General features: G+C 41.7%; 25 protein-coding genes and 2 non-coding genes across 61 annotated transcripts in view; 15 read left to right on the top strand and 12 right to left on the bottom strand.

Moving 5' to 3' along the window:
• The window catches only part of tomm22 (translocase of outer mitochondrial membrane 22 homolog (yeast)), a 3,381-nt gene extending 1,051 nt beyond the window's left edge, over window positions 1–2,330 (bottom strand). Inside the window, exons 1-3 of the mRNA XM_029455489.1 lie at window positions 2,037–2,330; window positions 1,254–1,372; window positions 331–448 (exon numbers count right to left, since the gene is read on the bottom strand). Coding sequence (XP_029311349.1) covers window positions 331–448; window positions 1,254–1,372; window positions 2,037–2,126 — 327 coding nt within the window. The 5' untranslated portion in view covers window positions 2,127–2,330. The remainder of the gene's footprint in view (window positions 1–330; window positions 449–1,253; window positions 1,373–2,036) is intronic.
• A 1,073-nt stretch (window positions 2,331–3,403) lies between these two features.
• Window positions 3,404–10,243, top strand: maff (v-maf avian musculoaponeurotic fibrosarcoma oncogene homolog F). 2 transcript variants are annotated; one of them, XM_029456966.1, is made up of 3 exons: window positions 3,404–3,516; window positions 6,183–6,274; window positions 6,455–10,243. In XM_029456966.1, exons 2-3 carry the CDS (start codon window positions 6,242–6,244, stop codon window positions 6,896–6,898), a joined length of 477 nt encoding a protein of 158 aa, XP_029312826.1. In that variant the 5' UTR covers window positions 3,404–3,516; window positions 6,183–6,241; the 3' UTR covers window positions 6,899–10,243. The 2 variants fall into 2 exon arrangements, with proteins under 2 accessions (XP_029312826.1, XP_029312827.1); XM_029456967.1 differs by lacking the exon at window positions 3,404–3,516 and adding an exon at window positions 3,625–3,669.
• Window positions 10,244–10,482: 239 nt separating this feature from the next.
• Window positions 10,483–25,003, bottom strand: tmem184ba (transmembrane protein 184ba). Of its 2 annotated transcripts, XM_029456964.1 has the most exons (10): window positions 24,670–25,003; window positions 24,529–24,573; window positions 22,037–22,270; window positions 19,495–19,660; window positions 16,048–16,138; window positions 15,788–15,955; window positions 14,991–15,160; window positions 14,360–14,554; window positions 14,156–14,182; window positions 10,483–12,865 (listed from the first exon to the last, which is right to left on the bottom strand). In XM_029456964.1, the coding sequence occupies exons 3-10, from the start codon at window positions 22,268–22,270 to the stop codon at window positions 12,633–12,635; spliced, it is 1,284 nt and encodes a 427-aa protein (XP_029312824.1). In that variant the 5' UTR covers window positions 24,529–24,573; window positions 24,670–25,003; the 3' UTR covers window positions 10,483–12,632. The 2 variants fall into 2 exon arrangements, with proteins under 2 accessions (XP_029312824.1, XP_029312825.1); XM_029456965.1 differs by lacking the exon at window positions 14,156–14,182 and having other exon boundaries at window positions 24,670–25,002.
• A 653-nt stretch (window positions 25,004–25,656) lies between these two features.
• On the bottom strand, window positions 25,657–36,868 carry csnk1e (casein kinase 1, epsilon). Of its 6 annotated transcripts, none has more exons than XM_029456552.1 (11): window positions 36,801–36,868; window positions 33,721–33,818; window positions 33,481–33,591; window positions 32,438–32,586; window positions 30,198–30,426; window positions 29,854–30,024; window positions 29,242–29,390; window positions 28,922–29,120; window positions 28,697–28,842; window positions 27,145–27,210; window positions 25,657–27,015 (listed from the first exon to the last, which is right to left on the bottom strand). In XM_029456552.1, the coding sequence occupies exons 2-10, from the start codon at window positions 33,794–33,796 to the stop codon at window positions 27,178–27,180; spliced, it is 1,263 nt and encodes a 420-aa protein (XP_029312412.1). In that variant the 5' UTR covers window positions 33,797–33,818; window positions 36,801–36,868; the 3' UTR covers window positions 25,657–27,015; window positions 27,145–27,177. The 6 variants fall into 6 exon arrangements, with proteins under 6 accessions (XP_029312412.1, XP_029312411.1, XP_029312416.1 ...); XM_029456551.1 differs by lacking the exon at window positions 36,801–36,868 and adding an exon at window positions 35,593–35,865; XM_029456556.1 differs by lacking the exon at window positions 36,801–36,868 and adding an exon at window positions 35,593–35,865 and having other exon boundaries at window positions 25,657–27,012.
• A 702-nt stretch (window positions 36,869–37,570) lies between these two features.
• On the bottom strand, window positions 37,571–57,606 carry tnrc6ba (trinucleotide repeat containing adaptor 6Ba). Of its 9 annotated transcripts, none has more exons than XM_029456544.1 (23): window positions 57,266–57,606; window positions 56,237–56,290; window positions 54,862–54,951; window positions 53,865–53,886; window positions 53,025–53,471; window positions 49,629–52,904; window positions 48,910–49,074; window positions 48,509–48,705; window positions 48,111–48,185; window positions 47,477–47,686; window positions 47,156–47,275; window positions 46,824–46,949; window positions 45,767–45,937; window positions 44,751–44,909; window positions 44,463–44,658; window positions 43,984–44,151; window positions 43,735–43,881; window positions 43,301–43,444; window positions 42,472–42,564; window positions 41,278–41,490; window positions 40,905–40,972; window positions 40,543–40,682; window positions 37,571–40,003 (listed from the first exon to the last, which is right to left on the bottom strand). In XM_029456544.1, exons 3-23 carry the CDS (start codon window positions 54,916–54,918, stop codon window positions 39,454–39,456), a joined length of 6,744 nt encoding a protein of 2,247 aa, XP_029312404.1. In that variant the 5' UTR covers window positions 54,919–54,951; window positions 56,237–56,290; window positions 57,266–57,606; the 3' UTR covers window positions 37,571–39,453. The 9 variants fall into 9 exon arrangements, with proteins under 9 accessions (XP_029312404.1, XP_029312405.1, XP_029312402.1 ...); XM_029456545.1 differs by having other exon boundaries at window positions 56,237–56,287; XM_029456542.1 differs by lacking the exon at window positions 56,237–56,290.
• On the top strand, window positions 56,415–62,091 carry LOC115024740 (probable endonuclease 4). 5 transcript variants are annotated; one of them, XM_029456560.1, is made up of 9 exons: window positions 56,415–56,818; window positions 56,918–56,973; window positions 58,526–58,668; window positions 58,748–58,957; window positions 59,072–59,254; window positions 60,090–60,221; window positions 60,579–60,683; window positions 60,912–61,041; window positions 61,891–62,091. In XM_029456560.1, the coding sequence occupies exons 3-9, from the start codon at window positions 58,527–58,529 to the stop codon at window positions 61,949–61,951; spliced, it is 963 nt and encodes a 320-aa protein (XP_029312420.1). In that variant the 5' UTR covers window positions 56,415–56,818; window positions 56,918–56,973; window position 58,526; the 3' UTR covers window positions 61,952–62,091. The 5 variants fall into 5 exon arrangements, with proteins under 5 accessions (XP_029312420.1, XP_029312421.1, XP_029312419.1 ...); XM_029456561.1 differs by lacking the exon at window positions 56,918–56,973; XM_029456559.1 differs by lacking the exon at window positions 56,415–56,818 and having other exon boundaries at window positions 56,845–56,973.
• Window positions 62,092–78,705: 16,614 nt separating this feature from the next.
• On the top strand, window positions 78,706–91,865 carry cdc42ep1a (CDC42 effector protein (Rho GTPase binding) 1a). 6 transcript variants are annotated; one of them, XM_029455610.1, is made up of 5 exons: window positions 78,706–78,912; window positions 80,059–80,103; window positions 85,091–85,200; window positions 87,412–88,392; window positions 90,247–91,865. In XM_029455610.1, the coding sequence occupies exons 4-5, from the start codon at window positions 87,876–87,878 to the stop codon at window positions 90,936–90,938; spliced, it is 1,209 nt and encodes a 402-aa protein (XP_029311470.1). In that variant the 5' UTR covers window positions 78,706–78,912; window positions 80,059–80,103; window positions 85,091–85,200; window positions 87,412–87,875; the 3' UTR covers window positions 90,939–91,865. The 6 variants fall into 6 exon arrangements, with proteins under 6 accessions (XP_029311470.1, XP_029311468.1, XP_029311469.1 ...); XM_029455608.1 differs by having other exon boundaries at window positions 78,706–79,385; XM_029455609.1 differs by lacking the exon at window positions 80,059–80,103 and having other exon boundaries at window positions 78,706–80,005.
• sh3bp1 (SH3-domain binding protein 1) lies at window positions 91,855–111,188 on the bottom strand. Of its 2 annotated transcripts, none has more exons than XM_029455604.1 (18): window positions 110,949–111,188; window positions 102,921–102,963; window positions 102,640–102,744; window positions 102,480–102,556; window positions 101,419–101,530; window positions 100,875–100,951; window positions 100,599–100,686; window positions 99,491–99,559; window positions 99,318–99,408; window positions 99,081–99,217; window positions 98,175–98,286; window positions 97,669–97,750; window positions 97,507–97,587; window positions 96,746–96,859; window positions 94,921–95,018; window positions 94,500–94,671; window positions 93,916–94,205; window positions 91,855–92,691 (listed from the first exon to the last, which is right to left on the bottom strand). In XM_029455604.1, exons 1-18 carry the CDS (start codon window positions 110,996–110,998, stop codon window positions 92,366–92,368), a joined length of 2,124 nt encoding a protein of 707 aa, XP_029311464.1. In that variant the 5' UTR covers window positions 110,999–111,188; the 3' UTR covers window positions 91,855–92,365. The 2 variants fall into 2 exon arrangements, with proteins under 2 accessions (XP_029311464.1, XP_029311465.1); XM_029455605.1 differs by having other exon boundaries at window positions 91,855–92,688.
• A 2,000-nt stretch (window positions 111,189–113,188) lies between these two features.
• pdap1a (pdgfa associated protein 1a) lies at window positions 113,189–117,541 on the bottom strand. The gene is made up of 6 exons (XM_029456953.1): window positions 117,345–117,541; window positions 115,813–115,895; window positions 115,659–115,733; window positions 115,270–115,394; window positions 114,979–115,130; window positions 113,189–114,799 (listed from the first exon to the last, which is right to left on the bottom strand). The coding sequence occupies exons 1-6, from the start codon at window positions 117,355–117,357 to the stop codon at window positions 114,765–114,767; spliced, it is 483 nt and encodes a 160-aa protein (XP_029312813.1). The 5' UTR covers window positions 117,358–117,541; the 3' UTR covers window positions 113,189–114,764.
• An 865-nt stretch (window positions 117,542–118,406) lies between these two features.
• Window positions 118,407–120,883, bottom strand: cby1 (chibby 1, beta catenin antagonist). Of its 2 annotated transcripts, none has more exons than XM_029456425.1 (5): window positions 120,757–120,883; window positions 120,416–120,514; window positions 119,872–119,977; window positions 119,261–119,373; window positions 118,407–118,899 (listed from the first exon to the last, which is right to left on the bottom strand). In XM_029456425.1, the coding sequence occupies exons 1-5, from the start codon at window positions 120,760–120,762 to the stop codon at window positions 118,819–118,821; spliced, it is 405 nt and encodes a 134-aa protein (XP_029312285.1). In that variant the 5' UTR covers window positions 120,763–120,883; the 3' UTR covers window positions 118,407–118,818. The 2 variants fall into 2 exon arrangements, with proteins under 2 accessions (XP_029312285.1, XP_029312286.1); XM_029456426.1 differs by having other exon boundaries at window positions 120,669–120,840.
• Window positions 120,884–121,271: 388 nt separating this feature from the next.
• Window positions 121,272–121,344, top strand: trnar-ccu (transfer RNA arginine (anticodon CCU)). The gene has a single exon. It is a non-coding gene; the product is annotated as a tRNA-Arg (tRNA).
• plbd1b (phospholipase B domain containing 1b) lies at window positions 121,299–134,042 on the top strand. Its single transcript, XM_029457148.1, has 11 exons — window positions 121,299–121,577; window positions 122,239–122,461; window positions 122,605–122,688; window positions 123,112–123,253; window positions 123,334–123,480; window positions 124,602–124,746; window positions 126,170–126,370; window positions 131,799–131,939; window positions 132,020–132,205; window positions 132,292–132,398; window positions 133,210–134,042. The coding sequence occupies exons 1-11, from the start codon at window positions 121,511–121,513 to the stop codon at window positions 133,384–133,386; spliced, it is 1,620 nt and encodes a 539-aa protein (XP_029313008.1). The 5' UTR covers window positions 121,299–121,510; the 3' UTR covers window positions 133,387–134,042.
• On the top strand, window positions 126,506–126,599 carry trnai-uau (transfer RNA isoleucine (anticodon UAU)). The gene is made up of 2 exons: window positions 126,506–126,543; window positions 126,564–126,599. It is a non-coding gene; the product is annotated as a tRNA-Ile (tRNA).
• On the top strand, window positions 128,295–131,558 carry LOC115025095 (pentatricopeptide repeat-containing protein At1g10270-like). Of its 2 annotated transcripts, XM_029457149.1 has the most exons (6): window positions 128,295–128,381; window positions 128,529–128,594; window positions 128,671–128,739; window positions 128,877–129,613; window positions 129,682–129,825; window positions 131,215–131,558. In XM_029457149.1, the coding sequence occupies exons 1-6, from the start codon at window positions 128,330–128,332 to the stop codon at window positions 131,527–131,529; spliced, it is 1,383 nt and encodes a 460-aa protein (XP_029313009.1). In that variant the 5' UTR covers window positions 128,295–128,329; the 3' UTR covers window positions 131,530–131,558. The 2 variants fall into 2 exon arrangements, with proteins under 2 accessions (XP_029313009.1, XP_029313010.1); XM_029457150.1 differs by having other exon boundaries at window positions 128,877–129,825; window positions 131,215–131,380.
• A 2,126-nt stretch (window positions 134,043–136,168) lies between the features above and the next one.
• On the top strand, window positions 136,169–157,107 carry kctd17 (potassium channel tetramerization domain containing 17). Of its 7 annotated transcripts, none has more exons than XM_029456428.1 (7): window positions 136,169–136,632; window positions 144,451–144,559; window positions 145,193–145,284; window positions 146,640–146,783; window positions 147,906–148,031; window positions 152,446–152,587; window positions 154,112–157,107. In XM_029456428.1, the coding sequence occupies exons 1-6, from the start codon at window positions 136,285–136,287 to the stop codon at window positions 152,545–152,547; spliced, it is 921 nt and encodes a 306-aa protein (XP_029312288.1). In that variant the 5' UTR covers window positions 136,169–136,284; the 3' UTR covers window positions 152,548–152,587; window positions 154,112–157,107. The 7 variants fall into 7 exon arrangements, 5 of the variants coding, with proteins under 5 accessions (XP_029312288.1, XP_029312287.1, XP_029312290.1 ...); XM_029456427.1 differs by having other exon boundaries at window positions 136,170–136,632; window positions 146,637–146,783; XM_029456430.1 differs by having other exon boundaries at window positions 136,171–136,632; window positions 146,640–146,735.
• A 664-nt stretch (window positions 157,108–157,771) lies between these two features.
• Window positions 157,772–176,125, bottom strand: gucy2cb (guanylate cyclase 2Cb). The gene is made up of 27 exons (XM_029456326.1): window positions 175,924–176,125; window positions 174,345–174,457; window positions 173,834–173,901; window positions 173,464–173,679; window positions 173,095–173,213; window positions 171,863–171,962; window positions 170,650–170,764; window positions 170,019–170,160; window positions 168,387–168,469; window positions 168,179–168,287; window positions 167,201–167,282; window positions 166,818–166,920; window positions 166,380–166,439; window positions 166,230–166,301; window positions 166,036–166,140; window positions 164,069–164,155; window positions 162,919–163,051; window positions 162,700–162,837; window positions 162,540–162,616; window positions 162,374–162,465; window positions 162,139–162,297; window positions 160,639–160,831; window positions 160,390–160,564; window positions 159,729–159,827; window positions 159,492–159,586; window positions 159,304–159,380; window positions 157,772–158,538 (listed from the first exon to the last, which is right to left on the bottom strand). The coding sequence occupies exons 1-27, from the start codon at window positions 176,123–176,125 to the stop codon at window positions 158,331–158,333; spliced, it is 3,222 nt and encodes a 1,073-aa protein (XP_029312186.1). The 3' UTR covers window positions 157,772–158,330.
• Window positions 176,126–180,111: 3,986 nt separating this feature from the next.
• csdc2a (cold shock domain containing C2, RNA binding a) lies at window positions 180,112–186,841 on the bottom strand. Its single transcript, XM_029457152.1, has 4 exons — window positions 186,677–186,841; window positions 182,963–183,303; window positions 182,111–182,233; window positions 180,112–181,869 (listed from the first exon to the last, which is right to left on the bottom strand). Exons 2-4 carry the CDS (start codon window positions 183,148–183,150, stop codon window positions 181,707–181,709), a joined length of 474 nt encoding a protein of 157 aa, XP_029313012.1. The 5' UTR covers window positions 183,151–183,303; window positions 186,677–186,841; the 3' UTR covers window positions 180,112–181,706.
• A 1,326-nt stretch (window positions 186,842–188,167) lies between these two features.
• Window positions 188,168–196,541, bottom strand: aco2 (aconitase 2, mitochondrial). Its single transcript, XM_029456648.1, has 17 exons — window positions 196,461–196,541; window positions 194,949–195,091; window positions 194,440–194,698; window positions 194,272–194,364; window positions 194,028–194,186; window positions 193,644–193,794; window positions 193,423–193,527; window positions 192,885–192,976; window positions 192,401–192,506; window positions 192,122–192,279; window positions 191,965–192,038; window positions 191,770–191,881; window positions 191,414–191,692; window positions 190,720–190,911; window positions 190,437–190,569; window positions 189,848–189,969; window positions 188,168–189,766 (listed from the first exon to the last, which is right to left on the bottom strand). The coding sequence occupies exons 1-17, from the start codon at window positions 196,494–196,496 to the stop codon at window positions 189,635–189,637; spliced, it is 2,346 nt and encodes a 781-aa protein (XP_029312508.1). The 5' UTR covers window positions 196,497–196,541; the 3' UTR covers window positions 188,168–189,634.
• Window positions 196,542–196,940: 399 nt separating this feature from the next.
• On the top strand, window positions 196,941–199,046 carry phf5a (PHD finger protein 5A). The gene is made up of 4 exons (XM_029456522.1): window positions 196,941–197,084; window positions 197,401–197,424; window positions 198,295–198,461; window positions 198,872–199,046. Exons 1-4 carry the CDS (start codon window positions 197,033–197,035, stop codon window positions 198,959–198,961), a joined length of 333 nt encoding a protein of 110 aa, XP_029312382.1. The 5' UTR covers window positions 196,941–197,032; the 3' UTR covers window positions 198,962–199,046.
• Window positions 199,047–201,426: 2,380 nt separating this feature from the next.
• tefa (TEF transcription factor, PAR bZIP family member a) lies at window positions 201,427–211,181 on the bottom strand. Of its 2 annotated transcripts, none has more exons than XM_029457104.1 (5): window positions 210,986–211,181; window positions 204,890–205,258; window positions 203,112–203,323; window positions 202,401–202,612; window positions 201,427–202,161 (listed from the first exon to the last, which is right to left on the bottom strand). In XM_029457104.1, exons 1-5 carry the CDS (start codon window positions 211,059–211,061, stop codon window positions 202,143–202,145), a joined length of 888 nt encoding a protein of 295 aa, XP_029312964.1. In that variant the 5' UTR covers window positions 211,062–211,181; the 3' UTR covers window positions 201,427–202,142. The 2 variants fall into 2 exon arrangements, with proteins under 2 accessions (XP_029312964.1, XP_029312963.1); XM_029457103.1 differs by lacking the exon at window positions 210,986–211,181 and adding an exon at window positions 207,308–207,664.
• Window positions 211,182–212,706: 1,525 nt separating this feature from the next.
• zc3h7bb (zinc finger CCCH-type containing 7Bb) lies at window positions 212,707–225,651 on the bottom strand. Its single transcript, XM_029456116.1, has 21 exons — window positions 225,427–225,651; window positions 224,555–224,616; window positions 224,410–224,446; window positions 223,943–224,140; window positions 223,311–223,469; window positions 223,069–223,209; window positions 222,949–222,991; window positions 222,628–222,863; window positions 221,380–221,665; window positions 221,066–221,124; window positions 220,809–220,908; window positions 220,273–220,434; window positions 219,967–220,172; window positions 219,755–219,855; window positions 219,451–219,632; window positions 219,001–219,080; window positions 218,388–218,638; window positions 217,999–218,104; window positions 217,598–217,706; window positions 217,313–217,446; window positions 212,707–216,995 (listed from the first exon to the last, which is right to left on the bottom strand). Exons 2-21 carry the CDS (start codon window positions 224,611–224,613, stop codon window positions 216,960–216,962), a joined length of 2,685 nt encoding a protein of 894 aa, XP_029311976.1. The 5' UTR covers window positions 224,614–224,616; window positions 225,427–225,651; the 3' UTR covers window positions 212,707–216,959.
• A 1,980-nt stretch (window positions 225,652–227,631) lies between these two features.
• On the top strand, window positions 227,632–233,632 carry rangap1b (Ran GTPase activating protein 1b). Its single transcript, XM_029455488.1, has 16 exons — window positions 227,632–227,760; window positions 228,112–228,232; window positions 228,327–228,454; window positions 228,871–228,930; window positions 229,064–229,243; window positions 229,441–229,575; window positions 230,308–230,466; window positions 230,552–230,665; window positions 230,756–230,855; window positions 230,993–231,077; window positions 231,203–231,359; window positions 231,442–231,525; window positions 231,621–231,723; window positions 231,837–231,925; window positions 232,216–232,337; window positions 232,450–233,632. Exons 2-16 carry the CDS (start codon window positions 228,121–228,123, stop codon window positions 232,523–232,525), a joined length of 1,704 nt encoding a protein of 567 aa, XP_029311348.1. The 5' UTR covers window positions 227,632–227,760; window positions 228,112–228,120; the 3' UTR covers window positions 232,526–233,632.
• Window positions 233,633–233,951: 319 nt separating this feature from the next.
• On the top strand, window positions 233,952–242,287 carry chadlb (chondroadherin-like b). The gene is made up of 11 exons (XM_029455540.1): window positions 233,952–234,053; window positions 236,915–237,079; window positions 237,257–237,451; window positions 238,098–238,253; window positions 238,450–238,595; window positions 238,774–239,055; window positions 239,154–239,373; window positions 239,499–239,772; window positions 239,942–240,354; window positions 240,772–240,938; window positions 241,113–242,287. The coding sequence occupies exons 2-11, from the start codon at window positions 236,915–236,917 to the stop codon at window positions 241,411–241,413; spliced, it is 2,319 nt and encodes a 772-aa protein (XP_029311400.1). The 5' UTR covers window positions 233,952–234,053; the 3' UTR covers window positions 241,414–242,287.
• Window positions 241,448–250,007, top strand: LOC115024892 (protein NLRC3-like). The gene is given in 5 exon segments (XM_029456755.1): window positions 241,448–241,470; window positions 245,827–246,352; window positions 246,354–247,510; window positions 248,669–248,833; window positions 249,884–250,007. Coding segments are annotated over 5 exon segments (1,995 nt in total).
• Window positions 250,008–255,165: 5,158 nt separating this feature from the next.
• On the top strand, window positions 255,166–259,209 carry LOC115024891 (transmembrane protein 238-like). Its single transcript, XM_029456754.1, has 3 exons — window positions 255,166–255,268; window positions 257,953–258,100; window positions 258,678–259,209. The coding sequence occupies exons 1-3, from the start codon at window positions 255,166–255,168 to the stop codon at window positions 259,207–259,209; spliced, it is 783 nt and encodes a 260-aa protein (XP_029312614.1).
• Window positions 259,210–263,516: 4,307 nt separating this feature from the next.
• Window positions 263,517–271,662, top strand: LOC115025088 (uncharacterized). The gene is made up of 6 exons (XM_029457140.1): window positions 263,517–263,555; window positions 265,668–265,783; window positions 270,197–270,290; window positions 270,488–270,619; window positions 270,706–270,828; window positions 270,907–271,662. The coding sequence occupies exons 1-6, from the start codon at window positions 263,532–263,534 to the stop codon at window positions 271,027–271,029; spliced, it is 612 nt and encodes a 203-aa protein (XP_029313000.1). The 5' UTR covers window positions 263,517–263,531; the 3' UTR covers window positions 271,030–271,662.
• Window positions 271,663–274,182: 2,520 nt separating this feature from the next.
• On the top strand, window positions 274,183–279,051 carry LOC115024890 (protein NLRC3-like). The gene is made up of 5 exons (XM_029456752.1): window positions 274,183–274,238; window positions 274,465–274,565; window positions 274,696–276,517; window positions 277,674–277,841; window positions 278,900–279,051. The coding sequence occupies exons 1-5, from the start codon at window positions 274,183–274,185 to the stop codon at window positions 279,036–279,038; spliced, it is 2,286 nt and encodes a 761-aa protein (XP_029312612.1). The 3' UTR covers window positions 279,039–279,051.
• The last annotated feature ends 949 nt before the right edge of the window (window positions 279,052–280,000 follow it).

Raw genomic sequence — 280,000 nt, 5'->3', positions numbered from 1 at the left:
GTACTCGTCACATACAGCACATTTTTAGGGCTGCGCTGAATAGTTTGAAGCTTAATTAATAACGTTGACAAATTATATTTTAATTAATTCAAAGGCTTTTTTTGCACGTCTGTTAATTCTGTTTAAACCTGGTATTCCTGCACAGTTGCGGAAAAAGATTAGGCTACACTAATAATATTAGTATTATACTATTTGTAGAATGTGTTTCCAGTGGTGGCTGCGTGGGATTGTTTCCGACGTGTGTGATCCAAAACATTTCCAATAACTCCAGAGTTGCAAAGTCCAAAATTCACATGTTCTGTTGGACATCACATGCACGTGAACTCTCACCTGTCTCTGCTGTTGTAGCTGCTGCTGCTCCAGCTGTAGTCTTTCTGTCTCAAAAACAACCGGCAGCACCAGGATCATGAAGGAGGTAGTGCCGACCCAGAGCGCCGAGCGGGAAAAACTGAAACAAGTTAACAACCTGATTAGTTTCTGCTTTGTGAGATGTTTTGGGGGAATGAAAGTAATAATGACATTAAGAAAGCTTTTTGACAAATTGAGTCTTTTGTCCCCATAATCCATCCCTGTGGACTTGTTTAGAGATTGTATTTAATGTTTGATAACACCGCAAGACTCATGATATTTCAGTATGTTTGCTCTTTAATCCCCTTACTGTTTGTTTCGTCTTTGACCTTCAGAGAGTTCGGAGGTTATATGAATGTCACTTCAGATTTATTGGTATCGTTATATCACCATTTTGTATCCATCTGTTCTTTTCAATACGGTTTTCTGCCCCAAATACTTTGAGTGTGTTCAAGGTGATCACCAGTCAAGTCTCTGCAGTCCCCTGATTTGATGGTTGACGCAGTTCCTATGCGTATATATATTTGTGTTATACAAGTGCTGTGATGTTTCCCATACACCTGATAAAGATTAGACCGAGAGAAAAGTTGCAATCAAATAAATATTCCAGCAGTAAGCGAAACATTGTGCAGGAGTTCTTTTAATTGTTTTCAAGATTGTATTTTAAGATATACCACGCCAAGGTATCCAAGGACCAACTATTTCTATATTTAAAATGATCTTCAAGTCATTTATGTTTTGAAATCAAATCATTAGGAAGATGTGAGTCTAGCTTAAGAAAACAAAGAATGGCTGCCGCTGCTGGGATCAGACCCGTGAATTAGCAGTTTAAGCTCTTGATCCACTGAGCGAACATGGCACACAGTATCAATTCCTGCAAGTATAAATTGAGACAGGAGATATACCTGTAAAACTTCTTGGCCAGTGAGACGGAGCATTGTGCAGACATCTCAGCAGCGGTGCGAACTGTGTTAGGGAACATCTCTGTCAGGCCCCACAATCTCTCCATCATCGACTCATCCAGCTGAAGGAGACACATACAAACACTCAGATATGACACTTTGGTGCAATAAGTAAGCAATCAAGCAGCATCTCATATGAATAACACAATAACTGAACCACAATTTCATGAAATTGAAAGCTGTATATTTTAATTACACAAGTAAAAGCCCAACTAGGGACAGGATATTAAAATTAGCTATAGCTACACACTGTCAGTTTCATGCTCTGTATTGGAACCATGTTGAATTGCATCGTCCCTACCAAACAAAAATACATTAAAAATCAATTCAATAGAAGGCAGAAACAATAAAGCCTCATTTATCAACTTGGTTAACACAGTTTGTCCATCCTTAAGTCTGCTACAGGTCACTTTAGCTGATGTTAACACAGCGGTTTTCTGCTACAGTCATAGCATGATAGTGAAATTAAGTGCTAGTCGGACGAAACAATACATTTAACTTCGTATTAATTGTATGTGCTTGCAACAGAACACGGATTTTAAACAGGGTTTGTCACATCCAGAACCTCAAGTAGTTAGCTTGCTAGCTAGTTAGCATTGGTAAAGCCATGTTAGCTTGACATGCTAAGCGAAGAAAAGACAAGCTGAAAACAAGACAGCACGACTTTATGTTATGTTTTGTTCTCATTCACATTTCAGAAGTTCCCAAGAATGACTAGCCACTTACATCTTCATCTTCGTCGTCGTCAATCTCGTCCTCGGGGGGCCGGATAGACACCGGGCCCGCATCGGGGGAAAGCTCCTCAATTGCGGCCATGTCTCGTGCTAGCCCGCTCCTCTGTGTCGGGTGGATGCTGTGGAAACACGGAGCAGCCGACGGTTTACTGTGTTTCTGAGGATTTCCCACCGGCTTTCATTCAAGCTAATGCTAAGAGGCGTGCATATGTTTCAACGACAGTCCGAGGTCACAGTGGGAAAACGTGAAGCTTGTCAGGGTCGGATGACGTAAGCAGGGCAGGGGTCAGTTTGTACGTCACCAATAAATAAACAGCGCCCCCTGCCGGAGTGGCTGTCTAACAGCAGCCTGTATATATAATATTATGTTTTTTAATATTTTATCTTATCGTATTGAGTCCAGGGCCTCCCTAGTTTCCACTAAAATATAAAACAATAATGTATCTGACATTATAGTTGAGTTAATTACAGTTTAAATTTAAATGCAATGAGGAAGAGTGTAAGTTTAAAGTTGTGCAAATTGTGCAGGTTTATTGAAGATGAGAGGAGTCATGGTTAGAACATTAATAAAGCACAATAATATGGCAAAAAGGGGTATCACATTTTGGCTTTAAAGTGAAATAGTCTATTTTGTGGTTGACAAAATGTGCCATTGTTTGCCACTCAGTGTAGCTGGGTAACAGTCAGGAAATATAACACAAATATTTGCATTTTCCCTTATGAATTAACTCAGCTCAAATGCCTTTGCCTCTTAATCCAAATGTTCAACTGCAGGTACATTGAAAACATATGTTCGACATTTACAGATATACTTCAATTGAGCATATTCTCACTATTGATTTGTATTTATCGTTTGTATTGGCAGCTACTTAAGGTTCAATGAAACCTAAATATCCTGCTGTAACTTATTCAAATAAAAAGTTATAATGTCCTGTGAGTTAGAAAAACAAACACAAACTGGACAACCTTTTGTATGGTCGTCTATGGTGCAGCAGTGAAATAGATTATACCATAAATATTCCCATTTAGCATAAAAGGCACGAACACACATGATAAATGTGTGTTTGTGGGGTGTGTGGGTTTAAGACTTAAGACCTTAAGAACTGGTTTTCATTGTAGGATTCTGCTTTCTTTAACTTCCCTATCGTATAACTTCTAATACAACATGGTGTCAGTAAAGGGTGACTGCCTCTCCCACTGGTTTTTAATCTTTTTCCAGAAAAGTTGTTGTTGCAGGGAACAGCGAAAGGGGGGCTGGTCATGGAAAAGTTCTGGGATGCAGGGATTCCTTGTTTACATCCTCCCGGAGTACGCCGCGGGGGCGGGGTTGACTCCGCCCTCATTCTTTAGACCTGACGTCATTGTCGCCTGTGTTTTTTGTGAATGAAAGAATCCAACCTCAGAGAGCAGCGGAGTAATTCCGGGAAAAGGCGGACTGACATTTTGTCGCCAGAGTCGCTTCGACCCAGCAGGTAAATGCTAATTTTTACTAAATATTAAACGTTTAAATGTTAATCTGTAATCCGTTGGAAACAGCAGAACACCAGAGGACTTGTATCCGCCGGGGACTTGCCAACCAACCAAGGACGAGTGAGCAGGCAGCTGTTTGCTTTAATCTCCTTTAGGTTAGCTCAGAAACCGTTGATGCTAATGCTAACAGTTAACATTACTAGCATGTTTAAGGTGGTGCGTATTGTTTGGCCCTGCTCTATATTTATGCCTCTATACTGGTAACATTTGACAGCCGGATGAGGTTCTCACTTCCTTTGTGTAACTGTATGTTTTAAAACAATTTTAATGATTTATTTAAAGTCTTACTAAAATGGATGTCGAGGGCACTCGTGATGGCTGTTTACTATAGCAGCAGCGCCTTCACCCAGCTCCTCTCCCTATAAGGATAAGGGTGGATTCTGGATGTAGCTAGATGAATAAACACAGTTTCCAGAGGTGGTTTATGGTCGCTATTTGTTTTGTAGTGATTTAATATGAAACAGAATACACACGCGGGTGTTTAACTTGATTAAACCCCTGCTAACTAGCTTTAGTTGTAGCTTGCGTTTTGGCAGTGGTGCGTTCACTTGTTGCGTACCACTTTGGTAGCGTTACTGGAAAAAAGTACTACGTCCTCTAAAGTGATATTTATAGCGAGGTACAAACGTGGATATCCTGTGCTGTTTGGACAAACACAGAAAGACGTAGTTACAGCTGGTTTTCCTGGGTTTGGACGGACTGGCTGAATATTGCTGAATCACCCTGACTTCACGAAACGGCGGTCTCATCGGTTACAGTCCGCCGGCTGGTTGGACAACCACTGTTGCGGCAACCTGCACTTACCACGCATGTCGGGAAATGCAGTTTATTGTCAGTAAACTGGACCACTACAACAGCTTTTTTAAATTCTACTTGAATGGATCAACACCTGCTGTACACGAGTTGTAGGACTAAATGTACCCAATATTATGAAGTCATGTTTCTACGGAAATAGGTTTTGTAACTGATCTCAAGAGCCCCCTGAAATGAAACCGATGAAATGTGACTCCATAACTTAACATGACTCTTGTGTGGTTCCCCTTCCTGCCGGGCAGCATGGTTAACTTGTTTGTTTTCTGACATGTTGCTGGAGAGATGCACACACATCAAGTCTCTTTATATCCACTTGTTATGTCTACACACCATTTAAAAGAGTCCTGAAACAAAAGGCCAGCAAAGAAAACCTACACTTCTGTCACATGGAAAGCGTGGTGGTAGTAGTAGTCAAATTGAAAGTACCTCAGTTATAGAAGTGTAATATAATCGGGGGGTCGTACAGAGATTATTTAACGCCCTGTTACCCAGCATGGACTGCAGTGGCATGATTTCGTCTAGATCAGACTGTTTCACAAAGAAAAATGAAGTTAGCTCATCAGTGAAGCTGTCAAAAGGTCACCAGCGACTGTATTGTCTCCCCCCATGCACATGCAACATGCTTGTTAACATTTCTCGGGGGTTTTTCTACATTTCTGGGGCTACAGGGAGACTAAATGAAAGCCCACTCACTCTCGAAAATAAAAATCCAATGTTGCAATATCTATTAAAGTTCACACTTTCACTCTCCAAAGCTATGTGGGAAAACCCCTGTGGTTTCATGATGTCAAAGTAGAACTTTGTGGGTCTTAATTAAATGTTAATGTCGTAAGATGTTTTTGTTACATGCAGTCAACACGGCGCAGCATCTCGTCTCCATGTGGCTGTTTCTGTCCTCTGGTCAGGATAGACGCACACTTGATGACAAAGCTAAAATAGCCTTATGTTGAAATGCAGAGTCATTTTTATCAACAGTGATCTGAAGCACACAGCTAAATCAACCAAAGAGTGACTAAGGGGGGGGAAAGCAGTTCAAGTTGGCTCTGTTAAACATTGGACTTTAATCCCACACCGCATTTGTGAGCTGACCTTAAGAGGAGTGTAGGAAGTCCCCACGCCGTCTGTGAACTGCTCAGAAGGAAGAAAAAGCCCAATACAGTAGTGTTAAGGCGTACAGACTTAAAACAAACACTCACAGCTGTTATTACAGGTTGTTACTGGAAGTAGCAATTTTAAGGGTGTGCAAATGGACCTATTCTCTGCGTTTTAGTCTATTTGTGTTGTAATGATTTAATAGGTTTCAAAACAAAACTAATGAGGATTGTAAAACAGTTTTCTACGTAGAGGTTATTTTAATGTGTTCCTTTTCACTTACATGTCACTTAAATATATATCCCACAACAGTTGCCTGTCCCTTTTCACAATGGAAGTTTTGAACCGTTGGTGTTGTGTTGACAAGAGGAAGTGTTGGGGGAATAGGTTAGGACACCTGCTTTGAGCAACCAAAGGGCAGACGCATGATAACTTCCTCCTTACTATTCCAGCTAACAGAGGAGGCCATGTTGCTTTCAAAACCTCCTCTTCCTTTTAATATCAAAACCACAGAGTTTAATGAGAGAGCGCGTTTTGGAGAAGCATGAAAGATCTGTGGCTTCTCCTTTTTTCTTTATCGTGCATGACTGGCTGTCTTGTGAGCGGATGGTAAATGTCAGAGCCTTTTGTGAACCAAAAGCGGCATGATAGTCCACAGTCACATGTGATAACGTACCTTATTCATGTCCCCTTTCTGTTCTAGTGTCTGTATCTGTGTTGTTGACTGGTGCTTGGGGGGGAACAACCGAACACAGTTGGATCATGACATCAGAAAGAAGCAGCAAAGCCCTGAAGGTAACACACAGCCTGAAATAAAGCTCAGCATTATATCTCAAGAACGAGTCATGTAACAGTCTTACAGGGGAAATGTCAACGATGAAGTTTCACTCTCCTCATTCTTCCTTCTTTATGCTTCCTCCCTTCCCATGTCCTCCTCCCTTCCCATGTCCTCCTCCCTTCTTATTTCCTCTTCAGGTGAAGCAGGAATGTGGCGAGAATGTGCCCGTCCTGTCGGACAGCGAGCTCATGTCTCTCACAGTACGAGAGCTGAACCTCCACCTGCGCGGCATGTCCCGCGACGAGATCCAAAAGCTGAAGCAGCGCCGGCGCACCTTGAAGAACCGGGGCTACGCCGCCAGCTGCCGAGTCAAACGGGTGTCCCAGCGGGAAGCCTTGGAGCAGCAGAAAACGGAGCTCCAGAGAGAGGTGGAGAGGCTCGGGGTGGAGAACGCCGGCATGAGGAAAGAGCTGGAGGGGCTTGGAGCGCGTCTAGCTGCGCTCCAGAGGTTCGCCAGGGGCCTGGAGGCCGGCGGAGGCAACCTGCTAGCTACAGCCCCGCGCCTCAACACCGCCTCAGTCATCACCATCGTAAAGAGTCCACCACAGCCGCGGTCACAGAGAGATCAGGAGCCGTCCTAGAAGGAGCTACTGGACATGGGGGAGGGACGCACAACCTGCAATGCAAACACACACACACATATACTATACACACACATGCCGGAGAACAGGAAAACAATTTTAGTAGGAAAATTGTAAGCACTTGTCTGCGTTATGCCTCGTTCACATTTACAAATTTCTGTAGGATTCATATACGCAGGAAGGATTCATTCCTGTGGGACAGTGTTGACGGAGAGGCGTGTGGCGTCACCTCACAGCTATGCTTACTTTTCCTAAAGACGGGTGGAGGTGTCCTCCACTTAATGCCGTTTAATGACACCGCAGCGTAGGCGACTGAAATTTGTTTAGAGTTCTGTTCAGAAAGACGCAGCCGTTTTCATGCGAACGAGGCGGCGAGCACTGATGCACTCGCAGTCACCGCAGAAAACCCTCACGAGGCGTATACGTGGACTAACTGGACTCTGACTGAAGCCAGAACAACCCAACAAGAGATACTCTACATGTTCACTGCTCAACAAATCCAGCCGTGACGCTGGTGCTCTCTGATTGTGTTCCTCGCGAGGCTTCTTCTTCAGGTTATGGCACCTGAACAGCAACATGTGAGGGTGGAGCGCATGTGAGGGTGGAGCGCATGTGAGGGTGGAGCGCATGTGAGAGTGGAGCACATGTGTGCGCAGCTTCCTCCAGCTCCACAACACCTGTACTCCTGGTACATGTAGTCTGAAGTTCATAACAACCCATGTGTCTCTGCTACTGTGCAAGAAAGTGTCCCAAAGTATGATTCATTCACTTGTGTTAGTCATTAATGCAGAGTTTCTCAACCTCGATGTCACTTGATGTGCAGGCGGGGTCACGGGAGAGGACTATTAAAACCGCTCGGGTCACGATGGTTTTAGAAATAACTTCAGTCCAGAAAAAGGTTGAGAAACGCTGACATTTCTGAGTTCTGGGATTCACCTTCCACTACTTCCTTCCTGTTCCCCCCCTCCCATGTGAGGGGGGAAAGTAGTTTTGTACTGCTTGTGTACACACTTCTCACATTAATGCAGTGCCTTCAGTGTATGTAGGAGCTAGAAGAATGCAAACCTAAGAGGGGAAAGGGTAAAACAGACTGTAATCGCTCATTGTTGACTGTTCACGACCGCACATTTCTTTTAAGATTTTTCTGGATTCTCCTGTTTTTCTGAGCTATAATCCTGCATTGCTCATTACACAATCCCTACTGTGCAGTAACTTTGCTAAAGTCTGCTGTGGCTTCCTTTTTCTTTCATATCTGGTAGACTCCCAACAACAGATGTTGGTCATTTTGCTACAAACGTGTAATAGCGGAGTCGCATCTGGTAGGAATTACACTCGAGTCGATGCAAATCCTCCGCATACATTCCCGTTTTGTGTTCTTATTTGTAATGTTTGTACGTGCCGTTGAGAGACGCAAATGTTGAGTGACATTTATCAGAGATATATTCTATATTTTATTTGTATTTAAAGGTAGATGTTATGAAAAGACAAGCTAACGAGTGCTGTGATGTTCTATGTGTTTTCAGAAGTACTTACTTATGACTAGTCCGGGGATATTCTCATGTCTAATTATTGTGTTGTGTGGCAACGATGATTACTTTACAAAAATGTTAATTATTAGCTATGTAGAAATATGCTCAAAGCCAATGGCCATATTGCTGTATGATGATTTTCGTGTGTGTGTGTTTTTGCCATGTGTGTTCTGGCTTGTCATAGTGGATTCTTGGAGGGATATTATTTTTCTATGATGATTCGTATGTTTTATTTGTGTGAAAAATTAAGGTCACTTCTGTATTGGCTGGGTGGGCAGATACACGGGATGTTAGAGGACGACGTGGAAAGAGAAAGATGGAGATGAGGAGGAGACAAGAAGGTTGAGGAGTTGTTGGATGATGGAGAAAGAAAGTAGGCAAGGCGGGCGAGGAAAGGAGGTGGAGAAGAGGTGGTGCTTTATTCACTTGAAACCCTCCATCAGGCCTGTTCCACACAGGCGTGGCTGGAGTCTCGGCCACTGAATAGTGCTAGCAATATCATATATAAGCAGGCATTGTAACACATTAGACTGTGTTGACAAATAACTCTTACGATATGAGGCATATATTTAGCTATATGAATATCAGTGTGGCAAAAAAGCATTTATTCTCAATATGTTAACGTCTCACATCTGTCAAACTGTGCTGGATGTTTTGTAATACTTTGCAAAACAAAAAATGTTTTTTGTATTTATTACTTGTATTTTTTCTATTGTGAAAATTTAAGTACATTGTCTATTTTATATATTAATTATAATAAATGTTGTACATATTGTACATAAAATGGTGCGTTTGTGGTTGTGGGCTGGCTTGGAACGGAAGTGGATCTACAGGATGTGTTGCACGAGTTTATCGCCGGATCAGAAGATAAACTCAAACACCAAGGATCAAAAGTAGATAATAGTTTTAACCCTTTGTGCCTCGCTCGCGACGTTTTTGTATTTTATTTTTCGATAGTTTTAGCCGACGTTTGGAAGATTAAGCTCAGCTCTTATAATAAACGCTGTAACTAAAATACAGACATTTAAAACCCACGGCTGTTACAGCACGTGTCACATCAGACTTCACATCTGGAGCTCTGGATTTAAAAATGTAGTTTGGACTATTTTCCACTAGATTGAGCCATTTTCTCATGTTTGTCCTTCATAAACATGATTTTCTCCTACACAAAAGATAAAGATGCTGCTCATCGTCCCAACCCAGACTGAAGATAATCCCTTTAGCATACAGATAATAACGTGTGTGTGTCATGTTAACTACTTATGATATGTGGTAGTGATGTCGGGTCAAAGCTGTAAATGATATTAATATTATGGCAGTTTCTTGACATAACAAAGACAAAACAAACAAGCTCATAACTTTCATATTAAACTAAATATCTTTTATTATATCTTCAGATATTTCTCCATGTGACATGAAACAATAGCATCATGAGCAGCTTCATATACAGAGAACTAGAAACAATAAGACATGAAGTACAAATACAAAACTATGTATTTTCCTCCTGTGCTCCATCTTTACAGCATATATGACTATTTGAACATTCAGAACTTAAAACTGGATTTACATTATTAGTGTGCAGCATTGTTTACATCTCGCACGCAGAGAAAGGATGAAGCTTGAGCGTGAAACATCAGGACAGACCACCTGCTGTGTGATGTCCACCATCATAAGACCTTTTGTCAGCGTGTATACAGGTGTTTATGATCCCTGATATCGTGCTATTACTGCACGGCTTTGTTGAATACTTGATTCTGTGACTATTTGTTTTAGCAGAAGCAAAAAAAATATGATTTCAAATCAATAAAATCACTTTTAAAAATCAATATTGCGTTAAATGATTGATTTCTTTACTAAGTAGCCGTGTAACACGCGGGATAGTGCACGGGGAGAGAGGCATCGCTGCTAAATAAACCCCTTCAGGGTGATTGAAGACTCGCTCTGTGATTATTATCCCTTTACATTAATATCTGGTAAATAATCCAGCGCCTCTTAAATGATTTATTTCCGTTGTGGCTTCGTCTCCCTCCCCCAACAAAGAGACAACACACGATAAACTGGTAAAGTTATTTAACTGAGAGCTTTATTTTATTTTCTATGGCTATCGCACTGATTTTGTGATAATTGTAGAATGAAAATCTCCAAATTTAACCACGAGATGCGCTGAAATTATCGGTGGCTCAGCATAAAAATGCATTTGCACAGACAGGAAACGACAGCGCATCGTAATTGCAACACGATGAACTGACCAGTGCTGTTAGAAAAGGATTACAGGATCATTTGCAGCTGGATGAAGCTCAGTCATAGTCAAAAATAATCCACTTTGTATCCATGTCAAAATGCAGCAACTCAATTACACGGACAACACTCAGCAATGTCTAAAGATAGCGCAGTGCTCCTGTGCACAGACGTGGCTAATGTCCTCTTTAAAAGCAGTATTATGTGAGGCAGAAATGTAAAAAGAGCCCTGAGCACCGTCTGAGGCCGGGGGCTCGCCTCCTCGATGGGAAGATTAAGAAGTGACAAGACAAAGCAGTTGCATGTGCACCCAGCTTAAAGTGTGTGATAACTGCCTGTCTGCTGGTAGATAAGAGAGTGGTGTGTGTGTGTGTGTGTGTGCGTGTGTGTGTTCTCCACATGGCCCCCTGGTGTTTGTACGGAGCTACAGCAGAGCAGTGACAGGAGTTACAGTAAACACTTCTGCAGACTCATGACTCACTCAGACGAGTCAAGAACTTCAATAATGCGTGAAATAGAAACCAGCTCCGGCTGCGGTGACGTTACAGCCAACGAAGAAAAGAGCGAAAGGGTTTGTACACGTTTCTAACAGAGAACAATGACTCAACATTATGTAAACGTAGAATATTATATTCCCCCGTATTATTGTTTCTTTTCACCATAGCGCAGGTTAAGAACTGTAGAACAACACTGAAACCTGCCTGGCTGAAGCAGAAGTCAGGACGGAGGGTTCGTCTCGTGGAGCGCAGGAAACGCTCCTGGACGGGGAGGATTTAGTACTTTGGAGCCAATCAGGAACTTCAGGTGGATGGGGGGATATCTGAAGATGCTCTAGCTTGAAATTAAACTTCTCAAATTTAAAGTAAAACGGAAATTTAAATAATTTCTTTGCTAAGAAATCAGTAAATACGTGAATGTCCTTTGTGTTTTTCTTAATGTGTGCATCAAACTGGTAGTATATACGTTTAAATAAAGTATAAATATAAGTTTTTATCGACTAGGATAGCGCCCTCGACATAAGTGTTGTCCAGGGGGCGTGATTTATTATTACTATGATTTATTGTTTTACACATAGACGCAAACGCTTGAAGCTTTGGGTGTGTGCAGTTTCCCAAATATCTCCAAAAATGTGTTTAAATTACGCACAATAGCTCAATTATTTGCTTCCACACAAACTTCAGTTGCACTTTAAACGTCTGGTGTCTGCACATCGTTATGTTTCTATGGCTGCACGTCTATAATCTGCCCTCATCTGTTCCACTACAACAACATCGATCCAACCAGCAGACATTAACTCCTGCTTTTCACTTGGCTTCCCTTTAAATCCTTCCCCCACACTGCAGTGACGTGTGTCCCTTAAAATCCCACAATGCACCAGGGTCTCCTCGGTTCAATTATAACTCATCTACACGTGTTCTCCATAACTTCGTACCACATTTTTATGGCTTCACCAGAAGACTGCTACGACGCTAGCTTCTGTTTGAAGCACACGTGTTTGTGGACCAACTCATTTGTTAAATCTAAATATTAGTTCACAAAAGTAAAAGTTCAGGACTTTTATAAAAACTTTAATGATATTCTCCATGAAAAGGATTTTCATGACTTGACAAACGCAGCCAAGGACTGTCTGGACAAAGAACAAAAACATCCACGAGGACGATTACGACTGAAATGTGAAAGAAAACGTTCCGTCTGATTCCGTATGTGAGAGTGAGACTAACACGACACTCTTTCATTATCTGGCCGACGGTTTTAACACCGAATCAGCTTAAAGTGTTCCCACCGAATGAGGTGCTCGGGAAAATGTTGCCGCAGGAAGATCCTCGCTTCCACGGCGAGTCCCAAAAACAGTAAATTCAAAACACTCCTCTCTAATCATTCACACATTGAAGAGGGCCGGCTGCACAGGAGGATCATCCGCCATTAAAACCGTCTGAATCTAATTCAGCTGTGGACATTTTTCTGCTCTAGAATTCGTCGTCGGAGCTGAGCAGGAGGGTCTTCTCTGTGTCACCGCAGCTGCCGCTGACGGCACTGTGAGAGCGGGAGACGGGCGGCGGCACCCCCTGCTCCAGCGTGGACTGCTGGGTGTACTGCTGGTAGGCCGGGGAGAAGTTGTGGATGGCGTCCTGGACCATGTCGCCCGGGTTCATGGTCTCCTTCAGGCTGCTGGAGATGCTCTTCATGGGGGCACGGCGACCTGCGGGAGACGGACGAGAGAGTGAGAGGTCAGGAGTGAAAGAGTAAATGAGGTTTACATGGATAGTTTGGAATATTTGAAGCTGGGTTGTCTAAGATACTTATCCACAGTCTGCGTGTTACAGAAGATGGCGGTCTCCACGGCCCCAGTTTAAAGAGGCAGTCAATGTACTGATGTGTACGGGTAGAAATATCAGCAGTGTAGGCTATATTTAGAATATTTTTACCACCTTCCCCTCGCTGTCAGCCCTTTTCGACGGAACTGAAGCAGTCATCGTTGCGCTCTTTAAAGCCACCAGACTCCAGTGACAAAAACAGCATTTTTACCTCGCAGAACACGCGTGTGGCTGGTCCCCCGCTGCCTCGATCGGTCAGTTAGTTTGTGTTATTGCGTGACTTTTGTGTTTTAAAGGGTTAGTTCGGATTCACCAAAGTCACACAATAACACAAACTAACTAGTCGCTTGATGCAGCGGTCGACCAGCAAGTTCAGTGATTTTACAAAGTAAAATGACTGTTTTTGTCAATGGAGTCTGGTGTTTTTGAAGAGAGCGTAGATAACTTGCATATAGATAGGTGGCTAAAATGGGTTTTGCTGCCCCCGTCCACAGCAGCACATTGCTGAGCTTCCTGCTGGTCTGTTTCTCCACTAATACACTGGAAATAGTTAAGTACCTCATACAGCCTCACTACAAACAAACCAAACAATCCCTTTAAAGGAAAAGGAAACGGGTAGAAAAGGACAGTGAGGAGAGGGTGTAGAAAGGTGTAGGAGTGTTTTAGAGGAGAGAAAAGTAAGAAGTGTCAGAAAAAAGGGGGGAAACATTAAGGGAGGGTGGATTTATGGTGATTTAGGGAGGGATGTGGGAGCAAGTGAAATGGAGAAGGGAGGAAGGGGGAAGAAGAGAATAGAGTCAGAGGAGAGTGGGTGATTTAGTGGAAGGAGAGAAGGGTGGGAGAGGGAGAACAGGCCATCAGTGATTTAGAGGGTTATAAACTGCAAGACAAAAGGAGGGAATGGGTGGAAGAGAAATTAGGGGGTAAAGGAGGAAACGTAAAGGAACAGCGTCTGTGATTTAGGGAGAGGCAGCGGGAGGGAAACGGAGATGTAAAGGAATGTAAGACGGGGAGAAACCGTAAACAAAAACATAAAGTTAAAGAGGAAAATCAACCAAATCACATTCAAAAGCTTCTATAAAAAAAGGTTAAACAGAAACTAACTTAGTAAATGTTGGAAGGACACGACATGAGGGGGGGGGGATGTGGAGTAAACATCGTCAGTGTTAACATACCAAACTCTCCATGTGTAGGAACAGGTCCTTTATGGCACAGCAGAGAAGACACAAACAAAGATGGAGGTGTAGAAACGGACCCAAACAAAAACATGAGCGGTGGGCAGAAGAGCGCCAATAAGAGAAAGTGGAAAAGAATATTATAAGTAATAAGAAAGTGAAGGTGTGGGAGAACTTAGGGAGATGGAGACACATTCTTCTCACCTTGTGAGTCGAGACTCTTTTCCATGTAGACTTTGTACGTGAAAGCGTGGCGCAGAGCCAGCGCCGCGAAAAACATCTCCACGCAAATGATAAAGTTCTGATAGCCGGCGGCGACCGTCCCCTCGCCGACCGACACGCCCACCGAGTTGATCTGGGGGATGGCGCCGCACTTCTCCAGGATGGCCAGCAACATGCCTGAACACAAACAGGACGGGTGAAGAAGTACGACGTTGTGGGAAACCTACGTAGAATTTAAACTTTACGGTGAGAAGTCACTTTTGTACTTCACAATATACCAAAAGACAAAACAGACGTGACTTTTGACTCATCTTTCATTTAAAGAACGCTGACTAAATACTGCAAATGTCTGGATATCACACAACCAGAGTCCTGATTTACAGTCACCCTCCTCCTCCTCCTCCTCCTCCTCCCCTCCCCCCTCCTCCTCCTCCTCCTCCTCCTCCTCCTCCTCCTCCTCCTCCTCCTCCTCCTCCTCTGCTCAGGAGGCTGCTGGATCTGCGAGCGTGCACTAATCACCAGACTGCTCCGTTTGCACCATAAATGGGAATGAAACAATCGTTCGATGCATGTATGGATGAAAGGCATGTTGTGCACGGCGCCGTTCTCCTACCCTGCCAGAAGGAGAGGAAGATGACGGACTTGACCATAAGGAACTTGAGCATGGGGCTGTAAGGGCTGAGCAGCTCCCGGGTGGAGAAGTAGAAGACGAAGAGGGCGTAGAGAGACAAGCTGACGGAGATGTTGTAGATGATGGTCACGTACAGGTAACCGCCGGCAACACTGTCGAGAGACAAAGATGTCAGTCGTGCTGAGTTTCAGGTTGTTGCAGCTTAAAGTCTGAATCCACCAGCTTCTAGATGCGGGGGCTTCTTTGTTTACAGCTGTTATGTTCTCGCAAAGCAGCCGTTTAAAAGTACATTTACTAACGTGCTGTTCTTGTATTGTAAGTATTTATCTTTACACTTCTACTGCATCTCAGGTACATCTTGTACTTTGTAAGTCGGACAGCTTTAGTTACAGATCACAACATGTTAACTCTTTACTGTCCACTGAAAAACATTGATTTTGAAATTTGAATTTTTCTGCGAAACTGAATGATGAAGACTCTCCTTCTTCATCTACATAAAGTCTTTGAAGTCTCTCTGATCAGCAGGAAAACGCATCGTCACAAAGCTGAAAACAGGCCGACCTACTGAGAAACATCTGATGAGGTTATACAATGTGAACATTAAACTAAAGGAGTTAAAAACATCGACAGCCGTTAAATGCAACATACACATTAATGCAGCAGCAATATTAATCATATAATAGTCATTTTACATTTCATACTTTAAGTACATTTCCCTGTAATACTTTTACTTAAGTAAGGTTTTGAATGCAGGACTTTATATGAGTACTTTAACCTACTTGAAGTCCCCGTCCTTGTATTTGCCGTAGGCCTGCAGGATGACGGTGATGACGGCCATGAGCGGTTTGACCACGCAGAACTGCAGAGTGGCCTGCTTACAGAAGCGCAGGAAGCCGATGGAGTAGGCCTTCCCCCGCAGACAGCAGGTGCCGTACATGCAGCTGGACCTGATGGTGTCGATGCAGCGGAACAATCAAATAAAACACGCAGGTTTAACGGCCTTTTAGGAAGTCGTTAACTGGGAAGGTCGGGGACTTACTCGATGGGTTTCCCTCGGATCTCCGCCATGATGGCGCTCTCTCCTCCCAGGTATTCATAGCACAGACTCAGGAAGTTGTAGATCACAAACGCTGTGCGTAACAAGGAGAGGAAGGTTTGGTTGTCATCATCTCTATGCAGACATCATTTACATTATATCTTCATTTTCTTAGTCATTTTATTGTAAAATACACAAAAACTGATTCTGCAATTGACTTTTTTTGGTTGTTTTCAATGTACGAGTGTTGACAAAACAATAAAAACGTACATTTAGGGAAAACATTCTGCATCTTGTGTCCCTTAATAGGTCTGCGTCTCAGTAAGACATGACTGAAAGGAGCCCGTTCACTGCTTTAAGCAATAATCCTAAAATTGTAATATAAATGTTTATGCTAACAACTACAGAGTTCCTTCATGCAGTCAGTGTGAAAACACATTTAACAGCATTTGCTATGTATGAAATATTCAAGCTGCCCTTGGAAACTTTGCACAACAGCAACTGTAAGAAAACAGTTTAACCACAAACTCCACCGCAGACCCTCAAACAGTCACACAAACACGACACTTCCTGTCACACTGGCTCTGACATCTGCACGTAAACACAATGCAGAATCATGCGAGAGTTATTTATAATGTTCTAACAGACGGAGACATGTCATTTCTTAAAACAGGTCACACCAACCGTTTCAGAAACTGTACAAAGGGACGACCTCAAAATCTGAAACAGGTTTGTACCCCATCAATGGAACGGCTTCTTCTTTGACAAAGACCTCATATGTGGCTGGGATTTGACACTCAAAGTTAAACTGCTTATTCCCTTTAATGAGGCCGTAGACACGCGGTCTCTCTGGCAGATGCTCAGCTGGCTACAGGGTCCCTGCTCTGCGGCGGAGAAGGACTACGACGTGCTGAGCTTTAGACAGCAGACTATGTGCTGGAACCTGGAAATGGTACAGACTATTATTTCCAAAGACCGCAGACGAGCCAGCGCTGGAGATTTAAGACCTCAGAGCACTTTGCTTACGAGACAGAGTTCTACTCTCCAGATACGTCCGGCTGAAGTGTCTTTTTTACTTCTTTAAATTGGTGCAAAGGGCTGCACACAAGAGGGAGTGACTTACAATACAAAACTATTGGACCTGATAAAGAGACATGTACACACACACACACACGTGTGTATGTATGTGTGTGTATGTATTGTATATGTATGTGTGTGTGTGTATATATATATATATATATATATATATATATATATATATATATATATATATATATATATATATATATATATATATATATATATATATATATATATATATACATATATATATAATGTGTATATGTGTATATATATATATATGTGTATATATATATATATGTGTATATATATAGATATGTGTATATATATGATAATACTTATATATAACCATCTATTATATTAATGTGTAATTATATATATATATATATATACACATACATACATACACACACACACACACACACACACACACACACCACACACACACACACACACACACACACACACACACACACACACACACACACCACCCACACACACACACACACACACACACACACACACACACAACACCCCACACACACACACACACACACACACACACACACACACACACCACACACACACACACCTGACTGTCCCTCTTGCGTCTCTCCAGAGGATTATCTCTCCTCTGTGCAGCCGAACACAGGGCTCATAAAACACAGCCAGACTAATCCCGTTAACACACTCTCTCGTCTCATGACTGTGCATGTGTGTAGAAGAAGGTGAGCGGGTGTATATCAGTTAACAGTGAGGACAGTGTGATACATCTGGGGTGTGTGCCGTGGGGTGGGAGGATGTTCCTGTGTGTTGCAGCGTTGTGTCTCTACACTGATCTCGGAGCAGCTGTACTGCTGGCAGTGATTCTTGGTACGTTTCCTTTTCCCACTCTGACTTTAGCCACACACACACACACACACACACCACTGGTCTGTGGTCTACAGTCTGACGCATGACGCCTGTCAGACAACACTTAGGCACTGAGATGCCGTACACACCAGTCCACTGTCTGAACACAAAGCTCCGAGTCTCAGCTGGTTACCGTCCTGCTCTCCCACTAATCTCCAAGGACACACTGTCAGCACAGTGCTTGTTGCTACGGTGATACAGTAGGCCTGCATACAATGGCAATGGGAACTTTCTTACAGCAAGTTTGGTTGAGAGAAACTCATTATCTGATGCAGCCATTCTGCTTGACGAGGAATATTTGCAAGCGGTGTTGCCATGCAACAGGTCGGTCATCCTCGCTCGGGAAAAGATCTGCAGCGGCGGCGTCGTGGGAACAGGAAGACAAACGGGGTGAAGAGCAGAGACGGAGCGGATCATAATAAGAGGAGGAGGGGAAAGACTTGTTTGAGAGTGAGGTGGAGGTGTGAAACAAACGAGGGTGACGAGGGAAAATAAGGAGGAGGAGGAAGAGGAAGACAGCAATATGACGACCACAGCTTCCGACACCAGAACCACACACATATAGAGTCCAACAGATTTGAATGCACGCAACATGATCAAGTGACGCCCGTGCTAAGTGCGGACTATTTCTATCCTGAACGTCACAGCTGAGTCTGGAGAAGGAGAAGCTTCCTTTACTGCCAAGTCAAACATTTCGGAGTCGTGAGAGACTTAAAGCATTTGTTTTGTTTGTGTCGCCAATCTGCTGAGCGAAGCGGCTCACAGTAAACGTTTCTAACCCGACACAAAGAAACACCATATTCTACAGTGAGCCATGTTTACATCCCTTCACACTCACTCAACTCAACATCATATCAAAACCACATTTCTGAGACAAACACACGGAGATGTGTAGTTAACAACAAAAGGCCCCCGCTGATATAAACTAAAGTCTATTTGGGAATGAACAATAGCTGCTGTCCAAATCTGAATTTAGCTCACAGGTAAACACAGGTTCAGTACACGACAGCAGGAATATGATAAGAGTGAGAGGGCACTTTGCTAAATTAACATTCACCGTGTGGGTGGAATAATCCGTTAATGGACAGACGGACGGATTTGATGACAGTATGTTTCAACAAGTCACCTGGTAAAGACGGCCACAAGGAGGTGGATCGGGGTGGAAGGCTCCGTCGATACCAAAACAGATGTTATTAAATGCTTCTTTATTTAAGACAACTTGGTGGATCATGAGAGCTCAGAGTTTTATCCGAGATGGACCATGAAGTGGGAATAACATTAAAGCCATTTTTAACCACACCAAGTGGAGTGGCTTTGGGTGCAACAATAGCCTTCTTGTGTCCTGTACTGTCGAAGCATGTTGTGCCCTCGTTGTCTCATGAATCGGTGCATTAATGCATCGTCACTGCAAATCACAGACTGAGCTCCACGGGATGAAGACGAAAACTGTGTCCTTACCCTCATAGCAGTCCCTGATGGTGTCGAAGTACACGTAGTACTGGTCGTTGGTGAAGAAGAGGAGGCTGAGCCAAGAGTCGAAGGCGTAGATGGGGACGATGAAGAGGATCCGTACGATGTGGCGCTGCTCCCTCGGCGAGCTGTAGTAACGTAGGTGCATGTAGATCTGGGACAGATGGGATTGAAGGACTTCTTTAAGCAGAATAGATGTTTTATACACACAGCCCTACGTCAGAATGACGAGGTGCAGGCTGGATTAAAGGTAACATATTCCACAGCTTTGTGGCACGACAGAAAAGCTGCTTCCCTGTTCTTACGATGGCCGTCGAGTCGTAAGCCTGTATCAAAGGTCTTAAACACTTGTGTCGGGAGATAAGACAGCGAGTCGACAAGATCTAGTCTCATATGAGCCGTTCCTACAGCACCTGACAGCTGTGGTAAATTATATTCATATACAGTACATACAGTATAATTAATATTGAACTCTTCATTGTACAGTACATCACCTGACAGTCAGTACAGTCAGTACATCACCTGACAGTCAGTACAGTCAGTACATCACCTGACAGTCAGTACATCACCTGACAGTCAGTACAGTCAGTACTTCACCTGACAGTCAGTACAGTCAGTACATCACCTGACAGTCAGTACAGTCAGTACTTCACCTGACAGTCAGTACAGTCAGTACAGTCAGTACAGTCAGTACATCACCTGACAGTCAGTACATCACCTGACAGTCAGTACAGTCAGTACTTCACCTGACAGTCAGTACATCACCTGACAGTCAGTACATCACCTGACAGTCAGTACAGTCAGTACATCACCTGACAGTCAGTACAGTCAGTACATCACCTGGCAGTCAGTACATCACCTGACAGTCAGTACAGCCAGTACATCACCTGGCAGTCAGTACATCACCTGACAGTCAGTACAGTCAGTACTTCACCTGACAGTCAGTACATCACCTGACAGTCAGTACAGTCAGTACATCACCTGACAGTCAGTACATCACCTGACAGTCAGTACAGTCAGTACCTGACAGTCAGTACAGTCAGTACATCACCTGACAGTCAGTACAGTCAGTACATCACCTGACAGTCAGTACAGTCAGTACATCACCTGACAGTCAGTACATCACCTGACAGTCAGTACAGTCAGTACATCACCTGACAGTCAGTACAGTCAGTACATCACCTGACAGTCAGTACAGTCAGTACATCACCTGACAGTCAGTACAGTCAGTACATCACCTGACAGTCAGTACAGTCAGTACATCACCTGACAGTCAGTAATCACCTGACAGTCAGTACTGTCATCCTGACAGTCAGTACATCACCCTGACAGTCAAGTGCTTCACCTGACAGTCAGTACATCACCTGACAGTCAGTACCGCAGTAATCACCTGACAGTCAGTACATCACCTGACAGCAGTACATCACCTGACAGTCAGTACAGTCAGTAATCACCTGACAGTCAGTACATCACCTGACAGTCAGTGGCTTCACATGACAGTCAGTACAGTCAGTACATCACCTGACAGTCAGTACAGTCAGTACATCACCTGACAGTCAGTTACAGTCAGTACATCACCTGACAGTCAGTACATCCCCTGATACAAGTCAGTGCTCTCACCGACAGTCAGTACATCACCTGACAGTCAGTACAGTCAGTACATCACCTGACAGTCAGTACATCACCTGACAGTCAGTACATCACCTGACAGTCAGTACATCACCTGACAGTCAGTACAGTCAGTACATCACCTGACAGTCAGTACAGTCAGTACATCACCTGACAGTCAGTACATCACCTGACAGTCAGTGCTTCACCTGACAGTCAGTACAGTCAGTACATCACCTGACAGTCAGTACAGTCAGTACATCACCTGACAGTCAGTACATCACTACATCACCTGACAGTCAGTACAGTCAGTACATCACCTGAACAGTCAGTACAGTCAGTACATCACCTGACAGTCAGTACATCACCTGACAGTCAGTGCTTCACCTGACAGTCAGTACAGTCAGTACATCACCTGACAGTCAGTACAGTCAGTACATCACCTGACAGTCAGTACAGTCAGTACATCACCTGACAGTCAGTACATCACCTGAGAGTCAGTACATCACTTGACAGTCAGTACATCACCTGACAGTCAGTACATCACCTGACAGTCAGTACATCACCTGACAGTCAGTACATCACCTGACAGTCAGTACATCACCTGACAGTCAGTGCTTCACCTGACAGTCAGTACATCACCTGAATGTGCACACACATGCTCTGTATCACAAACACCTGCTGAGGGATGTTGCCAAGCAACCCCTGGCCTTCCCCAGGTGTGTGTGTTTGCAAGATCCCATCATTTGTGCATTGCATTTGTGCAACCCACACACACCACACACACACACACACCACACACACACACACACACACACACACACACACACACACACACCTGAGTAACTTAAAGATGTTTTTATTTTAAGACTTTAGGATTTAACCCCCTTCCTCTTCACTTAAGCTGTTTGTAGACAGTTACCTGGTGACAGGTGAGGATGAGCGCGGTCCATACGAAGAAGCCAGACACAGCCTGCGCCGCCGGAGTCATGAGGAAGATCGGCTGGTCTAGGGTCAGCACTGGGACTTCAGGGAGCCATGAAATGTTGGGGCCCGTAGGGGCCGCCGTCGGCAGGAGGACGGGCGCTGCAGCCAGAGGAGAATCCCCCCCCAGCCTCTCCGAGAGCGGCACGTCTCGCCTCCACATCTTCAGCATCTGGAGGTGACACAGACCACAGATAAGCGGTCAGTGCATGTGTGTGCGTGTGTGTAGATAAACTTCTGAAACTCTTCTCAAACAATGACTACGCCGTGACACAATTCACAAAGTATGAACATTCATTTCCACAAGTAATCATCAACCTGGAATACAGACCACACTGTCTGTGATCAATATGATGTGTAATCTGAGACAGAAGATAAACACAGATGTACTGCAGGTCAACATTTCACCAGGAGTCAAGGGTGTGTGCGATTCCTTTGTACAATGGTATCTGTGTTGGACTGTATGTAAAGAAAATAGATTTGTTTGTCTTCCTACATCTCCCAGAATGCCATTGGAATGATGCCAGAAAACATGCCCAAACATCTACTATTCAGCTGTGGTTTTATGGTTTTAAAGTGCAGTGTGAGCTTGCACTCTGTGTTGAACATAAAGCAACATGTCATTTATTGATTTCTTCTTATAGGATAATTAAAACTTCGGGCTCGAGCTGCTACAATTGATCTATCATTGAAGTTATTTCTCATGCAAAAACTGACAGAAAATGTTTTCAGCCCCTCAAACATGGAGATCATATTTCATATCTTCAGTTTCATATCTTTAAACTGAAGATATGTAGGTTTTGGACGGACAAAACAAGACATTTAAATAACATATTTACCATTTTCTGACATCTAATAGAAAAACGATTAGTTGATTATTTGAGAAAATAAAAACAGCAGATTAATTGATGCGGAAAATAATCTGAAGTTGCGGCCCTAGAAAGTTAGCTGAAATGCATTCTGGTATTTTGAGGCTTCATAATAATTAAACATTGGGGCAAGAGATCTATAAGAAACTAAGAAGAGGACTGAAAACAAAACCTGGCACTCATGTGTTCAATTACTGAAATGTTTCTGCATGTTATCCTGGGAAATAAGAAAAACACAGACTCAATGGACCTTAAAATGTTCCGTAACAGCGTCCAAAACATGCGTTTCCCTCCTCTGATTATTCCCATATCTGACTAGTGATCTCTAATCTACAGCCTACAGCCCGACCAAATTTAGGTGGAGATGGACAAAAGACGTCATATATGCTACTGCCGCATGCACCTCCAGCTCCTGAAGATGACTGGACTTGAAGTGGCCAGAAGACACAAGCTTACGTAAGCAGCTGTTTCCAAGGTGACACACAGCCATGTTTTCAGGGTGCGTTGTACTAACAGACATCTGTCATACTGAGCTTGGGGGAGACAGAGACCTTGATGTTATGGAGGTACCCACACATCATTTCAGACACATATATAAAGAAAACTAATAATAAAAGAGTGGGCGTAAGGGTTTAAAATGGCCACTGAAGGCGAAAGAGAGACCGGGTATCGTTCAGTGTGACCTATCATGTCTCATCTGCCAGAGGAGCATGGCAAACATAAGGCACATTGCACACTAGACAAGCAGCAAGGACAATGACAGGCTGACATAATGCTATTACACACACACACACACACACACACACACACACACACACACAGCAGCATTTATTTCTTTACAACATTAATTACATTAAAAAATCAAGTGATTTAATTTGCTGGTTTGATACAATTAATTAAGCTTCTTTCACGCTTCTATATGTGAGGCTGAGAAGAGTTATGGTTATTCTGTTTGTGTGTGTGTGTGTGTGTGTGTGTGTGTGTGTGTGTGTGTGTGTGTGTGTGTGTGTGAGACAGCAGGTCATTTGTATTGGTTTGCCAGGGATCAGCAGATCCACATGTCAACAAGGAGAAGTGAAGGCATCAGCAGCCTCACACACACACACACACACAATGCCAATGACAGTAAAATGATGCTGTGCTGGAGCAAAGGGACATCTGTGTGTTTCATTTAAAAGGCAAAAAAGGTCAGTCCCCACACACACACACACACACACACACACACACACACACACACACACACACACACACACACACACACACACACACACACAATATATCAGAGAGGCAGGGGGGTCAGGAATGAAGCAAAGCAACAGATGGAAAGGGGTGATGGGGTGTGTTTATAATTCATAATAAGGAATGATATGGGTGACAGTCAGACTGGATTATCATCCTGGCTAAAGTAACAACAACAACAACAACTCTGGGATTTATTCAACAAAAAGCCTATAAATCTTTGCTTTCTCCCAAAAACCTAATGTAACAAGTTTGAATAAAATGGAAATTACACTTTAAACAAAATTAATTAACCACAAATAGCAAAGCTTGACAAACTTACCTTAGCTAATAGCCACTACAACTTCACAGACTTGACTTTTTAAACCTGGAATTGAGAAAGAGACACTTAATTAGTCGGGTAAAAGCGGGGGTTTGTGATAGCAAAAGTATTTCTAGCCTGTTTTAGAGGCTATAGGCTCACCTGGACAATCAGCAGCTGCTTTAAAATTAAACTCCCGACCAGGAATAACCCAGAACCGGCCTTAATTCCTCCTCAGAGCCGCTGCTCCCCGAACATCCATGTTGAGCCGTTTGTCCCGTCAACGTCTGCGTCCCCCAAAAACTCACCTCTAAAGTTAGGTAAAGTGTCCCATGTTAAACCACTTCTATATTATCCTTTTAGCACTCCTTTCTGTACATTAATATCGTCTAATAATCCGTGTTTGTGGCGTGAAATCGGTGGACTCCGTCATTCCTCCCCGCTACTCTTTCTCCACTCCGCTGACTTCAAACCAATCCCTGTCGGATTAACGGCAGGTCAGAGAAGCCACGCCCATTCCGCGAGGACGAGCCTGTTCGGCCAATCACACACGGCTACCATTAATAACCCGGAAAAGGGCGGGGTTTGTTCATTGAACACTGAGCATGCGCGGGTCTATTCTCGGTCCTGCAGCATGTGGATGTTCCTCACACTGTAATTGGCTAAGGGTCAACTGTGGTTGCCTTAAATATATAGATTTTTAAATTATGTACATGTTATGCTATTTAATTTTTATTTATCTAAGTATTTATTGTTATTGTAAATATGGCTTGGCTATTTTTTTTGTTTGTTTTCATATGCAAATTAATTATCCTACCATATTTTGTACTGTAAAAATGACAGTAAAGTCACAACAAAATAAAAAAAAGGTCCCACACTCAGTGATGAAAGATTTCTTTACGACTTCCTGAAGTTTCTTTTTCTTGGGAAATTGTATAGCCACAAATCCAAGAATATGAAAATGAAAACAGCCATCCCTTAATTCTTTTGTTTCTCTTTCTTTATAAGACCTGATCCTATTGGTCTAATGCAAAGATCTTTAAGCCACGATGTACATGAAATAAAGAAAGTGTAAAAAATGCATTCAGTATCAAATAATAAATATGAATGGTAAAATATTTTGCGATCAATTAAAACATACTATTTAAAGTCTGTATAAGCTGTGTATACTTTTATTGATTCAGAAAATATACACAAATATCATAGTAATAAAGTTGAAGCATGGTAAAGAAGAAATGTACAGGACATCCGACAGCTCGTTCCCATCAGTCCATCCTGACAAACCTGGGTCAAAACACTCGTTGAAATAGGAACAAGAACCTCTCTGTCATTGTCTGCCACAGTGGGAAATCAAAACGCACACATCTGGCAGACTCTAAAGGTTAGCGGTACAAATATCTGTTTCACATTTTCCCCAGCACTGTCAGGAAGTAAACATTACTCTTCTCTCCAGCCCCATCTTTAAACAATCTGTCATATTCTGGCAAAAGGTATCTACACATTTTACATGTATTATAAAACAAAGGGTGACAATAGCAAAAGTAAAGAACAAAAACACCAGGCTTGTTCACCACCAAGATCTTATAACTTTCTCAAGTCTTTTCATACAGTTACAAGCTGGACTAAGGCTTTATCATATCGTACAATCCTCATGGCTCTCCCCCTTCATCCCCGCCCTCCTCTTCCTTCTCTTTACACATTCAATGAGCCTGTTTTCCTCGTAGGTAAGACGGTTTGCTGAAGAAGAGGAAGTTTTAATTGGGGACTAGTCTTCTGTTATGATTCGTGGGTAACTCATCAACAGTCAGTCTTCCCTCCTCCATCCCTCAGGCTCTTTAAGGGAAATGCAAAATCAAAACGAACGCTTAAGACAGAAACACACCGACAGACACGGACACTAATTTACAAAAACCCGCCTCGCTCCCATCCCCAAGTTCCAACTTCTAAAATCTGATCCTCTCTTTGATCCCTTTCTCATCTGTTACCGGCCTGAATACACTTTGTGTTTGTCTCCATAGTTGTTTACATATTCATTTATAATCAAGAACACCACAAGCAGCGGATGCAGCTCTGAAACATTAGCAGTTTGATATCACAGGTGTAAACCACAGAATAATTTAAATGTAGTCCATTTTGTGCACTTTGATTTTTTTTTCTGCAGTCGATGGGCAGGTGAATATGAGTGAAGAAGGGGCGGGACCTGTTTGACCCAATCCCCCCCCCCCCTCCCCTCCTCCGGCCACATCCCGAAAAAGCAGTTCCAACCAGTTCCAGCCAAGAGTTTGTTTGTTTGACCGGCTGGTTTCTATCGTCTCAGTGTTCCTTCAGCTCTTCCTGGTCACCACTGTTCACACAGCATACTGACAGACACACGGACGGCCTCGACCCCCCCCCCCCACCCTAAGGGCCCGCAACGCCTCCCCCTGCTCCTCTTGTCCTCCGCCACTCATTCATGTCTTCTTTCATCCATTTGAAAAGTAAGGGGTACCCTTTGATACCCTGCAGCTGCTGAAACACAAAAATCACAAGCGAAGAAGAGAAATGTTTCATTCTATATTTACAGATGCAGACGATGTGTGTGTGTGTGTGTGTGTGTGTGTGTGTGTGTGTGTGTGTGTGCGAGAGACATGTCCCTACCTGCCACTGACCTGCAGGCCAGCCAGGAGAAACTCACTTTGCCAGATGTTCAAACGGCACACTGACCTGAGTGTGGAGGGAAAGATAAGAAGTGATCTTCCACGTTCACATTGATTTCAGAAAGTGGATATTTGTGATCTGTTCGTAGTTTCACAAAGTTTGCTGCTTAGAAGAAATGAAGCGTGGTGGTGTTACGAGACAGTGGGCCCCCGGGCACAGGCGTGAGAAAGGCCCCAACACCTCTCCGACAGAGGAGCAGCACACTTTACAGTTGTTTGGACTCTTGTTGGTTTGTGTTTCTTTGTAGTTGTTCTGCCTCTATTTGTGGTTATTTCGTTTGTCTTTGTGGTTATTTTGTGTGTCTTTGTGGTTGTTTTGTGTGTCTTTGTAGTTGTTTTGTGTGTCTTTGTGGTTATTTTGTGTGTCTTTGTAGTTGTTTTGTGTGTCTTTGTGGTTATTTTGTGTGTCTTTGTAGTTGTTTTGTGTGTCTTTGTAGTTGTTTTGTGTGTCTTTGTAGTTGTTTTGTGTGTCTTTGTGGTTATTTTGTGTGTCTTTGTAGTTGTTTTGTGTGTCTTTGTGGTTATTTTGTGTGTCTTTGTAGTTGTTTTGTGTGTCTTTGTAGTTGTTTTGTGTGTCTTTGTGGTTATTTTGAGACACTTTGTGGTTGTTTCACCACTTTTTATAGTCGTTGTGTGTCTCTTTGTGATCTCTTTGCATCTCTTTGTAGTTGTTTTATGTTTGTTTGTGGTTATTTTGAGTCTCTTCCTGGTTCCTCTTTGAGTGACATTTTGTAGTTGAGGGCCAGGGGGGCCCCTGGTCCTGTGGGTGTAGGCCCTTTCAGGCAGACACATTGACAAAAGAGCAGACTTTGAATCACAACAGTGACCAAATCATAAAACAACCACAAAGTCATCTAACACTGATGATCAGTGGACGCATTAACCTCAGAGGGTTCGAAGCAAATGTCCTTGTTTTGTTTACTGTTCAGACATAAAGTGTAAACTGAGATTGTAACATCTGAATTTGGAACCTCTTCTCCACCGAATAGTAAGATTATATAAGAAGTGATGTACAGACAGTCTGGATATTTAGAAATGCTGCTGAAGTTTAAGAAATAAGCCTAATAAATGAAGTACATTGAAGAGAGTCCAATAAGTCTAAAGAGGCTTTGGGACACAACGAGCCTGCCTTGGAGGATTAGTGTATTCTGTGTTTGTATCACATCAGACTTAAACTGCGCAGCAACACAAACTCTTCACCTCGTGATGTACGTAAGTAGAGACACAACACTTGTTAACAGCAGTGATGTCAGTTAGATTTGATCAGAGCTATGAAATATTAAATCTTCACCTTCCTAAGCCTCAGGTGTGCTTGAACTACACGTTATGAACTTATGCCATGAGCAGACAGTAATTATCTTATCGGCTGAAAACAATCCATCTCCATGCAACTGCTGCTGACTCTGTGAGTCGCCTCCTTACTCTGGATGTCCTGATGAATAAAACGAGGACACTCGAGTCTTGCTGAACCTGTCGAGACACAATCTTCTTACCTGCGATGCAGTTAAGCGTGACTGGTCGAGGCGTGCAGTGAGGTCGGAGGAGGAGACGTTGGCGGGTGCACCGCGATGAAGCCTCATGGCCACCTTCCTCTCTCGCTCGGCTCGCTCTGCTCTCCCCGCCTGAGGAGAGCGGTTACCTGCACACGCAGACAGACACACGCTTGAGCTTGACGCTTTTCACTCTGTTACGGTTGTGTCCACACACAACATCCTCACCTGACTGCTGGACGCCGCGCGTGGCCGGGTTCGAGGGAGCAGCGTCTGCCTCGTTCCTGACTCTGTTGGCTGCTGAGGGGTTCGGAGCAGGCGGCGGAGCTCGACCTCCGGCTCCTCTCTGGCCTCCTCCTGCTCGCTCCTCACCCTCTTTTCCCTCCCTCCTCTCCCTCTCTCCATCCTCTGCGGTCCTGCTGGCGCCCTGAAACACAGAGGAACAGAGAAAGGCTTTTGAACCTCCCAGCTGAAAGGAGTTTGCAAAAGCACGACGCTCACAGTGTTCTGCAAACTATAACCGTCACAGAGCGGGACGAGCCACTCACAAACTTCAGCATGTTCCAGTCAAAGACGTAGTCGTAGGAGAAGCCCTGTCTGTGGAAAAGGTTCCTGAAGAGCTGCCTCAGATATGAGTAGTCTGGCTTGTCGTCGAACCGCAGGGAGCGACACAAATTCAGGTAAGTGGAGAACTCAGCTGCGAAACACGAGAGAGAAATCAGAATCAGACTCAAGTTTGTGTGCACATATAAGGACTCTAAGTGGAGTCAGGTGAGGTGTCAAGTATTACTGCAAGTCTCTGCATTAAAACACGGCTGCTCCTCTAGCGCATCTGCTAGAAGAAATATATAAATAATATTGTACCAAAACTTTTCACCAGAAATGTTCAATCAACACAGCTTCCTCTTCCACTGCTTCGCACCACAATGACACTTAAAATAAGCTTCAGTGCACTTTTTGTTTTGCTCGTCTGCTCTCTGATGGTTTGTACTTTGGACTGAAGCCACAACATTCAGGAAGGTTTTGATTTTAATTGTGGGAAGCCAAAGTCCTGATTGCAATGAATACGTGCTTAATTGAGCAGCCCTAGTGTCCAGGCGTTTGAGAAGAAATGTGACAGAAATACTGCAAACATTGGCCTTAATACTGTTGTTACTCACAGGGGTATCCCTTGCAGAGCACCTCGATGGGTGTGGACATTTTCTTCTCACTGATACGTTCATACTTCTGCCTCTTGGTGGCAGCCTTGAGCCCCTGCCAGGGCAGAGAGCCCAGGTTGAAGTACATGAGAACGTAGCCCAGAGACTCCAGGTCGTCTCGCCTCGACTGCTCTGTGGAGGAAAAGCAAAAACACAAAGAGAGAGAGGAGAGCGTGAAGTGCCAAAAAAAGAAGGAGAAGAAAGGAGGCTGCAGTTCTGAGATCCAGTCCCCATCAATAAACATGCATCTTTCAACATGTTGTCACATTCACACCTGCACAGATTACCTCTGCGCGCTGTCTTACCGATGCCCAGATGGGTGTTGATGGAGGCATAGCGGGCGGTGCCGGTGAGGTTCTTATTCTCACGGTAGGGGATGTGCTGGTGCGTTCGGGCGTCGCGGTATTTCTTGGCAAGGCCGAAGTCGATAATGTAGACCAGGTTGCCCTTCTTGCCGAGCCCCATCAGGAAGTTGTCAGGCTTCACGTCTCTGTGGATGAAGTTCTTGGAGTGGATGTATTCAATCCTGCTGATCTGGAACAGAGAGACGGGGAACAAGATTTAGTTAAAGGAGAGAAGAAGTGGTCTCGCATGTAGAATTCAAATTAAAAATGCATAAAGGTACACTGTGAGATTTTAGGTTTAGACCTTCCAGAAATCTCCAGGGTGACTTGAGCCTGGCGTGCGCCACGAAATTAATTATGATAAACAATTATTTCCCTTAAAGGGATACTCCAACAATTTAGCAAACCACTTGCATAAAGTTGGAGGACTCACTACTTTGACTTTTCGCCCTGACACTACAACTCCCATAATGCAACTCAATACTTGGGATCTTTTGTTAGATACATGCCGACGACTTAAACCCCTAAATTCGTAACACAGGCTCAAATCTAATTTGAGATAAATATTGTGTCACGGTTACATAACAACATTCATGTTGCCTTTAGGAACGGTTTTTAAAATGTCAAAGAAAAAGATGCTCTGACAAGATTTGAGAGTTAGCTACCAAAAGACATTCTGTTAATTACTTATATTGTGATGAAATCAAAGCCAGAGGACAGAAAATAACACAGATGGAGAATGTAAAAGCAGGAAACTATCAGAACTGAAAAGCCATTGTGTCCTTGAATGCACCAACAAGATGTTTGTTTTAAAGCTCACAGCTGAATAACTACAGTTACAGTCTTTACAGGGATTGAGAACCTTTCACATGTTTCCTCATAGCATATTAAAAGAAGTGGAGATCAATGGCTGCCTATAAGGTAGGACATTTAGGGTTTGATCCTTTCTGATCAAACGCATCAAAAAACACCAACTGTGGAATGAAATTGAAAAACTACTAAATTAGAATCCGTCGTTCTTTACGTTCAGAGGAGCGAGTCCTCATAGTGAGGGCTGGCAAACACTCCTTTTTCAGATCATCACTTGATATCTCTTCATATATATTTAGTTATACGAGTGTTTGGTCTAAAACTGAAAGTGAGTTTTAAAGTCTCATTGCCGAGTGACATTATAGTGGAGTCATTGGTGCCGATCAAAACCCCCGTCAGCGTATCTGCAGATATATAGAAGTCATTTGATGGAACGGCATCTTAGTTATTGCTCCTTTAAAGGAGAGATTTCACAGCGACAGCAGAGAGAGCGATTAGGAAAAGAGGTCAAAGTTTGGACGAAAAGAACAAATGTGCCAATCACAGAGTGAAGAATGACATATGAGGGATTAAAGAGGCTCATCAGAGCCACCGCAGGCTGACCCCAGCGACCAGGATTAGGCCGTCTCGTGGATCTTCTGTGTCCTAGATTGCATTTGACTTTTATGGAGGAGCTGAATGGTCGGAGATAGCGAGGGGATAAGCTTTTGTCTCGAGCCGGGAAACAAGCTTCAAAGGTTTAGATGAGTTATTCTACGATTTCAAATGATCCACTTAGTTCCAGTTAAAAATAGCCACAGCCGTTTATTGAAATCTCCTCAGTGCATAATGTGCAAAGGTGCAACTTTAGACGACTGAGGATTGGAATTGCATCATTTATACGCTTTTTACCACCAAACTTACCACAAATATGCGTTTTATTAAACACGGGAAACCCCACTAAAAAAGTATTAGTCTGGTGGCTTTGAAAAGAGCATATTAACTGTATGTTTTGTACGTTAATAAATTATAATAATTGTACACATCCCTGTGGATTCTGTCTATTATATATTCGCTTCAACGGGCGCCAAATAATTATCGTGTCCACTGGGGGTCATGTTCCCGGAGCCGATAAATACCTGTGATCTGATTCTCAAATAAGACAAAAGCCAGATGTTGGAGGATGTTAGTGGGTTTTTGGAAAGGAGCATTAATGTGTACCTTCCCTGTATTTATACCTGTCCCTGTTTATGTAGGGTGCCTTCAGGAACCTCTTTATAAAGACTCAGTGGACCCTGGTGGAGCCTCCATGAAACACAAGTGCTCTTCAGCGAGCTCTTAAAGTAATTAGCCACTACGGAGGGACTGTGTGCGGACACATTAAGTTTTGGACTGCAGTCAGCGTGTCTCACCATCTGGTCGGCCAGCAGCAGGACGGTCTTCAGACTGAACTTGCGGGAGCAGAAGTTGAACAGGTCCTCCAGACTGGGGCCCAGCAGCTCCATCACCATCACGTTGTAGTCGCCTTCGGCTCCGCACCACTTAATAGACGGGATTCCTACTGTGGGGAGGAAGGGGGGGGCATCAGAGGGGGAGGAAATAATAACACAGGGTTGAGAAACTAGTGTATATGTATATAGGTTATAATCTACTATTGACACACACCTTCTTCTCTTATTAATGCTACTACCGCTACTATAGCAGAAGTTTATATTAATAATATTAATTATTTATACAGTTTCAAGCTTGAGCTTAAAGGGCTTTCCAGAATAAAAATAAATAAACTTTTATATAATATATATAATTATAATATATATATATATATAATTATAATATATATATATATAATTATAATGTATATATATATATATATATATATTTAATATATTATATATTTAATATATATAATATACTTAAATTAAATATATTAAGTTAAAATATGTATTATATATATATATAATATATTATATATATATATTATATAATATATTATATATATATATATATATATATATACTTAATATATTTAATTTAATATATTATATTAAATATATAATATATTAAGTATATATACTTAATTTAATATATTATATATATTAAATATATTATATATTAAATATATTATATTTAAAAATAATTGTTTTAATAGTTATTCATCTGTTTTTCTCAGCCTGCCTCTGTGCTGCTGTAACATGTCAATTCCCCTCTACTGAATGACCATAAATATCAATCAACAACTTAAATGCTCCTTAATTCCAGTCAAAGATGTCTTCCAGTGTCCCTGGATGACCCTGAATGCACCTTAAATGCCCTGAAATAATGCACTGCAATGCTCCTACACAACTGCAATCATCATTTCCCTCACCAGCTCTAAATAACCCCTCAGCGCCTCTTACGCTCTTCACTGCCTCTCAGTGCCCCGTAGTAAAGCTCTAACAAACCCTGCGCATCTTACCTCCGCCCTGCATCATCTTGTAGAATTTGCTCTCGATGTGGAGCTGTGGATGTTTGGTTTTCACACATTCCAGTTTGATGGCTACTTCTTCTCCTGTAGCGATGTTAGAACCTGAAGAGATTTAAAAGATCATTTAAAAAGGATCTGTGAAATGTAAGAGTAGAATCTGTGCACCACTGGAATATGTGTAGTATTGTAATCTAAGAAGATTAGGAGCCAACAAACAAACCAAATTCTCACCAAGGTAAATATCTCCAAAGGATCCGCTTCCTATCTTCCTCCCGAGGCGGTACTTGTTCCCCACCCTCAACTCCATGGCTCCTGAGCTTTTCAACACACTGAAGGGGCAAACACACACAAAGCTGTCATCAATCAGTGGTGATCAATAAGAGTAAAAGGACAGTGGTGCAAAGCTGCAGACTTTAAACTCAAAGCCATGAGCTCTGGGGCGGCTGTATCATGAAAGAAAGAGAAACTGGGAGCTCGGGAAACGGCGGCGATGAGAAAGAAAAGTGCAAATCACTGAAGCAAAGCAGTGACGTAGTGCAGAGTTGATTTACTGAAACTAGGGAGGACAATGTTGCTCACTTCCAGCTGATGCTATGAAGAAACTTTATGTCACTAAACCCAGAGAAGAATCCAAGCGTGCGAGTAAACAGGGACGCTGCAGCCACCAACACTATATAGATCCTGTAAAGACAAAACCTGGGACATAGTAAACACAACCTAAACACATAAAAGATACATGTGAGAGACAAGTAGGAATAAAAACAAAAAGAGTTAAGATCAGCAACCAATCAGAACAAGAATTATTATTATTAATAATATTTAAGCAGACTGGTGTTGTGGCTTTGTACAGTATTATACTGTATATTATATCCTATATGACATTAAATGTAAAGGGTCTTTGAGTATCATGAAAAGCAATCTATAAATAAAATATATTTTTTATTAAATCAAATAATAATATAAAATCAAAGTTTTCCAATAAAACATAATAAGACCAGTGAGTTAAATCCCAGAACTGAGATTTGAGGGGTTTAACTGGTTCATCGCTCACAAGCGGGTCAGAGACATATTGAGAGAATTCAAATGTTTTAATTATTCTTAAATTAAGGGTAACGACCCCCACACAGGAGCTATATGCTCCACTCTAGCAGCAGCAACACACAGGCTCTCAGGTGCACCACCCTGCTTCTGTCCGCCATGTTTTGTTGAGTTAGAAACATTACACCTTCAGAAGACACGGAAATAAATTCTGTTAGCTCAGAGGACAACGATGTAGGCCAACGAAGTGTTTATGAAGTGCACGGGGGAAAAGGTGCGAGCAAAGACGTACAGCGTTGTGTAACATGATTTATTCAGACCTGCGAGAGAGGGTGGGGGGGGGGGGGCTGGATCAGCATCTCACACACTTTACCCAAAGCACTTCAAGGGAGTCTGGTCCTGTGTACAACAATTTGCATAAAGTCTTAATTTCTGCCTGGAGTCCCCTGGTGAATTTTGAATGAGTCATGTTTTCCTCGCTGAAGCCGTGTCTGTCTGAACGGCCATGAAACGGATTTAAAAGTGGGAAACGACTGAGGGCTTTTTTTCAACGGAGGTTTGACATTGCACTAAACGCTGACTTAGTTATTTTTGGCTGCATTGTAGAGCGACACCCCATCCACATACCCTATGCAGGGGAAACCAGGCAGAGCAAGACACTGCTGCACATCACCCTTTACATCATCTCCCCAGCTCTCAGAGCTGCTATACTGTCAGTGTTACAAAGCTGAGACCCACTATTGCTGCAAAGGGGCTGCAAAAAAACCAGGCGAGACGAGATCTTTCCGGAGAACACTTCCTGCAGCTGCTCCAGATGCCACAGGAGGAGATGTGGAAGGTGCTGGATGGAAAAAAACACACCGCTCATCCCGATGACCATCAAATGTAGTAATAACTCCTAAAACCGCACCCTCTATGCACAGGTAGGACCTCTGAACAAGCCCCCCCCCTCCTCCTCCCACCCTCCAACACGACTCTATTTGTCTAACCCACCCACACACACACACAGACGCCTCCAGACACCTTGACTAGCCAACATAGACCCCCACCCCACCTCCTCCTCACCGGGTTGTCAGGCTCCGTGGTCGCCCCCGCTGGCTCTGCCTCACTCAGGACCCTGGACAGCGACGCACCGACGCGGCTTCGGACGGCTCATAACCTCGGAGATCTGTGACCCGACCCCCCCACTCCCGAAAAAACACAGCCGACCGGAGCCGCGCGACTCTGGTGGATTCTCTGTCACGATATTTAATTTCTTTTTGTTGGGGGGGGGGAGGGAAAACGCCGAAACCAGACACTGAGCTCCTTCTATCTCTCTCCTCTAGCTGCTCTCCTCTCTCTCCCCCCTCACACACCCCCACCCAGCCCTCTCTCAGTTCACACCATTGACAATATCAATGATGTCATCCTCAGACTGGGAGAGGTACCCGGATGTTCTTAAAGCCGCCGCGCTGCTGCTGGTTTCTGCAGGCATGACCCTTCACGTAAAGCTGCTACATGTATTAACCCCAACAAATCATTCTCAAATTAAATATATAAGTATAATCTAGAGGAACAATATATATATATTTATTATTATACAGTGCTGTGTGCTGCACTAATTGTAGCGTCAACCCCCTCTAGTGGCGTTTCCTACAAACATCTTACTTTGCACTTTTTACTCCACTATATTTGTTTGACAGTATAATTGAAGATTCATATTTATAAAACAAATAATGTATTGTTATACTGTAGGTTAAAACATAAGCTAACAGGCGGTTTGTATAGAGAAACATAATTAAAATAAACTGCCACATTAAAGCGATGGACACTTTAATGCATCATTAATTATAATAATATCACATATATGATTCTGAAATGGGCCATTGTGCAGAATTAGTACTTTTACTTTTAGTATATTTTGATGCAGATTGAGTAACGTGTTGAATGCCTCCATTAGCTAAACTAAAGTACATTGAGCTAATTCATTTAACGTCTGTTGGGCTAACAACCTTGACTAACTTAAGTAAAACTGCAGCACTTTAATAACTTTTTGCCAGCATACATTCAGTTTTACAACGACAAACTAACATGTTGGCATTAGCATTATATAGATTAGCATATCTGAGGTAGAAAGCTAACGAATTTCAATAACACGAAAACAGCTTTGCTAATGCTAACAGCTAAAGCTAACAGCTAGCTTGATTTGTCGAGAAAACATTCACCCGGGAAAAAAGTATTTCATTGTATTTTTTTAACAACCCCAAAAATGTATTTTTCTGTAGGTAGCTCACCGTTACAGGAGCAGGTGAGGTTTCGTGTTTTGAGTTTGTGGGAAAGAATTCACAAAAAACAATCGTGAGAAAAACGTAAATAAGATTCCTGCGCATGCGCGAGAGAGAACAATGAATCATTCAGAAAAACATACAGAGATCATAAATTATAGTGTATATTTATAGTGAGCATTCACTTCAACATTCATGTTATTTATGTTTAAATGAATAATACTTACTTTTATAAAATAAAAAGATCAACAGAAATGTGTGTTAAACCAGCCTGGCTGTGATTGGCTAATGTTATGGGCTTTTAATCACTAAAATATTCTCTTTAAACGCAGGTCAGCAAACCAAATTACTCTTTCCTAAAGCTGTAAATCAAAGTGGAAACCTTGAATTCGAGGGTTTTTTCTCCTTTCTGCATTATAATTACTTCATTACTCGTTTAAAATAGAAGTTAAAGCAGAATAAAACATGACCGTGGGATGGGATGAACATGTATAATGCAGCATTCACCCCAACATGACCCTTTATAGCACTGCTAACAAGTACAGGAGATTGTTAAGCTTTTCTTGGGGTGAAATGCACTATAGTCCACCAAGTCAATGCTCTATGCATCTTTGTGTGTGGAATAAAAATGCATTGGCAGACAGTCCCATGGCACATGCTTAACATGTTAATTCATTGGCATTTAACGTGAAACAGCAAAGGAAAATGTGCTTTGAATACCTGACGTACAATAAGTCAACGACTAGGTCGCATGGATCAAACAACAAACCACTACAGACTTCAATTCAACCTTTATTATCTTGTTCTTTTCTGCTTTAAATTAATTTCCCCTCCTTTTTGTAACATCTGAAATAAATGAAAACATCCTGAACAGGAGTGATAATAAAGACTGACTTAATTTAAATTGATACATAATAACAAAACAAAAAAGAAAACAGTAAAACATAACAGGTAATGTCTTTAACGTGTCTGTAAAACACTGTTCCAGCTCAGCTTGGTATGGTAGGATTTGGCATTTTTTATAGAAATGCCTTCAGTTGGTTACTTCGTCTTAAAAACAAAATATTCTCTTATTGCAATTGGCAGAAAAAAAAAACAATACAAACAGGAACAAAATGCTGCTAAAAAAAAAAAACACAACTTAAGAGACATATGCAATAGTGCCAACGTTTTTGAACTTTTTAGCTATTACAATATCCAAACAGTCGAGCACGCAAACATGTATACACATCCACACACACACACACACACACTCTCTCAAATGTAAGCTGTCAGATTAACATCTATTCACTTCCCTGACTGGAGCAGATAAGTGTTCAAAGCAAGCGCGCGCACACACACACGCACACAAACACACACATTTCTCATGAATCTCTCATGGACAAGAAAGAAAAAAAAACATTCAACGTTGTAGCAATAACACAGACACTCCCGATATCATTATCTTCATCACATCCTCCTCCATTCGGTCATACTGTCATCACTCCTTTCATGCACACACAGGCAGGCAGGAGGGCACCTTGTACAGCGAGTAAATAAGTGATCGTAGTCATCATTAACATCATGACAATATATAATAACCAACTTGATTTCTCGAGTAAGAAAAAATACAATAGCGAGGTCAGTGTTTGAAGGGCAAAAAAAAAGAGGACATCTCTGAATTTCCACAAAGCTTCTCACATTTCTTTTCTTTTAAAAACAGAAAGAAAAAAAAGATAAACACCCGACGTACATCAACAAGGAGATACAATTTTGCTTGTCAAATATAAGAGCAGTGTGGAACTGATGAGAAGGTGTGAAGGCTGCTGACATGGCGGGCGGGCGGCCGCTGGTTGTTAGCCAAGGCCACTGCTGTTGTAACATTTAGTCGTCCTGTAAGTTGTTGTTTTGTAGCTGTTTCAAAAATAATGGAGGGATTTGTGGAGGATGTGTCAACAACAAACCCAGAGGCATATAGTGCAAGTTTGGCTAATGTTGTTTCTGTTTTGATTTTTCTTCTTCTTTTTTTACCCTGGGTCCCATGTTGATGGCATATTTCCACCAAGGTAGAGGTGTCGGTACCTACTAAAAACGCTCTCCTTTTCCAGATCTCAAAAGGTTGCTGATCGTCCATTTGACTCAGTAGTGTGGCGCTGTCCCCAAATTTCTACAAACTCCAGATCCTTCCCCACTCTCAAGCTTCCAAACATGAGAACTTAGAAGTACGCCAGCCAGGTCTATGAGGGCTCAGTCTGCAAGTCTGAATTTTGAGATTCGACCATTAAATAGTAATACAAAAGAAAGTAAATTGTGGCACACTAAAAACAGCAATAGCTAAACTTGTTGACATGTACGACTCTGGCTGAGCCTGTCTACAGTGCATGCCTGAGTGATCGGGTCTCTGAATGCAGATGGTTGGATTTGGAGTATAAAGAGCTATCCAGTTGAGTCCTAAAGGGTTTAATGGATTTCACCTTTTTCCAAGTTCAAGTTTTACTGTTGTCTTCATTTAAAGTTAAGCGGTTTAATGTGTACGTGTGAAAATAATGTGTGCATGTACTGCATGTAGCCTGTGTTAAGAATGACTGTTGACCAATGTAGCTTTAATTCATGTCATCTCTACGTGTAAATAAATACAGAGTGTGACATGTGTATTACAACTTGGGTGTAAAATGTGTGTTCGTCAGTCGCCCCCCCCGCCCAGCAGGTCCCCTGGCAGCAGTGAGGCGGGGCTGCCCATCTGGTGACGATCCTCAAGTGCAGGAGAACCCCAGAGGCTACTGCTGGGGTACCCGGCCCCGCTCATCCCACCCATCCCCCCCCACAGACCCTGCCTTCCGGCTTCCACACCTCCTGCCCCGCCCACCACGGTCCCATTGCTGCTCCACTGGGCGAAGATGCCCAGCCCGGGCCCCTGGGTGGCAGACTGGTCCGATGAGCTGCCTGTGCTGTCCAGACTCTGCCACCCGGAGCTCGAAGACCCGGCTCCTCCGTTTCCTGCTCCTCCTCCGGCCGCGGAGCCTCCTTCTACTCCTCCGCTGCCGCCTCCTCTCTCGCAACTCCCTCCGTTACCGTTGGACCCCACTGCGGAGGACGCTGACGGCCCGGAGCCTGCAGAGCCGCCTGTGGTTCCTCCGCTCCCTGCTCCTCCTGCCTGGGAATGTGCAATGTAGCGAGCCACATCCTCCTCGCTCACAAACTCCGCCAAGATGGTGGTGTTACCCAGAACACACCTGAAATAAACAAAAAGTCAGCCAGTCAGTCTTAGATGGCGTTAAATTATACTGTAAAACATCTTCTGTGGTACAAATTCTTGTTTTATGGAGGGTACCGTCTTCTATTTTAAAAAATGTAATAGATGTAATGCCGAGGTTACCAGTAACTAGATGCCTCACACCTTCATACTAAGTGCGTCGCAGTTAGTGGCTTGAAATTGAGTTCAACCTTAATTACAGTGCGTCCCACAAGTCAGTGTATAATGAATAATTTGACATTTTGGGAATCTTTGGGAAGATCGATACCACGGTTACACCTGTATGTTAAACATGAAGCTACGTCAGCAGACTGTTAGCTTAGCATAAAGCCTGGAAACAATCGGCTCTGTCCAAAGGGAACTAAATCCACCCACCAGCATCTCTAAGGCTCAATAATTAGCATGTTGCATCTCTTTTGTTTGAGTCATACAAAAATGTCAGGTTTCAGTTTTTGAGCTTCTGGTTTCAGCGACATATTGACCATACAGACGTGAGAGTGACATTACAAACAGACTCACATGTGGAGTGCGCTCTGGGCCTTGGCTGCCTCCTGTTTGGAGCCGTAGCGAATCAGAGCGGTGCCCTGGGTCAGGCCAAGGTGAAAGGTCAGCAGAGGGCCGTGCTGCATGCAGATGGTCCTCAGAGTGGAGCCATCAATCTGCAGGAAAATACAAAATAGAGGATGATGAACGTCAATGAAGTGACAGGTTGCGTGTATAAAATTCAGAGCAGTGCTTCCATGTGGAATTACTTTTGTTGTGCTCATTTATGATTAGTGCATTAAACACAACAGCCTTACAATAGATGCAGCTCTAGAGGTTTACAATCAAACAACTCTCCCACTTTAGATTCACTCGTTGTTTTTGTGAAGTGTGTTTACCTGTGGTGTGAGGTTGCTGAGCACCAACCAGCAGCTTTCCCGAGAGCTGCCGTCACTCCACGTCGAGGCTGCAGAGAGCAAACAGAAGAGAAACAAATGAGTGAGTTTTCCACATTCCCTGTAAACACAATCGCACTCTGTTTTTCCCCTCGGCTTCTCAAATGTAGTAAATGATGAATGACTTTGCGTAGTGCTTCCCCTGAGGCCTGCTTACTCTCCAAATCAAATGTAAATGGACTTTTAAGTTCAAATAAGCTCAAATAAGCACTGTGTTGCATCTCGGCAATCAACATTTAAATCAGATTAGTCTTTCAACAATCTCCACGGACAACCTTGTAACGAAAACAGCATGATAAATGAGTCACGTCGTTACCAGTGGAGCTCGAGCCGCCGCCCCAGCCCCGGCCAGCCAATCGAGGGGCTCCACCAGACCAAGGGGAAGGCGATGGCTGCTTTTGACTGGCGAGTCCTGGAGGTGCGCGGGACATCTGGGACAGCTGGCTCTGGCTGCTGCCGCGGTTAGCTTTCCAGGACTTGTGTCCGATGGGCTCTGGGGGCCAGCTGGTCTTGTAGTCTGTGTACTTTGCTGTAGGGGTGCAGAAAAGTGAATGAGGGTCTGGAGGGATTGTGAACTGGAAAATATAGAACCAATGCGTGGTCAGAGCCAGGTATAATGTCTTTGAAGTATTTAAATACATATAAACTTACATGGTTGGAGAACTGTGTAGGAATGTCCATAATGTGTACACTTGAATACCACACTCACAGAAAACAACGTCCAACATTAGACCGGAGCGGGTTAAATGGTTCAAGTTCATCTACTTCATTATTTCACTCGTGCGACGCTCTTGCTGACGGAGCCGGATCTCTGAGAAACGTCAGTTTCTGTGGTTTGACGGAAATTCATACAGTCTCCTTTTTTCGTTAGAGATATTATAGCTAAACGTTTAATACTATTTAACCAGGCAATATTGTTTTAATTTAGTTTCAGTTGATTTTTAATTTACGATAATAACCTTCTCCTCCACTTTATCACTTAAAATGTTCTCAATCAATCGACTCATTGTTTGATCTGAGGTCGGAGGATAGTGGAAATAAATCACAACCTAACATCACAATTGAGAAGTGGAACAAGACAATGTTTGACAAAATTAATAATTATTTGCCAGGATACAGATTAATTCTCTTGACGTTATTAAATTACTTCCGCCAAGGAGATTTGTTTTTGGTTCGGTTCGTCTGTCAGCAGGTTTACGGAATAAACGCTCACCTTGTGACCAGGAAGAACCCATTACATTTAGGAGCGGATGAGAGTCACGGGAGGACACATCGAATAATGTTTCATTTTCTTTAACAACAAGATTCACGTGGCGTCGGAATAAATCTGAAAAAAATCCATCCCTTAAATAAACGAACAACTCTGAAAGAGATGAACGTTGTTTGGATGAAGAATTAATGAATAATAAATATATATAAATAAATAATGACACATTAGGACTAAAAGCTCATGAACACACCGAGTCAGAAGAGCACAGAGGTGTGTGTGTGTGTGTGTGTGTGTGTGTACCTGAGTTGTGTGCGTTGTTGAGGGGACTGTCTGAGGCACTGTAGGGCCAGGCACCATGTGAAGGCAGCAAGGTGTTGAGGGGGGGGGTGGAATCTGCAAACAACAGACTGAGTTAGTCATTCATTCAACTATTCCAACAAACAGAATCCACTTATAAAGACTTGTTTATGGGCTAAAAATACTATTTCTTTAATCTGTATGCAAAGTGAACCCAAGCAAAATTATGAAACCAAAACAAAAACGCAGCTTCGAAAAACATCAAAATAATAAACTTTGTTTAAGCTCCTTTCATACAAGAAATACAGCACAAATGACTTTACATAATACAAAATAGAAAGTGCTAAAAATGCTAAATTAATGGTAAATTAAATAAGAAATTAAACACTTAATATTAAAAGTAAAAAATTAAATAAAAAGGAATAAAATACAGATTTCCCAACGTTCCAATCTGTTTTTCAAATGATACTTATTTGCTCTTATTTTAAATATTTGCTCTCATTTTAAATATTTGCTCTCATTTTAAATATTTGCTCTTATTTTTCCATCCTTAAATTTCTCTTACTGAGTTTGTGTATGCACCAAGACACCAAAGCAAATTCCTTGTATTTGAAAACCTCTAAACTCTGATTCTGTTTCGTAACATGGAAAATAAAACTCACGCGATAATAATGATAAAAGTACATTTAAAAAATAACAAAGAGTAAGCATAGAGCCAGCTTCCTTTGTGCAACAAGACAAACCATAAAAATAAAGAAGCTAAACTACCAAACTGATAGATATGGTGTCATCACACTTAATGTTTTAGATAACGAGGCCGTTAAATGCTCACCAGTATTGTCTTGTAACAACTGGTGCTCAGTATCATTGAGGTTGGGGGACACTGTGTTTCCCATCATGCTCCCCGGGGTCATGTAAGGGTCAGAATCCGGGTCGACTCTGTCGATGCCCTTCCAGGGCACACCAGGCTGGAACTCTAGAGAACAAACACACGTGAGGTCGGTTGAAGCCAGATTCTTTAAAGAGGTGGAGAACACATTCCCACACGTTTCTTCTCCTGGAGACCGAAACACACAACTTTGTTCTCCATCTTTGTGCCGGTTCTTTCATGCAACTGCGTGTTAATAAAACACAGACTATTAAAGCTAAGGTGTGTAATGGAGTTTAGAAACAGTTTGCGTGTTAATGGGTGCATCTCTACTTATATTTAAACCTTGTGGGATCCTCTAGCTCAAGTTGTCACTTTAACTATAACGCGTCACTAACCAGGGGGCCAGCTGGGTGTGGGGGGAGGTTTGGTACCCATCTTGGTGCCAGGGGTGCGATGCCAGTTGTCTCCCAGCCCGTCTCCAACCATCATGTCGTACTGAGAGTAGGGCGAGCCCCCTGGCATCTTCATGGGGGTGACAGGACCTGGAAGGTGATGAAGATACATCAGTAAACAACACATGGGTTTAAATCCCATTTAACACTCTTATCAAACAACATCAGTACGAAGAAAGAAAAACATCTCACCATTTTTGTGGAATGCGTTCTCAGGCGAGGAGGTGTCTGGAGAAGAGTGTCCTTCCATCATCCATTTGAAGCGGGACTGCTGAATCCCTAGGTCCTTCATGCCCCCAGGCCCCCCCACTACAGAGCCACCCAGGTCCAGACCAGGAAGGTTAACCCCAGAACTGAACCCTGCTCACGGGAAGAGAGGGAAACACGGAGACGGTCATTATCGTTGAAACAACAAGGCAACATACTCTAAATGAACACATTTCACTGTGCTGAACCCATTGTGGGGAGGACATGCAGCACGCTCCACACTTCTTCCTCTCGGGGGTCTGAGGGCAGACTGCCACTATAGTGGCTCACTATGGCCTCTCGAGGTACAAGTTACATGACAGGACGGGCGGGGCCAATGATCTCTGGGAAATGTAGTGCACGCACACGCCATTGGAGGTCTTTTATAAATACAAATATAACCTCGTCTCAGAACAAGCGCTTACCGGAATATGGTCCGAGAGGTTTCTGGTGCAGGTCAGCCACAGATTGCGCCAGGCCTGGATGGGGCAGGGGATCAGCCCCGGGCAGTTTGGGACCCCCTCCGCCGTGGTGGGAGGGAGAGAGTTTGGAGCTGCCGCCTAAACCCCCGACCTGCTGGTGCTGCCTCTGCTGCTGGAGCACCGCCATGATCCTGGCAAGCTGAAGGGAGACACAACGAAAAAAACAAGAGTCAGCAGCTGATAGGAGGAAGTAAAGAAGTGACAAAGGAGGGAGTGATATGTTGTGTGTACCTGTTGAGGGTCAGCCTGCTGCCGCACGTTCGGTGGGAACTTCCTCTGGTTTTGCAGAAGCTGCTGTTGTTGCTGCTGCTGCTGCTGCTGCTGCTGCTGCTGCTGCTGCGGCGGCGGCGGCGGCGGTTGCTGCTGCTGCTGAAGGAGGAGTTGACAAGCCTGAACGAACACAGACGGAACGCAACGAAACAGAAAAAGTAACAAAAAGGACGAGTGAGACGCAACACAGACAGAAATGCTCCGGGAGGTAATCTTCATATATAAATGTTTCGGCAGTGAGTTGTAGCAAAAGTATTTTTTGTATCACCGAATTTTGTATAATTTGTGGTTAGTGTGGTTTGTGATGAGTTATTATTGACAATATATATATTTATATATAAATAAATAACATATGCACAGCTTCTTTGTGTAGTATTTTTGAAAAAGATAAAACACAATAAAGCCAAAGAACTTATTGCCATCGTGGTCCTTTGGGTGTAGGTGTGTTTAGTGCTTGAGTGAGTATATAAACACAAGTATGATGTCATTTGAGGGCGACAGGGTTCCTACACAGTATCAATTTACAAAATACATATTTTTCGCATTATTGCTCGACATGATTTCATGGATTTTGTGGGTGTTGAGCATAATTTTAGTGAGTCATTCTTCTACATGAAATTTGGTGTGTGTGTGTGTGTGTGTGTGTGTGTGTGTGTGTGTGTGTGTGTGTGTGTGTGGCTGCATGTGCGTACGTGGTCGCAGCTATTGCGAATTTCCGCTTGTTTAATTTTACCAGGAATATTCCCATTGAGAATGGACATGTAAAGTATAAGCATCAGAAGATGTCAGATGCAGGGGAGGAAAGAAAATCGCATTTTGTTGCCACTTCGTGTTTGTGTATAAACACACATGTGAAAAGTATCTTTCTTTTCCTAAAGTTCTGTGACATTTACACGCTCTGTAGGACTTAGGAATCATTTCCAGACTCAGCAGAACTCTGCAGTGACTGTGAGAGATGTATAAGTGCTGATTCTCACCAGCTGAAACTGGATGTGAGGCGGGTAGATGCTGCTGAGCATGGCAATATGCTGCGGGGACAGCTGTGGAGGGAACACACCTCCCCCGACTCCTGCCACTCCTCCCACGCCGCCAACACCCCCTACACTCCCGCTGGGAGGGGGCATCTGCTTCAGCACGGAGCCCGGCACCTGGAGACGAGACACAACGGCAGGCACACCTGTTACCACAGAAACGCTTTGGTGCTGTAACCACTAGCAACCACATTAGCTTACCGCTTCTCTCCCCCGATTAACATCGATTCTCCTTCATGTTCTCATTGACTGTTAACAAGCGCCTCGACCCGAGTGAGTGAATGAAATTGATTGAATTCATAGGAAAAAGACGTGCGTTTCACTTTGTATTCTTTAGAAGTAAGCGGGTAAACATGATCAATGTCTTCCTGAAGAGATTATGCACTCGAGGGACTCGCACTGACTAATAGACACAATGCACACACAGCCAGCAGTGTGTACGCGCACAGATATAAGAATTCACAGCACAAAGTCAAGTCTGCGAACAACGCAATCGAGCCCTTGCATGATCTGGATATACTGTGCGTAAGAGACATATTACAAATAACTTCTCCATTGCTTCAATGCAAGTTTTCCCCTTAATATCAATACATGTGAATGCAAGGAGCTACAAATGTCATCAAAAGCAGACGTCTACATTGCATTTCCCCCACATAACAAGAGGAGCAGCTAGTATGAGTGTAGAGGTGAGCGTTGTTCATACATATCAGAAAAGATACTATAATGTGTTTGTAGGCTTATTATAGAGGCGACTATTTAATATGCATCTTTATTATGTATCCATCTATAATGTTTATTTATTTATTCGATCTATTTACAAAAATGTAGAAGGTGCGTGTATATTTGAAGAAATAAAGTCACTAAAAAAGGTCTGAAAGTTGCTAAAGTTGGCAACACAGTGTGTGTGTGGCTGTGAATAGTCGACTCTGTGGCTGTGTGGAAAAATAAAATCATATACGAGATTGATTGGTGCATCTCTAAATTAAAGAAAAGGCATTGGTACCGGAGGTGACAGGAACTGATGAGGCACTTGCGCTCGTATCCCTGGGGACTGGTTTATGGGCGGGACACTTGGCTGGTGTCTTGACTGAGCCATCCCTCCGCTACTGCCAAAGATACTGTGACCGCCCTGTGATTGAAGATGGAAAAATCAGCCTCGAGAAGACCCATAACAGAGGAGACATATACATGACAAACCATACAGATTACACAGAACACGACAGCCTGGAGGACAGTTCGGGGGTCTAACTGTAGGTTTATCTTTCCAAAAGGGAAAACTACAAGAACCTAATGTAAAACAAATGGCAGGACAGAAACAAGAGGAGGTTATCTTACTTGTCTAAAGGGAATAGTGTGGTTGAAGAGGGAATGGGACTTGTAGACAGTGGGTGGTGAGTACAGAGAGCAAGGACCCTCCTCCCCAAGGCACCAATCCTGATTGGTCAAAGGCAAGGTCTGTCACAGTGACAGCCAATGGAAGCCCAATTTAAGTGGTGGTGAAGGGGAAGATTGAGACAGGGAGGAATGTGGCAGACCAGGAAGTAAAGGTAGAATCAGAAGAGGAAATAAAGAATAGTAAGAAAGGACAAAATGTTATCTAGACACAAGAAAGACATAGAAGACAAAAGACTGCTAAAGGTGGCAGTGAGACATTACCTTATCATAGTAGGACCCAGAGTCTCCAGGTGCTGCCTCTTTGGAACCAGGTGGACGATAACCCATCGCCCCTCCTCCTCTTCCTCCCTTCCTCATGTCTCCGTTGTAATCGTTCATCCCCATCCCCATGCCTCTTTTCTCCGCTTCCATCTTTTTCTCCTGGAGAGAACCCGGAGCCAGGTCCATGTTCTGGCCACTGGGATCATCATTCTGTCCAACAGAAAAGGCCATCATCATCATCATGTAGGAGACAACCAACCTGCTAAACGACTTGTGTGTGTGGAACAAAACAAAGCATCTGTGAAAGAGGGAAGCTTTGACTTTCCCTGCCACAATTAGGGATGTCACGATAATACCAGAGAAATTCCACGATTCTTGATACCGTAGTAAAAAACAGCAATGTAATGCAACAGACACTCCTTTAGTACCGTTTGAATTTAACCAGGTCATAATTCCCTCTAATATCTATTTTAATTGCTCCGACAAACTGTTTTTATTCAAGTTTCTATACTACTACATTTGAACACATCATGATAACATTATAATTAACCATCGCCCAATATTCATTTTTACCAAATGGCACCCAATAACACTCATTTTAATAAGTAAAATGATAAGATATGTTTTGTCTTACCAGCAGCCCCATGTTGGAGAACTGTCTGTTGATGGGACTCATCCACGAGTCTCCTCCACCAGCCTTCATTGGACCCTGAGAGACAAAGGGAGCAGAAAATGAAGTTATATTAAGGTTTTAACAGAAAGATTTGATTAGTGCAATAACATTGCCATACAAAACCATAGGAGAAATAAAGTGCCTCCCTTCAACTTCTATTTAGTTCATCTTAGCTCATTTCTGAGACGTCCATGAGATCAAATAGTGTTATACAATAAATCAATGCCTTAATTTAACTACACTTCATAATTCTAAACAGAACTATCCATTTGATGATTCAACCACAGGAAGGTTGCAGGACACAAATGTTTTTTGAATAAAAAATGTCCCCTTTATCAAGATGTATTTTCAACACCCACCTTGTTGCTGGGCTTCTTCCCAGGGTGGCTCTGTCCCCAGCCTCCATTGCTTCCCTGCCCCCAAGAAGAGCCGCTTCCCTGGGAGCCGGCGCTGTTCCACATGCCGCCTCCCTCCTCCTCCTCCTCCCAGCTTGAGTGACGCGTGGCAGCCACAGAGCCTTCTTTATCCCCCCAGCCATCTTGCATAGACTTTGAACCTGCAGGAGAAAAAGGATCAAACTAAATGCCACAATCATACTGTGAAAACGTAATCTGAAAAAAGATCTGAAATGGATATCCAATATACCAAACGCAATGCATCAAATATCTTGGCACAACCAACACAATCCTCAAAATCGTTTGAATAAATCGATTTTCAGCTGTTCACCACACGTGGCTTAGTTGATATTTGATTTTCTAACCAGGTTTGACGGGGTTGGGAGAAGGGTTTCCCCAGCCTGTTGTCTTCCCTCCAGCATCCTCAGAGTCTCCCCAGCCAGTAGGGGCGTCAGTAGTCTTTCCCCAAGCTGTCGTGCCATTGTCCGCTGTAGGGCTAGCAGGAGAAGCACCAGCCCAACCTGACGGACCTGCAGACACACACGGACAACACAGGTTAAGATGGAGCAACCTGGTAGAGACCCTTTGGGTAAGGACACAACCGTTTCTCTCATTTCAAGTCCAACGTCTAGTTTAAGCAGGTCGATGTCACCTGAGCAGTTGTGCATGTTTACAGGGCTTAGCGTGAAGGTGGTTAAAGTGATTAGCAAAGACACATTCAGCCTCAAAGGTAAGCCTGCATGTGTACAGTTTGTTAATTACATTTGTGTGTTTACTACTGTCAGAAGATTTCCCTGACAAATGGGATTATTTTCTCTTTTTTTGGGAGTCCGATTCCTTCACATTGTCCCCTTTCTACGTCCTATATAAATCGTGTCATTTTAACAAAAACGTAGTTATAAATACGAGTTGAAGGTTTAATTAATATGTCAGTTTTTCTGAAAGCGTGTAAAAAAAAAAGTCAAGAAATAGGTTTGCCAATTAGTTTATCTTAAATTATATTAAAAGCCATTAAAGTTTTTTTCTTTGCGACAACTTCAAAGTCACTATATTATGGTCAAATTCATAGTTTGTGAAGTCTTACCTATAGCGGAAGTCTTTCCAGGTCCATGGCCACTGTTGAAGTCTCTGTTACCTCCAAGCCCTGGAGCTTGCCTGCTAGGCTGATTCTGTATTGGAGGAGCCTGCTGCTGTATTGGAGGGGTCTGCTGCTGTGTTGGAGGTGCCTGTAGCTGCTGTTGTTGCTGCTGCTGCTGCTGCTGCTGCTGCTGTTGCTGTTGCTGTTGCTGTTGCTGTTGTTGGTGCTGCTGAGCCTGGACATGTGGCGGCTGAGCCTGGACATGTGGCGGCTGAGCCTGGACATGTGGCTGCTGGTCATGCTGCTGCTGCCCAGCAGGGGCACTGTTCTTATCCCACAGGTTTACGGGCTTGTAGGTGTAACGGGTTGGGTCTCCCCATGCTGATGTTCCATCATCTATCTCGTTCTTCCTGCTTATAGACTGCGGTGAGGGTTCCTCCCAGCCGCTTGTTTCAGATCCACTTCCACCTCCTCCGGTGCCACCAGGGATGGGCCCCGAGGTCCAGCCTGAGCTTTGGTTCTGATTCTGGGCTTGAGAGATGGGTTTTCTCCCCCCGCCCCCTTGCATAGCCTCTTGGTCCAACGCTTGCTGTCGCTGTGGATGCTGATTGCGGGGCTGTGATTGTTGCTGTTGCAGTTGTGCCTGCGGGCCTGTGATGGAGCCCGGCTGGCTGTTTGGCATCTGGTGCATTTTGTTTCCTCCACTCCAACTTTGATGAGGTTTGGACCCCATGCCCCCTCCTCCACTCCCTCCTCCTCCCCCTGCTCCCCAGGTTCTCCGAGGAGCACCTTCATCCCAGCTCCCCCAACCTGAATCCCCACCTGAGTTTCCGCCTCCACTCTTTCTCTCATCCTCCCATCCCCCTCCTCCGCTATTTGATTTGGACTGTTGATCTCCCCAGTCCCGACCTGCGCCACCCTTCGGTCCTGATCCCCACCCACTCCCTCCTCCATTCCCTCCCATTTCTTTCCACCCCCCTGTCCTTTTCTCCTCCTTATTTCCTCCCCAGCCTGCACTCGCTGGGTCACTCTGTTGCCCAGGATCACCCCGTTGCCCAGGATCACCCCTTTGTCCAGGATCACCCCGTTGCCCAGGATCACCCCTTTGTCCAGGATCACCCCTTTGTCCAGGATCACCCCTTTGTCCAGGATCACCCCTTTGCCCAGGATCACCCCTTTGCCCAGGATCACCCCTTTGCCCAGGATCACCCCATCCTCCTCCAGTCCCTCCTCCAGTTCCTCCTCTACTACTATCTCTCCATTCCTCATTCCCCCAGCCCTTGGCCTGCTGGCTATCCCCAGCCCCCATTCCTCCTCCACCCCAGCCTGTAGCCTTCCCCTGCTGGCTATGTCCTGACATTACCCCTGACCCCATACCAGGTCCCGTTGTGGTCACTGGCCCAGATTGTGAGACGCCAAGATTCCTCATGTTGGGGCCAGAAGGTGGTGGGGCTCTCCCAGACAGAGAGGCCCCACTACTGCTACTGTTGCTGCTGCTCTCCCAGCCCTCTCCGGAGGACCCAGCAGATGGAGCCAGGGAAGGATTGACCCCTGGACCCATAGAATCGGTGATTTGAGTCCTGGGTCCACCAGAGTACTGAGAAGAACCACCAAGAGAAGATGCGTGTTTTGATGTAATTGATGACGATCCACCTTTACTCTTTCCTCCATGTTCTTCAAAGTCCCAAGACGTGTTTTGTCGAATCTGTGTTTGGCCCCAGCCTGTGTTGGACAGGACTCGAGGATCCAAATCAGACCGGCTGAGCAGGTTCTGTAAGGCAGCTTCAGCATTAGGTGCAGGGACGTGAGTACGACTGTGACTATTGTTATGCCCACTCCCATTTCTGGAATTTCCACCACTGGATGAGGATCCTCCCTGTGGTCCCTGTCCATCTCCTCCACCACCCCATTCCCCCGTTTCACTCTCTCCCTTCTGATTGTCCCAAGCTCTGGTCGTAGTGGTGGCTGTTGAGGAAGAGGAGGAGGTGGTAGGGGGGTTGCCAGCTGTGCTGCCCCCACTACTGCTGCTGTTACTGCTGCAGGCTCCACCAATCCCTTCACCTCCTGGATTAGCTCCACCAGTACCAGCGGTGCTCCCACCCCAATCACCACCAGAAACCCCTCTCTCCCCTCCGACTCCTGATGACCCCCACCCTCCCTGAGATACCCCGGAGGTTTGACTACTGTTTCCAGCACTGCCCCAAGCATTTGCTCCACTCGTGGAACTCTGATACCCCCAACCCGAGGTCCCATTATCTCCTTCAGCAGCTCCGAATCCACCTGTGCCACCTCCGCCACCCTCCCATCCATCAGTCCTTGAGGCACCCGTTTTGGAGTTAGCTGCAGGGTAAGAAGACTGGCCTCTCCATGAGGAAGCAAGGCTGTGGTCTCCCACACTCATTTCGCTTCCTCCCACACCACGGTCCATTCCTCCCCCAATTCCTTCCCCCCCTGCGATTTTTGGTCCCGCTGATTCGCTGTCCCACTTCCCCCCTCCCATCTCTCTGTCTCTGGATTGCATTTGGTGAAGTTGCCGCTGATGGGTGCTTGATTGATTCACAGATAAAGGTGGGTGACCCCCCAGCACCCCGACTGCCCCGCCTCCTAGGGCCAGGGAAGCAGAGTTGTTGGCAGACAAAGACCCTCCAGGGCCCTGGTGATGGAAGGAAGACTGACCTCCTTCCCCTGCAGCAGCGGGCCCATCCTGCTGCACCAGGGCAGGCCAGGCCGAAGGGTTGGCATTTGGATTGAAGTTGGCACCTGGAATCCCACTGCTGCCGTCGACGGGGCCACTGGCATCATGGCTCGCTGGCACAGCGGAGGCTTTGGAAAGTGAGGAGGGCTGTTGTAGCAGAGGCCCAGCTGCAGCTACTGCATTCCCTCCTCCAAGATGACCCTGGGAGGCAGCCATCCCCCATGCCACACCGTTGGACGACTGCATACATTCATTGGGCAAAGAGAACGAGGAAGTGGGTGAGGATTGGTTGCCAGAGGCACTGATGCTGTTCACAGGCATTACGTTGTTGTTGTTGTTGCTGCTGCTGCTGCTGCCGCCGCCGCCCCCTCCAGCCCCGGTGAAAGATGCTCCTCCCCCATCATTGCCAGCGATGCTAGGCCACTCCTCCAGGTCGTTGCCATCGACAATCACCTTCTCCCTGCCCTGAGAGGAGGTCTGGCTGCCTGAGCTCGCCCCCCACATGGAATTTGCATAATTAGAAGTAGTAGTAGAAGCAGCAACTGATGATGAGGTGAGAGCCAATGAGGAGGCAGCTGCACCAGAATCTGAAAAGGCAAATCCCAAAAGAGAAAAACTTTAGGGGTCAAAAGGAAGAAATTATAAATAAACGATCTAAAGAGAATGGATCAATTCCAAATGTGACCTACAGCATTGCCTTCACTTACCTGAGACAGCAGCCATGTTTGCATTGGGGCCATCTCCTCCTCCTCCTCCTCCTCCCCCTCCCAGCAGCATGGAGGACAGTGGCGGCTGACCCCTCTTCAGTAGCACTTTATGGTCCTGCTGGCAGCGGAATCGTGGTGGCACTTCTCTCGGCATGTAGCGCGGTTGCTGCTGAGGCGCCTGGGCTCCGCCTCCGCTACTTGTACTGCCGTTTCCAGCAGCACTGGGGCTGCCAGTGGTGGAGGAAGAAATGGTGGTGGAGGTGGGCTGTCCGTTGGCCACCGCCAGGCGCTTGGCATTGTTGCCGCCCTGTGACGGGGTGGCAGCACTGCCAGGGCCCAAGGTGGCTGGGGATGGGGAGGCAGAGGGGGTGGGTCCAGGGCTGGGGGAGGCAGAGCTGCTCTGAATGGCAGGAGACTGGGCAGATGCCGGCTTGGTCAAGTCTGGCACTGCAGGAAGGGGAATGAAATTAGGCATCATTTAACCAAAAACATCTTAAGTGGACACACAATTAATTTCATGTAAGCACTAACAATATATTGGAATTAAAAAGATAAGGAAAATGAATATGCTAAAAAGAATGTCCTGATACAAATGCTTTGCGTTCATAAATGTTACTCTTTTAACAACATAAAAGCCAATTAAGATAATAAAATGTTATCTAGCATCAAGATGGATACTGCGGCAGAGAAATGCTGATGCCAGAAATATAAAATCCACCATTAACCACAACTGGACAAAAAAAGAAGGTAAAAAAGGACACAAATAGATGAACTTTGGTGAACATAAAAAACACCTGACATCAATATCTAAACAAATACACAAACATCACTGCTGCTTACCTTTGTTTTTTTGTTCCGTGACCTAAAATGATGAGAAAAACACATTAGTGACTAAATAATTCTTTAAAGAGAATCAAAGTGAAGACACCGTGAAAAAATACATTTCATTCATTCAAATGTCAAACTTCTGTACAACATGCTTTTAAAGTACAAGACAAGAGACAACATGGGGCTCAAAAGATTGAAGCGTGATCGTGGTTAGTCTAGGAGTGCCTGGATAATAAATACATCACGTTGTTGAGACTTGTTATTTAACACTGACAGACGTTATCCAAACATTAACGTTGGCTGTCACTTCTTCCCATTAGTTGCATTTCACATTTTCAAAACAGTGCAACCTAGAACTTGTCCCGGGTCAAACAAATCTTTCAGAAACTTTTGTTTTCTAAGAGAAGCAATTTGTTAAAGTCATTTTTTGAATTGCCGTCAATCTGCTTACAAAACAACTATAAAAAAAACACACAATTGTTTGACATCAGGTGAAATATTACCATATGTGATTAACATTAATTTGTTAGCATCATAGAACATGTGACAATGAGTATACTTGTACTTATATTGTTATAAAACAACATGATAGGATATGGATGTGTATTAAATCTACACAACTGGTTCAACACGGTGGCACGCTTTAAGGAAACAACCACAATAGTTCAACAACAATTAATCGATTCGGTGCCACCAAATAATCAACAATTACAAGTGTTGTTGGTACATCTGCCTCCAGCAGGCGCAAGTTAGTCGAGACCCTGGATCAAGTATCTATCCAAGTCAAGTTAGGTTTTAAAAAAGTGTCGATCTCACATCAAGGCGGCACACCTTCGACTGTGATTGGACTAAATTAACATCCAAGAGAAGTTCTTACATGATATTAATGGGATCAGCTTTTAAATTGGAATATATGAATAAAGTATAATCCTAACTCATCCCAAAAATCCCACCACATGTTTGTTCAATGGTCGCCAACACAGATGGAAGAAATGTTGAACATGCTCACCTTCTGAGAGGCTTCCCTTTTCCTTTTGTCGTCTTTTTTCCTTTTCTTGTCTTCCATTAACTACTGCTCCTGTCCTGATACTCCTTTCTTCTGGAGGAGGAACAATTTCAAAATGTGGTCACACAGTCACCATTTTAAAATCCCTGAGTGCTTCTTTGTATAGCTTTTAACTGCTCAAAAAACATTGACCAATAGTTAATGATGACTGCAGCAAGAATCAGGGCGAAAAGACAACAGTCGCTCTGTGGATGGACGCTCATGGCCACGTGAGCCTCCATCCATGTGTGTAAGCGACAATGAGACTGCATGCTTGATTGGATGAATTAGCCATCAGGTGCCAGATCTAAGAATACTGCTGGACATGTGGGCAACAAACAGTATTTATCCCTATCATACGCATGCAGAATACTGTAAGCTGATCAGACTGGTAGGTTCAATCAATTCAGACAGTTTACAAGAGGCTTGATTCAGTCACCTCGTCAGCCAACGATTTGGAAACCATAACAAGTGACCAAAAGAAGGTTTGACACCCGTTCTTGTGCTTAAATTGTTTCTAAAATGGATGGTCAGCAAATCCTCCGGATTAGACTCTTTAACAGCTGTGAGACAAGTAATGCCTGCAATACAAGCACACCAAGTTATGCATCGTCATTAGGATCCCGAATATAAGAACAGAGCAACTAACAACATATATTTTAATAGATACCTCAATAGAAATCTCAAAAACTGTTTATTATTTTAATTATTCAAGAAATGAATAGTCTATATGAAAAACCTGCATGTTAAAGCATATTTTTGTATACTCCTGTGTGAATTAAATACTTAAATAATAAGTACAGTGTGTTTTCTTGTTTAAATCAGATTTTCTGAGAAATTTGAGTGAGTTTGTGCTTGTTATTCTAAGTTTAGGTGGCATAGGTTGTGCATCGCCATATAAGATTTCAACACAATGATTCCATTGAAAGACAATAAATGATCATACTGAATTATCGCCCAGCCCTACTTTAACACTTAAAGCGTGGGTAGGTAACATCGGAGAAGCCAGCAAGAGTGAACTACATTTGTTTACCGATAAACCCAGCCCAACTATTTTACATTCAAAGTAGCTAGCAGCTCTGAAAGTCGCTTAATCTAGTGAAAAAGTCGCCAAATTGGCAACACTGACAGCCCTTTCATTCATGACTCCATCCAAAGCCACCCCCCCGAATTTATAATTATGAAAGTAAACATAGATTAATGATCCTGAACAACCAACATGGTTATTGTTAGTGCTCACAGCTGTCAAGCGCTTGATTGGATTTACTGATTGCTCTCAGGATGTAAAGAGTATTTCAACAAATGTAACAAAAAAAAAATCTAAAACAAAATTACCCACCTAGCTTTTATCTCAAAATAGTTGGCGATTAGTCGACTAATCGTTGCAGCTCTACTGTAATGTAGCAAGGAAAGCACAAATACATCAATATATTACAATTTGGCAAAATCCTACTGCATATTTAAACTCATTACCAGGTTGCAAATGGTCAGTTTATGCATTTAGAGAGCACACGGTGTATTTACTGAGGTGCTACGCCCTGACCGACTGCTTTTAGTTGGTTTCGTTTTTGCTTAATGCCATAACAGCAGGATTCACAGACAGCCTGACAGCCTTCCTGAAGCTGACCTCAGGCCTGCTGCAACACAAAACCACACCAGATTAGTATTAATATACTAAGCTATGTCCAAATCAATGATGTAAACTCCACCAGCTCACGTTAATGTTACCGTACCGGTGTTCTCCTTTTAACGTGATCACATTCACGAGCGCATTTAGCTAGCTCCCGTTAGCATTACGAGCTTTCTGGTGCTAAAAATGCAAAATAGTTGACGGAAATCGAAGACACAGGTGATTAAAGTAAACTTACACCGTGTATAAACGGGGTAGGGTTGATATCCAGCCACCTTCATCCCCGTACTTGTAAGTTTCCACAGGCGACAAGTTTAACAGCAGTAACATATTGTCGTCGATGGCTAACATTAAGGAGTGGTTTCTGCTCATACTTGGTAAAAAACGTAGACGCAGAACAGGGCGCGCATTAACAAGTTAACGAGGTCAACCAGCTGTAAACAAACCTAAGTTGGATAAATACTCTGTTATGTGTTTGCATAACGGTCATTAAGAGCAAATACACCGAGCATTGAGCCACAAATCTCCCTCTGCTAATGATACTGCTGCTATACCAGTGCTAATGCTAAGTTAGCTAAGTTACAGAAGCTACAAGTAGCGAGGCTAACGGCGTTAGCTTGGCTAGCAAGCGCAGTCGCAGGGCATTTAAATCAACAAATATTTTGCAGTCATTTTGCATGCATATACATTATGAAATGTTTAATCGTTGAGAAATATTACGCAGCTAATGTTACTCACCTCTGGAATCACATATGAAGAAAAGCTAGCGAGCTAGCTTAGCTAAAGTGCTTCAGTGCGATTTTTTTTTTAGCTTTTTGAGGCATTCGTCGAGGCTACAAGAACAGCGACGCCTGAGTAGGTCAGTCAAGTAAGTGGCAGATGATGAAAAAACACGCGTAGTAAGCTACAGGTTTGTAAATAAGTACTAACGTTGTAATAGTGTAAACCCTAATGTGCAGAAGAATTTAAATTTCAAAGCGCTGTGGAGTCAGTCGGTTGACGGGCGGCCATTTTGCTGCTCAGCATGAAGCGTCTCCAATGGCCAGCCTGTGGCAGCTGCGTGGAAGCCCTGTGACTGGCTCCTGCAGAGAGGATGCATGCAAAACATTGTGACCTTCATAAACTTTCGACTGTCACATTTAGCAGCACTGTTCATGCTGAGCAGGTTAACACTTATTATATCTGAACTGTGCAACACGGACTACACATACCAGAACTGTGCAATGTTAGTTCAAAGTGTGCAACACTCGCAGCACAATACGGAATTATACTGTACATTTCAAGCAATAGTCTGATCTATCTATCTATCTATCTATCTATCTATCTATCTATCTATCTATCTATCTATCTATCTATCTATCTATCTATCTATCTATCTTAATCTTAGATCCCATTTTCAGCAATAATATGATTCCACTATTTCTACATTTCTACTGTTGATACAATGTCCACATTGTTGCTTTAACTTAAGATAAATGTGCTGGTATTTACATGTGGATCTGTATAATTGTTAGTGTTATAGAAACTATGTCAGTTTAGTTTCTGTTATGTGTGTTCCTGCCCAGGGAAGATGGACATGAGCTAATGGCTAAATCTGGTGTAAATCATCATCATTTGTTATGCATGGTCCTTGTTTAATAAAGACTAATAAAAGATCAAATAACAACGTGTGTTTTTATATATATACTGTATGTGTGTGTGTGTGTGTGTGTGTGTGTGTGTGTGTATGTGTATGTATATGTGTATATATATATATACACACACACACTGTATTTATATTGATAAAAACACATTTTTATTTATTTATTTGATCTTTTATTATATATATATATATATATATATATATATATATATATAGTTTTCTTTTAAATATATTTATAAATAAATATATATATATGTTTATATATATATATATATATATATATATTAATGTATTTATTTAAAATATTAATATATTATATTTTAAATATAATATATGAATAATATTTTTCTTGATAGCATGGGTCCGAAAAAGAGAGGAGCGTCAAAAAGGAAATTCGAGGAGGATTTTGAAGGAGAACAAGAGGCTGAGGAGAGGGCAGACAAGCGGAGGAAGGACCCCGGGAATAATAAATACATTGGAGCTCATGTTGGCATTCAAGGTAAGACATCGTGCCATCTTGTTATTAGAGTCTAATTAAAAGACTCTCATTTCTTGCGCTGCATCGTCTATATGTCCAGGTGGGATATGGAAAGCAGTGGGGTCCTGCACAGAGATGGGTGGCCGCAGTTTCGCCCTGTTCTTGGGCTCCCAGCGGTCATGGAAGAGGCCTGCACTGGACCAGAAAGCTGCAGCTAAGTTTCGGGAGCAATGTTCCCTGCAGGGGTTTGACCCTGCTCACATCCTGCCTCATGGGTCCTACCTGATGAACTGTGGATCTCCTAAAGAAGGTTTGTCACACACTGGACGGTGGTATTCTCTCACACTCAGTTATCTGACCGTTTAGTTATTTCGTCTTCTCTTCTGGCGACCCCCGTCTGCTTTGTGTACCATGTTGCACCCAGATGTGTTTGAGAAGAGCCAGGCGCTGCTGGTGGACGAGCTCAGCCGCTGCAGCCTCCTGGGCCTCGACCTCTACAACTTCCACCCGGGCTCCTCCCTGGGCTCCATCACCACGGAGCAGTGTGTGGAGAAGATAGCAGGAGCCATTAACCACGCGCACCGGCAAACACCTGCCGTGGTTACAGGTACAGGGGGGTGGACAACGCTTTGTAGTGAACACCTTTCTGGTGAAGCTCATAATATCTAGAACGGTTGAGACTGATACAACTAGAGGGTTATTTATATGGCGTCTTTGTAGCGCTCAAAACATCTGGTTAAAGGAAAACGACCATTTGAATATCACTCACCCCGTTACCTTGGACTCTTGATATTTCTTTATATCTTTGAGACGTTTCCTTCGCTCTGTTGCATAATGTTGCTGTGTTGACATGTGCCCTGTAACGTGCAAACTGCAGCCTCAGCATTCCTGCTGATGGCCTCGTCGAGCAGAGAACGTTCTGAGCTTCTCCGAAGAAGAACGATGCTTTATTGAGTATTTGAATCTCAGACAAATTAAAACCTAAAGTGACTATAATCTGTGGGTTAATCCCTTTGCATGTTATTAATAAAATTGGACTTTAATATAAAATCTTGACCTTATTTCGGAGAATTAATATTTTACTACCACGAGTCAACTATCAAATAAAACGAGGCTCGTCTTCGTCTCGACCTCAGACTGACTTCTGTGTTAACACAGAACTGACCGTTTGCAGAAGTGACTGCTGGCTTGACACTGGTGTTGCTTTACTTGTGATTCATGGCAATGACCGCCGTCCTTTCTACTCACACACACCAAGTGTGTGACAAGAATACACTGCAGGACGGCCTGCAGGAGCACCTGCCCTCACGCCGGGAATGAACACCAGCAGGCAAATCAAACTTTGGACGTGAATCAGGTTTAAGCAGGTCGGGGGAAGTATTGGACCTTTGTCTCAAATTGATCGTCTTTTCTTTAATCCCCCCCCCCCCTCATGCGGTCAGTGTTGGAGAACATGAGCGGTCAGGGCAACACGGTGGGCGGCACTTTCCCTGAGCTGAAGAGCATCATAGACAAAGTGAGAGACCAGAGCCGAGTAGGAGTGTGTCTGGACACCTGCCACGCCTTTGCAGCAGGTGAGCTTACAACAGAAATATATATTTCTATTGTTATTAATTAGTTTGGTATATCTAACTTATTTCTTTCTATTTTATATTGTGTATTCTATAGATACATGTCTTATACATATATTTATTGTGTATTTATTTACTCCTGTGCAGTAAATTACATCTATTATTATTTTTTAAATGGGAACTAATTATGGGGATTGAATAATATGCATAAATCCTTTGACTGTATTGCATGATTGCAGTTGATAAAATAAAAAGTTAACCTCTTCTGCTCAAACTCCATCTAAGATCTTCTTCATATCAAAGCTTTAAACTTTTATAACTGCGTCTGAATGATTGTTGTGTTTGCTTCTTGCCTTGCAGGATATAACGTGGCTGCAGAGAGAGGGGTGAAGGCCATGCTTAATGAGTTTGATCAGGATGTGGGGCTCCGCTATCTTAAAGCCATCCATCTCAATGACTCCAAAGGTACAGCCAGGACACAGAAATATCACGTACACAGATAAGACGGGCCGAACAAACGCTGTGACTCACACGATACGACGAGACTCTATTGTTTCTCTTTGCAAACGTCAACAGAGAGAAACGTACATTTAACATAACGTTAAAATCAATCTGTTCCCTTTAATGCACATTTGATCGGGGATTTCGACTCCTGCTTTGTCAGCTCTCACTGCCCTTTTCTTTTCTTCGCAGGTAAACTAGGCTGCAACCTCGATCGCCATGAAGACATCGGGAAAGGTCACATCGGTATCTCTGCTTTCCGAGACATCGTCAACGAGCCCAGACTGGACGACATCCCTCTGATACTGGAGACACCCGGACGGTGAGATAAGAGACGAGTCTGTGAACAATGGATAGATATGGAATATTCTTTATTCATCTATAAAAAGAATATAATGGAGGAGAGTGCACAGTGAAGTGGTGGTCCCCAACCACCGGTCCGCGGGTCATTTGGTACCGGGCCGCATACAAAGATTGAATAAAAAAATATTTTATTTTGAAAGAGGTTTTATTTTGAAAAATCACCGGATACATCCGTCTGTGCGTCTGTTGACACATGTCAAGACGCTCGACTGTCACGTGATACTTTACTTAAAGAAATTAAACCCACAAGCAACAATGAGTGGAAAACAAACGTCTGAAAGAGCTTTGAAAAGGGAAAAGACGCGTTTACCTGTACAGGTGATTCATGCGGTAGGTAGGCGCTTGGCAGGTTAACCAAGCCTTCAGAACGGCGTTAAAAGACAAACCCTTGGAGTTCTTTAAAAGATAGAAACATAAACAAGAAGCACATAAAGAATTAGTGATGGCACCACATCAACACATGCGAGTGCACGGCGAGCGTCGTACTTAGTGGCTAACCTGTCGCTAAGAGAAGAAACCTCTCACTGTTGGAGAAGAAGTTATCCCTCGATATTAGAGCGGCTCGTTAGAGACATTTCTGATCTTCTGCTACGTTATGAAGCATCCGTCTCAGAAGCAGACGTTCAGTGTTCCTAGTTTCTCACCCGGCGCTGTACCTTTTATTCTTGTGTTTGTCTAAAGGTCATTTTGATGTCTTGATGCTTTTATAGTTCCGGTCTGCATTGCCTTGTTGTTGGAAGGTGCTATATAAAGTTGCCTTGCAGATACGGGTCAGTTTTAACATGACTGTCATGTCTTTGCTCCACAGGCCAGGATTCGAGTTCGCAGAGCAGATTGAACTTCTCTATTCCCTCTGTGAGAAGAAATAGTTCCCTCACTGCTGAGCCTGCCAAAGCTCAGGGCCAGAGCGTCCGGGCGGTTCTCCTTAAACACACTGGGAATTAGTTTGTTTGTTAATCACCGTGTGAACAGTTCCCAACATGAAGAGAATAAAGTGTTTTATTGTGAAGGCTCGTCTTGTTCACTTTGAGCCATTAGAGGGCAGCAAGAACACACGACACGACCAGAGTCCTCAACGAGATGCCAAATACTGTTGCAGGTAAAAGTCCTGCATTCAGAATATTATTTAAATATGTAAGTATAATCAAGAAGATGTACTTAAAGTATTAAAAGTACTCAATGCAGAAATTGTTTTTCTTCTATTTTACATTAAAAATGATCAAAATAGTCGGCTGATCGTTGCAGCTGTACTTGTTGTGTTGTTTCATTTATAATAAATATCTTATCTTATAATCTCTCTTCATTTGTAATGCAGTAAAAGATACTTGAGTAAATGTACTTAGTTACATTCCTCTGTGCACATCACAGGAAATACTATCAAAGTAAAAGCATAAATTATTTACTTTTTCTGAATGAAATCACGTCAATTGGCAAAGAAAGTTTAACCGTTCAAGGATTTTGGGATTAATTATTCCCACAAGGAACATTTAGAAAGGAATCCGACACACGGGAAGAAGCTTGGTGACATGATATATCACTATATATAAAACTTTATGTTGCATGAACTAATACATTCAGAAACCCGTAGCTGCAACGATCAGTCGACTGATCAAGTCGTTGTTAGTTAAAAAAGACTATTTTGATATTTCATGCGAAAAATGTCCGAAAATTCCTTTTTCAGCCTCAAATAACGAGATTTCCTGATTTTCTTTGTTTTTTATATCATATTAAAGTGAATATTTTTGGGTTTTGTACTCACAAAACAAACTTTATTTTATAGCCTAAACGATAAATCTAGAAAATAATCTGCAGATGAATCCATTATAAAAATATATTTCTATTTTATGGTACATTATACATAAATAAATTCTGTTTTACTTTATTACATTAATTTACTCGGTAGTGATACAGAATCAAATCAACAAATAAATGAGGATGTATTAGCTCCACCTGTACCAGCGATACTAAAGGGTTGCTTACACATTAATGTATCCATAGTTATAATCCAGTAATTTAATACATATGATATGTATAAGTATATGATTCTTTATTTCACTTTTGGTACTTTAAGTATATTCTGATTACACTTGTTCACACTGTGGTGTTTCTACTTCAGTAAAAGAACTGAATACTTCCACCACCACGAACATCTCATGTACATCTATGTGTAACTGACATACCCCCTGCAACACACACACACACACACACACACACACACACACACACACACACACACACACACACACACACACACACACTGCTGTCATTCATAACAAACCCCCACATGCTCCAGCTGTCGAACACCAACACTTTGGTGCAGCTGTTGTCCCCTGGGAGGATTGTCACACCTATTCCAACACCCCACAGTGCACATAAACATATATGTTCTCTCACACACACACACACACACACACACACACACACACACACACACACACACACACACACACACACACACATGAAGACATTCTAGGCTTGGAAACATACAGAGAGCAGAAACAGAGAAACATGGTGTTTGAGGATTTGAGCTCCTGTGACTCTTAACACTCAAAGTGGTGCAAACACAACCAGATGTAAGTTTCATCTGTTCTGGAGGAACGTTTCCCACAGTGTTTTAATTTCAAGCACCAGATTTGCACCAGACGTTCGTTAAGTAACTTCTAAACCCGTTAAAGAGTGTCTGAGTTTAACCCTTGTGCCTCACTAGGGGCATTTTAGGCTTTTAAATCTTTAATGTTTGACCGTTTTAGTCGTGTTCATGTCGAACCTCAGCTCCTATAATGAACACAACAGCAAGCATGAAGCGTGTCCGGCTTCACATCTGGAGTCTTGACTCCAAACGTGTAGTTTTTACTATTTTCCACCAGATTGAGACATTTTCTCATGTTTGTCCTGAGAGGAAAATATGATTCTGTGTTTTATTTGTCATAAAAACAACAACAAAGTAAATGAGGGTTAAAGATTAGAAAGTGAGTAAACGTGTTATTTATGATAAGGATGTTGGTTAAAACATTTAACTTCGTAAAAGTGGAAATAAATATTAATATATAATATTTTAAAGCAGTTTTAGGAAGGGGATTTCTTTTATATTTTCCTTAGTATTTAGTATACGGAAACAACAACATTTAAAGGGTTAAAATTCTGAAAATTAAATGAATATTTAGAAGTTATTATCAGGACTGAAGATTTAACTCAGTTTAAGTGAAAAATAAATGAATATATAATATTTTAATGGCAGATTTGCATCTTTTACATCTATATTCTCCACTGTTACCGGCTCTAAAACGCACTTTTCTACTTCGTTCCTTTGCTTTTACACACACTGCCTGAATCCGAACTCTTCTCCTCGTCTCACATCATAACAACATGTTCACAGGACTGTTTTGTTCCCTCCACTATCGGAGACTTTGACCTTGCACTTTCCCATGCAACATTAGTAATCGTGGTAAACTTAATCTACTGCACTGGGGATAAGAGCAAGTAAAGTGTAAAGTAAGAGCAGACAGTGTGTCTTTCAGTGTTAACAGAGACAGGAAGTGGAGGTGCCTGGCCCAAGAATGTCTCTGCTCTCAGGTCCCACCCACAGGAAATGCCTGTCCGGCCGGTTTGAGTCTGAAGAGAAGTCTCCTGTTAGCGAAGTTTGGCTTCTGACGGAGGAAAAAGGATGGATGGAGGTTGAATAAGGAGGAGGCGGCTCCTGCTGCTCGAGTGTAGTTTAGATAAGCGGTGAGTTGTTCTGGTGATCTGGTCGGGTCAGGGGTCACAACCCAGGGAAGACGAAGACTAAACACACATTCCTGAGCTCTAAATTAATCATTTTCTGGAGGAAAAACAGCAACGGGAATATAAAAATGCCTTTCCATTCTCTAATTATCTTAAGATGTGCGGTATTAGCTGGTGTGCCCATGTTTTGCGAGCCCAGCCGTCTCTTCTCCTCCTCCTCTGTCATTACATTGAATATGTTTCCACTGCAGCCTGAAGCCACTGATCTAATTATACAACTTTGTAAATACTTCCAGATATCTTTGGTTGGATTTCAGTGTTTCATAAGGCTCGTGAATAACTGATGATCTCTCGCTGGACTCGGTTGTTCATGAGACTGATCGCTGCTGTGGGAAATGGACATGAGCCTCTGACGAGCTGCCAAAGAGAAGCTGGAAAGAAATGTGAAAGAGTTGAAATGACGACATTGTGTCTGTGTGAGAGGGAGAAAACAATTGAAATATGGACTGGCATGCATGCACTTAAGTTAGCATTTCTGCAATTTGTTCCAAGCACTTAGTTAACCTTTTGAACGTGCACAAATGAGTTGCTCTTCAGGGCGTCGATTTCTCATTTGATTCTTTTCATTAGAGCCGAGAGGCCTGCAGGGAAACCGCTCAGTAAAACCAAAGGGTTATGTGTTTATAATCCTTTAACTGCTTTTTAGAGGAACATTTAATAACCCACCAAAGTACTGACAGTGTTTTTACTCTCTTCAAATACAGCTTGTGTCACTTATACTGTGTGTGAGCGACGTTTACATTTAATATGAAAGAAGTTCAGAAATAACAAACTTTGCATAAGAAAACTAATGAAATTACACATATATATATATATATCATATATCTCATCTTAGATTTCAACGTGTCAGAAGAAGGCGTATGAATATCACGCACGCCACTTTTAAGGACTATTTTGTGTCATTTAATGACTCATCACATGCAGACGCACGGTCGCAGTTTTGAACTTGTGGTTAACGTTGTGAATTTAAAAATAGCTGCTTGGTTCAAACAAGTGTTTATTTCAAGATTGCTGGACGTTTCCAACGTGTGTGTGTTTTCATCAAATCACAGTTTCTATATATATATATATGTTTTCAAACCAACCCCCCAGGTGGGCCCAATGACGTCACGTGACCCTGAAGTTATAATTAGTTTGGTCACTATGTCACTGCGGCTCTTCCTTGGTACCTCCTGGTAACTTCAGACCCGGGAAGCGAAGCCTCAACACATGAGCTGTTTTGTAAACCTAGTGAATGACCTTTTCAAAAATGAGTTTTAATTAACAGTCATTTAATTAAAACTTCTGATTGCAGTGTGTTGACCCCGAGGGAGGCTCGCAGGAACCAACAGAGATGAAGCTTCACGTTTAGTTAAAACACAAAGAAGAGAGCGGACTGTGTGCGTGGCTCTTCTGCTCCAGCGTGGCTTCAGTTGCAGCCAAACTTCATCCGTCCCTCTGTACCCACAGTCTGACTTCTACATCTGCCAGCACTTCTCCGCGGAGATGCCACACACCAACACACAAAATCCTCTATATTGCCTACACACACACACACACACACACACACACACACACACACACACACACACACACACACATGAACCGAAGTGCTCAGAAGAAATAAGAGCTGAAGGGCAGGGTGGAGCCCATTTTGCTTTCTCAGCAAATCTTTTATTTTTGCACCTCAGCAGCAGCGCAGGCATCATAACTTACCTTTAAGATATGGCGTTTCATTTCCCACTGTGAAAAGAAAGAAAGAAAGCGAGACCGTGTGTATTTTAGTCGACCCCTGCGTGGTCAAACTGCATGGGTATCTTGTGGCCTGAGTGAGAGTGAGCGGCTGTTTAAAAGTGAGTGGATGTGACTATAAACAGAAAGGTTTATGACCAGCGGGCTCTGCGAAAAAAGCTGGAAAGCGACAAACAATTTGGAGAAGAAGTTGCTCCTCGCCCCCTCAACGAGGTCACAGATATATAACATCACGCTCTATATAAGGAGGAGACCCGCTGTGGTTCTTTCTCTCATTCCTTCCATTTGTCCTTCTCCTTTTTCTCCCCCTCCGATCCCTCTCTTCCCCTTGGCTCGGGGTGAGGAATGCTACCCAGTGGTGGCTGGGCATCGGGCCACGAGGAGACAGGCCATCACAGCAGCAGAGCAGGAAAAAGATGGGAAGAGAAAAAGGACACAAAGAAAGAAGCTGGAGAAGAAGAAGATAGTTAAGATGGACAAGCACTGAAAAAAAGAATATGTATATTTACCGTTGAGGTTGTATCCCTTGTATCTACCTCTTACTGGACACTTTTTTACCTGGTCCATGAACCTCTGAAAAAGACCAATGATGTGTTTTTGACCGTGAGATCATTTGTGTTTATTTGCGTTACTTTCCACGGCCGAATTCATCTGGTTTACCACAGCGGTATGAACCCCAAACAAACAGATTTAATTGTAATAAACAGATAGAAAGGTGTAAAAAGGATGCCGAATCAACTTACATCATGATGCCACTTTGTAAAAAGTCTAAATTCCTGCTTCATCAGCTCTGTATGCAAGACGACTAGCAAAAAACCTTTAAATCGCTTGTTTTCTGAATGGAGTCTGGATCCATCAGGGTTATGCTAACATTGTAGCTGCTCCATCTACACTCAAAATAACGTCATCTTTTAGCATTTAGCAGCTTAAGAGATATATATTTCATTTAGTAGATGGTGGAGAACAAAACAAAGCTAAAAAAAGAGAGAATATGTGACTGACATTCATCAGGTGAACACAAACACGATGTTGCTTCGTGTCTGCTAGATTTGTAAATAAGCAACTACTGTAATACTGTTAGCTAACACGTTGGCCATGATGATAATACTAATAAAAAGCTTTAATCCCCTTGAATGTTCAGGCCAATAATTCAGCTATTTGTTCTTGAGAATGTGGGCGCAACAGTCTTTTCTATCTTGGCAGTTTGAAAACATTAGCAGTACTTTTCCACACAGAAATACCATCAGGAGCAAAAACAAACTCAGAAAAAGCCCAGTTTGTCCTCATGATACTGAAATAGACACGCACACACACACACACACACACACTGTTATTTTCACACTTACATACTTACCGCAGCACTGTTATTTAGATGCCACAGAGCCAAACATATTGAGAACTAATTACAGTGAGGTGAGCGAAATCACACCGACACCGACACACACACCGACACACACACCGACACACACACACCGACACACACCGGCTCGACAGCAGCATCCACTTGTTGACAAATGTGATCACTTAGAGAGCATGTCTGGCATTTTGACTTGCACGATTGGGGGTTTTGTTCTCGCTTTAGAAAAAGATGCCTGCTGGTGTGTGTGCGTGTGTGTGTGTGTGTGTGTGTGTGTGTGTGTGAGTGTGAGTGAAGCCAGCACACACAGGTCTGTCTCCCAGGTCAATCATCCATACGCAAAGAGCACAGAGGTCAGACATTGACATTCCTCACACACACACACACACACACACACACACACACACACACAAACACGCACGCACGCACGCACGCACGCACGCACGCACGCACACACGCACACACACACACACACACACACACACACACACTAATGTCCTGACCTCCCGTCTATCGGGCCTTGGTCATCGCCATCCAATGCATGAACTAAGTAAACACAGAGGGCAGTTTATATAAGAGGCTCTGTTTTCACACCTTCAGATTCACAGGCTTTGACGAGAGAATCCACACACACACACACACACATACACACACACACACACACACACACACACACACACACACACACACACACACACACACACACACACACACAAACACAGACATACAGCACCGAAAACAGCATTGCTCCACCACATACCTCCAGTCTGTAAATAGCCGCCCTTCCTCTACATCTTTCCCTTCCTTTAACTCTTTTGACAGCCTGAGCAGATCCATAGATCTCCCAGCTAACCTGAAAGGTGACATGTGTGTGTGTGTGTGTGTGTGTACGTGTTTATGTGTGTCCACTAAGAGTGGAGCTTTGATTTTCTGCCCGGGTTGTAATATTTCTCAAAATTCCCAGAGTTTAAACCAGGTCGGGTTTCCCACTGATTTCCTGGTGTTTATTTCCCCCCTTTAATTTATGAGTATAAATGTTATACAATCTCTATCTAAGGCAACGGCATAGGACAGTTGTGGGTCTGTTACCGCACTGAAAAGACTTCAGTTGATTCTGTTGCTTGTAATACATTTTTTAATTTGATTTCTTTGCAGTGGAAATTCAGGTTTGTAATCAGGCTCGGGCCTAAAGCGGCGGCCGTGGTTCAGGCGTGGACTGAAACTATAGATGTGTAAAGAAAATGGGCTACGTCAATGTATTCCAAGGTACATATGAGAGGGTCCCTGGTATCTTAGGAGGGGGACTTATCGAAATAACAATTGAAAACCTTTGGTCGAGATCAATGTCTTGCTGAACTGATCTTTTTACTCTTTCATGGGGAGTTATCTGGAGAGCAGAGACGTGCAGGTATCAGCTGTAGCTTGTTTCAGTGTAACAGCTCAATTCATTTGCACTTACCTAAAAGGTAAGATCAGGAGAGGTTCAAATTGTGCAGTCGATGAAAAACCCTCATCAGAGTGTGTGTGCGTGATTAAGAAACAGGACGGGGACATGATGATCTTTGCGTGTTCGTGCAGGTTAGAGTGTGTGTATGCCTGTTTTAGCGCGTTTTCCTGTTTTAGCCTCACATGGACATAAAGTGCGCTCTTACAATAGCCCATTGTCCCATCTCCCCTCCACGCTTCCTGTCAGGTCAGAATTCACGGAAATTAGGACACAGTGCAAACAAACAGCGGCGGCTACAGCTCTCCACCCACTGTCGGGCACTCCAGGAGGAACCCGGCTTCGACTCCTGGGCCGGGTGGTAGCGTTTCTGCCAGGAAGCTAATCAGCGTCGCATCCCAGTTTGACGAATCCACATCGACAGTATGCATGTGTGCACTCGGATGCGTGATGGGGACGGGAGCAGGAGGTGGTGAGGGGTGGAGGGTGGAGGACTGAAGGGTTGGGGTTTGAAAAGCAAAAACCAGGAATGAGGGGGATTTCCAACAGAGGCCTTTACGGTTTATAGCGTATCAAGTACAGTGTGATTACACCGACTGTGAGGTGGATTTCTTTGGTGGGAAAGTGGACGTTTCACATTTTAAGGTTTGGCTGCATACAGTTGAAACATGACCACTCTCTTTTTCTGCAGCGTGGGTTTAAAAAGTAAACGTCTCTTTCAGATTCTTCATAGATCCCCACATAAAGAGGGTACGAAGTAGCAATGACGTGAATCTGACCTCATGACAGCAGACTCACACACACATCGGGCGTCTGATTATGTGATTGTTAGCGGCAATTGAGTTTAAACGACGTCCGTCTCACCTCGACAAACAGCGTGACCCAGAGGAGGCAACATGCCAGGTGGGTGTGAATACAAGGCTGTATGTAGCTAAGTGCAAACAAGGTGGTGCAACGCTGTTACTCTGTTTGGTATATGGGTAAAGCAAACAGGATATCATGTGTTTATTAGTTAATTATTAGAATGTGTGTTGAGTTATCGGATTGCAACCGGATGTTGCTTGACCTCATGAAAGTCCTGGTGCACCGAAGGACAGGTTGTGATTCCATCGCTAAACCACCTGCGGAGGTGGAGGTGAGCGATCGGATCTCAACGTGGACATAGGAAGCACAAATGAATAAATTAAATTAAATGTAGATACAATCTGGATACAAGAGACATTCTAATACCAGGTGTAAAGGTGTGTTTGTATGTGGATTTTACCTTTGGACAGACCCATGTTAGCTCTTCCCACCTGCTTCCAGTCTTTATGCTAAGCTAAGCTAACCATCTGCATCATATTCAGCGTAAAGATTTAAACACATTCATCACCTCTGATGGCTGTTAAACTAAAATGAAATAAATGAATAAACCTCCCAGTTGTTATCAAGTGGGCAAAGTCATACCACCCGTGAGTGTGTGTGCGTGTGTGAGTGTGTGTGTGTGTGTCAACATGTTGTGTCAATAATACCTGCATGGTTGGAGCCGAGTGCTTTTTGAAGTTTTGAAGACTTTCCTTTGACCAGCTTTGTTCATCTACTGTTTGTTCAGTGGTATTAAGGACTGTGTGTGTGTGTGTGTGTGTGTGTGTGTGTGTGTGTGTGTGTGTGTGTGTGTGTGTGTGTGTGTGTGTGTGTGTGTGTGTGCACGTACAACAGGCCAAGGATCTCCGGCTCTGTGTTATGCTTTTGCACATGCAGTATTTTACAGATGATTGCACTTCATGAATATGTCCTCACACAGCTTTGGATGCAAATGTTTAGTTTTCAAATTCCCCGTCTGTGTATTGAAAGGAATTAATAATTATTTAAAAAAATCTATTTTAGAGACAATACTGCTGGTTAATCTGTAATCTGAAAGGGATTAACTGTCAGACATGCACTCATGCATATATACATAACACAGACACGTGCATGGACACACACATGCTGCCAGTAAAGATACGATCAGGAAACACGCTTCATTTGTTTTTTCAGTGGAATAGTAAAACAGTCCCTCCTGAACACATAATTTAAACCAAAATCCTGCAGGAGGAGAGAGAGAGAGGGGAAGAGAGAGAGAGAGAGAGCACCTGTGTCGACTGCAGACTCCCTTGACGGACGTTTGGTTTCCAGACTCCTGAAAAACACAGTAGCTGCTGTTATTCTAGGAGTCAAATTAGCGAACGGGCCGCTGAAGGTTTGAGAGGTCTAATTTAAACCAGTCTGGCCGCTGGGGAGCAGACCGTGTCGCAGAAACAGGATTTACTAACTGGTACTCAATCCCTGTATTAATGTACACCGCAGCGACAGAGAAAAAAGGATATTACTCAGACTGAGAATTTGAATTTAATTAAGTTTGGTTTTGTTTGAAAGTGAGAATTTGTGCTTTATAAAACAGTCTGCTGGCAGGCAGGACGTCTGCTTCAGTGTCCAACACTCACACAAAGGACACTGAGACACTTAAAAGCACAGTTGGATTTATGTACACCTCTTTTCCTACTTTACCAATGAGAAGAAACCTTTTTTTTTTAATGTCCCAGCATGTATTTCTCATGGTTGTTTATCGGTTTAAGTAGCGGCAACATAATAAAATTATAAAACCAAACTATTCCAGTAAGTACAGCAAACCATTACTTACAATTTCAGAGGGCTGTTCCTCATTACCTGCAAATGTCTCTGGTCTCAAATAAAAATACATTAAAGTTCACGGCTGGCTCAGCAGAGATTTTCTTTGAAAATTACTTTGGTAATTGGTTGAATTTCTGGGGGTTGTGCTGCTGGGAATGGTTTCCGCAGGACACCTGGCAGGCGTTCACTGTGTGAAAGTCATTTCCCCACAAAATATTCATCACATTTCAGCACGACACCTCAGTCAGTTATTCTTTAAACAATAGTTCTTCATTGTTTTCAGACAGAAGTAGACAAAAGCACTTCATTTCTAGCTGGCTATTGTTGATTTTGTTCACTAAAGTTGCTAGCAGCCGTAGCTAGCTAGCAAATTAAGCTAACATGAGTTGACCTTGGAGCTAACACTGGGTTAGATTACTACTGTAGCTAGTAAGCTAATTAGCTGGACATGCTAACATTTACATCTTACAACAGATAAACATATTGTTTAATCCACTTCTTACATTTATGTTCTTGTATTTCTGGTTTTGAAAGGTGATAAAAAGACACCACCCTCCACTAAACAGCTTCGACATTTAGAAATGCAGAGCTTCGCTGGCCTGCTGTGCCTGGTTACGATTGCTAAGCTATGATTGAACAATCATTAATCGGGGGAGGGGTTTAACTAGTGCTCAATTCCCTTTTCCCCTGCTATGTATTCACAAATATCAATGACAATCGACTCTGCTTTCATTGCTCAAAGTTCCTGAGCATAACGCTGTAACGCACGCCAGAAGATACATCACACAACATTATTGGCACACTCCAGCTGACAAAGATCGGTTAAATCTTCTCTCTTCCAGACTTCTCTTGGAAGGACTCACCGAGGAAACAAGCCACGGACAAATTGGTTGAGGCCAGAGAGGCAGCCTCGACACTCTCAGACACAAAGTAAATCACAGTGAGGGGTTAACAAGCACGTCAGACGCTGACACTTGTCGTCACACACCTACTTATGAGGAGGAGGCAGGCTTAGGGGTTGATAGTCAAACACACACAAATGTATTTTTCACCATCATCGCTACCACTGGTGGCCATAGGGAAAGGATTTGACCCTAAAAACAGCCTGCGGGTCTGTGTTCCAACACCCCCCTCCTCTTTCCCCATCACGCTCTCGCTCTGTTGTGTTCGCTCTGGTTGGATATAATTACTCCTTCATCATGCTCGGGAAAGCAAAACAGTGATCTGTATCTCCATATAGGAATGGTGGCCTAGTCTAAACACAGCCGCTGTGTGTGCATTGGGATATAAAAAGAAGCAGATCTCAGCGTGTCGCCAGCAGGTTGCTCATAGAAGTGGATGTCTGTGTGTTTTTCCACAGAATAAAAAGAAACGTATCTTAGTTTGTGTGCGAGTACACATCATCGGCTGTGAGTCACAACCTGCATTCTCTCAAATATCCAGCAGGGGGCGACTCCTCTGGTTTCAAAAAGAAGTCTAATTGTATAGGAGTCTATGAGAAAATGACCCGACTTCTCACTTAATTTATTACCTTAGTAAACATTTTCCTGATTAATTTATGGTCTCAATCACAAGTTTCAAGTCTTCTTCAATACAGCATGTTGTTCATTTTACAAATTATGTTTTAATTTAGAGCAAAATAGAAAATTAAGGAAGGTATGCTTTAGGACGTGGCTACCTTGTGATTGACAGGTCGCGACCATGGTGTTTCTACCACAGCAACATTTGCATTCTAATCAATTTCACAGACGGCTACACCTTGCTAACCAAGCTGTCAAGCTAACACTAGCGCAGGGATGGGCCCTCACTTTGTGCGGCCCGCGAGTCAATTTCCAGAGCTCCGCGAGGGGGTGGTGCTGTCGGAGCTCCGCGAGGGGGGGTGCAAAGTGGCCCTCTGGCAGTGAGGACACACTTTTTGTGGCCCTCCCTATCCTCAAAGTTGCCCATCCCTGCGCTAGAGTTAGCTGGTAACTTAGTCGGCCTCACTTCTCCCAAGCTGCACCCTCTCATCCAAATATGGTCACTTTTAGCTCCAAAAAACAAAATGGCGACGGCCAAAATGCCAAACTCAAGGCTTCACAACAATAATCCACAAAACAATAGGTGACGTCACAACTACATACACTTCTCATCATCGTCTATGGTTTTCTTACAAGATGCAAAAGTACAAAAGCATCTTCCATCACCGGCACTGAACATGATGGGGAACCTGTTTGTGGTTTCACCAATTCAAAATGCACACACACACACATTGTGAAGGAGGGAGAGGTTTGAGAAAATAAGCTAAACACTGACATCAAAAGGACAAAGCAAAGATGTAATCTTCAAAAAATGTTGAATTTAGAATTTGCATCAAGCTGGCAAACAAACATGCAACACAACTGCAGGTCTGCAGACCACACAAGGAAAAGTGTGTGAACCAAAAACAGAGGAGTACTTTGGATGTTCTTAGTTTTATCTCACCACAGAACATTCTGGACTTCCGCTACACAAACACACACACACACACACACACACACATGCACAAACACGCGCATCCTTGTCATCAGAAAAATGTCCACTTCAGGTCATCACATTAAAAAAAGCTTTTCCAAACAACTCAGCGATAAGCGATGGCCAAATTGGGATGTTTTGCCACACAGTCACTGAAGTGTGTGTTGCATGTGACGCTCAAAGTGACCTGACACTTCTCCGAGGCATGAGAACTGGTGTTCGGTTCTCCCCTTGTGTGTTAATCGGAGAAGAGTGATGAAAGTTCCCAAAAATAAATCAGCGTTTAACACGCATGAAGGGATTTTAAAGAAGGTCAAACTGGTTGGAATTGGAGGAACTTGAGGTCAAACATAAAAGTGAGAGGGCGTCGAAACTCACAAGTCTGGGAATCAGCGAGTTTCAAGTGAGAGGTGTACAAGTCGTGGGAGAGTTGTGAGGAAAAAAAGAGCAGCGTAGCCCAAGAAAAATGAAAAACAGAGGGGGAGATTGTAAAGCACTAAATTTGTAATCTTGCCTCCCTTTGGAGACCCAGCACTGAACGGCATCCAAAGACTTGTGAGCTTTTTTTTTTAATAAATAGCTGACATGCCTCGGAACAGAGGTTGTTTATCTTGGGATGGAGTGAAGGGGAGAGAGAAAGGGGATGCAAGGAAAGCCTGGGAGAGAGAGGAGGGGAACAACAGGAACAGAGAGATGGACAGGAGGGTTTGAGATTGTGCAAAGGAAATAAAAGGGAGGCAGGAGAGAGATGAGATGCTTGGGAAAGCGAGCTATGAAAAAAACCAAATGACAGTTTTGACAAATCTACAGAAATAATATTGTGCTTCTCACACCCACATCAACATGAGCAGGCTAACATCAAGACAACAGCTCCAAACCATAGTCTATATAAGAAGTGGACGTAGCCATGATATCACCCATTGGTTCGTGGACATTTTGACGCCTCAAGTTTTTTGGAACCAAAATGTATTATATTTAGAGCTGGAGAGGTAGCGAGGCCCGGCGAGGTCAGGTACAAAGTTACCAGCTAGTGCCAGCTAGCTAGCCTGGTTAGCAAGAGGCATCCGTGATTTAAATTAACATAAACATGCTTAAAACAAAATGTACTGACCAGAAAAAATGGACCGACTACTTAGAATGTCTTTTTGTACAAACAAACATTGAACATTTTTAGGCGACCAAAACGTTTCAATGTTTCATGAACTGAAAGAGTTTTAAGACGGAAACACGGAGACACTCAAAAACAAGATTTTGGCAATTTAATGTACACAGTGCCATGAGACTTGAAACTACTGGTTGAGATCATAAACGTCTTAAGAAAATGTTCACTAAAAGTTCACAAAAGGGTCACTTTTTCATAGACTTCTATACAATTGGACATATTTTAGCAACCAGTGGTGTCTCCCCCTGCTGGCCATTAGTAAGAATGCACTTATCAGACACTTTATACCAGGGGTGTCAAACTCATTTTAGTTCAGGGGCCACATGCAGCACAATTTGATCTCAAGTGGGTCAGACCAGTAACCTCATAATAACCTGTAAATAATCCACAACTCCACATGTTCCCTTCGTCTTAGTGCAAAAAAGTACATTCTGAAAATGTTCAAATTTAATCTTTTTACAAAACATTATGAACAACATAAACTTTCTTAAGAAAAAAAGGAGCAATTTCAACAATATTGTGCTTCAGTTTATAATTTACACATGTGTGTTACAACTTACAGATCAGTGTGTCTACAAAGACACAAAACATTTAGTCACAGGTATCTGGAACAGTATTTTACTTTATGATCAAAACAACTAATCTTTACACTTTGCAAAGTCATCCCGCGGACCGGATTGGACCCTCTGGCGGGCCGGTTTTGGCCCCCGGGCCACATGTTTGGCCCCCCTGCTTTATACGGTCTGTGATGCAAACCGATATTGAATGTGATAATAAATCTACTGGAGTGTGAAGTCAAGAAATGTCAAACAGTGCTTCAAACACACAAGTCACAAAGTGGATTAGAAAGATAAGAGAGGACTGGACAACACCAAGGAGTCTGCAGGAGAATCAGTGACAGACATGGAAAGAAAACCCTATAAAACACTGTTTTTACTTGTAATATCTTAACTCGGCTAAAGTGCTGAAGTCAACGCAGATAACATATCAACTACGATAACAGCATTGAAAAAGAACGACTAAAAAAAGACATTCAGTATTTCATCAAAATAGTTATGAGGTAATGCAATATACACGAGTGCAATAACAGGACTGTGCAACGTTTGCTGCATAAACACTTCAAAAATAGATCTATTACCAAGGCAACCCTAAGAGCAAGACTTACAAATAAAGAATCAGACATTCAAACATGTTCAGAGTATAAGGTTAGATTGACCCCGTCATTCAAACGAGGCCAAATACACAAGAAAGGAAAACATTGTCCGTATCTGTCTAACTTAAAATCTACAAAAAAGACAGTAAATTAAAAGGTTTTATTACAAAGTTTCACCTTGTAAAGTTGTTATGGGTAGCATGTACGCATGCAGCAGACACATAGCAACGTTTGCATTCAATAGAAGATGTATTTCTGGCCACCTGGCGAATGTAATCTCAATATTATATTCGCTTTAGGCTCTGTTTGTGGCCTCCACCAACTCCTGAAGGACGTTTCTGACTCTTTAGCTGTGAAATGCTCCACTTTGCGCTCCAGCTAGTCGCTAAAAGTGTGTGTCTGTGGCACCTTTCACCTTTACACGTAGTAATGTGAGTCAGTTGATACTAAACTGCCATGAAAAGATAAAAACAATGTGTTTGTCCGTCTCTCAAAACTTTCTAAATGTCCTTATTCTGTCTGTTTCTCCGAGCCCCGAGACCATTGTTCCTTACTGGAGACATTAATCTTTAAATAAGGGTGACGGACATATAGTGAATCAATGAACAACCGGGTATACCGGGAGTAAATTGTGCATATATTAGGAACTACTTTCAGTGGGGGATTGATACACATTGTTCATGAGTATTACAGCAGCATGTGATTGACTCGGTGTTGCTGATCAATGTGTTTTCAATCATTGTTGGACATCAATGGAGGTTGTCCAATGGTATTATTGTGGAATAAGAGACATCAGGCTGTTGCTACACAAACAATACTTGAGAGGATCGGGTCCATGTATCGGCTGACAATAACACAAATACAGATAATAATAGATAGTAATAGGTTTGTTGATTCTGAGCAACTTGTTTGCAGATGGAGCCATCTGGTCAACAAACATGGAAAACAAACGTCCCTTAGTGAATCTGCTGAACGCACCGTGAAGCCCGGCTGCTGGCGGTGTTAAATGAACGTCTGTTGGTGCTGCGGTGAAGGTGGAGCGGCGTCGCCAGCACTTGGTGCCCGAGAAGTGTGGGCATAGGTGGCAGCTGGAGACAAGACAGACCAAATACAGACATGCTGTTTGACACACACGGGCATGGAATGGAATGCAAACACACACACACACACACACACACACACACACACACACACACACACTCCAGTACTGTATATACAGATTAGAGGTGTATAATAAACAGTGTCTGTGCTTAAGCACATTCAGTCCCTTTGTCTCACTAAACAAACTATGGATCAGCTGATGCTCTAATGATGAGGTTGATTAAACAGTGTAATGAGTCACACAATGAGGCACAGTTCTAAAAAATAAATGGTCCCTGATTGGCTGACAAAGCCTGCTGGCTGCGTTGATCAGTCACTCAGAAGAAACCACATGTTTCACTTTGTTTTTTGTCCAATCATAGTCATTTAGAAGACACACAACATGGATACTTCCCCAAAGCTTCACCAAGGTGCAATAAGTGTGAGATATTGTTCGAGTGGAGGAATGAACAGAGGCACAATGTGGAGGTGAAGCTAGCAATTGAACATGTTCTGGTTCTAAGTGATTGGATGGGACAATCAGCAATAAGTATGCTGGATTTATTCTGTAAAAAACTGAACATTTAACCACTCAAACAAAGTTCTTCTTTAAAAACAGCGCAAGAGACCAACTTAAGTCCTGTGAGAGGAGGAAGGGTGTTGTCTGAAACGATGGCGGCGTTCCAGATTGTGTGTGATTGTGTTTACTTCCGCCAGCCTACGTGTGAGCTTATAAGTGTGTTTGTGTGTGTGCCCCAGGGGTGTGGGGGGGCAGAGGAGCACTAAGAGGTGGCATGTGGCTGCTGCGCTGGTCGTCGTGTACGCTGGCACACTAACAGGCCACCTCAGAGCTTTAACTACAGACAGACAGACCTGTTAAGGCACACCGAGTTCGTGTCTGTCGGCAGATTCAACATGATGAATGTCTGCAAAATAAATCCCTCTGACTGGAGCATGAGAAGAGAGGACACACGTGAGGTAAGCAAACAAACGACTTACGTGTGCACACACAGAAGGCGCTCATCTTATCTGAATGCAAGATTTTTTACAACATCATGGCCACCTGGAAAGAAGCAATTGAAGACCCTAAGACACTATTTCTTCCTCGTGTAAATGAGGAATACAGACTAACGCCGCCTGCAGGCGTGGAGAGTTATTTCCACTCACGCAGGCGCAGTACCTGCGTGCTTGTCGGCCATCTGTAGTCGTCGCGGTGTGTTCAAGTGCAACCTTTTGGCCAAGAAAAAGGCGACATGAGGCGACAGAGCAGCCGGCTCCTTCGCCACCAGTACTGTTATGTCGTCTTGGCGTGTCGGGGCCTTTAGAAGAGGATGCTGCTGTTCCTGTTGATAAGACACTGTTTCCTGGTCAGCGTGGGACGACTGACCTGCACTTTATGGGGCCGCAACTCTGACGGCTGTTGTTCTCTGAGTGTTGATTGAGATTTTTAAGTAAAACTCTTCTTACCTCATCAGCATAAACCTCAAAGGAGGAGAAAATCTGCTTATCTCTGTGATGGAAATGCTAAACTGTAGATTTATGTGTTTGCTCAAGTTAAATTCTAAGATCATGTACAGACACTTAAACACAAACTGTATGATAAACATCAGTTAGACAGACATTTGTCCAACGACTCCCGAGACTGAACTCTGGTTTCCTTTAGTGGAATCATCACAAACACGAGCCAACTGACGTCGTTTTTCAGGGTTTCAGTCTTCAAACAGTAACATGGAAACATTGGCAACATGCAAAACTGCTCATGGTGCAGTTTTCAACCTCCATTGTGAGGGAATTTCTTTTTTTACTAGTTTTTAAAACACAAAAACCACGTACGTAACAACACACCCTACATGTATTAGCAAATATCTAACGTTGTATCAGTAACAGAACATTTAGCTAGTATAATTATTATAGCGGGTATGCATGTGGCGTGACGGGATTCTCAACAAGAGCTCTGAGATATCTTTTTACAGACAAAAGCTGAAGAAAACAGAAGCAGATTGCAATTCGCAGAAACAACTGGAATCCAGGCAGCATTTGTGGTTGCGAATCTTTCTACTCGTAAAGTGCAGTTAAGTTTATTTAAATGTATTCAACTAACACATATAAAACATTTCTCAACAGCAACAACATTTAACAAAAATCCTACTGCTGCCTACTGCCAAAAAGGTAAGAAATATGACACTGAATCATTACGTTTGGATCCATAACGGCAGGTGACGGGTTAACAGAATGTTTATTTGGGTTATTACAGCATAACACATATTTATAGTCATGTTTTGTTTTTTTCCAATTTATTTGGGAAGATGTTCTCCTATTTCTTTAAAGAAACAACTAAAAGCCCTGTTTGAAGGCACACACCAGCCCCAGTGAGGCAGTAAGTGTTGGATTCAGGTTTAACTTGAGTCGCATTAACACGTGGTTACTTATTGAGTCATCATGAAACAATTTCAAAATGATGTGTTTCCCCCTTATCTAAAAGTCAGCAGACACTCAGCTGATAAAGTCTGATGGTTAGCATTTGTCTGGAACACTTTTCTCTTGCACAAAGTCAAAATGTGTGTTTTCAGGGAGCTTGAAACAGTTGATATGAACACCATGTGACAGCGACTTCTCTCTACGTGTTTACTTATCGCTTCAAACCCTGTTGACAAGCCAAATTGGCATGTTGTAGAGAGAGACATCAACTTGAAGTGTTAACCATGAGGCGGAGTGTGTGTGTGCGGGAACTCCCGTTGTGGTTTCATTGGTATTTGATCCACGCCCCGCCCCTTTGCTCAACCTCCGGGCTGCGCCGCTCAGCACACCCGGCGCACCAGCGGGACAGTTCGGCTGCACGAGCGGCTCCCTCGGACCACATGAACCTAAAACACATTTTCTTTTTATTAATGGAAAGATAATTAAACCGGAGTCAAGCAAGTCTCCTTGTCCTCGTGTCGCTGTTTCCTTTGGTGAGTTTAATTACATTTTAACTCAATGAGTCTGTGAACTTTACATGTCAATCATTTAGACTCTTTGAGTGAGTTTGCACTAATTACTCGGTGCATATTGAGAAGTGTGTCTGTGCAATGTAAGTCCATCATTGTAAATATCCTATTATGGTCCTCAAACATGCGTGTGGCATGTGAGTTGTGTCCTCTGTTGTATGGAGAGGGATGCACAAACACTGTTTTATCATGTCATTATTTATTAGTGGAGTTTTTTTCTACTGAAGTTATGAATAATAGGTCTTCATGGAGGTAAAAGCCTCCTGCTGACTTTAGTTGTTTTAGATAAGGTAATACCATTAAGTGACTGTAACTGAGCTCTAACCTGGTGTTAATGGTCCTACTGTTGTGTTAATGTTTTATATTCAGCAGCAATGGTCAGAATAAACTCTGCCACTGCTTTGATATATATATTTTATTATTCTCACCCTGCCTTGTAATTCCAGCAGTTTCATGACGTAATCCAATTTACATGCATGAAATGACCACATGATTCACGGCGGGGTGACGTTGATGTTTTTGGCCTTGAGGCGTTTTAATTATGGAGACAAACAGGCAGCGCCGTGTTGGACTCATTACACGTTGGGGGCAGAGACCTTCTGACCCCTAAAACCTGTCAGCACGCCACGAGGGAGGCCACCATGTGAAATACCACACACACACACACACACACACACACACACACACACACACACACACACACACACACACACACACATTGATTGAAGAGCTTGTTGGCCCTGCTAAATCACGCCAATGAACAAACAGGCACAGGGATGATCAATAAAAAGCCAGCCTGCTTCTGTGATAATAAGAGAAAAATCCATGATGAACTCAGTCTTCTTGCACACTGTGTGACCTTCTCCATGTTGAACTGGCTCTGTAAATCCCCTCCAGTCTCCCCAGAGTTGACGTACAGTGTATCCTCCTCGAGTACATCCTTTGATATTTCTACATCGGCCTCCTGCGTGCACTAACTCAGCCAGCGGCAGATGATTAACACATGCATGTAATGTTTCCCGTACATCCCTCTCGTAGGAGTTACACTAATCATACTTGATGAGGTAAATGAGTGCAGACGTCCCCTGTGGTTCTTTTTTTTACCTGAGTTCAACATTCCTCTGAGGCAGACCCTTTGTGACCTTTGCGTGTCATTGACGCACACCAACCAGGAAGGGGTTAGTTGCAGAGGTGCTGTATTTGTTTTCACACGGCAGGGTTTTCTTTTGCCACACACGATGTGGGAAAACTGCCGCATCATGTTCTGTCGTCACCAAATGGTCACTCATCGAAAACAACGTGATCCAACCCCCCCCGCCCAGTAAAGAAACACACCAAGTGTTACTGTAAGAGACTGATCCACGGCGTTACGAATGAGCAACTCACTTCAGCTACTTTATGAATCTGCAGAAGACAGTGTGGGTGACCAGGCCACCGTGATGTTTTATTTTGAAAAGCAGGGATAGGCTCAGGTCTGTTTGTTGATTGGCGGCTGTCCAGAATTTGACTGCATGTGAACCTTTCAGTCAATGATTGAAATATTTAGTGCTGTCGGTGTAAGTAAGTATTTAAAATGAACTTCAGCTCAACATGGAGCCCCAGCTCAGACATTTGTATGGTTTGGCCTCTATTAGAGCGCGACAGATACTGGATCTCTGACGTTGATAACAAAGTTAGCACCAAATATGCGAATGGTGAGTAGATTTGCATCTTAGCACAAAGACTAGAAACAGAGGAAATAGCTCGCCAACAACATCAACCTACCAACACAGTTATCGCCAGGCAAGCATCTTTAAAGCTTTATATCTCGTGTCCCACTGTTTACAGTTTCTGTAGTGAACTAATCAGCTGCTGGCTCGAGTCGCATGAGCTCTGCTGAATGTTGGGAGATTTACAGTATTTTATGCACTTTATGTACCTTCATCATAATGGATCGTGCGTAACATTAGGCTATAACGATGTACTAATCCTGCATGTATTCACTTTAATAAAGATGCATGCTATTCTTGCCATCGCAGTCCGCGTTATATAAGACAGGCTCGATGTTTTACTAACCCTAATCAAGTGTTTTTATTGCTTTTCTGTTTTAATTTGCAACGTTAACTAACCACATGTTTTAAACTGTGACCTTTGGAGCAAAACATGTTTCCCTCCAAATATAACGGCAGATGCAGTACAGTATGTGAATGTAGATTCTCTCAGCAAAAAAAGCAATGAAATGTATTTTCCAAAACGTCAAACCTTCACAGACTTGTGACTCTGAGTCTAAGACATAATAAATAAACGTGTTACTGCTCTCTGGTGGACAAACTATGTATTAATGTCACGTCTCTAAATGATCTTACAGTAAATATCGGTGGCGTTCCAGTTTACAATAATATCAATATACAGTAAATATATCCAAGCTCTCACCACTAAACAGGTGAAGACCTGTAACACCAGAAGAAGAGAGAGAGAGATGTGCGTGTTTGAGCAGAAGAAAGAGAGAAGGATTTACAGTATGTATGAGCGCAGAACAAGACATACAAACTGAAAGGACGAGGCAACAAAGAGGGCAAATTGGGGCTGCCAGTTCCAGCAGATGCAGGAAGCCGAGAGCCTCAGAGAGTTTGGATGTTAGTTGAAGCATGAAAATGTTTTCTTGGCTGAGGAGGAAGTGTAGCTGTGTTTTGCTTGGATTTAGATTGAGCATGTACGAGCGAAAAATAGCAACGTAATTGAAAGTCAAAGAGTGAGCCTAAAAAATGTGGCCTTATCTTGTATGTTTGTTCACCTGGTTAGCGGGGTTAGTGAGTGAAGGACAAGAGAAGAGAGGCTGAGGGAAGGAGGGGCAGACCTGCCACTAAAAACACAAAGACAAACTACTGTATAGCTGAGTTAAAGTCATCAAAGGTAGAGATTGATGTGTGTGTGTGTGTGTGTGTGTGTGTGTGTGTGTGGGCCAAACAGCTGTTTTAGTCACTCAAGACGCTCAAAGAGAAGCAAAGGAAAGAAATGAAAGGGGCAGAGAGCAGAGGACAGAGAGGAAAACTTACATTATGAGTGTAAAATGAGTAGAAAGACAAAAGAAAGAGACAATTAAAGAGAAGACAAGGAACATTAGAAAGCGAGGACGGAAAAGAAATGAGAGGGAACGAATGGAGAGAAGCAGAAAGACAAAGAAAAACGATGGTTCAGACCCGAAACGTGGTTTCAATCAGTGCCGAGGTTGAGAAGAAGGATGTTTGATGGTCGTAATCGAGAGAGAGAGAGACTCCACCGACCGATGCTCTGCTCAGGAATGTGTTCAGACACACACACACACAAGTGCTCGTGCACACACACACACACACACACACACACACACACACACACACGGCTCCTATTAGACTGTGGTTACTCTGGTTTACATCCAGCAAAGCCACCTCAAGCAAATACTGTACATAGTGACATGGAAATATTTTATTCAGCCTGTCTGTGAAGTATGAACGCACCGAAATCCCCCTGAATGGTGAGTCGCCCAAAGCGAGCGACTCAAAGCTGCAGAAAGATGAACTCAGCAGACGTTTCAATGCTAACTTTGCATTTGTATTTGCAAGAGAAAAGAGTTTTCCCATCAACGCTTATTGAGTCTGGTCGACTGAAGTCTCCTTGCAAGATTTCTAGGTATTGAAGTTGAACATAGAGTTTCTCTCACCACCTCTGGAGATATCTGATCAGATGTGTTCAGATATCTGACACAAGACAAAAGAGGCTACAGCAAGCTTTGAGTGATAGCTATGCTAATGGGGCGTGCTAACATGCTCACAGTGACAATGCTAACATGCAGGTGTAATGTTGTCTTGACTTGAGACTTGTGACTCGGTCCCAGCTCTAGTCCTTAGCTTTGCAGGGATTCTGTCATATATTAAAGTAGTGATAATGGAACAAGAGAATATCAACCTCATTGTGGCGCAACAGGAAAAGTCGGGATCACCAAAGAAATTGATGTTCTTCTCTAATTTTCCCCCACCTCTCGTCTCCTCTTCTCTTTCTCTAATTTCCCTCAGCATCCATTTCTGCCCCGACTCCCCATCGTCCCCCTTCACTCCTTTTTATGAAAATGGAACTTTTTCATCCCCTGCTTCCTGCCATCACGCTTCAGTTTGAACTCCTCTAACTTATTTTGTATTTTATTTCATCTCTGACAGGAATCAGAACCTGTGGAGTAACCCACCAGGGTGGTAGCAGCCAGGCTTTGCCCAAAAGAGGCGCCCTACCGGGGTAACGGAGGAGATGAAGGATTAGGGGATAATCCAGGGTATGTCCAAGTCCCTCCTGTCGAGAGGTCCCCCTATTCTTTTCTGATATCCAAGACGCAGGCAGGCTGCTGCTGGGATTACAGCGTTAAACTAATTACCTTTTAAAGACTCCAAATATTGACGGCTTTACTCCTTCTGGTGTTTTTTGTTCGGGCCATTTTACCTGAGGCCTGAGGGTGGTGGCTGCTGTGTTTGTGTAACTCTGAAAACAGAGGAGCAAGTGCAAAGTAGGATCACAGAGAGGAGGGAAGGCGAGGTCAGCAGGATACAAACATATGTGCAGATAAAATGAGCTTTGCCCAGAGGGTCCAGATACATAAGAGGAGTCGGAGGGAGCGACCCCCTCTGAGCTGTGGTCAAAGGCCTTTAACAGGATTACAGGCAGAGACGAAACAGCAGAGCTTTCCGTAAGCACACAGTCAGAGTAATTAATGGCCCCGTGTGTATTCCTGTAATACTGCAGGTTATCAATTAGACTGAGGTTGTTCCTGTTTAACCTTGATAGTAAGACAAACTATTTCCCCTTATTGGGTCGAGCCATTATGTCTGTGACCGCTGTCACAGGGGAGTTGTAACCGGAGAGGCGGCCTGTTGCTTCAGCTCCGTTCATGGGAACGTGCACAAGGTCCCTGCAGGCCCACGGCATCTTAGATTGAACATCACACTTCGGTATACTGGTCCCTGGCGTCCCTTTGTGAGCCTTGATATGGCTCCGCTCAGCGCTGGTATGTGCCGCATTTCCTCCCAGATGCCCCTCTTAAAACACCAGCCAGGGGAAGTGGAGCGTAGGGCCTGGGACTGCGGTCAGCAGCAAATTAGAAGGGCTGCCTTGGACCTGACGCAATCCCCATCCCTTGAACCATAGCAGGTCATTAATGAAGCCAGACGTGGCTGTGCATGCGTGGGAGGCCCGCCGACATTTAGCTGCTGCAGTGGAAAGCTTTTAAAGAGAACCAGAGGTGCATGTCGGGTCTGCCTTATGCTATCAAAATATTTTAGAATTGGATATCCCATTACTCTGCTGGCAAAGAACAACACGTGAAAAAAGGCCTTTTTTTTGTCTGCCTTCATTACAGACTTTCGGAGGTATGGAGCTCAAAAAACGACTAAAGGCAGTAAAAGGCTGTCAGCCAAGTCACTGAACGCATCAATTAATAACACTATGAGTCAAAAACGGTAGTGTAAAAATAAATATACAGCTTTAACCGCCATTAAGTTGGTAAAAAAGTCATATTGCGACATAAATATGGTTTCCGAGAATGCTAATTTACGTTAGCTAGCCTATTTTGTTAGCATTAGCTTACCAGCCGAAATACTTTAGCTACGATTACAAGAGTTTATACAGTGAAGCTTTAGAAGTAAGCGGTATTTTATTATATTTCTGATTAACTTTACCTGAACAACAGAGTCAGTTTGGTAGCTAGCTTAAAAAGGCTAGTGCTCATTGTATGTCGCTTTCAGTTAAGCTAGCTAGCTGCACAGCTATTATTGCTCCACGTATCCTAAAATGTAAATATAAAATATAAAATAGGGAAGAACAAAAGATAGGAAACCTAAAAAGTTGAATAATAAATTGAGCCAGTGAAATAGAAATAGAAGAGTAAAATGTGTTTTCATTTATTTCATCAACATATTGAAGACGATTACCAAAAACCGTTATATTTCTTTTAACACTTCCTTTTAATCTTATTGTAATTAAATCTCCATTTTTGAGGCGTCTGATCTTTTACTGCTTTACAACAGTAGCAGCGGTGATTTGCTTATCAGGAAATGTTCATTATCTCGCTGCCTGTTTATAAACAAATCTAAACCGGTTGAATGAGGCCTTCTGCGTGGCCTTAAAAGCGTGATACATCTTTTCATGCAAATGTAAAATTGAACTTTGTGTAACCTTCACGCCAGACAAAGCAGGACAAAATGGAAGCAGCAATTCCCTGAAAGTCCACCCATTTTATGGACAAGAGGCAGACTTTGGTTTGTTGCACAGAGGAGCGACTGTGGTCTAAATTTAGACGGTTCCAGACCAGCAGACCTTAGGAATCCTAAAGAACCCTGCAGAAAGACAGATGTAGTCTACATACAGTACGCAGAATAAGTCACTCAATCTCAACTTCCACAGAATAAACTGCAAATGTCATCCCTCAAAATAAAATACATCCCTGTCTGCATTTTAAAGATAGATGTTTTTTCTCTGTTTTTACTTTCGATAGATGGTTCCGTGGTGCGACCGCAGAACCGTTTGCAGCTGGACTCAAGACCTATTTCTGAGCTGATGTCGACAAAGCGAGCGGGGGAAACCAGGCGACCTGACCACACTCCAACTGACGCTTCCAGGAACACAACTACTCAGTGTTTCGCCTCAATTTATGGCCGTTTAATTCAGCCAGCTATGCATAACAACGCGCTACAAAGAGTGGCACAGAGATCGGCCTGCGTGGGCTAAACAGAGATAATATTCTAGCAAACTATTTGGCAGTGCGGGCCTGGAGCTTTTCAGAAATTACACGGTTTCAAGATCTTGGAATAATCTTTCAGAGCTATTTCTATGTCCATAATTTGGACTGTCAATGACTTAAATCTGAGAGGAGAAAAGTGAACGCTCAGTTTTCCATTCAGTGGGATTAAAGGCAAAGTTGATTTTCAAGAAATATTAAGACTTTCACTTCTTGTGAACATGAATCTTCAGGAAAAGCTGTCAGGCCTCAAAGGTCTGGTGTCAAACTCCCACAGCAAGCGGCGCTTTAAAGGCGACCTCACGCTGGAAATGATCAGCCCGCCTCTGGGTGACTTCCGCCACACCATGCACGTGGGCCGCGGTGGCGATGTGTTCGGGGACACCTCCTTCCTCAGTAACCACGGCGGCACGGCCAACAGGAACAACGGGAACGCCGGGAACAACGGGAACAACGGGAACACCGGAAACAACGGGGAAACGGATTCTATCTCCAGCCCCGACAACAAGATCGGAGCGTTCTTCTCCAGGACGCTCCGTCAAATCAGGAGGGGCTCTGAGAACCGACCCACGGGAGGATGCAAGGATCTGTCGCCGCCACCTCCCGTCGTTTCTCCCATCGTCAAGAACGCCATCTCCCTCCCGAGGCTGGACGTGGACTTGCCTAATGGGAGTCCCACCGCCAAAGTGCTCTTCCCCAGTTCTCAAAGCACACCGGAGGAGAGGAAAAGCTCTTACGGTGAGGACGGTGACATTTCTTTTATTGAAGCTGCTATAATCAAAATGTTTTGCATCAACCATGGTGAAAGTGGTCATGGTGAGAGACCATCAGGTCTTGAGAGCTTTTTAGCGTCTTTAAGCTAAGTAATGGTTTTGATTCACTCTCACTTCCAGATGTTTTCAGAGAGGCTCAAATAAACCCACTGTGTGCTATCTGCATATTTGAGCAACTAAACAAACATTGTTGTTGCTACACAAGATGCTTAGCAGTAATTCAATGAATGAAAACCACACAAAGTGTTTGTTTCTGGGGATAAAAAGGATTCAGGTATCGTTTGACCAGAGAAGTTTCTATACTACATTAAAAGGTGTAAAGATCTGATACCCAGCCTTCGTTGTGAGAGGTCTATTGAGGCTTCTTGTTTTTTGGTCAAGAAGAATGCACCACCAAATCCTGCGACATGGTCCCTACGATTAGGAGTAGATGTTTCCTGTTGCTGAACAAAGAGAAACACACAAAAGTCAAATGAGTTAAGCGGCGTTAACTGGAAACTGCGGAGAAAATCATCCGTCAGCTCTCCCCAGTAATCGAGACACATTTGCCCCAGATGTCCTTATGAATCACCTTGGCTCGTAATCGCTCTGATAACACACAGAGATCCAGACAGAGCTGGCAACACGCAGCAGAGGCTCACACTAACAACACCTCGTGTGTGTGTGTGTGTGTGTGTGTGTGTGTATGTGTGTGTGTGTGTGTGTGTGTGTGTGTGTGTGTGTGTGTGTGTGTGTGTGTGTGTGTGTGGATGTACACTGTCCTGTAATTATCCATCATTACGACACATTTGATGGGAGAGTCGGTTGGTTTTCACACAACCAAATCCTCCATTAGTCGTTTCCACTGATCACTTCTTTCTTGCTCTCTGGTTAAAGTGTGTTAATCTGTGAAATCAGACGCGTGTTTTCTTTGGTTGGTATGAAAAACCCTCTCGGGCGGCGGCTGGCATTGAGAGGTGCCGTGGTAATTTTAGCCGTTTGGGTCATGAAAGCAGCAAGTGTGTGAGTTGTTAAGTGATCTGGCAGATGATTCACTGTTCACACAGCAGAGCAACTCAGCACTTTGCTGGCTTGTCATCATCAAGACTGGATGTTTTCAGGTGGTTTCACGTCGCCCCCTGTTGGATTGTTATGATAAACCAGGTGACTGCTTGATAATCTGATTTATATTTTAGTTTGAGACATAAGTACAGAAGTGAGAAGAAAACCTCCCGATCCATTTTCTAAGTCTGATATAAAGTGTTTTTTTTAATCTGTGAAATGTGAGGATAAAGGTTTTGCAAGGTGAAATAAAACGTCACTTTTGCTGGTACTTCTTACGTCCGTGAAAACAGGTGAAAAGTGTTTGTTGTTGTAATACTTACTTTGGCCACAAGAGGCTGAAGTGCAGCACTACCCCATGTTTTAAATAAGACTAAAAGCATTTAAGTTTTCTTCCAGGTGAGTTTAAATTATCTCCATGCACATAGAAATGAATTTTATATTATTATTATTATTATTATTATTATTATTATTATTATTATTATTATTATTATTATTATTATTATTATTATTATTATTATTATTATTATTATTATTATATGTACCTTGTGATTATCCTGGCAAAACCTTTTTTTTTTTTTAAGGAACTTAAAAAGATATCTTGGCGAAATCTTTATTTTCACCAGTTTTTAAGTCATGAACAGAAACACTTTAGATTTATAAAAGGTCACTTGCCTCTCAGTGCTTCTGTACGTAAGCTGAACATACAGGTATTTTTGCCACATAGACAAAATACCTACGACTGTTTTTCACGTGTTGATATCCGTCCTCTCCGCAGGTCTGGAGTCTGGTTTCGTCACTCTGCCTCGTCTGTCCCGCTCTGAGCGCCAGCAGCCCTCCATCTCCCTCCCCACTTCCTGCTCCCCTAACATCCACCGCGGCTCTCTGACTGACCCCACCGACGCCATCTTATCCACCTGCTCCGCCTCCATTGTGACCTCTGACCCCAGACCCACCTTCACCTCATATTCTGACTCCCTCACCTCGCTGGACACCTTCACCTTCGACCTCGGCCCGTCCCTCATGAGCGAGGTGTTCGGCCTGATCGACGGCCACACGGAGGAGCACGGCCACGCCTGGGAGGGAGAGGAGGCGGGGTCAGCGTGCGGGCTGACCAACGAGGGCTCAGAGATGGACTCGGCGACTATCTCATACGTGGACTCCCTGCTGAGGGAGGACTGCGGGGGCAGGAAGAGCCCGCATGGGGCCGAGTGGGAGGAGGACGAAGGGATGGAGGCGAACAGAGTTAAAGTACCCGATGTGGTGATGGGGTCTCCTGAACGAGTGAGGATGGGGATGGAGAGTGAGCGCTTCCAGAGTGCGACAGATGTACTCGCACGCCACTATGGCGTCAGCCACTTAAAGGGACAGAGCAGGGTGGAGGTTGCAGAGTCAGAGATGATCATCAGCCAGCCCAAGAACAAAATGTCCTACAATTACATGGACGATGAGGATGAAATCAAAGTCTGAGCAAGTCGGAGACGTTTTTGACACTAAGAAACTGTTTAATGTATGATTTTTGTGTAATTCCAATCAAATCTTCTAAAAAAGACTCTTGACAGGATGACATGAAAGCTCCAGTATCCTTATTATTGGATCCTTTACTTTTATACAATCATGCTTCCAGGATGTACAGTTTGGATGTTGCTGAATGTATCTAGAAAGGAGTGAAAGACGTTTCCGAGCCCAGCACTCAGAGGGAGAAGGCTTTTTATCCAAAAGACTTAAAAAGGACTGAACAGGCGTGGAACACGAGGATGTGCCACAGAATGAAGTTAAGATCGCCTCAAAGGAAACCAGCATTACACAATGTAGAAGTTACTAAGCCTGTCATTATATTTTTCACACTTCCTCACATATACGAGGGGGGAGAGATTCTCCGTGCGAGTCCCCGGTCACTAATGAGAGAGGAAGTGGGGATTAGAAAAGTAGATTTAATCTTATTACAACCTTTGGGCCTCACTACAATCTCCTGTCAACTCCTTTCACTCAGGAAAACACGACCGGGAAACAAAAAGGGAAGAGAAATCTGGGTTCTCAGGCTTCATTAGATAAACATGGACTGAGGGAATATGACAAGTAATACTGATGTTTGCAAGTTGCAACTAAAGCTGAACCATATAATTGCTCATGTTATGCTGCAGACCTTCTATATAGAGACTCCGTGCACCTTTTATTATTATGAAGTCCGACTCCTGCATTGCTTTTTAAAGAAGAATTGCCATTTAAATGTCCTTTTATACAACTGTACATGAAGATATTAACTGACCTCCTATAAATATGTACTTACAGTATGAGCACCTGCAGTACTTAGTGCAATCCACATCCATATGCTGCAGTCAGTACCAATGATATATTATGATGATATAAAATGACAATAAAGATGTTTTTAATTAGGTTGAATATGCATTTATTTACATAGTTTAGGTACAACATTTAAGATTGATTGAAAGGAATATTCTACTCAAAAGAAAGTTTGTTATTTACATTAAACTTCAGTTCGTCCTCAAAGTTCACATTTGTTTTTTTCCGTACTTAATTAGCTCACATGAATACTATAATTTTATATATTTATGGAAAAATCCAACCCTTAAAACCAGCAGCTGGCAATCTGCTTTGGCTCATTTAATGTGTAGCTATTATTTTTGACCAGAAAGACTCGGGATTACTTTGCATTCTGGGAAACGTAGGAAATCAGGAACTGAAGAATAAATAAATGAAGCTGGTTGCAAAAATAAAAAAAAGCTGCACAGTTGAAGGAAGATATTGAACAACACAGAATGAACATCTTAAACATTTCATGTTTAAATAGTAACTTAGACAAGATTTTAAGTTACTCTTTAAAGAACTACAACAAGAAACTCCACGTCTAATGGACGGCACATGCGTAATTCTGCTCACTGAAGTAAAGAAGGAACCTCTTTTGCCTGTGATGGAGGAGGAAGTGGTGGAGGGCAGTTTGGGACTTTGACTCCAGGCTTTTTCACAGGGGGCTTTTTTAGGTTTACCGACTGAGCTCGGGGTGCGGGCGTCGGCGGTGGTGCGGGCGTCGGCGGTGGTGCGGGCGTCGGCTGGGTGCTTGTGTCCGCAGCAGCCGGGGCCGTGGTGCAGCGAGGAAGGGGCTGAAGTTTGAGAGGTGCCGGGGGTCTGGGTTTAGGGAACTGAACTGTCAACTGCTCGTTCGCCTGGATGGGTTTAGTCTGGTTGAAAGATCTTTTTGCTGCTGGATGAGAAAAGGAAGACAGTGAGATTATAAGGATGTCACCTGAAAGCGAGGAGGAAGATGCACCCGTAAAATTACAAATTAATAAAAAAAATTTTTTTAAAGACAAATGTGATAAAACAACGTGCAAATATTAAATGCTGCCTATTTGACATAGAAATCAAAATAAATAAAATGTCAGCGTGGATCTCTTTTGCTAGTTTTAGATGTTTATCAGTGTTAAAGCAACCGCTATGCTGCGTTCAAGTTCAAGGAAGGGAGTAACATTTCTCTGACTGCTGCATTTAAATTCTAACTGGTTAGAAAAACAAGCTGTACTTAAATTTGGAGGATGGGAATCTAGTAGTCAGACAAACACATCAGGAAGTGAAGACTTATAAAAAGGGAAAGTCTTTCTACCTGTGAGTGAGGCGGTTAAAACAATGTGAGAGATGACGCACGACCCCAGAGGTTTATGTTTTGGTCGGTGGTCTGAGACTTCCTGTTTCCTGTGTACTTCCTGGTTGTTACAACAAGAGCAGTAGATTTATTTTCTCTCTGTCAGCTTGACCTAACAAGCCTCCGCTTCAACTTAGCGAGAGGAAAAAGGGTTAAAGTAAAGAATCTGTGCAGGACATTACACAATAGAAAGACTCATAAATTATGAGACGTGCTCGAGCTGAGGGCACACAAACAACAGCTGTTGCTTCTGGAGGAAAATATGTTTTGGGCCACTTAAAGGGCACTGCACCAATTAAGAAAACACAAAAATGCAACAAAAAAAACGACTTTGTTGTTAGGTTAAGAAAGAAAGATCATCGTTTATTACGCCATTTAAATTACGGACGTAAATTAAAATAAGTCAATGTTGACTTCTGGTTTCACACTTCTGGGTGAAAGTCGAGTGTTTAGTTTTAGTGGACTGATCAGAAACGTATTTGTAATACGTCAAAAACAAACGTAATGAGAACGTAATTGACGATGCAGTTTTGTTGTACGGGAACGCAATTCTTTAAGAGCCTAGGTGTACCAAAAGAGTTGCATTATGGGAAATGCAGGACCCTAACTAGTAAGAAAAGTTGTGATATCTCATCTTCTGCTGCTTCAATTTTGACCAATTCTTTTACAAATATGTCTCTTTTGCAAGAACCCAACAGTAACGAAAGTGAAACGCTAAAATACTGCAGAGCTTTGTGTTCATGGACACGTCAACATCGGAGGTTTGGGCAGCCACATTGGACTCACGTTTATACGGTGAGGTGATCTTCACGAAAGCTCTTGGAGACTCTGGGGGAGCCTCCAGAATTGGCTCCAGCTGGCTTTGATCCGCACACTGCTTCTGGGTGGGACTCCTGAGCTGACCTGGTGTCGAGCTACAGGCAGCGGAGGTGTTGGAGGCGACGACAGGGCTGGCGTCGAGGGAGGGGGTTGGTGCAGCCGTCTCGGTGACAGGGCTAGCCCATGTGGAGGTGCCACCGCGACTCACAGAGCCAGATTTCACCAGGAGGAAGCCACCACTGTCCTGAGAGGCTGTGCTGATGGAGAGAAATGGACAAATGTTCATGAAAATACTGGAATGGAATTGAAACCATAAACTCATTAGGAAAAGGTTTACTGAGGTGATAAAGGATGAAGAAGTAGAGTCATTTTCTCATAGACTTCTATACAATCTGACTTCTTGTTCAACCAGTGGAGTCGCCCCCTGCTGGCCGTTAGAATAAATGCAAGATTAAGGCACTTCAGACCCGCAGGATGCCACTCGGTGCAAATCCAGAGCCGTTTGTCATAATCCAAGGTGTGTTATGAAGTCTGTCCTCACAGAGCGGTACCTTTTTGCCTTTGAGAGAGACAGGTGATGCGAGGAGCACGAGGAGGCTGTGGATGAAGACGAGGAGACGGTTCTCCTCAGTTTCTCCTTATCGGAGATCAGAGACTGGGCAACAGGAACTGGCAGGGACACATCCGGGACCTCGGGAAGGTCTGGGATCTCAAAAGATACAGCTGCCCAAAACAAAACAAACATTTTAATTTAGGAGCGCTGTAAACTGTAGATATTTATCAGAGATTACAGACAGACTTCCTGGTTCAAGTCTGACTTGCTGTACTTCCAGGAGTTGTTACTGTTTCTTAGTTCTCAGTGAGGAATTTGAAAAGAACAATGTTTAAATCCAAGTTGTAATAAAACATAATAACGCTTTAAAAGACTGAGCGCTGGTGTCACATAAAGAGCGTACGTCAGTGTTTGCATACCTTCGGGGAAGAGGCTGGAGCTGTACTTAATCAGAGGTTCGATGATCGTCACCACTTGGACTGAAGAAGCGGACGCCATGTCAAACAGAGCAGCTTCCCTAAAGAGGCAGAGAGAAAAGACACGTTCAGACCGCAGAATATGGCGACACTTCACGGTTAGAAAAATACACCACATTTAAATCACAAGTTATTTTGAGAAAACACGGCCTATTGAGGTTTAACCATGGAGAGCATTTCTGCCGCCAAACATGCACTTCCTGCATTGGTCATTGGTTCATCAAATATTTGTCAAAAACATTTGTTTCTTTCTTAAGGTTTCTTATTTGGATGCCATATCGATGCAAAATGTTGGTTTGGAGTCAAAGGAATAAGATGACACACACCCATCCTCGTGTCTTGGAGATCTGTGCTGTTTGCACACCGTAGAAATACATAGAAACCCAGTGTGTACAAGGAGCGTACTGAGCAACACATACTCGTTATTCAGTTTGTCTGCTTGAGATGCAAACAGGTATTAACATCAGAAGTAACTCTGCAGTGTAATATTTGTGCTATTGGGCTATAGGGGAGAGCGGGCATCATGTCACACTGTTTATATCTCCAACACCAGAGGGCGCCATCCAAAAATAAATCAAACAGTTGCATGTGCAGCTCACTGATCTGAAGTCGTTGTGCTCTTGAGAGACGCCGCACTGAGAGTCAATTTCCTGCATCTGTGTCACGTGGGTTTCACATGGCCGCACCCCTTTAGGAGTCTATAACTCTAATGGGAGACGTGAACACGACCGATTCTTTCTCCCCAAAGACACCAAAATAAATATTGGACCTATTTTTCACAAGCTACATATCTTCCAAACACTCTGACACTAAATGGTATTTTTCAGACGGACAAATCAGGAGATAATAAAGCTGCAGGGATGACGTCTTTATATAGGCTGACGGGGAAGTTAGCATCGCACTGGTACGCTCCTGTGTACACTGGGAAGTCACAGTTTGCCTCAGGCGTTGGACTTGCATAGACTCTGTCATGTCCCTGATAAATACATCATACCTGAGCACTGGCTTTCATCTACATCTGGATAACTTCTACTTCTACCAAACTCTTCAGGGATCTGTTGAACCTGAATATCTGGGCATGTGGCACCTATAGAGATAATGGACCCACAGGACCTTCCTGCAGGAGCTCACAGCCCAGGTTTCACTGTTGATGTCCCTCCTGCTAAGGCACACTTCACAACCAGGAGGGCCTCATATGGACGGCCTCATATGGACGCAAGAGCTGCGTTCACTGCAGGGCGACCAGGCAGGTGAATCGATCTACCCCCGGGAAGTGCAAAGAGTCTCATTGCAGACAGGAACTGCTTTGATGCTTGGCACAGCTAAGCTTTTGATGGAAAAACAGCTGGACTTCTTTGATGTGTGTCGATCAGAATTTTAGTATGTTTCCCTCCTGATTCCCAAGACTTGGGAATGTTGAACTTATTTTCTCTGCGTGGTGTCAATACATTTCTGTGAGACTCAATTTTCCTTGTCTTTATATACAACTATTCATACATGCATGTGACATCACTGCAGCATACATATTCTGACCTCCTAGTTTGTCCTGAAAGGAAATGATGCATGTACCTTTGATCGTGCATTAAAGTGTTGCATTATTACACAAAGAGACCAAAAAAGAAATGGCTTAAACTCCAGGGGGTTTTAACAGGATGCTACGGTTGATGAAACACGTCACAAGTGGTCGTCCTTTCATATTGGGACACAGTTATATCGAAAGAGGAAGAGGTGACATGTGAATGGAGTATTATAATAAGTCACTACGCACCCTTCAGCTAGTGGCCAGAGCAGGTTGGGTCCCAGGACGATGGCGATGTTAGTAGCTGTCATTTTGTTTACATCCTGCTGCTCAGACAGCAGAGACAAGAACTGGACCAAGTACCTGACAGGAAGAAAGAGGAAAGAAACCATCAGCGGGTTAAACAGTGTGACAGGAAACAGGTATGGTGCCATGTGGTGCATAGGATGAAACTTTATTAATGCTGTCATGTGAGAAAAAAATAAGTTTGCAGCAGTTATGAATAAAAACGAGAATTCTGCATTTCTGTGTCGTTTATTTGTCACGGCCGTTTTAGCATTTATTCCTTGATATCAGACGGCAGTTTCCGCCAATAGTTGGCTCTTTGTTGGCACTCGTTGGACATTAGTTTGTACAAGTTGAGTATTTTGTTTTACTAGTTGAACAAAAACTGTAACTTGTCTTTATCAGCAACATAAGTCTTACTAGTGACACCGGGACCAGTAGCACCAAAGTCCACATTAGTCTGGCGCACAAGAGGCCGTCTGGACCAAACTGAACACTGAAAGTCTGACTAGTTAACTAGTGAGACGTGTTAACTAGTCAAACATGGATTCAACTCACTAGTTAACCAGTTATCTAAAGTTGGTGTGTAAAGGCCTTAGAGTCCACAGCCTGCAGACTCAGGAACAGTGTAGCTTTGAGCTAAATGCTAACGTCTGTATGCTAACATGCTGATGTTGACATCATGAAGCCACTTCGCTCACGATGCTTTACGTTCAGGTACACACCTGAGGTTGTTGTAGTTGTCAGGCGGCAGTTTCTTCAGTAGATCTCTGAACTGCTCCAGCTTCTCCGTCAGGTCTTTCTCCCTGTGAGGAAAGAGAGCAAACTCAAGGAACCGACTTGAAACCACAGCAGAAATAAGAAAGTAGTGGAGATATAAAACTCACCCTGCGGCTTTGAACCAGTCATTGTAGAGTTCAAAGGTCAGAAGAGGTTCAGGAAGTTCTCTCAGGTACGACTTCAAAGCCCCTGTCACATTCAGAGATGAATCACAAACGAGTCATGCTAACTTAACTACAACACATGTTTGTGTTATATAATAATAAACCCATAATATATATATATATATATATATATATATATATATATATATATATATTGTCATTATATTGTTTTCTCTCACTGTTTGGTGAAAGTATTGATTTCTGATCTACTCAACTCATGAAAAAAGTTCTAAAGATTCTCTGGCACACACAGGAAGTGATTTATTATTTCCAGTGTTTTATTTAGTTTAAGCTGCAGTTGTGTTTGGAGTAAACAGAAGAGGAACTGGTCCGTTAAGATGAGGCGTGAAAGTCCCGTCGGCTGAACAGACGAGGAAGAAAGTTTGCAACAGAAACTCAAACTCCACTAAGAGGAAATCTGAGGAAGTAGAAGTGGGACACGTCCTTACCGGCCACGGCATGAGGGTCCATGCTGAACTCGCTGTGGTCGACCGCTTCTTGATCCAAACAAGTCTTCAGCCTCTTCACCACCGAGGCTGCCGCCGCCAGACGAAATAGTCCCTGAGGGACAAAGATGGAGAGAAAGAGAGACTTGCAAAAGATTTGGAAAAATCTGGACATCCTCCATATTCCTGATGCTACATCTCCCTCCTCTGATTATATAACACATGACTACAGACAAAGGTGTGTCTGATTGTGTCCCTACAGGTAACGCCCCCCTCAGGTACCTCAACCCCTCCTCAGGTTTGGAGATAAAAGACAGAGGAGAGCTGCGGTCGTAATAAATGTCCTTATTTTTGCTTATATTGTAGTTTCTCTTGATTCTTTTCCCCACTGGGTATGTTGTAGTGCTACTCCCCTCATCCCCTGCAGGGAACAGTGTTAAATACTATGTATATACAACAGCAGTGTAAAAATGTTTTATTTCCTCTTGCTGGAATAATAACATCTTCTTCCTCTTCTTATTTCCTTCTTCAGCACCTACAGTAGCTAGTAGACCAAACTCTGGAGCGATTACTTCCCTCGTAAACTCTATAAAAATGTGATGATAATGTTTGATCCCTTTTATAAGCGGATGTGTATCTACGTGCCAAATGCTCAGTGCCATGGCCTTAAAGTTGTGTTTAGGGAAGTTTAAGGCCCATCAACAGGCTGGAAATCTGTTTACCGTGTTAAAGAGAAAATAAATCTACATATTTCTGAAGGGAATAAGTCGCCAACATCCAGCAGTACCCATGTCTGAGTCCAGCTGCATGCTGGGAGGCTGCAGAGCTTTGTGAGGAACTAAAACTAAAAGTTAAAGTTGCTGTGCAGCAGAATTAATATGCTTATCAATCCCATCCCGTGAGTCCTACCTCCTCACTCATGCCCGTCCTCAGCAGCATGTAAATACACTCCTCGATGGGTGCAGCTATTTCTCTGTCGCTTTGAGACAGATGAGAGAGCAGAGGCTCCCCGTAGACCTTCTGGTTCGAGAGGTTTAGCGGCGGCCCTGCAGAATCAGATAAGGACAAAGAGGAAATAAAAACACACGTAGAAATAATGCGATGTACTCACAGCGCAGCAGATAAAGTGTTGCAAACTAACTTCACCTTTATGATTGTGATTCTCTTTGAGCTCAATGATGTTTCTGTCCAGGAACTCGTGGGAATGTTTGTGGTAATCTGCTTGCAGCTCCAGAAGCTGCAGTTGGAGAAACAGAGAGAGGTTATTTTTGTCTGCACGTTTAGAAGAGACAAAAGAACAGATCACAACTGCAACTCACACGGATGAAATAGTTAGCGTAGTCGTCTTCTTTAGTTGCAAAGTGATACAGATCTGCAGAGTACTGGTCCTACAGAGACAGAGACATATATCACCGTGAAACTTCTCCTGTTGAATACTTATTTACTTTTTGTATTACAAGTTATCTGACATGTTATGTGATTCATTTTGTTGACATATTAGAGTTAAAGGTTTTTACAGAGGGACTTTTAGATCTGTCTTTGTATCACTCCATAAATCACTAAATCCTGTCAACACACAGAACTTAGTGCATCTCCTGCATGTAGTGAGTGTACAGGGTCATACATGTTGTACACACTACAGGTGAACAGAGTCATACATGTTGTACACACTACAGGTGAACAGGGTCATACATGTTGTACACACTACAGGTGAACAGGGTCATACATGTTGTACATACTACAGGTGAACAGAGTCATACATGTTGTACACACTACAGGTGAACAGAGTCATACATGTTGTACACACTACAGGTGAACAGAGTCATACATGTTGTACACACTACAGGTGAACAGGGTCATACATGTTGTACACACTACAGGTGAACAGAGTCATACATGTTGTACACACTACAGGTGAACAGAGTCATACATGTTGTACACACTACAGGTGAACAGAGTCATACATGTTGTACACACTACAGGTGAACAGAGTCATACATGTTGTACACACTACAGGTGAACAGAGTCATACATGTTGTACACACTACAGGTGAACAGAGTCATACATGTTGTACATACTACAGGTGAACAGAGTCATACATGTTGTACACACAACAGGTGAACAGAGTCATACATGTTGTACATACTACAGGTGAACAGAGTCATACATGTTGTACACACTACAGGTGAACAGGGTCATACATGTTGTAAACACTACAGGTGAACAGTGTTTAATATGTACATGAGGCGTTATGTAATGACACACAAACACACAAAGTTAGTGAAATAAACTCTGGATGTGGATTTTGGATGTTTTTCTTTCCACAAAATATAAAATCTTTGTCTGTAACGTCTCGCCTTGAAATAAATGTTCTGGCTGTTGAACGCTAACTTAAACCACGTGATGTAAGAATAAAACATTGGCACCTTGATGTTCTCCAACCTCCTCCAAGCTTCTTCCACTTCCTCCCTGAGCCCATCCTGCTTTGCCTGGGGACCAGTGCTGGCTTGGCTCCTGAAAATACACACACAGACACACACAAACACACACACAAACACACACAGACACACACACACACACACACACACACACACACACACACACACACACACACACACACACACAGAAAACAGTTAAAATGTGTGTTAACTTCTATGTCGGTGGATAAACTGTGACTCACGTCGCCCTGTAGTGTAACTCGCCTGGTTCTTGCGTTGTTCCAGTCTGTAGTGAGTTTTGCAAACTGCTTTTTGTTCTTGAGGATCTCTGGTAAATCATCCTGGAAGAACACAACAAAGTAATGGGGGAGCTATTTTAATTGGTTCAAGAGAAATTCAATATAATTTCTTTATATTTTGCTGTTCAGCTACAGCTGTCCATGCATTTATTCAGAAAACATACCTTAACATAGATGAACAATAAGACATGTGCATAATAATCTCTTCTAGATGAATACTGCAACACAATGCAATCCAATACAAAACTATTAAACTACATAAAACTTTATTTAAATGTCAATGTCAGTAACATAAAACACTGAACATAAACAGTGCTTGACTGAGGACTTTTCTTTATGTTCCCCTTTCATGTACAACATGACTAGAGTCCAAAGATGGTTTATTGCACCTCTATGTTCAGTATGTATTTACAGATGTGGAGCAGCTGTGGTCAGTTCTGCACGTGCGAACTCTGGCTCATAATTAGTAATATTATAATATTTCAGTTTGACAGCTGTGTGAGTCTCACCTCGCTGAGCTTGTTGAGCGGCTCCAGAACCTCCTTCTCCACCTTCATCTCAAAGTCTGCCAGCATGCTGGCCAGCATCTTCTCCATGAAGCAGCACATCTCCAACACCCTCCTGACACACACACACACACACACACACACACACACACACACACACACACACACACACACACACACACACACACACACACACACACACACACACACACACACATACACACACACACAGTTATTTCAAGTTTTGTTTCTCTTTCTACCTCTTACTATTCACACATTTCCTCCTTTTATGTGTCTTTTCATTTACTTTTCTATTATTTTTATTATTTTCGGGGGGTTGACAAGGGCTGGGTCCTACTATTAATTGATTTATTTACTTCTTTTTTATTTATTTGTACTTTACTATTATTATTATTATTATTATTATTTTTTATTATTTTTTTATTTTTTTTTATTTAAAAATGTTTAAATTTATTTATTTGTTTATTTTTTGTTTATGTAGTTATTGAACTTACTTATCAACATTATTATTAATACCATATATTAACTTATTTATCTTTACCTTATTATTTTATTTATTTATGTAGTTATCGACGTTACTTATCAACATTATTAGTAATATTATTTATTTAACTATTTATTTCCTCCTCACACATTCCTGCACATTCCTCTGGTCGCAGTTATTCATATATAAATATAATAAAAACACACTTCCACAAACACTTACAATACTCCCACGAATAAATAAATAATATAAATATTCTGGACTAAAGAAATAATTGACATCATTATATAGAGAAAGTGACACGTAACTCACCTGCAGCTACTTTATCAGAGCTGGATCCTCTTACTTTTATTTTACACTAATTTAAAAACCTCTTCAATTCAGATATACTGTACAATTATTTTATTGATTTTCTTTTTAGTATATTTCTTTTTCTTGTACACAATTTTGTAATTTTTCTTTTATAATGGGATTTTCTTTCCAATATTTGCTCTTATTTTTTCCATTTTAATTTCTCTTACTGTGCTTTTGAATGCACCAACACACTGATGTAAGTCACCTGATAGAGGACTGTGCATCAAAGTCTTTGAGGCTCTCTGCCATGCTGACGGACAGCAGCATCAGAGGAAGCTTTTTCTGTGGACACAGAAGCAGAAACCTTCAGTAACCAATCAAACGTTGGTCGGAGCTTTTCCTCGTCGATGCAACAGCTTTAGTACCATTCGTTTCTCCGCCTCCAGGCCCGTCTGGCTGTGCATGCAGCCCTGCAGCTTCTTGTGAAGGACCTGACATGCCTTCTTGGCCGGTTCCACCCGCTGCTCCACCTTCAGAGAAACACACATACAGCCACGCTTAGTGCTGACACAACGTGATCTGTCCCTTTTATAGTGTCTTATTTTAATTACAGTTAAACAAAATACATTGTAAGGCAATCATTTGTTAATAGTTAGACATTCATAGCAGAATTATAAACTGTTGGGATGAAGCAGAATTTTCTCACCGTAACCAGGTCCTCGTGTAGAAGTTCAGTGGCATCTTGTGACCTGCAGAAGTGTTGTGTTGGTTAGTGAATATATAAATACATACAAGTGAACAACGCTTTGAGTCCTTACAATGACTTAGTATCTCAGAATAATGACTTAGTGTCTCTAAATAATGACTTAGTATCTCAGAATAATGACTTAGTATCTCTAAATAATGACTTAGTATCTCAGAATAATGACTTAGTGTCTCTAAATAATGACTTAGTATCTCAGAATAATGACTTAGTATCTCTAAATAATGACTTAGTATCTCAGAATAATGACTTAGTATCTCTAAATAATGACTTAGTATCTCAGAATAATGACTTAGTATCTCTAAATAATGACTTAGTATCTCTAAATAATGACTTAGTATCTCAGAATAATGACTTAGTATCTCTAAATAATGACTTAGTATCTCAGAATAATGACTTAGTATCTCTAAATAATGACTTAGTATCTCAGAATAATGACTTAGTATCTCTAAATAATGACTTAGTATCTCTAAATAACGACTTAGTATCTCTAAATAACGACTTAGTATCTCTAAATAATGACTTAGTATCTCTAAATAATGACTTAGTATCTCTAAATAATGACTTAGTATCTCAGAATAATGACTTAGTATCTCACAATAATGACTTAATATCTCTAAATAATGACTTAGTATCTCTAAATAATGACTTAGTATCTCTAAATAACGACTTAGTATCTCTAAATAATGACTTAGTATCTCTAAATAATGACTTAGTATCTCTAAATAATGACTTAATATCTCAGAATAATGACTTAGTATCTCTAAATAATGACTTAGTATCTCAGAATAATGACTTAGTATCTCTAAATAACGACTTAGTATCTCTAAATAATGACTTAGTATCTCTAAATAATGACTTAGTATCTCAGAATAATGACTTAGTATCTCAGAATAATGACTTAGTATCTCTAAATAACGACTTAGTATCTCTAAATAATGACTTAGTATCTCTAAATAACGACTTAGTATCTCTAAATAATGACTTAGTATCTCTAAATAACGACTTAGTATCTCTAAATAATGACTTAGTATCTCAGAATAATGACTTAGTATCTCTAAATAACGACTTAGTATCTCTAAATAATGACTTAGTATCTCTAAATAACGACTTAGTATCTCAGAATAATGACTTAGTATCTCAGAATAATGACTTAGTATCTCTAAATAATGACTTAGTATCTCTAAATAATGACTTAGTATCTCTAAATAATGACTTAGTATCTCTAAATAATAACATAGTATCTCTAAATAATGACTTAGTATCTCTAAATAATGACTTAGTGTCTCTAAATAATGACTTAGTATCTCAGAATAATGACTTAGTATCTCTAAATAATGACTTAGTATCTCAGAATAATGACTTAGTGTCTCTAAATAATGACTTAGTATCTCAGAATAATGACTTAGTATCTCTAAATAATGACTTAGTATCTCTAAATAATGACTTAGTATCTCAGAATAATGACTTAGTATCTCTAAATAATGACTTAGTATCTCAGAATAATGACTTAGTATCTCAGAATAATGACTTAGTATCTCTAAATAATGACTTAGTATCTCAGAATAATGACTTAGTATCTCTAAATAATGACTTAGTATCTCTAAATAACGACTTAGTATCTCTAAATAACGACTTAGTATCTCTAAATAATGACTTAGTATCTCTAAATAATGACTTAGTATCTCTAAATAATGACTTAGTATCTCAGAATAATGACTTAGTATCTCACAATAATGACTTAATATCTCTAAATAATGACTTAGTATCTCTAAATAATGACTTAGTATCTCTAAATAACGACTTAGTATCTCTAAATAATGACTTAGTATCTCTAAATAATGACTTAGTATCTCTAAATAATGACTTAATATCTCAGAATAATGACTTAGTATCTCTAAATAATGACTTAGTATCTCAGAATAATGACTTAGTATCTCTAAATAACGACTTAGTATCTCTAAATAATGACTTAGTATCTCTAAATAATGACTTAGTATCTCAGAATAATGACTTAGTATCTCAGAATAATGACTTAGTATCTCTAAATAACGACTTAGTATCTCAGAATAATGACTTAGTATCTCAGAATAATGACTTAGTATCTCTAAATAATGACTTAGTATCTCTAAATAATGACTTAGTATCTCTAAATAATGACTTAGTATCTCAGAATAATGACTTAGTATCTCTAAATAATGACATAGTATCTCTAAATAATGACTTAGTATCTCTAAATAATGACATAGTATCTCTAAATAATGACTTAGTATCTCTAAATAATAACATAGTATCTCTAAATAATGACTTAGTATCTCTAAATAATGACTTAGTATCTCTAAATAATGACTTAGTATCTCAGAATAATGACTTAGTATCTCTAAATAATGACTTAGTATCTCTAAATAATGACTTAGTATCTCTAAATAATGACTTAGTATCTCTAAATAATGACATAGTATCTCAGAATAATGACTTAGTATCTCAGAATAATGACTTAGTATCTCTAAATAATGACTTAGTATCTCTAAATAATGACTTAGTATCTCTAAATAATGACTTAGTATCTCTAAATAACGACTTAGTATCTCTAAATAATGACTTAGTATCTCTAAATAATGACTTAGTATCTCAGAATAATGACTTAGTATCTCAGAATAATGACTTAGTATCTCTAAATAACGACTTAGTATCTCTAAATAATGACTTAGTATCTCTAAATAATGACTTAGTATCTCTAAATAACGACTTAGTATCTCTAAATAATGACTTAGTATCTCTAAATAACGACTTAGTATCTCTAAATAATGACTTAGTATCTCTAAATAACGACTTAGTATCTCAGAATAATGACTTAGTATCTCAGAATAATGACTTAGTATCTCTAAATAATGACTTAGTATCTCTAAATAATGACTTAGTATCTCTAAATAATGACTTAGTATCTCAGAATAATGACTTAGTATCTCTAAATAATGACATAGTATCTCTAAATAATGACTTAGTATCTCTAAATAATAACATAGTATCTCTAAATAATGACTTAGTATCTCTAAATAATGACTTAGTATCTCTAAATAATGATTAGTATCTCTAAATAATGACTTAGTATCTCAGAATAATGACTTAGTATCTCTAAATAATGACTTAGTATCTCTAAATAATTACTTAGTATCTCTAAATAATGACTTAGTATCTCTAAATAATGACTTAGTATCTCTAAATAATGACATAGTATCTCAGAATAATGACTTAGTATCTCAGAATAATGACTTAGTATCTCTAAATAATGACTTAGTATCTCTAAATAATGACTTAGTATCTCTAAATAATGACTTAGTATCTCTAAATAATTACTTAGTATCTCATAATAATGACATAGTATCTCAGAATAACGACATAGTATCTCTAAATAATGACTTAGTATCTCTAAATAATGACTTAGTATCTCTAAATAATGACTTAGTATCTCTAAATAATGACTTAGTATCTTTAAATAATTACTTAGTATCTCATAATAATGACTTAGTATCTATAAATAATGACTTAGTATCTCATAATAATGACTTAGTATCTCTAAATAATGACTTAGTATCTCTAAATAACGACTTAGTATCTCTAAATAATGACTTAGTATCTCTAAATAATGACTTAGTATCTCTAAATAACGACTTAGTATCTCTAAATAATGACTTAGTATCTCTAAATAACGACTTAGTATCTCTAAATAATGACTTAGTATCTCTAAATAACGACTTAGTATCTCATAATAATGACTTAGTATCTATAAATAATGACTTAGTATCTCATAATAATGACTTAGTATCTCTAAATAATTACTTAGTATCTCATAATAATGACTTAGTATCTATAAATAATGACTTAGTATCTCTAAATAATGACTTAGTATCTCTAAATAACGACTTAGTATCTCTAAATAATGACTTAGTATCTCTAAATAATGACTTAGTATCTCAGAATAATGACTTAGTATCTCTAAATAATGACTTAGTATCTCTAAATAATGACTTAGTATCTCTAAATAACGACTTAGTATCTCTAAATAATGACTTAGTATCTCTAAATAATGACTTAGTATCTCTAAATAATGACTTAGTATCTCTAAATAATAACTTAATATCTCTAAATAATGACTTAGTATCTCTAAATAATGACTTAGTATCTCAAACTAAGTAATTATGAAAGTTTCTAATTATTTTAAGAAACTAACTCATTGTTTTGACAAAGTTTCTAATGACTTACAGGATCTGATTTTGTTTGTTAAGAAGGAACAAAAGTGATGTTTTGAACCAAAATTATTAATATGCAAAGTGATAGAAATTTTAAAAGTTTCAACTGCAAATGAACTATTAAAGAAAGTATGAATTATTTCTATGTTACATCCTGCATGAAGAGCAATACAATGAGTTGCGCTCGACAGTCTGAGATACAAACACGAACCCTGATTTAGATTTGACTGGGGGGGGAGGGGGGGGCAACACACACACCATCTATAAACTGCTGCGACACAGTCGTTTAAAAAAGGAGGGAAGGAGATGCACCAGAGACGTGAAACAAGCTTCTCTGCAGCTTTCGGGGAGGAAACCCAACCCTCTCTTTAAGCACCTCCACGGTTTCTTATTTCCTCCAGTGAACACCTGACGTTTAAAAACAGAAAGAGCAGAAATCCCCAACGCCTGTTCCTTTTTTATACATTTATTATCTCTGACTTCCTTTTGGGGCAGAAAAGAGTAAGAGTACAATGACATCAGAGCATGTGAGCAGATGTGTCGTATGCTTCATCAGGAAAGTGAAACTTTCAAAGATGATCTTTAAAGAAGAATGTTTTGTTTTTTTCTTATATTTATGAATTATATTTTTTTAATTGTCTTCTTATGATTATTATTTATATGTGTTTATTCAAATTGTCATTATTTAAATGTATATTTTACTTTTGTCTATCATTGATATATATATTTTTTATTTAAATTGTCTTATGATCGATTTATTTTTATTTGTATTATTACCATCATTATTATTTGTTTTAATTTAAATTGTCCTATTATCATTACTATTTTCTGATTTAAATTGTCTTATTATGATTATTATTTATATGTATTTATTTAAATCGTCATTATTATTATTGTTATTATTGTCTATCATTGATATATATTATTTTTATTTATTTTATCTTATTATGATCAATTATTTTACTTTATTATTAGTATTAGTATTTTTATTGAAATCGTCTTATTATCATTTTTTTTTACATGTTTGTACATTTGAATGTCTTTTCACTTTTCACGCACACCTCCGCAGACACACACACACACACACACACACACACACACACACACACACACACACACACACACACACACACACACAGTTATTTCAAGTTTTGTTTCTCTTTCTACCTCTTACTATTCACACATTTCCTCCTTTTATGTGTCTTTTCATTTACTTTTCTATTATTTTTATTATTTTCGGGGGTTGACAAGGGCTGGGTCCTACTATTAATTGATTTATTTACTTCTTTTTTATTTATTTGTACTTTACTATTATTTATTTATGTTTTTTTTTTTTTTTTTTTTTTTTTTTTAATTTTATTTGTTTATTTGTTTATTTTTTGTTTCTGTAGTTATTGAACTTACTTATCAACATTATTATTAATACCATATATTAACTTATTTATCTTTACCTTATTATTTTATTTATTTATGTAGTTATCGACGTTACTTATCAACATTATTAGTAATATTATTTATTTAACTATTTATTTCCTCCTCACACATTCCTGCACATTCCTCTGGTCGCAGTTATTCATATATAAATATAATAAAAACACACTTCCACAAACACTTACAATACTCCCACGAATAAATAAATAATATAAATATTCTGGACTAAAGAAATAATTGACATCATTGCTGATGGTGCTGATGACTCCCTGACCACAATGACATAAAGAAGTGTTATTGGCCAATTACGATTAAACACACAGTATATTTCAGTGTTAATGCTCATTTATATTCATATCGAACAATTCTGAAATGATATCCATGTACATTCACAGATGTAAAACAGGTATTAAAGATGGAAATATTAAAATAAAAAGGAACATTGACAAAGATAAAATAAATGTGTATATAGTAAAGAAAAGAGACAATAAATACAAATCTAAGAATAGTAACTCAGATAAGGCCACCGTTGATTTCTACCTTTATCTTACCAAACCGTGACATAATGCATGAATGTATTGTGACACTGAACTTAAAGAAAGCTGCTCTATTCATACTAAATGTACAGGACATGTAAATACTCTGAGTGTTTTTTATTTTTGTTCATATGTGTTTGTCTCATCAGAAGTCATAGCGTCGGTGCAAACTGAGAACTGGGTGGGGTGGTGGTGAAGCCCACGATGCTCTGCTGCAGATGCACGCTGTGTAGGTATATTAATAAGTGCGTCAGAGGTACACAAACACACACACACACACACACACCAACACACTCCTGCAGCGATGCAAGTTTTTACCAAGAAAGTGCGTAGAAGTGGGATTTCTTCACACTCATTTACTCTCACGCAGGTTTTCAAACTACAGAAGCTCTGAGAGGCAAGTGAGAAGAACTAAATCCTGGTGATCCTGATGGTTAAAGATATAATATGTAACATTCCTGCATTAATATGTCTAAAAACCACTAGACGTATGTTATTAATTTAGTCTCTCGCACACGTCGTCCTCCTTTGCACATTTGTCAGCATTGTAGTTCATAGAAACTGTAATAATTTACTTTTTATCCAGTTTTCGGCACATTTTTAAAAACCTTTTCAGATTTAGAAGCTGAGCCCATAGAGAAAACACTGATTTTAACGTAAAAACTGCTTTATTTAGTGTTTTTACAACTTTTACTCACTGGGTGCGTTTGTTTTTGTGAGGAGGAGACATCTGATGATAATTCGGCTCCTGGTAAAAATATCCTGAACGATGAACAATAACGTTACCTTAATCTTAATCGGGAGAAGAGTTTTAATTTCTCCATGCACTCTAAACACAAGGTACATGTGTTGTGTGTTAGCAAGTTATGTAACCTGACTGTCTTTTGTTTTTAAGAAACTCTTTAGGACATGAAAACAAATTGACACCTACTTGATGAGATTACTGACATTTCAATAATAAAAAAAAAGGAATTATATGTATTGTGTGAAGTGTACCCCCTGATAGACGACCACTGCCTTCGTGTGTCTCCAACACATTCCTTTAGCAGAGCTTCAGGTTTCCCTCAAAACCAGAACAGCCTTACACTTTCAAGAGGAACCAGCAACTGTAGCATTCCAGCTTTACAACACTGTGTTTGCAGCAAAACGAGAACATGGAAACCAAAGTCGAATGCAACATTTCCTCAAAGCAAGAATCTCGCTGTGAAACTAAAAAGCTCAGTATTTGGCAGGTTATGAAGCACAGGAACTCCCCCTGGCTTTGTGGCAGCTTTACTTATTAAATGTGTTTCTTTAGCACTTTGTCTGGATGCTTTTACTGTTGTTTTTGTAAAACACTTTGCCTTATATAAGTATATAAATGTATATGTACATAAATAAACGTGCTTTGCTCTGTTTTTCTGTATTTAAGGAGAATAAAATGAGCTTTTAAGGTTTTTATAACGGAAATGATCCATCGTAAGGTTAACACACTAGGAAGTGACAGTTAGGGGAAGAGGGTGCGTGATAAAACAAAGTGTGACAGAAGAGTCCATTAAAACTAACTCAGCTGTCAGTTTGACAGCACATTGTGTTTCACGCCAAGTAACAGTTGTGTTGCATCTTCTTCAAAGGTTACAGCGACGCTTTAAAACACTAAGAAATTACATGCAACTTATTTGGGGTTCTTAAAAAAAGCCCTGGAGTCCTGCATACATGTGCAACACACGCCACACTTATCAGAGGAGACATATATGTTAGATTAAAGCTCTTACTTTGTGGCAGAGCCAAACTGCATCAGGATGCTCAGAGACTGCCGCAGCATGCTGGAGTCTGAGCAGCTTCTCTACCCGACGCTCTCTGTCCCGCACACCCCCACGAGAGATCCTGCTGCAGAGACGTCCCGCTGGGTCACTGCATCAGGGAGCAGGGTGCACGCCGGCCGTGTTTCTGTGCGTGTTTCTGTGCTGGTTTCAGGACGGTGCTCTTAAGTCACATCGAAGACAAGTCAGTGAATGAGGAAGTTGCACATAGTGTCAGCTGTGAGGGGAAGAGAGATGTGGCTGTCACACTATGATTTAAAAGTCAGCCACTGAAACGTACTGTGTGTGCACGGAAATGAGTGATTGGTGTTGTAGAAGTATAATACTATTTGGGTTTTATTCAGTTTTCCAGACAGAACTGTGTAAGAGGATACATCTACATGTAATGTTTCTGATTTCCGTGTCATTAAAGTGATGCTTATGCTCTTAAAATAAATCTCTGGCAAGCTGTGGTTAGTAGCACTTCTGTAAATGCTAACAGAGCACACACTGTTAGCATTTACAGAAGTAACATTTAAAAGGATGTGAAAAGGCCAAATGAGGAAACTATCAAAGCAGCTGGCTGAAGTCTAAATTACTTTTTAAATTAGTATCTCTTCTCAAACCTTCTTGTTAAAACTTAAGGGTTTTTATTCTTCTCACAGTTAAGTTAAAGTTTTATTGATATAAAACCAGTTGTAAGCTACAAACATTAACATAATACCACATGTGTATGCTTCACCTGCTGATGTGCACATCCAGCTGCTTCATTCATTCATGGAGACAAGTTACATCTTCACTCAGCTGGTGTTGGTCTTCACTTCCTGGGAGGACATTCTGGCTCTTTAGCTGCTAAAAGCTTCACATTCACTAGCTAGTCGTAACTTTTTTATCTATTTAATTTGCTGGGGGGGCAGGTAGTTTAGTTAGTCGGTTATCGAAGTGTTTTTTCTCAAAATAGCCGCTTGTTGTGGCCAAAAACAATACAATGAGAGCGAAAGAGCTGAGGGCATCTGCAAAGTCGGGTTCATCTCTTACCCACAAGTCCTTTAACTACACAAGTAGTCAAGTGGCTCATTGGGAATACAAAAACATTGATTATATCCACTTTGAAGTAATAATAATTGAAACAAACGTCTGTTGAGTCAGTATATACCCCACATGAGGTAACCCACTGATGAAATAAACGGTGTTGTCTGTGGGGACATTCCCTCGCTCTCTGGGACGTGAGAGCTCAAGTTTCTGTGAATAATACAGTTAAACGTGCAGGATGTGAAGGAGGAGCTCATCTGACAGTGACGCAGCTGCAGCAGCCTGAGTCATGGCTCTGCAGAAGTACGAGGTGAATCAGCACGAGTGCTTCTGCTGCCATCTTTGGGTTGTGGTGAAATGTCTCTTCAGACGTTGGCAGTGCATGCAGAGCTGCACACACATGTTCAGGTGGAGGTCCGCTGGCAACAGCAACATGCACAGAACTAACACGTCTTTGAGAAGTTTCTGGATTCAATTACATCAACAGGTTGTTGCAATTAATACATCTCTATATCTGCAACGTTGGATTGACAGGAATATATTTGCGCTTGCAGATTTACAAAATAATGAAGCTCAACTTCTCAGCTATGAGGAATAATCTCAGATCTCAAATGTTTCCCGTCACTTATAAAGAATATAAAACAGTAATAAATGCTATTACTGCAACTCTGAGGCAGGAAGTGGAACAAACCTTCTTTGTTAACGGAATATTAAGTCACAGATGTACTAACGAACACATAAAAGGAATATTTTCTACAGCAAAAGCGAAAAGACTCCACAGAGGAAATGTGTGTGAAGCATCAATCTGTCTAGAAGTCATTTAGTAAAACCACATAAATCTATGTCATGAATAAATAATGCATATTTACTATTTGTCTCTAAGTTAAACATACATTTAATTAATGTCAGTACACTTGAGGATTCTCAGCGAACCGTTTAATTAAGCTGGAAGTCAAAGATGTAACATACCATGAAAACAAAAACCAGAAGTTCAGCAGGCGATATTCATCTTACTGGAGACACGTGCTCATATAGTTAATATGCTACATGATCTTTCTTTTAATATTAAGTCTTCTTTTAAACTACATTCGTTTAATCTCCTGCTTCTATGTTGAGTGCATCATCAGTATGACTTAATGTTTTCTCTTTATGTTACATTTTATAAGTTTTGATTTCTACAATAAAACAAATCTTCTGCAATATTTAATGTTTTTGAAACGCTTGTATTTGCCGCCATCACTTTCAGGATCGAGCTTCTTGAAAACACTTTGAATATAAAACACAAGATAGTCACTTATCTATTAATGACTTTATTTTTAAAAATGACTTCAAATACATGATGGAAAACTTGAGGAATCAATTTTTACGCTGTGGCTACATTTCTCTCACTTTGTGGTTTCAACAGGTTTGTTCTTTAAGCTAGTTCCATGTTATAGGGAGCACTGTTTCCTGATCAAACCCCCCCACACCGAGTCACCAGGTTATCACACACACCGTCCAAACAATACAACGGACCTGCAGTAAATCCTCTCTTTGGGAAGTTTAACATGTTGCGTTTCAGTCGAGTTGAGCTGTAATTAAGTGGTGCTGATGTACGAGTGTACCTAACAAACTAATTCAGTGTAGGTTCTTTGTAGGACTTTAATTACAGGAGAAAGACAGTAAACTGGTCTTAGTGTAAACTTTGTAAAAAGGCAACAAAAGACACAATCCCTCCTACAGAACCACAGAGGACCCCATCAGAAACAGGGCAAGGCCACGGTTACTGAGGCAGTTTGAGACAATGCTTTCCAGCACTGATGTTCAACAACTTAAAAATGCTTATTTTAGGCAATTCAAGTAATATTCCAGGTGCTTTGAGCAAAGGATCACAAAAAACATTCTGAAACACTTCTGAACTGACGGCAATAAGAGGATTCAAGCGAGCAAAGTTTAAATTTGGGGAAAAGATCCGTGAAAAAAGCAAAAAGAAACTAAATGTGTTCTACGTTCTAGACATGCTGTGGTAGGCGGACAGCTTTTTCTTCAGACTGAATTTCCAATTGAGAAAAACAAAGGGGGGGGTCAAAACATGGCAAAAACAATAGTGGGACAAAAAGAAGCTGGCAGAGAAATAAGAATATTCATGTTTGGATGATGGGAAAAAGAACTTAAATCTTTAGAAAATTATACCAATGTCTTGTGCAACATATCCACAAATACTAAACTACATCGTATGATTCCTAGAGATCCGTTCATCCTCTGAATGTTCTTTCTCTCCGTCTGGTTTGCCTTCTTACAAAACAGGCGAGATGGAAGGAGAAGCAAAGCACCAAAAGATATCCCCATGCACGCTCACTGTAATACCTGTTCAGTCTTCACGTAAACTTGTATTAGGTAACCATGTAAAAATTTATGAATCGAAAGAAATAACTTTAGCAGCTTCAGAATTAAAACCCTGGTGGGTGGGCAAAGAGTAAAGAGGCAGTGAAGCACTTGGAAAACCTGCGATTGTCTCCATTTGAGGAAGAAAACTAGAGGCATCCCAAATGTTGCATTCCTCTTCATCTCACTTTAGTCCACCCGTTTTCCCCGTCCTGACCACGCTGTTATGGAAGACCCACGCCCCTCTGATTTGAAATGAGGGACAGGAGTTCAGGAGCACCCCTGATCTGATGTCATTTGTACTGGTCCCCCTCCCCGCTTTCTTCCTCCAGATCTCCTTCTCTCTCCATCCCTCTGAGACTGAAGTGCATGTTGAAGCTTTCAGGTGGACGACTAGCGCTTTGATTTGGGTTCTTCGCCATCTTTTTCTGATCGAAAAGAAAAGAGAAGCAACAGGTTGTAAAACGTTACACACCAGTTGGACATTTCATCACTAGCATAGATGTGCATTTTAAGCTACATATTTAACAGAACAAAACAAATTCAACCCAGCGAAGTGATTCTTTGCAGCTTTACAGAAGCCTTCAGGGTGTCGTCGTGTCCTCACCTTTCTTTTGATCGTCTCTTTTCTTGGCTGCATCCTCCCTCTGTTTCTTGATGATGGCCAGTCTAGCCAGGTCGGCCCTGGCCTGCTCAGTCTTCCCCTCGAGATGGAGCTTCATGTAGCGTTCTTTTGATTTCTGCTTCTCGATCTCCTCTCTGGGAGAAAACAGGAAGGCAGACATGCAAGATAAAGTAATACTTTATCAAAATAAAAAGCACGGTGCTAGACACGTCGTTTAATTTCAGAAGCTAAACAAAAACACCACAAATACAAACGTTTCTGAGTGACACCTACCTCTCCCTGCGAGACAGCTCTCTGGGAGCACTGACGTCCAATTCAGCCACCTTCTTGCTCTTCTGAGACACACGGTTGGGGTTCTCAATCTCTATAAGCCCCTCCACGCCACTCCTTTTTCTGGACTGTGTGCAAAAAGAAACACCTTTGTAACATCAGTGAGATGGGAAACCACCCGGACAGAGCTGGTAGTTTTATCCTTCAAAAATCACTCTTGTTCCCGCTGACACAAAACAACGTAACAAAGTTACACAAGGATGTTGATAGCAGATAAAATGGAGGCCAAACGTCAACACTAAACATGAGGTGTGACGTCAGTCCTTCAACCCCAACTTCTAGGCCAAGTAGTTTCACTTTCAAGTCAACATTAGACCCCTGCCCCCACTCACGTCAGATTCGTCATCACTGCTGCTCTCGTCGTCGGAGTCTGCAGAGCCCTCCTTCACTGCATCAGGATTTTCTTCCTGTTAACAAACACATTCAAATCACACCGGACCTTGTTTGTGGGTAACTCCATGTCTGCCACAAAGATTGTTCACTCACCAACTCTTTCTGCGCTTTCATCTGTCGGTCAATCTCCTCTGGGTTGCTGAATTGCTTCCCTCTGCCCTTGTGGCCCCTTTTCCCTGTAACACAAGTGTAAGAGTTGTTAATGGCAAGTGCACCCAACTGTTTTTAAAGCAAACTAGAACATTAACAGAATCATTTTCAGTACAAGGACACATTTACAGTCATTCTACATCCACTCAACTGTACCAAGTAATGTGATTAAATGTGTGGCCACTTTAATAAACACTGCAAGCCTTTTCTTGATACTGAGAGAGGACATTTCATGGACTACACAATATGCTCATTTTGGCAGTCACGAGTTTGCGGTGATGCAGTATTGGATGGCTTTATGTGGCTGTGTTTATGTACATTACATTTAGCCGACGCGACTTACAATAAGTGCAAACAACCTTGAGAATACAAACTCAGAACAGCATCGCGCAGTATGTGGACAGACCTGCCCCTAACCACATCTGGATCATAAGATCCCACTTCAGTTCAGACCTGTTATTTGTGTTAAGACATCATAAAATGTGACGAAGTTTGGGGAAACAGTCAGAGCCACCAACCTCTGTTAAATTCTTCACATTGGATTAAGAGAGAGCACCAAGTACCTTATCTTTAAACAAACTCAAGAGATGGCTAAAAGCAATCAAACGTATAATAATGAGTAATTATACTACTTCATGACTGGCACTGCCATTACATACTTGTGTTGTCATATACTGTATACAAGTATATGTACATATATGCTACTTTCGTAATGTATATATGCATTTAATTAATTGAATCGTATTGTGTTGTAGTGCTGAAGCATTGCATTGATAACATTAGGCCAAACTACCTGCCCAGGGACTACAGATAAAAATGAGCTCATTACTCTGCTTATTGTGGCACATTTACATTTAGGAGCAAACTGAAGTGTTGATTAATGTGCACTGTCCTTGATAAATAAAAATAGTGAATTAAAAAGCTGCAGAGACAGTGTGTGTGGTGAGTCACACATAACGTTCACGGAGGGCCAGCTAACGTTACCTGCACCGGCAAATGTCAATGCTAGGGAGTGTTACATGACGACATTACGGCTAAAGACAGCTAGATACACAGCTAGCAAATACTTTGACACAACACTTGTTAATGTATCTGGTGATAGTAACAATAGCTATCTGCCAGGAATTAAAATAAATGATAACAAATATGTCGGTCTCCTGTGCACATGGTAACAGTTGGTTAACGTTACTGGCAGTTGAACACAAATAGCCAGAAATGTAACTATTCAAACAGTTTAGATACTGAAATGACCAACAAGTGTTCATTAAAGACATTAATTAATCACTATTGCTACATACTGTGTCTTTCTTGAATCATTCACACCCGCAAAAACACCATGCTAACCGGTTAGCATGCTAAAAGCTAAGCATGTGAGAGTTCAACGGGAATTCACACTACTTCAGCTAACAATTCGCTAGCTAGAGTTAGCTTGCTAAACATTAGCATGTTACATTTACTTGAATAATAATACTTACCACCCCGAGGCATTATTAGAAGTGATGTGTATACTAATGAAGCCCACTACTGTATCACTGAATAGTCTGACAGTTGTACAAGCAAAGCCTGCGGTTTAAAGTGATGAAAGAAAAGGCTAGAACTACTTCGTCTATCCCGCTGTCGAGAGCAACAACGTCGGTCGAAACGCTGCAATAACTCACACTGAGTGCGCCTGCGCAGCTAGAACTATTCAACCAATCGCTGCACTGGGAAATTTGACTGACGTGTATATCCACCAATTACCTAAAGCGAGTGAAACTAATTTATAAGGTCGTGCCTTTCATTGGCAGGAACCCATTATTGAGTTTCAATACAGGATATTATCAATGCGCAGTTCTACTTTGGAAATAAATAAAAGTATTGGGAAGTACATTCTTACACAAACATTGAAATTCAAAACTACATTTCACAACGGATAGAAATATAATTACAATATAGTAAGTGTGTAGGCCCTACTTGAAATATTAGAGATGCAGAAGATAAAAAAACACCAGATTTGCCATCCTGGTTGGTATAAATCAATACTAAGGACATACATTATGTAATCTGCCCAGATAATTTACCTTTTTATTTTTTGTTTACTCTCCTACTGTTGCAAATTCAAAAAAGTGCACTTCAGGAATGCAGTACTACCAGTTTTTGTTCTGTTTTGTCATGTTTTTCGTGTGTAGCTTAATGGACTAAGCTATAACTGCAGTTTGATGTGCAACTGTGTTGCATAATGACAATAAATTATCCTTGAATCATTATGTCATTATGCTTTTAAACACAAAACAACTTTGCTCAAGGTCCATTTACTGAGTTGCAAGTTAAAGCTCTGCAAAAAGCTAGAAAATGCACCTTGAGAAAACATTTCTGTCAAACTACTCTTCCCAAGGTGAAGAATAAACTTTCAAATTACTATGATAATTTATGCAAGAGCAGGCAACATTACTGCTCACATATTCTGGGGAAACTCAGATTTATTCTGGTCTTCAATCCAATCCAAAAGTGGTTAGGGTAATATTTGAAAAACTGAAATAAATAAATTGCACAGTCACTGTGATGAATTTAACTTTTAATCTTAATAGAAAATACAGTAAATATAAAAAATCTTTAAAAAAGGAAAATGTTGGCTAATACTAATAATAAAAGATGTAGAAATGATGCAGTGTATTGAACAACAATGTTCACAGTCGTTTCAGATTTACAGTTACAAATGCAAGACAGAACAAATAAAAGTAGTCACTAAATCTGATCCTGCTTTTCCAATTAAATACAAGCAGGGCAGAGACCTACAGCACAAGATCCTCATCATGCAGAGATTATGGGCACTTCATTTCATCTCTGCATTTATGAGCAAAAACAAACAAACAAAAACAAAACAAAGCAAGACTTATTTTTTACATCAACAAACTTCAAACTCTGTGAATGAAGAACGTTTCCTAAAATGAAGGCATCCGATCAGATTAGTCATTTCTTCCTTCGATGTTGAGTCTTTATATCTTCCACTTCTTTCTCTATCAGGTGGTACTCGACGGTAGTCTCTGTCAACTAGAAGAGAAATATTACAAATCAGTTATTTAAAATATATGGTAAGACACTAAATTACATTAACATTTGCACTGGTAATTAAGTGTATAATTAAAAAGTATTATGCAGGATTTAATAACAAATCCAAGCAGTGTTAGACCTGTGATACACTGTCAATATGTTGCAATCATGGTATTTGAGCCTGAGGGGGATAATATCTATCGGCACATTCATACATGACAAACGGTTTATCAAAGGTCACTGCATCCGTCTGAAAGGGGTTTGAGGAGCAGGCCAAAATAAACTTTACTACTCCTTGCATAAACCTGCATATTGCATCTTTAATGATCTTGAGAATGTAAGGCCAAAGGTCAGTTGTTACCATGTCCAAGAGAATTTCAATCTTAAGTTTAAGGAGGTTGTTCTCTTCCTCCAGCTGTACATTTCTTTTCTTAAGCCGCTGCACTTCCCTACCAGACGCATTCCCACCAGACTCTGGTTCAACAAAAACAGAAAACAAGAAGAATTAATGTTGTTTATCATTTGTCGATCAATAACTCCCCCTGTGTTACCTTGCATGCATCCATCGTGAATGAAGAATCCAAAAACTGAGAAAATACTTGATGAATTTAAGTAAATGTGGGGCTGCGTTTAACAACAGAACAATGCAGTGAGCATACGACTGGATAAATGAGACTGAGATTATACTGCACGAGTTGTGTGAGAGTTTGTAAACGGATGTTTTGATATGGTTTCACTGTTGTTAAAAGCGGCCCCCATTTACTTCAATTCATCAAGACCTTTCTCAGTTTTTGGTTCTTCATTCACCGTGGAAGCATGCAAGAAAAACAATGTTTTCTTCACTAATTAAGGTACAGTATTATGGGGTGAGTAATTGATATACAACTGGTCATTTTGGAGGTGAAGTTTCCCTTTAAACTGTAAAAGCAGGCCACAGCACTGGTCTGTATTCAGCATTTGCAAACTCATTACCTGATATCCACTGTCCCTCTTCAAATTTCCAACTCTGACCTCCAAGGTTCATCACGGGAGGTCCATATTCTAGGCCCAGCTCGATTTCTCTCGTTGAGCGATCCAACTAAAAGAGATGAGAAGGTAGTAGGTTATTCACTTTCAAGAAACTTTCAATAAAGATTAGTACAACAAAAGTATTTCAAAAGTCAAGAACAAAAATATAGAAAAGAAAGACAATGATGCTTAAAAAAACTAAACAATGACCAAATATGTTGCAAAATAACTGTTTTAATGATAGAGCTGTATAGCTGTGTGCAGGATGGGGAATAATAAACAATAGATCAGTCTGCATGCATGATCAATGAACAATACAAACACTTTTTGCACTATCCACACTTCAGCAGTCTCAAAACACGTTCTTTATTTACGTGCTTTTGTTGATCCCCTATGTATATCCTCTTGATTGATCAGAGTACATTCAATAAGGGATCAATTAGAGATACTGGTGTGGACTTTATTTGCACAATGTTGCTGCCATGATCACAGTAATGTGTAAACTCACCGTGTGAAGGCTGGACAGAGATGCAGATTTTCGAGGTGGAGTCTTCTTCGGACTGAATGTGTTCCCAAAGAGCGGCATCTTTAGTGATTTCTTAAGGTCCTGTATAAAATATAGTACACCAATGGAAGCATTAGTATTTTATAAAGAGCAGTATCACGTAGCCACAGTGCTGTAACTGTGTTTGACGTTGCTAACGCTACATTACCAAGCTAACGCTAGGTGGCTAACACTCGCTAGCTACTCATAACGTTACCTGACATTGAATTGAAACTGTCGACTGCGTCACAGCAGGTGGGTTAGTAGTTGTTTTGTCACTGAAAATATATATCACATATATTTACCTCCATTAAGACTAATCATTTAAATTCTTAACGTGGGGGTTGAAAATATGTTCTCTCCAAACAAAACCATACTTGCTACTGCGCAAGCGCGAAGGTTCCATTTGTCTATATTGACAACACTCTGAAATATTGCACGGCTTTCATATAAAGCCGTAGAAAGGCACGTTTACGATATTTGAAATGTATCCCGGCGCCTGAATGTTGTACATAGCGCCTTGTATGCATATTTCAATAGTCAAAGACGTAAAACATAAAAATAAGTACCCCTATTTAGGGGAGATAATGGAACCATCCATGTAACGTAAACACATCACCATGGAGATCGCGTCACTCAGCCTATCCAAGCGTTTATATTCGTACACATATTGTGTATGATAAATTAATAAAAATGCTGTTTCAGTAACACAACTTGTAAAAAGGGAAGTTTTACGCAAATATCCCCACTTATCTGAGAAGTAGTCCATGATCGTGGAGTCCAGCTATAAAGTGCTTTGACCCCGCCCACCTTTCATACAGCCCCAGTGGCCTAATGGATAAGGCACTGGCCTCCTAAGCCAGGGATTGTGGGTTCGAGTCCCATCTGGGGTGATTGCTTTTGTTGCATGGACTATCGTAAGGATGATATCGAGCAAGTAACAGTAACATCGCTTCCCCAACTTCAGCTTCTTGAGAAATCTCACTTCTTTGCCGTCGCTCTCTATAGATATAGTAACTATACTTAATAATAAGATTTATTTATGAAATATCAGCTGACATGGAGAAGCAGAGCATCAAACTGTGCGTACTGCTGAGCACTTTGGCTGCATCGGTGCAAACTTACCGTGAGTAACCTTTCCGTGGCCTGTCTGGACATGATACAAACTTATTTTGAATCGATAGACTATAATTCAGTTAACGCTAAACCTACTGTTTATAAAGAACTGCTGTTTGTCTCCCTGGAAATTACGATTTTATATATTGTTATTTTTTGTTTCTGCTGTATTCTGTCATTATTTAAAATTTGATTAAACAAATTAAATAATGACACATAATAATTAACCTCGAAATACCAAATCAATATATATTTAGGCAATAATATCCTTTTTGTTTCCTTGTATGTGCAAATGTCCCCATTGAATAATTGAGATTTAATTTGAAATGGTAAATATATGTTACCTGAATAAGATCAGATCAGTATCTGGATTCGGCTGAATGGTGCATACATAAACAAAGAGAAATGAGAGCAAATATTGAAAGAAAAAAATAAACATTATAAAAACTATTATATAATATAAAAATGTGTAAATGAAACATAAATATACAAATAAGAAAATACAATTAATATATGACAAGAGTAATCTGAAACCAACAAGCAACACATAAGAAAAGGTCTTTATTTATAAGCTGTGTTTTCCTTTCCTATTGGTGTCATGACATTATCTTACATAATGATTGTTATCCAACCTCAACCCTGTGACCCGGGCCTTCCTCCTTTAATGGTAGAGCTCCAAGAGGCCACCGTGTACTGGGATGCTGCCCAGAAAAGTGTGCTCCTGAAGGAGGGGGTGATAGAGACAGAGGGGGGGGCCTACGGGTACTTCAATGACACCATGCTGCTCTCTGGATGGGGCGTCCTGGAGATCTGTGCAGGTCACGGAGGAATCACGCAGGAAGACGAGACCACCTTCTTCCTGGCTGGATACCTGGAGGGTTATCTCACTGCTGCGTGAGCGCAAATAAAACACACTTGATAAATGGAATTAGTATTTGTGTCTCTTTTCATAAGTGGCCCCCGGGCAAAGCAAGTTGAGTATCTTTGTTTGCTTTAATGGTTTAATAATTCCCACTGTTCTTATTCTCTCTCCGCAGACAGATGTTCAATCATTACTCCAACATGTACCCTCAACTCCTGAAGGACGAGAAGGTTTTGAATCCTCTGAAAAGGTTTTTAAGGTACAGTCCTATCTGTTCATGTTCATGATTAAACCTAGTTGGTAGAAATGAGTCTAATAATGACTTCATCTTCAGCTGCAGGCTAGTTTTTCATCTTTCTAAATAGGTTTCTTGGTTGAATTACTCAATATTTTATGTAGAAATTCCACATTTTAGGTCATTGATTGATGAAATATTGTCAGCTTCACCAGTGTTGTCTCATATTTGTCAAACACTAGTCTCTGTACTCGTGCAACATAATTATTTGTAAAGAATGTAATTGTGTGACGTGTACGCGCGTGTCCGATGGAGGATATAGGTTTATACACCTGCAATAAATCCGGAAAAATATTAAAATGCAAAGTCACTGTGAGTGGAGTACTACAAGTACCCTGAAATTGTACTTAAGTCCAGTACTTGAGTAAATGTACTGCTGATCCACAGCAAGCAGGAGCAGTGGGCCAGAGAGCAGGAGAGACTGCGGAGGCACAGCGACCCCTTGTGGAAGCATCTGGGACTGATTCTGGCCCAGTTGGACGGTCTCCACGCCGGAGCTGCACAGTGGGCCAAAAGCAAACACAGAGAGGTGTGTGAAAGTGTGTTTGTGTGTGTTGGAGAGTGTTGTCACAGTATCATCTCATTCATCTCTGCCACTTCCACATCCAGCCTCTGTCAGTGTTCGCCCTCCAGTTTCTGAATGGCGTTGGCGACCTCCTGGACCTCGTCCCAGCTCTGACACCTCGCTCCAACTCCTCCACAGGGACCAGTGCTTTCAGGATGCCAGGAATGGGCCACTGCACTGCTCTGGTCAAGGTAAGGCCAAGCTCATTTGGCTCAAGCTGCGAGGGAGCACTTAGGAAGACTAATTAGTTTTATTGTGGCTCCTTGTGCATGCTTGTTTTGAAGTGTCAATATGTGCCAAAGGCCAGTGGGAGAAGGATATGTTCTCTTCCACCCACACTCATAAATAGAAGTGAGGAGAGTGCAATCAGATTCCTACATTATTCGATTTTAAAGAGTGAGATTTATTTTTTTCATATCTCATTTGATAACAGGAACCTTGAAGGGTTAGTTCAGATTTGGGGTTGTGAGACCTAAAGTAGGTGACGGTCTGCACGGTCCCAGTTTGGAGAAACTGTACTCCTGTGGACGGGGCAGCAGCAAAACTAATGTTAGCCATCTAAAGAAACCTATATCAGTTTAATTGAACACTATATTTAGAATATTTTCTAAATACCACATTGTTGCAGCCCTTCCAACGTAGAACTGAAGCCGTTATCTCTGCTCTCTTCAAAGCCACCAGACTCCATTGACAAAAACTGTAATTTTACGTCGCAGAACACAGGAGTTGTTGGTCTACCGCCGCCTTGATCGGTTATTAGTTTGTGTTATTGTGTGACTTCTGTGTTTTAAAGGGTTATTTTGGATTCTCCAAAGTCACACAATAACACAAACTAATAACCGATCAAGGCGGCGGTAGACCAACAACTCCTGTGTTCTGCGAGGTAAAATTACAGTTTTTGTCAATGGAGTCTGGTGGCTTTGAAGAAAGCATAGATAACTGTTGGAAATGGCTTTCTGACCGCAAGGTAAAGCAGTGAAAATATTTAAAATAGAGCGTACACATAAACTGATATTGATTTAGATTTTTTTTAAGTGGCTAAATTACGTTTAGCTGCTGCCCCCGTCCACAGCAGTACATTGCTTAGCTTCTGTAAGTATACAACCCCACTTCAAAACATCCCAACAATCTCTTTAATGGTACTGTTTTGTTAACATTTTGTAAGTAGCACTAAACACAAAGTACAGCTTTAGTAGTAATAGCAACATCAGTTCTGCAGGTATGTTGGAAATATCATACATGCCCGTCCACTGTTTGATTAACATCAGACTCAACATGCACAGTCCTATTGTCTCCCTCCTCTGCGTCCAAGGTGCTGCCAGGCTTTGAGAACCTGCTGTTCGGCCACTCTAGCTGGTATACGTATGCAGCCACCATGCGTATCTATAAACACTGGGACTTCAGGGTGTCCGACACACACACCGCCACTGGAAAGATGTCGTTCAGCAGCTACCCTGGTACACACACACACACACACACACACGCACCACAATATCACACTTTCACATAATAGATCATCAGACTACTGACGTGGCATAAATTACGTCTGCAAAAGTGAGATTATTGTCTGGTGTTTGGAAATAGGCCAGTCTATGTGGATAAATAGAATTTCAACATTGGTCTGTGGGCTCCATGTGAGTTCTGCCTGCAATGTTTATTTGTATTTTTTAGGGTTTTATGTGTATACGATTGCATGCCAGAAGGCTAAACTGTATGGGACATGCAAACTACATGATGGAAGATCTTTTATTTTATTCTTTAATGCCCCACACAACTATTGACATGTCATATTCAGGCCCATGAAACAGGAGTCGGCTACATGTTAGCGTTCTTGTAAAACTGTAACGTTGTTTTGCTGGACTAAATGCTTTGATAGCTAAGCATCTTTTTTAGGGATTATTTTGTGAATCAAAATGTCATTTGTATTTTTTTACAATTAAATAAAAGCACACCAATAAACTGTATATATCTGGCCCTTGATGGGATTGTTATTTCTCAGTGTGGCTCTCAGTGAAATTGAGTTTGACACACCTGTTGCAGAGGAAACAGTGTTTTCTGAGAATGAGTTTGTCAACCTCCACTACAGCAAAGCACAGCTTTCTTGTAAAAGCTCTGACCTGCTTGACTTTAATCTGCACGGTTTTATTTTCATCTTGGAAAAAAATATAAACGCTGACATCAAGGACTTAACCCACATCCTTAATGTGCATTCTCTATTGAAAGTAATTCTTCTGCTAAGCACCCAGCTTAGTCCGTCAATGACGGGGAAACAGTGTGTGTGCAAAACAAAGCCGTGATGAAGTGTAATCACTGTCGAGTGCGGAGGATAAGTTTTCCCATAAAATCCTCTTACAGGCTCCATTGCTATCAGAAAACAAATGATTTTAATGCGCTTTATTTAGAGGCAGGCATGCCAAGGATATCACTGGAGGGAGTCTAGTGCTAGGGTTTGGTTAAGAAAGGTCGTAGACACTTTAACCAAGTCTTGCCCCCCCATTTTCAGGCATTGTGCAATGTTGTAGTAAAGGGGCGTCAGTGTTAGGTGCTAGGGTTACTTTGGGAAGTGGTTAGGAGCGTTAGGGTTAGGGTTAGGGTCATTTGGAGTCTAATGAAGTTTGTCTGTTGGGAACTTCTTTGCAAACTAATTAGTCAGAAAATATTTCCGGCTAATGCTAACCAAGTCCTGCCCCCCTGCCGCCTTCTTAAGCTGCTTTCTATCTGACAATGTGAAACATTTAGCAGTGTCGGAAAATGTTCTTACTCCTTTGATGACGTTTTCTTATTTCTTTCTTACTTACTGAGAGTTAGATTGGAAGACCGATATTACTCTCATATCTGTCCGGTAAATATCCCTCTGACCTCCACTTCCTCCTGCTGCAGGCTTCCTGATGTCTCTGGACGACTTCTACCTGCTCGGGAGGGGCCTGCTGATGACTCAGACCTCCATTGGTGTCTTCAACGTCTCCCTGTTCTCCCAGCTCAACCCTCACAGCCTGCTGGCCTGGCAGAGAGTCCGGCTGGCCAACAGCCTGGCACACAGCGGAGAGGAGTGGGCGCATATCTTCTCCAAATACAACTCAGGTGAAATCCTGTTCAGGGGGTTCGAAATCAAATATCTAGTTTTGAAATACCCTTTTAATCATACAAACTATAACTTCTGCCTGCCTTGCATATTATAACGCTGACTCCATCAAACGACTTGCACTTTGAAAAGAGGCTCCAGTGGCACAATCGGTCAGCGCGCGGTACTTATAAGACAGTATTCTGCAGAGAAATGCCGAGGTTGTGAGTTCGAGCCTCACCTGGAGCAGAGATGATTTTATCAATCACATACCTGCCGACATTCTACATGATGCATCCCCATAATCACTATGTTGTTGTTGTCTTCTGAATAGGCCCAATTCTCTTCCAAGTCCCAAGAGCCAGGCACCCAGAGTTCCTGTAGTTAGTTCAATGTAAGTCTGCTAATGTTCTTCCAGCATGACCAACGAGATGGACCCTGACTACTGAGTGCAAGGCTTCTATCAACTGGAAGTTGAATAAAGACAATACACAAGTGTAAATTAAATAAACAATCCAAGTATAGTTTAGTCCAGAACTAAAACGCTGAATATGTAAAACTCCACAGAGATTCACCAGACTCTCAGACAGACCATCCTTCTCAGTACGAATTGTGCAGCTGCTCTGATCTTTTACGTCATGTTGCTACGGGAGGGCAGAGGAGAACAGGACATATTGTTCTTGTGACTGACATTACCCATCAGACACCGCTCTTATAAAACTGTTGTGGTGGCCTTAACCTTTGCCTTTGTTTTCATTTCATTTAGATAAAGATAGGGATTTATTGTTTGTGCAACTCTGGAGTCAGTGTTTACCGTGTTTCCTCCTCTAATATCTGATCCCTCAGGCACATGCAAGACTGTGCATGTTGTTTTTGTTGTGCCAGTCATAAAAGCAATGCTACTGGCGACCACATACCTACGCCTTGGACGTTTCCATAAGTGAAAAATAATGCGTATATCCGTCACATGATTTGGAGCCACTCTTAAATGTAATGGGTTCTTCCTCGGCCCATGCTACACCCTTCCACCAAGTTTTATGAAAATCAGCAGTTTTTCCGTAATCCTGCAGACAGACAGATAAACAAACATAACCTACGGTGGATATTAGTTCACAATTTTGGTCTTTTATTAGATAAAGCCACCATACTGTTGTGGTGGTTTTGCATGTTTTGGCCCAAATCATGTGTGTTTTATGGAAATGCAAACTTTCCAAAGGTTAAAGAAAGTGTTTTTGGATTGTTTCCTTCCTTCTAGAAAGTCAGGAGTTTACGTCAATACAGTAATAATGTACTTGCAGAGACTTGATGTATAGAAAGGAATCAATCACAAATATTTGATGATTGCAGGGAAATTTGTACAGACATTCAAGATCCCCAGAGGATGAAGCCTACTGATTTTGGTGATCCTCTGACTTTGAAAGATCCGCTAAGTCTCTTTTTTTTACTTATTTATTTTCTGTATTTCTATTCCAACAACACAGCTCAAACCGAGAAACAAACCGACAAACCGAAGCGGAATAATAACCTCATTGGATAATAAAGTAGAGCTAATCAGCCACAATAACTGCAAAAACCTGTGTGGATGTGCAGGGATTTAATATCTATAAATAACATAAACTTTGTTATTTGAAAAGTAGTTTTTTCTGCATGTACTAAATGTTTGTGTAGGGGTTCTTTGTAGTTGCCATCCTCCCAAATAAAGCCTTTATTGCATCTGAGAGGAGGGATATCTTTGACATGTTCTGTCATTTTTCTCTTTTTAATGGAGTTTTCTCAGTGTTTGGACCTAATGTGAGACTGTATTCAATATTAGGATTGTTTCTTAACATACACACAACATTCTCAAAGTTCTATAATCTACTAAATTGGATTTTTCACTTAGGTTAATTAGAGCTGATCTGCAGCAGCTGTGCCTCCTGCATGATGTTTGTTTTAAAAAGAGCTGCCATGTGGCACAGACAACACTTTCTATTGGAGCCATGGGAGCTGTTTGGTTGCTTGTTTGTGTGCTGACGATTTGTCTTGCCAACGGTATGTATCTGTTTGAAACTTGTATTTAAGACACTGATAGTGGAGAAAGATCAATTACTCAATTCCTGACATGTCATTTAGCTGTAACATGTTTGTGAAATGTGCCATCAAACTGCAGAAACTTTAAAGCAAATGCACTGTCCACAGGTTCTTGTTTGTCAATTCGAGATATAAATGAAAGATCTGATGAAGGGCTGCAGAGGACATCAAGAGGTAAATATTATTACTTTTCTTATACTCTCAAGAATCTACTTTCTGACATTAACTTTAATTTAATTTTGTACTACAGATCTGTCTCCCAATGACATCTCCCTAAAGCAGGCCTTTGCACTGCTCCAGTCAATGTTGGAGCAAGAAGGTGAGCAGGCTGAGCAGAGGTGGGGGAGGTTTTTTCCCTAGCCAAAATTAAGGCTACTTTGAGTTTAGCATTACATGGTTGGTGAGTATTTTCAAAAGTTTAGTTCTCAATTGTTTATTAATCTAATGTCTTTTCAGTTTCATGGGCCAACGAGACGTCGCGCAACGTGGTTCCCTGGGCCAACGAGACGTCGAGCGACCACTACGCCTCGAAGAACGAGACGTCGAGCGACGTGGTTTCCTGGGCCAACGAGACGTTGAGCGACTACAATGTCCACTATGCCTCGAAGAACGAGACGTCGAGCGACGTGGTTCCCTGGGCCAACGCGACGTCGAGCGACGTGGTTCCCTGGGCCAACGAGACGTCGAGCGACGTGGTTCCCTGGGCCAACGAGACGTCGAGCGACGTGGTTCCCTGGGCCAACGAGACGTCGAGCGACGTGGTTCCCTGGGCCAACGAGACGTCGAGCGACGTGGTTCCCTGGGCCAACGAGACGTCGAGCGACGTGGTTCCCTGGGCCAACGAGACGGCGAGCGACGTGGTTCCCTGGGCCAACGAGACGTCGAGCGACCACTACGCCTCGAAGAACGAGACGTCGAGCGACCACTACGCCTCGAAGAACGAGACGTCGAGTCGAGCGACCACTACGCCTCGAAGAACGAGACGTCGAGCGACCACTACGCCTCGAAGAACGAGACGTCGAGCGACCACTACGCCTCGAAGAACGAGACTTCGAGTGACGTGGTTCCCTGGGCCAACGAGACGTCGAGCGACGTGGTTCCCTGGGCCAACGAGACGTCGAGCGACGTGGTTCCCTGGCTATCAAGACGGCGAGCGACCACAACGTCCACTATGCCTCGAAAAACGAGACGTCGAGCGACGCGGTTTCCCTGGGCCAACGAGACGTCGAGCGACGCGGTTCCCTGGGCCAACGAGACGTCGGAGCGACGCGGTTCCCTGGGCCAACGAGACGTCGAGCGACGCGGTTCCCTGGGCCAACGAGACGGCGAGCGACTCGGTTCCCTGGGCCAACGAGACGTCGAGCGACCACTACGCCTCGAAGAACGAGACGTCGAGCGACTACAATGTCCACTATGCCTCGAAGAACGAGACGTCGAGCGACGTGGTTCCCTGGGCCAACGAGACGGCGAGCGACGTGGTTCCCTGGGCCAACGAGACGGCGAGCGACGTGGTTCCCTGGGCCAACGAGACGGCGAGCGACGTGGTTCCCTGGGCCAACGAGACGGCGAGCGACGTGGTTCCCTGGGCCAACGAGACGGCGAGCGACGTGGTTCCCTGGGCCAACGAGACGGCGAGCGACGTGGTTCCCTGGGCCAACGAGACGGCGAGCGACGTGGTTCCCTGGGCCAACGAGACGTCGAGCGACTACAATGTCCACTATGCCTCGAAGAACGAGACGTCGAGCGACTACAATGTCCACTATGCCTCGAAGAACGAGACGTCGAGCGACTACAATGTCCACTATGCCTCGAAGAACGAGACGTCGAGCGACTACAATGTCCACTATGCCTCGAAGAACGAGACGTCGAGCGACGTGGTTCCCTGGGCCAACGAGACGGCGAGCGACGTGGTTCCCTGGGCCAACGAGACGGCGAGCGACGTGGTTCCCTGGGCCAACGAGACGGCGAGCGACGTGGTTCCCTGGGCCAACGAGACGGCGAGCGACGTGGTTCCCTGGGCCAACGAGACGGCGAGCGACGTGGTTCCCTGGGCCAACGAGACGGCGAGCGACGTGGTTCCCTGGGCCAACGAGACGTCGAGCGACGTGGTTCCCTGGGCCAACGAGACGTCGAGCGACGTGGTTCCCTGGGCCAACGAGACGTCGAGCGACCACTACGCCTTGAAGAACGAGACGTCGAGGGACCACTACGCCTTGAAGAACGAGACGTCGAGGGACCACTACGCCTTGAAGAACGAGACGTCGAGCGACCACTACGCCTTGAAGAACGAGACGTCGAGCGACCACTACGCCTTGAAGAACGAGACGTCGAGCGACCACTACGCCTTGAAGAACGAGACGTCGAGCGACCACTACGCCTTGAAGAACGAGACGTCGAGCGACCACTACGCCTTGAAGAACGAGACGTCGAGCGACCACTACGCCTTGAAGAACGAGACGTCGAGCGACCACTACGCCTTGAAGAACGAGACGTCGAGCGACCACTACGCCTTGAAGAACGAGACGTCGAGCGACCACTACGCCTTGAAGAACGAGACGTCGAGCGACCACTACGCCTTGAAGAACGAGACGTCGAGCGACCACTACGCCTTGAAGAACGAGACGTCGAGCGACCACCACGCCTTGAAGAACGAGACGTCGAGCGACCACCACGCCTTGAAGAACGAGACGTCGAGAGACCACCACGCCTTGAAGAACGAGACGTCGAGCGACCACCACGCCTTGAAGAACGAGACGTCGAGCGACCACCACGCCTTGAAGAACGAGACGTCGAGCGACCACCACGCCTTGAAGAACGAGACGTCGAGCGACCACCACGCCTTGAAGAACGAGACGTCGAGCGACCACCACGCCTCGGCAAGCGACGTGTCCATTACAGTAACCATGTCTCTGACTGCAGCTCTGCTTTGATCTGTGCTGTAAATAAACTCTTAACCCACATATTTGTTTCCTCATTTCTCTCGGAGGGGGTGCCTGGGAAAATGCAATCTTGTGTCTTGCACAAACATCTCTTGGATACATTAGGACTGCAAGTTAGTTTGTGTGCAAATATCGATATTAATTCCCAATTTTGGTCTTTTATTAGATAAAGCCAATATTACCATATTACCCTTATTGATAATAATGACTAAATGGTTTACCTCTTAAACAAGCTCAAGTCTCTCCGAGTTGATTATGAAGCAACCACTTCCTGCCATAGAAAACTAACAGCGTGCTTTGGAAACTGGCAAGCAGATATGTAAAATATATGCATCTGTGGTTAAAACATACAAAACCATGACTGCCAAGTCCTTTTAGTGTAATCCCTGTGTTCTCTGTCTGTAAGCCAGGAAACAGCATGTCACTCTCTGTATTTTAGGTACGTATAACAGTCAGTACATGGTGGTGGACCTGAACAGGGTTTCTCTGGGTCACAGTATCAGGGATGGATCTCTGACTGTGGTGGAGCAGATTCCCGGGAAGGTGGTACACTCTGATCAGACTCGCGCTTTACGCAGAGGTAAGAAACAGACTTCTCGATTCAGTTTTATCCAGTATTGTGTCTCGACAACCTCCACCTTAGTGTACTGAATTTGGCAGGTTATTGGCCCTCCTACAACATACCATTTCATGCTGAAATCTACAACCTGAGTGGGTACGGTGTGATGTGGAAGAGATACGGAGAGGACTTCTCTTATGACCTCTGTCCCAGAGCCAAAATCCTCCGCAGGGACCAGGCCAAGGTGTCTGACCTCAGCTCCCTCAAACACCTCATGAGATACAACAGTAGGTGCAGGAAAGAGAACTTCTGGTGATCCAGTTTCTAAGTCTGATCTAAAGTTGTTTTTCTCTCCTGATTTTATGACTTTCAGACTATAAGAGAGACCCGTACTCCAAGGGTCATCCATGTAAAACAATCTGTTGCCGTAATGACCTGAGACCAAGGAGACCACGTCCAGGAGGTTGCTATGACACTAAGGTCAGGTCATCAGCACGTACTGTAAAAAAAAATCTGAAATGTCTTTTATGTTCTCAAGACCCTTAACCTGCAATAATATTTACATTTCTTCATATTTAAATATATTCTTTGTTTAACAAGCCCAAGAGTAACACCCATGCTAGCTCGGCAGTGGTGCTTTAAACCAAATGCTAACGTCAGCATGCCCCCTTCTTCACTTCCTACCCCTCCTATTTCCAGCCCCCTTGCCCGGACCACACCCATCTTTGAACTCGGCCTTCATTTTGACCTCAACTACACACCTGTAAAGTTTGTGACTGCATCTTGTACAGTTGTGAAGCTATCGCGATGGCAAAATCTGTACAGAGACATAAACACCTGCAAAGAACTCAAAAACCCCTCTGTTCCTGCTACAATATGCGTCTCCAGAAACACACACGCAAGATGAAGACAATAACTGGCTGGTAATCAAAGATGCCAGAGTTTAGGAGATGTACCCTGGGTTACCCTGCCTTAAAGAGCTGCTAACATGGAATATTTGTGTTCCCCTGCAGCTTTCTTCAGTCTGTTCCACTCTAAAGAAAGAAACTGAGGGGAAACACTGAATCCTTTTAATTTCTCTCTAAAAATGTCAAATTTTATTTGATCAGGAGTTTTAAAATGTAATGGAACCCACATTAATCCAAACATAAGTGAAGGGCGGGTTTTGAATGACTAAACTCCATTAACGGCAACAGAAATGTCTTCATGGATTTGATATTTTAACCATATTAAATAACCCAACTTTCTTCCTGTTACTCACTCCTTCCATCATACCCATCTCACGGTACAGGTGACGGACTACCAGATGGCTGTCCAGCTGGTCGCGGAGGCAATAAACGGCCCCACAACGCAGGGGGGCCTGCGTCCGTTCTCATGGCAATCCTTCAACCTCACGACTCATCAGGGCCTCCCACACACCTACAACTTTCCCTTTGTCACTATGAGGCCCACTCTGCGTCGGCCCTGAGAGCACAGAGACAGAATACACCACCCATCCAGGAACAGGTCATGCTTTTCAAATCAGGAGTAAATGTTTGTCACGACACTGAACATCCCGGTGCAAAATATGATAAAAATGTCCCTCTAGTAGAGTCCTAAAACCCGGAAATTAGTTAGCATTCATTTTAGCACTTCCAGTTCCCTCGTCTCCAAGCCAATGGTGTTTTTGAATGTGTTTTTGGTTAGAAGCCTGAAATAAGGTCTTGTATGTATATGTTATCCCTGCAGCACTCTATTTGGTCAAAATTATAATTGAAATATAAGCACTTAATTTCCCATATTTATATATTTAGTCTATTTGAATTTAGTGTTGCGGTCAATTATTTTAAAGCTGATTAATGGCGGTCTGAGGTAGAAGCACACCCCCTTGATTGTTTGTTATTTAACTATTTACTAATCCATTACTTCATCCTCCTAAAATGCATTATTGTAAATCAATTTACTTAATTCAAATGAACTCTGAATTAACATGAGGATTATGGATTTATCAGCAGTGTTTTTACACAATGTGTAAAAGTTTGTTCCACAAAGTTTAATTTTTAATTTGTTTTTAATAAATACTAATTTATTTGTTTTGTTGTTTTTGTGTTACATTCTATGCAATGTTTCCTCAGGTTTATACAGTGTGGAACAAAATGATCTAACATCATTTTCATGATAATAAATTCTTCATATGCTGTATCGTAATAAACAGTGGCGCATTTTCTCCTTTATTTAGTATCCAGAATATTTTTACAAAAACTACAAGACCCATTATTTTTGTCTCTTTGTCAAAAGTTTGTCAGAGAGAACAAGACCAAAACCCAAAACTCGGGCAGCTTTCAAAATAAAGCGTTTAAATTAATTTCTCAAAGCAGCTGATTCAATGGAGACATAACTAAACTATCTTTTATATTAAATACTGAAAGAACACTTATACAACGTGTGATCAACAACTATAGATTTAAACCAGAATTAGTAAACCAGTCTAAATTATTGCAAATTGTATGAAACAGAAATAAGTGTGTTAGTGTTTGTGCAAAGAATATATCCAACCATTTATATGGATCATAAAGTTGAAAGAATCCTTCCCATACAAATACTTTTAAAATAAATGACTCATTGTAATCACGTATTGTATACATTATAGGTATTATTATGGTAATTCTATATATATTTTTACTTTACTCCCATGATTTTAAAACTGCACAGCTCTTCCACTTTTAATTCAGATATACTGTACATATTCTTTCACGCTAATTGTCATATTCTTACCGTATTTTCTTTTTTTTTGTATAATTATATTTCTTGTACACATTCTTTGGTTTTATAATAGTTTTTCATAATATTTCTTTATTTACTCTTTTACGTTTTAATTTCTCTTACTGTGTTTATGAATGCACCATTATAAACCAAAGGAAATTCCTTTTAAGTAAAAACTTACTTGACAATAAACCAAATTCTGATTCTGATAAATGTCAAATAGATGGTACTCTGCATGAGGAATAAAGAAAAATAAAAGAAATTGGACAGACATGATCACTAAAAGAGGTTTCTGCACAAACACGCCACATAAAGGTACAGCCAGTGGTGCACAGTAACTAAGTACATTTAATCAAGTACTGTACTTAAATACAATTTGAGGTACTTGCATTTTACTTGAGTATTTCCACTTCCTGCTACTGTATATTTCTACTTCACGACATCTCAGAGGCAAATATTGTACTTTTTACTCCACTACATTTTTACTAGTTACTTTGAAGATTCAGATTAATAATACAAAATATAACAAAATATTTGATCATGTATTATTATAGGTTAAGATAAATTGTATTGAGCCCTTTGTGAAATTCACAAATACTGTATAATAATAATAATAATAATAATAATAATAATAATAATAATAATCATAATAATAATAAGAGCTTTATTTGTATAGCACCTTTCATACAAGAATTGCAGCCCAAAGTGCTTCACAGCAAAAACATAACAATTAGTAGAAGATTAGACAGAATAAGAGCATTTACAGTACAATAATCACAGTGTTGATGTAAATGAGTCTGAAGTACCATTATAAAAATAGCCGAATTAAAATAGTATATAATAGCAGATAAAATAGCAGATAAAATAATATAAAATAGCAGATAAAATAGTATAACATAACAGATAAAATAGCAGAATTAAAATAATATAATATAGCAGAATTAAAATTGTATAAAAAATAGCTGAATTAAAATAGCAGATAAAATAGCAGAATTAAAATAGTATAAAATAACATTGGAATTTATGCCTAGTTTCCCTATCTGTGCCGTACTTAACGACCCTACTGCCGGGAAATCACATTCATCACATCATATATAGTAAAACAATTAAATAAGATCCTCCTTTACCAGCTGCAACACTAAAGTGATGAACAAATGAATGCATCAATATTTATAATCCAATAATATAATATATATTATTCTGAACTGGCCTGCTGTGTAGCATGAGTACTTTTATTTATTATTAATATTTTGATGCTAATACTTTTGTACTTTTACATAAGTAAGATTTTGAGTATACTTATATACAGTACATACAGTATATTTATACTGTGGTATTACTACTTTTACTAAAGTAAAAGATCCGCGTACTTCGTCCACCTCTGGGTACAGCTTGAATATATCTACATTTCCATGCTTAGAGCTGGCCGGTTAGAGCTTTTATTTTTTTTAAGTATTTTCCGGATGTACTGTCTCACTTCCGGTAGCTTCACGCGCCTGATCAGTTGGTGCTGTTGGGGGCGGAGCCTGCTCGGCTGGTGGAGGGAGAGAAACAGCCGAGGCAGCAGCGGACACGGACGGACGCCCTCGCTCGTCTTCATCTCGTGAGTAGCGGTTGTTTCCAAATGGCAACGACAGCGGACGACCCGCGGGAACCGGAGGACGTCGCCGCGCTGTTGACACCCCGCCACGGCTGCCTACACAACAGCAACAGCAACAACAACAATAACAACAACAACAAAGACAGCGAGGCGGGAGAGACCGCCACCGCCAGCACGACCGAGCCCAGCGGGACGGCGTCGCAGAGCATCGGTAACGGCTCTGTCATCAACCCCACCGGGGGGAACAACGGGAAGTGGGTCCGGCTGAACGTCGGCGGCACGGTGTTCCTCACGACGCGGCAGACCCTCCTCAAAGAGCAGACTTCGTTCCTGTACCGGCTGTGCCAACAGCAGGACCTGCACTCAGACACGGTGAGGACGGGACACGTTTACCCCCTTTATGTGTGTCGGTTAGATGTAATATCCGTGCTCATCCCGGGATGGGTACCGGTAGATGCGCTTACAGCAGCAGGTTATCAGGCGATGATCAGGTAATGACATGCATATCAACACTGGAAAGATGTATATCTATAGAATACACACTATAAAGTGTCAACATAGGATAAACATACTATATGCATTAGACAAGTGTGCAAAGTAGGTGCAGCTTTTACATTTGTATTTATTTAAATGCAAAGAGTTAGAGACCCCAGTATATTAAAGAAGAAGTTTCCTCCAATTCCTTCAAATAATTTCCTCTAAAATCTCAAGTAATTGGTAACATCTATTTTCTATTCACACAGATGGAGATAGTGGAATCAACAGCACACATATTTGGTTTGTTGTTTGCAGATAAACTGTCTGCTGGCTAGCAATGACGTGGGGAAATGTCTTATGTTACAATAAACAGTAGGTCTAAAGTCAGTCTTACATTTATATTCGAGTGGCATTAAAAAGGTCTTACAAATTCTTACATTTTTAAAACTTTAATCTGTATGAACCCTGAAGTGGTGTTGGCTGAAGGCGATGGGCATGTATAAACCAACAGGCTTATTACATTTTATAACATTCCTGTGGTGACTCAGTTATATTGTTGACATTGGTGTGTTTTCCGACTCTACCGTCCTTGGGTTAAAGTTCGGCTTGATGTGCATTTGTTTTATCCTTCTAAAATATATCACCATGATTTTATTTTGTCATTTTTCTAACCCGAGTTAAGGGATTGGCTAATACATATGTGTGCAGGTCTTTGCATGAAGTAAAGCTAGTTTTGTCCTGGTGAGATACAAATCTACCCAATAGAGACTGAATGGTATAAGATAATAACATCATAGTGCACCATTTATAATAATTACTAAATTGTGCATTAGCCTTAAAGGGACTTATTATATTACTGTTATCTGTGTGCAATTCCCAAAACCTATTACTACAACTCTGTTCTTCCTCAGAAATGCACGCTCTCATGACCGGATAATATACTGTAGCCTATATGAAGCTCTCCCACTGGCTCCTGTGTGCGTGCGTGTGTGTGCGCGTGTGTGTGTCAGCATCATATTTGCGGTGTGAATGTAGCTTGGGTCAGATGGATGAACACGTGCCTCCTCTTCTGCAGGGAGCTGCACAGTCAGTAGCTGTACAGCTGGCATCTTATGGAGGAGAGAGAGATGTATTATGAGTTTCCCAGTCACATGTAGACCGAACACACTGTCAGGACGGGCAAGACTCATGAATGATGCAGATTTTCTATTATGCCGCAGCCTTTGATATGCACGTGTGTGACAGTACAGAGAGGGGTGCTGGTTCCTTGCAGCCTGGAGTACACTGTAAGTTGACATTTTGTTGTTGTCGGGATGAAAAGCTCTTATCTCTAAAATGTCAGCTGTTTTGGGGATGAAAGGTAGAAAATGTCCAGTCACGCTATATATGTACACGGTGGCACCAATATATGTGGATTGTTGACAAAAAATGGGCATCACAACTCACAGTTTTAGTTTATTGCTTCCCAAACACATTTTCTATGGTCCACAGGCTGTTAGTCTGGAGCGCTGGCGGTACTATTGGGACTATGGAACTTGTGGTTCTGTGGAAAAACGAGTACCATCGAGTTTTCTGAATTTTAGAATCGACTTGGTATCGGTTATCGTGACATTCATCACTATTTCTGCTTGAAAAATAGCTGAAACTATTATCAAAATAGTAAATAATAATAGCAAATAATCTTTCTGTCGATGGACCAATCTTCTCGTAGTTTCAGCTCTCTTTAGATGATGTCCAGTGTCTCTGGTTTGCAGAACAACCTCAAGCTGAAGAGCAGATTTCCATGAAAAACAACCACCAAAGTTGGCGTTTTCACCCTACAGCAGCGATGACTGTTCCCCTGCTGCACCGCTCGACTCTGTGGAAACAATACTCTCATGTGACCTTCAGCCGCGACCTGACAGGAGCTCCCTGTGCATCGCCTGGAGACGCACAGTCACACACCAAACCTCCTTCCTTCACCGCCGTCTCCTCCTCTCCTCATCCTCGCTCTCAGCTGCTGACTCACTGAAAGCTTATCGCACGTTTGTCCTTTCCCGTCTGCACCTTTTTATATTTCTGCTCTTTATCACAAACTCTTGAATCTGGAGAGACACAGAGAGACGTAATGTGTTTCTTGCTGTCAGCCTAAAGACGGGAACAGAGCTGTAGATGAGGCTGTGAATCCTCTGAGTCGTGACGAGGGGTGTCATGACACCAGAGATTTAGTAGCTCGATACCAATACCAGTAGAACTCCAGATTCTCAATTCCAATTTGATACCACGGTAAAACCAAACTAATAAATCCCATGTACTTAAACGGGTCATAATTTCCTCTCCAATATCTGTTTTATATTCCTGTGAAAACATTTATTTCAAACAACTGTATTCGTTCAAGTTTCTCGTCTAAAACAACATTTTACGAGACGTATTTATGCCCCCCCCCCCCCGGATGTCGTTGGTCTCGAGCCCTGCCGGTGCTACTGGTACTCCTGCGGGACTGTTTCCAGAATTTCGGCATCTCGTGACTAGTTGTGCCCTGTGAACATGATGGCTGAGGAGACGGAGCTTCTTCCTTTGTATTATACCCAGAGATTCAGAGTCAATAATATCTATGGTCTTCAGATGTATTCAGAGCAGAGATCCAGTAGCCAGAGGAACAATGTAGTTTGGTTAAATAACCTCAGTGCTGCTAAATAATTACGTTGTGAGTCACAAGAATAATTATAGTAGAAAAAGTTGTTTTTTAATTGTTTTTATTCAGCATATGTTATCCTCCGAAGTCTCATGATCAGTGTTTCTTGATCCTAGGTGCACACTGTCGGTTAATAAACAGAAAGCTGTCTCATAATGAATTTAACGTGCAACTTAATCCGTCTTTGAGGAAATGTTTAAGTGCAGTTTATTCCTCTCAGCTAGTCAAACTAACAGAGTCGTGCAAACACATGAAAAGTAATATTGCAGACCAACCAGTGAAAGCTAATAGCTAAATTTGAGCCATATCATGTCCAGCTACACAATAATAATCGTGCAGATGTGTCAGATCAGGCGTCACGTTGTCAAACTCTGCACATGTTTTCCCTCCACCTCCACGAAAATGAACACGCATGTATGAAAGAAAACATCAACCTTCAAGTGAAAAGAGCTGTTGTTGCGTTTGTTACGGCTTTACACACTCGGGCCTCAACAATGAACCAGAGCTTTGTTGAAATAATGTCCAAATCACGGTTTCTTCAAAATGAGGTCTGGAAAAGTATGAATTGCATATTGAAGTGTCTTTGAAGGGGGGTCATGGTGCACGCTGAATCCCACAGAGGAGCAGCTGTGTTCTTCTCCGGGTTTTATCCGCGCTGGATTCCCCCTCCTAATCCATCGGCGTGTTTCTGCTCAGGGCTTCTTGGCTGTTTTTTAAAACCCACACACGCTCACAGACAGACTGTCTGGCTGTGTGTGACTGTTTTAATGAGATTATCAGCACCTCAGCCGCCCTGCCCCCCCCCCTCACCGAACCAAACCCAGGGCTATCTGCCGTTAATGCGACCCAAGCTGCCCTCACGGCGACCCACGCCAATTACATTATACAGTTAAGATTCAGCTTTGATGATGCTAGATTATGTGAGCTGACCATGTGTAACTACAGACTGTAACCACATAATCGGATTACCGCAGATCTGGGATCAGTGGCTTAGTTAATATGGAATACCAAGAGGATCATATGTGAGATGTATTGGCCTGATGCTGTAACGTGTCGTCTTGTCACATTAATTATTGATTTATCCTACGATATATGGACGTGACCTCCATCTTTGTTTCTATTATCGACTCATCGTAAAATATATATATATATATATATATATATGTGTGTATATGGACATGACCTCAATAACTTGTACACTATATCGTCCAACAACATGAGGAGTACGAGTAACGTGGCGTACCTCCAGTAATGCTCAGAATATTTGTGATATATTCAGTTGAATCTCTGTCCCGTCTTGCAGTGTCAGCATGGATTCCACCGCATGCCTGGACTCGCTTTCTCGTCTTATCTGCGCTTTACGGTTTCTAATATGAGGCGTTGGCAGGGACCAGTGATCCTGATGCTCGAGGTTTTAATTTGGATCAACAGCGCAGAGTTGTGTGAACTTGTTCCCTTTCTACCATCAGGAAACATGAGTTAGACTTTGGGCCTCATAATAAGACCGTGTTAGGTATTTAGTTAGAAGTTCCACCACAGTTCTTAATTATTGAACTGCTTTGTTTACTTGAAATGTCTTGCTTGAATCAATACAGATGGGAGATTAGAAGAACATTACAGATACTAGCCTTCTGAAGAACGTCCCAAAACATTCAAAGAAAGCTTCTTTCTTAATCCACAAAGTGTTTAATTCACCCAGCGAGGAGCGGAAGCACATTAAATCAAATGTTTTATCAACGTGGAGCTGCTGTGATGCCTCCTACATCAAAAATGTCACCAACACTGAGAAGGCGGTGGTTCAGCCGGACCATCTGTGGTGCCTGGGAGGATAAATTAAGATCATCCATAATTGGAAATCACACTCATTCCAGTGTTTTTTCACATTTCCTGGCCAAACACATTTGTGTGTTTTCACATTTTAAGGCTGAGCAGTATTTAATTTCAGCATTTGCGTCACAGTGTGTGCACGTGTTGGTCACAATGCAAAGGCTGCAATGTGTAGTCTATCTGATGAATAAGTTAATGTCCCCAGATTTAAAGCAACAGAGTTTGAATGAATAAAAACACTGACAGATGCTAGTGCCGCACACAAATACCATAAAGAAATAATGAGCTACAACTTGCTACCTTTTTAAAAACACTTTGCACGGCTTCAGGCGTTCTAAATATTTAACTAAACTTGACTCTTGTAATAGTATTCATGTCAGAACTTTGCAGTAAGTGTAAGACAAGAGATTGATCGTGATGATATTGATTGATGGGTGGGTGCCATGGTGAATCAAACAGACTGCCCTACTTTCTCTTCACTGAACTGCCTCGTGTGTGATACATTACCGCCAAATGAAACTACAGAAGTTACAAGTCGCACATAAGTAATGACACAAGTGGATAAGTCTTTATGTCTTTGCGCTGGCGACAGCTGTGGCCGGAGGTATTACCTTTGTCTTATTCTTGGGAGCACAATAGCTCAGGCCTCGAGGGAATCTCTTCAAATGTGCCACAAACTTCCACTTGGACTGATTAGTGTTTAGTGGTCAAATATCAAGGTCACTGCGGCCGCACGAAACATGGTTTCTGGGTGTTTTTAAGGATAAAATGAAGCGATGACACTTTTGATGTTTGTAAACTGCACCTTGACTGGCTGGCAGTATCATTCAACCCTGATGTTTACACATGCTCAAGCAAGCAGCAGAATGCAGGCAGGTCTGTGTGTGTTTTGAACAGGGATGCACTAACCTGTGCAGGGAGTCAACTCTTATTTCCCTGAACAAATGTTGCGTAAACCATTAACTCAAGTGTCCCCCGTCCTCAACAACAACACAGACATCACGTTGAGACGGAGACAGTGAATGTACTGCGGCTGCAAATGGGCCTGTCGTTACGAGAAACAACTAACGCTGTGCGTGAGGGAGAGAAAGAGAAACTGGGGCTCTGACACATGCGGGCAGCTTCTCCCCGGTGTTGTCATGCTCGTACTGTCAAGTCAAGTCACGTTGGTGAGGCGTCAGTCTGTCCTCCACTGCAGCTCTGCTCGTGTGTGCGTTCTGCTTCCACACTATAATCATTGTGATTTATCAGTGCAGACACAAACATCCATCGTGCTGCATCTTGGTCTTCATATCCCGTCCTCCTCCGTCGCTATATGTCTGCTGTTTATGTCTTAAATCAATCTGCAGGTCTCTCCCTTGACTGTCTTCTGTCCTGCCTGTTTGTCTTTTTCCTCCACTAATCCATCAAACATCCTTGCCGCTGCTTTACAGTCACAATCCGTCCCTTCGTGTACGTCGGTGTCGTCGTTCATTGCATGTGTTTCATGTCTCGCATCAGAAGCTCCCGTCACGCTACGCCAGCAAAGATTGGACTTGGAGAGATGAGTGTCGGGGACAGAGAGATACCCCTCCTGTAAATTAGATTGACAGCAATGTCTTCCTGCTGCTAGCAGAGCGTCCATATTCTCCCGATTCTGTCTGGGGGGGTTTTCTTACTCGTCCGTCGCACTGGAGACGATGGGATAGAGCTCATCTTCACAGACGAAGGTGAAGACGATGATGCTTTACTGGCAGGAAGTCACAAACAACTCAAGACTTTCCGTCCTTTGAAATCTGCATTATTGTCTTTTACTTATTTATTTATGCGTAGATAAATGTTTCAGAGTCCGTAGTATTCATGTTTGGAATGAGTGGTAGATATTTGATTATGCTATCTTATCTATCTAAGCTGCTTTAATAGTTCATTTAGCAAAACCTGTGACTTCAGCCTTGTGGGGGTAATAATCCACTAATAACACAACACTTAGAGCGAGGGTGGGTCGTACTGAGAGAACGTGCGTCTGTGCAAGACGCTGCTGGAGGCTAAGGTCGTCTGTTGCCACTTCAGCAAACCATAAAAAGAATCAGTCATGTGAATAAAGCAGGTTTACTTTATCACGCTGAAGGGGAGAAAGGGGTTTGAGATTTGATTTTCAACGGAGGAGCCAAAATACACGTGTGTTTGCCTGTGTAGTGTTTGCTGCTCTCTGCAGAGACCACTGAACCATGTGTTAATGAAACATGATCAGCAGATGGGGCTGATGCTATTTCACTTCCTCTTCAATACATTTCCTACCCCCCCCCCCCCCCCCCCTACAGGCTCCCTGTGTGTTTCTGTATGGATTTTCCACTAGTAGCTCTTTTGTGAATGTAACTCTTAACAAGGGGGCTCTGCTTCAAGCGATCATCACGAGGTGTGTGTGTGTGTGTGTGTGTGTGTGTGTGTGTGTGTGTGTGTGTGTGTGTGTGTGTGTGTGTGTGTGTGTGTGTGTGTGTGTGTGTGTGACATAACAAGCTTGGCAGAAGTCACCTAGAAGTGGGAGAGAAGCAGGCTGTCGACACGCGTGTGTTAACAAAGTCAGCAACAACTCCTCTGGAGTGCCAGTAAGCCAGAACTAGTGTCGAGCTTCTTGAGGCTGCTGCGACGGGAGATTCAAATAGCAAAGTCGTATTTGCAACAGGGTTTAATGGGATATGAGGGACCAGAACTTTATCACAAGTGCTGAAAAGTGACTTTTCTATACGACTACCGGTCTCTATATTACCTTTTCTTCACAGCTTTATTGCAAAAGTATTTTATAAATTTGTACATGTACTCTATAGAGGGCTTTTATTTTGGAAACAAAGTCCTCTGCGGTGCATCTTGCAGACGTACATCTGCTCTGGACAGCCAGAACTGCATACGTAAGATAAAAAGTAGCCAACCAGGATGTTATTCTGCAGCCAGGGAGCTTTTGGGTCTAAAAATACGACTAATACGTTACAGAAGAGGCCCATTAATGGTCTGAAAATAAAAGTAGCTGCCTCCTATGTTTACACAAGAACAGTTGTGTTAAGTACTCGAGGAAGTTACAACATACACAGCTGATAGTAGAATAACAAGTACCATCATAGTTCACGTCTAGAAAAACTCAGAAAAGAGTCTTTCTGCAGTAACGTGAATACATGCAGCTTATAGAGTGACGATGGTTCAATAAACCGTGTTGTTCCTTTCTGATTCTTGTGCAACAGGATGATTCGGGAGCCTATGTGATTGACAGAGACCCCACCTACTTTGGACCCATCCTCAACTACCTGCGACACGGCAAACTGGTCTACAACAAGGAGCTGGCTGAAGAAGGTCTCTGATGCGCTCCCACTCTGCTCCCACTCTGCTCCCACTCTGCTCCCACTCTGCTCCCACTCTGCTCCCACTCTGCTCACACGGTCCTGGTGCATGAGCTGGTTTTATTTGTTGGGCGGGTGGAGATAAGAAATAATGTGTGCCTCCACAACTTCTCAGTGTAGCACTAAATGAGAAAATATACAAAGTTATATACAGATAAGTAAGTAATGAATATTGTAATCGTTGGATGAATAGTAATGTATAAACTGTTTAAATAGTCATTTAAAGTAATACATAAACAGTTGAATTAATTCATTTTAAATAATACAAAAACTGTTGAATAAATTAACTTAAAGTAATATAAAAACAGTTTAAATAGTCATTTAAAATAATAAATAAACAGTTGAATTAATTCACTTAAAGTAATACAAAAACAGTTTTAAATAGTCATTTAAAGTAATACATAAACAGTTTAAATAGTATTTTAAAGTAATATAAAAACAGTTTAAATAGTTCCATTGTGTGAACAAATGAGAGCCACTTGTATATCCGTAATATTTTAATAATATCTAATATATCTAATGATATATAATCTGCTTGGCGGTGTTAAAGGGGCTAAGAGTTAATCTGACGCAGCTTTGTTTGCAGGTGTCCTGGAGGAGGCTGAGTTTTACAACATCACTCCGCTGATCAAACTGATCAAGGAGAGGATCGTGGAGAGGGACTCCAAAGCCACGCAGGTAAACACACATCTCGTCAGTTAATGTTATATGTTAGTAACAATAGGACGTGATTTTAAAAGCTCCCAGCTGATGTTGTTTTCATTTAGTAGTTAATTTAACATGTAAACTGACATGCTTTAGTTATATAACATTTTACTGTTTTATCAGGTATATAATTATGTTTAATATTATAATTCTGATCTCATTCCTTTAGGATCATTGCAACTAATATTAGTAGTAATAATAATAATAATAATAATAATAATAATAGTAATAATAATAGTAAACATAGTAATAATAATAATAGAAATAATAGAAATAATATTTATAATAATAGTAACAATAATAATAGTAATAATAATAGTAATAATTATAATAATAGAAATAATAATAGTAATAATAATAATAGTAATAATAATAGTAACAATAATAATAGTAAAAATAGTAATAATAATTATAATAATAGAAATAATAATAATAATAATAATAATAGAAATAATAATAATTATAATTATAATAATAATAGTAACAATAATAATAGTAAAATAGTAATAATAATTATAATAATAGAAATAATAATAATAGAAATAATAATAATTATAATTATAATAATAATAGTAACAATAATAATAGTAAAAATAGTAATAATAATTATAATAGTAATAATTATAATAATAGCAATAATAATAATAATAATAATAATAATAATAATAATAATAGTGTAATACCGTGATATTTTCTGAGAATCTCTTACATTTTTAATCCAATCAAAGCACATTCACTTCAATGAGAGGAGACACTCCCCTTATCTTTCACACACACACACACACACACACACACACACACACACACACACACACACACACACACACACACACACACACACACACACACACACACACACCATTATGGTGGTGATGTAAGTGCAATGCCTTTCAGTCATTTTCTCTTTGTAGGTGATTGCATCCTCCTCTGAAGAGAGCTCTGCTGTACATCAGGCTTTCTTTCTTTTCTCAGGGTGATTGCACTCACTCTTATATAATGCCCTCTCTAACATACACCCACTGCATGCTACTGCAATTTACTGGACTCACTGTTAGTGGTGCCAGATTATGAAATAGTAGAGCTGCTTTTGAAACCACCACCTCGATATCACGTGGCAAAGGTTTTTGTCAAAGCACACAAGGAAAGGTACGTTTATTTATAGAGCAACGAGGAAAGACAAAAGAAACGCTTTATAAAATGACATTTAACTACAATTAGAAATAAAAACAAGCCTAGATAGAATAAGATCTAAAATACTATTAACGTTACAGTGTAAAACCTACAAGAAGTGACCCGCTCATCTCTCTTCCCCCCCCCCCCCTCAGCAGGTGCCCCCCAAGCATGTCTACCGAGTGTTGCAGTGCCAGGAGGAGGAGCTCACCCAGATGGTTTCCACGATGTCGGACGGCTGGAAGTTTGAGCAGGTCAGCGTGCGCGCCTGCAGAAAGCCCCGCACCGGACTGCTCTGGACTGTGGGTTGGACTCACGCTGCTGCTGACCCTTCAATCTTGACCCTTGGCCTGACCCCCCCCTGGCCCTGACCTGAGCCCTGCTACCTGCACTCCCAACCTGAGATTAGACCTCCCAGAATAGTTTGCATAGTCTCGATCGATATATTGACTTTAGGTCGGACGAATCTAGTGAGTCCAAGTTTGCTGACGTTCTCCAAAGATTCTTCTTCTCTGCTGTGTTTATGAAGGCTGGAGATCTCAGGACCTTTCGTCACAAGTCACAGACTCCTCAGTCCTCAGTATGCTTCTGTTGTACGCAGCGAGGGACTCAGACCACCACGTGCATGTACTTTGAGAAATGTAAATGTTTGCTTTGATCATTTTCTCTTTATGTTTTCGTTCCCTACGCTTTCGTTGACGTTGTTGTTTTCATTACTCATTAATCGAGTAATTGAGGAACACAACCGCGAGCAGCAGCAGCAGCAGCAGCAGCAGCAGCAGCAGCAGCAGCAGCAGCAGCAGCAGCAGCAGCAGCAGCAGCAGCAGCAGCTTTGTTTTAAGAGTTAGCATGTTGAAGTGTGGCTGACAAATGTTTAAAACGTTGTAGCTGCAGACCAGCATTTGTTCTCACACTATCTACCACCGTCTGATAGAAGTAATCTCCGTGTGAACACACAGAAAACACAGTTATATTGATTCTTTAGAGGCGCTGTAATGTGAGTAATGGGGGAAGGTCTGCCAGTGTTGTGTCTTTAAGGCAACTCTTAAGTTGGTCGGCTGTAGTTCCTCTTCAACAGTGACGTCCAGACTTACAACTCTTAATTCGTCTTAATTCCCTGCAGAAGCTGACCCACAGTTGTTTGTGCTCTTCCCACAAGTAAGAGAAGCTTCTTGTTGAGTCCACTGCTGAGTGTGTAACAGCAGGCTGTCCGCTCTTTGCCCCCCCCCCCACCCCTCCTCCTCCACCTCCACCATGCATGAGCACAAGAAGTCTTTCCTCGCTTTAGTCTCGGATCTCTCCGATACTTTCCTTCTCTTGCTTTTGGTTTTCTCTGCTGTAGCTTCTGTATCTTCCTGACACTCACTCTGTGTCTCTGTCCCCCCCTCCTCTGCATGTGTCTCTGCGTCCCCGTCTACTTCTAGATGGTGAACATCGGCTCGTCGTACAGCTACGGGACAGAGGACCAGGCGGAGTTTCTGTGCGTCGTGTCCAAGGAGCTGCACTCCCCGGGGTCGGGGCTGGCTACAGAGCAGAGCCACAAAACCAAGGTGAGTCCGTCTTTCTCCAGGAACACGTACATTTAAATTTAAAGGAATACTTCACCCCCCAAAATGATCATTCGTATTTAAAATACTCATCCTGTGTTGCCTTGAATTAGTTTGTGTTTCTTGCAGTTAACAAAGAATCAAAAAACTGAGAAACATCCTGATGAACTGAAGTAAATGGCGGCTGCGCTTAACAACAGCAGAACACGAGTTTACAAACTCTTATGCAACTCATGCAGTAGCACTGTCCAAGCCAGTGGGCAGGTTGGGGCGCACACACACACACACACACACACACACACACACACACACACACACACACAGGCGACGTCGTGGGAGTGTTGTGTAATGCAGCAGTGCATTCTGTTCCTTAATATAGTGGAAGAGTAAAAAGGACATTTATGTGTAAACATGGACAAAGTCTGTTAGCGAGACTGAGAAGCAGCTCTATTGTGGAGTTTGTTAAAACGCAGTTTGTGCGGACGAAAGGCCACAAGTCTCATTCCTCCAGTCGCATGCTCACGACTTCTCAAACAAGCATTTTCACTAAAACATTGATATTTATATAAACAGGCTCACGCTTGTGCAGCTGGTGAGTCGGAAGTGTTTTAAATATTAAGGTTTTAGCGAAAATGCGTGTTAGTAGCATACGACTGGATTAAGTTAAGAGTTGCAAGAATTCAAGACAACACGGGGCGAGTACCTCGTGTGTGTGTGTGCGTGTGTGTGCGTGTGTGTGTGTGTGTGTGTGTGTGTGTGTGTGTGTGTGAGATAAAGGGAGTGTCTCCTCTCATTGAAGTGAATGTGCTTTGATCCTGCGCTCTCCACTCAAACTCCAAATGTCACTCGCCACAAAATGTCATTCACAAACACGTTCGCTCCCATCCTTCACTCTGCTCTTATTATCTCTCACTTTGTCTTCCTCTCTCACGTTGTCTTCCTCTCTCACTTTGTCTTCCTCTCTCACTTTGTCTTCCTCTCTCACGTTGTCTTCCTCTCTCACGTTGTCTTCCTCTCTCACGTTGTCTTCCTCTCTCACGTTGTCTTCCTCCCTCACGTTGTCTGTCTTCCTCTCTCACGTTGTCTTCCTCTCTCACTTTGTCTTCCTCTCTCACTTTGTCTTCCTCTCTCACGTTGTCTTCCTCTCTCACGTTGTCTTCCTCCCTCACGTTGTCTTCCTCTCTCACGTTGTCTTCCTCTCTCACGTTGTCTTCCTCTCTCACGTTGTCTTCCTCTCTCACTTGTCTTCCTCTCTCACTTTGTCTTCCTCTCTCACGTTGTCTTCCTCTCTCACGTTGTCTTCCTCTCTCACGTTGTCTTCCTCTCTCACGTTGTCTTCCTCTCTCACGTTGTTCTTCCTCTCTCACGTTGTCTTCCTCTCTCACGTTGTCTTCCTCTCTCACTTTGTCTTCCTCTCTCACGTTGTCTTCCTCTCTCACGTTGTCTTCCTCTCTCACGTTGTCTTCCTCTCTCACGTTGTCTTCCTCTCTCACGTTGTCTTCCTCTCTCACGTTGTCTTCCTCTCTCACGTTGTCTTCCTCTCTCACGTTGTCTTCCTCTCTCACTTTGTCTTCCTCTCTCACGTTGTCTTCCTCTCTCACTTTGTCTTCCTCTCTCACGTTTGTCTTCCTCTCTCACGTTGTCTTCCTCTCTCACTTTGTCTTCCTCTCTCACGTTGTCTTCCTCTCTCACGTTGTCTTCCTCTCTCACGTTGTCTTCCTCTCTCACGTTGTCTTCCTCTCTCACGTTGTCTTCCTCTCTCACGTTGTCTTCCTCTCTCACGTTGTCTTCCTCTCTCACGTTGTCTTCCTCTCTCACGTTGTCTTCCTCTATCACGTTGTCTTCCTCTCTCACGTTGTCTTCCTCTCTCACGTTGTCTTCCTCTCTCACTTTGTCTTCCTCTCTCACGTTGTCTTCCTCCCTCACGTTGTCTTCCTCTCTCACGTTGTCTTCCTCTCTCACGTTGTCTTCCTCTCTCACGTTGTCTTCCTCTCTCACGTTGTCTTCCTCTCTCACTTTGTCTTCCTCTCTCACGTTGTCTTCCTCCCTCACGTTGTCTTCCTCTCTCACGTTGTCTTCCTCTCTCACGTTGTCTTCCTCTCTCACGTTGTCTTCCTCTCTCACGTTGTCTTCCTCTCTCACGTTGTCTTCCTCTCTCACGTTGTCTTCCTCTCCTCACGTTGTCTGTCTTCCTCTCTCACGTTGTCTTCCTCTCTCACTTGTCTTCCTCTCTCACTTTGTCTTCCTCTCTCACGTTGTCTTCCTCTCTCACGTTGTCTTCCTCTCTCACGTTGTCTTCCTCTCTCACGTTGTCTTCCTCTCTCACGTTGTCTTCCTCTCTCACGTTGTCTTCCTCTCTCACTTTGTCTTCCTCTCTCACGTTGTCTTCCTCTCTCACGTTGTCTTCCTCTCTCACGTTGTCTTCCTCTCTCACGTTGTCTTCCTCTCTCACTTGTCTTCCTCTCTCACGTTGTCTTCCTCTCTCACGTTGTCTTCCTCTCTCACGTTGTCTTCCTCTCTCACGTTGTCTTCCTCTCTCACTTTGTCTTCCTCTCTCACGTTGTCTTCCTCTCTCACGTTGTCTTCCTCCTCTCACGTTGTCTTCCTCTCTCACGTTGTCTTCCTCTCTCACGTTGTCTTCCTCTCTCACGTTGTCTTCCTCTCTCACGTTGTCTTCCTCTCTCACGTTGTCTTCCTCTCTCACGTTGTCTTCCTCTCTCACGTTGTCTTCCTCTCTCACGTTGTCTTCCTCTCTCACGTTGTCTTCCTCTCTCACGTTGTCTTCCTCTCTCACGTTGTCTTCCTCTCTCACGTTGTCTTCCTCTCTCACGTTGTCTTCCTCTCTCACGTTGTCTTCCTCTCTCACGTTGTCTTCCTCTCTCACGTTGTCTTCCTCTCTCACGTTGTCTTCCTCTCTCACGTTGTCTTCCTCTCTCACGTTGTCTTCCTCTTCTCACGTTGTCTTCCTCTCTCACGTTGTCTTCCTCTCCTCACGTTGTCTTCCTCTCTCACGTTGTCTTCCTCTCTCACGTTGTCTTCCTCTCTCACGTTGTCTTCCTCTCTCACGTTGTCTTCCTCTCTCACGTTGTCTTCCTCTCTCACTTTGTCTTCCTCTCTCACGTTGTCTTCCTCCTCTCACGTTGTCTTCCTCTCTCACGTTGTCTTCCTCTCTCACGTTGTCTTCCTCTCTCACTTTGTCTTCCTCTCTCACGTTGTCTTCCTCCCTCACGTTGTCTTCCTCTCTCACGTGTCTTCCTCTCTCACGTTGTCTTCCTCTCTCACTTTGTCTTCCTCTCTCACGTTTGTCTTCCTCTCTCACGTTGTCTTCCTCTCTCACGTTGTCTTCATCCCTCACGTTGTCTTCCTCTCTCACGTTTGTCTTCCTCTTCTCACGTTGTCTTCCTCCTCTCACGTTGGTACGTCCTCTCTCACGTTGTCTTCCTCTCACTTTGTCTCCTCTCTCACGTTGTCTTCCTCTCTCACGTTTGTCTTCCTCTCTCACTTGTCTCCTCTCTCACTTTGTCTTCCTCTCTCACGTTGTCTTCCTCTCTCACTTTGTCTTCCTCTCTCACTTTGTCTTCCTCTCTCACGTTGTCTTCCTCCTCTCACGTTGTCTTCCTCTCTCACGTTGTCTTCCTCCCTCACGTTGTCTTCCTCCCTCACGTTGTCTTCCTCCCTCACGTTGTCTTCCTCTCTCACGTGTCTTCCTCTCTCACGTTGTCTTCCTCCCTCACGTTGTCTTCCTCTCTCACGTTGTCTTCCTCTCTCACTTTGTCTTCCTCCCTCACGTTGTCTTCCTCCCTCACGTGTCTTCCCTCTCTCACGTTGTCTTCCTCTCTCACGTTGTCTTCCTCTCTCACTTTGTCTTCCTCTCTCACTTTGTCTTCCTCTCTCACTTTGTCTTCCTCTCTCACGTTGTCTTCCTCCCTCACGTTGTCTTCCTCTCTCACGTTGTCTTCCTCCCTCACGTTGTCTTCCTCTCTCACGTTGTCTTCCTCTCTCACGTTGTCTTCCTCCCTCACGTTGTCTTCCTCTCTCACGTTGTCTTCCTCTCTCACGTTGTCTTCCTCCCTCACGTTGTCTTCCTCCCTCACTTTGTCTTCCTCTCTCACGTTGTCTTCCTCTCTCACGTTGTCTTCCTCTCTCACGTTGTCTTCCTCCCTCACGTTGTCTTCCTCTCTCACGTTGTCTTCCTCTCTCACGTTGTCTTCCTCTCTCACGTTTGTCTTCCTCCCTCACGTTGTCTTCCTCCCTCACGTGGATATATAGATGTATATCTGCCTCTCTCTATATTGACCTCTAAGCTTCTCACTATCCACTCACTGACACTCATCAGCGTGTTCATTTTTTTGTCGTCTTGTTTTTTTGTTTTGTTTTTGTTTTGTGTTTTCCCCGCCGTCCATCATGCTGAATGAAGCCGGCGGAGTTGCAGGAGGAGGAAGCCACGAAGGAGGAGGAGGAGGAGGAGGAGGAGGAGGCAGGGAGAGAAACCACACCAAATGAGTGGCTTAGAGAATGAGGGAGTCATGTTTCTTTGTTCCAAAGAGAGGCGGGAATGGGTGAGGAACTGTGCGATGGATGTGCTAGTGGGCAGACCTGGTAGATCTTAGTGTGTGTGTGTTTGTGACGTCTACAGAGATGCCTCTGCATAGAGCATGACCTCTAACCTGTCCCTCAGTAAACTCGGTGCTTACTGCAAACAGAGTCTTCTGAATGATTCTCACAGATCAATGCAGTAAAAACACTAGAACTGAAGTTTTCTGCGGCTCCGCCAACAAATTAATCATTTTGAGTCCATGTATAATCTACCCAGGGTTTAAAAAAGGGGGCAAAAATAAATGACAAAGCGTAACAAACTAATGTTCAGGCAATAAAAGGCACATCTTTATCTTAAAGGGACAGTTCACCCTTAAACTCTGTAGTGCTGTTACTGCCGTGGAGATGTCCGGCTCCTCTCTCTCGGTGACTAAAGATAATCCACAGCGCTTGTTGTGAGCAGTTTCATGTAGGAACTATTTTCTTTCTACCGTATCACACACACACACACACACACACACACACACTGGTATTATTGTCATGCTGAGTCTTGACCGTTGTTATCTGAGAAGACAAATGTTGAGTTTTTCAAATCTATATTTTGGCGCTTTCCGCAGACTGGCGTCTCGTATCTCCAACACTCAGCAACAATCTAGATTAACAAACTACAGGAAAGAAGAAAAATATGTGTTTTGGATTTTTGGGGTGAACTGTCCCTTTTTGTTTTGAGACAGATTTAAATTTATAGATCCTTTAAGTTATCATACATTCTTGATGTAGTCCAAAAGACATGTGACCCCGACTATCTTTGTATTAGAATTTAAAACAATCGTGCAGAAAGATATTAATTAATCCTATTAGCAGAGTAACAAAGGAACAATCTCGTCATCATTTCAGTGCAATGAAGCAGATCGAGCTGCAACAACCATCGCCGAAGAAAGAGCCTCATCTGTTCGATCAGAGAAGAGCTTTCTGCTCGCTGTTGAACATCTTTCAGTCTCATTTCTTTTAGGATACAAAAGACTTCAAGGTCATTATATACAAATCAAACCGTCGTGTCCCGCTGCCGAACATGTGTTGATCTAAAACGGTAACGTCTGCCGTGTGTGTTTTAAATTCTGTCACTGTCTGGTGCGTTTTGTTCTGTGTGTAAAACACAGACATGCTCAGTGTGGTCCAACAGAGACCCGACAGACACGCTGACATATCGATTGTGCACCGAGTCTCTCTGGGATCTCATTACCGACGCTGTGACATGAAATATCTCTGACCTTTCAGTGCAGCAGTCAGACGTCCCTGTGTGCACACACACACACACACACACATGCACGCACCACGTAATGGACACAAAGACATTTAAACATTTAACAACATGTGTCTGTGTTTTCGTTGAGCCATTATGCATGTCAGTAAAGTCATTTGCTCTCATTCTGTCACCATGTTCATCATCGGCATCATCGCAGCCAACACAAAGCACAGCTCATAGAAAATGTGTGTTAGATATGAATCTACAATTCCTAATGTCTGTTTCTCTGTTTCTTTCACAGCTGTTCCAGATCCATGGGTCCCGGATGTAGAAATCTTTTTTTCTAGACTTATTACGACGCGGTGTCATAAAAACAGATTTGTAGCATTGATCAATCAGAAAGATTAAATCAGCCACAGCAATATCTTCAAAACCTTCTTTCCGTTAAACTAATTGTATTCGTTACCGTGCCACGGGCGACAGTGGAGTTTAGTAAATTATAACCAAAGATCCAGATTAAAGCTGAACCCAAATCTGCCTGAAGGAAAGTGACGTCGTCGTGTTGCGAGCAACCTGATGTTAACACATGGCCTCTGTTCCCATAGTCTCCATGGTGATCCTACGAGCGGCAAACCTTTTCAGCCAGGACCGACTTTCCTCACTGCCGTCAGAGACGAGATCACGTTACACCGGTTTGATCTACGGATGCTCCCGTGACTCCATGAGCTTTTCTCGCCGCATTTCTGAAGCGCTACGTCCAGTCAGAGGCGCTGAAACGTTTTGTTTGGTGAATGTTTTTCCCTTTTTTTAAATTTTATTTCCTGGCTTATTGCCGCACTTTGATCGGGTCGAGAGCTCCGATCGCCGATCGGCTGATATTCGTTCCAAATAGTCTCTGTAACGTCCGATCAGATGACTCGTTGACTCTGTAGCAAAATGTTTTCAATACTCATTTTCCGGCTTCGCTCTGAACGCACACAAACATATCAGATTATATAACAGGTTAACCTTTGACTCCTCTAGTTTGATCTCATGTCACACCTATAAAACACTAAGAGCTGGACACATGGGAAAAGATAATGCATGAACATTAATGTAACTCCCACCATTGAAGCATTAATGAAATGTTGATGGACGCATTATGTAGCGTGAGGCTGGAGATCGTGACGCGTGCAAAGCTCTTTACGTGAGTCAGTGTTGCTGCACGTGCTCAGTGTGAACACCAGTTAACGCTGATTAGATCTTTGCGCTGACCCATTTCTTGCTTTTGTTGGCTTTGAATTGACCGTGTAGCTGGAGAAAGACTAGAATATTGAATTAGCATTTGTTATTCTTTTACTGGTGACCTTCCAAAGGTTTCATCTGTCAGAGACTGAATCAGTCATTGTGCAGACGGAGCCACACGCTGCTCTGCATGTCCCGCTGCACCAACACCCTGTCACACCCTGTCACACCCTGTCACACACTCGCTTCTGCCGGTGCCGCTGCGTGCTCAGCGTCCGTCTGATGTCTGTTGGCGGCAGTCAGAAAAACACTGTAACTGAGAAGAGTAGAGATCACAATGAGGAGCAGAGGGAGAGACGGGAGAGACGGGAGAATGAGCTGCATCTCCGCTTTGTGATAGTGATAGTCACACACTGTCCACTGTCATCATCTTTGTTTGTAAAACAAAACAAGGCTGCTCTGCCGCAGTGCAGGTGTGCGAGTGAAAAGATGTGCCGTTCTTAAAGATGCATGACTTCTAACCACCTCTGTTGGCAACTTGTAGGAACTGCACCGCAGATCACTTACGCATCACCTGCACAAGGTTTACTGCTGGAACTCTGGGGGGGTCGTTGGGAAATAACAAAAACAACAGGGGGGTTTTTATCAGCAGGTAATACAATATGTAAATATGCATAAAGCCTATTATAGTCAAGAAAACATTTAACCCAGTAAAACACGCATTGTAGAAGCGACACTAAAGGAAGTGGAGCAGCTTTAACACACAGGAGCAGAAAGAGTTCACACACACGCAGCCGTCTGCACAAGATGCTTAACACTCCAACATCCTGTCTGCAGAACAGCGAGGTGCGCCTGTGGAGCGGGAGAGTGAAGAACAAACACGCGGTGTGTGTGAAATATACATTCTCTCTCACACACTGCGCAGCTGTCACTCACACAGATCGATTTAAACCCGTTTGGTTGATAAATTCATCGTTTTTTGGTCTTTTTTTTATGAAAAGCTGGTTTATAAGCAGTTAGTGAGACAATCGAGAGTTAAGATCAATAGTTGGCAACTTTTTTGATAATATTTTGATAATTAAGTCTAAAAAAAAGGCTTCAAATACAACATGTGTGTGTGTGTGTGTGTGTGTGTGTGTGTGTGTGTGTGTGTGTGTGTGTACAATGGAAACGTTTTTAAGGTTCCTTGTGATACCTTATTAGCTGGATTAACAGTAAATGTTAGAATATGATCGTGCTTATGATAATCATAATTTTAGCAGGAGGGAAAGTTTATTGTTTTGTCACTTCGGATCATTCGGTGCCTCGAGTTCAAGCAGCAACACCGACGCGTCCCAATGATCCCCGCAGTCCTCTCACGTTTTCATACCGTAGTGTGTATGTGTGTAGTTTGTAATAAGAGTCCATGTTCGGTATGTTGTGAACATCTCTTGCATGTTTGTTCTGAGAATATTATTGGTCATTAAAAGAAGCTGCAGCTGCGTGAAGCTGATCTGTATACAAATGTCTTTTTTAATTAGTTTTGTACAATCTGTTTAATTTATTCTTTTTGAATGTTACACGCTTAAAAGAATTTGGGCTCTGCCATTTTTTAATAGGGGAAGGGGGGGGGGGGGGGGGGGGTCATCTTTGGGAGACTTGTTTTTACTACTCGCTTTGAGTTTTGACACTATCAGGTAAATATGTTTTTAATTTTACTCTCCAATGGAAATGTTTTATAACCCTCCTTTATGTCCAGCTTCCTCGTTCGGTTCGCTGGATCCACACTTTGTGTTCTTGTGTGTAAAAGTCTTTACTTTCATTATTCTGTGCAAACATCTGTCGGGCAGCTGTGGATAGAAACATCTTTTTTATCTGATGCTGGATGTTCTTGTCCATCGAGCCTCGGTGTCTGTAATGAAACGATGGGACACATGCATTGTAACGCCTCACGGGAGCCGGCACGCGCTTCACACAAACGCTGTTTCACCTGATTCACATTTCTAACAAAGTGACACGTTGTTTTTTTATTTCATGTAAATGAATGTCACCGTTCTCAACTAAATAAATCTTTGCTCTTTGGGTTAAAGTACAGATTTGAAAATCTCCTTTTTTTTCAAGACTTTTCAAAACTCTGGTATTTAGTGAGACGTCTGAAATACGATTGTTATACAGTCAACATGTGCAACTAGTTCGCCTTCAGAGGTGCAAACTGTTCATGTGAGTAACCAGCACAAGATAGAAAGTCTTCTCGCATGCCTCCGAGTCAAACAAAGAATCCAAACATGGAGAAAAGTCTCGATGAATTGAAGTAAATGGGGGCAAAAATATATCTTTACGGATTTAAGGATTATAATGCGAGTCATTTATAGCAGAGCAGGTTGTCCACCAATCAGAAGATCGCCGGTTCGATCCCCGGCTCCTCCGGTCCACATGTCGAAGTTTCCTTGGGCGAGATGCTGAAGTGTGTCAAAGCGCTTTGAGAGGTCGGAAGACTAGAGAACATAAACGTATCAGAAACAGTGCGAGTTCAGTTCATGCAGAAGTTGCTTCAATTCATCGAAAACGTTTCTGTTTTGTGATTCTTCGTTCACCGTGGAGGGTAACACGTGATGAGTAATTGATATATATAAGATCATTTTGGGGAAGTTTTCCTTTAGGAATGAACAATATGGCAGATTTAGGTTAAATCTGATCTATAGATTAGAACAATAACTAATAATTCAGTCAGGATGCCAAGTCACAAATTCACTTTTATTGCCATTATGTTGAATTAAGTTGCATCTTGTCACAATGTAGCTTCATCTACAGCGTTGCTCTTTATTTTTATCCTCCTCTTCTTCCTCTCTGTCCAGTACTGGCCTCCATCGTTGCTGTATTTATTGTGCTCAAGCTCTGATTTATAAGTGAACTTATTATACAAAAGTGTTTTCACATGTGGCGATGTGGGAAGACGATAGTAAATAGTGTTTACAGTTTTGCTAATAGTGTGTTATAATATTACAAACCGTGCTTGTAGTTTAGCACACTTGGTAAAGTGTTAATGATTCTCAGAAAGAAATATAAGCACAAGGAGTAAATTCAGTATCAAGTCTCTCATGACTCGTGTTTAAGACCAAGCTGTAATTAAACACATTTAAACAATGAACCTGACAGATACTGAATATCCTCTGTGCAGGCTGAAGTAAATGAATCTTCGCATCTCTGCTCGATGTTGCACACTTCCTTCCCTCGGGCTCGACCTGCTGGTCGCTTCCCAGTCTTGCAGAATATTTTAGTATTTGACATGTGACTGTACGTGCTCTGCAGCAGAGGAGCTACAGGAATGTGCTGAGCGTGTTATCCACAGTGGCCAGATGCAGGTACTCTGGCTGGTCACTCTCAGACTCCACCTCTGATGCCTCGTCGTCCTCTTTGCTCTGACTGGAGAGCGGCGTCCTCCTCTGGATGGAGCCTCGAGAGCGCCGCTCCAGACACGCCAGGATCATGTTGGCGAGGTCCTGCTGGAGCCGCTGGAAGTTCTCCCTGGAGAAGCAGCGAAGCAGGACAAACTTTAAAACTGCACAGCTCTTCCACTTCTATTCAGATATAATGTAGATATTTATTTACAGACATTTCTCATTATTGTATTTTCTTTTTTGTACATTTATGTTTCTTGCACATTTTATTTTTTATTACTTATTTCTCCATTTTAATTGATCTTACTGTGTGTATATATGCACCGTTATACACCAAAGCAATAAACTAAACCCTGATACAGAGCCAGGTTCAAACGAGGCTCTAACGGCGTGTCAGGCTGCAGTAAATGTGCAGGACAAAAACAAGATTTAACGTGTTAATTAGGGATTTTTTGGAGGTGCAGGTTGGCCAGATGTGGTCGCCTCTGGGCAGCGCCAGGCTAGCTGTTAGCGCTAGCTGTTAGCGCTAGCTTATGCTAAGCTAAGATAACCGGCTGCTGCCCTTAATTTGTGACTTAAAAGTTGCGTTAAACATTTTTAAGCAGACAAATATTTACATACAAAGCTATTAAAAGGTGCATAATAAAATAATTGCTCTTGTCACCTAGTGGCTCAATTCTAGTTGCACCTTTAAATTTAAGAGATTTAGATTTTTCTCTCTTCTAATCAAGAATGTATTTCTCGTAAATTTGTTAGATTATTCACATTTACGCCTTTTCATCTTGGATATTCTGAGCCTCTAATACGCCGTCGTACACGTCAGTCATACATCAGTAAACGTAGTGAAGACATTTGAGGGGAGGACACTTCAGCAGCTGGAGGGTTTTCTTACGTTGTGGGTGGAGTTGGAAGGTCGTAGTCTTCTCCCGTCTCATCTGTCAACCAGTAGGTCGTCTCTGTTCCTTTACCCTTTGAAAACACACATTTACAACATGTGTGGCAGTGAAGTCTGCGGTCGGTGCTCTCTGAGGAATATCTGTGATGAATGATTGTGAATGTGATGGAGAGGCCCATCTTTACCTTCAGAAACGTTTCTCCTTTCATCTCGTACTCGAACTTGCAGTCTGTCCTCTGCAGGATATTTATAGTCGGCTGACTGACGTGGATCCGCAGGGCTGGAGGATATTAAAAGATAAAACAACAGGCATCTGTTTTTTTACCAGCGGCTGCGGCCATTTTATTGAATTAGGTTGATTGGTGGATTCTCTAATTGCACCGGAGTTATGAGAGTGGATATATAAGTGGACCACTACTTACGGTGTCCTGAAGACTCCATGCGAGACGCCGTGTTGACTGTGTCTCCAAACAAACAATATCTGGGCATCTTTATCCCCACAACGCCTGCTGCACACGGACCTGCACACACATGTTCAGTCAGTATCATTACAACCGCTGTCGTACCACATACAGTATCTCTATGGCTTAATATGCCAACATTGATTTGTCATATTTAGGTGTGAAATAGGAGTTTTTACTACTTTTGCAAACAAGCCCACTTGTAAAGATGTAATGAGAATGCATTATTTTTGTATTTGAGAAAACTCAATATAACAATATAATCAAAGATCTTTTTATTTGATTTAAAGCGGCAAAAACTGCAGTTCATCTAATGACCGTTCATCTAATAACGTTTTCATACAGTCTGTGGTTCGAGGCCACATTTTGACATCCACAGAACAGTGTGGTCTCATTTTGAACTGGAGCATCTGCAGATTAATTCCACACCAGATATGTTATGATGCAGTAAAGTTAAGCCTGAGATGATCTGAACGACTTGATGTAAGGAAGCCTGCAGGGACCACTGAGTGAGATTCTTCTTTGTTTGGGAGGTGAGAGACACACCTGGTGGAGATCTGCACTTTTCTACTTATTTTATTGGAAGATTGATAAATAATAAGCAGAGTTCAGTGCCGCCCACCTGAGTGAACGCCGATACGTATCCACACAGGGATACCAGGCAGGTGTCGGAGCTGGAAAGTACCCATGAACGCCAAGATATCCAGCGCCATGCGGCAGATATCTACCGCGTGCCTGTTCCCGTTTCGCTTCGGAAGCCCGGACGCCACCATGTAGGCGTCGCCGATCGTCTCCACCTGAGGGAAGGTGCAAGAAATCATGAAGTCTGTGCCGTCGGTGGATTCATGTCTGTTGAATTTGTCTACAATACCTTGTAGACGTCGTGGTGGTCGAGGATGCTGTCGAAGCCCTTGTAGATGTCGTTGAGCATGTCCACGACTTCCATCGGTGTGCTGTACTGGCACAGTGTGGTGAAGCCGACGATGTCGCTGAAGTATACCGTCACTTCTTCGTACAGCTCTGGCTCCACCACACCCGACTCCTTCAGGCTTTTCACCACCGGGCTTCACAGGGAGCAACAAACACCAATGAAACAAGATGATCCACCTGAGCTTTCATTACAGTTACACCAGTGACTTTTTAAACATTCACCCCCAGAAGGTGTTGCAAGTGTTAAGATAATCTAATGAACAATGTCTTATTTATTAAGTTTGCAATGTATGACCTATGTAGCCCTGAGAATGACCCATGCCATATGTGCATCATTTGGCATGACTGACATGGACTCCATGCTCTAATGAAGTTAAGGGAACCCGTTAATGATCATGAGGAAGTGACCTTCACATCTGTTTTAGATTATGTTGGTGTCATGATCATATGTGCTTCAATGTATGTAATGTAGGAGACAAGGTTTGTGTGTTCATTAAGAACTCAAATATAAGGGGTAGATTCTCTTTGTGAGTTGGGACACTACGCGGTTGTGCTTGGAAGCAGGTAGTGTTCTCATTATTATTGTTTGTTGTACAACGAAATAATAATTAATCAACTATATCTGTGCTTTATCGATTCCTCTCTGTTTCATACCACAATGTTGTGAGCGATAAATATCCACGACACAAGACTGGGCAGTTTTTGAACATGTGGGCTACTTTTCAGGTAAAAAAACCCTGAGAGGCAAGTGAGAGCATTTGTTTTGTCTGAAAGTCTGATCTGAATAGTTTCCTCTCCTGTGTTTATGACTTAAAAACAGGAGAAAGAACATTAAAGAGCTTTTGCCAGGATAATTTCTAATTTTCTCATTTTTGCCTGGTGAAAAAAATTATTCTGAGTTACATTTTATGTCTTTTATTTGTGCGAATAGGTGAAAAAAAGGTTGTCGGTGGAGCCCAGGCAGTTAGCAGGTGATGGCACTCTAATTTAATATTTAATACGTTTTATATTTTAAAATCAGCCATTACAGTTGAAAGAACGAGGAAATTAGCGATACAGACCTTTTCGTACCAGGCTGTAAACATGTTTATTTCTGCTTTAAAGTTGGACATTTTAACATGGGAGTCTATGGGGATTGACTTCCTTTTGGAGCCTCAAGTGGCCGTTCACTGAACTGCCGTTTTTGGCACTTATGTTTATTCATGGCGTAGTGGTGCTCGTCAGCCCCTTGTGGCCAAAATTATGTATTACAACAACAAATACTGAGATCCTAAAATGATCCTGACAAAAATCTGCAAAAACTGTTTTTGAAAAAAGATAAGGAACTTAGTCATAAGTCATTTAGATCAGACTTAAAAAATGGAATACAATCTTTTTTTTTAGGGTTTCCATATTTCTGTGTCGAAAAAAATGTGTTGTGCCCCTTTAAGTGTAAACAGACCCGGGCAGCAGCATGAAGTTGAGGCAGTCTGCTCTGTCCCGCTCCGCTTTGTACAGGACCGTTCTCTCCTCCACGAGGTTCTCCAGGTTTCTTGAATACATCTGCAGCCGTCTGATCATGTTATCCATGTAGCTCTCATTGTCCTGGTTATGAATTTTACTAAAGGGAAGAAAGAAAAAACTTTCACTAAATCTTCTTGGCAACAGGAACCCATGAAAGTAAACACGGCCATTACCTGATGATTTTCCCCAGACAGTTTTCCACCCTCTTAAAGTCGGTTCTTCTTTCTGGATCCTCATCCCAACAGCATTTTATCAACATGTACACCTACGAGACGGAGGACACAAAGTTTTAAAGACACATCCGACACCTAATCGCAGATGAAGTTGGCTTTGACTCACCTCTGATTCTTTCTCTGAAGCTGTGTTAAAGTTAAGATCAGGTCTGAAGTAGGACATGATAACCTTGGCAAGCTTTTCTGTTAGGAAACACACAGATTTTCATACAGTCCCTGAAGGATAATAAGCCTCATTTTGGACTGCTCGTGTAAGTGTGTCCCACCTGCTCGGTCGGAGCAGCATGTGGTGTAGAAGGTGCTTTTTCTGAGAACAATCTCCTGAGCGATGATGGCAAAGCTGTAGACGTCTCCTTTCTGAGACGTGCCCTGTCTCCTCAGATGCTCCGGAGCGGTCCACAAGTCTGAGAGGAGGAAGAGGAAGGAGAATGTGAGAAAGTGAAGAAATACATAGAGACTAGACACACTGTGGATGTTGCTTTTACCTTTGCCGGGGCTAAGAAAGCTGTTGCAGCCAAAGTCTGTGATCTTCACCACCATGCGGTTGTCCACCACACAGTTGGTGGACTTGAGGCGACCGTGCACCTGGATGTGACTGGCATGCAGATAGGACATGCCCTGCAGAGATTCAGATTAAAGGGGCAATAAATCCTCTGTGATCTCTACTGACCTCTACTGGTCATCAGGAGGAACTGCAACAACAACTCCTATGAGAGTATGTGTGTGTCATTCAAGTCTTAAACAAATCATTCACCTTGGTATGAAACTTATAAACCGTTTCACATAAAATATCAAATAAAATCACATTACATTACAGTTACTGAAGAAGGGATAATTTGGCTTTGTTAATTATTGTCAGTTTCAAGAGAACTGCTGTGTGATGACCTTGATCTACTTGTACTTACTGTTTTACAAACAGTTTACACCTCTGTGTATATATATATATATATATTAATTTATAGAATATATATTTATTTATGTATATTAATGTATGTATATATATTTATTTATTATTTATTATAAATAAATATATTTATTTATGTATATATATTTATTTATATATTTATTAATTTATGTATATATATTTCTTTATGTATATATATATTTATTAATTTATGTATGTATGTATATATTTCTTTATGTATATTTATATATATATATATATAAATAAATATATATATTTATTTATGTATATATACTTATTTATGTATAATTAATTTTATAGTTTGTTAATTGATTGATGTACCAATGTTAGTTTATTGATTTCCCAATTTATGGGCGCTTTTATTTAGAAAGGTTTCAGTTAGGACCTCTTTTCTTAAAACGTCCATGTTTAAGTCAAAAGGCATATCAAGGAAATACTCAAATATAACACAATTCAAGATCAGGAAAGAACATGTAACAGTAACTGAACATTTGATAAGTGTGGAAAAGTAATCTGACAAGTATTGTAGTTTATTACGAAAGGACATCATATATAATTATATAACATGTAATAAGTGCTTTTGTATTGCGCTGAGCATATGGCTCCTGCTCTTTCAATCAATAATAAAGCTTCATAAGATATAATATGCCAAATACAAAATAAGCACGTCAGAGTTACATAATGTTTCATCAGCGGAGTTTCTGTCTCACCTTGGCGATGTCATACATGACGGAGATCTTGAACTCCCAGTCCATGAAGGTGTTCTCTGGGTACGAAACCTTGTCGTTCAGCACATACTGGGAGAAACAGATGTAAAATCTGGTAAAATTATATATAGTGTTATATTATGAACAGATTTTCTTAAGTTTCTCATTATTTTGTCATTTCTTTTAGATATAATGTCATTATTTAGAGATACTAAGTCATTATTTAGAGATACTAATTTATTATTTAGAGATACTAAGTTGTTATTTAGAGATACTAATTTATTATTTAGAGATACTAAGTCATTATTTAGAGATACTAAGTCATTATTTAGAGATACTAAGTTGTTATTTAGAGATACTAAGTCATTATTTAGAGATACTAAGTTGTTATTTAGAGATACTAAGTTGTTATTTAGAGATACTATGTTGTTATTTAGAGATACTAAGTTGTTATTTAGAGATACTAAGTTGTTATTTAGAGATACTAAGTTGTTATTTAGAGATATTAAGTCATTATTTAGAGATACTAAGTTGTTATTTAGAGATACTATGTTGTTATTTAGAGATACTAAGTCATTATTTAGAGATACTAAGTCATTATTTAGAGATACTAAGTCATTATTTAGAGATACAAAGTTGTTATTTAGAGATACTAAGTCATTATTTAGAGATACAAAGTTGTTATTTAGAGATACTAAGTCATTATTTAGAGATACTATGTCATTATTTAGAGATACTAAGTCATTATTTAGAGATACTAAGTCATTATTTAGAGATACTAAGTCATTATTTAGAGATACAAAGTTGTTATTTAGAGATACTAAGTCATTATTTAGAGATACTAAGTTGTTATTTAGAGATACTAATTTATTATTTAGAGATACTAAGTCATTATTTAGAGATACTAAGTCATTATTTAGAGATACTAAGTTGTTATTTAGAGATACTAATTTATTATTTAGAGATACTAAGTTGTTATTTAGAGATACTAATTTATTATTTAGAGATACTAAGTCATTATTTAGAGATACTAAGTCATTATTTAGAGATACTAAGTTGTTATTTAGAGATACTAAGTCATTATTTAGAGATACTAAGTTGTTATTTAGAGATACTAAGTTGTTATTTAGAGATACTATGTTGTTATTTAGAGATACTAAGTTGTTATTTAGAGATACTAAGTTGTTATTTAGAGATACTAAGTTGTTATTTAGAGATACTAAGTTGTTATTTAGAGATATTAAGTCATTATTTAGAGATACTAAGTTGTTATTTAGAGATACTATGTTGTTATTTAGAGATACTAAGTCATTATTTAGAGATACTAAGTCATTATTTAGAGATACTAAGTCATTATTTAGAGATACAAAGTTGTTATTTAGAGATACTAAGTCATTATTTAGAGATACAAAGTTGTTATTTAGAGATACTAAGTCATTATTTAGAGATACTATGTCATTATTTAGAGATACTAAGTCATTATTTAGAGATACTAAGTCATTATTTAGAGATACTAAGTCATTATTTAGAGATACAAAGTTGTTATTTAGAGATACTAAGTCATTATTTAGAGATACTATGTCATTATTTAGAGATACTAAGTCATTATTTAGAGATACTAAGTCATTATTTAGAGATACTAAGTCATTATTTAGAGATACTAAGTCATTATTCTAAGATACTAAGTCATTATTTAGAGATACTAAGTCATTATTCTGAGATACTAAGTCGTTATTTAGAGATACTAAGTCATTATTCTGAGATACTAAGTCGTTATTTAGAGATACTAAGTCATTATAATTACTTTTTTATTCTATTTTATAATTTTTTTTACTGTGCCTCCATTTTTTTTTACTGTGCCTCCATATTATTTGCTTGTTCTGTACTAAGAACTGTACTATGATGGACTTCGATATATGCAAACTGAATTTTCCTTTCAAACCTGAATGTACTTGAACTGCCGTACGTACCCTGAGCGACCCCCTCTCTCCGTACTCAAACACTCCGAACACACCCTGATCAAACTGCACCGTGCCATAAAACTTTGTGAGGTTGTAATAGTCGATTTGCATGAGCTGCGGAGAAAAGAAGAAACAGTGACTCTTTTTAAGCCTGGACATGAACACATGAACAAATGTTCCTGCCGTGTGTTCGTGTGTTTTACGTCATTAAGCTCAAACATCTGGGTGTTGTTGAAGTTCCCGTCCGAGTGCTCCAGCTCCTTCAGAATCACAACCTGAAAACATTCGAGCAGCAATCAAATCTTCACGTTCAGTGTCGTGAAAAAGCTTGTTTCATTTGAAGAACTGTTTACCTTCTTATCGTAGAGCGCACGGCGGATCGGGAATTTCATGTTTTTCCTCTCGTCATCAATCTGATGGCGGCAGATTAGGGTAAAAACTTTAACTAACAGATATCACAATTAAACTTTTGATTACTTACATTAAGAAAACATTTTTTTGTATTATAAGTTTTCTAAAATGTTATGTTTAAATATGCAGATGAGGCATCATCTTATTAAATATGTGCTCATTTGCCTACATTTCCAGAATGTGTTCAATGTTGACATATTAGAGTCAAAGGTTTTTACAGAGGGGATTTTGAAATATTCTCAGTTACAAGGTTGTTGTTTGATAAACAAGACACTGATGGTGCAGCCCTGTATTGTACCTTTTTATAAAGCCTTTTCTTTTCTACCAAAAATGTTTTGTGCTGGTCTCCATAGTGACCAAGAGGTTTACATTTACTTTACTTTAAGAGAGACGACATTGAGTTCGTTGTTCTCCAGCAGTGTGATGAGATCAGAGGCGATGTGCGACCAGCGCTTCCTGACCTGACGTTCTCTCCTGTTCTGTCTGCACAGGAAATGAAATTTGACATTTCATTTACAAAGACCAACTCTGCTTTATGGTTGATAATATTCAAATTTGAGATGCATCATTTTATTCACAATTGAAATTCAATTTTATGCACATTCTCTGAAACTTCAATTGAAAACTGATTTTCATGCATCTGCAGTTTATTTCCATTTATCTAAAGGACAGTTAGAAGTAAACATCAAAAATCATTGTCACTTTACTCAGTGTGATGTCCTTGATTAGAGGTTTTAAGCATTGGAGTTGGTTGAGCACTCACCTGTAGAAAATGAAGGCGATGGTGGCCACTACAACCACAGTAACAGCCAACACAATGACGATAATGTCATGAAATTCCAGGCCTAAAGGAGTAAGCACAGAAACAGTAAAACCTTTAATCGGGATAAAAAGTTTCACTCTTTATAACACGTCTGAGTTAATTCTCTGATCATTTTATTGACAGCAATAAACTGCCGAAGTCCACCTAACAGGTGTGCTGTGTCTGCTCATACGTGTGCACGGGTGTAAATGTGCGTAGAAAGACAGTTTATGATTATAGGTTGTGACGGCCAGCTGATACAATCAGGCTGGTGTGTGTGTGTGTGTGTGTGTGTGTGTGTGTGTGTGTGTGTGTGTGTGTTGTGGGGACATATATCTTTTTCACACAGTGACATTGCAGGGACTCGCCTTCCTACGTCCCCATAACGTAAATCATTACATTTCAGTGTGAAGGTTTAGCTTAAGGTTAGGGTAAGTCCCCATGAAATTAAAGTAAGTCAATGTTATGTCTTCTAAAGTGAGGGGAAAACAATGGTGTGTGTGTGTGTTGTGGGGACATACATCTTTTTCACACAGTGACATTGTGGGGACTCGCTTCCCTAAGTCCCCATAACGTAAATCATTACATTTCAGTGTGAAGGTTTAGCTTAAGGTTAGGGTAAGTCACCAGGAAATTAAAGTAAATGTTATGTCTTCTAAAGTGATGGGAATACAATGGTGTGTGTGTGTTGTGGGGACATAAATCTGTTTACAGTCACAATGTGTTACCTTCTTTTTGGGGACAAAATGAGAGTCCCCACAACGTAAATCATTACATTTGTGAATACGTGGTTTAGAGTTAAGGTTAAGTTAAGGGTAAGTCTCCAGAAAGTCAACGTAATGTCCGCTAAAATAATGGAAACATAAGTGTGTGTGTGTGTGTGTGTGTGTGTGTGTGTGTGTGTGTGTGTGTGTGTGTGTGTGTGTGTTTTAGATGTACCTTGGTCTGGTATGGAATCAGGAAGTTTTTTCCCCCAGATGAAGGAAGGGTCCGTGTCAACCACCTTGGTTTCATTGTGCTCAGTGTCGAATGTGAATAAAAGTCGGTACTAAAAGATCCCATGAAGAAGGAGAAATTGAAACATTTAAGGATATGGCAAAAGATTCAGCACAAAATGCACAAGAATTAGCCCAGGAGAACAATGCACCTTGTTGTCATTAGTGGTGTAAATGACTGAGAGGTTCACATCTCTGTCTCCGTGCTTGTCCAGCTTGTAGAGTCCAGCACTTCCTGCGCAGAATCATAAAAACATCTTTATAGACAAACAAACGGCCGACACATTAGTCAGCCTCAGCTGTTTGTTTTCTGTTCACTGTTGGGACTACTGCAAACTAGAAGCACTCAGGTTGTATAGGTAGATAAAAGTATAAAATGATCAGCTTCAAAATACACTTAAAGTACAAAAAGTTGAAGTTCTCGGCCCATTTCAGAATATTATATATTATATTATCGTATTATAATTGTTGATGCATTAATGTGTTCATCACAGGAGCTTTATTTTTACTTTATATACTGCCTGCTAGCTTGGGAATTTCACCAAGGGATCAATAAAGTTTATCGATTGATCTGAAAGTAACTAAAGCTGTCACATTAAAATAAAGGAGTAAAACGTACAATATTTGCCTCTGAATTATAGTCGAGTCAAGTATAAAGAAGCAGGAAATTAACATTTTGTATCTTTTTACTGTCATTAGTGGAAATATAGTGGTATAAAAGAGCCTGATAGAAGTAACAGCTTCTCTTTGAGTGTGTCACTCAATCACACTCACACCCAATTACACACAGCTGCTGCCTGCAGGCTCTAACACCTTCTCACTTCTGTCAGCGGAAAATACAAATAAGTGACGGCAGCTTCCATCTGTTGGGTCTCACACAAAACAGGAAGCAATGTCAACTCTGACGGCTGTTTTCAGGGTCATGTCACAAGTGTTTATTCAGACTTTTACAATTACAACCATGTACCTTGTCAGTACTTTATGAGATGACCCAGTGTTTTGAGACTTCATATGTTAACCTTTTAGACCAATTAAAATGTTTTGTATCTGTGTCACGTGGGTTTCGCTACTGCCCCTTTAAGAGACGAATGGCAGGTTTCAGCCAATGACAGAAGTGAACGTGAACACAGATTATGACCGATTCTCTCGCCCCAAATAAATATTGGACCCATTTCTCACAAGCAACATATGTTCTCAACGTTCTGCCAATAAAATGACATTTTTCAGAGAAATCAGGAGAAATCTGGCAACACGGAGCGTTAACATCAGTCAAACTTTTTCAAAATGTTAATAATCTTTGGCTGTGCTTTGAGCTAAATGCTAACATCAGAATGCTAATATGCTGTTTAGCAAGTTTAATGTTTTCTTGTTTGTGAAGCGTGTTAGCTTACATTTGCTAATAAGCACCAAACAGCTGATGGGAATGACATTTGTTAAGCAGGTAATTTAAAGTTTTAGACATTTTGATGATGACCTCAGTGTTTCTAAAATCATTTAAGCAGCTTTGTCTGCTCTTTGTTACTCAAGGCTTTTTGAGTTTTCACTTTGCTGGTTTCTCCGTCAAATACATTTATTTTATTCTTTTATATATGTGTTCCTTCTCTCCCTTCATCCCACTAACTTATTAAGTTATATATGTATATATTTGACTTATTCCTGCATTTTATTATTGCACCATTATGTCCTTGCACTATTTTATTTATTTTTATGTCCACAACTACGCTGTGGCTGTTGTGCATATGACCATAAAGCCTCTCAATCTTTAACTCTTCCTCCTTTCTTACCATTGAAAGTGATGTTTCTGAAGTTATTCACAGTGACAAACTCTATCTGCTGAACATCCGACTTATTCTTATCAACAATGTCCCTCATCAGCTGGCCTATCAGCAGCACTGAATCGTGGTACGCAGCCATATAATCATTCATCTGCAGAGAGAGAGAGAAACAAGTTGATTATTGGAACTCATTTCTGGATATAATCGTATTAATAAATGTAAAATGAGAGGATCAGAGGAACATCGATTGATGCTGGACAGGGATTTTAAATGTAATATGACATTTAATTCACTCCTGTTGTATTGGGGTGAATGCAGTGGAGACAGTAAAACAAAAACTAATAAGTTAATAAATAACATGACATAACACGGATTCCAAGATTAAAATCGTAAATTAATGAGAAAAATACAAATATTTACAAGACAAAAACTCTAAAACTTACTAAATTATATCAACTTAAATTACCACAGGAAGTAAGGTGAGAAAATATTCTTATCTATAATTTAGGAGAACTGGCCCTTTAACTCTCTTATAAAGATGCACACACAGCAATAGTTTGACATTTTGAGAAATATTTCCCAAAATGTCAAACTATTTTTAAACGGCAGTACGAGGAAGAAGGGAGTCATGTGTCCTCACCGTGTTGTTGTCTGTCAGGTCCGTGTTGATAATGTAGTGTCTGGTGTTGGGCATCGTCAGCACCAACACGTTCCTCATGGACGGCAGCGACGATGTGTTGGTGTAATATTGATCGCTGTGGAGCGGAGAGGCGTCGTCATTCCCACGTCATTATATTTATTACTTATTTGTAATTCTCTGCCTAAAAGGATCTGAAGCTGGCATATTCAGTAAAATATTTTTTAATCAATATTTTAATGAGGATACACATATCCAATATATATATATATATATATATATATATATATATAAATTATATTCTATATATATATATATATATCCAATATAAACGGATCTGTCATTGAAAATTATGAAATGTCATAACATAAGCATGAAGTTAGAAAAGTTAAACATTTTAAATATAATGTATTCCAGTTGTTTCCAACCCTTTTGGTCAGACATCAACGCCAAGCAGCGTATTACAAATTACTTTATCTGGACATTATTGAACTATTAATGACACAAGTGGATATAAAAGTGGATATTACAATAATACAATTAAAATGTCAATGTTTAGGTCAGTTTGCATCTGTATTACTGCGTTTTAAGCATTTATTCATTAATTTATTTCACTTATTTCTTCATTGCATTTAGATAACTATCTCACTAACTTTGAGAGAGGACTGTCACAATATCAGATTTTCACTACACGATTATCGTGGCCGAAAGAATTCATGATAAAGAGATTATTGCGAAATCTATAGAACTTTTTGAAAATAAATAAAGTTTTTTTGGGCGTTTTGTCTCCTTTTTGGCAAATTAATTACACTCAAAACATGAGAGTAGAAGGTGGAGAGAAAGTCTGAAATTATTTAAAAGGTGCTAGATTATTCACACGATATTATCATGTGTGTATAGTTAACATAATATCAATAATTAATTGTATTAATATCATGTTTTATCGTCAATACCGGCGACACCCCTACTTTAAGATAATAATTTCAACCATTTATTATTATGCTAATTATTTCTCTTTGCTTCTCTGCTCACTTTCTAACTATTATAGTTATTATATAACTATAATATATATAAACACTATAATAAGTGCCAACATGTTTCTTGGTACTTGGTGCATGTGTCTACATGCACCAAGTACCAAGATCAGAAAAAAAAACGAGAGAAACTGCAAAATTAGAGACGTAGAAAGAGATGAAATGATATAAAGACGACTGACTTGTAAAGATCAATCAGGATAAAGAGAATATCGCTGCTGTCTGCCTCGGAGATACTCTTCATCTCCTCTACATCCATTGGTGATCCGCACATGATGAACACTGCAAACAGAGAAACTGTATTAAAACACAGACCGGTTAATGTTTGCACCTTTATCATAGGAGCCGTGTGGGAGTGGAACATTTACACTTTAACCTTGAAACTGAGGTTAATACCAAATCCAAAATGCCCTTTTTAATAGCTGCATCAAAGTAAAACAAAAAGCTACGGTATGTGCACAAGTTAATATTTCTACAGTAGGCTGATATAATTAACTAATAAATGTATTCTGTTGTGTAATAACTGACAAATGCACGTATTTACATAGCTAATGTGAAGAAATGTTAGGTACTATATGTATTAAACAAAGCTCAACTCACTCAGAACTGTGACTCATTGTGATCATAATCACTGCGATATTGTGAATGCATAATATGAGCGCGCCCCCATGGCAGAGTCGTTCGAATACCCCGTATGATGTGACGTGATGACGTCAGACGTCAAAGACCAGAAATGATATATACACGGATGTAACCGAGAGGCGGGACGTTTTTCAGTGGAGCAGGGGAGAGAGAGGCCGCAAAACAGGAACGTCTCTCAGCTGAGAATATGTTGCATGCTTGGCTCAACACGGGCTACACCGTAAATCTCGATGGTTGTTGAGATGTGTCCTTTTATGGTCGTATGGTTCAAAGTGGGAGACTTGTCATTATCAACCTCTGAAAGTCAAATCTACCAGTCCAGAGGGAGATATTCTGAGTAACCTGGTCTAACAATGATGTTCCCCCTCAGCGAGGGAAATGTATTTTCTCTCGGATTACGTTTGTTTTTTTGTTAAATCCGGTGAGGGAGGCAGTTGGTGATGGATGAGTCAAAAAACACAGTGAGACCCGTGTTCGGGTCCCGTACGAAACATAAAGTCAATGTTGACTTATTTTAACTTACGTACGTAACTTAAGTTACATAAAAAACGTATCTTAACCCAAATCAATTTTGTATAAATTAACTAAATGACCCACGTGTTTAAAACTGTAATCAGAGAGAAATAAGTTTCCCTCCAAAATACCATTTATGCAACATCTTTCATCGTCTGAGTTTACTTCCTGACAGTCTGGAAAAAGAACTTGAATACAATGAATGTACAATAATTAAATTCCATGTCTGTGTTGTGCATTTCTTAAAGAAAAGACTCACAGTTGCTCGTCCTGTTGCGTGCTATCAGTGCTTTTTGCAGATCGTCTGGTTTGCGCAGCACCGTTCTCTGAATCTTTTGGGAAAACTTGCTCGAGTCTGCATCAAGTGCATTTATATACCTGTAGGAGAACATCGCTTAGAAGTTAAAAAGGCAACAACGAGGTCAGTGGTTCACTGGAGATCGCTCAAAAATCCTCCAAATCGCAGTTATTGCATTCACTGTTTGGGTTAATTGTAAAGTTCATCAGTTGTTCTGTACTGTTATTGTTATGCATTGAATATAATATGAAATATCCATTAAATATGTCACTTAGTCAGGGGTCGTCAGTTTCCCTAATTATAGAAAAGGTGTCCCTTGAGGTGACTCACCAAAAGCAATCCTCCGTGTTGCTCTGTTTCTTGTAAACGTAAGCCGTCTCCCACTCAGATTTTAACTTGTTGTTGTCTTGCCAGAAGTTGATGAAAAAGTCGGAGATCTTGCGTGCCGGCGGCAGGAGGCGCTGCAGGTTGACCGTGTTGTCGCAGGAGAGACCGAAGCTTCCCGCCGAGATGATGGGCGTACCAAGCTTCAGACCTTTTTCCACACTGACAGAGAGACAGAAGAGGAGAGCAATAGAGAACTACAAATACATGGAGGGAAAAAACAGGTGGATCGAAGAGACATGTAGCTACAGACACATCCACTACAAAAAATGTTCAGGAGTAGATCCAACAGGCAAATCCTGCAAAATGCGCTTACTCAACCATTTGGAAAGTAGCGTAGGTGCAGGTTGGCCCGAGCACGGCACACCCCAGGGTGCCCGAATTCTGCAAGAGAATAGATTTTGTCTGTCAGTGCGGGTGTTTGTTCCACTTTTGTGTTATGTACTTTTAACTACATTTGATATCGTGAATTTCTTTGCAGCGTTGCTTGTACACGCAAATTAACTTTATGTGTCCAACTAAGTGAGAAATGAACTTGAAACAAACAGTTAGTTTGAACACTGTAGTACCCCTTTGGACCCTGTTTAGCTGTGACCTCTTTCCAGCCAATCATGCTTTGTGAAGACTATTCCATGCATCATAGCTGAGTAGCTGTGATGAGTTTAAAGCGAGTGCTTTAAAAACAAAACAAAAAAACCCAGAAAAGTCGTAAATTTGTTTGTCATTTTAAGCCTCTGGTGCGATAGTGTGACATTTCCCACGTGGCAACGCTGCTATGTGTACCTGTTTAAAAGCAAGTATATCAGGTGGATGTGAACTGTACTCACAATCAAGGTCTTCAGCTCGTCCACTCCCTCACACACGCTGCTCTGGCAGCCTCTATGTCGATAAAAGGTTGTGTTGAACCCGGCATAGTTAGCCGTGAGATTAAACCTTGCATCTTTATGTGGTTTGTGGTTACAAGGAAAGGCAGAAGAAACATTTCATTAATTTAAAAAAACAAAACAGAAAACACTTTTTATGGGTTATAGATCGTCTGCATGTTGAAGCTGTGCGGACAGGGCTGTAGTGCAATCATCTTTTAAAACCAAAACTGCAACATGTAGGAAATGGAGTAAATGGTACATTTGTCTGCACAAGCTGCAAATGTTAGCATGTCTAGCTCACCAGCTTACTAACGTTACCTACAGTAGTAGCCGAACCCAGTGTTACGTCCAAGGCCAGCGGCAGTTAATACTGTTATTTTGTAATAGTACACATTCATGACTCGCACATTCACTGTGCAGTATTTTCCCAGAGTGTGGGAGCCGTTCCTGGATGCTACTTTATCATAAGCCAATGCTAGCGGCTCTGCCTTGGATTTGGGGACCTTTACACTCCAGCAACCTCCGCTAACTTGTTTCCAAGAGAGCTCAGTGTTTTAACACGATATCAGGTCATCTTAAAACATCATCAGCGCTGAACCAACCAATAAAATATTAGCTTGATCTGCAGGAATGAGTTCAAAAACCAGGAAATGAGTTAGCATTTTAGCACTTTCTGTTCCTTTGTCTCAAAGTCAATGGGTTTTTGGTTAGATGCCTGATATAAACACAAGCTGAAGAGATTTTAACTTTGTGTTCTACTCGTGAATTCTGAATTTTAATGGTCGCAAGTTATGCCGAACGTTAGCCTGTTGCTACTGCCGATTGAATTTACACGTTAAAAAGTGGTGTTCATTTGTAAAGATTATCTTGTTAAACAAAACGTGATTTGATTGCCACAGAGTTTATTTTCTGCTTTAACCCAAAAAACAATGGAAAAATCCAATTGTATTTTTAATGAGGGAACCAGTTCGAGTGTAACTTCTGGGGTTTGTCTAGTTACTGTGATAACATATTGGCCACTAACAACAACTGACATTTCAGCTGGTAAAATCAAGTCAAGTGAGTCAAAACTTAATAAATGTTATTATTATTATCATCAACATTAAGAAAGCATCACGGATGATTATTTATTTTTTGTTCATAATATAATGACTCATATCTGATAACATATATCACATTAATGTCACACTAAATCATATCTTATCTGTTATCAGCCATTGCTTCACTGTTCCCCTGAAATCTAAAGCGATAGACTTCTCTGGTTACAGTGGAAACATTAGATAAGATGCAAGCCAAGAAAATGTGAAACGAACAATTCCTAAAAAAGAGCCTAAAATACTGTAACCGCGGGACAACCCTAAACACTTTTGTACAAGCGTTGGCTTTGAGATGATATATATGAATCATGTGGATTTACATATGTGTTCAAATGCAACCAGCTACACACGCACAGATCATTTTATGTCCCACATTTCTCCTGCAGAATCTAAAGTACAATATCATTCTGTGCATACATGCAGATGTCTTTATGTTTAAGTACCTTCTGCAGCATTAATGGTTGAATCTGTCTCTATGGCCTTCTGTATTTCTCCCCTCACAAACCTCAGACTCCAGGGAGACTCTTCATCCTCCAGCAGGATCACATTGATTGTAGCCCCTTCCGGACACGGTCTGATGCCCCAACATGGAGCGGCAACAATCCTCAAGACGCACAAACACAACTTCCACCACCCCGCTCCCATATTTCATCTGCAGGCGTTTATATTTTTGAGCTGTTAAAGAAAGTCCATGATTTCCGTCTGCTCCAGAGTCCAGAGCTGTAAAGTAAAGTTCTCTTAGACAAAGAAATGTTTTCTGATCCACAACTAAAAAGCCTCTTTTACAAAATCCAGTCGTTTCTCTTCTCTGAGTCATTCGCTTCTCACATTCACGCTCGTCTGTTCCCCTGAGTGGCCGCTCACCTGTCCTCTTCCACATGAAGTTGTTAATATACAACCTGTAAAGACACAGAGGAGGGCCATATAACCTTCTCTCTGTTGTTGTGCCAAGGTCTGCATGAGTTACAAGCTTGACACACACAGAGCACAGACTGTGAGTGTGTCGGAGATACACACAGATGGATTTTAAAGGGAATGTCAACAATAATGTTTCTATGCTTCAGGACAGTTCAGCTAGTCAACAATAAAATAACTGGATATGTGGTTTACTGTGTGCTCATAAGGACCTGAAACTCACATCGGCAGCAACACATGGAGGACACATGATTGCCGAGCTTGTTAGCTCTGAACTAGTCGACACACACACAGCTTTTTGTATTTGTAACAGCAGCAGGTCTTTGTAAATGAATCTAGACTTTGGTATTTGTTCCCACTCTTCTTTGCAAACAAGTTCAACCTTCTTCAACCTCCTTTGTACAGCTCTCTTTAGGTCATTACCTCCACCAAGAAGGTCACCATGCGGTCCGGTTAGTTTGTGTTTGTCAGCAGCATTACGGAAGAAGCGCTGCCCCAATTTTCATGGAACCTTGTTGTAGAGTGAAGCATGGGCCAAGGAAGAACCTGTAAAATGTTGGACTGGATCTGAATCACGGGGCGCAAACACACATTATTTTTCCCTTACGGAAATGGCCTTGGAGGTCAGCGCTCTCTGATAGCCCTTCTGGTTTTTGACAGTGCTCCACGGTGCATGTAATGCACTCGATACTCTTTAAATCCCTCTCCTGATTGGTACTTTTCAAGGATAAGATCTCCCAGTTTCTTTGGTAACTCTTTGCGGCTCTTCCAGTGGGACGCAACCCCAAAACATTCAAGCGAATCCTAAAGCAACAGCTGATTAATCTGGTTTAATCAGAATCACTGTCATCGATGGCCGGTCTACGCTGTTTACCTGTTTTCGGGTTGTCCGTCCCATCCAAGAACACCTGGAGGGAATTTCTTAAAATTTGGCACAGGGAAGAACTGATTAGAATTTGGTGGACAAAGGTCAAAGGTCCTCACAACTCCACACAAATGTCTTATAGAGTAAAATTATGAAGTGATGACATGTTAGACAACTTCACTGGTTGGCGGAGGCAGTTTTTGTGTGTGTGTGTGTGTGTGTGTGTGTGTGTGTGTGTGTGTATATGTGTGTGTGTGTGTGTTCACTGTATGTGTCAGACATCAAACACAGACACACAGCTTGTAAATTTCTGAAAGACAGTCCAGGGAAAGGAAATCAAGGAGTGAAACGAGAAGAGCAAAGGTTGGTCGGGCCATAAACTCATCCCAGATAACGTGCTGTAAAACCACACACACACACACACACACACACACACACACACACACACACACACCTCTGTGATTCAGTTCAGAGGCTCTGTTTATCTCTTCCACATATACGCACATCCACACCCTGCAGTACAGTCACCGGGGGAGACTGAATTAAGTTAATTAATCCTGCAGCCAATTATTTTTAACTCAATTAGTACTAACTCTTCATCTTAATGAATCTCTTCACGATCAGGTTACACACACACACACACCACACACACACACACACACACACACACACACACACACACACACACACACACACACACACACACACAATTGAATGACAGGGATTTATTATCAGCTCATTAATTTGAACAATCAAAAGATATCTACACCCCCCGTTTATTGTGTGTGTGTGTGTGTGCCAGTGTGTGTCTCTTACACACACACTGGCACACACACACACACACACACACACTACCAGATTTCCCATGCTTCCACCACGACACAAATGCTCTATTACTGTCACACCGAAGGAACCAACGTGAACCTGGCAATAAAAGTTTGTGTGTGTGTGTGTGTGTGTGTGTGTGTGTGTGTGTGTGTGTGTGCTTCATATTCAGGATTTCTGCATTGTAATTGTAAGTGATGCTTTGTGATGAAGAAAACAATATAACAAACAAATCAATAAAACTTGTGCTTCTTAAAAATGATTTTTTTTACTAATACTTTGACTTTTTTATGACTTTTGTGTTTTTTGTTTTATTATTTCATCATAGAAAATAAAATGAAGCCAATAGTTCACGACTGCTTCTCTGTATTAAACCAGTTCAGCTGAGCCTGCACGCTGCTTAATCTTTAACATCAGGAACACTTCATTAATGCATTGTATCTTGCAGATCTCATTCAGTATGATTACAGTGTGATATGAATATACTCAGGTGATACCAGCAGCGAGGAGGAGCTGATTTTCAGAAATCAGAAGCTGTCGTGCTCCGATGAGATCTGCAATCTGCAGATATAATGGGTCAATAAAGAAATGATTGAAAACTAAACAAACATTCTGTTTCAATACGACCAAAGTCCCGTCTTCTCTGCCTCATTATGTTTATCGTTGCATTTGTTTTCTTCATTTGTTTTACTGTCATTGTCTGTTGTATTGATTTGTCTTTACACCTGGAACATAATCAGCTTTAGGGTGTCGGGTCAGAGCAGGAGTTTCACAGGTGCATTCTGGGTCATTTGTATGACATACTGCACTATGACTTTCTTATGCCTTCTTTATGGTATACTATATTAAGACATTTATTATAATTTTTAATATACTATGCTAAGACTTTCTTATGCCTTCTTTATGGTATACTATATTAAGACATTTATTATATTTCTTTAATATATACTATGACTTTTTTTACAGACTATAATATGATTATACATTTTTTCACATACTAAGCTACTTTTTTTTACATAGTATACAAAGAGTTTATCATGATTTGTTTATGACATACTTTACTAATGGGGGGTTTTCACAGTGTGGTATTGCTGCTTTTAATTATGTAAATTCTCTGAAAACTATCTTCAACTCTGCCTTTGATATAAGTAGATATCCAGTCTGCTGTGTCAGGGTTGCCAGGTCTGGTTTCTTCTAAAGTAAAAACTTGAATTATTTTGTATGTGCATTTGTACTTTTTACACATTATATTTGTCCAGTGATTCATGTGTTGTTGTCCCACCACATGGACACAACATAGTCTGTGCCAAAGAAAAAAATAAACCAAATGAACATTTCCTAAGATCCCAAACAGCTGTCTGAGACACGGAGGCAAAGTTCACATCAAAGCAAAAACTTTGTCAAAGAGGGCTCTCAAAATAACCGTCCTAGTTGTTCCACTTTGTACAGACACCAAAGTGTGGAGTCATCGGAGCGCCATAAAAAGTAATAAATCTGGAGAATAAGAAAATGAATGTGGAAGAATTAAGAGCAATTTAAATTTTAAAAAGATGTGGAGGCTTAAAGAGAAATGGAATAAATAAATAAAACAGTAAATAAATAAAACATTTGAAATATAACGAGAAATAAAAATAAATATAAAGAGAAATAAAAAGATAATTAATACATTTGTATATATAATGACAAATATAAAATATGAAAGAATAAGCATTTTCATTTATTAGTATATTTATATTTGCTTATCTTTTTCTGTTTTGTAATTTTATGTCATTTATTTTTATCCCTTTATTTTCCTTATTTCTTTTGCTAGCAAAGGGAATAAATGAAAATGCTTATATTTATTCTTTTATATTTTGTTATTCATCTTTATATATCCACATTTATTTATTTTTACATGTTCCTTTTTATATTTCCACATTTATTCTTTTATTTATTCTTTTTTATGTCACTCCGAAGACTCCGTGCCAGTGAAGACCAGAACGTCTAAAAGAGTCTTTGATATCATCCAAATAATATTTCCACACAGTTCTGTGAATACAGAAGTTTTATTCAAAGTTTAACTTAACGTCACAGTGATTTGACAAAAACAAAAGTGCTTGCGAACACAATCAAACGTGTTTCTCTCGCAGTAAACAAAACTAAAAGATGCAGTTACGATGATGTTAAGTCACATTCATGATGAATCAACACATTTAATATAAAAGTACAGGACAGAACATGCCGATTTCCAGAACCACAAAACTGCTTGTTATTTCCAACATCACGTGGTTATTAAAAGTTAGACAAAGAAGAAATTAGAAACTTGTGTTCGGAAAGTTGCAAAGGGATATTAACAGGGTAGAATCATTAGAGTGTGCAGTGTATTCACATAGGCTTACATTTGCACAAATACTTATAAATGCAGCTTTTTAATTACCAAACACCTGATAGTCTTATAGTTACAAATGAAAATAAATAAGTCAATAAATAAAGTCTTTTTAAACTTACATCGGGAAGCTTTTACTGCTTTTCTCTCCTCACAGTCGTATGAAACTTACTCCCATGTTCCCACCTAAAAATGTACAGTTCATCTCTTTCAGCTCTAACGTGGTGATTCTTTATTTTCCTTTATCTGCTTATGTTTTGACTTCTGACTTTACTCATGGTCTTGCTGATTACACATGCTTTGTGACATTTTCAAATCAAGCCGTGCACAGATAATCACTCCATCCTCCGCCCGTTCCCTGACCTTCCTCCCTCTCCTGTTTCCTTCCCCCAACCAAAAACCCCTCTGGCCTGGTGTCCCAGTGGCAAGCTACTGCCTCTACCACCAAAGCTTAAGACCGTCATAGGAGCTGGCTACAATAACACTGGATTTCTACACTTGCCAAGTAGACAAAATACAGTAGCGCTACAATATTAAGAAGGAAAATAATTCCTTATTTATAGAGCTTATCGCAGCTCTAGAGGCCAAAATGCATTAAGAGCTATTTGGATTTTTGTCAAAGATACTTTCCAGTAAGTGCATTGATTGTTTCCATTTCCGCTGCACTCGGAACCTCAAACCACCTTGAAATGTTTGTCTTCCGAAGGCAGTCGTCTCCATCCGTCTTTGTAAACACAAGACACAATATGGCTTATGGTGCATTTTTCAATCAGATGTTTGTCACATGACTTTTGGCAGTGTTGGCATGTAATTTACATCAGTTGGTGAAATTCAGAACTACATGGAGCCGGTCCCTTGACACTTCAACCGTCCTGTCTGTAGTGTGCAGCGTGAATACAGCTGAACTGGGTCAAATCTGCTCGAAATGTGATTCAGCCTCTTTAGCCTCATTTAAGACGTCGCTTCTCTACAACCACTGATTTACTAAAATATAATCCTTAGGTCAAAGTAAAAACCCTGATGCCTTAACTTTTAAACCCTAATGATGACCGTCAAAGGAAAACATTCAAACATATACATTCAAAGCTTCATTTCCAGCCCTGACCTCAAACTCAAACCAACACCATTCAATAACCGAGACACTTCAGGCAGAACTCCGCGGCACGTTCCGATTCCCTCTTCAAAAAAACATAAAAGCTAACACTAACTCCATATTCCCCTGTTTCCTTTGCAGCCTTGCAGCCTGGAGCGCTGGTCTAGGAGCTGATGATCTGACCTGACCAGGTCTCGTGCTTGGTGACTGGGTTCAGTTGGGTCAGCACCACCTCCACCGCCTGGATCTTCTGGTTCTTGGGAGGGATGGGGCACACCTTGTACGTGACTTCGTCCCCCTCCATAGGCACATACTCTCCATCAATGCTGTGCAGGAAACACACAAGTGTTAATTCTTTCATGGGAGCTCCAGAAAACACTGGATTCTACACTCCCCATAATGCAACTTGATTACATGGTAAATCACGCATCAAGTGGTGGAACAAATGTCATATGTTAAATACACTGCTCTATGAGTGAAATTATTGCATTCTCCATATAGACCTACACAACTTCCACAAAACCATTTAGTGTCATAAAAAAACTAAAACTTAAATATTTGACTCACTCAGAGATGTGGACGAAGATGTCCTCTCCTCCGTGAGAGGGTTTGATGAATCCATGACCCTGAGACCTGGAGAAGTTTTTACACATCCCTTTGAACACTGGACCTGACTTGGCTCGCACTGTCCTGCAGAGAAAGAGAGACAATAAGACATGATGAATAATTACCTTTTTTAAATCATTGTTTTTAAGGTTGTTGTAAATTGAAACAAAACTATTTAGTTAGGTTTAATGAAAGATCATGTTTTGGGTTAAAATAAGTATGTTTGTTGCATAGCTTAATTTACTTTAAATTAAATAACTTTAATTTTAGTTAAAATATAACATACTTAACTTATGTCACTTATGTACATACTTAACTTACATTATATATGTAGCGTACTGAATTTACGTCACATATGTAACGTATTAACTTAACTTACGTCACATATGTACGTACTTAACTTACGTCACATATGTACGTACTTAACTTACGTCACATATATGTAACGTATTTAACTTACGTCATATATGTAACGTATTTAACTTACGTCACATATATAACGTACTTAACTTACGTCATATATGTAACGTATTTAACTCACATCATATATGTAACGTACTTAACTTACGTCACATATATAACGTACTTAACTTACATCACAACGTACTTAACTTTTATACGTAAGTGAAAATAAGTCAATGTTGACTTTTCTTTTCACACGAGTGGTCTCCTGAGTGAATATTTCTTAGGAAAATATTTGTGATACGTCAAAAACAAACGCAATCTGAGAGAAAATATGTTTCCCTTAAACTAACGATGCAGTTTCGTTGTCTGGTATCGTAACTTTCAGGAGAGCAGGCTGCTTGTACTCACGCTGAGTATGTGCGGGTGCGTTTGGTGGGCAGTGGGCTGGGCAGCTCTCTCGGCTGCGGCGGTTTCCTCTCCCTCTCCCAAACCCGACTGCCCTCCCTCATGAAGGGGAAGGAGAACTGCAGGGGGGTTCGGGGGGAGGTGAGTGGCAGCGGGTGGTCTGTCGGCGAGGAGGCACCAGGGTCGGACATCTTGATTGGATACTGGATTTATTTATCTTTCTGTTTTCTGTCTCCTCCGATGGTGCACAAGGAAGAGGAAGGAGGGTTACACCTCCTGCATGGCAAGAGTGTGTGTGAGGGTGGGAGACTTTCTTATGGGCGGAGGAGTGGTGCAACAATACCCTGCAAAGAAGGAGCAAAGATTCATCATCAGAGGTTGACCAAGACAAAGAAATGCAAAAACTGCAGTGAAGTTGATGAATTATGTTGGAAACCTCTAATAAATGTTTTTTTTAAATACAATATTATGTAAAACTAAAGAGTGTATTGTTCTCTTATCATACATGACCTAGGGGTGAAATACATACAAAACCAACATTAATCAATTTAATTCAGATATACTGTACATATTTTACAAATGTAACACTTTAATGTCATATTATATTATTATAATTGTTTGTATATTTATGTTTCATTCACACATTTTTGATTTTATAATATTTTCTATATTTATTTTTTGCAATACTTTCTCTAATATTTCCATTTTAATGACTCTTACTGTGTTTGTGTATGCACCAATACACCAAAGCAAATTCCTTGTATATGAAAACCTAGTAGCAATAAACCAAATTCTGATTCTGATTTTTTTGCCACAGAAGAGATTATTAAAAACCAATAAGGCATTATTTATTAACGTGCCTGCTTTAAACCTAAGGCTGCACAGATGATGGACAAAGCACAAAATAATTTGCTTCCTAACTGTATGGAAAAGAGTCAATGGGGACCTAAATAAATTACTACTTCTACTACTAAAAACAGTGATTTATTAGTGCCTGTCCGGACTTATTATTACACACTAGCCTGCAGTAACTCAAAGAGATAAGTACATTAATATACTGGAACATGAGTCATGGATCCTTAAAGCTACCACACTGTTGCTGCAGCTGAAGGTTTAGTGAATACTATGAGGTTTGGATATCAACATCTTTCCAACACGGTCAATTTATAGATGGCGTTCCACTAAAATATCAAAATATGGTGATTTTGAACATTTCAGATAAACAGAAGGATTAATGCTCCTTTAGGAGTTCAGACAAATCTCCTACTTCTTAAGATAAATAAACCATTAACAATCCTATTGGATTATTGAAAGCTGAAGTAGCACACTTATAATGAACAGATAATATAATGGTACGATTACACATTTAAAGATATTATTGCCTATATATAGTCCTCTGACCGTTTCACATTTTGGTCCTTTGAGGCACTTCCTCAATGCGTCCGAAACAATGGATTTGTGTCTGTTTAATGCATATTTTGGCACGGGTGTGTAAGTGCAAGTGTAACCTCAGTTCCTATAATAAGTGTATAATAAACTGTGTAGTAGTAGAATATAGTATAGAAAAAGTATTTACATTTTTGTGTCTTTTTTCATAAAAACATAACATTTAACCGGTATCTTAAGGGTTAAAATTCTGAAAATGATTGAATATTTAGTATTTATGATCAGGATTGAAGTTGTTTTAAAGTTTGAAGTGGAAAATAATATTAAAATATAATTTTATGGCAGTCCTTTGATGCAGAGCAACTTTTTAAAAATGAGGAAAAAGGGTTAAAGGTTTCCAGACAGACTCCATTATAGCTGTATTTTATACTTTAAGAACAATTCATCACAAATAGACACAGACATTGGCTCTGGCAGTAACACATATCTGATTTCCACCGGTGTAGAAGTGTTTCAGAGTGAATGTTTCTTAGGTTGTAGAAATAAATAAAAAAAACAGCTGGAAGCTGCCGTGAGAAAAATGAGGTTTTAACAAAGCAATTAGATTTCCCAGATCCAGACTGTGAACTTGCTTCCTTTGTAAAGGTCCCAAGATGATGTAAATAACAATCCTGCCCCGGAGGGCCTCGGCTCGGCTCATCACACTTTATTATATTAAAATCCCCACTTGCAAAAGACTGACATCCATTACAGGATCGCTGTTTGCAGTGAGTATTAAAAACAACAAGCTGCAATTTTTGGACGATTGAGCTCCGTCATCGTGACACAAACCCAATTATCACGTTGTAAATGGGAGCTGTGATGTGTGCATCATTAGCTGGCCCGTCACTCACTTAAGACACAAAAGGCTTCAGGGCATTGTTCTGCAGAAGTTAACACTGAAACCTGACGTAAGCGGGTATGTTATTGGGGTTTATGAGCCGCCACCTCTCCCGTGAATGTTAGTATTGAAGTCACATCTGCAGGCTGAATGTTTGCCAAAGACTGATGAATTCAGTGTGTGTCAGAGTGAATCCCACAGGATCCATTCAACATCACACTCTGCTTCTCTCACTGTCAGTCTAAATATAGCAGTTTGTTTGATGGTAGCTGTTTTTTCTGATGGACGGCGGGGTCGCAGGTTGGAGGCGGAGTTTAACAAGTTCATATATAGGCTACACACTTCATATCATCAATGCAGACTGGAGTTTAAGTTGCACAAACATGTCTGCAGAGATAAGTTAAATCGACAGCAACAATCCTTTACTTGTCTCTGAGTGTGTGTGTGTCTGTTTACATACATTGTGGGGACTCGCTTTTCTTTTGGGGACAAAATGCAAGTCCCCATAACGTAACTCATGACATTTTAGGGTGAAGTCTTGGTTTAAGGTTTGCATTTTGAATGCCTTGGTTGTGGACGTCTCAATTACTGAGGTTCAGGTTGGCTTCTGTCCAAATAGTTCAAAGGTCACCTGCATCAGCATTAGTCTTTCCAGTTTATAAACTAAATTAGCAGACAGATTCTGCAGATGGCTGATAATGAGTGGGGCTTTTATCCTTATGGTATCATGTTGGATGTGGTAATGATGAACACACACATTTGCCATCATGGTGGCACAGGGGAGACACTATAACTGCATAAATATGACACTTAAATAATTCAGCAACTTGTGTCATGGGAGATCTTATTAGAGGCCAGCGTAGGCCAGCAAATGGACTTCTTTTTTAAAGAGTCTGCAGAGCCGGAAGAGAACTGGAGGAGCTTTGTAAAGACAGACAAAAGGCCAAAAGCACCTCCCTGTGAAACCAGGGCACTGTGGCTGCCTGTACTCCTCTGCATCAGTATGGGAAGCACGTCACACACACACACACACACACACACACACACACACAGACACGGAGCCTGTCTTTTAACTTTAAATCAGCCTTTTTTTATAGGACAAATACCCAGTTTTTTGGTTTTATGTGTTTGAAAGTGAAGGCTGGCAGAGCCTTAATAATTCATTTCAAAATAAAAGCCCTGCAGGCGGGTTGTTTCCAGAACATTCTCATACTGTGGCAGCTTCAGACAAGAACAAGGAGAGAAGATGCTAACACAAAATGTGACACCAAAATGTGTCTTTGCATATAAAACCACACACAAAAAGATGGTGATGGTGCTCTAGTAAATGCTTTCTATCACAACACTGCCGTGCGGCGACGCTGTCTCAGCCCGACGCAGAGAATAAAAGGACTCGGATGTGTAAACGCTACAAATCACCCACAAACCAAATCGATTCAACGACTACTTACCGTAAAGAAGCGCCGAGGAGCCGCAGTCACACACCACACTACAGCCCCGTGTGTTGGAGCTGGTACCAGCTCAATGATGTCATGAAATCCGGTGAAAGCTGCGGAGACATGTGGAGAATAAGTGAGAGGGTCCTGGTATGGATGCGGCGCGCACACACACACACACACACACACACACACACACACACACAGGCGGGATGAAAGAGCAGCAAATGAAAAGGAGGCAGAGATGGAGAGGGGGGGGGGGGAGGCTAAAAACAACAGCGGGCTTCACCCACAGTCAACTCTTTGTTCTCCTCGTGGATGGAGACGTTTCTTAATGCTTTTTATTTTTAAATCAGTGAGATTTAAGTAGATGTTAAATGGATCTTAATTGATTTACTTTAGCTGTATGCTGAATGTTCTGGAACATTTACATTTAAATCTACTCATGCTACAAGTAACGCTTTTTTTTTTTCAATAAAAACATATATCAATATAATTTCTTATTTTTAAGTATATTTATATTTTTTGATTATAATAAAAAATATATATAATACCTTTCACTAATGCTACCAACTAACACATCTTTAAAACACATCTGGAGGGTTTATTTAACTCTACAAAGTCTACTAAAGTCTACGGCTCCTGTATTGCACATGTTCTATGGTACGTTACATGGCTAGTATTCTCGTTATGCATAATGTTATCCATTTCTTTTCCCTTTTTCTTCTACAAGTGGAAACTAGAAGTTCCTCCCTATTAATAGTTTCCGGGACATTTCAGAATAACCACTTGGTCTGAAAGAGCTCCGGACATTGTTTCCTGCCCAGATTGGATGAGAGGAGGAGACAAGTGTCTTATTATGGAGGGATGACATCATTTGTAAACTGACACTTTGGATCATGATAATACAATGTGTAGAAATATGCAGCTTGAATGCTCTTTAGACTTTCGGATGCAGTTTATTAGTGGTAGCGGTGCAATCAGGTACAAGGCTTTTGGGCATTTGCACCCACATGTAACTTTATGTATTCAGCCTGTGACCTGGTTGTAGGTTATATTCAAAGCAAATCAAGGCTTCCCTCTAGACGAGTCAAACTACAAAGAACGAGAAAGAAAAACAACAATAACTCTCGTTCTCTAGACACTACAGGCACGTAATCTAAGTAACAAACTGGGAATGTTTCATGGTGATATGTTAGTTAAACATTTAACCAACTCACATGAAGTGTCTCCTCGATGCAGGATTTTAGAAATCAGAAACTGTCCTCCTCTGTAGAGGCAAAGTAGATCTTAATTATTCAGTTTAACCTTTTTTGTGAACTGGTATTACAGCATTTATGCAGCGTTTTCATAAAATATGTGGGATTTTTCCCTTTTTCTGTGTTTTGGAGTTGTGAGAATAAGAGTTATACTTTCAGTAAACGTCTGAACAATCAACAATGGATCAGTTCAACATTTCTACAAATACCAACAACAACAACCGTAGACAAATCACTGGAGCCGATGTAAATAAATGAGATCTGTGATTTTTTATTTTACAACCCATTTGGCATTTCTGTAATACAGAAAAGATAATCTGGGAGAAAACAGCACAACACTTAAATATACATTGATCAGACATCACAGATTGAGAAGAGTGGTTTTACCCTTCATCTGATTAACCTCGATGCATTTAGTTTGCAGCGACCGTAAAGGGAATCAAAGAAAATTACAATAATCTGGAGTTATGAGTCTCCAAATTCTTCTAAAATTGACAGTACAGTTACCTTTTCAATTCAGTTTTATTTTTGTTGAGGTAAAAGTAACATTACCCGGCAAAAGAGGGCACTGAAAACACAGGTGTGAAGTTCACGCACAGGTCCATGTTGAACTTGTGCGTGAAGTATAAAGAAGTTTACGTTTATGGCACACAGGATCAGAACCGTTTGCAGAAAAATATAAATAAACAAGCAGAGCATACTTTTGACCTTAAGGATTGAACAGGAGTGCAGTTTAAAGATGAGTCAGGGAAGAAGAAGTTTCTTCTTACACAGTAGTAAAGCAAACAAGCCTTTCTTTAACCTTTTGTACCGTGATGAATAAAAACATACTTTGCTAAAAGACGTGGATACAAAAACTGACCTCTTAATGCTCAGTTAGATTAACAGTAATCAATCCGTCATGTTCAAATTACTCATTTACTTTTATGTTGAATCCACTTTCTCTCAAGCTGCCCCAGCACTACGTTTCCCAGAGCAGCAGCGTCACTAGGTGCTGCTTTCAAAACTGCCTATTTAAATAAAATGTGCTTTACGCTGCCTTGTTGACACTGTAGTATCGCCTCTGGGCCACTAGGGGGCACACAGAAAATAAATGAACTCACAAGTTCCTTTTTGGATCCATGAGGTCGTTGCAACTACAATAAACAAGTAAATGGACCCAGCGGTGCAGCAGTGTTTTAACAGCTCAAGGTAGGAGAGTAAACAACACCGGTGCAGGTTGAATGACAATCATAGACTAAAGCTGATTATTTTCATGCAGTGTGTGCAACAAAATCCTCAAACAAGTGTGTGATTGGCGGGCTGAGCTCCAGTGTGAAGTGGCTTCCACCTGCAAAAATATTATGTCACCGTTTGGGTCAAAGCTTAGCGTGTCAGAGTGCGTGTCCAAGCTTATTTTTACAACAGACTCCGATTTCAAACCGTAGTTTGACTTTAAAACATAGCAGCGAACAGGCAGCTTCCAGAACGCAGAGCAGTTGCTCTTGTCCCATCAACAACATCAGCATGGCACGTCTGAACTAATTTAACTCGTTGAGCTTTACCGACACATTTCTGAAGTCCAAACTGTGTTTTCTGATGCAGCTGATGGAGCAATCATTAACAGCGTCTACATTGTTCACCCTCCACATCCTCACCACCCTGTTCCCCCCCCCCCTCCCCTGAAAAGAATCCTCCTCACTCCTCCACACGTTTGTTCCTCGCTCCTCTTTGCTCACTGCAGCTCCTTCATCCTGTTGAGGGCGGAGCCGGCCTGGAACCATTCGATCTGCGTCTGGTTAAAGCTGTGGAGCATCACCAGGGTGTCCTCGCTGCCGTCGCCGTGCTTCACGACGGCGGTGAGAGGCTGCAGAGAACGAGAGGTTTTCATTACAGTCGCTTTTCATGCACAGCTGTAGAAAGGTTCTCGTCTCTAATGCCTTCTTACCTTTCCTGGAGTGAGGGTTTGGAGTCCTCTGATGGAGATCTTGTCATCGGGGCAGATCTTGTCGTAGTCTGATGGGTTGCTGAAGGTCAGCGGCAGCATACCCTGCTTCTTCAAGTTAGTTTCTGAGAACAGGAAGGAGACATGTTTGTTAATTGAGTGAATGTGAGGCGTAATGCTGTGTTGATCTTTTAACGAATCTGGTTTAGCACAATGGTAACATAACATTTTGCTGTCATTTAATTGCAATAAATGGATCAAAAGAATGCAGAAATAACTAAATCAGTGAGGCCGATTTGTAAAAAGTCTGATTTCATGCTTCGTCAGGTCTGTCCGCAAGACGACAAGCAAACAGCTTTTAAAATGCTTGTTTTCTGAATGGAGTTTGGCTCGATCAGCTGCTCCAGCAACACTCATAATACATTTCCCAATTTCAAAACAGTTACATTTCGCATCATTCACATCGCCCGGTGCAAATTTGCGTCAATGCATCGACTTTGTATGCAATTGCAAAAGCTTTGCGTTTGGGGCGAACCTCACTTTACGACTTCTTATGACAGTACCACCATCTTGAGCAGTTGCTGTGCAGTACCGTGAATTCTGGCAAAGCTCTTGACAATGATGGCTCTTCCTCCCAGATGCCTGGGCTCCAGCGCAGCATGCTCTCTGCTGGAGCCCTCGCCGTAGTTGTCGTCTCCGACCACAACCCAGGACACCCCGTTGGCCTGCACACAGAACAGGATGGAAACGGCGTCAGACAGATTTATACTCGATGTAAGGAGAGTCCCGCTGTAGATATTTATGCTGCATCTTGCTTTAATTATTTGTCAGTCTTTCATTCACTTTGTGAACAGTTTCCCCTCTGCAGTCCTCACCTTGTAGTGACGGGCCACATCAGGGACGCCGCCGTACTCCCCCGTCAGGTAGTTCTTCAGCTTGTTGATGGCCTCGTTCTCGCTGTTGACCGCACCGATCAGCATGTTGTTGGAGATGTTATCCAGGTGACCGCGGAACTTCAGCCAAGGTCCAGCAGCACTGATGTGGTCTGTGGTACATTTGCCTTTCACCTGGGGAGACAGAAAAGGGAAAGTAAAAAATGTTTCATACTTAACTACAGCTGGAAAATGACATAAATAATGTCAATATCTTGAGGCTATGCTACAATAGAGGTTTCATATTTAAGTGTTTGATTTAACCCGTTGATACATAGGATCATACCAGCGTGATCATTCCAGTAAACTCATCTGAATCCGAGTTGGTCTGTTATCATTTTAAAATTCTTCATTATTAAAGTTTGACTCATCATTCACATCTCTGACCTGCTTCCCTCCAGATGAAAAAAACACTTATTTTTTGTGCATGCGAGAGAAACGAGACGCCAAAGAGTCTCATGGTGGCGCCTTGAAACGATGCAATGACAATTTGTACTCAATGCTCGCGATAGTCATTCGCTACGTGGAGAAAGCTGCAATACATTTAGTATACATCGCCCACCCCTATTCTCAACACAGCCGCAGTGAGAACATTTGGAATAAACAGGGGGGGTTGCCATTTTTAAAAGAACCTGACCTTAATGAGGACGTTCATGTCCTCGAGATCACTGCCGTTCCATTTGTCAAAGGGCTCCAGCAGCTGTAGCCGGTTGCTTTTAGGGCTGACGTCCACCTTGATGCTGGAGCCGTCTGGAGGAGGGTGCTGGTAGGTGTCCTGGCCCGGGTCAAAGTCCTTGGCGGGTAGTTCATCTCCGTAGGGCGCCTCCAGCATGAACTTCTCACCGTTGGCGGCTGTGAGGTAATCCGTCTCGGGGTCGAAGTTCAATGTGCCGGCGATTGCCATGGCAGTGACAATCTGAGGGAGAAAAGGAGACATTTAGTGCCACAAACAGCTTCAGTGTTGAACATCTAGTGGATTCGGTGTGGCTTTACCTCAGGGGAGGTAACAAAGGCGTGTGTTGCAGGGTTGGCATCATTCCTGGCAGTGAAGTTTCTGTTGAAGGAAGTGACGATCGTGTTCTTCTCCCCCTTTTTCACATCCTGCCTGAAAGCATAACACACAATATATTAACTTAAATACAACACAAGTCCAATTTAACTTTTTGGACACTAAGTCACAGCACCTACCTGTCCCACTGCCCAATGCAGGGTCCACATGCGTTGGACAGGACCACACCTCCAACATCACTGAGGATCTTTGACTACAGGAAGACACAAAAACATTTGAGCTTTTTCTTTGTCACATCCACTTCGAGATAAATCATCTCGCTGCCGCAACACTCACGTATCCGTCTCTTTCGATGGTGGCGCGAATCTGCTCGGAGCCAGGGGTGACTGTGAAGTGAGCTTTGCACTTCAGGCCTTTATCCAAAGCCTGCTTGGCCACAGAGGCAGCGCGGCCCATGTCCTCGTAGCTGGAGTTGGTACAGCTGCCGATCAGACCTAAAGAGGGGAAAGAGGGAATTTCAGAGAGCGTGTCGCTGTACAATAAACAGCTGTTCATTTTGTGTGCAAATAGAAGAAGTAGGACTAAAAGCTGTGCCGCCTGTCCATCAGTTCTTACCAACTTTAACCTCCAGCGGCCAGCCGTTCTTCTCAGCAACAGCACCTATTTTAGACACTGGGTGAGCCAGGTCAGGGGTAAAGGGTCCGTTGATGTGAGGCTTCAGCTGGAGAAAGAAGCAACACAACCGTTAACTTTCTCATATAAACCCAAATCTGTAATTGGAGCAGTCAAGTGAACCTCTCACTTAAGGTTTAACTGTGAGGGTGCAATGTGTATTTAGAGATGTAGAGATCAGTGTTCCAGCATTAATAAGAGAGGTATAAAACTGACGGCTTTCTTCTAGCAGGCAATAAAAATATTATCTAATGCAAATCAAATTCTGAATTTAATGTGGAAAAGTCAGGTTCTCCCTCTTGGCTACACCTAATAAAATCACCAAAGCTGTGTTAAGTGATCCCTGGACAGAGACCTTTGTGTCATGTCACCCCCTGCAACATTGATCTGCACTTTTAAGTATAATAAAAAATAAGAAATGTCAGACCTCGTCCAGATTGAGCTCGATGAGCTCGTCGTACTCGCAGCCTTCATCTGGTACCAACAAGTCTGCGTATTCATCAGCCAGGGCAGCGATCTCTGAAGAAACAAGAGAAGTGTTGTGAGACGAGCGACACACCAAACTTTCATTTATAAACACACAAGACACTTCTAGATTACTTGCATCCTTGAAAGTGGAATCTAATGTATTCATACGATGACTCTGGTGACCAGACTGAGTTGTTCTTAAACATTAACTGAAAGTAAACGCGTAACAATTTAACCTTTCCTTTTAGAAATAGCATAGTTTTGTTAATCTTCTTTTATTCTTTACTGCTTTTTTTTTTTTTCTTCTCTTTATTAAATTGAAGTTAGCTTTTGTAAATATGAGTTATAACATTTCTATCTCTATTACTTCATTTTTATTTTATTATTATTACAATGCAAGTCTTTTTGACTTTATATTTATTATATATATTTTTTAAATAATAATAATAATAATAATAATAATTATTATTATTATTTGACTAAAGCCCTCAACATACGTCCACGTCCAGTCTTCTCCAGGTAGGTCTTCATGCGGTGGTTGTAGGGGAACACTGAGGTCGTGGCTCCAATCTCTGCACCCATGTTGCAAATGGTGGCCATCCCTGCACACAATAAACCAGATGAATATCACACGTGCACAAACAGCCGAGAACCGAAATAAAGAAGATATCAAAATGCAATGAAGTCATGCTGCAAAAGCTTCTTTATTTTTACTGACCAGTGCAGGATATGGAGTCCACTCCTGGACCGTGGTATTCTACGATGGCGCCAGTGCCTCCCTTCACTGTCAGGATGCCGGCCACCTTCAAGATGACATCCTTAGGAGACGTCCAGCCGGAGAGGGTACCGGTCAACTTCACACCAATCACCTTTGAGGTAGAGATTGTTGAGTTAGTAACGGTACGGAAGTTCAGAAGTGGAAAGAAAAACAACTAATGTAGAGAAAGAAAACACAGGAACAACTACATACAGTTGTCAAAATAGGATAGTTTCAGTTTTTCCAACAGTTTATATTAATGAATATTTAGAATAGTGGAATATCAGTGTGCATGTAAACCTCATCACAGACAAGACTGTGTGCAAAACAGTGTATTCTGCTAACCTTGGGACACTTGAGCTCCCAGGCGATTCCTGCCATGACGTCGACAGCGTCTGCTCCGCCAACGCCGATGCAGATGGAACCAAGCCCGCCGCCGTTAGGTGTGTGGGAATCTGTGCCGATAAGCATCACACCTGGGTAGGCGTAGTTCTCGAGGATGATCTGTTTGTATAGGAAACCTGAACGTTAGCATGCTACATTCTCTCTCATTTCCAGGCACTGCATTACAAACTTTAAGCAATAATACCTGATGGATGATTCCAGAGCCTGGTTTCCAGAAGCCGACGCCATATTTTGCCCCAGCGCTGGACAGGAAGTTGTAGACCTCCTCGTTGACTTCCTAGGATGACAATGCATGTTAACATATTGAAGCCCATTTCCACCAGTAAAAGATGAACTAAGCGAGATCCTTCACCTTTGCCCGGGCCAGATCCGCAACTCCTCCGGTCTGGGCCTCGATCAGGTGGTCACAGTGGATGGTGGAGGGCACGGCCACCGTCGGCAGGCCGCTGCTGATGAACTGGAGCATCGCCATTTGGGCCGTGGCGTCCTGCATGGCCACACGGTCGGGACGCAGCCGCAGGTAAGTGCGACCGCGATCGATCTCCTGATTCTCGGGGTTATCGAGATGGCCGTAAACGATCTTCTCTGACAGGGTGAGGGGACGGTTGAGTCTGGAGAAGAGAAATTAAATATTCTATTCGTAGAAGGATGCGGCAACATTTAAAAAGTTTCATTAGTATTTCTTAAACCTTTGTTTTATTATTATTTATCAGTCACTTGAGCTGCTGTAACAGCAGATAACGCACAGTGGGTCAGGCTGACTGAAGATAGTTGGTGAAGGACAAACACACAGATAAGAGTGTTTGGAAGAAACAGATGTGAACCACAGCAAACAACAGAGTACATTTGGACAATGCTGACCTTGATCGCACAATGTCAACGTTGGATTGGAGCCACTCATAGTTGACGAAGGAAGTGGGCTCAAAGCGGCTCATAGACACTTTGGCCTTGGCTCTGTAAGCTGCCGATACATGCAGGCGGCGTGCGCCATGGCCCAGCGCCAGCTGGAGACAACAACAACAAAAACATACAAAGTATGAGCATAATCACAGAGAATGAGAACTACATACACACTGTTGTGACTTCTGCACCTGTTTCCCCAGCATACACAAGCTGATAGCCGATACTTTCAAGCTCATATTTTTTGCTTATCAAACAGTGTGTGTGACTAGATTCACAATATGCAGCGTTCAGCTGAGACAAGTTAACTTCCTGGACTCTACTGTTCAGATGCCCTTGAGCTGAGCTTTAACCCTTAAACTGTAACTGTAGTAACTGTTTGAATATGTACTAAAGCAAGGTATTGCCAGACTGTTCAGTAGACTCCCTCCTCAAAAAGATTCATAATTAAGTTATCAAAGAAGACAGAAACTGTCAGACAATGCGTGTTAAAGATTAGCCGTCGTTCAGTGAAAGAACTGCGAGCGAGCAGCTGAACCCACGACCATTAATCGGTTGACTTTTGGTGTCAAGTAACTACTAGCAAAGAGCTGCCGTCAGTCAATGAAGGAGCTAATTTAAGAATTAATACAGCAATTGTAAATCTAACTACGAGTAAAATCAAATGTATGCTGGTCAATCTACTTTCTATTAACCTAATGTGATATTATAATAAAGTAATAACGTAGAGCCTCGGGTTTCACAATGTCAGCTTTAGTTATTCAGAACAATGTTATAAACTAGACAACATGTGATTGTTTATTATGTATATATCCTTCTCCATCATGCCAGCTCTATGTGCCCATCAAAGTGAGCTTGAATAACCCTGAATTAGAGCTCACTTTAGATATTAGGAGTTTAAGCACCTGGTTATTATTAGATTAGCTGTAAACACAACACAACATCTTGACAGTACACTGCTGTGATACACACCCTGTTCACTTTCCATCATACTGAATCGATTACCTTCTCTTGGAGAAAATGAAATAACGTACAAAGCTGTGTTTCTATAATTTAACAAATATGTGTTTAGTCTTTTCCACGCTGCTCCCTGAGTGCCTGTTGGAGCTCTAACCTTGTGGTTAACCTTGCTATGAATCACCAAACTCCATTTCTAAAGCTTACCTAGCTATGTTAATTTAAGGTATGGTGGTATATGTAATAAGTTAATGTATGTAGAGACAGTAACAGTGTTTTTTTAAGCTAGTGCCAAACTAGTTGTCGCACACTGGATGCGTTGAGCAGCCAGGACAGGGTGACCTGACCAACCGTTAGACCTGTGACCGTTACTCCGTTTATTTAGCCTCAGTAACGGCTTTTAGAGCTTGTATTATGTCAGGTTAACCCTACAAAGATTGATCAAATGTAAGATAGCAGGTGATATCCCTCACTGCTTTATAACTATGGTAAAATTAGCCAATTGTCATCTCTTACCTGAAGCCGGGCGACAGTGAGACAGTACGTTGCCATTTTGTTCACTGACAAAGATGTGTCGGTCGGTGGTGACGTCACGGCTTTATAGTCCGCTGCCTCGCAGGTCCTGTAAGGACAACATATTTACGGGGGGTTTCATTTGTATTCAGATTGTTTCCAAAAGGTCATTTTAATTTAGATTTAACAGTCTCTCTTTCATATGACTTTTGCTTTTCATAAAGTATGACATTTAATTTTTCCCATGCAAGATATCATTTCAATATTTGATTGAGTTTTATACAACTGAAAGGATGAGGACAATTTAAAAAGAAAAGTCTACTTTTTATTTACGAAGATATAATTCCTTCACATCCACGGTTTTTATTAAATAAATCATCATCATGTAATTTTTTTAGTAAAATGCAAAAAATATAAATTATAAGATAAATACTTTCCACAATAGTTGCCTTTTTTTCCTTTATCTTTGGAGCCGCTAGGTGGCGGTAATGCAACTTCCTCACACAAAGTTTACCGGTCAGAGGCGGAAGTTGATCCAAACCACCGCTCGCCTTACGTTCTTACGTTAGCCGACAATGGCTAAACATCATCCAGATTTGATATTTTGCAGAAAACAAGCCGGTGTTGGTATGTTTAAACATATTTTATTTCACACGTTATCTAACGCTGTTGTTTGTGTCGTAGCTACGTGTCTTTTATTGTTGTTTTGCTCGAGATAACGTTAGCTGCCATGCTAACGGTAACAGCATGGATTTCATTGAAAGAAGGTTAGCCATGGTGTTAGCTTAGGGACGTCAATTCATTTCGCTAGGATGGCTAAAGTTATAGTTAGTGTCACATAATATGTATTCAGAGTATTTAATAATGAGTTTTATGAGTGCTGTAATCTATCCAGACGATATGAACAAACACTGACGGGCTCTGCTTTGTTTTTATTCCGCAGCTATCGGGAGACTTTGTGAGAAATGTAAGTGTTTCCTCCAATGATTAATATCACAAAGTAAATGTTTTACCCATCATGTGTTTTCCTCTAAGCTTAACGTAATTATTGAAGTCTGCTGTCTTTTGCATCTGTAACGTTAGGTCTGCGTTTATTCAGACAATAGCGAGTTACAGAATTATAGGTTCATGTAGTATACAAGTAATGACACATATCTATAATATAGTCATTCTGACCTTCTTTATTAATATATTTACTTTGGTTTTATTATGGTCGTTTCAACTCATATATTATGAATATATTAAATATTAAATATTAAAAATATTATATTAAAAAACTCAATTCTGACGCTTTAGTTATTACTCATACCCCTTTTACATTCATTATTTTGTACAGTTCCATTAAGATTTATACACTGAAAAAAATAAAATAATATATATATATATATATATATATATGTCCAAACTAAAATGAATGCCTCAGTTTTATATTTGTGAATTATCTTTGAGTGTATTACACATTTAAATGTCCTTTTCTAAACTATTTCACAATTTAAATCCTTTGACTGTTATACATATTTGTTTTGCATTTGTTTTAATCTTTTTTTATTTTGTAAACATTCAATTCCACATTGTTATTAAACATTTTGTCATTCATCATACATGCAATTACATAGCATCTCAAAGCACCTGAACTTTTTCAACATACTTATATGTCCACACATGTTGCAATATGTGAAGGGGCTTCCACAATTATGTCATTATACATTGTTTTTTTAATTAATTTCTTTGGTGGAGGCTGTGTGAAACAACAATTGTATAAAAAAAAAAATCCACATCGATTTGCCCCTATATATATATATTGGTTTTAATCAATTCTCCGTCCTGCTCCTCTCAGGTGACGGTAAATGTGTCATCTGTGATTCCTATGTGAGGCCGTGCACGCTGGTGCGCATCTGTGATGAGTGTAACTACGGCTCCTATCAGGGACGCTGTGTCATCTGCGGCGGGCCCGGCGTGTCTGATGCCTACTACTGTAAAGAGTGCACCATCCAGGAGAAAGATGTGAGTGTCCTTATTTTATCTGTCACTGAAAAGAGACCAACAAGCCATGTTTGAGAGATTTTTGTTATCTTGCTTTAGTGACTATGATTTAGCTAAACGGCACCTACAATTTAAACTTTGTTTATTGTGGTTTTTAACAAGTGGTATAATACTGTATGATACATTCAGACATATTATGTACATTTAAAAAGACGAAAAAACAGATAATTAAAATTGAACAATAATAAGAATAATTGAAGAAAACCAAATTAAATAAATAAAAAGACAATTTTAGAAGAGAAAAATAGTTTCCTATCGGATATGTATTTAAAAATAAATAAATAAAGCTTGCCGGGCAGAGAGACTTGTATTAATGGCTAACTCTGACTTGGAAAGTGTTTTTTAAGGAGCTCTTTGTGTTTCCTTCACAGCGAGACGGCTGTCCTAAGATTGTGAACTTGGGCAGCTCAAAAACGGATCTGTTTTATGAAAGGAAGAAGTATGGCTTCAAGAAGAGGTGAAGACGCCACGGCCCAGTCCTTGTTTTAGTTTTCCAGCTTTTGCAAACTTTTTTTTTTTGACTTGTCAATAAAACTCTGTTTTATATTTCTGTCTTCATTTCTCTGTTTGAAATGTTAAAACACTCACAGCCAGACTTACAACATCAAACATGTAGGAGCCCGTCTACGCTCACGGTGTTCTGTATTAAGTTATTAAACATTCTTTATAACGGAACAGATACTTTACGACTCCTGCAGGCTTCACCCTGTGGGGTTTAGTCTTTTAAGGTTTTCATCTTATATCTGCAATTAATCTACTTATTATTGATTTAGTTTATTTTTATTTCATTACTAAGATTCCTCAACGATGACTTCATCAGTGAAATGCAAGAAATTGACTTTTGCAGATTAAACTGTCGCAATTCTTAATATTTATCTGCACAGACAACACATTTAGCTTTTGTTATTAAATAAATATAGGAAACAAAATACACTATTGTGAACAAGAGTTTAATTTATTAAGTTAAAACATGATGTATAAACTTTAGATTCAGGTAAAGGTTAACGGCAGAATCTTCTCCCTGAACTTCCTCCACCTGGTGGCAGTGTTTCCACGATGCCTAAACGTAGACTTTGCATGTCTTGATATTTAAGATTAAATGTTTTAACTTGTGCTTTAAAGACATTTTTGTCTTTTTAATGTAAAGTTCTGATCATTTTGGTCGTGTTGATGCTTACGGCAAACATGTTGGCAAGTCAAATTATAGAAGTTTAACCTCAACTCCTATAAATCTGTAATAATCTGAATTGAGCCATTCATGAATATTTGGTAGTTATGATCGGACTGAAGTTTGTTAAAATAATAAATAATTTAGTGGCAGTTATGGTAGAAATATGAACACATTCTGGTATTCATATTTCCATAATGCCGTCTGATTGACAGATTCCAGTCGCGTTTAAAGCAAAGAGCAGTTTCAGCTAATGTCGGACTTCACTACGTTTAGGTTCTATATGAACTGCTACAATCTTAAGAAACATCTGGGAGGAAAGAAGTCAACACAGACTCAACAAGGCTTTATTTATATATACTGTATATACAAGACACAAAAGGTAGCCACGCTCAAAATGCCGAGACGTTTCTTTACAAAGACAGAACCAGGAAGGTTAAAAACAACCCCTCAAAGTTAACAAGATGTTCCAGATAGAAGGCAGATGCACTTTCTATAACAGAAAGCATATAACAAGTACTAAAAGTAACTTATCATTCATTAAAGTACATAATACTAAAAACTGAAATGAAAATTATACCTGTTATGGAGAATTCGAAACAACGATCATCGCGGAAAAATGTGACTCCTGACATTTTACAAAAAGCATAATGTATAAACTGATAAACAGCATTTACTGCAGGTTGTAATGTTGAAAACATCCTTCACACATGGGAACCCCTTCCCAAAGAAACACCATCATGTATTTATTTAGGTGAAGTCACTCTGTGCTTGGTCGGAATTGGACAGTAAAATATTTTCACAATTTGAATTTGTGAAGTTATTGTTGCACAACATGCCCCCCCTGTAAAACTGGCAGATTACTCAGTATTGAAATAGCTTGAAGACTTTTTAAAGGTTCAATTTTGATTGAGAATCCCGATACAGTTTGCACATAATGAGGTTTCCCGGTTTGTCAAAACAAAATCCGTTGGCACCGTCACTCAGAACAGACGACAGATTCTGTGTCCACCAACGCATCCCACAAACGTAACAGTTGATACAATCTGAACGCACAATCACACCCAGCCGAAGGTTTTTGAATCCCTAGTTTGGTGGAACGTTCAAGCACTCGTGAATAATAGGAAAGTATGAGCTGGATTACTTTTAGCTGACAACATGCTTCTTGAGGCTTAACGAGTGAAACATTTCCCCTCAACCTGCCTTTAATAAGGCACTAATTGAAGTCCTGATAGCACAAGCAGCCTGCCATAAACAACCTCTGAGACATTAAACAGATCTCAGCTCGTCAGTGAGAGAAGGAGAGCGTTTACATTTACAGTAAATGTACACTTTCATTGCTTGAAATGTATCCAAAACGTAGTTGTTCAAAAACGTGGCGTGCACTGTACGATACAGAATACATTTTACATGGAGGGGGGGAAAAAAAAATCGAGATTATAATCTGAGGCTACAACTATTTACAGTGCTGCACATGCATCAGTGGATTCTACACCAGATATCTTAAAAGGTTTGACGTAAACGGACAAAACATTGACGACCTGCAGGCTGCAAAGCAGGCGTCAAGTGAGACAGTGAGACAGTGAGACAGACAGTGAGACAGACAGTGAGACAGAGAGACAGACAGAGAGACAGACAGAGAGACAGAGAGACAGACAGAGAGACAGACAGAGAGACAGACAGAGAGACAGACAGAGAGACAGACAGAGAGACAGTGAGACAGACAGTGAGACAGACAGGAGACAGACAGAGAGACAGACAGACAGACAGTGAGACAGACAGTGAGACAGACAGAGAGACAGACAGAGAGACAGACAGTGAGACAGACAGTGAGACAGACAGAGAGACAGACAGAGAGACAGACAGAGAGACAGACAGAGCGGAGCGTTTGTGTGTTGCTGGTAATAAGTACTTGTACGTGAAGAGAAGTAATTATGGCTGCACCTTTTTGCCACGTCCCTGAAGAAGCTTAAGTTACAAGGAAATGTTCCTGTTGAAAGTTCTTGTGGGCAAATAAAAGCCCAGCTCCACAATCTGACACGTAATATACATTTGGAAATAAAAACGGACAGGTTGATTTCATAATTCGTTTCAATGTGTGAAGAACTGGAAGCAACCTGCAAATATTTCTACAATACCCTAATGACTAAAAGTAAACGGTTACAGTTACTACTCAAGTATCATTTGAAAATGAAAACAAAACAAATTCTCTTTCGGCAAAAGGCATACAAAACATGATAAGCGTACACTGAAGACGTGCACTGAAGAAGCACTTGGATATCCTCTCACACGGACCAATCAAATTCTTTAAGAAAAAGAAGAAGACAGAAATAAAAACCAAACGTCGAGTCTTCAGATGCTCTTGCACCTCCACGGCAGCACCAGCCCTCCTTCTTCATCCGGTAGATTCTCGTGTTTGCACAATTCAAGGAGATTTATTTATTCATTAGAACAAATAAATCAACTGCTGTCTATTAGTCTTCCAGCAGCGCACTTGAAAGAGAAGAGAACAAGGGGAGGAAGGAGAGGGGTCAACATTAAACAGCAGAAACACGAGTCACAAGATCTCAGGCTACGTTTTCAAATGTCTTCTTCTTCTTAATAGTAATGTCCATTCATCATAACCAGGAAGTGTTTGACCCAGTGAGGAGAAAGGTCTACGTGACACTGTGCTGTCTGCTACACAGATGTCCATATACAGTTTCACGCATTTGCTTTTTAAGGTTCCTTACAGTTGTCCGAATTTGGCTTCGTAGCGACCCACTGTGTTCTTGTGGCGGCTGCTCTCCTTCCGTAGATCGGCGACTTCTGTCCGCAGCGCTGCGTTCTCACGCTCCAGGAAAGCCGCACGGACGGTGATCTGGTTCTCCTTTAACCTGCGGGCGTCACGCGAGCGTTTGGCAGCCACGTTGTTCTTTTTTCTTCTGTGCCAGTACTTGTCATCCTGCAGAGGTGGAGAAGAAAAGGTGCAGCATGTTGGAGTCAAAGAAACAACACCAGCCCCCACCATGCTTTCTGAGCTAACCTGGTTTAACAGCTTTATGCATCTTATTGTCACGTTAGCACTAATCTGACCGCCGCCAGATGCATAACATGGCCCACAGCCAGGCTCCTTTGTGTGTGTTCACAAACACCTGTGTTCTCAGGGAAGGAAGGAAAACATGCCGAGTCACTGAGACGGGCTGATTTCAGCTGCGTCTACGCTCTTACACCACATGTGCAGCGAGGAGCTGATGAAATGACAAGCCAATAAAACTGTTCTAGGCTTGTCATTTCATCAGCCACGTTACTGCATGCGTCCTGCGCTATACATTACGATAAATACTCCGTGTGCAACTTTAAATGTTAAAGCCCTGCTTTATGCAAGTTTGTCTAAATATTGTGGTATTTTTCATAAACAAACGATGCAGTAACACTGCGTCCTCGTGTCTCTCCCAGCATACCTTCTGCTCTTCAGGCACCAACACCTTCTTTGCCTTCTTGATCATTGGCTGTGGCTTGAGCTCATCTTCAGAGAACTTGTGTTTGCGAGGGTTAAACAGCTCGCCGCCCGGCACACTTGACAGGACCAGGTCAGTGGGATCGGGCTCGTAGTTCATATCGACCTCAATCTCATCGGCCTCGGGGGTCTCGTCGTCGCTTTCAGTGGTCACCTCTGAGCAGAGAGAAGGGAACACGAGAACTGAAATATTAGATGGATGCAGATTAAGCTGAAGGTCAGCGACACAAAAGCATGTTTTTAAAAATATATTTTAATGTTGTTTCTTTCTGCCATAACACACACACACACACACACACACACACACACACACACACACACACACACACACACACACACACACACACACACACACACACACACACACACACAGAGACACACAGACAGAGACACACAGACACACACAGACACACACAGACACACACAGACACAGACACACACAGAGACACACAGACACAGACACACACACAGACAGAGACACACAGACAGAGACACACACAGACAGACACAGAGACACACACACACAGCCACACACACACACACAGACAGAGACACACACACACACAGACAGAGACACACACACAGACACAGCCACACAGACACACACAGACACACACACACACAGACAGAGACACACACACAGACACAGCCACACAGACACACACAGACACACACAGACACACACACACACAGACACAGCCACACACAGACAGACACACACAGACAGACACACACACACACACACAGACCGAGACACACACAGACAGAGACACACACAGACAGAGACACACAGACACACACAGACACACACAGACAGAGACACACACACACACACACAGACAGAGACAGACAGACAGACACACGGACAGACAGACACACACAGACAGACACACACACACACAGACACACACAGACAGACACACACAGACAGACAGACACACACAGACAGACAGACACACACAGACAGACAGACACACACAGACAGACAGACAGACACACGGACAGACAGACACACACAGACAGACACACACAGACAGACACACACACACAGACAGACAGACAGAGACACACACACACAGACACACACAGACAGACAGACACACACAGACAGACAGACAGACACACGGACAGACAGACACACACAGACAGAGACAGACAGACAGACACACGGACAGACAGACACACACAGACAGACACACACACACACAGACACACACAGACAGACACACACAGACAGACACACACAGACAGACACACACAGACAGACACACACACACAGACAGACAGACAGAGACACACACACACAGACACACACAGACAGACACACACACACAGACAGACAGACAGAGACACACACACACAGACACACACAGACAGACAGACAGACACACGGACAGACAGACACACACAGACACAGACACACACACAGACACCACTTCAATCCAAGATCTTATTCATCCCTTTCTAAAAGTTGCTCTAATTTGAGTTAATTTAATTTTAATTGGTGCATCCATGCTAGCACATTTACATTTTCTGATCAGGGCAATTTGTTTCTACATGTAGGTTTGTGTGAAACAATAAATTGTCCGGTCTTTAACCCAAGCCTCCGTTCGTAAACACTAGGACCTGAACATCTGGTTTTCTGCCTTTTAAAAACACTTGCTCAGCAGTAATTTAGTGAAACCCTGCAGCCCTCTCTGACTTCTTCCGACCTCCACTCACCTGCAGTAACTTCACAGAGGATATCGGAGTCAGTCTTTGTGATGATCAATATTTCCCCCTCACACTTGTCCAAGTCCTGAATGGGTAGCAGGGACATGCTTGCTGGCTTGGCAACCTTTAGTTTCTCCATCTTCACGACACCTCCTGCTGGGCTGCCCTTTGTGGAGTCCACGTCAGGCAAGTTGGCGATGCCATTCTCTACGAGGAACTCCTCAAGGTCCATGTACTCCAGGTGGAAGTTTTCACCATCATAGGGAATGGTTTTCTCCCAGATAGCGGGGGTCAGGGCGGCCGAAGGACCCATATCCATATCAAATCCTCCGCCCAGGTCAACATTGTCTCCCAGACACAGCTTTTCCTTGTCAGTGTCTGAAACACAGGAACGATTCACATTTAGATACAAGAAAAACATTATTTACAGAAATTGGTAAACACATTTATCGTGACCCAGAAGGCAGTTTTGCGTCTAATCTTATGGCGGTCAACAGGAATACGTCTAAAGTAAAGTGCAATTGAGAGTCAACCCCGATGATAGTTTTTCTCTACAAAACATACTTCTTCCAGAAGATCCCTCCGGCACCAAACCCCAACCACCAATTTCTTGTTGCACCTTTCAACAGTAAAAAGGGACCTGTCGTAAATATCCACAACTGCAATTCAACTTCCATCTGCTCCAGAACACCTCAACTAGCCAACGTTCATGTTCACCATTTTGCATTGTTGTTCACATTCAAAGTCAGATTTGTTATTTTTCATTTGAAATCCTTTAACTGGACCAATGTAAAGAAGTCCTCCACGTACTACTAAAAGCTCAGCAGGGTCCTCGTGAGACCACTCGTGAGTGTTTATTGTCATGGACGGATTATGAGACAATGGGCCCCAAAGGCACAGACATGTTTGGTAACTTTGCATCTCTACGTAGACGTTGTGTATCTCTATGTTTTCATATTCTGTCTCTGTTGTTTTGTGTCTTTGTGATCATGTTGTATCTCATGTTGGTCATTTTGTGTCTCTGTGGTAGATTTGTGTCAATTGTTGGTATTCTTGCGTCTCTCTGTGACTTCCCAACAAGAAGACCCCTTGTGCCTGTTCAGTAATCTGTCAATGTATGTTGTTGTTGAGCGGTGTAAACTGTTGTTGAGCGGTGTAAACTGTTGTTGAGCGGTGTAAACTGTTTTAGGATGGGTCTCAGGACATTGCTGCAAATGTTAGCTAAGGTACAGCGACTGACACCTTTCAAAACCACACAGAATTTAACATATAACACACTTTCCATCACATACTAGTAAGTTGATTATTTTTGTTGACAAATTACATTACATTACAGTACAGGTCATTTAGCAGACGCTCTTATCCAGAGCGACTTACAGTGAACTAAGTACAGGGACAGTCTCCCTGGAGCAGCTCAGGGTTAAGTACCTCGCTCAGGGGGAACTCCCGACCTTCTAGTGTTTTGTTTGGAAGGCGTTCCACTAGACCTCTAGACCCTCACCACCACAAATGAATCATAGCAATTGGAAAAATTGGGAACTTTCCATCAAGTGTATTTAACATCAGGGGCGTGTCTAGAAAAGTCTCGATAATGAGGGTGGGGGTGTTGTTGTGGTGGAAGCAGACTAGTCCACACAAAATCAACCTTTCAAAGCAGAAGTATCGCGGCAAGAGGAACAAGGAAAGCATGGAACTAAATCCAGGCCAAAAGTTTTGATCATTTGAAAGAAAGAAAAATTTAACTGAAAGATTCAATTTTGACCTTGAAAAAATAAAATGTTAAAAACTGAAAATAAGTGTATTGAAAGTTTTCTTCATGTTGATTATTTAGAGATTCAGTTCTGTAATTCTTTTTGAACAAATTCATTCATTTAAATGTTTCACTTTCATGTATATTTTACTGAGGGGGGGGGGGGGGGGGGGGGGGGGGGGGGGCGTTGAAATGTGAGTGACAGCAAAACAAAGAAGGACGAGTACCTTCCTCAACCATGTTGCCTTCAGGATCTCGAGTAATATTCAACACTTTCTATAAACCATATTCCCGTGATTAGCAGTAACACAAAAAACAAAGTTTGTGACAAAGTTCCGTTAAGCAAGTTATCTTATTTGGTACAGAGTCACAGAAAAACTGGTAGTGCCGTTCAAGAGCAACACTTTAGGGATTGACGTTTCCAACTTCCGGCAGACGCAATGTAGTATTAAATGCTTCAAAGAAGTGAACCCAACACAATTGCTCCACAGTGGTTCAGAAAGCTTCGTTTCCCCTTCACTAGTCACAGACTTTAGAGAAGACACGTCGGTACCATGTGCTAAACTGACAGTGTATTACACTTGTGTTTGACCTAACAGCTCGGTCAACTGACATGTAGCTTAATGCTAATGCTACATGGTTCGCTCCTTCCTCCCGGTCCCAGTCACTGCACTTACCGTCGTCACAGTCCAGAATATTCGGCGGAGGCATTTCCATGACCTGCTTTAACACCGCGGGGAATGCACTGGTGGTCCCCGACGCAGTTTCCAGTGTGATGATAATCGGCTCTGCTGACATGTTGCCCCTTGTTGTTAACGTTATCCAGGTAGTAACTGACACAAACGCTCAGGTGTTATCCTGTTTGTACGTTAACGGTAGCTATTCCGCCGGTTTCACCGCCGTTACAGGGTGTCTAACGTTTTTAAAATCCACGATAAAAGTGTGACAACGACTGTTAGTACATTCTGTCCAACTCGGTAAAATTGGTTCGTGACAAAACCGGCAACCCCACCATCAAAATAGTCCCACCCAGCCTTGTCTGATTGGCCGACTGGACCCTAGGTTCATGAATATTAATTAGCTCGAGTGGGCGGGGATTCTAGTGAGGAGCCAATAGCGGTTGTCACGTGGCAACTAGCTAAGATATCATTGGTTGACTGAGTTATATACATGTTTCCACCGAATAAATTAACAGGAAAACGTGTCACAAGCCACCAAATTGACATGATATAGCGATGCAACCAGCCGGCTCAATTTATCAAGTGGTATGTTTCTCTATCTAGGTTTTAAACTATGCACATTTACATATGCACAGACAAACACCGGTAGAAAGTATTTACAGACTTTGATTAGTTAGGTCTATGCAGTGCCATCATCTTCAGAAATATATATGAAATTTCCATGTTTACACTTTGAGCAAGACATTGCAGTACATGCAACATGTGAATGCATGCTGCTGCACCACAGCTCACATGACAAAGCATGTGCAGCTGACGCCCTTACATATTTACAGGCTTTGCACACACACTCATAAAAACTGTCCAACCTGGGGTTTCAGTGTTGGTGGTGTTGGCAGGTTGTTCTTGTCTAATGTTGCTTGTTTGCGTCTCACATATTCTGTTTTTGGCACAACATTTTGAGGAGAAAGCCTTCAAAAAAAGGTCAGCTGCTACAGCAAATGAGCAGTGAAGGTTGTTTGCTTTACCCAATGCATCATTTAAAACCTTTGGCATTTAACTAATGACTCTTACTTATACTATTACTAATTATATGCAGCAGTCTTCACCACAAACAAGATAAATATAAAAAAAAGATATACAAGGTGATGTGCAGTATTACAGAACAAGGCCTATATAAAACCACCTCCATTTGTCCTTGAAATAATGTGCATGTGCTGTGTGTGAGTGGTAAGACAGAAACACCAGCTCTTTAACATAAAAACACACTCCTGACAGTCGAAAGGAAACCTACGTAAAACCTCAGACAAACATGAACTTCAATTAAATGTTCATGTTCTGATGTGGATGCATTGCAAAAAATGTATCTGCCCACAATATCATTTCCCTTTCAGGCAAAGTTAATAAAAAAGTGAGGCACTAAAATCTAAAAATAGTTTTTTAAAAGCCACGACTTTGAAGCCTAGTACATGTCGGGGTCCTGGAGCCCCCCCCCCCCCCCCACACACACACACAAACAAAATGGAGTGGCCTTGCTGGAGCATATGTTGGTTTAAGTCACTATGAAAACAAACCATGCTCACCATGTATGTGAATTGATACCAGATACTTATTTTCATATTTGTTTTTTGTGTATATTTTTCCTGTTTGTTGTGTCGTTTTGTATTTTTTGTTGTTGCTTAAATCATTTAATTAAATTGTTTTTCCCTCCGGTTGTTGTTGTTGTTGTTTTATGTTGCTGTAAATAAAGATGTAATACAGTTCAATAATATATGTATTAAAAATATATATATATATATTTCTATGAATTGACATTTGTTCCCTATAGATAGTGTGCAAACACGTGACAAAACTGTGTGACGTATGCGTGCGGCGCCATGTTGGATGATATACAAATCAACAATGGCGTCTAAAGCGAACAACAATGGCGTCTAAAGCGAACAACAACAGCAATACAACTCCGACTTCTTCAAAGTATGTTGACTCTCTGGATCCTCTGCAAAGGCAACATTCAGAGGGAAAGTCCAAATGTGCAGCCGTGACCCGTACACGCTGAAGCCGTCGGATTATATTGAGGATTTAGATTCATTACCGCCGATTGAATATCCGGATATTGTGAACTACCTTGTGCTACAAACGTCGTGGGCAACCAACGCACACATGAAGGCGTACAAGAGCTTAGATGCTTCTAACGTCTTTGTTTCTGGCTGGGTTGGTAGTCTTCTTACCAAACCACTGAAAGATGACAGGGTGCTCGTCCATGCCCGTGTAAATCACTCTCAAAGCTCGAGATACACCGAAGAGCGGCGATGTTATCCTCGCACACTGTGATTGTATGGCGGGATTAAGCGAAGCATGTTCTCACATTGGTGCTTTGCTTTTCACAAGTAAGTGAAGTAGTCTCAAGAATAAGCCAAACAAAAACATGCACAGAAGAAAAGAGCAAATGGCATCACATGTAAAGAAAGTGCCTTATTTACCGGTCAGCGATACGGAGAAGTAAGGTCTTACAGTGTTCGGGTATATCATAAGCACAAATGTTTAATGTAAACATTGAAAACATAGCTTTAGCATGAGCTCTTACCAGATATAAAGTGGACGCCACACACACGGGTGAATTGTGCTTCTTCTTCTGTTAAATCCTCACGAGTTATGTTGCTAAACCAGCTGACGGCGTTCGGTAGACAGCAATTCATCCCTCTTTTGTGGATCGTTGTTTTTGATGATTGTAGGAAATCTAAAGAACCGTTTCTCTGGGTCACGAGTAGCATTATGACCACAATTATACACTGCGCACACGATCGGCATTTTCTTTCAATCTTAGACGTTTAAATACAAAGAAAATTACGAAGTGTTGCAGCAACTCACACGTGAACGGGCGCCGTCTTGGTTGTGTATATCATCCAACATGGCTGATTTACGGGTTGGGAGTAAGCGTGACGTCACATGCACACGATCTATTAGGTATGTCACAATGCATGCAGAGATAATTGGGGGCTGGTTTTCGCAGCTTTCATACTTTGCTTGCATGTTTGCATGATGGTCTAAAACAGGGGTCTTCAACGTTTTTCAGGCCAAGGACCCCCAAATGTGTGTAGCGTGGAGAAGGGACCCCCTACTGCATATATTGTATAGAAGAGGTCCGTTCACCCCTCTCCTTTCCTCCACTGTCTCTGACTGTAGGCGTGCGCAAAGCAAAAAAAAATCTTGATCTACAAACAATTTCGCGACCCCCCTGCAGTACCTCCGCGGACCCCCTGGTGGTCGCGGACCCCCTGTTGAAGACCTATGGTCTAAAATACATCGATATAATAGCCTAAAATAAAATATGTCCGTGCTACTGAACACACAGATAAAGAGACAGACATTGCTTCTGCGACAGTGTCTCTCGGAGCTGCAAGGCAAAACTCAATACTGTTATAATATATAATATAATATATTAATTAAATCCCGCTAACCCTTGGATCCTGCTGACTAAAGCCGAGAAGCCCTGCAGTCAGATGGCACAAACTCAATCCAGCTCAGTTGACGGAGTTTACGCAACAAGCCCACCGGTGTTTGCAGATACTTCAGAAACTGTTTAAAAACGCTTATCCTCGTCTTTGCATACAACCAAACTCTTACGCTTCTGCACGTAACTCCAACAAAACACACTTCACTGATTTGACAGCCACTTACCAATATCTTCAAAGTTTGGGAGAGTGAATGGATGCTCAAGAAAAGCCCTGAAAACTTCCGGAATCTCTGAAGACATGTTTATTTAAAAATATTTAAAATTAGGTCAACATATATTTCAGAGCTCACAAGAAGCAGTTATACGTATAAAATGAAAAGAGGCTTACACGAGCTTGACAGCTTACATGAATGACTCATACAAAACTGTAACGAGTCATATACCTACACTATGAACTCAACAAGTTACTTAACGCAGCCCGCCCACTCCGCTCCTCCGCAGCCAATCAGCAGCGCGCTTTCCCTCAGCATCGACGGAAAGAGCGCCGATTGGTCAGTAGGTGATTCCATCATAGCGGTGACAGCCAATCCTGAGCCACGTCTGTATTACCTAAGGTAAAAATAAAATTAAAAAAAGTGTAGACCCTGAATGCAGCAGTCTGTTTTGTAAAAATGAAACACGGAGCGTTAAATATTAACGTATAATTGACCTGTAGCTCCTCCTGACTCGTCTGACTAAACAAAAAGAAACGGTAATAATCATTTAATTACACATATTTTATTAAAATGTTACTGTTGTAGTGAGAATAGGAAAACCTAACATATAACATTAAGAAAACACGCATATTAAGTCCCTATAGGAGCAATACTCCTAAAATGACAACCATTGACCCTTTATTTATTATACAGCCTATAAAATACACATGTATAAAGATACCACACATGCATTTCTAACGGAAGACATTTTTGATTTGTCACGGCAGGTAGAGCACAGGTGAATCTAATTACATTAGTATTGCCTCATTTCCATTTAGCACGAGGGCTCTGCAACTAACACACCTGCGTGGATTGTACGAATTAAAGTTTGACAAGGTTTTCTCTGAGAAAACATTTTATATGAAACAAAATGCACAAACCCCCTAAATGTAACTATAACAGTGGGTGGTCCAAATTGAGTATATTACACGTGCAGGTCAGGTGTGTGTGTGTCTCTCATACTACTGGACCCATCAGTTTATGATTTTATTGTGCACATTTAAGAAAAAAGTTTTATAAAACATACCTTTTGACTGTTTAATACCGTCATTGACTGCTGACTCCTTCACTGCTCGGCAATGATCAACAACTGCTTTAAAAGAAAAAGGCTTTTCCGGCTGTATAGTAATAGCTAGATAAAAACAAGCCGTACCTAGTCTGTTGCGAGAACATTCTCGGAGGTGGATCAAACAAGATAAAGAGCCCGTCCAGTGGATAAATGTGATGCAGTGCACTAATAGGCGCCCCTAATTAGAGAAAACCTGATGATGCACTCGAGGGTGGCCTAAAAATGGAGAAAACCTCATGATGCAGTGTCATAACGGCTGCCCTACATGCCAGAAATCTTTGTGGGCTGGTGCCCCACTGCATGCAAGTGGTGCACTTTTAAAAATATATATAGATTATAAACACTTTACCACCAAACTGGCTGACTGGGAGAAACTCTCTGCAGCCATGTGTCCAAAATCCTGTGAAGTGTCGAAGAGCAACGGCTGTTAAAGCAGCAGAAAGATGTCCATGGCTTTGAAATGAGTCAATAATTAGATGTTTGTAGCGTTCAGGTGTCCACTTACTACAAGTAGTGCATGTGCACAGGTAGATACTGCAAGGTCCTTGATAATTATGCTGATGCGTTGACTATATTTGACTTTAATGTGAATTGTGTGCTTCAATAAACAAAAAAACACTTCTTTGTTTTCTAAAACAATCTGTTTATTAAATGCTTTCAAGAGATTTGGTCCACTTATGAGAACATGAACTTCCAACCAGGGAGGAGAAAAGAGAAAACAAAGTTGAGAAGATAAAACATAAAACAAAATGTAAAAATACAGTACAAAAAGAGGCCTTGTTTTGTCCACTTCTTACAACCCTGATTTCTTTAAAGTCGTTAAACAATTCCAATAACCAATAACCAATAACCAATAACCAATAACCAATAACTTCTAACTGATTGAACACTGATACATTAAGATTTCTGTGTGGCTGTGTAGGCGTGTGTTGGTGCTGGGACTCGCATGACACACACACACACTTCCTCAGGGGGCCGAGCGCGTGCATGCGTTGAAGGTTTCTGTTGCTGCAGCCTCTGTAAATATTGTAGGTTTAAGTTAAGCCATATTTTCTAAGCACTGCCGTTCATGGTGATATTGTCTCCAGGTAAAGTCTTGTGCCCGGCACACTTCAGGTGTCATGGACCGGTCTCCTCACCTCTTCAGCATGAATGGTGTTAAGATGTATTTGGTAAGATAGACTGAAGTAATCGGGGCTCAACAAAAAGGATTGCACTCTTTTCCCAGGGCAAGTACACCAAACACACAAAAAAAGGAATTAAACACAACTTCAATTATCCTGTAAAGAGTTCAGTTGTGTTGCATTAGAGGACGAAACTCCAGATTCACTAAAGATTAAACTAATTAAATGTAGTCTTTGTTGTTATTGTATAACCGGTCAGCACTTTGTCTTGTGTGCACGTAAAGTAGCAGAAACCCTCCTCAGCGTTAGTTTGTGTCACGATTCGCCCGTTTCCAACACACACACACACACACACACACAGAACATGCAGCGCAGGATCCAGTTTGTTCTGTTCCTGTGCAATTCAGTTCCATCATCAGTGTCTCTCTCCAACACCGGAAGAGGAGCCCCCCCACCCCCCCCACCCCCTCAAATGCTCGGCTTTTTTTAAACTTTTGAACAATTTACTCCAACATGTCTTTAAAGGCAGGAAGTCTGTCCACTTAGCACGCTGGTTAAAAACACAAATGCCCGCCATATTCACTATTTAATAAAGCCAATTGGAATCAATTAAACTCCACTTTTTGGTTATTTATCAGCGACTTCCTTTTTCTGACAGAAATAAGATTTTCCAATCTTTGGCTCGTAGCTGATTTTAACTTTCCATCCCAGCTGCTTTGCAAATATCCTGAACTGACAACAATGCGTTAATAAAGAGCATTTGAGTGTGCGGCACTCTAACAACTTGTCTTTTTTTGTGTTATATATATATATATAAATATATATATATAAATAAACAAGATGGGAACACATTACTGATCACAAACTCGTCCACAGCCACAGAAATAAACAGCTCCACCATCTCTTATCTAAATGACCTTATAAGGGAGTCTAAGTATTATAATAGGTATCAGGTATCATATACTGTATATAGTAAGCAGGATTATGTATCATCTTATAGGTGTAGTATATCGAATAAGGCGCTATATGGGAGTATATAGGCTACTATGTATGCTTTTCCATATCCGTCTTTACCTGGTGGATTTAAACAAACAGCAGTGAGCAGGTGAAACCGTATATATACTGTAAACTTTCATCATCAACTTTGTTTTTTCCCTTTCCGGCCAGAGCCCAAATAATGTTAAGGCTTACAAACAGATCGCAGACAACATTACTATGGAGCAGGTGTGCCGTGCTGTGGATGTCTCCGACGTCACCACCTGCAGGTCTTAAAACGCCGCACATTAAATATCAGAAGCTTTGACGCTCCCTGCTCACTGCCTCCCACCGCTGCATACACAGACGCGTATTTACTGTTAATTATTATATTCATACATGGATACATATATAAAGAGTTATACATTGCAATTAACATACATATATCAATAGCATATAGAGAAGAAATAGAAATAGATAGCAATCATTATCGTCATCATATTCATCATCATACTAGGAGTAGTAGTAATACGATCCCTCGAAGAAGCTAACACTGGGCTGTTCCAGAGGGGGGGCTCATCGTCCACAATCAAACCAAAACAGCTGCCGAGTGAGCAGCAAAACTGACCTGAGATCTGCTTTGTGGAGTTAGCGCTCCGTCTAATTCTGATCGGGCTGGATAATTAAGACACTGCAGCCTTTAGTGTTGCATCTCTAGTTTCTGTTTATCCAATGACTGCGGACGAAATGCAAGATCACACAACTCGATACTGTGTTTTCTGCAGGTGGTCCCGTCTTCACACTTTCATTTCCCTCCACCTGAGCAGAACGTTCTGGTCGAGCGTGATGTCAGTATTTTGAGAATTGAAGCGGTCGCTCTGAAGATCAAGATGAATGCTTAAAGTATAAAGTTTAACCTACACATTGCAGAACAGGAACACTGCCAAACTATAGTTCTGCTTCAACCGGTTCATACAACCCCGTCTGGAACAACCCGCACAGAAGGAAAAATTACAAAAATATAAAGAATAAAAATTAAGAAAAGAAATCCCAAAAAAAGAAAAGAAATCACTATAGTCGTCTAGTTCAGCGTTACATGTCATATAGCAATACCTCAATAACAAGAAGTTCTTCTATGTAATCAATACAGATTTTCAGGTTATATATTTATTAAGCTTAACCGCTAAGTTATCAATTATTATTAGTATAGCATTATTTGTAAATATGTATAATATGTGTGTATATGTATCTGAATATAGACATAGCTCTATCGCGTCTCCGTCCACATTAAAAGGCTAGAAGAAGAAATCCTGCCTCTGTGCGTGTGTGCGTGTGTCGCATGTTGGTGTGTTTATAGGCACAATATGTGGCGAGAAGGGTTTCCATGATGAAAGGTCGATATTAGGGGCAACACATGGAAGTATGAGGAACACGGGTTTCCATCAGAAGGCCGTGGGGGCATGATTGTTTCCTCGGGGAAATAATGGCCCCAGTTCAACTGAAGAACTTTTTAAATATTCTTACAATCAACTATAGAAAATATACCTTCTTAATAATCCTCCATGTCTAGTCATTTCCTCCCAACGTTTTACTCTTTAAAGTATCTTTTCTTCCCTTTAACTATTACAGAACTTCTGCACGTGCAGTATTTTCACTGTGCTTCAGTCCAAGCGAGGTCATTATTTCTTAATGGGCATCTGCGGTCTGAACTGATCTAATGCGGAGAGCAGCTCTAGCATGGACTGCTGCAGTCACGTCTCTGTAGCCCTCGCATCCGTCAGCTTTCACGTACATCATGGACGCCGCAACTGCTTTGAGCCGTGCGCACGTGTACTTTAGCCTCAGGTGATAAGTTAACATTGTTCTGTTCCCACATTCTCACGTAGGTGTGTTTGCGTGTCTGTGCGTGGTTGATTGCGTAACCAGCCATCAAGAGAGAGAAGGGGGGGCCTGTCATGTTACACAATATTTCGATGGGGTATTTAAGTATACTTGCATACATTCCACATCCACAGCAACGCTTTAAATGACTAATTTCCAAGTTTTAAAGGCCCGTGCAGGCGTTACATTCATAGCTTTCTACCAATATGGCAGACAATATAACAAGGAAGTACAACTCCCCGTGGAGAAAAATCATTCATCTCCAGAAAGTTATTTTTGACCCTCTCGCAAAACTCCCGTGAAGGAAGGAGTGGGATTTGGTTGTTACGCAGCTCAACGAGGAGTGTCCACCGAGAACCTCTTTCTACAACTCTTCATAGTTTTCTTCGGTCTCCGTTAACGTCGACAGCACTTTGGGCTTCGGTTTAAATCATCACCAAGCTAAATGTACGAGCTGCGACCAGCGCGGCCACCCAAGAATCGCTTCAGTGCTGCGAGGACTTTAAGAAAAGAAAGACGAAGGTGGCGCCTGGTGGACACGAATACTCCAAAGAGCACTGTTGACTATTTTTAGTCAGAGCAAAACTAGTTGTCTGTGGAATTTCTGCGGTATAATCTGCTGAAGGGGAAGCGCTGTGTAACTGCAGCATGATATTAAAACACAACGCTAAAGCCAAGTCCCGTATTTTCACTTACAAAGCTTTCTCTTCGTGTTAAGCGGTGCCTGTGGAAGGGTTAATATGCGTGTGTGTGTGTGTGTGTGTACATGTATATGGGGGTTGTGTGTCTGCACTGCTCTCACACTGCTGGCTAGATGTTAGAGGAGGTCAGACTGTTTAGTTGTAGCTGGTGAGGAAGGCCCGTCTCGGTCTGCAGCTCAGCGGCGATCAGTCACTCAGAGATCGTCTCCGTCTGACAACCGCCGGCCTCCCTGAAACATCAGCACGTCAACACAGCTCATCTCTCACACTTAACAATCATGTGAACTGGGCCAACAGGGAAGTTCCTATAAACATGCAAACGTCTCCAAGCCTGCAGTTAGTATAATACTAATATATTAACGTAGCCTAATCTTTATCTGCAACTGTGCAGAAGTAGCGTCTTTAAACAGAATGAACAGACATTCAGACGAGCCCCGATGGTTATTATATAAATCATCATCTTCACGTGTTAAATTCATTTGATGCTCAGGCCACTGATAAAATGGGGGGGCAGGTTTAATCAGAGGATGGTGTTGTGACTACTCACCATGCTTTCTGAGTAATCCGCTGTTATGGTGACCTGCTTGTCCTCGGGGGACGGGGTCACAGTGGAGCCGTCTGTGCGTCTACTCTGATTGGTGAGCTGCAGCCACAGTTCGTACATCTGTTGCATGTCTCTCACTGCAGAGGAGTGAGGGAAGAAAGACGAGAGCAAGAGACAATCAGTGCAAGTGGGGAAAGATCATTCAGTGACAGTTAAATCTAGATGTAAATACACCACCACTCTTCAGTATATTTAAACGCAGTGGTTCTGGATGGAGCCGGAGCTTACAGCTGTTGTTCTTCATGTACGTCCAGACGTCCCTCTCCTCCAGACTGTGAGCAAATGAGCAGTTCCCGATGTAGTGACACTTCTTCTGCTTCATCACGTGCACACACATCTGCATGAGGCAAGAGGAGAGTGTTACAGCGTCAGGCAGTGCAAGAGAACTTGCTCTTGGATGTAATTGGCCAATTATATTGATAAATGAACTTTTTCTAATAACTAGAATACAGTAATCCTACATTTACTGTGTCAACACGAAAACACTGTCAGAGACACACTGGCTGCTGCAGAATAATAAGACGCAGGGGTAAGAAGATGTACAACAACACATGTCCTCAAGGGCAAAGTCAGCTGTACTTGGCATGTGAGAGGTGGAGAGGCAGAGAAGAGAGTGTACAAGGACTCACGTCGTATTGCTGAGGATAGGTGCGGGAGAAGGGCAGAGGCCGAACAACAACCCACTTCTTCTTCTCGAATGACTTCACCAGCAGGACCCGGCGCTCCTTCGTCCAGCTAAGCAGACAGAGAGCCGACATGAATTAAAACAAACCTTAAAAAAGTGTTTTATTACTGCGCTCTTCTGTGCATTTAAATGGAGAACAATCTATCTTAAGCAAAACAAATAAGCATACACCTTAAGTGAGCCTGGTCTGTTGTTGTTCAGGGTGAACCACTTCACAAACACGGGCTCTCACTCACTCACTCACACTCACACTCACACTCACACACACACACACACACACACACACACACACACACACACACACACACACACACACACACACGAGAGCCTCACCTGTGTCGTGCTTTGGCAGTGCAGTACTTGAGGTTCTTGTCGGGCTCGTTGACTTGTCCTTCTCTCCAGCACTGTCCGCACACAAACTTCATTTTCAGGTTGAGGGGACGACCTCTTCCCACCCCTGCTCCTAACCCTCCCACTGGGCCCACACCACCCCCACCGATGCCATCTCCTCCGCCACCACCACCCCCCATGCCCCCCATTCCTCCTGCAGGCATGCTGCTGCTCGAGTGGGGGATGTGGATCGGCTGAAACACACAGGAAGAGAGAAATGAGAAGGTAATGCTGATAGAAACAGACACTTTAGCTTCTTTAACGTAACTATAAGGGGAAAGGAGGGGAACCTCCGTGCTCATTATACTGGCAGCCATGTGCATGAGAGGACGCATGTGGCTGCCGGCACGCTACCAGGAGTAACAACATCTGCAGCGAGGGCAAAGCTTAAATTATTATTAATGTTTCTGCAGTTTTCTGGTTCCAGCCAGGAAAAGAAAAGTTGTTGTCATGTTTTAACCTTGTTACACTTACAGTATCTTTCATATTTATAGAATCTAACATTTTATGCCCTTTACAAAGTTAGAAGTTCCAGTATCGTGATATCCCGTCTCACCTTCTGCTGCTTCTGTGCGTTCTGCTCAAGCCTCTGCCAGTGTCTCTTGGACTCCTGCACCATCTCTTCATGGGTGATACCTGAAGGAAGTATGACTCACTTTACTAGATACTGTGTTCATCGTCAAATACAGCAAACATTTGGCAAGACATTATTTCAGTAATAGGATTAAGGTCTAATATCAATCACGTAATGCACCGTTCTCAATCAAAAACATAACAAAAGACGCAATTTGGTGGCGTCCGATGAATAAATTCCATCATCTGGTTCAAATATAAAGTGAAAAACTACCAAGATTTTAAATTTGTATCGTAAAAATGTGGTTTAAAACTGGAGAAAAGGTCAATTGATGACACAAAGGGGATACGTCTCCATTACAGGTGAACAAATGAAACGAACAGTTGATTAAATTGACAATTTGAAAAGACAACAGGTGTGTGTTCTACCCACCAGTATCCTGCTGCAGGACCCAACATTTGAGCTCTATGACGGAGTGAGCAAAGGAGCAGCTGTCCTCACGCTGGCAGCCATAGCGAACCTCGTGGCGACACACGTCGAACTGGCAGAGAGGGTGCAGCGGACGCACCTTACTGTAGCGCACATTGGCCGACCTCACCACGTGCACCAGGCACCTGCAGGTAGAGAAGCGTGATGATTTTTTTACAGGCCAACAGACAACATTTAATTAAATAGTGAGTGTAATTATCATCACACTAAACTGAATATGAAGACGCACAAACTCCGTAACACTCACTTGTTGTCGTCGAACGGGTGTCGAGCTGTGAGGTTTGAGCAGACTGCCAAGTTCTCTTTGCTGCGCTTGCTGATGATGCGAGGCTTACTATCAAAACATTCCTGTTCAAAGAGGAGAGAGGTGCATTTAAGTCCAAGTCTTGTGCAAACGCTCCAGAAGCGCAGGTCTAAAGACACCAAAGAAGGACAAGCGATACACAGACGGTGTCTCACCTCACAGAGGAACATGAACATGCCCATGTGGAGCTGCAGCAGTCTGGTGACGCTGAGCGCCCGTCTCTCTGTGCTGCCCAGCGGATCGAACAGCAGCTCTCGGCTCAGCGCGCCCTTCCTCTCCTGTGTCCACACGTCGATCTCCTCCTGGCAGTAAGCAAACGTACAGTTCTCTCCGTACTGGCACTCCTGCCGCTCCTGCACCTCTGTGGGAGACAATATAAACACATTTGTTTTTGCCATATTTCAACTCTGTTTGGCTGTTTCAACATACAGTCAGGTGTTGTACTTATAATATGCACGTACCTTTACAAAGTACAAATGCCCCCAGGAAGTTGTTCCGTGCCGGTCGTGGCCGGATCCTCTTCCAAGTGGGGTCATCGGTGTTTTTGAGGCGGCACAGCAGCACGTCCCTCTTGCAGCGGTGTGCTGCCTCCGGCTGATACTTGTAGTCCATCACTCGAGGACCTGAGAGATAGATAGATAGATTCTGTAAATGATGTTGCATTCATTTACAGAACTGTAATAGAGTCTGATAGACACCTATAATGACTAAACATCCCTTAAAACAGTGTTTACATATTTCACATCAGGGCTGCAACTAACGATTCTTTTAATAAGTCAGTTTAATATTATTTAAAACAGAAAAAAGCAGGAACTCTCCATATTTGACGTTTTATAGCATTTTTGCAGGAAATATTACTTTAACGATTAATCGATTATCAAAATAGTTGCCGATTCTTTTTCTGTTTATTGTGTAATCGTTGCAGCTATTTCACACAAACTAAAAACAGTTGGTGTGCTAACGGAGACGTAGAACAGGAATAGCCACTTGAACGAACCTATTCGGCTGTAACAGGCATGACAGGCCTGTCGAAACTCATGTGTGGCTGCCAGAGGGTTCCTGGAGAGCAGAGACAGGTTTGTTCCTGCGGGACCATTCTGAAGAAGAAGAGGGGGACGGGGACATGTGACGTCAAACACAAAGGCCACTTAGCGGCAGAAAGGGCTGCTAATGAATAAAAAGCGACATCATTATCAGTTCCATGAAAAAGCAGTTTGTCCAGCAAGAGATGAAGCAAAAGTGTGTGTCACTCACTGCATGTGCAGCATTGTGGTTGCGCATTCCAGGAATGAAGCTGTGACACACTCGTCCCCCTGTAGACGGGAGACACAAGGACACTGATGTCAGACTCGCATCTCAGGGTAAAGTAAACTCACTGCTGTGTACAAAGCTAAACGTTTACATACACAACTATTTACTTTCATTTAACAACATTTCTGGGGATTAACGTTTAAAGATGTCCAACATTATCTCTCTGTCATCTTGTTCAAACATGCTAAGACAATTTAAACTAAAACAAACAAAGACTGCTGTTCCCTCAATGAGATGAAGAACAACTCTTCGCTCACCAGGGAGAGTGTACTCAGACAACGAGTCCAGCCCGCCAGCAGCGACTCCATCCTTCCCTTCTCCATCCGTGGGGAAGCCTCCCAGAGCGTCCTGCGCCTGGGTGGAGCCCTGGTCCCGCTGGGCCAGCTGCGAGAAGGACTCCAGCGGGGGCATCTCACTAATGGAGGAGCTGAAGAAGGCTGAGGGAAGCTGGGGTGACGGGGCTGGAAGGCTCGGGGAGTACGGAGGCCGGAGACCCACCGCCGTGTTGGGGAGGTTGGTGGGGATAGCACCCTGGACTGGACTCTGGACCAGGAGACAAACAGAGGAAAGCATTACTTCATGTAGAGGCCGACCAACTGAAGTCACCGCGACGGCCTGTACCGGTTCCATCTTGTCCGTGAATATCAAAGCGCCAAGAAGAAGAAGAAGTAGAAGAAGAAGAAGAAGGAGGAGAAGGAGGAGAAGGAGGAGAAGAAGAAGAAGAAGAAGAAGAAGAAGAAGAAAGAAGAAGAAGGAGAAGGAGGAGAAGAAGAAGAAGAAGAAGAAGAAGAAGAAGAAAAGAAAAAGAAGGAGAAGAAGAAGAAGAAGCCTAACTTCCTGTTGAATGTGCTTTCCTTGATTTATTTACCCACCATTTTCTGTCCTTAATCTGCAACAAGTTACAGCTTTCTCTAAGCCTGAGCAAGGCTTCCACTAATTATTTTGACCACTAGACGGCGATCTCTCATTAAACTAAAGAAATAAATAAATTAAAAATAACTTTATTTGTCCAGGCTTCCACCTATCAAAACCCTTTACACATGGTGTGCACATTAAACAATAAAGAATCAAATAAACAGCAATTAATGAGAAATAAATGCCATCAAATCAGAGAACAAGGTCAGATAATAAGTAAATAAAGATAATATGATAAAACTATTATAATTAAAATGATAGAAATGTTGATAAAAACCTAAAATATGTAGGAAATTGGAGTAAAGTAATAGTGTTTTATTTAGCATCAACTTCCCATTTACACGCATTTGTTTGAAAAAATAGACTAGACCGATTTAGAGAGCTGCATAGATTAACAAGAGCTGCTGCAGTCGAGTGAAGAACGTGTTTGATACGCAGCCTTCCATCCGTTTAAAAAGAAAGACATTTCTAAATCCAATGTAGCAAACAACAAATGACCAACTTATCTCATGACCTGTGGAAATAACACGGACTGTGACCCCACAGCTGTGAATGATGGTGGATTTCTCGCTCATCTGTCCTTCACTCACCTCACACACTTTCTTGGGGTTGCACTCCAGCAGACTGTCTAGCTCTTCCTTGGTGATATTGCATTCATCCATGTGCTCCGACACGGGGACGGAGTACGGCATGGGAGGCAGGCCCTGGCTGCTGGGGCTCTCTGATTGGTCAGTGCATGGGCTCACCTCAGGGGACGCCGGGTCATCGCTGACTGGGATGGGTGTGGCCAAAGGAGCGGGGATGCACTGCGCATTAGACATGTCATCTGAAGAGAGGAGGAAATTAATATTGGAAACAGATGGGATTCTGGGTAGGAGCGGACATGTTCACGGTGTGTCCGTTTGTAATACCTGATCCCATGTCACCCAGAGATTCCAGCCCATTGGAGGACATCTGAAGAAAACAACAGACACGATTAGCCTCTCAATCAGTCCCCACATTCTGAGTATGTAGCTCACAACAGCACCCACCTCTCCTGTGGGGGGGGAAGACTCCCCGTGACTCTCCCCTTCTGTGGCCGAGGACACCGTCTGTGGGCTGACGTAAGCCTTGCGGTTCTTCAGGCCCAGTTTATTGGCCAGATCCTGAGCCAGGTCACTCACCTGCCTGTCCTGGAAGATCAAACACAAAAAGAGGTACAGTGCTGTGGAAAGGAATTTCTCCTTTGGGACAATAGTCTAAAGTCCAAATACTTTCAGCGTTGATGACATACATGTGGTGCTGTCAGCAGACATTTGGTTGAAGACTCGTAGGCCTCTCGGATTCGTCCCAGCTCCCTCAGACAGATTGCTTTGCGGTACAAAGCCCTGCGACTGCCTTCTGACACACACAGTGCACTGTCACAGTCCTGAACACCGCGCTCAAACTCCCTCTGAGGCCGAACAACACAGAGATACACAGTTAGAGCAAGAAAGGCCTTTGAATTGAAGTCATTTGACACGGAACAGAAAGAGAATTGCACGGAGTTAAACCGAACCCACAAGAAGAGATCATTTTTATGCTAAATCATCCCCGACTGTATACTGCAGAATACATCCTGGCTACTCCGTGCCGTGATGAGGTTGATCCAACCTTGCAAAGTGAAGCGGTTCCTTGACAAGATTTCGCTCTCTGTAGATTTAAGACTTAAATCTCAGAAATTCTGAGTCTTTTCTCTGAATATTACCCCCCCCCTTCCCCGGATTTTTTCAAATGATTTTTATTTAAACCTACAATGGCCCTAATACGCCCTTATTAATTAATTGGTCTATGATAAGCCGAACTGATATACATTCCCTACTGCGTTTTTTGTGTCCACATGACCATCTGCAAGTGACATATCCCATCTTTTCCATTCTCCCTCACCGTCTGGTAGCAGGCAGCAGCCCTGTTGACATATAGGCTCTCCAGCAGCAGGTGGGGGATGACGAGGGCCTCAGCCTGAGCGTAGCGGGCAACACTGATCCCCTCCCCATACTGCTGGGTCGCCTGACGACTGTCCCCATCTCGAAAGCAACAATTGCCCTCGTCCAGCAAGTTACACACCAACTGGGTCACAAATGCCTGAAGGGAACGTGTAAGAGGTCAAAGAGATATTGCATATTAAGACACATAACAAATCGCAAGGGGATATGTGATGTTCAAGACAAGAAAAAGGGAACAAGAAAGATTAATAAAACACAATGTCTTTGCTCAAATTTACATCTAGGTCCAGGAGATAATAGAACAAATGTGAGTATAGTCATGGTGTAATATGTGAGTAAGTATTGTGGGAGCACATTGTGAATAAAAGGTTGTAAACAAAAACGGGGATGAAAAGGATCAATGCAAACCTCATAACTCTCTGGCTCGGGGAAAGGCAATGATGACCTGAGGGCAGAAAATAGGAAGGCTGTCATTGTTCTACATATACATGGGGTATGATACCTCTAATTAGTTGCGAAGGAGGCATTAAATCAATATTGCTTGTGCACTTACTGGATAAAGCTCATGGCTTTCTGAATTTCCTCTCTTCGTTTCTGTCGATCAGTATCCATGGCCTGAGGGTCAAGAACAGGTTGCCAGTTTAAAACTCCACTTGTTGCAGTTACATTAATGACAGCTTTGACAGCTACCACCAATATATCCACACATAGCATTGTATTATATTCTGCAATGATGTAAAAACCTTTGCAAAAGCTGCTAACTACACAGTCGTCCCAGACAAGCGAAGGCCTGCCACAAAAACACGCTAAGCAAGCACCGGATTTGCGTAAACAAACAGCGGGGACGGCTAACAGTGAGGCTGGCGACTAGCGGCTAGCTAGCTATCGTTAGCATTAATCATCTAAAGATGACACCTTTCGGCAAGAAGTATTTCACGCAGAAATTGCGGATATTTTTGGGAGGGGCATCTGTACGTTAGCGACAGTTTAACCCTTAGCCATAACAATGTCGGGGAAATGATAACGTTACCTAACGTTTCACCTACAGCGATGTCAAATACACAACTAGCTAGCATCGGGTTAGCTGCGAATTACGTACGTGTAGGTAACGTTAACGCTACCTGGGTTTACCTACACAGTAGTTAGGATTAGCCAGCTAACGCTAATTGCTTAGCCTAAATGCTAATCACTGTAATTTAGTTTAGCTAACGTTATAGAAATTAAGAATGCTAACTTAAGTTAGCTTTAAAAAATGTTTGATTCTGCTCGAAGTCACGTGCATTTTCCTGGTTATTGTTGAGATGACATGTATGACTACACTGCTTATAAACCCAGTGTTACCTAGCTACCAGTTAGTTAGCTAACTTAATGTACTGGTGGAGCCCCAGCTAATAGCCACAGCCCTCATTTAGCACGGCAACTCACCGAGAGTTACGTTACAGCCTTTTTCAGATCAGAAATATCTTCACACAGCGTTGGCGACACAGACAGGAGAAACTAGCAGTCAATGTCCAGGCGCATATCTGTAGGTTTAGTGTCCCTGTCATTGGTATGTGGACGGAGCACGAGTTTCTCTGCGCTACCACTGCTGCTGGATACTGACTGGCTAATGTTAGCTAGCTAACTGCTAGTGAGTGCAGTATCGCAACAAGTTTCCAGAAGAAGTATGACCACAAGAGGGCAGCAAAACCTGTCACTGTTCTGACTGGGATTCGTTTCCATTCACTGTGTGGTGCAGAAGGTAGTTAAGCATGCACTAAAGTAAAAGTAGTAATACCAGAGTGTAAAACACACATATAGGCCCTGTATTCAACATGTTCAAATGCATCTCTTCTCTTGTCCAGGCTCAAGAGAAAAGGTTTTGTTAAACTCACACACATTCTTTGTTATGACTATGTACATTTACTTTGTTATTGTATATCTATAACAATACATCATATTATGAAAATTGTTATCTGCAAAGTAGTTGTGAGGTCAGATAAATGTAGTGTTTAGTAAAAGTACAGTATGTTTGATGTATGAAGTAAAGTAAAAATCCCTCAAAGTTGTAATTACGTAAAGTACTGGTGCAAATGTTCTAAAGTTAATTTCCATTACTGGTATTTCCATTCACTGCCTCTTCTTGTGTGATTTACACATTACTGCAGACAGTGCAGATCTACTTAAGCAAACAGAGACAATGCGTGTTAAATAAATGTTGTTACTTCAGCAATTCTTTTTGTCTAATTTGTTATTCAATTGTTGTGTTTCATGATATGCAAAAATCAATAACAGTATACCTGCATTGAAAAAAAAACATCGATCGACCACTAATAACGAAACCTATTAGTAAGTACACCAGACTATGTTGTGCCACCAAAGTATTATAAAAATAACACCACAAACCAAAATATACCATACCTTGTGTACAAGGTGTACCCACAAAACACAATCCTGCAGGTAATCCAGCCTTGCCTCTTTCTCAGGTGTCTCTCTCTCTGCTGCAGGTTTCAGGAGTGTCTCACCCTTCAGTGTGACCGTGGTGGTCTCTCTACCTTTGAGCCCCAGCTCCTCCCAGAGAATGGGGTCTTTCCTGGGCTCCAACTCCTCCCATGATTCAACCAGAGGGTTTGGGTCATCTTTTCTGCAGACATGCAGGAGTGGCTCCTCGTTGCAGATGGGTGTCTGGTCTCTGAGTTCTGCCATGCAGGGGTCATCTGGGTCAGCTGTACCTGACTGGTGACCACATGGTGGAGGCAGTCCTGTCCTCTGTGCTCTCGTTGAGGAGCTCGATGACCTCCTGTACTTCTGCCACAACATCTTCCCAGCAAGGAAAGCAAAGAAGCTAGCAAATTTCACTTTCAATGGCGACCCAAATCTTGCAGATGCATTAAAAGCTCCTCGAGCAACTTTTGCTGGGGCTAGTTGAGTGATAGCCATCCTGAGTGAGGACACTGTGGGAATACAGTCTCTGTACATCACCAACTGTTATCTGCGATGCTCTTCCTCGACTAAATAAATTGGCGCCACGTTGCAGGAGCATTTAAGCTAACGTTAATATAAGTTTTTAAGGTAATGCGTGTGGTTTTAGTTAGTGTTGCTGATCGTAGGGAAAAAGGCGTGGTTAACAACGTTTTAAATAATAATAATAATAATAATAATAATAATAATAATAATAATAATAATAATAATAATAATACAAAAGAAAAGAAAAAGAAAAATGTGTTAGGATAGGATTGAATAACTTCATCTATTAAACATTTTGAAAGTTTATTTTTCATAAAAAGTAGTTTGCTGAAAAAAATAAATAAAATAAAACGTTATTTATTTTATCAATTAATTACATTAAAATGTATTGAATTCCAAATTAGTTAATTGAACATTTAATTGTTCTCTTTAAAGAGGAAATACATATTTTAAAAATATTGTATATAGTGAAAAAAAGTTATATTAATTTACATAGAGTGAAAAAAAGTTATATACCAAGCCTAATAGCATGTGTGACTCGAAAGTAGATGAAATTCAAGGAACACATTTCACATCTGTTGATTAATTAAACGTTTTAATAGTTACAATATTGGAGTGCACTGAAATAAATCCGAGCGGTGCAGTACCCACAGCAGTAACAGCAGATGGCGCTAAAGCACGTTTAACCCTACGTCAACAGAATCAACGAAGAAGAAACCGAGGCGGCATGACGTCACATGGTTTGTCAACCGGCGCGCTGCACGGAAGAGCGGCGTGTTTTCGATTTGGTTCCCCTGGAAATTACTTTTTGTGGTAAGGTTCAATGTTTCAATGAGATCTATAAGACGTATTCAATGGCTGAGAGACACGATAATAAACTTTATAAAGTCTGGACTCACAGTCGCATCAGTTTTAGTTTAAAGTTAGCTAGTGGTGTCAATGTTATCTTTTTGTGTTGCGCACTTCTATTAGCTAGCATTGGCGAGGCTAAATAGCTAGCTACCATGACTGTTGTTGACAGCTCATTTGTTGTTGTTAGAAAATGATATGTTTGTAATTTATCCACCGTTACCGAACATACTTTTCCAACTGTTCATTTATATGTTGAGAAATGTACTTGAATGTGAACCTTCTCTCTAATGTCTGACTTCTGGATGTTTCTAGAGAGTCACTATGGCGTCAGATGATATTGCTCAGCTGGCTGATGCTCTCTCCAAGACACACGTCGGTGATGGAGAGTTGAGCTATAAAGGCCTGGGACTGAAGCTGGACAACGCAGAATCAGGTCAGATGTTGAGCAGGGCAGTAGCTTTGTTTTGTAATTGCCACTGTGTGTTGTTGACATCAGACACCTGACAACCTGTTCTCTGTGCTTTCAGTGGAGGAGCTGGTCCGTGAGATCGAGCAGTACCAGGGTCTGAGAGCTCTGCGCCTGGAGGGGAACACGGTGGGAGTGGATGCAGCCCGGGCCATTGCCAAGGCTCTGGAGAACAAAGACCTGCTCCAGGTACTGCTCAGTTCATAGCATTCACAGTAAATGTTCCAGACCACACGTACCTACAGTGTTGCATGTAATTAAACTACTAATGTAACTACATTTTGCAGTAGCTTACTGGTAGTTCAACTACATTCATATTTGCATAGTGATTCAAGTAGTTCAATTAGTTGTTCCCATTTTCTGTGTATTTAACTACTGAAACTACAACAAAAAATCCACCATTAAAGGAAAGGAATGACTTTTTATTTATTTTGTTATTTCATGAAGTCATTTGTCATTTTTCCTAGTGTAGTTCTGCTGTAGTTCAACTTCCTCCAGTGTAAAGTAATTGGTTGTGTGTAGTAAATTTCCTCCTGCACATTGTTTGTATAAAAAAGACGCACGTCGCTGTTTTCTCTCTGTTTAAAGCTCTTTGTGTCTTTCAGAGATGCTACTGGAGTGACATGTTCACCGGAAGGTTGCGCTCGGAAATCCCAACAGCCCTGGTGAGCAGCTCAGGCACCGGTGTATGCAGTTCACTGGGATTAGTTTAGTTTAATATATAGTTGTGTGTGTATATAGAGTTGTAATATACGTCTTTGATATCCACTCTGAGAACATGTTGTCTTTCCTTCTCAGAGGTCTCTGGGCAGTGCATTAATGAGTGCAGGCGCGCGGCTGACGGAGCTGGACCTCAGCGATAATGCCTTTGGGCCAGATGGCGTGAAGGGAATCGAGCAGCTGCTGAAGAGCTCTTCCTGCCACACCTTGAGGGAGCTGAAGCTCAACAATTGTGGCGTTGGGATCGGAGGAGGAAAGGTGAGTTTGTTTGACCCAAAACTGTAAATCTCTCACGCACCTCAAAGTCAGCAGGTTTCAAATGGTACTTTTTGTCCTCTCCCCCAAACAAACTGGAAGAAAAGATTCTCCAGCTGTATAATAAACTGCTGCAACAACGTTCAGGTTTTAATACATGTCACAGTGCCGGCTGTAACAGTGCTGTGTGGTTCCTGTAGATCCTGGCTGAAGCTCTGATCGAGTGCCACAGAAAGTCATCAGCGCACGGAGCTCCACTCAAGCTGAGAGTGTTCATCGCCGGGAGGAACCGCCTGGAAAATGAAGGAGCCCGCGCCCTGGCTAAAGCCTTTCAGGTAGAAAATGAGTAAATAATTAAAAGTTTTTTTCAATGCATGGACTAAATCACACGACTCCAAGTTCTTTTTCTGATGCTGTTGAAGCTCATTAATAAATCATTAACATCTGTAAACACAGGAGTAGTTACAGTTGGTATGTACCATCTTTATCAGTATTTATTGTGCATGTTTTTTTAATAAATGTATTTCTTGAATGGAAAATAAATGTAATGTAAACTATACTGTAATTACTCGTATATATCTGTAAGTATTACAAACGGACTGTTAATACACATTTGACCTGTAGTGGTGGTTATTCTTCTAGATTGTTTTGGTGAGAAAGAAACATTAAAAAAAACTTAACAGCAATGTCTGTTTCTAGAAATCATGACCCGGTTACATTAAGATAGTAACCAACGAGCCTCCCGACCATCAGTAGCTGCACGCTTCACTCTGCGTAGTGATATGGTCAGCAGGTGCAGTTCTGTAGAAAGAAAGTAGTTCCTCCATGAACTTACTTTGAGTAACCGGCTCGTGATTTCCATCTAGTTAATTTATATTGGAGAGAAGTCAGACATCTCGACGACAACTCGCACCAAAACAATCTGAATGAATAAACAGCAGGTGAGCGGAGAAGTGTGTATTATAGATGTCGGGGTGAACTGTCCTTTTGATATTTCCAGACACATGAAACACTGACTGTTACATAATCTGTTGTGTGTGTGTCTCCTCTCTGTTTTACCATGTAAGCTGATGGGCAGCCTGGAAGAAGTCCACATGCCCCAGAATGGCATCAACCACGCGGGTGTGATAGCATTAGCTTCAGCCATGCGACACAACCCGGAGCTCCGCGTCCTCAACTTAAACGACAACACCTTCACCAAGAGAGGAACGCTGGCCATGGCGCAGGTGAGGCCTGTTCACACATAAGTAGAGAAGATGTGCAGCCGGTGTGTTTGAGTCACTACATGGTTTCCTCCTGTCAACCGTGCAGGCCCTGAGGCACCTGAGGAATGTGCAGACGATCAACTTCGGAGACTGTCTGGTGCGCTCTGAAGGAGCCATCGCCCTCGCCGCCGTCCTCCGAGAGGGACTGCCAATCCTCAAGGTCAGGCCACTATCAAAGTTCAGCCGTTGTGTGTGTGTGCGCTCTGCCAACAGGCTGATCACGGTGCTCCCTTGTGCTCCTTGTCTTCAGGAGCTCAACCTGTCATTTGGTGAGATCACGGAGGCGGCGGCTCTGGTGGTGGCTCAGGCGGTCGCGGACAAACCTGACATGGAGAAAGTGGATCTGAACGGTACGAACACTGTGGAGCTGCAGGAGTTACATGACAACAGGACTTCACTTTTTTCTCCACAGTCATACAATTTTAAAATCAACACTTTTTTTAGTTGTAAACTTTGTGTTGTTGAAAGTTTCTCTTGTCTGTAACAGGAAACTGTCTGGGAGAGGAGGGCTGCGAGGCTCTGAGGGAGCACATGGAACACATGGACAGAGGAGACATGCTGGCATCACTCAGGTGTGTGTGTGTGTGTGTGTGTGTGTGTGTGTGTGTGTGTGTGTGTGTGTGTGTGTGTGTGTGTGTGAGATCTTGTTAATTGAACTATACGTTTGTTTACTGACAACTATTTTTTGTCACTGCAGTGATGATGAGGGAGAACCTGATGAAGACGATGATGAAAACAACAACGATGATGAAGACGATGCCAGTGACGACTGTAATGAAGACGAAGAAGATGATGAGATTGTGAAGGAAGACGAGGACAGAAAAGACGACAGTCCTGCAAAACCTCAGTGTCCAGTAAGACACAACACATCTTCATGTTTATGTGTTCATATTGTGCTCGTGGTGTTTCTCAATGTGACTTTGTGTCGGCCCTCAGGCAGAGATCTCGTGTCTCCTCAGCTGCCCGTCTGCAGAGAAGCTCCTTCAGCTGGGAGAGACGAGGACCGACCTGCAGCAACAGGTAGGAATCTAAAACAAGTGAATATGAAACTTGTTTGCTGCTTTTTATCTGCACATATTGAATATAATCTGCTAATAAAACTCTGTCCTCACCAGGTGGATTCCTCTGACCCACACAAGGCGGCTGATGTCCTTCTGAAAATCGCTTCTTTGTACAGCGAGGATCCCGAGACCAAGGCGGCGGTGCTCGAAACTATCGGTTAATAAAATTCTTACTTTTCTACAAAATGTTTCAAATACTGTTGATATATCTGGGCCTTTGTAAAGACCCCCGCCGTCTCATTACATGTCTGTCATCACTGTGTCTCGCAGACGCTGTGTTGAAGAAGCTGCTCTCCGGCTCAGACCTGCAGTCGTACTGCTTCTTCTCCACGCTGCTGGTGATGATGGGACTGCTCAAGGTACAGGTCCAACCCAGCGTCTTGTTTTGTGAAGAAGTTGCATCACTTCACTTTTGCCAGGTTGGATCGACCTCATCACAGCACAGACGCCGCCGCCTCTTGTTGTGTTTTCTGCCTGCAGAAGAGGATCTAATCAAATGATTGTTATTCAGGAACCACAACAGTGCAGTGGAAGGATATCTCATGTTGCACACTGTTGCACCGCCTCACTCATGTGTGCAACGTGTCCCTGTTATATAAAATAATGTTGTTGAGTAAAAGTTTATTTATGCTTCTTCTCTGTGTCACAGGGAGAAGGGAAGATGAAGAAAGTGTCCCTGGTCTCAGGTCAGCTGTTGTGTCTGGAGCACGCTGTGCAGCAGGAGTACTTCCCCCGGCACCTCGCCTCGCTGCTTCACACCTTCATGTCCAAGTACGATCGTTTATCTCCACACTTACCCGTCAGTCAAAGTGAAACCTGTGGACTTAAGTTGAGTGGAAACAGTTTGTGACTTGTGTCCGACGTTTTGTCTTGAAACGTGCAGGAACGGTGAAGCTCTGGAGTCCTGCAGCAGCGCCAGTGAGAGGCTGAGCTCCACTCTGGAGAAGAAGTGCCACTGATGATCGCACACACACACACACACACACACACACACACACACACACACACACACACACACACACACACACACACACACACACACATTACTGACTTTAATGTCTTAACCAACAGGGAAGCTTGACACTTGAACAAGGGACTTGTACGGCCACTTATCGTATCTCCACTTCCTCATTTGTATATTTTATGGCACAAAATGTCTTAGTTTTTATTTTTCTACTTAATGCTTGTGACTTATATTTTTATAGAAATGCACATCAGGTAACGGTCGGGTGAATGTTTAAAAAATGTAACTTGGAGTGGAGCTAACTTTAGACGACGCACCTTTAACATATTTTGCATTTAGTTCTGTATAATCTGGGAAACATTACACAGAAAGAAAACAACACGTCTGTCAGGTGATGCTTTTTAAATATCTTGTTTTGTCCAGAACACAAAAGATATTCACTTTAATATGATATAAAACAGTTGCTTGTGTTTCTGTCCGTTCACTAATCTATTAGTGGACTAATCACTGCAGCTCTACAAAGTTGTTTTCAGGTCTGGGTACATTTGGAACTTGCACAGTAAATGTTAAGAAGGAGAGAGATGTGATGTCTGCTGATATGTGTTGCTGTGAAAAAGTTAAGGAGACAGAAAGACCATTTATTCATGTAAATCTTATTGAACAGAAGAACACTCTCCAGAGCCGCCTGTTTATTGATCCGGTTTACTGAAAGGATGCTGGAGTTGTTGTTTTTTAGGACAGTCTGTCCAATCGCAGTGCTGCTCAGAAGGGCCGGTGGAGTCTAGGCGCTGTGTGCATCAGACTGTGAGCAGGAATGGGGCTGCATGCAGGAGCAGCACACACTCACCCATGAGCCTGAATACACAGCAGCATGTGTGTGCATCACCCTGCACTGAGCCCAGTCATAACACTGCACAGCTCACGGGACCACAATCACTGTCACCTGATGTTTCTTCTCTTGTTCCTTAAGTCTTATTGAAAAATGTGCTCTTATGTTTGTGTTGCACAAATCCAGATGCTGCGTGTTAACTCGTGTAGAGGTGTGAGGATCATGCTTGATGTGTTTGTACTGTCAGAAATATAACTACTCTAACAAGCCTGACTCGTAGTCTGTGTGTGTGTGTGTGTGTGTGTGTGTGTGTGTGTGTGTGTGTGTGTGTGTGTGTGTGTGTGTGTGTGCTGAGTGAAATGACAGACTGCTCGTTTTAAAGCAAACTAAAAAAGCTGAAATTAACTTTCCAGCTTCAGAGGAGATTTTACTGGCATGGCACCGACGTGAAATGTCTGAATACGTTTGGATTTGTTTTTTAAAGCGAACTATTCCTTTAGCAGGCTGCAGAGGAGGGAGGTGGAGGTGTATGTTGGTGTCAGAGGGAGGGGGGGGGGGGCAGTGAATGAAGGGATAAACTGAGTTTGTTTTGGATGGGGGACAGCCGGGGGAAGAGCGGCAGAGGGAGCCGAGACCGTGAGAGAGTCAGCGGCCAGTGAACGACCAGCAGCTGGACGGAACCACGATCAAAGCGGTGAGTTTGTGCGTAAAATGGAATCCTGTACTCCTTGAAAACAGTCAAATTGTTGTATTTCAACACATATTGGAGTGATTGTGACGGAGACAGAGGAACTGTTGGGCACAGGAAATTAGAATTGAAAGTTTAATACCCAACCTGCTTAATTATCTATATCATGTGGACAAGCTGCGTTTTATTTTTGCGTCAAAAGACAAATATTTTCAAATGTTCTCACACAGAACTCAATCCTTCATGTTGTCTCGTCATTAGGTGCGCGATTTGAACAAATACAACGCTGGTATTTGTACACATTAGATAATATCGGAGGGATTCCCACATGTTTAAAACTTAATGTAACCATCGTCCCAGTTTACGCACAGAGCAATAACATGTCGGAAATGGAAGGTATTTTCTCGTAAAAGCATCCAGAGGCGTTGGAGAGTTTTCTCACTGTGCCTGGCCAGGGGACACGGGTTTTTTCAGGGGGATATGCGTTTTGGCACAACACCGGCGGGGAGAGACACTGCGTCTTTGTGCGCGGCCGGCGCAGGCAGCTCCTCTGCGGTCTGCACTGTTGATCCCCGGGGGAGCGCGGACAAACAGTCCGGCAGAGAAAATTCCTCCATCTCTAGTTTCTTGGCCCCTTTTCTGCTCAGGGGGTCCGAGGAGCTAAACCAGGTCTGCTGCTAACATATCAAAAAGGAGACTTGATTTCAATGCAACCTTAAAGTTGACTTCAAAAGTGAAATGTAACATATTGTACATGCTCTTAATTTATACTAGAGACGTACAGGGATGTCTGTATCTGTTTAACCAACACGATCTGTATCTGTATTCGGATAGAACACCGACAGTGGGCGCTACTGATGTGTTTATAAGAGCTGTCGCTCCTGTCCCCACGTAGTGCTCTGTTTGGATCTGGATAGTTTTTCACTGCTTTTATGTTTTGTATGTTTTTTTTAATTCAACCAACAGACGAGAATAAACCTTTCTGGCTGCCATATTTTCAGAAATGTTATTAATATGCACCGTCCCGGTTAAATGAACAAAATAAAATAAATGATACAAAGTCACATTAAATCAGAAAAAGTTGTTTAGTAATGCAATTTGTTGTTGTTTTTATTCAGGAAATTAATACATACAGCTAAAAACTACAGGTTCTAATCTGAATGTTTCTCCGTATAGCACTTATTTATTATTATTATTATTAGTTTATAGTGCATTACAAGTGATCACTGTGCAATAATGTGTCTTTTATTAAATTACTAATCACAAATAAATAAATATCTTGTGGCCACAATGATATGAAGTTTATTTAATGCATACAGCGAGTGCTTCACAAAGACAGACATACATATATGTGCATTTGGAAATTTTTAAGTTTAAATTTTAAATTTGCAAATAATTTAAGTATAAATACGAGCTTAGATAACAGAGAAACATCTTACACACAATTAAAAGTGGTTGTTAAGGTGCCTCCTCAAAGTATCAACAGAATCCATATGAAGATAAATAACTTTAATCACGCCGAGGAAGAACGATCTGCTTCCATCGCATTATTTGTTCCTTCCCGAACAACATTCGGGGATTTGAGTGCATCCCTCAGCGGTGCAGGTTTCATCGTGCCAACATTTTGAGACTCCAAATTTCAGAGTGTGGAGCTGTGCAGCTTTTCATGTCCATTCCTGCGGATCAAGACTGTTGATCCGACATGGGAATGTGGTTTTAAGGCATTCCAGTGAAGTCTGGGTCAGCCCAATCTGAGCAAAATAACACTAATCCCCAAAAAGTACAGAATGATGGAGATATTGTTATTCACACTGAGCTGTCGTGAGGAAATATAAAACTGACACACACCAGGCTGTGGTACATGTACGGTTCATCCTCTTTATATTTATGTTTTACCTGCACGGGTCCTCGTTCTTTCTGCTGTAAACAAGTCAATAACAGCAGAAGTGTTATCAGCTCAAATGTATTTATGTAAGAAGTAAAACTACAAATTCTGCAGAAAAATGTTCCTCTGTAACTGATTTATAGCTAATTATTAGATTAATACTTTTAGTTTTCTAGTTTAGTCTAGCAGTTCCCAAACTGGTGGATTGAGCCATTTGAGGGTTTGTGAGAAAAGAATAATAATTAATAATGATTATTAATTATAAATTATAATAATAATTATTATTATTATTAATACTAATAATTAATAATACATTGTAGTTGTATAGTGCTATAAAAACATGTACTTTATTGTACAAACAGAAACAGTAAAAGCAATAACAGTATAAACAATTTCATTACATTCATCACAACAGGGAATAAAGAGGGGGGGGGGGGCAGATTAAAATATTTAAATAGGTCGTTTTGAGTTCAGTTTTGAAAGAGTGGAATTACATTTTTACAAAATCTGAAAAAACAAAGTTCAGTACAGTTTTCCATTTATTGCCTCCGTTCCAAATCAAAGAAACAAATGTATACATCTATAGTCAACATATATTTAATACAGTAAATCAATGTCATCAAACATTATGTCCATAAAGAAACTCACACTGTGAAGGAAGCAGAACGAGAGACTCTAAAGTCTCCACCTGAGCTCACCTGCAGTCACTTCCAACAAGCAGAGGATCCTGGAGGAGGTTTGTTCTGAGAGAATCCACAACACTCGGCTTCATGAGCAACTTTCATACATGTTGTAAGTTGTTTATCCTGTACACACGACATGTACTGCACGTCTGTGTCGTATCCTGTACAGTCTGTAAAGCCCCCTGACACAATATTTGCTCCCTTGCCTCTCAGGGCTTCCACAGTAAAGACTATTAACGATGGTTTCTGACCTCACACACACGAGTGAATGAAGTTAAAGCTGTGACTCTCCCTCTCAGATGTGCTCCCAGCTCTGTCCTGACGCCCTCTGGGTCCTGATGCTGCTCTGCATCCCTGCAGCACACGCAGCAAAGTGTCCGCAGCAGTGCGTGTGTGACCAGATCCAGCTCACTGTGACCTGCGTCAACAAGAACCTGACCCAAGTTCCTCTTACTGTCGACGAGGTCTCCTGCTCACACACACACACACACACACACACACACACACACACACACACACACACACACACACACACACACACACACACACACACACACACACACACATACACACACACGCACACACACATTTCTATAGTTCCCACCTGGTTCCATCTAATGTGAAATCCCCTTTCTTCATAGATCACGGTGAAATTAGATCTTCGAGGCAACGACATCCAGGAACTTCCCACCGGGGCTTTCAAACACACCCCCTACCTGACGCACCTGTCGCTGCAGCGCTGCAACATCCGGCGGGTGAAGGAGGGGGCGTTCCGCGGCCTCGGTCGCCTCGTCTTCCTCAACCTGGCCAACAACAACATTGACATCCTCTACCAGGTCGTCACACACACGCTGCAGATCCCACAACCAAACACAAACATTGTATTTTGGCAGGAAATTAATGCATAAAAGTAAAAACTACAGTCTTCATGTTGATGTGCAGTAACTGCACGACGACTTAGTGCAGTCAGAGTTCTATGTTGATGCCTTAAGTTAAGAGTTTCCTTCAAGTCCCAGTTAAATATAATATATAAATCAATTCAATCGATTGCACAAAACACCCGTAAGTCTTCTTCTTAAGGTTTCCTTAAAATGTTCACTGAAGTGTTTAAGGTTATCTCTTTATCTTGGATTAATCCCTTAAAGTTCGTTAAGATGTTGCACTAAAGACCTTAGCAACCAAAGTGAGGAAAGAAATACGAGGAACCGCTGTAAAATGTTGGTAAATCATTTAAAACATTTGAAGGGATTCAGTGAAACACCCTTAAATCAGCACTCATGCTGTCATGCTTAAGGAGAAAACTTAAGGTGTTTTGTGCAACCTGCCACTAAAGGAGGCACGAGACGAGATGAATAAATCCCTTTTTCTATCACTCACATGCACTTTTTAAAAGCTAGACTGAACTAGACTTTAACCTCGAGACACGTCTCATCAGTGCAGCACGGTGAACTTTTTGTCTTCCTCCGTGTTTTGCGAGTCCAGGAGTCCTTGGACGGCCTGTCCTCGCTGAAGCAGCTCATGATCGACCGTAATCGCGTGGAAGAGATCCAGCCGGGAGCTTTCTCTCAGCTCGGCTTCCTCAACCTGCTCTCCCTCACACACAACCAGCTGGTCTACATCCCCAACATGGCCTTCCAGGTAGCGAAATACATATATTTATAGGATATATATCCTCTCTAAGTGTTTGTATTTCACTATTCCTGCATTTTATTATTGCAGAGTTCTATTGTATGTTGCATTGTTGGAGAAGCTTGGGATTTTAAATGTGCCTTTGAATCTAGAATGTGAAAAGGTGCTTTAGAGAAATGCAGCCGACCGCTTCTTGTCCCTCCAGGGTTTGCAGAACATCAAATGGCTTCGTCTTAGTCACAACTCTCTGAACTACCTGGACACCGAAGCCCTCGCCGGTCTGTTCACGCTCACACGTCTCAGTCTGGACCACAACGAGCTGCAGTTCTTCCCCTCTGAGACCATGACCCGGTACGTTATGCTGCAGAATGACACTATCTGAAGGCAGCGGTGGAGGAAGTATCCTTTACTTGAGTAAAAGTACTAACACCACACTGTAGAAATACTCTGTTACATTCAAAATGTACATAAAGTGTTAAATTTAAAAGTTCCCAATGCAGCAAAATCTAAAATACATCTCGGTATCCAGACTGCCGGAGGTGACCCGTCTTGATCTGAGCTACAACCCGATGACTTACGTCGGAGAGGAGGTGGTGTCCATGGCCAAATTGACCCACCTCTTCATGGACCACATGTCCCTGCAGGACATGGACAACACGGCTGTTTCCAAATGCCCCAACCTCATCCACCTGGACATCAGCTACAACCAGCTGCGTGTCGTCCAGCCTCTCTCTGAAGGGAATCCCAAGCTGGCACGCCTCAACCTGGCGGGGAACCCCGTCTACTGCAACTGCTACCTGCGTCCACTCAGGTATCGCCGACGTCTGTGGATGACTTCTACGCCACAGAGCTTTAAGTCCGTCAACCAAAAGCTACTAATCCTCTTTTTTTCTTTGCACCTCACTTCAGGGAGTGGTCGATCCGGAACAAGGTGAAGCTGCTGGGCACATGTGGAGGACCGGCCCATCTGTCGGGGGAGAACCTGGAGGCCGTTTACCCGTCTGACCTGCGCTGTCAGAGCCAGGAGGCCATGCTGAAGGCCGAGTTCGAGGAGGCAACCAGGGTCACAACACCACCCACGCAAGAACCAGCGAACAAGGTCAAGTGTCCGGCCAACTGTGTCTGCGAGGTGAGCGTTGGAGTGTACTCAGTTCTTGGTTTATCTCGCTGCACAGCATTCTTGCTCTTTGAACTGTCACAAAAACGTGACACAAAAGGAGTATTGAGAAAGTTATTGATATTGTTTCATGTCAGGCTGAGACGCACCATTCCTCGTGCGAAAACCGCGCTCACACCAAAGTTCCTCGGGGTTTCTCTCCAAACACACGACTCCTCGACCTGCGTGGAAACCACTTCCACTACATCCCGAGCAACAGCTTCCCTGCCGTCGCCCAGGTCGTGTCCCTGCATCTGCAGCGCTGCAAGATCGTGGAGGTGGAGGGCGGGGCCTTCAGTGGCATGAAGGGACTGATCTACCTGTACCTGTCGGAGAACGACCTCTCTTCCCTCAGCCCTGACGCCTTTAAAGGTCTTTGAAATGCCTAATGAAATTGCACAGGAGTAAAAATACACAATCAATCTACATATCAACACTAGAAAGATCTATATCTATATAATACATGATATAAATGATAAGGAAATAACTTAATCAATTATTTATTCTGACTTGAATTGAACTTCTAAATGTAAATCCACAGGCCTCCCTCAGCTGACTTACCTCCACCTGGAGAAGAATCGCTTCACCGGTTTCCCCAAAGGAGCCTTTAAACTGGTTCCCAGCCTGCTGGCGCTCCACCTGGAGAACAACTCCATCCCCAAGCTGGAGCCAGACATGCTGAGCGAAGCCGAGGGCCTCCGAGCGCTCTACCTCACCGGGAACGCCATCGAGCACGTGTCGCCCAGAGCGCTGGACCACGCCGGTGACCTCGACACGCTGCACCTGGGCGGGAACAAACTGAAGGAGGTGCCCACTGAAGCGTTGAGCAAGGCGGGGAACCTCCGAGACCTGAGGCTGTCTGGGAATTCAATTCGCTGGGTCGGGCCAAATGCTTTCCGACCGCTGGAGAGGTCCCTGAAGGAGCTGTACCTGGACAACATGGGGCTGGAGAAGGTGGGCTGGCTCTACCTTCACTAACGGCAGTACAGCGGCGTATTAACAGAAATAATAATAATGACAGAACCGGGGGAGGGGGTGAAGAATGCAATGTCTTTACAAAAAATAACTTTTTTTTTTCTTGTATATTTTTTTTCTTTTAAAATGTTAAAATTTGTGAGTTATTTTCTCATAAATGTACGACTTTAATCTCAATTAATATTTTGGGGTTTTTTTCTCGTAAAAAAACAAACATTTACCACTTTAATCTCGAGTTCTCTTTCTCGTAAACTTTGACTTTAATCTTGTAAATTTGTGAGTTTTTTTTTATCTTGTAAATTCAAAACTGTATTTATTTACCCCCCCTCACAATGGCCCTAATACGCCATCGTAGCAACAAATCCTTAAAAACAATTCTGCTCTGTTTTCCTCCAGATGTCTCAGAACTCCCTGGCAGGTCTCGGTGCAGCGCTGAGGAGTCTCTTCCTGGAGGGCAACCAGCTGGAGGAGGTGCCGAACCTCCAGCCTCTCACTTCTCTGGAGGTCATCAACCTGGCCGACAACCCTCTGATGTGTGACTGCCCTCTGCTGCCACTACGCATGTAAGACGACTGCAGTGAGCAACAGGAGTCTTCAGCTCCTTAAAGCAGGACGAAGCATGTTCTGCATTACTATCTTTACAAAGACACGATGAGTTTACAATCATAGTGAACTTGATTTTACTCCCTGGTTATATTTGAGCTACTCATTTGGCATGTTTATTAAAACACTTACAGGTGGATCGAGAAAGTCAACCTGAAGGTACGAGCCACCTGTGCCAATCCCCCGGAGCTGAGGGGTCGCAGGGTGAAGGACGTCCACGTCTTTAGGGCGTGTCCCGGGGGGGAGAGCCTCCCTTCCCCGCCAACCGTCACCCCAAAGCCCGCCAAGGCGCCCAAGGCAACCAAACCCAAACCGATGCACCTCAACGGCATCCGGCAGGTCAAGATGCTCAAGGTGAAATCTAAACTTCGCAAAGGTTCGAACACAAAACCGGCTGCAGCCAAGAAAACCAGGGAGAGACGCAGCACGGCCTGAGCCGCCTTTTGTACGACGTTTTTAAAAGACAACCATGGACTCAAATCTTCTAGAAATGTAACCTGTCGACACGGTTTCACATCAGTTCTCCATATACAACATAAACATGTAATAACTTCTGCAATAATCTGCTGCATTGTTTAATGAACAGTTTAAAGGCAGTTTGTACTAAAGTATTGTACATACTGCAGTGGTTAATAATATAATATAATAATACATGCATTATGGAATAACCAACCAACATGTCTTCATCTCTACATGTTATATTTCTGAGCAAGACTTTATGGAGACAATGAAAGAATCTACTGAACTAATTGTATATTTTAAAATTAATTGAATGTAATAAAACATTTGTGTTATGAATGAAGACATCCATTCATGCAACTCCCACCTGTAATAATCACAATTGTTTATAACAAACGCGGCAGATTATAACAAAATGTGAGCGTTATTATACGTGAAGTGTAAATGTTTTACATGTTGTATAATGTGTCTCCTGCTTCACATCCACAGCAGCTCTGAAGAAAGTTTTATCTCCTTGAAGGAGGAACATGAAGTTAATGTCACTTTCTTTAGTTACTTGCTCAAATATTCTACAATCTTTGTCTTTATGTTAGTTATCATTAACCACTATACTCTGAATGTACTCAACTAGAAACATTGGAATCAGGAAGGTTTGTTTTTAATCAATTATTTCATATTTACAAAAAAACAACACGTCTGGATATAAAACAGGAAATAAAATAAAAACATTACAACAAACATTTGTTTACTTTGTCAACACAGAATGACCTTCAGGGTCATATTTACAGGTGTGTTACACTCACAACTAATTAATTATGCATAAATGTCACCGTGTAGTGGAATTTATGAAGAAGGAGGAGAAGAAGAAGAAGAAGAAGAAGAAGGAGAAGGAGAAGAAGGAGAAGAAGAAGGAGGAGAAGAAGGAGAAGAAGAAGGAGAAGAAGAAGAACAACAACAACAACAAACATTAAAACATTCAATAAATTAAATGTTGTGAGTGTGTGTGTCAGAGTGTGTGGTTAGTTGAGCAAGCTGTTCTTCATTGCATGAGCGTGTGTGTGTGTTTTGTTTACTTCCCTTTTCCTGTGTCTCTGAAGTCAGGTGTCTCCCTCCCCCTCCACATGCCTCCCCTGTTGTAGCCAGGATACGACACCCTCTGTCTTTAGACCCTCTGTCCTCAGACCCTCTGTCCTTAGACCCTCTGTACTTAGACCCTCTGTCCTTAGACCCTCTGTCCTCAGACCCTCTGTCTTTAGACCCTCTGTCCTTAGACCCTCTGTCCTCAGACCCTCTGTCCTTAGACCCTCTGTCCTTAGACCCTCTGTCCTCAGACCCTCTGTCCTTAGACCCTCTGTCCTTAGACCCTCTGTCCTCAGACCCTCTGTACTTAGACCCTCTGTCCTTAGACCCTCTGTCCTCAGACCCTCTGTCCTTAGACCCTCGCATCGCACAAGGAGAAACTTCCTAAAAGAAACCCCATAATTAAAGGGGAACATGGAAGAAACCTCGGGGAGAGCAACTGAGGAGGGATCCCTCTCCCAGGACGGACAGACGTGCAGTAGATGTCGTGTGTACAGGATAAACAACATACTCTTTTTAATCATGGACATGCATATAATTCTGATCACAAGTATAAGAATATAACATCATACATAGTAATGCGTATGGTACTTTAATCAAGGTATAAAAGTACACAAATATACATACATAGTAAAGTGTACGTCACATGGATCAAGATATAAAAGTACAGCAACATACATGGTGATGTGTTCAGTACATAAATCAAAGTATAAAAGTGCAGTGTGCATCTAAGACTGAGCAAGTGACACTAAGATGATAAATTCATGTTTCCACAATAGCGTTAACCCCTTTCCACACAAAAAGGAGCACGAGACGTGAATGCCACTATTTCAGCCACTGATTCACACAATAAAGCTGCTGATGAAACGCAGGAGGAGTTGCCAACAGGTAAGGGACAAGGTCAAAGTACAAAGTCAAACTGACAGACGCCATTTTCTCGTCGACAGAGCCGCAGCAGCAGAACAGGGTGAGTGTTAACAGCAGCTCTGCTGGGGTTTTACACATTCATTCTTTAGTGTGTCCTGCTGTGTGTCTCTAACAAGCAGAGTCCTGGAGTCCAATGTGATGAAATGTTTGTGAGCATCATCGCTACATGTCACACAGCAGCACAGTCCAGATGGAGAGCAGCCTCACAACCCGTCACCCTCCGGATCAATGCTTGTTCTTTCTCCAACCAGTCAACACTAAACTTCTTCTTCTTGCTTTTTACCTTCTAAAAGTTCAAATTAACTTTGTGTCCGTTTCGGGGCGGAACTCCCGGAAGTAGTTTCAAAATAAAAGCCGTGCTCCTGTAAACAAGGTGTCCGGTGCTGACAGTGACTCCGGGTTGATAGCAGACATGCGCAGAGTGTGTTGACATCTGAGCAGGAAGAAGTTTCTGCCTTTTCCCTCCAGAGACACAGTTTATACTGCAGTTTGTACCGGAACACAGATCACATGAAACTCAAGTGCTCCACTCTAAACCTTTGTGTTTTATTGTTGATTTACCAGCTCGTTAAAACATGTAACTGTAGATATTGTTGAGCAAAGAGTTGAAGAAATCGGAGCTTGAATGTCGAATCAATACAGAAAACTTGTAGTTAAATCGATATATTTATTAATATGATAAGTCAAGCATGGAACATATTCTCAGCTGAGAGACGTTCCTGTTTTGCGGCCTCTCCCCCCTGCTCCGCAGAAAAACGTCCCGCCTCTCGGTTACATCAGTTTTTATATCGTTTCCGGTCTTTGACGTCTGACGTCATCACGTCACATCATACGGGGTATTCGAACGACTCTGCCAGGGGGGCGCGCTCATATTATGCATTCACAATATCCCAATTATCCCTGATATGATGAGACAGTTCTGAGTGAGTTGAGCTTTATTTAATATATATAGTACCTAACATTTCTTCACATTATCTATGTAAATACGTGTTTCAGTTATTACACAAGATAATACATTTATTAGTTAATTATATCACAATATAAACAACACAAGCACAAACTACTTTATCATTTAGTAGAAATACATTTATTTTCAGTTATTTCTCCGTTTACTTTGATCACGGATACAATTCAATCCAGAGAGTCGGAGAGTCTGTCTGTCAGCAAGGAACACTTTTTACATTTACACTTTTATTTCTGCTCATTTCCGTTCAGTCACGTGAGGCTGATGATTCCTGAGCTTCTGCTTTGATAGGAGTTATATATTCTCTACTTTACCTGAAGCATTTAGCCTCATCAATCATCTCCAGCGTTCAAAAGACACCACCATCATCATCTGGTTATTAAATAATGGATCCACAATCAGAATATCAATAAGTACTTTTACTGAAGTACTGCACTTGAGTAAATGTCCTTTATACTTGTACTGCACTACATCTCAGAGGGAAACATTGTTCTGCTCTCAGTTCTTCCTGTCAGTTAAACATGTATCTCCAGATGATGTTTGTGATGAACTGAAGGATGAAGTTTCCTTTAGGAGAAGATTCTTCTGCTTCAGATAAATAATACTTTATACTGTGTGTGTGTGTGTGTGTGTGTGTGTGTGTGTGTGTGTGTGTGTGTGTGTGTGTACAGTAACTCTCAGACTGGAGAAGATGAATGATTTAACAGATGAGGAGGAGGACGGCTCAGTGTCTGCAGTCCCCAGCTGTCTGTCTCTGAAGAGTAACATGTCTATGCCCCAACCTCTAACCTTCAGTAATGAACCTGGACCCTCAGACACAAAGTAAGAGTCTGTTTCTTCTGTAAACTGACCTGAAGAGGATTCAGTTTTTATGTTCTCTTATAATCTACTGTTGTATGATAACATAAGCCCAGTAGAGTACAGTAAAGAAACACAGTAGACAACTGGGACTAAACTGTTATCATGTTGGAGACATAGGTTGTACCAATCAGTGAACATCAGCCAGCACTATTGTGATGTGTTATAAAGAACGTGTTCATCTCCACAGAAAGAAGAGCAACACTCCTGTTTCTGTGGAGGAGCAGCGGTCCAGCTGTGCTTTGTGTCAGGACGTCCTGAAGGATCCAGTCTCTACCAGCTGTGCACACAGTAAGACTGTACATCTGTCTGCTGCTGTCTTCATGTCTGAAAACAGGATTCTTCCTGCTTCATTTGTTTGTACAGCACATTATGATCTGTTATATATATTTATTAATCTCACATGTGTCTTCTCTTTCAGCAGATAGAGGTCTGCAGGAGGTTTTAGATGAACATAGGATCAGTCTGAAGAGGAGATGTGAACGTGTGACTGAAGGAAGTGAAGAAACAGTGAGTAAAACCCTCCTCAACAGGATCTACACTGAGCTCTACATCACAGAGGGACTGAGTGAAGAGGTTAATACTCAACATGAGGTGAAGCAGCTTGAGACAGCTTCCAAGAAAAAGATCCTCCGTGATGCTCCAATCAAGTGCCACGACATCTTTAAAGCCTCACCTGACCAACAGGTACACATCAGAGTCGCTCTGACGGTCGGCGTCGCTGGCGTTGGAAAAACCTTCTCAGTGCAGAAGTTCACTCTGGACTGGGCAGAGGGTTTGGAAAACCAAGATGTCAGTCTGCTGATTCCGCTTTCCTTCAGGGAGCTGAACTTGATCAAAGCTGAGCAGTACAGTCTTCTCAGGCTGCTCCATGTTTTCCATCCAACCTTACAGAAGGTCACAGCAGAGACGCTCGCTGTCTGTAGCGTTTTGTTCATCTTTGACGGCCTGGATGAAAGCAGACCTTCACTGGATTTCCACAACAATGAGGTTGTGTCTGATGTCACACAGCCGTCATCAGTCAACGTGCTGTTGACAAACCTCATCAGCGGGAATCTGCTTCCCTCGGCTCTCGTCTGGATAACATTCCCGACCTGCAGCAACCAATCAGATCCCTCCTGCACGTGTGGACAGGGTAACAGAAGTACGAGGCTTCACTGACGTCCAGAAGGAGGAGTACTTCAGGAGGAGATTCAGTGATGAAGAACGGTCCGGCAGAATCATCTCTCACATCAAGACATCCAGGAGCCTCCACATCATGTGTCTGATCCCCGTCTTCTGCTGGATCACTGCTACAGTTCTGGACCACATGTTGACTACAGACCAGAGAGGAGAGCTGCCCCAGACCCTCACTGACATGTACTCACACTTCCTGCTGGTTCAGACCAAGAGGAAGAAGCAGAAGTATGATGAGGGACATGAGACGAGTCCACGGGAGCTGACGAAGGCTGACGGGAAACTTCTTCTGAAGCTGGGGAGGCTGGCGTTTGAACATCTGGAGAAAGGAAACATCATGTTCTACCAAGAAGACCTGGAGCAGTGTGGTCTTGATGCCACGGAGGCCTTGGTGTACTCAGGAGTTTGTACAGAGATCTTCAAAAGAGAGAGTGTGATCTTCCAGAAAACAGTCTACTGCTTTGTTCATCTGAGCATTCAGGAGTTTCTGGCTGCAGTCTACCTGTTCCACTGTTACAGCAAGAGGAACACCAAGGTACTGAAGAACTTCTTGGGGAAACACTGGAAGAAGAACTTCCTGGGGAGTGACTGGAAGAATGACTCATCCCTGGATGTCTTCCTGTCTGAAGCCATGCAGAAATCCCTCAGAAGTAAGAATGGCCACCTGGACCTGTTTGTCCGCTTTCTCCACGGCCTCTCTCTGGAGTCCAACCAGAGACTCTTAGGAGGCCTGCTGGGTCAGACACACAACAGTCCAGAAATGATCCAGAGAGCCATCAACACCCTGAAGGAGATGAGGGGTGAAGATACCTCTGCTGACAGAAGCATCAACATCTTCCACTGTCTGACAGAGATGAAGGACCACTCAGTACATCAGGAGATCCAAGAGTTCCTGCAGTCAGAGAACAGATCACAGAAGGAACTCTCTGAGATCCAGTGCTCAGCTCTGGCTCACATGCTGCAGATGTCAGAGGAGGTTCTGGATGAGTTGGACCTGATGAAGTACAAGACATCACAGGAGGGACGACGGAGACTGATTCCAGCTGTGAGGAACTGCAGAAAGGCTGTGTAAGTCCAGATGTGATTAACTTTATAAATCAGAGTAGATTAGAAGTTTAGTTCTTCAAATATACACGAGAAAATTCATTTTATTGAATAAATATATCCACTTTTTACTTCATTATTTAGTTTCAGATGTTCTTGAGCTGTTTCAAACGCTGTGAGAGCAAAACAAGTGTTTTCAGCTTCTATCTGTGAAGTTCATGAACACATTTCTATTTATTTGTAATAATTGTTACACTTGACAGTTTCTTCCTCTCATTACATTCCTTTGGGGGATGGAGGCGACATGCAGACCTTGTCAAACTAAAGACTTTAGAGGTGCTCGAGGTTTCATCACATTTTACAGTTCTGAGTGAATGCAGAGAAGTTGTTGTTACATTCTAGCAGTTTCTTCATCATTACATCAGACACACAGGTAATACCTGAGTCTTTATATTAACATTTATTTCTGTACATCTCTGATACTTTCAATGATTTGTTTCCTTTCTGTTGCGTTTGTCAACAGTCAGTGACAGCAGAAGGTAGCTAGCAGAGACAGACCTAGGATCAGATCACACTGACACACTGTGGACATTATGGAAGCCTCAATGTAACTGCAGCACTACTCTCTCCCTTCATCTGCAACATTAAACACATATTACAAGTCTGCAGGTGATAAGTGATGAGAGTTATTGTTTCATGTCAAACACAGTGAGATCAGATGAACCACTGATGTCACAGCGGCTTGTCCTGCCTCGTGTTCTGAAGATGCCAGAGCAGAGACAGGGGAGTTCAGACGCAGTTACAACACACAAAGAATTCCTTACGCCGTTTATAATCCAACAACACTAAAGAACATCTAAATATAACTGGGAAACTGCAGATGTGTGTAAGAATCACTTTAGATTACCTGCTCATGAATCCATCGTGCTCTTTGCTGCCGTCCTCGCCCCGGATTCCATTTGTAACTTCTCCCCCTTTCATGTAGGCCTCAATCTTTCTAATAGAGGTTCAGTATCCTGTGGGCATCTCCCGAGTATCCTGGGGGGGGGGGACAATGCATATATTAAACTCAATAAAGATATTAAAATGTCTAACAGCAAATGTTTTGTCATCAAATGCATGAAATAAATGAATGTTTCCTCTTTCATAATAACACATTTTGTAATATATGTGTCCTGACAGACTTTATGAATGTTACATCTCAGAGACTGATTGTGAAGTCGTGGCCTCAGCTCTGAAGTCCAACCCCTCCCACCTGAGAGAGCTGAGTATAACACCACTGAAGGATTCAGTGAAGCTGCTGTGTGCTGGACTGCAGAGTCCAAACTGTAGACTGGAGACGCTGAGGTCAGTTCACTGACTGTAGCTCGTGTAGTAAATATAATTGGCACAATTTGCAGACAGGTGAAGACGTTGTAATTATTATTATTGTCTTCTTTATTTCTCAAATGTCTGAATATTGTGGAGAATGACGTAAAGTAGAGAAAGTAAATGTTTGACGGGACAGTTGTTGAGCTTCCACAGACTCACATTGTGCTCCATGAGTCAGTGAAGAAGATGTCAGTACTGAGGTGTGTGAGAGATATGAAGGAGGTTGTTAAACATCTGATGACAGAGAGAAACAGGCTGCAGAGACTTTGAGCTTTGATTACCAACACATTTGTATCATTGCTGACAGTGACCTCTAAACTTCTTCAGCTCTGAACAGATTATTAAACCTTAATAATAATAATAATAATAATAATAAGCTTTATTTGTAGAGCACCTTTCATACAAGAACTACAGCCCAAAGTGCTTCACAGCAGAAACATCAAACTTAGTAGAAGATGAGACAGAGCATTTACAGCACAATAATCACAGTGTTGATGTAAATGAGTGTGAAGTCAATTAAAATAATATAAATAACAGAATTAAAATAGTATAAATAACACTGGAGATCATGCCTAGTATCTGTATCTGTGCCGTACTTAACGACCTCCTGAAACCACGTTCATCACCATTCTTGTAGATGTTTGAAAGGATCAGAGCCACATGTTGAAAGCATGAGATCCACAATGGGCCCCTGTGGCCCTTCAGCTGGTTTACTCCCTTTGCTACACATTCTTCAGAGTCTTCCCGTTTCATAAACAAACCCCACTTTGTTAAGTTTTATGAAATCTATCGGTTAAAGACAGTTTTTCTCCAACAATATTCTTTAATCTTTCACTTTTCCACTAATTGTGTAAAGAACATGAAACACATTTATCAGAGGAGCTTCCTCTTGTTCCCGTGGTAACACCGTCTGTCTGATCTCAGGCTTTTCAAAAATACACACCTTTACACATTCAATGTTCCACCTTGAACTAACTCAAGCAGCAACATTGTTTTCTAAAGTTACATCATGTTTTCTTTATTCAGATTGGGGGGCTACAGTCTGTCAGAGATCAGCTGGGCTTCCTCTGTTCTCAGCTCTGAAGTCCAACCCCCCCCATCTGAGAGAGCTGGATCCTGTGGGACACCAAGCTGCAGGATTCATCAGTGAAGCTGCTGTGTGACCTTCTGGAGAGTCCAGACTGCAGACTGGAGACTCTCAGGTCAGTTCACTGACTCTCTGGTACTACTGTAGATCCAACATGTTTAATAATTATTGAACATAATTTATGTTCATAAATAATTTACATCATAAAGTCGTAACTTTCCTTTTGTTCATATTTTGACTTTTCTTGCACTAAATTGAGTGTGCAGTCACAGAAGACGAGTGTTTGTTAAAGCAGCTGTAGCAAATGTCCACTGTTAGTTATTAAAGTACATTTATGTTCACGTGTGGTAAACGCTCACATCTGTATACAGAAGGTCATCTGAACTAATATTAGTGTACACTGATGAAGTTTACTTTCTCAAGCACAAAGAATTCTTTGTTTCCTTCATTTCAATGTGTTTCCACAGATAATAAAGTAGAAGCTGATGTTATGATGAGCACAATAACAGAATGACAGCGTCACTCCAATTCATGGATTAGGACGTAGTAATGTTGAGCCACACATTTAAACCTGAACACATCTGATTGGATTATAAATGGATTTGTATCCACATCATGTTTTCTTTATTCAGATTGTGGGTCTGCAGTCTGTCAGAGATCAGCTGTGCTTCTCTGGTCTCAGCTCTGAAGTCCAACCCCCCCCTCCTGAGAGAGCTGGACCTGAGGAACACCAACCTGCAGGATTCATCAGTGAAGCTGCTGCGTGACCTTCTGGAGAGTCCAGACTGCAGACTGGAGGACTCTCAGGTCAGTCAGGGTCCGACTCAGTCTCTGCTGGTTCAGCAGTATTGTACTAACAGGGGGGTTAATGTGTTACTCACGTTGGGGAATCCCCCAGTTCTACCTTCCACTTGTAGCCTAGCTTAGCAGAACTAATCAGTGATTTCACTCATTGCCTGCAGGTTCTCCTGTTCTTTCATCTCGTGTTTCTTTTCTTTCATTCTTCCACTAACAATAAAACACAAGCTGACAATGCAAAGCCAAGCAACATGTTACAAGTTGTAACTTTGGAACTTGTGATTTCACAGAAGAGTGAGACAGGTAGTGTGTTTGGTTCTTGGATCCAGACTAAAGACGAGTTACTTCCTGTAATGCAGGCTCAGAGCTGTCTGCAGTCAGTTGTAGTGTTTGCACAGAAGATATGATGCCATGTAAAGCGTTCCATCAGTCGGCTCGTGTCAGGACTCTGAAGCGGGCTGACTCTAACAACAAACTGTTATTTAAACCTGAGACATAACTTTTGGGATTGTGTTCCTACAGGATCGATGACGAGTTGATCACAGCTGAGGAACACACAACATGTGAGTATTGCAGCATATCCTCCATTCATCCAGATATTACATGAACATCTGATCTTAAAATGAGATGCCCTCATCGTACACAAACTACTTTCAATTGTGTTTCTGTTTGATATATAAAATATATATTCTATTTCTAAAATATTCCAGAATGTTGTCTGCTAATGTTTCTCAGCTTCATTCAAGTTTTCATTGAGTTCTTTCTCTTGTTGTCCTTCAGAGGACTCCATCAAACTGGATGTGTGAACAAACCTGCCCGAGGAAGACAGCAAGGTGAAAGAGGAGCAGCTGCACAGTGTGAAGTATATTTATGGAGCTTCACCACAGAATCAAATGTAGTTATTGGTAATTGTTTGCCTGGGACCGACCTGCAGGCTCAGCTTGTATTAGCTCAGATCAACTGGTCCTCCTGCTGGAGAGACGAGTGGAAGATGGAGCAGTTCATATCTAAAGATATATATATATATAATTAACTTGGGTTACTTAAATATATTTCTTAAAGCTTAAAGTGCATCAACCTGTTCACCTTTCATAAGTTCTCTTGCTGGAGTTCTGATATACACTTGTACTTGTTTAAACTTCATCAGACTTCTTGTTTCTGATACTCATCGTCGCATCTTAAACATTATTCTTCATTTCTACATTAAACTGCGTATTAGTGGAAGTACTTTGTGATTCAAAGAGGAGACGACTCCTGATGATGTCATCAAGAGATATTTGTATCTTTTATCATTTAATTTGTAAGTTTTATGCATTATGAGAACATTGTGTTAAGATGTTCCTTTGTTATGGTTTGTAACTATAAAAATCGCCAAAAGATTTATAAAGTCTATATTAGAATATATTAGACTTAAACTATAACTTTTAAACACTGGAAACTAATAACTTTCTAACTTCATGGTGAACTCTGTAAAGAAGAAGAACGTAAGTGTTTCTCATTATAATGACATATTACTGAAGTTGATTTATTCCAGCTCTATTTCATATTTCTTATTGTTGTTATGCATTTATTTGTGTTCTTCTTCTTGTTTCTCTGTTTATGTTGAGTACATGTCTCAATCATGTGTGTATTTGAAGGTTTTTTATATTAGAATTGAGGGATTAAAAACATCATTCATGTTCTCCTCATTTATTTCTACTCTTTTACAGAAGATCTGTTCATTTCTGTGCTTTTAAATGTTTAAAGTTATACATGGGATAAGCACTTTATTACCAAAGAGGAGTTCCTCCTTTAACCTACAGGAGGCGCTGTTGCACTTCACTTTAAACATGTGTGATGAGTTTACAGCTGTCAGGAAATGTGGGACTTTTGGCCATCATGTTGTCATTGCCTATATTTAGAAACAATATATATAATTAGTTTGGTGATATAGTGTTGTATTCATTCCACACTGCTATTTCACACTTCTGGTTAAATGCTAAACTACATTTATTTGTCTTAGTACTTGTAATAAAGTGTAATCTTATGTTACGTTCCCTGTTAGTCTGGAGGAAAGGGAAGTAACAAGTAGAAATAAAATAACCCGGGTGAAGAAAGGAAAACGAGGCAACAGATTTAGTAAAGTAAAAACAAAGAGCATTTAATTCACATTGGAAAGTAAAGCGCCCCCACCAATACAGAAAGGCAAAACTCAAAACAACTGAAACAGAAAGCGACACCAGATATGGCAGAACAAAGCAACTCCACAAGTTGCTGTTCTGTTGCACAGCTCCTGAACAACTCCAACACGTAGAGGACCAACACCAGTCTCAGCACCAGCAGTGGTGGTTCTACACCATCATCACTGGGGGGGGGGCCTGGCTGGGGCCAAGTGTTCTGTCACACATTCAACCCGGGACAACAGAGATGAAGCAGTGTTCAAGCCTTCAATATCTTTAGTGAAGTATAAATAATGGCGCACCACAGAAACAATACCATGATTGGTCTGTTCCTGACTGATGACAGCGTCTCTCCAGTGATCAATCATGGCGTGCTGTTTGTATTCAGGTTCCCATGGTAACGAGTCCGACCGTTCACACTAGTGATGGAGGTCCGGCTCTTTTCAAAGATTCGGCTCTTTTGGCTCCCAAATGTCTCTTCATGTCGTGTCACTCGGAGCCTTCTATTCTAGCCTGATTTAGCAATTATAAATGGTTTGTGTGTTCGTAAAGCAATCTTTCATTCAGTGTTTTCATAAAAGTCTTATTTTTATGTTTTGTGTTTGGTTACAAAAACAAATCCACAGTTCCTATTGTTTAACATTTAATCAAACCTTTAAATGAACAACTTAACACAGAACCACAGCAAACAGATCAAATCAATAAAGGACAAAGTCTGAACATTATGACACTTTAGATAAAAGCGTCTATACAAGTCTAAAGTATTATTATTATTATTATTATTATTATTATAATAGTTAGCAAGTAAACATTACATGAGCTAACATTACTTGATTGTAAGACCTTTAGCGGCAGAAATTACATCGGCTATTCTGCTACTCTGGTACCATCAATAGCAAGCGCAATGTTTTTTATTCACTCGTCCCACATTAAAAAAAATGGCAGCCTGCAAAACTCCACTACATTTAGCCGAACTATTGACAAAGTGCAGATATTCCTCTGTGTGGTTGCAGATATATAGAGAGATGTGTTGAAGATGATGTCACGGTATGCCGATCAGCTGAACATCCTGTCTACAGCACAGTGATGGGGTACTATCTGCAGTGGGAAACCAGAGAGAGAAAAGCACCTGGTGCTAAAAGTGAGTTGAGTCAAGTCAGTGAGCTAGGCTAGCTACAGCTAATGTACAGCTGGTTGTTGTTGGGGGATACTTACGAAGATGAAAAACACTTCAGTGGTCAGATTTATGCAAATAATGTTGAATGAAGATTGGCATTGTCCACATTTAGGTTGGGTTAAATGGTTAAGTGGACAAGAGCATGACTTAGCAAAAACTGCTGTTTGCATACCGTGTCAAAACAAAAGCACCAGTTTTAAATGTTATTAGCTGCTTTCAGTTGTCATCGGGGATCTCAGGTGGTTTGGTCTTACTCTACCTCCTAATTGGCTCAGTAGTCCATTACCATCTATTGGTAAGCTGGGTCACTGCAGGGAGGTTCCAAATTGTTATTCGGCAACCTCTACTTGTCGTAGTAATTATGGCGGGAGCAAAGGAGGAAGTCAGGTGACTGCTGTTTGTTTCCCTTGTTAAAGCAAAACTCAATGTTGACTTGATTGTTGACATATGTAACATATGTAACTTACCTAACATACTTAACTTACCTAACTTAAGGTACAAACAAACTTATTTTCACCCACATTGTGATCATTTCCTAAACTTAACCAAGCAGTTTGTTTGAATGGTTAACCACGTGTTTGAGAACTATGACCACTTCACAACATGTTGGTAGGTGCAGTTTACCCATCTAATGGGCTGATAACATTTGAAAGGTGTGCTAAAGGTCACAGTGGTAACTCTGAACCATGGCTTTTGATTCCCAAGTAGCTTTTGTTGCCTAAACTCAGCTAAAACTTCCAATAATGCTAAAGTTTCATTTAAAAATCTGCTCAGCTAGAAAGGGCTTTTCATTTGTGCCATGGTGAGGAAAAGTATGATTCAATATTTGGTTATTCGTGTAACCGTCAACTACATTGTGCAATCTGAATTCAGTCACAGACACATTTTTAAAATGATTTGTCAATCACATAGAGAGCCTTGTAGTTCCACTGTAGGCAAATGAGCAGTCCCTGGACTGTGGATCAACTGGATTTAAAGGGACTAAAAAGTAGCATAATCATCAGATTCATAAACTCTAACACGCTAACATATCTTTTCATTTGCTTTACAAGCAGACAGAAGAGTTTGAGGCCTAGATACAGAATTGATGAGAATTGCCATCATCGGTGACAGGTCCACCCCAGGATCTGGCCACAAGACGGCAAACTTCGTGGTCGAGGCAACCAACATAGTGGGGGGAAAGGATATAAGTGCTGTGCTTTGCTAATGGGCAATATGCTCTTAATCTGAGCGATCGCAAGGAACCTTAATGTGCTTTTCATGTATTTTAGAAGCTGTTCTTTGAACTTGATGGACAGAAAGCCATGAAGCCAAAAGTAATGAGTGTCAGGAACAGCACCACCACATTTGAATCCGATTACATTGTTGTCTTGACTTGTTGTTCTACTGAAGAGTGTATTGATGAGCGAGCAAGCACTCCGTGTTAAACATTTTCAGATGCTGACTGTATCTCGTGTTTAAACACAATTTCAGCTCAAAATAAAAAAGGATACCTAACAATGTTGTTGTTGAATGAATTCCTCTCTTAAAAACTACTTCATGAACAAAAACATGAAAAAGCTCAAAACTAATCTAATTGCAGCAACTTAATTGTTTAAAACGATTGTAAGTACATTCAGTACAAAACACTTTGACTTTGAAATATTCTGTAAAAACAGTTTAGTTTTTGTGAGTAATTGTGTTTATGCTTCCAAATATTAAGGAAGTGGAAATTAAAAATACATTTGAAGAGGAACAGCTAATTCTCCTAACTCGATGTAGTTGGTTGGTTGAACATGATTTCATTAGAAGTTGCCAGAACTCAAAAAACAATGTTGCGTGGATTTTTGTTGTTGAGCCAAAGCATTTCAAATGAATCAATTAATATGACATTATTTCTTGTGTAAATAATTAATAATGAAGTGTTCAGATAAAAGCAGAGGGATTACATTGTCAATAGCTAAGCAAGCATGACCAGAGTCACTTCTTCACAGAATAATTAAAGCCATTCATCTGAATATTAGTCCCAATCACTGTACGTACAGCGATCATTTCAATCAGAAACATACATTAGGTGACAAATACTGGGTTACAAAGCAAGAATAATGGACTGACATTGTGTCTGTGATCAAGGACGAAAACAAACAGCCTGATTGGAACAGTCAAACCAGTTATTCCAGCAGCACACTATGGCAAGAGGGGTCCACTGAGGGATAACTCAATATACACGCAAACAAGGCAATGGCCTGTGTACGTTACATTAGGAGCTAATCGGAAACAAGCCCTTTCTAATGAGCCATTACCAAAATAACAGACTGAGGTCAGAGTTAGTGCTTTCCCTTATGGGCAACGCTGCTCTGGGTTTGGCTCCGTTTGAACGGTTGCAGAAATGAAGTATTTTTAGACTCTGAGTTTTAAATGCAGCCTTCATCTGAACACATGCCTTCAGAATCAAGTGATTGTTGTCTCTGATGTCATTTATTGTCATGTCAGTAAATACAGATGAAAGAGTGAAACGATCAATTATTTACATGTATTGTTCTTCTCTGCATCTGTGGCTCGTGTAGCTGGGGTGTGATTTAAGAGATCACTTGTCAGGAAATTAATATGTTGAGGAAATGGAATTTTCTGCTGATGAAGTTGTTTGAAGGCACTGACAAAGCTATTTTCTCAACCAGCTTATTACGATGAGCAATGTAGTCCTGCATGAACAGTAGGCTCAGTTGGGAAAATGTTTTGTCACGTACTTCCATGCACCAATCAGCGATGTTTAAATCAGTGTGTAATTATTATTAATAGCTATGTTCGCTCATTTCTTCACTTTCTCCCGACCTGTTGCATTTAAATCCCCCGTCTCTCTGTCGCTCTGTGTATCTGGCCTGTACCACTACACTCGCTGTCTTTGGAGCGTCTGCCCCCCTTCCTTCTTTCACATCTTTCCTAGATCTAATGGAACTGTGTGGTCTTGGTAAGGGGAGGGGGCACAACTCTCAACACTAATATGAAACATATATCTGCCTCTCCTTCTGCATGAGCCTTTAAAATAAGTTGAAACAATGATTTATTAACTGATCGAGACACTAAAGTAAACGTCATGACATCCAAACGTCATGTTCAAAATGCAAACTGCTGCCATGTCTGGTGTAAGTGTGTTCACCGTCATGTGTGTTAAACAAATGCATCATTCTCTGGAACTTCAGGCTGTGTGTTTTCATGAATGATTTATTTAGCTCGTGCTGTGGCCTATCACAGGGATTTAATCCAAACATGTCTCATTTACTCCTGGACCTGCACTCACCTCCATCACACTGTTGGCTCCACCATCACTTGTTCTTTGCTGCTGCTTCCCTGTGGCAGAGCTGCACCTTTCCTTAGGACTCTTCTTATATCCATCTCATCAATGAACATTGGCAGATTATGATAGTTAGAATAGCTATTCAGCCTTTCCTGCTTACAATTGTTTTCCATAGTGAACAGACGTTAGCTGTTCTGTAGCTAGCCAGTTACTACTGACTACTGACAGTACACCAACAAACATAGAAGACCTAATGTTACCACACTGTTCCCTTTCCTAGAGTTATTCAAAGCTAAGGAGCTAACACATATTAATAACTTCTATTACCTGAAGCCCACCTAAAATAGGCCTAGCTACGCCACTGCTGGGCAGGAGAGAGGTGCATCATGCAGACGCCCTCTTGTTGATCCTACAGAGAGGATACAGCTTCACGACTTAGACAGGATGGAAGAAACCTCATTTCCAGATGACCCTGGGAGTCAAAGTGTGTGTCCAGGCGCTGCTGAGACCCCGGGCTGGGCCCACCAACACAAAGCCATCATCGTGATGGTGATGGGATCCCTGATGTCTGCTGCGGGCGGACTCCTCTTCCTGCTCCAGGCATCGGGGGCGACTCCGCAGCCTCGGCCCGCCTCTCCGTCGGGCTGATGTTTGTTGTGACGGGGCTGGTGTGGACCCCCATCCTGAAGGAGAAGCAGAGGCGGAGGCGTGACTGCCAGGAGGCTGGAAGAGAAGCGACTCCTGTGATGTGAAAGTGGATTATTTTAGTCAATGATGCAACTTTTTCCTTTTGAAACATCCAACACATCACAAAGCTGGAGTGGATCTGCTGATACCGAGAGATGTGATGCGGTTATAACGGGCCTGTTATCATGACTAATGCATGATAGTTACACACACACACACACACACACACACACACACACACACACACACACACACACACCATTGTATGATCTCGTCACATGATGAAATCATCATACATATTACCAGGCATCATCATTGAATATCTGTATACGACAAAAACACACAAGGAAATAAGAAATTGTTCATTTAATTAGATTTGTGTATATTGTACGTACTTAACGGACTGTTTTACAAAAAGGGAACAAACAGCACATTGGACCATTTTCCGTTACCGGGAGTGTTTCTTGGAACACAGGTGTATTTCCAAGGTGTACGTCTGAATCTCTCTCTCCACCCGGGGGCCTCAGTGCACGCTCCATGTGTGCACTCCTGCTGAGAACTTCTGGTGCACGTTGTACTTTGACCCCTGCAGGTGGTTTCATGTGAGTCGATGAGGATTACGCTCCACTGTCCTGCAGGCGCACATCTGGACTAACTCTGCTTCTGCTTCGGAGGATCTCCATTGCTGCCATGTCCACACCTGAGCCGGTCCTGGAGAGGAGGTATGAAGGAGTCGGCCGCTGCAAGTGCTCCTTCTGGTTCGCGGTGGCCCACGACGTATTCGGCGTCTTCCTCATGATGGTGGGGGTGTTTGGAGGGCTGGTCGTCCACGATTTGTTCATCTACGCGGGGGCTATCGTCATCTTCCTCAGCCTGATCTGGTGGGTGTTCTGGTACTCTGGGAACATCGACGTGCCGCCCGAGGAGCTGGAGGACGACGTGGGTCTGATCAAGCTGAAGAACCGGGGGCTCAGCGGGGCGGTGAGGCACATGTCCGACCGCTTCTCCAGCCGGATCAGGAGCTCTTTCAGAAAGACAGGCACGTCCATCAGAGGAGACCCCACGAGCAACAACAGGCCTTCAAACACGGAGGTGTCGCTCTCCACTATATGTGACAGCTCCTTCGCCTCCCCAGCTGGAGAGCTCGTGAGAGACACTTTGTCAATATGAACTGGGATCTTTATCTTTGTCAGTTTATTCTGTTCAAAGGGACTTTTGTTAGTTTGCTCTGCTGACACGCTCCAGTAATGATTAGACAACAGGTCGTATCCAGCTGAGAAGATGTAAACTTTGCTCACTATAACTCAGATAGTGTTATCGTCCCTCAGATCTGCGGTCAGACTGAGCACATTAGGGATGTGGTGACTGAACATATAAATATAAATGGTGTAATAAGAGATTAGTTCAAATGAGGATGAATTTTATTTGAGTCATGTGTGACCAGAATATGTATAGCTGACTTTTGTTATAAAAGGACAGCAGTGGAAATGAACCAAACGCAGAAATAATTTAAATATCCTTTTTACATATCATATATATAATAAAATATAATCACATTGTATAACAATATAAATAACAATAAATATGTACACAGATGTATATTACAGTATATACAGTGGTGTAATAATATGAATACAGATATTATTTAAAAAGAATACTGCTTGAGATGTACAGTGTTATACAGTAATAAAATGCAGCTTTCAGACACAAACAGTTTCCACTTATTTATTTTATGTGTACCTTTATAATCTCTGTTTTATAATAAAGTGTGCAGTACAGGGATTAATCCAATGCTTTAACTTGTGTGTTTTTACTGCTACAATCAACTGGCTTCACAACAGTTACACACACACATAGTGTATGATGTGCTTTCAATGTATACATCCCTTGATGTATGAACAAAGATGTAAATATCAGCTTTCAGTTCAAATGTCCACAAGAGAAACATAAAGTTATCTGAAGTTATCGAAATCAGACGATGTTCTGTTTGTGATCCTCCAATAAAACTGCACCACACACACACACACACACACACACACACACACACACACACACACGCACACACACACACAGACACACACACACAGACAGACACACACACACTAAAATAAATATAATAAAAATCTATTCAGCACTTTCCCTCGACTGAGCCATCGCACCGCCATGTTCAGAATGTATCTCCTCAGGAAAAGACTTACATTGACTCTTATAAAGTTTCCTGTCTGTGTTACGGTGCTTATTACATGTTCCATCTCCAGAGCTTTACAACACAGCGCTTCCTGGTGTATGATGCAGTGATACACCGTCAGCTCACCTGCACAGTTCTCGCGCTGCATCTTCTCCTTTTCATCACATCGCAGGCTCCGTCTGTCGTCAGTCCCGTCAGTTTGTCCCGGGGCAGTTTCATTTCATTCACACATTTAGATACTTCTAAATATGTATTTTCCCGTGGTTGTGCCATGCATTGATATAATTACCAAAACCGGCGGGTCAGTGATGATAGAAAAATTATATTTTCTCGCGGGCCGGATATAATTGTGGCCTTGAGTTTGACACCCGCGCAGTAGACACAGAAACAGACAATGGTAGGGGAAACACTGATAGCACTTTTAGTACTCGGAGACATGATATACTTACAACTCAATGTTATTAAATATATGGCTCTCAAGGAAATACATTTAAAAATATTTGGCTTTTATGGCTCTCCCAGCCAAAAAGGTTCCCGACCCCTGGTCTAGTGGTACGCCTTCCAAACAAACACTAGAAGGTCGGGAGTTCAATACCAGGCTGCCACCATTGTACCCCTGAGCAAGGCACTTAACCCTGAGCTGCTCCAGAGAGACTGTCCCTGTACTTAGTTCACTGTAAGTCACTCTGGATAAGAGCGTCTGCTAAATGACCTGTACTGTAATAAAGTGATCAGAGTCCAGATTTAACTTGATGATTGTCATGTGATGACCACATATCGAGTCATGTGATCCTCTTAACTGTCTCAGCTGTAGGAAGAAAGAAGGAGACTTCATGCTGCAGCGTTACGGCTGTTCTCAAACACAAACTGGTTTGTTCTGCAGGGTTCATAAAACATTTATCTTTAATTAAAAGTAGGAAACAGCCATTATTAAGAAGGTTAAGTTCAGGCTGCATGTGATGCTCTCTGTGTGTGTATGTTTCTAACAGGACACACTTAGCATTGTGCAGTTATAGGTACTTTTATTTACCTCTTTTACTGCATCATTGTTTGATTTAATCATATACTCTTTTATTTTCTACTTTATTTCATTAAATTCATTTTGGAAAATATTATATTTACATTTGCAGGGTAGGAAAATATTGCCAGTAGACTTTTATTCTGTTAGGAAGTAAAAAAACAAACATTTGTAGATTTCTTCTTAGGTTTTTAAGTTTTTCAAAGATGGAAAATACAGTTTTGGAGGCTCATTACTATATATATATATATATATATATATATATATATATATATATATATATTATATATATATATATATATATTATATATATATATATATATAATGGTGCTTTTCGTTTATGTAAGATTTTTTAATTATCTTTGTGGTTTTGTTGATATTGTGGATTGTCAAGGATGTGATGTCTTGTCTTGTCTTCTATGTGGAGCACAGGCAGAAGACTTGTTACTGCAGTAATAACTAATGTGGATCCTAAATAAAGAATAAAGAATAAAGACAGATCTTCTCCCATGTCCTGCACCAAAACCTGTGTTTGTATGTGATACGATGTTAGACTCACTTCAGCCACAAGAGGTCAGGAGTGCTGAAGAGTGTGTATGATGTTCGTTTATTAACTCACAGTCTGCACTCAGCTTGAGTCTAAACTAATCTTACTTTTCTCCATGTTTTCAGTTGTGAAAGTCACCTGGACCCTGAGACAACAGAATACGAATCAACTAAACTCTTTGAGGCCTAACAACTGTGTTGAAAGCATTTCTCCTGATTAAACACAATATTTGTAACATTTACAGAACAGATCAGCCGTACTTATTATTTTAATGCTTTACACCTGTAAATATAATATTAAAATAATATAGGAACATTGTTTTTTACATTGTTAACAGGAATTCATTATTTAAATGGTACAATATTGAATATTGCAGGGTTTGGATGGGTTTATTTCTGCTTGATAAATGTGAAGATAAATCAAACTCAGAACACTTGAATTAAGAGAAACGTGCCTTTGTGTTTGTAGAATTTGTAGTAACAAAAACGGTCGACTTAAACAAGCCAAATACACGTATTAAAAACATCAAATAATAAATCATTCCTTTTGAAATAGTGACAAACTATTGTCACTAAATTACACCTAAAATCCATTAATTATTTAGTAAACTTCTCATTTATAATTGGATGCACAGTTATACAAAATGCCCATTAGACCACATTACTCTGTACTCTTACACTTTACCACTAAATATAAATAAAAAGGAGAGTAAGATGTGTTAATGTTGCTTCAAGAATCACATTTCTCCATTAAAAAACATACTTTTGTAGTTCCACAGCACTTACACTACAAAAGACTACAACTCCCGTCAGGGCGGACCTGTCACGTGACAGCGGCGTGTTGTGTCATGTGACCTTGACACGGCTCTGTCAGCCCGTTTCCCTGTTGTCGCAGTGCCACAGGCTCGCGACTGAACACACTTCACGCTCTGCTAAACACGCGCACGTTCCACTCGGGTTGTTTCATGGCTCTGAAACTTTACTCCGGCGCGTGCACACTTCAGTTTCTCTGCCTACCTGGATTTGTACAACTCTCACAAAACATCCAATGCACTTAAAGCTAAATGTGCTCCTCAGGTTCACTGTGACAACCTGGGAGACATGTTTTACTTTTGTTTTGAAGTGGCAAGTGAACATGAGAAGCAGGTATCGTGTGGCTAGAAGTAGCCTTGATGTTCTAGAAGTCTGGGTATAATAATGATAATAATAATAATAAGGTATTTGTTTAGCAAGAAATGCAGCACAAAGTACTTTACAATGAGGGGAACTAGACATAGAAAGGACATAACATAGAGATAAACTGCCATCATTCATTTAAAATAAAACACTTTAAAAAGTAGTGAAGATAAGGTTACAAATATAAAAGAATTATTAATATTTAAGCAACTATTTAAAGCTGTAAGTTACAAGTTTCTCATGCTGTAGTAATTCACAGAAATGATTTCTCTATTGTTTCTGTGACTGTCTTGTGCAGTTCCTTCCTCTTGGACATGCATCATTAATACAGGAACTAATGGCTGGGTAATTGATTTCATTAATCCATCATCAAACTAAACTTCCTTTTGTTTGTCTGTTCCTCTGCAGGCACTCAGCAGAGTGATACGAAGAGACAGCACCTCCTGGAGAGGCTGCTGGACGCCGTCAAACAGGTGAGTCACATGACGTCTGTCCGGGAGGCCACATCTTTAGATTCACCAAAGTCACACAAAAACACAAACGAACTGAAAGAGCTTTGCAGAGATGATAGATCACGGCATTGATAAGGTAAAGCAGTACAAATATTCTTCATATAGCGTACACTTAAACTGATATTTAAGTTTTAGTTCAACCTTTCTGCAGCAGTACATTACCCAGCGTCATCGCTGATGCTCCCGCCTGTTTAACGCCATCTGCTGTAGAGAAGAACCTCTTACAACCTCACTTCAAGAAATCCAAACTCTCCCTTTAAAACTGTCTGGTGTTGGGAATAACGCCTTTCACAGGAAAATGATGGAACATTCGTTTGTGGTGTCAGGAAACCTTTTAGTTCCTGTATCTACCGTGTGCCAAAACACACGACAGGAAGTAAAACTGAGCAACTTTTCCAACTTGATGGTCTTGAGAAACAACACTGGCAGATCTGATGTGATGTCCTTTCACATACATAGAGGGGAAAAGAAAGATGCATGTAGAGTATCACTGCTGCACATCAGGGACGTTTGTTATCCTACAGAACATAAAAGCTTTCAAGGATCAGAGCCATACGTTTCCTTACAGAGGCTCCTCATGTGTCCATGCAGACTTTACTACAAACAGCTACTGGGCTAAAGATGGCTGCCGGGTCCCGTAAATCACTACTGTTCCTCCGCAAAACACTGTCTGTTCTGTGGCGGAAGAAATAAGTATTTCCCTTCATGTCTTTCCAGTGCCAAATCCGTTTTGGAGGAAGAAAGGAGATTGCCACAGACTCCGACAGCAGGTAAGAGAAGCTTCTGGAGGTAAAATCAGCAGGTTATTTCTTCACTACAATGAACTTAACTTTGGTTTGAGAGCTTTACAATGTTTTCCATCGTATCTCAGAATAAGAACGTTTTCATGGCGTAAAGGAAAAATGTTCTGAATAATTCTGCACAAGCTTGTTTCCTCCGAGCTGAATAATGTCGGACAGAAATATGTGATATCCTGTGCTGCTCAGATTACCACGGTTCCCCGGGTCCTTGAAAGCCTCAAAAAGTTTGAATTTGAGGGGGAAAAAAATCACTGCCTTGAAAGTTTTTGAAAAAATACATGGGTCATTGAAAGTGCTTGAATTTCTGAAGTTCTTTTTGATATTTTGTTCTGCGAGCGTCTGCAGAGCCTGCTGGTTCTCATTATTACAATGTTTGTGTTTTACCAGTAATTAATCTTCATCTGTGTCTCAAACTTTGCCGTCTTGGGTCCTTGAATTTCATGGAATTGGTCCTGGAAAGTCCTTGAATGACCATTTCTGCCTTGTTGATAAAAGGTTGCAGTTGTTGTATGATGCAAGTTAGATTCATATTCAGAAAACACGAGTGTGTACTGTTTATAACTCGTGGCATCTTTTCCTCTGACACTATAAATAATGGAGTTTAAAGTGCAGCCGTAGATTGAAGTGACAAAGCAGAACTGTTGCACACACACACACACACACACACACACACACACACACACACACACACACACACACACACACACACACACACACACACACACACACACACACGTCAGTAACTGGTCTCTGTCTCTGCAGGGTGATCTGTCTGTGTGCCCAGTTTGAAGCGGTGCTGCAGCATGGCCTGAGGAAGAGCCGAGGCCTGGCTCTCACCGCCGCCGCGCTGAAGCAGGCAGCGGGACTTCAGCACCAAGACTGAAGCAGGTACGACGAAATCAAAGCAGCAACGCAGAGCTGAATGCTAAACGTGAATAGTAGCCTCATGGACGGATTGTGGGACAATGGGCCCCTGGGCAGTGACATGTAAAGGGCCCCACTCCTCCTACATAAGAACAAGAGCCACACGTTCATGGATATGTTCTTTTTCTAGTGGTGTTGCATCTTTGTAGATGTTTTGTGTCTCTTCTGTCTTTTAGTTGTTTTGTGTCTTTGTGCTTATTTTGTGTCTTGTTTTGTACTTGTGTGTACATCCATGGATGCTCTGCAACAATACACTGCTGAAAGCTACTTCGGCACACTTCTTTTAGAACAAAATACATAAATCCAGACTTTAAAAGGAGTTTCCCCCAAAGCATTATGGGAGGAGCATTTGTCTGAGGGGGAAGCGACTCCCTCGATAGACTCTAGAATGTGTTGTGCAGGTTTAAAGGTTTTATTTACGTGTGTAAAGGTGACTGACGGAGGTTACTTGGTGTTTCCTTCAGGGTGGTGGTCGGCAGCCTGTCCAGCGTCTCCACGTGGAGCCCTCTGCAGCTGATGATGACAGAAAACATCAGCTCGGACGTCCTGATTCCTCTGAACCCTGCAGACTCTCAGACAGGTACTGAAGCTGCGCACACAGGAAGTCATCCCTGCATGTGGCCGTCAGCAGATTGAACCCGATTATTTATTCACATATAAACTGCAATACTGACGATGCATTAATACTGTATTCATACATTTCAAGTAAGGATCTTATTTATACTATTCAAGCATTTCAAACGTGTGAAAGTTCCCTTCATGCCACGTTTAAATCTCTCCTTGAAAAGTGATTTACATTAAGATGATTGAAGTAAAATGATTTAAAATGACATCTTTTAAAAGAAATCTTTTCTCCCTCATTGGAAATCCTGAATCTATGAATCTTTAAATAATGAATTAAATGTAACATTAACATTCTGAGGCGGGCTCTGTGAACACAGGTTTATAAATGTATATATAAATAGTACAATGTACACATTTCTACTTAAATCGTATTTCTATTTTCCTCTTAACTTCTCTATCTTTCTATATATTCATTCTAAAATAGAGAAACTGTTTTGTAACACATTTAAAGTATTTGTGGTTTATTCAGATTCCTTCCTGCACCTCTGTTCTCAGATCAGTATCACTGTTAGTGCTTTAAGTCTTCACTGCTGCACTACCTGCACTGCACAGCTTGTATTTCACATTACAAACATTTAGTTGTATAGAACTAAAGTCGTACCGACAGAACTATCCCTTTAAGAGTCTGTACTGTTTGTCTCACTGCTGCTTGTGGCTTCAGTGTTTGGATCAGACGTCCTTCAGATGAACACTCTGGACTTTCTCTGTTAGTCGAACCTTCACAGGGGGGGGTCTCTCTCTTTATTTTACATGCACGTCTGCAGGGGAACTTTACAGATGCTTCGAACCAGATGATGTGTAATGAGATGCTGTCAGCGAGCAGAAACAGAATAATGACGTGTCGCACATGTGAAGTCTCTTAATTTCTCTGCAGCTTCGAGGAACAACATAAAACTGATTTCTTAATTCGATATGAAGCAAACATCACACTTGTTGAATCACCGGCTCCTCACAAGGTTTCATCTGGAGACTGATCTCAGAGTGTATTCCCAAAACTGTGTTTGATGGTAATGAATCCGGTGGAAGTTAGGACGTGTCTGGAAACTTCCCCGCCAGCTGTCGTCTGCAGCTAATTAAATCGGACTCGCTGATTGGTGTTTTCAAACCGTGTTGTTTTTCTGTGCGGTCAGTAAAAGTGATCTAACTGCTGCGAGTGAAGTCCTGGAGACCGGTCGGGAGACTGTTCAGCTGTTTTGCATGAGAGCAAAGGATCCACCAGGTGGCGCTGTTGGTCCAGTGTCGGCACATGTTCTGTATAAACACACACGCCGCTGCCCTCGAAACATTTAGCTGGAGAGAGAAATGTGTAGAGTGTGACACAAAGTCAGATTGTGTCATTTCCATCAGCTATGTGCCCAATGATGTGCATAAAACACACTGTGTGTGTGTGTGTGTGTGTGTGTGTGTGTGTGTGTGTGTGTGTGTGTGTGTGTGTGTGTGTCTCTGTTTGGTGCGGAGGCAGAAAGATGTAAAACAGCAGTTAAAAGTCAAATCAACAGTGAAACATCAGGTTCTCTGTGCCAGTCCTTCATCTCCAGAGTTAAAAGTTAAAGGGGCACGTCACCAGTTTGAGAGTTCAGTGTGCTCGTCAGGAAAAGGGGAAACTGAAGATGCATTTACGTGACATCCCACAGCAGCTGCCAACTTCCTGTGTTCAGCACAATCTTCATTAGAACGTCTTGTGTGTAACGTTGACATTTCTATCAGTGTGTATACTTGGGATACAATGCTGTTTGTGCAACTGGTGTGTTTTGTGTATGCATTGTGGGTATTTGTCAGCGCCTGGTGCTCAAAGCGTTACACGGCAGCATTTAAATCCTTCACAATGTTTGTGGATCCATCTGTTCTCGTGCAGATTATAATCCTTGTCCGTCCTCCATGTGACTTGTGGAAGTGAAGAACACGTTACTGTTTACTGGGTCGTTTGCATCGTAGTAAGGATTCCAGTTTCATCATCCTGCAGGATGTGTCGTATCATCAGTAACATGACTTGTATACGTGCCGGGGGTTTGATGCTGGCAGGTGTCTCGTGCGTCCACGGTGAGTTCCCTTAATGTTTTCATATGCAACACTGAATTGCTTGATAAGGTCGGGAATCAAACTGAGCAGTTGATGAGCTCATGTGCCGACAAGAGAAAGTAATAAGACCTTCTGTGAATAGGAACATTTGTGATGTATCATTAGAGCGTGTGTGTGTGTGTGTGTGTGTGTGTGTGTGTGTGTGTGTGTGTGTGAGAGAGTGGGACAGGAGGTGTGTAGAGCGATATGTGTGAGTCCAACCAGTCCACTGATGGGAGAGTATGGAGTCTATAATTCCCACGATTACTTGATTACATGGCCTCTCTGCTGATGCATCTATTATTGGAACAATTGAGCAAGAGCGTGTAGGTTCACACACACACACACACACACACACACACACACACACACACGTTGTTTTCCTCCTGCACAATTCAAAATGGCCACCAAGCGCTTCGGTAAAAGTTCAAGTTATTTAAACTTTGACCTTTCAAAGTGCACCTGTGTGACGCAGGGGAGGTAACCATAGAGACAAAACTAACCAGCTCGCGGCGAGCGCAGAGAACATTTCCCAATCATGTGACGGCGGCTTCACGCACACGAGGATGTGTTTCCACTCGGGCTGTAATTTGTGATGGAGGGACGTCTGGCACTACTGGAGCCTCTCATGTCTGTGACGCCCGCCGCCAACGCCTGCTCCGACTTAAGGTCGCTTTTATTTCTGGTTTGCTGATGAGAAGAATGGAGATAATAGACTTCCTCGGTGCTCCTCTGCTCTCTGTTGTGTTCTTCATCACACCCCTCCTCCTCCTCCTCCCCCAGCCAAGCTTTTAGCTCGGGGGCTGGAGGAGGTGTGTGTGTAGAGGTGTGTGTTTCATAAAGTTTTACTGCTCAGCTGTTCCATGGCCAGGTGTGTGTTGTTTCCTCGTTAGTTCATTTACAAGGAGCAGATAAAAGGTCTAGAGTTCATTTCAAAGTCTGGTATTTGCTTTTGGAATGTGTTGAGGTCAACTCTCAATATGAAGTCTAAAGAGCTGTCACTATCAGTGAAGCAGGACATCGTTAGGCTGAACCATCAAAACAAACCCAACAGAGAAATAACAAAAACATTAGGTGTGGCCAAATCAGCTGTTTGGTACATTCTTAAAAAGAAAGAACGCACTGGTGAGCTCAGCAACACCAAAACATCTTGAAGACCACGGAAGACGACTGTGGTGGATGACAGAAGAATTCTTCTCCTGGTGAAGAAACAGCCCTTCACAACAGTTCAGATCAAGAACTCTCTCCAGGAGGTCCAGTGGGTGTATCTGTGTCAAAGTGAACAATGAAGAGAAGACTTCACCAGAGTAAATACAGAGGGTTCACCACACCATGTCAACCATTGGTGAGCCTCAACAACAGCAAGACCAGATTAGAGTTTGCTAAAACACATCTAAAAAAGCCTGTAAAGTTCTGGAACAACATCCTGTGGACAGATGAGACAAAGATCAACTTGTACCAGAATGATGGGAAGAGAAGAGTATGGAGAAGGAACTGCTCATGATCCAGAGCACACCACCTCATCAGTGAAGCGTGGTGGTGGTCGTGTTATGGCGTGGGCATGTATGGCTGCCAATGGAACTGGTTCTTGTATTTATTGATGATGTGACTGCTGACAGAAGCAGAAGGATGAACTCTGAAGTGTTCGGGCGATATTATCTGCTCATATTCAGCCAAATGCTTCAGAACTCATTGGACGGCGCTTCACAGTGCAGATGGACAATGACCCAACGCGTACTGCGAAAGCAACCAAAGAGTTCTTTAAGGCAAAGAAGTGGAATGTTCTACAATGGCCAAGTCAGTCACCTGACCTGAATCCAAGTGAGCATTTCACTTGCTGAAGACAGAACTGAAGGGAAACTGCCCAAAGAACAAGCAGGAAGTGAAGACAGCTGCAGTGGAGGCCTGGCAGAGCATCACCAGGGACCGAACCAGCGTCTGCTGATGTCTCTGGGTTCCAGACTTCAGGCTGTCGTTGACTGCAAAGGATTCTCAACCAAATATTAAAAGTGACAATTTGATTTATGATTATGTTACTTTGTCCAATTACTTTTTAAAAAGGGGACACCACGTATACGATGTGTTGTAGTTCCTCCACCGTTCATCTGATCTGGATGTAAATACCCTCAAACTAAAGCTGGAAGTCTGCACTTAAAGCACATGTTGATTGTTTCATTTCAAGTCCATGGTGGTCGTGTACAGAGCCAACATGATGAACATTGTGTCAATGTCCAAATATTTATGGACCTAACTGCACCTGCCTCAAGAGGTCCACACAGTAACCCTGCTCTCTTACCTGCTTGTGTGGCAGCATGGCACGCGTTGGCCACGCCGGCATGACGGCAGATGAGGTGACGGAAAACATCGAGGCTGCTTTCCAAACAGTGGCGGCCAAACTACGCACGGTGAGTCGAGCTGCGCACAGAGTTGTCTTGTGATTTGTGATCCTAAAGGTTAAATCCTTGATCCATATGTGTTTCATAAAGTGTTATTGTGTTGGCTCTTTGCAACATATAACTTGTTCCATTTGATTTGTTGCTTTTGCTCGTTTACAGCCGTCTTTAACTTTTGTCCACCCCAAACTCTTAATGACTGTTTACAGAAAAGTCCGGTGATAAAGCTCATCCATATAAAGAGCCAGACGTCGGGGGCCCTGCCCATCTACACGTCAGACCTGAACCACCTCAGCGTGCTGGACGAGGCAGAGAAACAGGCTCAGGCTGCCAGGCAGGAGGTGAGAACACGTTCAGACTCGCCGGTCATCGTGTGCCTGAGCTTCATTTATACAAACGCTCAAATAACCAGTTTGTGATTTTCCAGGCTGCGGCCAAAAAGCAGGCGAAGAAGAACAAGGCGGCGGAGGAGAAGAAAAGCGCGGTGACGGGGGGAGAAATCCCACAGCTGGTTCCCATAGCAACACCTAGCAAAAAGCCCAAACTGGAGGTCAGTGCTGCTGCAAGATTTAAACAGTCATTTAAATATGTCAACTGGCCTCATTGCTTCTTTGTTTTTGTTTTGTAGAAGGCACCCAAACCTGCTGCAGCGAAGAAAGGAAGGAAAGGAAAGAAAGCACCAAACAAAATGACCAAGACATCTGGAAAGACTGAGTCCAAAGGGAAGAGAAGAGTTCCCAAAGTGAAGTGATTGTCAGAGCGTCTTCACACATGACGCTCTCAACATGGACGTTATATTACGGGACCAGGTTGTTCAGACTGGTCAATATATTCACTCTGTTCTGTCTTTCTTTGCTCGGATGATGCAGATTATAAAGTGGAACTGAAATGATCTTTGGCTGTGTTGTGTTCTCTAAATGATGAATAATAAAAGTGTTCATTATAATAGAGATGTTTTATCATAGCAGGAGAAGGTGGAGCTGATGTTGTCAACAATGGCTGTTTACTGATGTGCATCAATAATCCATGTTAGTGATGAACAGTGAAGGTGCAGCACTTATTCACTTTAATGCTGCTATTTCCCCGAGTTGGTCAATTTGACTTCAGTGTGACAAGAAAAACAATGTTTTGTAAAGCGTCTCGACGCTGCTGTTTATTAATGTTGCCCTCCAACATACGGAAACACTTTGTCCCAGAAGTGTTGCAGCACATTTCATATAACTGTTAATTATTGCTTCACCTGCCCTGTTATGATGCTATAAGTGACTAATGTGCGTCACTGTACGAGGACAGCAACTAAGGTTTACAACATAAAACATTACATGTGAGCAAAAGTTAAAATGCAATATGTGAATTTAATAAAACATTTCTTACACTCAACCAACATTTACCTTCGTCCTCCATGTTTGTGCCTAAAAAAACCGTCAACGTTTTCACCGAGTTTGGACTTCAGGACCCAGTTGAGAACTCATTTTTCTGATTGTTCCGACACCACTTGAATGCAGCACACTTACACCTGTGGTTGAAAAAGACCTTTTAAATGCTTATGATGCTTTATGACGTGATTATTCACGTGTAGTCAAAGTGGTGATTTATGAGCTAACTTCTTTTAATGGGGCGTTCAAATGCTGCAGGAAGTTGTGTTGCGTCACGTGGGATGTTTGCCGGTTGGAATGCACACACTTGATTGGCTGAGTAGCGTCACGTGGGATGGCTTAACTCGCATGTAATTGGTCTGTGAGTTTCATGGACATGCATATAATTCTGATCACAAGTATAAGAATATAACATCATACATAGTAATGCGTATGGTACTTTAATCAAGGTATAAAAGTACACAAATATACATACATAGTAAAGTGTACGTCACATGGATCAAGATATAAAAGTACAGCAACATACATGGTGATGTGTTCAGTACATAAATCAAAGTATAAAAGTGCAGTGTGCATCTAAGACTGAGCAAGTGACACTAAGATGATAAATTCATGTTTCCACAATAGCGTTAACCCCTTTCCACACAAAAAGGAGCACGAGACGTGAATGCCACTATTTCAGCCACTGATTCACACAATAAAGCTGCTGATGAAACGCAGGAGGAGTTGCCAACAGGTAAGGGACAAGGTCAAAGTACAAAGTCGAACTGACAGACGCCATTTTCTCGTCGACAGAGCCGCAGCAGCAGAACAGGGTGAGTGTTAACAGCAGCTCTGCTGGGGTTTTACACATTCATTCTTTAGTGTGTCCTGCTGTGTGTCTCTAACAAGCAGAGTCCTGGAGTCCAATGTGATGAAATGTTTGTGAGCATCATCGCTACATGTCACACAGCAGCACAGTCCAGATGGAGAGCAGCCTCACAACCCGTCACCCTCCGGATCAATGCTTGTTCTTTCTCCAACCAGTCAACACTAAACTTCTTCTTCTTGCTTTTTACCTTCTAAAAGTTCAAATTAACTTTGTGTCCGTTTCGGGGCGGAACTCCCGGAAGTAGTTTCAAAATAAAAGCCGTGCTCCTGTAAACAAGGTGTCCGGTGCTGACAGTGACTCCGGGTTGATAGCAGACATGCGCAGAGTGTGTTGACATCTGAGCAGGAAGAAGTTTCTGCCTTTTCCCTCCAGAGACACAGTTTATACTGCAGTTTGTACCGGAACACAGATCACATGAAACTCAAGTGCTCCACTCTAAACCTTTGTGTTTTATTGTTTATTTACCAGCTCGTTAAAACATGTAACTGTAGATATTGTTGAGGAAAGAGTTGAAGAAATCGGAGCTTGAATGTCGAATCAATACAGAAAACTTGTAGTTAAATCGATATATTTATTAATATGATAAGTCAAGCATGGAACATATTCTCAGCTGAGAGACGTTCCTGTTTTGCGGCCTCTCCCCCCTGCTCCGCAGAAAAACGTCCGCCTCTCGGTTACATCAGTTTTTATATCGTTTCCGGTCTTTGACGTCTGACGTCATCACGTCACATCATACGGGGTATTCGAACGACTCTGCCAGGGGGGCGCGCTCATATTATGCATTCACAATATCCCAATTATCCCTGATATGATGAGACAGTTCTGAGTGAGTTGAGCTTTATTTAATATATATAGTACCTAACATTTCTTCACATTATCTATGTAAATACGTGTTTCAGTTATTACACAAGATAATACATTTATTAGTTAATTATATCACAATATAAACAACACAAGCACAAACTACTTTATCATTTAGTAGAAATACATTTATTTTCAGTTATTTCTCCGTTTACTTTGATCACGGATACAATTCAATCCAGAGAGTCGGAGAGTCTGTCTGTCAGCAAGGAACACTTTTTACATTTACACTTTTATTTCTGCTCATTTCCGTTCAGTCACGTGAGGCTGATGATTCCTGAGCTTCTGCTTTGATAGGAGTTATATATTCTCTACTTTACCTGAAGCATTTAGCCTCATCAATCATCTCCAGCGTTCAAAAGACACCACCATCATCATCTGGTTATTAAATAATGGATCCACAATCAGAATATCAATAAGTACTTTTACTGAAGTACTGCACTTGAGTAAATGTCCTTTATACTTGTACTGCACTACATCTCAGAGGGAAACATTGTTCTGCTCTCAGTTCTTCCTGTCAGTTAAACATGTATCTCCAGATGATGTTTGTGATGAACTGAAGGATGAAGTTTCCTTTAGGAGAAGATTCTTCTGCTTCAGATAAATAATACTTTATACTGTGTGTGTGTGTGTGTGTGTGTGTGTGTGTGTGTGTGTGTGTGTGTGTGTGTGTGTGTGTGTGTGTGTGTGTGTGTGTACAGTAACTCTCAGACTGGAGAAGATGAATGATTTAACAGATGAGGAGGAGGACGGCTCAGTGTCTGCAGTCTCCAGCTGTCTGTCTCTGAAGAGTAACATGTCTATGGCCCAACCTCTAACCTTCAGTAATGAACCTGGACCCTCAGACACAAAGTAAGAGTCTGTTTCTTCTGTAAACTGACCTGAAGAGGATTCAGTTTTTATGTTCTCTTATAATCTACTGTTGTATGATAACATAAGCCCAGTAGAGTACAGTAAAGAAACACAGTAGACAACTGGGACTAAACTGTTATCATGTTGGAGACATAGGTTGTACCAATCAGTGAACATCAGCCAGCACTATTGTGATGTGTTATAAAGAACGTGTTCATCTCCACAGAAAGAAGAGCAAAACTCCTGTTTCTGTGGAGGAGCAGCGGTCCAGCTGTGCTTTGTGTCAGGACGTCCTGAAGGATCCAGTCTCTACCAGCTGTGCACACAGTAAGACTGTACATCTGTCTGCTGCTGTCTTCATGTCTGAAAACAGGATTCTTCCTGCTTCATTTGTTTGTACAGCACATTATGATCTGTTATATATATTTATTAATCTCACATGTGTCTTCTCTTTCAGCAGATAGAGGTCTGCAGGAGGTTTTAGATGAACATAGGATCAGTCTGAAGAGGAGATGTGAACGTGTGACTGAAGGAAGTGAAGAAACAGTGAGTAAAACCCTCCTCAACAGGATCTACACTGAGCTCTACATCACAGAGGGACTGAGTGAAGAGGTTAATACTCAACATGAGGTGAAGCAGCTTGAGACAGCTTCCAAGAAAAAGATCCTCCGTGACGCTCCAATCAAGTGCCACGACATCTTTAAAGCCTCACCTGACCAACAGGTACACATCAGAGTCGCTCTGACGGTCGGCGTCGCTGGCGTTGGAAAAACCTTCTCCGTGCAGAAGTTCACTCTGGACTGGGCAGAGGGTTTGGAAAACCAAGATGTCAGTCTGCTGATTCCGCTTTCCTTCAGGGAGCTGAACTTGATCAAAGCTGAGCAGTACAGTCTTCTCAGGCTGCTCCATGTTTTCCATCCAACCTTACAGAAGGTCACAGCAGAGACGCTCGCTGTCTGTAACGTTTTGTTCATCTTTGACGGCCTGGATGAAAGCAGACCTTCACTGGATTTCCACAACAATGAGGTTGTGTCTGATGTCACACAGCAGTCATCAGTCAACGTGCTGTTGACAAACCTCATCAGCGGGAATCTGCTTCCCTCGGCTCTCGTCTGGATAACTTCCCGACCTGCAGCAACCAATCAGATCCCTCCTGCACGTGTGGACAGGGTAACAGAAGTACGAGGCTTCACTGACGTCCAGAAGGAGGAGTACTTCAGGAGGAGATTCAGTGATGAAGAACGGTCCGGCAGAATCATCTCTCACATCAAGACATCCAGGAGCCTCCACATCATGTGTCTGATCCCCGTCTTCTGCTGGATCACTGCTACAGTTCTGGACCACATGTTGACTACAGACCAGAGAGGAGAGCTGCCCCAGACCCTCACTGACATGTACTCACACTTCCTGCTGGTTCAGACCAAGAGGAAGAAGCAGAAGTATGATGAGGGACATGAGACGAGTCCACGGGAGCTGACGAAGGCTGACGGGAAACTTCTTCTGAAGCTGGGGAGGCTGGCGTTTGAACATCTGGAGAAAGGAAACATCATGTTCTACCAAGAAGACCTGGAGCAGTGTGGACTTGATGCCACGGAGGCCTTGGTGTACTCAGGAGTTTGTACAGAGATCTTCAAAAGAGAGAGTGTGATCTTCCAGAAAACAGTCTACTGCTTTGTTCATCTGAGCATTCAGGAGTTTCTGGCTGCAGTCTACCTGTTCCACTGTTACAGCAAGAGGAAGACCAAGGTACTGAAGAACTTCCTGGGGAAACACTGGAAGAAGAACTTCCTGGGGAGTGACTGGAAGAAGAACTCATCCCTGGATGTCTTCCTGTCTGAAGCCATGAAGAAATCCCTCACAAGTAAGAATGGCCACCTGGACCTGTTTGTCCGCTTTCTCCACGGCCTCTCTCTGGAGTCCAACCAGAGACTCTTAGGAGGCCTGCTGGGTCAGACAGACAACAGTCCACAAATGATCCAGAGAGCCATCAACACCCTGAAGGAGATGAGGAGTGAAGATACCTCTGCTGACAGAAGCATCAACATCTTCCACTGTCTGACAGAGATGAAGGACCACTCAATACATCAGGAGATCCAAGAGTTCCTGCAGTCAGAGAACAGATCACAGAAGAAACTCTCTGAGATCCACTGCTCAGCTCTGGCTCACATGCTGCAGATGTCAGAGGAGATTCTGGATGAGTTGGACCTGATGAAGTACAACACGTCAGAGGAGGGACGACGGAGACTGATTCCAGCTGTGAGGAACTGCAGAAAGGCTTTGTAAGTCCAGATGTGATTAACTTTATAAATCAGAGTAGATTAGAAGTTTAGTTCTTCAAATATACACGAGAAAATTCATTTTATTGAATAAATATATCCACTTTTTACTTCATGATTTAGTTTCAGATGTTCTTGAGCTGTTTCAAACGCTGTGAGAGCAAAACAAGTGTTTTCAGCTTCTATCTGTGAAGTTCATGAACACATTTCTATTTATTTGTAATAATTGTTACACTTGACAGTTTCTTCCTCTCATTACATTCCTTTGGGGGATGGAGGCGACATGCAGACCTTGTCAAACTAAAGACTTTAGAGGTGCTCGAGGTTTCATCACATTTTACAGTTCTGAGTGAATGCAGAGAAGTTGTTGTTACATTCTAGCAGTTTCTTCATCATTACATCAGACACACAGGTAATACCTGAGTCTTTATATTAACATTTATTTCTGTACATCTCTGATACTTTCAATGATTTGTTTCCTTTCTGTTGCGTTTGTCAACAGTCAGTGACAGCAGAAGGTAGCTAGCAGAGACAGACCTAGGATCAGATCACACTGACACACTGTGGACATTATGGAAGCCTCAATGTAACTGCAGCACTACTCTCTCCCTTCATCTGCAACATTAAACACATATTACAAGTCTGCAGGTGATAAGTGATGAGAGTTATTGTTTCATGTCAAACACAGTGAGATCAGATGAACCACTGATGTCACAGCGGCTTGTCCTGCCTCGTGTTCTGAAGATGCCAGAGCAGAGACAGGGGAGTTCAGACGCAGTTACAACACACAAAGAATTCCTTACGCCGTTTATAATCCAACAACACTAAAGAACATCTAAATATAACTGGGAAACTGCAGATGTGTGTAAGAATCACTTTAGATTACCTGCTCATGAATCCATCGTGCTCTTTGCTGCCGTCCTCGCCCCGGATTCCATTTGTAACTTCTCCCCCTTTCATGTAGGCCTCAATCTTTCTAATAGAGGTTCAGTATCCTGCGGGCATCTCCCGAGTATCCTGGGGGGGGGACAATGCATATATTAAACTCAATACAGATATTAAAATGTCTAACAGCAAATGTTTTGTCATCAAATGCATGAAATAAATGAATGTTTCCTCTTTCATAATAACACATTTTGTAATATATGTGTCCTGACAGACTTTATGGATGTAACATCTCAAAGACTGATTGTGAAGTCGTGGCCTCAGCTCTGAAGTCCAACCCCTCCCACCTGAGAGAGCTGACTATAACACCACTGAAGGATTCAGAAGTGAAGCTGCTGTCTGCTGGACTGCAGAGTCCAAACTGTAGACTGGAGACGCTGAGGTCAGTTCACTGACTGTAGCTCGTGTAGTAAATATAATTGGCACAATTTGCAGAAGGTGAAGACGTTGTAATTATTATTATTGTCTTCTTTATTTTTCAAATGTCTGAATATTGTGGAGAATGACGTAAAGTAGAGAAAGTAAATGTTTGACGGGACAGTTGTTGAGCTTCCACAGACTCACATTGTGCTCCATGAGTCAGTGAAGAAGATGTCAGTACTGAGGTGTGTGAGAGATATGAAGGAGGTTGTTAAACATCTGATGACAGAGAGAAACAGGCTGCAGAGACTTTGAGCTTTGATTACCAACACATTTGTATCATTGCTGACAGTGACCTCTAAACTTCTCCAGCTCTGAACACATTATTAAACCTTAATAATAATAATAATAATAATAATAATAATAATAAGCTTTATTTGTAGAGCACCTTTCATACAAGAACTACAGCCCAAAGTGCTTCACAGCAGAAACATCAAACTTAGTAGAAGATGAGACAGAGCATTTACAGCACAATAATCACAGTGTTGATGTAAATGAGTGTGAAGTCAATTAAAATAATATAAATAACAGAATTAAAATAGTATAAATAACACTGGAGATCATGCCTAGTATCTGTATCTGTGCCGTACTTAACGACCTCCTGAAACCACGTTCATCACCATTCTTGTAGATGTTTGAAAGGATCAGAGCCACATGTTGAAAGCATGAGATCCACAATGGGCCCCTGTGGCCCTTCAGCTGGTTTACTCCCTTTGCTACACATTCTTCAGAGTCTTCCCGTTTCATAAACAACCCCACTTTGTTAAGTTTGATGAAATCTATCGGTTTAAAGACAGTTTTTCTCCAACAATATTCTTTAATCTTTCACTTTTCCACTAATTGTGTAAAGAACATGAAACACATTTATCAGAGGAGCTTCCTCTTGTTCCCGTGGTAACACCGTCTGTCTGATCTCAGGCTTTTCAAAAATACACACCTTTACACATTCAACGTTCCACCTTGAACTAACTCAAGCAGCAACATTGTTTTCTAAAGTTACATCATGTTTTCTTTATTCAGATTGGGGGGCTACAGGCTGTCAGAGATTCAGCTGGGCTTCTCTGGTCTCAGCTCTCTGAAGTCCAACCCCCCCCCATCTGAGAGAGCTGGACCTGTGGGACATCAAGCTGCAGGATTCATCAGTGAAGCTGCTGTGTGACCTTCTGGAGAGTCCAGACCTGCAGACTGGAGACTCTCAGGTCAGTTCACTGACTCTCTGGTACTACTGTAGATCCAACATGTTTAATAATTATTGAACATAATTTATGTTCATAAATAATTTACATCATAAAGTCGTAACTTTCTTGTGTTCTATTTTGACTTTTCTTGCACTAAATTGAGTGTGCAGTCACAGAAGACGAGTGTTGTTAAAGCAGCTGTAGCAAATGTCCACTGTTAGTTATTAAAGTACATTTATGTTCACGTGTGGTAACGCTCACATCTGTATACGAAGGTCATCTGAACTAATATTAGTGTACACTGATGAAGTTTACTTTCTCAAGCACAAAGAATTCTTTGTTCCATTCATTTCAATGTGTTTCCACAGATAATAAAGTAGAAGCTGATGTTATGATGAGCACAATAACAGAATGACAGCGTCACTCCAATTCATGGATTAGGACGTAGTAATGTTGAGCCACACATTTAAACCTGAACACATCTGATTGGAATTATAAATGGATTTGTATCCACATCATGTTTTCTTTATTCAGATTGAGGGATGCGTCTGTCAGAGATCAGCTGGGCTTCTCTGGCCTCAGCTCTGAAGTCCAACCCCCCCCTCCTGAGAGAGCTGGACCTGAGGAACAACAAGCTGCAGGATTCATCAGTGAAGCTGCTGCGTGACCTTCTGGAGAGTCCAGACTGCAGACTGGAGACTCTCAGGTCAGTCAGGGTCCGACTCAGTCTCTGCTGGTTCAGCAGTATTGTACTAACAGGGGGGTTAATGTGTTACTCACGTTGGGGAATCCCCCAGTTCTACCTTCCACTTGTAGCCTAGCTTAGCAGAACTAATCAGTGATTTCACTCATTGCCTGCAGGTTCTCCTGTTCTTTCATCTGGTGTTTCTTTTCTTTCATTCTTCCACTAACAATAAAACACAAGCTGACAATGCAAAGCCAA

This window comes from Cottoperca gobio, chromosome 19 (genome assembly GCF_900634415.1).
Source record: "Cottoperca gobio chromosome 19, fCotGob3.1, whole genome shotgun sequence".
Lineage (NCBI taxonomy): Eukaryota > Metazoa > Chordata > Actinopteri > Perciformes > Bovichtidae > Cottoperca > Cottoperca gobio.
The sequence above is the reverse complement of the archived record's forward strand: the minus strand, read 5'-3'. Positions and strand labels throughout refer to the sequence as shown.

What these genes read in the sequence shown, in the direction of transcription:
- cby1 (XM_029456425.1), bottom strand. An exon ending in CTCTGTCCAGCCTTCACACG is followed by an intron (nt 119,978 to 120,415) that starts GTGAGTTTACAC and finishes CATCTCTTTTAG; the next exon opens with TTGGATCGCTCAACGAGAGA. An exon ending in AGAGGGACAGTGGATATCAG is followed by an intron (nt 119,374 to 119,871) that starts GTAATGAGTTTG and finishes TTGTTGAACCAG; the next exon opens with AGTCTGGTGGGAATGCGTCT.
- zc3h7bb (XM_029456116.1), bottom strand. Translation starts at nt 224,613, where the DNA reads ATGGATACTGATCGACAGAAACGAAGAGAGGAAATTCAGAAAGCCATG. An exon ending in GTCTGAGTACACTCTCCCTG is followed by an intron (nt 221,125 to 221,379) that starts GTGAGCGAAGAG and finishes TCCCGTCTACAG; the next exon opens with GGGGACGAGTGTGTCACAGC. An exon ending in ACTGCCAAAGCACGACACAG is followed by an intron (nt 218,105 to 218,387) that starts GTGAGGCTCTCG and finishes CTGTCTGCTTAG; the next exon opens with CTGGACGAAGGAGCGCCGGG.
- tnrc6ba (XM_029456544.1), bottom strand. Translation starts at nt 54,918, where the DNA reads ATGGAAGACAAGAAAAGGAAAAAAGACGACAAAAGGAAAAGGGAAGCC. An exon ending in CACGGAACAAAAAAACAAAG is followed by an intron (nt 53,472 to 53,864) that starts GTAAGCAGCAGT and finishes CCCTTCCTGCAG; the next exon opens with TGCCAGACTTGACCAAGCCG. An exon ending in ACACTATTCCCTTTAGACAA is followed by an intron (nt 46,950 to 47,155) that starts GTAAGATAACCT and finishes CTTCAATCACAG; the next exon opens with GGCGGTCACAGTATCTTTGG.
- plbd1b (XM_029457148.1), top strand. Translation starts at nt 121,511, where the DNA reads ATGGAGAAGCAGAGCATCAAACTGTGCGTACTGCTGAGCACTTTGGCT. An exon ending in ACTGCACTGCTCTGGTCAAG is followed by an intron (nt 123,481 to 124,601) that starts GTAAGGCCAAGC and finishes TCTGCGTCCAAG; the next exon opens with GTGCTGCCAGGCTTTGAGAA. An exon ending in GACTCGCGCTTTACGCAGAG is followed by an intron (nt 131,940 to 132,019) that starts GTAAGAAACAGA and finishes TGAATTTGGCAG; the next exon opens with GTTATTGGCCCTCCTACAAC.
- LOC115024740 (XM_029456561.1), top strand. Translation starts at nt 58,527, where the DNA reads ATGGGTCCGAAAAAGAGAGGAGCGTCAAAAAGGAAATTCGAGGAGGAT. An exon ending in AGCTCATGTTGGCATTCAAG is followed by an intron (nt 58,669 to 58,747) that starts GTAAGACATCGT and finishes CTATATGTCCAG; the next exon opens with GTGGGATATGGAAAGCAGTG. An exon ending in CTGTGGATCTCCTAAAGAAG is followed by an intron (nt 58,958 to 59,071) that starts GTTTGTCACACA and finishes TGTTGCACCCAG; the next exon opens with ATGTGTTTGAGAAGAGCCAG.
- sh3bp1 (XM_029455604.1), bottom strand. Translation starts at nt 110,998, where the DNA reads ATGCTGCGGCAGTCTCTGAGCATCCTGATGCAGTTTGGCTCTGCCACA. An exon ending in CAGTTTGGCTCTGCCACAAA is followed by an intron (nt 102,964 to 110,948) that starts GTAAGAGCTTTA and finishes ACACTTCTGCAG; the next exon opens with GTCACAAGATGCCACTGAAC. An exon ending in AGAGAATCACAATCATAAAG is followed by an intron (nt 99,218 to 99,317) that starts GTGAAGTTAGTT and finishes CTGATTCTGCAG; the next exon opens with GGCCGCCGCTAAACCTCTCG.
- tefa (XM_029457103.1), bottom strand. Translation starts at nt 207,428, where the DNA reads ATGTCAGCAGAGCCGATTATCATCACACTGGAAACTGCGTCGGGGACC. An exon ending in TATTCTGGACTGTGACGACG is followed by an intron (nt 205,259 to 207,307) that starts GTAAGTGCAGTG and finishes CCTGTGTTTCAG; the next exon opens with ACACTGACAAGGAAAAGCTG. An exon ending in CCTCTGTGAAGTTACTGCAG is followed by an intron (nt 203,324 to 204,889) that starts GTGAGTGGAGGT and finishes CTCTCTGCTCAG; the next exon opens with AGGTGACCACTGAAAGCGAC.
- csdc2a (XM_029457152.1), bottom strand. Translation starts at nt 183,150, where the DNA reads ATGTCCGACCCTGGTGCCTCCTCGCCGACAGACCACCCGCTGCCACTC. An exon ending in CGCACCCGCACATACTCAGC is followed by an intron (nt 182,234 to 182,962) that starts GTGAGTACAAGC and finishes CTTTCTCTGCAG; the next exon opens with GACAGTGCGAGCCAAGTCAG. An exon ending in ATCTTCGTCCACATCTCTGA is followed by an intron (nt 181,870 to 182,110) that starts GTGAGTCAAATA and finishes TTTCCTGCACAG; the next exon opens with CATTGATGGAGAGTATGTGC.
- LOC115025095 (XM_029457149.1), top strand. Translation starts at nt 128,330, where the DNA reads ATGGGAGCTGTTTGGTTGCTTGTTTGTGTGCTGACGATTTGTCTTGCC. An exon ending in GTCAATGTTGGAGCAAGAAG is followed by an intron (nt 128,740 to 128,876) that starts GTGAGCAGGCTG and finishes ATGTCTTTTCAG; the next exon opens with TTTCATGGGCCAACGAGACG. An exon ending in GCCTCGAAAAACGAGACGTC is followed by an intron (nt 129,614 to 129,681) that starts GAGCGACGCGGT and finishes AACGAGACGTCG; the next exon opens with GAGCGACGCGGTTCCCTGGG.
- gucy2cb (XM_029456326.1), bottom strand. Translation starts at nt 176,125, where the DNA reads ATGGGAGCGGGGTGGTGGAAGTTGTGTTTGTGCGTCTTGAGGATTGTT. An exon ending in TGTCTGGGGAAAATCATCAG is followed by an intron (nt 162,298 to 162,373) that starts GTAATGGCCGTG and finishes TCTTCCCTTTAG; the next exon opens with TAAAATTCATAACCAGGACA. An exon ending in AACTTCATGCTGCTGCCCGG is followed by an intron (nt 160,832 to 162,138) that starts GTCTGTTTACAC and finishes CTCCCTGTGAAG; the next exon opens with CCCGGTGGTGAAAAGCCTGA.
- kctd17 (XM_029456427.1), top strand. Translation starts at nt 136,285, where the DNA reads ATGGCAACGACAGCGGACGACCCGCGGGAACCGGAGGACGTCGCCGCG. An exon ending in AGGACCTGCACTCAGACACG is followed by an intron (nt 136,633 to 144,450) that starts GTGAGGACGGGA and finishes CTTGTGCAACAG; the next exon opens with GATGATTCGGGAGCCTATGT. An exon ending in AGCAGAGCCACAAAACCAAG is followed by an intron (nt 148,032 to 152,445) that starts GTGAGTCCGTCT and finishes TGCTGAATGAAG; the next exon opens with CCGGCGGAGTTGCAGGAGGA.
- tmem184ba (XM_029456964.1), bottom strand. Translation starts at nt 22,270, where the DNA reads ATGCTGAAGATGTGGAGGCGAGACGTGCCGCTCTCGGAGAGGCTGGGG. An exon ending in TCATCCTCACCTGTCACCAG is followed by an intron (nt 19,661 to 22,036) that starts GTAACTGTCTAC and finishes CATCTGTCCCAG; the next exon opens with ATCTACATGCACCTACGTTA. An exon ending in TCCTACACATGGAGAGTTTG is followed by an intron (nt 12,866 to 14,155) that starts GTATGTTAACAC and finishes CGTCTCCCGCAG; the next exon opens with GTCGCCGTGCCCCCATGAAG.
- chadlb (XM_029455540.1), top strand. Translation starts at nt 236,915, where the DNA reads ATGTGCTCCCAGCTCTGTCCTGACGCCCTCTGGGTCCTGATGCTGCTC. An exon ending in CCCTCTGAGACCATGACCCG is followed by an intron (nt 238,596 to 238,773) that starts GTACGTTATGCT and finishes CTCGGTATCCAG; the next exon opens with ACTGCCGGAGGTGACCCGTC. An exon ending in ACAACATGGGGCTGGAGAAG is followed by an intron (nt 240,355 to 240,771) that starts GTGGGCTGGCTC and finishes GTTTTCCTCCAG; the next exon opens with ATGTCTCAGAACTCCCTGGC.
- csnk1e (XM_029456552.1), bottom strand. Translation starts at nt 33,796, where the DNA reads ATGGAGTTGAGGGTGGGGAACAAGTACCGCCTCGGGAGGAAGATAGGA. An exon ending in GCTCTGCAAGGGATACCCCT is followed by an intron (nt 29,391 to 29,853) that starts GTGAGTAACAAC and finishes CGTGTTTCGCAG; the next exon opens with CTGAGTTCTCCACTTACCTG. An exon ending in GCGCGGCGTCCAGCAGTCAG is followed by an intron (nt 28,843 to 28,921) that starts GTGAGGATGTTG and finishes CTGCGTGTGCAG; the next exon opens with GTAACCGCTCTCCTCAGGCG.
- LOC115025088 (XM_029457140.1), top strand. Translation starts at nt 263,532, where the DNA reads ATGATAGATCACGGCATTGATAAG. An exon ending in CTCAGGCTGCCAGGCAGGAG is followed by an intron (nt 270,620 to 270,705) that starts GTGAGAACACGT and finishes GTGATTTTCCAG; the next exon opens with GCTGCGGCCAAAAAGCAGGC. An exon ending in GCAAAAAGCCCAAACTGGAG is followed by an intron (nt 270,829 to 270,906) that starts GTCAGTGCTGCT and finishes TTTGTTTTGTAG; the next exon opens with AAGGCACCCAAACCTGCTGC.
- cdc42ep1a (XM_029455610.1), top strand. Translation starts at nt 87,876, where the DNA reads ATGAATCTTCAGGAAAAGCTGTCAGGCCTCAAAGGTCTGGTGTCAAAC. An exon ending in GGAGAGGAAAAGCTCTTACG is followed by an intron (nt 88,393 to 90,246) that starts GTGAGGACGGTG and finishes TCCTCTCCGCAG; the next exon opens with GTCTGGAGTCTGGTTTCGTC.
- LOC115024891 (XM_029456754.1), top strand. Translation starts at nt 255,166, where the DNA reads ATGAGAATTGCCATCATCGGTGACAGGTCCACCCCAGGATCTGGCCAC. An exon ending in AGTGGGGGGAAAGGATATAA is followed by an intron (nt 255,269 to 257,952) that starts GTGCTGTGCTTT and finishes TTCCTGCTCCAG; the next exon opens with GCATCGGGGGCGACTCCGCA. An exon ending in AGAGAAGCGACTCCTGTGAT is followed by an intron (nt 258,101 to 258,677) that starts GTGAAAGTGGAT and finishes ACTGTCCTGCAG; the next exon opens with GCGCACATCTGGACTAACTC.
- aco2 (XM_029456648.1), bottom strand. Translation starts at nt 196,496, where the DNA reads ATGGCAACGTACTGTCTCACTGTCGCCCGGCTTCAG. An exon ending in TCGAGCTCAATCTGGACGAG is followed by an intron (nt 192,507 to 192,884) that starts GTCTGACATTTC and finishes TTCTTTCTCCAG; the next exon opens with CTGAAGCCTCACATCAACGG. An exon ending in AAACCCTCACTCCAGGAAAG is followed by an intron (nt 189,767 to 189,847) that starts GTAAGAAGGCAT and finishes CGTTCTCTGCAG; the next exon opens with CCTCTCACCGCCGTCGTGAA.
- rangap1b (XM_029455488.1), top strand. Translation starts at nt 228,121, where the DNA reads ATGGCGTCAGATGATATTGCTCAGCTGGCTGATGCTCTCTCCAAGACA. An exon ending in AGGGACTGCCAATCCTCAAG is followed by an intron (nt 230,666 to 230,755) that starts GTCAGGCCACTA and finishes CCTTGTCTTCAG; the next exon opens with GAGCTCAACCTGTCATTTGG. An exon ending in CTTCACACCTTCATGTCCAA is followed by an intron (nt 232,338 to 232,449) that starts GTACGATCGTTT and finishes TGAAACGTGCAG; the next exon opens with GAACGGTGAAGCTCTGGAGT.
- maff (XM_029456966.1), top strand. Translation starts at nt 6,242, where the DNA reads ATGACATCAGAAAGAAGCAGCAAAGCCCTGAAG. An exon ending in GAAGCAGCAAAGCCCTGAAG is followed by an intron (nt 6,275 to 6,454) that starts GTAACACACAGC and finishes TTTCCTCTTCAG; the next exon opens with GTGAAGCAGGAATGTGGCGA.
- phf5a (XM_029456522.1), top strand. Translation starts at nt 197,033, where the DNA reads ATGGCTAAACATCATCCAGATTTGATATTTTGCAGAAAACAAGCCGGT. An exon ending in CAGAAAACAAGCCGGTGTTG is followed by an intron (nt 197,085 to 197,400) that starts GTATGTTTAAAC and finishes TTTATTCCGCAG; the next exon opens with CTATCGGGAGACTTTGTGAG. An exon ending in CGGGAGACTTTGTGAGAAAT is followed by an intron (nt 197,425 to 198,294) that starts GTAAGTGTTTCC and finishes TGCTCCTCTCAG; the next exon opens with GTGACGGTAAATGTGTCATC.
- pdap1a (XM_029456953.1), bottom strand. An exon ending in GCAGTGATGACGAATCTGAC is followed by an intron (nt 115,395 to 115,658) that starts GTGAGTGGGGGC and finishes TTTTGCACACAG; the next exon opens with TCCAGAAAAAGGAGTGGCGT. An exon ending in GAGCTGTCTCGCAGGGAGAG is followed by an intron (nt 115,131 to 115,269) that starts GTAGGTGTCACT and finishes GTTTTCTCCCAG; the next exon opens with AGAGGAGATCGAGAAGCAGA.
- LOC115024890 (XM_029456752.1), top strand. Translation starts at nt 274,183, where the DNA reads ATGTCTATGGCCCAACCTCTAACCTTCAGTAATGAACCTGGACCCTCA. An exon ending in CTCTACCAGCTGTGCACACA is followed by an intron (nt 274,566 to 274,695) that starts GTAAGACTGTAC and finishes CTTCTCTTTCAG; the next exon opens with CAGATAGAGGTCTGCAGGAG. An exon ending in AGGAACTGCAGAAAGGCTTT is followed by an intron (nt 276,518 to 277,673) that starts GTAAGTCCAGAT and finishes GTGTCCTGACAG; the next exon opens with ACTTTATGGATGTAACATCT.